At 40.3% G+C, this 288,358-nt stretch overlaps 7 protein-coding genes across 17 annotated transcripts; 3 read left to right on the top strand and 4 right to left on the bottom strand.

The window, feature by feature from the left end:
* Positions 1–11,009: 11,009 nt before the first annotated feature.
* ppm1h (protein phosphatase, Mg2+/Mn2+ dependent, 1H) lies at positions 11,010–48,584 on the top strand. The gene is made up of 10 exons (XM_084933986.1): positions 11,010–11,490; positions 22,076–22,241; positions 24,036–24,392; positions 30,761–30,873; positions 31,871–31,955; positions 32,177–32,295; positions 38,502–38,565; positions 40,385–40,492; positions 45,939–46,090; positions 46,438–48,584. The coding sequence occupies exons 1-10, from the start codon at positions 11,258–11,260 to the stop codon at positions 46,583–46,585; spliced, it is 1,545 nt and encodes a 514-aa protein (XP_084790112.1). The 5' UTR covers positions 11,010–11,257; the 3' UTR covers positions 46,586–48,584.
* A 7,696-nt stretch (positions 48,585–56,280) lies between these two features.
* mon2 (MON2 homolog, regulator of endosome-to-Golgi trafficking) lies at positions 56,281–90,224 on the bottom strand. Of its 2 annotated transcripts, XM_084933984.1 has the most exons (35): positions 89,703–90,224; positions 81,629–81,692; positions 80,453–80,580; positions 77,811–77,942; positions 77,594–77,723; positions 77,305–77,402; positions 76,861–76,986; positions 76,194–76,388; positions 75,707–75,831; positions 75,304–75,443; positions 75,022–75,175; positions 74,483–74,673; positions 74,058–74,139; positions 71,714–71,895; positions 70,972–71,084; positions 69,981–70,085; positions 69,624–69,704; positions 69,449–69,522; positions 69,129–69,219; positions 68,881–68,982; positions 67,308–67,418; positions 65,482–65,657; positions 65,051–65,213; positions 64,167–64,460; positions 63,867–64,065; positions 63,050–63,693; positions 62,560–62,703; positions 61,575–61,592; positions 60,864–60,992; positions 59,411–59,601; positions 59,273–59,333; positions 59,058–59,181; positions 58,624–58,831; positions 57,423–57,505; positions 56,281–57,066 (listed from the first exon to the last, which is right to left on the bottom strand). In XM_084933984.1, the coding sequence occupies exons 1-35, from the start codon at positions 89,808–89,810 to the stop codon at positions 56,903–56,905; spliced, it is 5,130 nt and encodes a 1,709-aa protein (XP_084790110.1). In that variant the 5' UTR covers positions 89,811–90,224; the 3' UTR covers positions 56,281–56,902. The 2 variants fall into 2 exon arrangements, with proteins under 2 accessions (XP_084790110.1, XP_084790111.1); XM_084933985.1 differs by lacking the exon at positions 61,575–61,592.
* Positions 90,225–93,767: 3,543 nt separating this feature from the next.
* On the bottom strand, positions 93,768–118,116 carry slc6a13 (solute carrier family 6 member 13). 3 transcript variants are annotated; one of them, XM_084933981.1, is made up of 16 exons: positions 114,784–118,116; positions 113,103–113,876; positions 107,619–107,828; positions 106,899–107,033; positions 106,130–106,270; positions 104,700–104,781; positions 104,331–104,463; positions 103,854–103,988; positions 100,301–100,404; positions 100,027–100,151; positions 98,590–98,702; positions 98,218–98,355; positions 97,625–97,727; positions 97,280–97,380; positions 96,926–97,096; positions 93,768–96,115 (listed from the first exon to the last, which is right to left on the bottom strand). In XM_084933981.1, exons 2-16 carry the CDS (start codon positions 113,107–113,109, stop codon positions 95,951–95,953), a joined length of 1,863 nt encoding a protein of 620 aa, XP_084790107.1. In that variant the 5' UTR covers positions 113,110–113,876; positions 114,784–118,116; the 3' UTR covers positions 93,768–95,950. The 3 variants fall into 3 exon arrangements, with proteins under 3 accessions (XP_084790107.1, XP_084790108.1, XP_084790105.1); XM_084933982.1 differs by lacking the exon at positions 113,103–113,876; XM_084933979.1 differs by lacking the exon at positions 114,784–118,116 and having other exon boundaries at positions 113,103–114,736.
* A 101-nt stretch (positions 118,117–118,217) lies between these two features.
* Positions 118,218–123,380, bottom strand: LOC146382944 (aldo-keto reductase family 1 member D1-like). Its single transcript, XM_084933983.1, has 9 exons — positions 122,731–123,380; positions 122,368–122,535; positions 122,102–122,218; positions 121,709–121,786; positions 120,464–120,586; positions 120,070–120,179; positions 119,711–119,876; positions 118,442–118,524; positions 118,218–118,332 (listed from the first exon to the last, which is right to left on the bottom strand). The coding sequence occupies exons 1-9, from the start codon at positions 122,905–122,907 to the stop codon at positions 118,290–118,292; spliced, it is 1,065 nt and encodes a 354-aa protein (XP_084790109.1). The 5' UTR covers positions 122,908–123,380; the 3' UTR covers positions 118,218–118,289.
* Positions 123,381–123,699: 319 nt separating this feature from the next.
* On the top strand, positions 123,700–135,032 carry LOC146382943 (transcription intermediary factor 1-alpha-like). 6 transcript variants are annotated; one of them, XM_084933974.1, is made up of 19 exons: positions 123,700–123,970; positions 124,200–124,318; positions 125,077–125,224; positions 125,417–125,549; positions 125,831–125,947; positions 126,058–126,172; positions 126,385–126,531; positions 126,710–126,824; positions 127,806–128,173; positions 128,779–128,916; positions 129,001–129,106; positions 129,225–129,279; positions 129,421–129,550; positions 130,153–130,311; positions 131,291–131,637; positions 131,896–132,025; positions 133,658–133,732; positions 134,136–134,291; positions 134,388–135,032. In XM_084933974.1, the coding sequence occupies exons 1-19, from the start codon at positions 123,700–123,702 to the stop codon at positions 134,658–134,660; spliced, it is 3,102 nt and encodes a 1,033-aa protein (XP_084790100.1). In that variant the 3' UTR covers positions 134,661–135,032. The 6 variants fall into 6 exon arrangements, with proteins under 6 accessions (XP_084790100.1, XP_084790101.1, XP_084790099.1 ...); XM_084933975.1 differs by having other exon boundaries at positions 129,418–129,550; positions 131,899–132,025; XM_084933973.1 differs by having other exon boundaries at positions 129,418–129,550.
* A 3,095-nt stretch (positions 135,033–138,127) lies between these two features.
* fbln1 (fibulin 1) lies at positions 138,128–175,928 on the top strand. Of its 2 annotated transcripts, XM_084933971.1 has the most exons (17): positions 138,129–138,701; positions 142,013–142,121; positions 143,762–143,891; positions 147,041–147,182; positions 147,644–147,703; positions 147,794–147,880; positions 148,055–148,192; positions 148,292–148,429; positions 149,223–149,366; positions 149,465–149,590; positions 149,768–149,893; positions 150,835–150,954; positions 151,425–151,556; positions 151,671–151,794; positions 156,315–156,460; positions 158,081–158,221; positions 169,399–175,928. In XM_084933971.1, exons 1-17 carry the CDS (start codon positions 138,647–138,649, stop codon positions 169,536–169,538), a joined length of 2,058 nt encoding a protein of 685 aa, XP_084790097.1. In that variant the 5' UTR covers positions 138,129–138,646; the 3' UTR covers positions 169,539–175,928. The 2 variants fall into 2 exon arrangements, with proteins under 2 accessions (XP_084790098.1, XP_084790097.1); XM_084933972.1 differs by lacking the exons at positions 156,315–156,460; positions 158,081–158,221; positions 169,399–175,928 and adding an exon at positions 152,580–154,995 and having other exon boundaries at positions 138,128–138,701.
* Positions 175,929–243,464: 67,536 nt separating this feature from the next.
* Positions 243,465–274,957, bottom strand: wnt7bb (wingless-type MMTV integration site family, member 7Bb). 2 transcript variants are annotated; one of them, XM_084933969.1, is made up of 4 exons: positions 274,481–274,957; positions 267,294–267,520; positions 251,863–252,134; positions 243,465–248,788 (listed from the first exon to the last, which is right to left on the bottom strand). In XM_084933969.1, exons 1-4 carry the CDS (start codon positions 274,549–274,551, stop codon positions 248,309–248,311), a joined length of 1,050 nt encoding a protein of 349 aa, XP_084790095.1. In that variant the 5' UTR covers positions 274,552–274,957; the 3' UTR covers positions 243,465–248,308. The 2 variants fall into 2 exon arrangements, with proteins under 2 accessions (XP_084790095.1, XP_084790094.1); XM_084933968.1 differs by lacking the exon at positions 274,481–274,957 and adding an exon at positions 271,837–272,328 and having other exon boundaries at positions 246,494–248,788.
* Between the last annotated feature and the right edge of the window lie 13,401 nt (positions 274,958–288,358).

Below are 288,358 nucleotides of genomic sequence, written 5' to 3'. Positions count from 1 at the left end.
CACTCTGGTGTTTTTTCCAATGACTTTCTGAGCTGTGCTCATGTATGAACTGTTATGATGCCTGATAGGAGCTTCCATGTTCCATGTTGTAAAGAGGCATGTAATTGGATGATACTTTTATGTTGTTGTACCCTTGAGATCCTTCATGATCAGGATTGTTCAGCCCTGTGTTAGTCAGTCTGGATGAGTACCTGAGTCTGCCAGCAGGAAAGTAAATATCTTGTCCGTGTATTTTGTTCACTCTCATGCCTGGACCTATTAAACTAGTGATTTATAGTAAGACGAGGGGTTAAAAACTCCACTTCTGCTAGTCACATACAATAAAATCACATGCCCCGTCAAGCGTGTTATTTTTGCATAAATTTGATTTTATGGTGTCATTAAAGCCACATCCCTTTTAAAACATTGACTCATCAGCATTATGATGTCAGTGGGTCATCTGGCTACCATTTTGTTCCACTAAATGTACAAGAAGAAAAGCAGTTACGGTTTTATTATGACTGTTATGGGATATTGCACCATTCCCTGGGGCACAATTTTATGGTAAAACGTAGCAATGTGTTGTTATGAGTTTCCATTAATATGGTGTAATACATAGAATACAAATATTAGTATATGAAATAAATGCAACTGATATGTTTGCATATTTTCTTAATATGATGTAGCCTAAACTGCAAAATCAGTAGTGAAAAAAACATGATCCATTTAGTTGTAATTCACATGTCAAAGAGTTTTTTCAATTGTAATTGACGTGTATTTATAAAGCAATAAAAAGCACCTTTTCACATTATGTCCTCTGCTTGTATGTGTTTATTTATATGTTTACACACAGAGTAACATGAGATTTAGCTAGAGGCTACAAATTATCTTTCTGGCACACTAAAGCAAGAGAGTTGGGTTTTAGTGTTATTACTACCAATGGGTTTTTTTAATGTGATGTCATTCTTAATTACTAAACACTGATATGGCACAGTCACTGAATATGTTCCTAACACCTCTCCAAAAACAACAGCAACCCAGACTTTTTCTTCTTCTTTTTCTTTCGACAGTCTCTCCAGTTAACTCTGCATGGGGGAGATGTTGTTTAGCAAAGAGTGAAAAAAGGCAGTAACACACACAGACCCAGCCCGCTCAGTCCAGGCTCACCCTGTGGGGAATCTGACCACCCTGAGCTTATCTTTGTGACTGCAGAGATGGGAAAAGAATTTGGGCCCAATAACAGCTATAAATAACACACATTCATCTCTTCTAGTCTGAGGCTGGTGTGATATTAGTCCCCTCCTTGTATCACATAAAAAACGTATACGTTCCAGTATTTTAGTAAGGAAAGCACAACAACAACATGCAGCCAGACACGCCATGTGATATGTGGTTTTCATAAAATAAAAGCCAAAGGAACTCCCTCGCACATTTTTCAGTAAGCTGGTGACATCTACTGGTCAGAGAATAAAACAACAGGGTACACACAGAATTAATTAGCTTCACTATCAGGGTGCATTTTACATTTATGTAGAGACTTCACAAAGAAATGTAAAAAAAAAAAGAAAAAAAGAAAAAATATTAAAGGGTTTGGGATGTCGGTTGTTAACATAAAAACTAGTAACACACAAATTTTGAAATCAAGATTTCATCCAATATAGAACAAAACTAAAGTGAAACATTAGAATACAGCTTGGAATGACACACAGCCTGGAAGCTTTTATTCCATTTCTCCAAAGTCTGAGCTTTAGACTCTGTTAGTTTCTGTTTTGGTTGTTATCTTAGTACTTTGAATTCTTTTCTCAATATACTATATCATCTTTGGTTCCTGTCTAGTTTTTCCCGAGTTATGGATACCTGTTTATATGATTATCTGTTTAGATTCCTCATATATTTTGTTTCCTCTGTGTTCCATTGTTTTCCTCTCTGTATTCACGTGAGTGTTTGCATTTAGTATCTGCCTTCTGGTTACCTCCAGTTAACACATAAAGACAACCGTGCTGAGTTTCTAATTACCCTATCCCCACTAAGTGCATGTCTTTGGACTGTGGAAGGAAGCTGGAGTACCTGGGAGGATCCCACGCAAACTCAGGACCTTCGTGCTGTGAGGCAACAGTGCTAACCACCGTACCACCACTTTATCTGTATGTTGTTACTAATTATGGGAAGTAACATCATCAGTTATTCCCTCACCAGCACTCTGTATAAATAGTCCTGTCTTTCTGCTTGTGTTTGTTACAGTTTTTGTTCCCTATCTGCAGGCCTACTATAGTACTTGGTTCATGTTTTTGGATTATTGTTTGTACACTTTCTGTTAAGAGCCCATTGTAATTGTTTATCTGTTGACAGTTCAAGAGTCTCTAGTGGTTGCCATGGCTTAATTGTCAGTTGTCTACACCTGTCATAGTGTGGATAAAGGCATGCCTGAGGCACATTTGAGGGTTTTTCTTTTTGCCTTCATGCTGTGTGGGCTGTTTTTAGTTGGGGTTATTACAGGATTTAAAATAACATTTATGTTCCAACAAACTCTCCTTTATTTTGTAGCTTTTCTGCAGGGTCATAACTCAATCAATAGTCTTTAGAAGAGATTTAATATCAACAGTTGTCTTGGTGGGGTGAGTGATGGTTTACTTAAGGTGTTCGCTGCGACTGAGCAGACTCTCTTTAGTGTTTCAGCTGGGTGTCTGTGCTGCCCTTCCGCTGAAGTACTTGTTTCTTATTTTGCTTTGTTTTAGTTTGTGTTTGGAGCTTGCCTCAGGTGGTGGTTATACTTTGGAGTTTGGCAGTGAATGACATCTGTGATGGGTCTGTTTGAGTTTAGCATTGAAATGTACCTTAGGGCTGGCACGCTATTGAAAACCAGGTATGCAAAGTTTTCTTTGTGTTACGCTGAAAGTTGCTCAAAGTTCAAGATTCAAGATGCTTTGCCATTATGCAAGCACAGCAAAATTAAAGCAATACTCCCTTGTGTGATGCAATAATCTAAAATAACATAAACATACTGAAATATTATAAATATGACATACACTATTTAAATACAACTTGCTGATGTGAATTAAAATGTTTAAACATTTATACCATGCCTACCCATCTAGTAACACTGGGATGTAAGAATATTGCACACTTAAACTGAACGTGTGTAATCTACATATTATAAGACGTACATTAGGAGCTATGTCCTGATGGGTAGGACGTGGAATTGGGCAGAAGAATATTGCACATGGTGGTTTCTCCATAGTTACTGTGGGACTGAGGTCAGCAGTGTTTGGGGAAGAAGCTATTTCAGTCTGTTAAACCAGTAACACTGAATTGAACAGTTTGGGATCCCTTACTAGTTATGGCCCTCTGGTTGTGTCAGGTAAGCCTTTAGGTGTGTGTGTGTGTGTGTGTGTGTGGCAGTGTTTATGGATGACTAATGAGAAGGTGAGTGTTTTGTGCAGTGACCTTCAGCGTTGTGGCAACGTCGGCCTACTTGTGGTGGATGACTTGTGAATGTTGCTGGCCACGTGACGGCATTAACTGCGGTGCTGAGCCGACCTTGTGATAATTATGTGGGTATAGTTCTCATTTGTGAACAGCAACTTGTTGTGGTATGGGGTCATTTTGTATGTGACTTTGTTTTGTGGGGACAAAAGATCCCTTTTGGTCGGGATTAGTGGTTATTTTTGGTTGTGTGGTAGTAATTTTGTTTGTTTAATCCTTGCAGTTTGTGGTTCTTGTGCTCATTTGGGTTCATCACATGTTACAATTGTCCATTATTGCAACTTGTGGCATACTCATGTTGGAGTATCCATGTATCTTTGGCATGGTGCACTTAAAATGGGGTTTTTGCTGTGTAGTGGTCTGACATCTGCATGATGCACTTTAGCAACTGAGTATTCTGTGCAGGGTTGCTTATTGTTTCATTAGAAGATTTTTAACAAATAAGTACCTTTTCCCTGTTGGAAAGCACACGTGATGGCTTGCTTTCCCCAGTGGTTTTCAAATTTGGGCGAGTCCAGAAGTTCTATTTGGGGCTCTTGGAGTGACCCTTTTGACGGGAACTGTTTAAGTCCTCTTCAGCTTGTACTCGTGAAAGAGTCTCTGGGTGTTGCCAAGATTTAATTGCCAACTGTCTACAGAGTGTGGATAAAGTAAGGCTGGCTAGGGGAGATGTCACCACTTGCCTTCATGTTGTATGAAGGCAAGTGTCTTTTCTTTTTCTCTTTTTTTTTTTTTTTTTAAACTGAAGGTGTGGAGTAATTTAAAATAAAAAATACATAAAACCTTATGTGGACTCCAGTGTAAGTCTTAACTTAATGTTGTGGTTTTGGAACCATGTTGAAGTATGTTTAATGTTGTTATCTGGCAGATTAAACTGAGAAAATTGACCTACCTTAAGAAAAATATTAACTTGTTTAGAATTTGATGGCAGTAATACCTCTCAGAGTTGGGACAGGGCCATGTTCCCTGTGCCTCTTTGTCTTAGGATTCTATCTGGTCCTGGGTCTCTTTCATATTTGTCATTTTTGAAATGGACAGAGTTGAACAGTTTCTTGCTTGGATATGGAAGGTCATTCCCTAAAACAACATTCCATGGATGGGCCTACATGTTGCTCTTAAACCTCTAAAGTATTAATGCTACCTTTCCAGATGTGCAAGCTCCCAATTCCATTTCATTAATGTACCATCAGAGATGCAAGTCACTTTCACATATTGGCTTCTTCTTTACATGACAGAGCTTTAACCTCCTGAGCCCATGCCATGATTTCATGTCAGAATCATGTCTGTCTTTAATGCAGTGTTCTCTGAGGGCCCTTAGCTCATAGGGATCCAATAATGACTTTGGCCTTGTCCCTCGCACACAGATTTCAACAGAACCTCAGAACGCTGATGTTGTGTGACGTTGATGACCAGATATTCAAAGTCTTTGCAATTTCACATTGAGGACCACGATTCTGAAATTGGTTTGCAAAATTGCAGACTGAACCTCTGCCCATCTCGAATTCTGAGAAAGTCTTCCTCTCTGAGATGCTTTTTATACACAGTCATGTTACAGTCCTGTTGCCAGTTAACTTAGTTTAATTGGTTACAAAGTGTTCCTCCAGCTGTTTCTTGTTAGTACCACTTCTCTAGTTTTTTTTGTTGTTCTCATCCCTGTGCTTTTGAGATATGTTGCTGCCATCTCAGCATTCTTAGAATTGGGTTTGTATGTTTGCAATAAAATGGAAAGGAAACGGAGGAAAGAATCTTCATTTTTGGCTTGGTCTTGTATTCTATTGGTAGCAATAACACTAATTACCACTAGTAGTAGTTTATCATTTTTCCATTCAGTTTTATTTACATTGCTCCAAATCACAACAACAGTTGTCCCAATATGCAGCAAGGTACAGAACGAATGATATTGGTGATAAAATCACAATAAGCAATGGAAAATGCCTTCCTTTCAACAGGAACTGATATGTTTGCATATTTTCTTAATATGATGTAGCCTAAACTGCAAAATCGGTAGTGGGGAAAAAAACAATCCCTTTCAACAGGAAGAAACCTCCAGAAAAACCAGGTTCAGGGAGGGGCAGCCATCTGCTGCGACCAGTTGGGGGTGAGGGGAAACAAAAGGAGAGCAGAGGGAGATGGAGACAAAACACAGGAAGAAAATTGCATACAGCGGTGTTACAGAAACACCTGGAGTGAAACGAGGTGTATCGAAGAAATGCTTAGTGCGTCACAGACAGTCCTACCAGCAGCCTATGCAGCATAAAGTGATGCTTCAAGGTCACCTTATCCAGCCCTAACTGATTCTGATCTCAAATATTACAGTCAGGATCTGAAAATAATTATTTTATCCTGACTTCAAAAATTTGATTTTACTCATTGCTGACTTCAGGTTTGTAGAATTTTCTTTGCAGATTAACAAAAGCCTTTGCCGTGATCCATGCTTATATCTGAGTTCCCTGTCTCCACATTACCCCATGCTGCAAGTATGCATGTGTGCCATCTCTATCCATCTGTGAGTCAGTCATCAGTTCAAGTAGCAGACTGATTACAGAAATGCAAACAGATTCTTCAAGCTATCTGACCCTGCCATCACCATCTTTATCCTGGGAGGAATAACAAGGAGCTGAAGACGGAGCAAAGAGAAACACTTAACAGATTATTTGAAAACTGTAGTTTTCAAATAGTCACTGGATAAATATTGCAAATTATGGAATGTAGCAAGGGGAGAGATACACGCTTGATTTTATTGCTTGCATCTCTTCTGGCTTCAGGATTCAAAAAGAACTTTTTCTGATGACGCTTTATTCTGGGGGATCAGCTGAGGTTTGCACCAATATGATACACATTTCATCTCAAATCTGTGGACTATGCAGCCTTCCCTCTTCTGGATGTGCTTTCCATTATTGCTTTTGGCAGTAGGAATTTTTGCTCCCATAAGGCCACAAGATTATTAGTAAGGTCAGCTGTTACAAGATAAGGCCTTAAAGATGTCTCTCTGCAGACAAATCAACCCATTTAACTGGAAAATGAGTGCTGTGCAAAGGTCTTTAACCAGCCTTCCTTTCGTCATATTTTTCTTCCAAGCCAGACTTTTCTTTTGTTTAAGGAGGTCTTGAGCAATAGTTCAAGACGTGCATAAACAAGGTACATGTCTACACACAACTTGGCAAAGAACCAATTCTCAATTTGTATCTTTAGGCACTTTGTAGCAGCCCATCACAAAACCGAGTTTGTTCCGATTTCTTTAGTTGAATATATGAAAATGCCAAAGATAACAGTTTGACAGGCATAAAATAGTCAACAAGGTGATTCCCAAAGAGCAATTTACTGTAAACTCGGCATGTCTTGACATGACGTGCAGTGTGTGGTTAAAATTTTGAAGAAACTGGACAAGTGGAGGACAAAAGAAATCATGACAGGCGTAAAATCTGTTGCAGGCAAACATCTGAAAAATCGTACTTAAAACAGAGAAAATCCAGCAATATAAACCTGCAAGATTCATCTGATCCTTTAGTTGATTCATCTATTGTTCACTGAAGCCTGATCAGAAATAGGCGCAGTGGAAAGCTGACTGTCAAGAGGCAGTTCTTAAGGAAGGAGAGAAGGGGGGGCAAGGTATGACCGATTACACATTAATGTGACTGAAAATCAGTGGAAACGGATTTTATGGAGTGGTGGATCCAAACATATCAGTTTGCACATCATACATATTTAACATATCATTCAAACACAACAGTATCTACAGTAAAACACGGTAGAGGCTCTGTCATGATTTGATGCTGCATTTCAACCCGTGGAGGTCTTAATCTGCCAGATAACAACATTAAACATGGTTCAAAAACCACAACATAAAGTTAAGACTTACATTGGAGTCCAGATAAGATTTAATTTATTTATTTTTATTTTAAATTACTCCACACATTCAGTTAAAAAAAGAAAAGAAAATGACATTGATAGAATTGTGAATGCAAAAAAAACCCATCAGATTTTATTTGATCAGTACCGTCTGGAAAACACAACAATTTCAAACACACTGCTGATATAGAAATATAAATAGAAAAGCACACAAGGAAAATTATCAGTCATGAATTGGCCTCCCCAGAGCTCAGACGTCAACATAACTGAAGCAGTGTGGGTTAATCTTGATAGAGAACAGAAACAAAAGAGAGCCAAAACCATGTTGAAGTATAAAGGACAATCATACCAAATATTGACTTTCAAGCTTCTTAGAAGTGTACAAACTGTTTTTCCTTACATACTGTAATAAATCACTGCAACTATTTCCCATCTTCCTAGAAAATGATAAAGGCTGTACACTCCTCCATGAACCACAATGGCACATTCTGTGAAGATGAAACGGTAACAAGACTTCAGAATTTGACTATAAATGCGTTAGTGAAACACATAATTAGTTTATTTCACGAAAGGCAAGCAAGGTGGGGCCCTGTTTTGATACTACAGTGCATCAAGTTAAAATAACAATGAGATAAACTGCCTTAAGACTGCATAGATGTTTCACAGATGAAGTCTTAATGACTTTGGTGATGCTTCACTTTTCATCTTGTGCACCAACAGATCAAATGAACGAATGTCTGCCTCAGCTGTTGCTAAAAAGCGTGCATGCTGAACACATTGTTTCCATTAAATAATTGTTGTCATTTGGAAGCTTTAAATAGTTTATCACTTCAAAAGAATGTATGTGAGGTCTCCTGGGAAATGAGCTTATCTCTGTGCATGTTGTCAGTTTATGGGGTATAATTAGCACAGAAGAGCCACACTCATTGTTCTGGTTAATTTTTTACCAGCTATCCCTGATTGAAAATCCAGTCGTAGGTAGAGTATATCATCTTCTGCATCCTGCTCACAGACTGTTTGCTTTTCCTGTGTAATTAGGTCAGTAGAACTCTTTGCTGGCAAGCTCATGAATTATTGATTTACTATAGTCTGCCAAATTCCCAACTTCACTTTCATCAGACTTTACTCATTTTCACTGGAGACATTCTGTATAATAAGCGTGCTCACGATTTTAATTGGCCCGCAAGATTTAAGAGATAATGTGTCTGAGTGTTCCTCAATATAAACCATATGAGTTCATGCTGTATTTTACAGGATTCTCAAGAAAAAAAATCACTCCCATCAAAAAAATAAAATCATGCACTCCATATTCAATGTTTATTACTTATAAAGCAATTTTGCACAAACCCATCATCCATCCATTTTCTTCTGCTTATCCACTTTAGGGTCATGGGGTGCCTTAAGATTATCACAGCTGACCAAGGGCAAGAGGCAGACAGGTCACATGTCAGGCCTGACACAGATAGACAGCCAAACATGCAAACTCACATTTACACCTATGGCCAAATAATGGGTGGGCAGATTCAAATATCAGTAATATTGATACCAGTGCTGGTATTGGTATTGGATTGATACTGGCACATATGCATCAGTACTTTGTTTCTGTCATCTAAGTTCAGTTTGTAGCCCACTGAAGTTCATTTATTTTCCTTTTTTTTTAACATGCACTATAAAAAATGTCTGAAGCTTTTTGTGTCTATTTTATTTCTAGTCTGTAGCACATTTTTGACCCAAAGTGCAGCAGAGACAGGCACATTTGCATTCCAGGTCTCCAAACAACAACAAAAAAGAAGCAGTTTCAAAATAAAGCTGAAAGGTAAGGTAACCAATTATTGTGGAAAGTAAAAATCACAACAATCTGAATTGAGAATTGGCAACCTGATGATGATTCATCTCATAAAGCTCATAAATTGCATAAATCATGACACATTGCTCTGTCCTATATGAGCTGCCTTCATGGGTTAAAAATATCGGTGTTGGTTTCGGCAATACCGATCCTGCTGTATTTGCAGAACTACCAGTTAACCCAACCCTTACTAAACCACATCTTTATACTATGAGAGAAAGTCACACCGACCAGAAGAACATGCAAACTCCACACAGAAACTGTACATCACAAGTGCAGTGTTAAAAAAATATCTTTCATAGTGGTTTTCAAAATAAAACAGAAAGCAACTATACAGTTGCCACAGTGAAACCAGTGAAGAGATTGGGGAACTGGAACCTGTTTTAGAAAGCGGCCCTGCGTCCACACCTAGTTTTAGTTTTGTGCTGAAAGAGGGCCATTCTGTTTAAAAAAGAAAAAATATGCAGGTTAACTGTAAGTTTAATCAAATTTTTTTCCTACAGCACTGGATGACACGGGTGTTTGAGTTTGGATGCTGGTAGGTTGAAGCAAACTTTTGCACTTATGTATCAAAATAAGTTCCTCTGGTGTCTTGACAAGAAACCCAAACCACATTAGTGTTTGTCAAATAAGTGGAATTTTATTATAAAGAGCATGACTTAGATAATAGGTGATGAAGTGATTAAGAGCAGATTTTGCCATTTGCATTTAAAGTGAAGGTAAAGGCTAGAAATAGTGCCATATGTCAGTTTGGCTTGGGATTTTGGGACTCCGACATGAAATGCTCACACTTCTATTTGAAGGCATGTCTGTGCTCAGTAAACCGAAGCTGAAAGAACTGACTGCGTCCACACGGCTTTTTGTTTCCTCAGTGAACTTTTGGGATTGAATATGGATCATGAGCAGATCATTTAAAGTCATTTTGTTGCAACGCCCTCACCTTTCAGCACTGAAGAAACAGCTGAGTACGATTCTGTGGTTTGGTCGCTTTGCAGACTGCGGTTCACTTATGACATATCATTTAGTAGGGTTCACTTCTCCAAAATGGAGCTTTGTTGACAGAGTAAGTCCATAAATTCTAGACAGACATCCTGCCGGGTTGGCTTAATGCCCAGTCAGTAAGATTTGCAGTGACTCTTGGAAGAGAAAGAAAAAATGTAATCAGAAGGTGGTAACGCAATATGCCACTAGACACTGAAAGGCTCCCAGTAAGTGCCATATTTGAAACAACAGTTCTGGTTTTTACTGCATATTTGTGTTGACTGGACCCCTTTCTTGTGGACATTAGCTTCAAAGTACAAAACTGCCTTTTTGATAAAAGAATATTACACATGTAGCCTTGATTTGTGTGCCTGTGTTATAGCCTACAACTTTGATCTGTTGTAGGCTTTGACCTTTGATAACCACATTTTCCCCAATGACTGTATTTCCAATCTTTTGATAAAGAAAATTGTACAAAGATGGAAACAAAACAGCTGGTTTTAATTTTTTCGACACAGCTGTGGCATCTGTGGGACTCAAAAAAGTCTGCAAACCACACCTTGTCAAGAAAAAACAAAGACTAGACGACTGCAGATGTCCATAAAAGAGACACTGAAACCCTCACGGCTGGTTTATTGTACTGTGTGTTGTTCAGTCAGTGTGGCTCCATTTATATGTATATGTATATATATGTATTTGGGTCACCGCCTTTTTCTCAGGCTACAAAGCCTTGTGTTGCACCTTGTTCGGGAGGTAATCGTCACATCGGGATTACGCACCTTTGACCTCCAGCACTGTCAACAGTAAGCGGCTCACTGAGATAGGCTACCAGCGACCAAATCCACCAGCAGCAACCGGTTGGTCACATGACTGCTGTGCAGCTCAGTCTGGCTCTGTGTGTGTGAGAGAGAGAGCCTGTTCAGCTTTTATTTCCGTGTTCGCAGAGGGATCGCTGTGCCGAATGACTGTCCGCGGATCCTGAGTGTTTTGCTTTCTTCCACGCCGCGAATCTGCGTCGCCGTGCGGGGATCTGCCAGGGAGACTGGAAGAAGGGGGTGCGTGTGGGGTGGGGTGGCATTCACGCAATCGCATTGCCTGGACCCACGCCGCAGCAGGACCATGCTCACGCGGGTGAAGTCGGCGGTAGCCAATTTCATGGGAGGTATGATGGCCGGTGGCTCCAACGGAGACCATCCCAGCGGCTCGGATCTGCCGCTGAAATTCCCGTACACCCGACCGGACTTCCTGGGACTGTCGCCAGACGAGATCGAGTGTTCGGCGGATCACATCGCAAGACCGATCCTCATCCTGAAGGAGACCAAGCGGCTGCCGTGGTCCACCGGCTACGCAGAGTGAGTATAACCTGTATGCGTCCATCTTTTCTTCCACGCAGCATCCTTTGGAAGTGAGCGCGGTCTTCCTGGACCACTGAGAGCACTCACACAGGCGTAAACAGAAAACACAAGCCCCTCTCTTTATACTTCTACTTATTATGATCTACTTCACATATGTTTCAGATGATAAACAGGCTCAAGTACAGCTGATGGCTCTATAATGCACCATGCCAAATATTATTATAAACATCAAGGTTTCCTGTATTTCCAAGACATAAAAATAGCTCCACCAAGCTGAAGGTCGTTGTGATCTCTCCCCTGTAACCAGATAAGAATGCTTTATTTTTCAAATGGTGTAGAAAAGGGAAATATACCATAAAGCAGGTTATAACGAGGCCAGTTAAGCTGCATAACACAAGGTCACAGGCCTTTGATATTGCATGAGATAAGCAGTGCATTCACAGATAGGATCTGAATAACTGTCTCCAGGTTCATCTCTGTACTCGGTTCACTCGTTCTCTGTGTGAAAAATCTCATTTCAATAGTTTTTCTCAGTTAATCTGTTTAAAGCTGGGGAATTACCTCGACTGTAGCTTATGTTACACTCCCGTGATCCTCTTACATGATAACTTGAGACCAAAATTGCAACTGGACCTGAGATCATCTGCTGTATTATTGATATCACATCTTCTGTTTAGGCATACATTTGGCTCTCTCGAATCTTCCTTCCAAGGCTGCAGTAAAGTGCAATACAAACTGCAATGTATTCTTAATGGACGTACTGTGTTATAAACAGCGCTTAGTGCAGCTGCTGAAGTCATAAAAAGCCAATTTCTGGCTTGGCGTTTGGTCAGCAAGGAACACAGCTGAATTAAAATGGCAGAACATGATAAAATACATGGTGAATTATTCAACCCGTTTCTAAAGCCTACACACTGGAGAGGAAACAAATGAGTCATTGAGATTTACATACTTAAAAATAATTACTTCATCACTATGTTCCATTTACATTTGATGTACACAGCTCAAGTAATCTGGGGATGTCTCATTATTATCTGCTTCCTGAGAGTGCAGAGTCACAGTCCCTCCTACTCATGCAGTCCCACAAAAAGTCAGTGAGGTTGTGTCCTAAAAATCCTAAACCTACACCTACAGTGCGTGACTGCCGCACGCCCCAGTTCAGTCTTATCTTCATGCCGTTTCTCTATAAAGAAGTTTCTCTTTCCTTATTGATCGATTACATTTAGTAAGAGCACTAGGATGGAAATCTAATATTTCCAGTTTAGCAGTCCTGCTAGGAAGCCAGTTTAGTAGTGCAAGCGAATGTCATCTCAAGTCGAGGCTTTCTTGCTGTAGCACTCTTTTCTTAAGACACGGCTGCTCGAGCAGCATAGAGACAAGAGCCTGAAAGAGCACTTTGGCTTATCAGTTGACCTGATCTTTTGTTAATGTTAATGTTGTTCATGTAGATTTAAGAAGTACAGAGAAATTGTGGGAGTCGCCCTTATTTATTTATTTATTTTTACTAATCTACCATAGGGAATTTTTAATCTCAAGACATAAAAGAGCAGATTAGGACTGGCTTTTGTTTTTAGAAGCCATCGACTATTTTTATGATCAAAGTTTCCATTAAAATGAAAATTCAGATTTTTGTGTAGATACTGTGATCATTGTTATTCATCATCATTGTGTCACAAGGTTTCTGTGGCTATAAAAATCAACATATTCAAATGAGATGCATAATTCTGCAGGATCAGTTCAACAGTTCTGCTTAACACATCCAGCGGATACTCCCGCCAGCAGTGTGTGTGTGTGTGTTAGCTTGGCATAGAATCAACCAGAACCGAGACATACGTCATACCAGGGATTTGTCAACAGCTGGCTGACCAGCAGGCTTTGTTGTCATGAAATATCACTGCCAGCTGAGAAAACCTGAGCCCATCTGAGAAATGGTGATCTGTTGCAGGTCTACTCAGACGGATTAGTGGAGTCAATGGATCACTTTGATAAACCAAAAAACACGAAGACTTTGAAGGTACTATACCAGCATATAGTACTGACCAAATTTATTGCTTTTTTTGTTTTTTTTTCTACTCAAATGGCTCATGTTTGTTGCACTTTTTGCTTTTTCAATATTATGAATATTTAATCCCTCTTGTAGGTTTGATTGAAACATTTGACCACTGGCGATGGAAAGTAAAAGTCAGATTGGGCTTAGGCTGGCTCAGCCTCATTTTTCTCCTTCTTGCTCCTGCTCTTCTGAGTAGTCCTTGCTGCTTGAGCTTTCCGAGGTTATCCTGGGTTATTTTGTGGCTTCCAGCAGAGAAAGAATGAGCAGTTCGCCTTCACAAGGAGGATTCTGATGCACTGTCTCTGAGTGGGTGCACTGTCTGCTCCAGTGAACGTGAACATTTGAATGGATCACTGAGTATTGCTCACTCCAATTGTGTCACTGTCTCTTTGCAGCACACTCGCATGCCTCACTTTTGCAGAAAGGTAACACTTACAGCAGCTCTTCCCCAGTGTTTTATTTTTTCTTCCCCTAAACACAAAGACCACTAACTTCTCGCTTGTTCATTGTTTGGGTGTAGCACTGTCATGCTATGTGTTGCTTGACTTTCCCAGACTTGAGAAGCTGAGGGGAGTTTCTCTTGCTCTCACCTTAATCAAGTTTATCTAGCTCTTAAAAGACTCAGTTAGTCTTTTATGTGGTCAAAATATAAAGAAGAGTATGGAAGAAAGGAATGAGTCCATGGCTTATTTAACAGAAATGTACTCGCAGAACAACAGGGGAGTTTACTTTTGCAGCCAGTATGCAAGTTAGCAAGCCATACCAGGTTTCTATGTGTGAAAGAGAGTGGTCAATCGTGTTAAATTGTGGGGGTGGGGGGAAAAAATCAGTATATAGTATCATGATATATTGCATGGCATATGTATTGATCCAGGGACACCAAATAGCGATATTTTATTAAATAAGTTCAAATAATCTAGGAAAACTATGGGCACATCTCACGTGCCACTATCCTGAGATAATGTTAGCCAAGCACTTACATTAAATCAAATTAAGTGAAAAACCATCCAACACTGGACACACGACCTCCTAATTCAAAGCAAGCTAATGCTCTGAATTAGTCACACAAGTAAAACTAGGACAGCAACATCTTTGTAGGTGTATATTGTTTGCCCTGAACCATTGGTGCTGTACACTCATCACCATTTTTGATTGCAAGGTGATTGCGCGGTTCGCCAGATAGGAGGCAACCTTTCTGCAAACAGTTGCAGTCTGACTTGAACTGTCTGCAATAACTCTCAGAGAAATTGTCAAAAGTTTGTAAATAACTACTGTTTCATTTATAAATCCAGAGCAAGTGAGCATAACTCAACTCAGTTGGCTGCCAGCTGGTTGTACTCGTATGAAACAGGAAGGTTCTTGAAAAATGATGTAATGATTAAATGTAAATTTCATTCAAATGTCAATTCCTATGTAGACAGAGGCATATAAGTAATGTTTTTTTGATGATTTATCACAGTTTCATTTCATTTCCTGTAACTGCCAACATGACCTAGTTGAATCAGCAGACTGACTCCATCTTATTGCAACATTTTGGCAGGTTTTAGTGTCAGTGTTGTTCTGCTTGACAACCTAATTGAGCAGCATAAATAAAATAAATTAAATAAGATAAGGTTATCTTATTGGATAAAAGAGTCAATGAAAAATTGTAACTTCGAGATTTAAATCACAACATATGTCATTGCAATCCTCAGCATATCACATAATGTTAAAAATCGCAATAGTTTTGTATGGTAAGTGAAATATTATGATAATATCGTATTATGGGGAATCTGGTGATTCTAACCTTTATTAAACAGATTTCTTAGACTTTGGCTTTTGGTTTTTGTAAAGGCAGTTAATCATACCTACTAATATTTGCTAAAGTATGACTGAAATTTGTTTTTTGGGGAGGCCAAATGCTTGTGTTAACCTCCACCCACTCATTCAATCACTCACTGACCCAGTGGACACTGCAGCCTCAGCAGTACAATCAATACTCAATCAATATGCGTGTCTGTAAGGTAAACACTAGTCCCACCACTGCACACTGCATGTTTTATCTGCAGGTCTGCTGGCATTCATATGTGAGGGCATGCCGGTGAGATGATCAAATCTGTTTTAACAGGTGAGAGAGTGGGCGCTCCAAGGTATTTGACAGCTAGGGTGTGTTCAGCTAACATTTTCAAGGTAACAAAAGATAACATTTTTTCAAGCAGCACAAACATGTGGCATAGTAAATGTGGATAAGCATTATCAGTGCACTGTCTTTCCGGTAGCCTACATAATTTATCATTCCCATGGGAAAGAAGATGCATAAAGTAAATGTCAGTCCCAACTGTGGAGAGGAGGCGCATGAGCAGCACTTCATACATACAGTGTTTCCCAGTGCTTGCTCTGTCACATGGTGCAGCACATGGTTTTTTGCTTATGTTGCTTATACACATCGCTCAGAGGTGAGAATGACATAATCCTGATGAATCTGTATCTTAAGTATGAGTAACTGTTGAACAAAACACGTGTTGCACTTCCTTAATCAAGTTATCATGATTGATATCATGATAATATTATTCTGCAGAAGAAGTGACAGGAAGCTGTAACAGCATATAACCACAAAAGTAGAAAGAATTACCCAAACATGCATAACATAGGAATATTTGTCCTTTAAGTTAGTTTGAATGTAAGTGTGAATATTTACAACAATCAGCAGCAATAATGTGGGAGTTTCAGTAAAGCACAGGAATGTGCAATTCATTTTCCCCAGGGTCAACATGAGAAACTAGGAATGGTGTGGAGGGCCGACCAAGAACAGATAAAAATCAACATTGAGCCAAACTGAGTTCTTCTTCTTCTTCTTTGTCTTCTTCTTCTTCTTCGTCTTCGCACTTATTGTTCAGTGCTCCAGCTAACAGTGCCAGTTTCTTATGTTGTCTCTTGGGAGAATTCACTGCCCACCCCCGCTGTAGCAAATATACAGACATGTGCCATTGCACTAAAAAATGCTCAACTTGCATACAGACAAAAACATACATGTACAAGTAACAGACTTATTAAAGTGTCTAGGAGAAATTAGGGAACAGACATGGATACCCTACAATCATTATAGTAATATTATAAAACTTTGAAAAACACAAAGAATTGAAATAGGTGGGTTGATGTTCAGCATCTATTAGCTAACATGAAAAGCTATAATTATGTGTTCATTGCCTCAAGGTTAGTTTTGTTTTGTTTTTTTTCTATAACTTGGCATCACTTCTGTGAATTTTTGTCTGGACTTGTATTTTTTGAAAGGAGGAGATAGACTGATAATGTCTGGTTCCTGCATGTTATTTTTTAGGTTATAATGAGTGTTACAATTGAGCCTCAGACTGTTTATGTTCTTTATACCATTATTTAACCCTGGTTTCTCTGAGTGTTCTCTCTGTTTCGTTTCTTTGCCTCCCCGGTCCCAGTGTCAAGCCTGTGTGTCTTAGTCTTTGTTTTCGTGCTTATCTTACTTCCGGTGTTACTTTGATAGTCTCCTGCCTTTTGTGTGACATATTCAGTTTTGCTTCCCTTGTCTAATTTTTCTAGATTAGTATCATCTGTTTTCATCTGTGAAAGTTCTTAGTCATCCAGGTCATTGTAGTGTAAGGAGCTTGGAAAGAAAAGCGTCTGGACTTTTCTTGGAAAGAAAAGTCCAGACGCTTGAAGATGTTTGAAGATGAAGATGAAACATCTTCATCTTGCTTGAAGATGTTTCACCTCTCATCCGAGAAGCTCCTTAGATCATCTGTGTTCCCACCTGTGGCCTGTTCTCTCGTTACCCCTTGTGTGTATTTATGTCCAAAGTCTCTCTCTGTTTGTTGTCTCGTTATCACCTTTTTTGTTGTTGTTGTTTTAATTTTCAATTTAGGAATGCAACCAAAACCAATCTTTGTTGTTGATAATTCAAAATAAGAACTTCTAAAATTAAAAATGTTTTTTGAACCAAAATGATAAATAGATTTTAGGAAATCCCCAAACTGCAAAAACAAACTCCAAAGAACATTAAGTCCTCTTTAATAAATGGCACTAAATGATAAATCACATATCAAAATTCTTATCTATTTATTTTCTTTTAGCTCCAGTAATCAATTCTTTCAATATTAGTTGTATTTGTGTTTCTGTGTTAGTTTTCTGGCAGTATATATGGTAGATGAGTCTCAGCGTGTTTATCGGGGTGGCTGTAGCTCAGGAGGTAGAGCAGGTCACCTACTGATCGGAAGGTTGGTGGTTCAATCCTTGGCTCCTCCAGTCTACATGTCAAGTATCCTTGGGCAAGATACTAACCCCAAGTTGCTCTCCGATGCATCCGTCGGAGTATAAATGTGTGTGAATGTACTTAGAAAGCACTCAATTCAGAGAAAGTGCTTGTGTGATTCGGTGAATGTGGCATGTTGTATAGAGAGCGCTTTGAGTACTCCGGGGCTATATAAGAATCGGTCCATTTATCTGAAATTTCAATTTGATAGTGACAACTTAACTGAAACAAGAAACTGACTTACTGCTCATAGCTATTGCTAATTTCCAGTCATTGTCCCTAGTTTGGCTTTTACATCCACAATACACATGTAAAATTTTACAGTATCCAATTATATAGATACAAAACTACAATAAATGTATGTTAACAAGAAAAAAAAATGACCAAAAAAAAAAGTTCCTCAAACCAAAGAAGGAATATAGTTATGTAGATCACACATCTGACAGGATAATTAAGGTCATGACATTGTCTCTAATATGAAGAACTGAAATGAAGTAAGTGAATATGACAGCCCTCTTCTCGGACACAGTTCATGCCTCCGGGTGTGGAGGGTTTTTCCTGTCATATAAGAGATGAAAGGACTGGAACCTCAACTGTTGTTAATCTTGTGATTATGTGTATTTTACAAGGTCAATTGAACGTCGGGCCTCACAGTGCTTTGGTCTCAGTCATGCATGATGCTGTATGAAGAGTTGGAGTTAGCGGCCTTCGAGTGGTGTGCTTCTGAAATTGTAGGGCGAGCCGGACTGAAGGGGAATAGAGCTGCTGGAGATAACCAAGATAAGCGAGTGAACGCTGAGTGAATGTGATTTATGTAAGGAAAAATGTGATGGCAACAGCGCATTTCAAAAGTTGGGGCGGGGCCATTTTTACCACTGTTTAACATCCCCTCTTTTTTCTTCGTGTGATAGCTTCAGCCAGCATTTGTGAATGTCACTGGGAACTATTTTTACAGACAGTGACTTCTTAAAGTGTTCCTTGGCCCATGCAGTGATTTTCATGATAGAATCGATCCTGTTTTAATGGAGTGCCACTTTTTTCCCTTGTCCCTTGTGCACAGAGATTTCTCTAAATCTGAGATGTGATTATGTACGGTAGATTGTACTGTAGTCTTCATTTTCTGTTTAGGAACATTGTTCTGGAACTATTCCACAATTTGACTGGTGAACCTTTTTGGGTAACCTCTGCTCATCTTCATTTCTGAGTAACTGCCTCTCTAAGATGCTCTTCTTATACACAGCCATGTTACTCACCTGTTGCCATTAAAAACTGATCAATTGCAAAATGCTGCTTCAGCTATTTCTTTTTTAACTACAACTTAATTTACCAACCTTTTGTTATATGCCTTTTAAATTCAAAGTGCAGAGAAAAATGGTGTGTAGTAGCTTGAAAATGTAAATGTAAAAAACTAATGGTGAAACTTTTTGAGTCACCTACATTAATAAAAAAATAATAATTCTGTCTCTCTCTCTATCTACACTTTACGGAAAATAGTTCTGAACCCCCTACGCAACACACCTACAATATACAATACACTTTCTATACAAACTCCTTGGAAATCCATGCCATGAAACTCCTGGCGCACCGTTTGTGTGCTGATGTTAATGCCAGAGGAAGTTTGGAACAGTCCAATCATGGAGTCTTCAGAGCATTGGTGACTTTTACACACCATGTGTCATACCACTTGGAGACCCTCCTCTGTAACTTTATGTGGTCTGCCGCTTCGTGGCTGATTGCTGTGCTTTCACTTTGCATTAATAACACTTACAGCTCATTGTAGAATATCTTGGAAGGAAGAAATTTAACAGGCTGTATTGGAAATTGTAAACTACAAATGGAAATTGTAGTTTTCAATAGCCATATTCCTAGAACCTAACAGGTTCACTTGGGCTGTTTGCTACCTTTCTTTCTGACTTTCTTACTGTAAGCTACCTGGGCATTCTCTCGGACAGTTCTTTTCAACTTGACAAACAAGTACCACTGTAGTTAAATCTAGCTTTTCCCAACTACACCAAATTACCAAGACCAAGCCTTACATACCCTGTAAGGATCTTGAGAAACATATCTATGCCTTTATCGTCTCCAGATTAGACTACTGTAACTCTCTCTATATTGGCCTCCAATCTACCCTTCTCTGCAGACTGCAGCTCGTTCAAAATGCGGCAGCACGCCTCTTAACGGGAACTGGCAGGTTTGATCCTATCACCCCCATCCTCGCTGACTTGCATTGGCTTCCCATCAAATACCGCATTGATTTTAAAATTCTGTTGCTTACCTTTAAAATTATAAATAACATTGCTCCTAGCTATCTTACTGAACTTCTCAGCTTGTACACTCCTAGGAGAGCACTGAGATCAATAGGCCAACTGCTCTTAGTGGAACCTAGGTCACGGCTGAAGACCAGAGGTGATCGTGCTTTTGCCATAGCTGCACCCAACTTCTGGAATAATCTTCCTACTGCTATTCGTCCATCTGAATCGATTCAGTCTTTTAGTGCCTGTTTCCTGCAAATGTTCCCTTATGTACTTTTAATCATTTTTACTTTATTGCTGAATAAACTCTTAGTCTAGTTTTTTTTTTTTTTTATATTTTCTTTTACTTATTTACACTGTGCTGCGGCTAATTAGTGCTTTCCACCTGCTGGTGTATTTATACCCTGTTATTGTTCCTATCTCTAATTTATTGTATTACTGTGAAGCACTTTGGTGTACCGGTGGTTTTTAAATGTGCTATACAAATAAAGTAGTATTGTATTGTATTGTTGCCGTGGTGGCATCCTATTATAGTAGCAGACTCATATTAAGTGAACTCTTTACAACCTGCATGGCTAGTTTCTTGATTTTACAGACCTGTGGCAACAGGCTTAAAAAACTTGAATTCAGAGATTAAGAGTTCTGGCCCATGACTATGTCATCTAATGGTTGTTGGTATCCTTGACACACATTGCTCTTATTGTGTTTTTTGGGGTGGGGAAGCAGTGAATAGCTCACTGTGTAGGTCAGCAATAACAATATCCTATAAATATCCTGTTAGTTTTATGGCTCAGTGTTTTCTTAGCTGGAGACAGAGGATCACTGCTTTGCATGTTCATTCTCATGGTTTGTTTACGAAGGATTCTCCTTTGGGAAATAATCGTGACTGCCTCTCATATCAACATGTAGCCATATCGCTTGTCATTTATTTGGTCTAATTTCCCTTTGGACACATAAGATCCAAAATAGCTTAATGCTTTTAAGGATAGTAGGAAATATTAAAGGGTCTTTGTTATGGTTCTGGCTAAAGGGAAAAAAAAGTAGCATAATTTTTATAAATTTACATTCCCGTTTTGTATGTTGGCTCTTTTTCTCTTGTGGTCTGATCTTAAAAATGATACACGTAGTTTGAAAAGCCCCCTGTAGACAACTTCACTTCACTTGACTAGAATTCACTGTGGCTAAAATGAGAATGCCTGGAGTGGTGTTAAGCAGCGTGTGCTTGTCAATGTCTACACAGCAGCTCGCAGCAGCAGCAGCGCACCATCTGCCAGGTGTTGTATAATGCAGTATTTATGTGTCTTGCTGTCCTTTGGCCTACTTGTGTGAGGCTTAAATTGAAATATGTATTTAAAGTGAACTCGTTGATGTCATTTCTTAATGTTTCGCTGTCAAAATGGGTGTCACGTAAACTGTTTCACAGAAATTGTGTTTTTGGATGGTTTTACAGTCCAAAACCATCACTGGGTTGACAGACTACACAGCTTCCACCTCATACATCTGCAGCCATGTGCTGAGCAAGAAACTTTGAGACTATTAAACATGTAGAACATTCATGTCTATGTGACTGCGCTAAAGGCACAGTCACAGACCACAGCTGTTATTGAAATTTGTTTTTGTCCTGGTAGAAGGATGTACTTGAAGTGATTTGAGCAAAGATGACAACTGATGTCTTATATATAGTTCCCTCAAAAATGTGTTTACAAATCCTATTTTTAATATTATGCAATTAGTGTATTTATTTCTTGGAAGGATGTTTGTTTTGAAATGGAGCTGCTGGATATTTGAATTTAATAAAGTACCTATTCTACATGATACTATACCACATAACCATACTGTAACTACAGTATATCGTGTCTGTTAAACATTTTTGTTCTGTACCAGACTATATTTCTGTATTTCTTTTACACAGATATTTAATTTTTTACATTAATTTAAAGATTCTTATGCCATTGCAATGTGTATAGTGTATAAATGGTAGTTTCATATATGGAATTTCTTAAATATCTCTCTGTCCAGGGTCATCAATGCAGGGAAAAGCACATTAAATGAAGATCAGGCTTGCTGTGAGGTCCTGGTTGTTAAAGGGAGACCTGCAGGAAGCCTCGCGCCTAACCGAACCCCCACGACCCGCAGGAGATCGTCCCTGCCTAATGGTGAGAGTCTGGGCCTCCGGGAGAACCCGGTAAGTCAAAATGGAGGGTTTGTTTCTATCCCCCCCCACCCGCCCGCCATCACATCCACCTTCACGGACATTCTGCAGATGCATTTTCACGACAGGAAAGGACAACAGACAAGGATACAGTACAAACTGTGCTGTGATCTATTGCGTTTCTTCTCCATTTGTTATCTTTACAAATAGCACGCTGTCTGGATGGATAAACATGTGCGCAGCCAAAATAATTATTTGCACTGAAGTAAAAATAATGAAAAAAAGGAAAAGTCTTTTGGTGAAATCGGGTGGAAAGTTAATAAAGGATCACTGAGCAAGTGAAACGGTGTTCTACGAGACAGTCTTATATTTGCAGACCAAACATTTTACAGAATTTAGCAGATTATCATGCATGACTTAAGGGTCATAATGCCTCCTTTCTTTCTAGAAAAATGCCATCGCAGACTGAAGCCTTTACATTTTAGCTTTACTGATGAAGGTAATGCAGGTAGAATGAGTTCATCAGTGAATTCCCCTGGGGCCTGTTGGTGAGACCCAGCAGTTTATTGGAGCGGACAGCTTAGCATCCTTCACACTCCACGGTAGCCTTCAATGACTCTTCACACATTTGACTTTAAAGTCACCCTTGTTTGCTTTCACAAGAACATTGTGTCAGATGGAGTACTAAAGAAAACTGTGTATCATTATACCAAAATGCAGTGTCACTGCTCTACTGTCACGACATATTGGCACACTTAATTCGATCACTTGCAATTTATCCCATTCCCTACAAGGCAGAGAAAAGATGAAAAGCGCAAAATGTTTACCAGCTCTTTAAAAGTACTTTGTGATTACAGTATACTAATACTGCTCATAAAATTTCCTCTCAGCTCACCAGTACTTTACTCAGGCCCAGCCGGAGCCTACAGCAAACTCATGCAAGTATCTCATGACTCACTTTCGCAGTGATGTAGCGTTTTTAGTGCTCTTTGCCTGCCTCGTAGACTCACGCTGTAGAATTTGCCTGCGCCATATATAGACAATCAGAGGCTTACTTTGCGCAGCAAAATGTGATGCATGCAACAGCAACTCTGTGGCTATGTGACTTCATTGCTGATAGGGGAGCTGTGCTGATATGTAACAGACTTTAAACAGAAATCAGGCCATTGTTTTTTTTGTGAAGACCAAAAACTCAAAGGTGAGCAATGAATCAGCCAGATCGCAAGACATTTTGAATGTTATGTGGGAGGTGAGACTTTGTAGATCAACACAGAGGACGCGGTGTGTGGTTTCAGAGCACAAAGTGCATCATACCGCACCTACTAATACCTCCAGATTTAAGCGAAAGCAAACATTAACATCAGGTTCATTCACTTATGGGCATCGTGCATATCTGTGGGGAGGTTTGAGCTCAGATCGGATTACGAAGTCTTCACACTGAAGACCGATGGGATGAATTTGAATGCTGTGTAGAAAGGCGCTCTCATCCACCAACTGTGAGCAGCGCAATTTACATAGTACAGCTTCCTGTTTGTGTTTGAGAGCTGTACCTTGAGTTCTGATGTTGGTTCTGATGTGGTATTAAAAAGGTCTCTCTTTTCGCTCTGTGCACCATTACAATGATAGTACATCAGCGGTTCCTAAATGTCACAACTCTTTGCCCATCAGGCTGTACTTCACATAATTCCACCTTTGATATTCAGTGGATTTTCGGCGTGCAGTTCATAGATCAGTATGAATGCAAAATCAGATGAAGTTCCTCCTCTCGCATTTTGCATACTTAATGTTGACACATTTTTATTTACTTTGATTCTTATCTGTTTCCAGGACAACTCTGAAGACCTAACTTTACACTACTGGGCATTGTTCGATGGCCACGCTGGCTCCGGGGCAGCTGTAATGGCCTCTCGTCTTCTCCACCACCACATTGCCCTGCACCTACAGGAAGTGATGGAGATCCTCTGTACTCCCAACCTTGTGCCGCCCACGTGCCTGGGTGAGGAACCTATCAATCACCACCTCACCCCTTCATCTCAGCGTGTCCTTACAAGGGCTGCATCGCTCCGGGGTGCCGCAGGGGCTCCGGGTTCCCCCAGTACCCCACCGACACGCTTCTTCACAGAGAAGAAGGTGTCGCAGGAGAGCCTGGTGATTGGAGCCATCGAGAACGCCTTCAAAGACATGGTAAGAGGCACGTGCGTGATCTGTAGTTGTCTTTTGACCTGTAAACGTTCCATGTCAAATGCATAGATTGTATATAAAAGATGGATTTAGCCACAGTGGCGTCATAGATTGATTTGCAGGATACCATCTTGAAGGCTCGAGAGGAGCATTTTGATTCTATGGCACTTTTGGGCCTTTCATTAAAGTCAGGTGGTGTATCTCTAAGCAGAGCACTTTACTGCCAACACCCACACCTGTTTTTATCCTCTAGTTAAAAAAAATGCTGTAATAATGAAAAGAATACAAAGAAAAGCTTCTCCTGCTCTTCATAAAATGACGCTTTTCCAGCTGTTTTGCCTGGAAGCAGGGCGTTGCTGGAAATGAAAAGATTAACTGTATTCTGTTAAGCTAAGCTACAAACCCATAACCATATAATACTTTTTGATCACTGCACACACCTTTAGCTGTCATACACATACAGGGAATTTCTAATCTACTGTTCTTTTGCATCCCATGCTCCACTTCATCACTGCCTGCGCACATACTATAAAATTAATAATCTTCACATCTGTTAGCCTCTAGTTGCTATCAGTAAATGCTGATTTGTCATGATTAGACAGTCAAGCCAATTGCACATAAGCCTCCTAATTTCCTGCTGGTGTGTAAAGGTGAGCGCGTACACACATACAGCACACAATATAATCTGCTGTTTACGGCGTAGAAATGACCCGAGCTACCCTTTCTGCTGCTAATTTGCTCAGTATGTTCAGTTATACAGCTGTAAAATAATTATGTGCTACACTATTAAATGATTTTATCCATTAGAGCCTACATTAGTATTTCTCATTACGTCTTTGCCTTCTTCATCTGCCTCTTCCTCTACCACTGCCCTCTCTTCTCCCTAATTTCCATGCAATCCTCTTCCACCTTGCCTGCAGATGCAAAGTCGGGGCTCTAACACATGAAATCATCCATTCTTATTTATTCCCAATATTGTGACACTTACTTATTGTCAGCGGATTAGATGTGCAACCCCACCGTCTCCACGCAGCTGACAATAAGGTGGCTACATAGCAACAATCATAAGTTAACATTTTCCCAGTTAATATTACGCGCCTAAAAATCACACTATTCCTCTAATTAACAGTTTCTCACATTGTATGAGAGTTTCTTTACTGAGTGTCTGAGTCCAGCGATGTTAGATCAAAGGAAGTTTCACTAACACTGGCTAACAGCAGCTAATCAGTGCAAAAAGAGCCAACTGCTGCCATCCAGTGGTGAGATTTTCCACATTGGTACCTTTTAAATTGACTGTTTCTGTATTAACAGTACTGCAGGTTTTAATGAGCTTGTCTTGAGCATCATCCTCCAGCACTTTAGAGAGGAGATTATGTGTCTCTGACAGCTGGTTAAAGGTGATAAGGTACTTATGGTGTGATCACACGCTGTAAATTTTACCAAAGGCCTGATAGCCTGAGTCAGACAGCAAGTAGCACAGCCAGGAGAAGTAATGTACTTTCGCCATAAGCTGCTGCAGGTCACAAGCACTCGGCATCTGGCTGCGCTCTAAGTGGATGCTTGAGATTTAACCCGTGGAGAGGCCATGGGATCAAGAGCAGAGCTAATCAAAACAGTGCTAGCCTGTGTGATTGAGGGGTCAAAGATCACTTTTTCAGTTTCACCTTCAGGCTCTCTGTTCTTGATTATGTTTGTAATGATCCTATGCACGCCTGTATAGGGAGATTAAATTCTTAAGTCAAAGAGGGTTTCATTTGCAGTCATTCACAGTTTCCCATGTAAACAGTAAATGCCTGTCAGCCAGTTTACATAAGCAAAAGTTTTTAGGTATGTTCAGAATTCCAGTAAACAGGTGAGAACTAACTGCTGATGCACCTGTACCTCAAACATGGAATTTACTAATGATTAAAGCCGGAATCTTTTTGTCCCTTAGCCCATAATGTGCATTTCCTGGGAACGTTGCTTCCGGCTGCTGTGTTATACACAAGGGATCGCCACATGTTTGATTTGGAAGATTTTCAGGTGATATGTTCTTTATAACACAACACAATTTGTGTCACTACACTTGTGTACACCACACATCCCCATGTTTAGACTAATATCTGTGTGGTGGAGGTAAACCCCCTCCTGTAATAGGCTGGGCCTGACACTGAATTATCCTTTTGATTGCAAAATCATAAATTCTAACTGTAAAATGTAACACAGGTCAGATATTGGTGAATGGCAGTGTGGACCAGTCTCCTTGGAGAAATCAGTGCTTAATGCCGTCTAGTGCTTCCATTTGTTGACCACTAGGTGGTAGTGTGTGGTTAGTAATGTTTAAGAAGCAGCACTGCACTGCCAACCAAAGAGAAATTGTGGACTGGTGCTCGTCTGTCTTTGTAGGTACAGCAATGCTTTTTGCAGGATTAGTTAACTAAAAGTTCAACTGTGAATTGTTGATTATTGAACTGCTGATTCGAAGTTGTGAGGGATGTTTTTGAAACAGTCAGGGTGATTACTGAAACAATGTCAGGCTAACATTTGTTGAACATTGTGGCATTAATTAGTAGAAATCAGGTTTCGGGTTCAATTCAGTGTTTCACCGAAAAGGCAGCACATTCTCTGTGGTGGAGTCCTCCTTACTCTTTTTTTTTTTTCTACTTGCAACCAACATTGGCTTCTTTTCCTCCCGAACTTGCCCTTGAAAGAGCTATTTTTAAAGCATATCTTTTAAAGCACATACAGTGTATTTTAGGTTCATTGTTCAGTGCTACACTAATTTGTTTCTTCAGGTGGTCACAGTGTGTTTTTTCTTACAACACAATGGGTTCTAATTACAGTACTTACTCTCCTCCCGAGCTGTCACTTATTTTAATTTCAGTAATCATTTTTCCGTAAAATTAGATGCAGTTTGGTTCAAATGGCACACATTTCCTCTTGGAATAAAACACTGTCAGCTCTGCTCCTGCTGAGAAACTACCCAAAAGCTGATTTTGGCAGAGTCTCACCCCTCAAAGGATCTAGACCTGTTTTTGTTCAAGGAAGCTCGTTTTTACCCCCCCATAAAGAAAGCAAGCAAGTAAGAAAGAAAGAAAGAAAGAAAGAAAGAGAGAAAGAAAGAAAGAAAGAAAAAAGAAAATGGAAAGTGTCAGGGAGTCTTGGAAAGGTTTGGTCTCACAAAAAAAATCTCACTCAATCTCTGTATCTTATCAGCAGGCTCCACCTTCAGTTCTGGCACACATCCCCATTGGAAATAGAGGGACTGTTGAGGCCTGATAAACACTGTGTAAATATCAAAACCAGTGTTAGCTGATAGACGGAGGTGTATCGCCTGAGCTGTGTCTTAAGCCAGGGCAGGAACTATGTCAGTACTCACTCACCTTTTTTTTTGTCCAATTTATTTGTAGATCATATCATATATACACTTCGTACTATGTATACATCGTATAATCGAGTTTAGCCATAATAATTGTCTTTGTACATTTTACCACTATTTTTGAACTTATTTGGTCTCTGATTTGTAAGCTTACATTAGAACTACATTTTCAAAAGCTACAACATGCTTATTGACTTTTTAAACTAGCCTATTAGCTTTGCAGCTTTAAGAGAGAGACTCAAACCAAGGTTAGCTTAATTAGCTTAATTGGCTGAAATACCAGCTCATCAGTTAAAAATACCGAAGAGCCAGAACGAGAGAAATATGCATACAAGCTATAATCACAGGTTATTTGAAAGTGTTGTGGCCCGAGCTTTAAAATAGTTTTGCACATAACCTCAAGTGACAGTGTAACATTTTGATTTATAGTTATAGCCTGTATACTGAGCTAACAAGCTGCTTACTGTAGCAGTATATTTATCATGCAGACACAAAACTAGTATTTATTTGCACAGTAGTCTACTGTGCAAATGTTTTGACTCATCCCTCATACCCTCATATCATTCACTTGAGTCCCACCACCAGAACTGCATACAGTCATTTGAAAACATTGTTTTTCATACGGCCATAGTATAGCAGTAGTGAACAGTCAAATAGGCTTGTGGCTGTGTGAGTGTGTTTGATGCTAGGAGTGTTTTTCTAATTTGCAAAAAGATTTCACCCAAAGGTCTTTTTCTGCATTCAAAATCAACTGATAGTTACTGCTGTCGCTAATTAGTTCAAAATAATTAATTCCGTTAATTACCTGCCACACTGTCGATCATGAGAGCTCTCTTGCCTGAAATTAATCCTCTTTTCCTGTTGTGACTGTCCTGAGTTATTTCTTTTCATTTCCTGCTTTTAGACCTAATATCTTTGGGCTCTCTCACTGATTCAGTAAACTCACTAAATGATAAGGCTGGTCTGAGCAGTACTGTGGCCTTCCTGACTGGAAGAACAACACACAAAAAACTTTTGGTCTTCGAAAATGCAGTCACACAAAATGTGAGTCTACCTCGTGTCTATTTTTGACTTTTAGAGCAACTTAAAGATTTTTTTTTAAAACAGCAACATCCAAATTATTTATGGGCGCACTATACATAAATATCAAATTCAATTAAGTTTTATTTATATAGCACCAAATCACAACAACAGTGACCTCAACCTGCTTTATGTTGTAAGGTAAAGACCCGACAATAATACAGATAAAACCCCAACAATCAGAGGACCTCCTGTGCACCCAATTGGTGACACTGGGAAGGAAAAACTTAGGATAGGAAGAAATCCTGCAGAACCAGTTAGTCATCTTCCGCAACGAACATGGTTGATGGGCTGATTGATTGATGGGTTGGTACAGCTAAAAGATTTTTTTATGAAATGTTTTCCCAGTTGTGTTTCACTGAGTTGAGATTCAGCTGTCTGATGCGATATAGGCGTGAATCGTACGATACCTTTTGTGTATACTTGCTGTACTTTGAAGTGGGAAACAATTGCTTAATTCTGGTTGGACTCTCCTTGTTAGGATGTCAGATTAAATTTGTTGTAATTCACTTAATGTCCCTTTAATTGTTGGTATGTTGGCTAGTTTGTTGATATGTTGCACCACTGATGTGACACTGAGGGATGTCAGACCTACCAGTATTACTTGATGGTATTTTTCTTCCTTCCAGGAAACAATAAAGATGCAGGGCTGTGCAAAAAGCGCTTCAGCATTTATAGTAGTATGGTATAAAGAGATGAGCATGTATGAGCGTTGAACTGCTCTACCTCTTTCTTTTTTTTTGTCTGCCTTCTGGTTTAAAGCTCAGTTGTTTCTTCCTGGCTCAGGCGCACAGGAGAAAGGTGTAGATGTTTATGCAGACATTTTCATTATTGAAGACTTGCCTGCAGCAAGAGGTATTGGATACAGCAAGGATAAATATGCATAGCTCGCTATGGATTCATAATTCATCCAGGGTGAAGGACACATTTGTTCACCCCTCCTGTCCTCCAACCCCTTCCTTCAGCCCCCTATCCCCAGGAGTGTCTGCTGGAGTGCAACCCACACACACGCGCACTCAGATTCACACCTAATGCATCTTACATCTGGACACGAACACATAGTTATGCACACAGAATGCGCACACGCTGCATTCCACTCCTGTCTCCTGTCAGAGAACCACACTGCTCGCACTGCAATGCTCACACGCTTACAGAGTCGTATTCAGATGGAGGGCGTTGGCGGCAGAGCAGAGGGCGATACGCTTTAGTAAGGGGTGACATCCCTCATGGGAAAAACGTGCTAGGGATGGACTTGCTGCAAATGTGTTTGCCAATATTATCGGCCCCACTCAGTCTGTTGATAGTGACGCCGGGATGGGAATGAGGTGCCTGATGGGGTCACTCGTTTCCCTGAAATATCTTTCCGCTTCTGTAGTGCGATTTAAAAAAAAAAAAAAAACAGAGGAGCCGTTACTAGCAGACCAGCAGACGGACACGGAGAGCACAAAAAAGGGTTAAATGCAGTCTGAGCGGCTTGGTTCAAATTTACGTTAGTGCTTTGATTAATTCAGTGACAGGTTAATTATTCATCTAATGAATGAACTGACGGCACGGTTTTCTTCAAATCATTTTTGGTTTAATTAGCACCAAATTAATCTGGGCTAATTAGCTGGTGTAATAATCAGTGGGCCCCTCCAAACTTTCTCATCTGTCCTTTTTGGTTTCCATTATTTTTTATTGCTCCTTGACTTGTGGCACTCTTGATAAATTAATTCATTATGGTGCTATAATTAATAACGGCATCATGACAGGATTTAAGTATCAAGGCAATATTTTTCTCAGTATCAGTTTTAAGCTGTATGGGGAAAAACAGTTCTTCAAAGCTGTAGTGATTAGAAACATGACGGTGTGCAGAGGATCGGTTGTGGATTATGTGTCCTCGTCATCAGAAGAGTAATCTGTCTGTGTCTCTGTGTGTTTTGTCTTTTTTTAGGATTCACAGATAGAAAAGGAGAAGGCGGTCTACAATATCTCAGGTGGCTGCACAGCGCTGGTGGTCGTCTATTTACTCGGCAACCTCTATGTGGGGAATGCCGGGGACAGCAGGTGTGATACACATGCAATGAGTGTATATGTAAGATACAGTGGGGGGGGGGGGGGGGGGAATGATTATTTGATCCCCTGCTGAGTTTGTGAGGTTGCTCGCTTGGATGTGAGGAACAGTCTCTGGTGTTTATGCTGGTTTTATTTTCATGGAGAGACAGAATATCAACCAAAAATCCAGAAAAAAACACATTGCATAAAAATACGCATTGATTTGTATGTCACTGACTAAAATAAGTATCCCCAAGCAAAACACAAACAAAGCATAATGCTTCCACCTCTATGCTGGGGATGGTAATCTTTGGGTCATGTTTGGTGACTGCGGTCCAACTCCCTTCAGCTCATTTACAAGCTCCTGCCATGTAGTTTTGGGCTGATCCACCACTTTTCTCATGATCATCTTCACCCAATGAGGTGATATCTTACATAAGAGCTCCAGACCGAGAGAGATCGTTTTTTTCCGAATAATCACACCAACAGCTTCACATGAAGCTTCTTGTTAATGGTCTAACAGCTCGTTGGTCTTGCCCACAGTGGAGGGGAGGTTTTAATGAATTAAACTGATTCTGTGGACAGGTGTCTGTGGACATAATGAGCTATAATCAGGAGTATCTCTAATTGCTTGGTTGATTGTAATCTGTGTGGCACACAAGCACACAACCAATCTGTAGCAGCAGATCGTAGTGGATCAAACACTTACTTCCCTTAATAACATTTTAAATTAATTTAGAACTTTTATGTGACGTGTTTATTTGTTCTGGATTTTTGGTTAATATTCCGTCCCTCTTCATTAAAATGTTGTTTATTCGTATGTGAGAAAACTAACAAATTCGAAAGAGGTTCAAAAATAGTGATTTCCCCTGCTGTAGCAGACTGTAGAATCTTCTTTGTTTTTGTCTCTGTGTTTCTCGCTCACCTTCTCATGCCCTTTAGCCTACAGGAACAACTGTGTCCCTTCCTGGATGAATAGAGTTTTGCTTTGTCTGCTCCTCTCCCTCAGAGCTATCATTATCCGGTCTGGGGAAGTCATTCCCATGTCAGCAGAGTTCACACCAGAGTCAGAGAGGCAGCGACTGCAGTTCTTGGTAAGAAAGAACCTTTCTCAGCTCCTTTCTAGCAAGGACAGCTGTCAGATATTAGCAGAGCTGGCCTCCCCTCCTGTTGAGACACCAGCTATGCTTAGCTCTGTCTCTCTTACACGGCCTGCTCTCTGTGCCAGCTTAATAGACTATGGAATTGTTTTTCCTATCCCTAGGGCGCGTCAATCTTCTTCTCTTTCTGTTTTTTTTCTCTTTTCATATCACAGGCCTACATGCAGCCCCACTTATTAGGGAATGAGTTTACACATCTGGAATTCCCAAGGAGAGTGCAGAGGAAGGAGGTGGGGAAGAGGATGCTGTATCGTGACTTCACCATGTCAGGATGGTGGGTTAACTAATACTTTTTTTTTTTTTTGACTAAATTACTGATTGAATGTATGTCAGTGTCCAGTATCCACCTGGGAGGATAACAGTTTGTTTTCTGCACTCAAGTCCTTCACATTTGTTAGAAATGCTGTCAATGTTATTTAGCCACATATCTGGTTGAATGCATTTATGAGCCTTCTGAGAGAAATCTCTGCAGCCTAGACTATTATTTACATTCGATAGATTTTTGCGCAATGTACCCTATAAAGAAATTCATCTGTGTCCCATTCACCGAGTAATTCAGTTCATTAGCACTCCACAATCATCTTGGGAACTTTAGATTGTAAGGTCAGTACTTAATTATTAACGCAATGGCCACAATGGGGAGAAGAAACTTTACTTTTAAAAAGTCATTCAAGTCATCAGTTGTCATAAAGAGGTCAGGAACTGTCCTTTGTATTTCTTCTTTTGTGTGTTAGTGGGCAAAGCAAAGACCTTGCTCTGTGTCCTAAAGTAAAGAGAAAAATAAAAAGTGTCTGTGAAGGTTCTCAGTGTAAAAAGTGTACAGATGGAGAGAAAAGGAGAGAAATAGAAAAAAATGTATAAAAACTAAGAACTGACAAACAGAAAAAGCTGAGACCAGTGCACCAGAGAAACGGAGGCAGGGAAGGTTATATATTGTATAAACATTGTGTTTACATTTTCTTTATGTAGAAATGGGTTCAAGGATAGATCATTTAATTTTGTAGCACTACTAAAGCTTTTAGTTATCTCTGCTGAATTTTCACCTTTTGCCATGGCTGGAAAAAGTAAAAACAATCTATTAAACTAGCATTACCGCAATTCAAAAACACTCAGAAATAAAGTAAGGTCTTCATCGCTACCTTTACGATTAAACAGCTAATTTAGCATATTTACCCAGGTAACTTAACACAAGATGGATTACAAAATTAAACATATAGAACAGTGCAAAGCTCTATAAATTAAAAAAAAAGGAAATTGGGTTACAGATTTATTAAAAATACGTGCAAACACAACACTCCTTATATTAATAATATTGAGGTCTTCATTCTGCTTAGGCTAGCCTATGAGATTTGCTATTCATGTATGATTTTACAGCATTGACGGTGTGTTTGGGTTCATTGCCACGCTGATAAATTCAGCCAATCAGATGCTTTCCGAATGGTGTTGCATTGCGAATCAAAATCTAGACAAGTCAAAAACCATGACAGAGCCTCTGCCATGTTTTGCAGTTGGCTACAGACACTCACTGTTGTACCTCTCAGCTGACTTCCTCCTCACATCCTGATAACGATTTGACCGCTTTTAAAGCTTGAATAATTCATAAGTCAGTTTTAAGTGTTTCAACAAGGGGAAAAAAACATTCTTCCAAAAATGCTCAGGTACAAGGATGGGGTTAAAAATGAGTGAAAAAGCAGCCAATATCCAAAGAAAATCTTTGAAAAGACCTTTTATGAAGTTTGTGGATATGATTGTATTCTTATTAACTAATGACTCATGCATGCAAGCACACACAGACACACGTAAAGAGAGAGGGGATGAGAAAAATATAATGCTCAAAACCAGATGCTTGTTTCGAAATGCAGGTGTATTATTATTATTATTATTATTATTATTCACGTATCTGGTTCGTGGTGGTGGACCACAGTCAGTATTGGTGCTCTACTTGAGGTATGACTAATTCATAGAAAAGACTCACTGTTTTAGGAAATTGAACTGGTAACCTCTGCTGACACTGAGAGCGTGTAATATAGTTAAATATAGTTTTAAAAACAGTTTTTTATCCATTATTAATAATTACAGATCATTTAAGTTGATATGTAGAATGATCCCTTATTAAAAATCCCCAAACTATAGAGTGGAAAAGGCATTTCAGTTTAGAAACCCTGCTTTTTAATGTGATTCTAATCAGACTTCTGCATCTCAGTCAGGATGCTCTGGGCTCTTAAATAGGATTTCAGTGCCGTTTGTGTCACTTGCACTGCGACATACGTTGGCAGCATTCTATCCAGAGCTGGCTGAGATACTAAGCAGAATCCATGCAATGACTGGCAGAGCTAATTATTGCGTGTTTTATGTTTTGTAATGTTTCTAGAAAACTACTCGTATTGCTATGCAGACGCATTTACAGGAGAGACACTCCTGTCGAAGGAAAGCGTGAACTGAGGATGAAGTGGGTGACTGACGAGAGTTGAGCAGTATATATTTTTTGACTCCACCTCCATGCAGTTGTGTTTTATGGCTCTGCTCAGTTGAAGCAGATGTAGGTCAGTCAGTGGCTGCACTTCTTATTGGGCCCAAAACTCTCACTCAGTCTGCCTGCTTACTGTCTGAGCAGCAGAGACAGCCTGTGATGTATTTTTAATCAGGTTCTACCCATAACCCAGTTATGGCTCAATTTCACCCGGACTAAGTCTGGGTCTTAAATTAGTACCCTGTCAGCTGCTGTAGCTAATTGATCTGAAGTGCATGGCTCTGACTTAACTGTGTCATCGTCTATAGGTGCAGATTGTATGCTGTATAGGGAGAGAGGATCTTTTTTTTTTTTTTTAATCTTTCTTCAGCTTTCTGTCTGTGCATGTATATGTGTATGTGCAGCCTGTGTGCCCACATGCTGTGAGCGTGTAGGCGTACGCTGGCGTCCAATTCCCTCAAAGGCATCCGTGATCAAGGCTGCAGTCTAATGAAGGCATACAGGCCTGCAGCCCACCTCTCTGTCTCCCTCCCTCGCTTTCTTTACCTCCCCTCCCTCGGCCAGTTGGACCAGATTGAGGTTCTGGCGTTGGCATCGTAGGCTGTAATAGTGGTCATTGGCCGGCATGGCAGGCTGTGTTATTTGCCCAGAATGATGGATGTTGAGCAGTCGGCCGTGTTCGCCGTAATGTAGAAGCTGCGGTAACACAGGCGGGCAGGTGGAGGGAGGGAAGGAGGTTGGGGAAGAGGGGTGGGTGGCAGGAGTAAGGAAAAAGAAAAAGAAGTAAGTGGATTGAGGTAAGATGTAAAGATTGATAAACAGATGAAGGAAGGATGATTGGTATGTTGTGTTGGTCACAAAGGAGGGAAGGGAGGAATGACAGTGAATGGTTGTGAAGCACAAACAGACGTATCAGTGGTATTCACTCAAAAGTCTGATGTGAATAGTCTTTAAGGCATACTTTTCTTCTTACAGAGTGTTGTATGTAAGAATAAAAAGAAAGTACCATGGTCAGCCTTGAAAACAATACCGGGTTCTTGTGGGCAAACACTTTTTTCAAGGTACTTGGCAAATAGATTTTTCCAGGCATCTCGGGAAAACGCGCCACATCTCATCTGCTTCTCTCTCTTCATGTAATCCCACACTGACTCCAAGACGCTGAGATCGGGGCTCTGTGGGGGCCAGACCATCTGTTGCAGGCCTCCTTGTTGCTAGAGATGGTTCTTCATGACTGTGGATGCATGTTTTGGGTTGTTATCAAGCTGCAGAATGAATGAATTTGGGGGCTGATTAGATATCTCCCTGATTATAGCGTGCGATGCGTCTAAACAGCCATAGTGCTGAAAACTTCACAAAGTGCTGTATTAATTTCGCCCGCCTGGAATCTCTCTGTCTTCTAGCCCTCCATCTGATCCTTCTTTCTTTTTCCATTATGGCTTTGTATTGGTATGACTGATGCCTACAGCTTGCATTAGAGGAGTCGCTGGGTCACTGCCATTTTCTCTGGCCTTGCTTCGCTCTTGAAAGCACCACTCAATCTATCAAGGTTGACCAAAAAAATTGGGTTTTTTTTTAAAACCAACTGTCAATTGCACTAATTTGTGTGACTCATCCAGTGCTGACACGGCCCGTTACAATGTCACCTCAGTATCTGTTGACAGGTGTGTATATATATAGCAGTGTGCAAGCGAGTTATGACGCAGCGCATGCACTGCCAATGTTTTTCTGTCACCCCCTCTTTGCAGCGGGCGGAGGTGACACCACCTTCTTCCCTCCTGTCCACCTTTTAGTCACCTGCAGGGAAAACATGATACAACCCCTTCTGCCCTCTTTCCCTGGTGTACCCGCCCCCCTTTTAGTCACATGCTGCAATGTATCAAGCAACCAAACATCCTGCGGTGCTTTACAATACTGCAAAGTTTCATACTGAACCAATACCAAGTAAATACAGGATCAATAAAAGGCAGGTCATGTAGGGGAGATTTATGAGATGAATCATCATTAATTTGCCAATTCTGAACCCATTTTCACCAATAAATCCCTGTGACTTTTATTTTTACTTTACGTTTCATGTATTTTGATTTGGGGTTTTTGAAGATCTGGAGTGTAAATGTACCTGCCTCTACAGCACTTTACTGTAGGTTATAAATAAAATAGACGTGCCCAATTGATCTGATACCAATACCAATTCCAGCGGTAGTATTGATAATGTCGATATCTGGTTCCATTCGCCCACCTCTAACATCCCCTGAGCTGGGAAGCTGTCGGCATCAGTGTGGTCAAACAGTGCGGCCCTTGAGCAACTTTCTTTGCCGTTTTTAGAACTCAGTGTCCCAGAGCAAGGAGTATGTATCATAACAGGATTAATGTGTATCTTTCTCATTCTGTCACACTCTTGTTATCTCGAGTCAGACAGGCTGGATTCGCTGTAAACACTCATCTCGAGGGGCAGGCCGTCCCGGACAGCAGGCTCTGGGGATTTTATCCAAGACATCTTTGAAATAATGACAGGAATGCCTGTCTCTGTGTCGTAGTTTTTGTTTGTTGTTTTTTTTCAGGAGATTTAACAAATCTTGAAGGTGAAACGGTAAAACAAAAGAAGTTTTGAGTGACACAGCAGAAGTAGCACCTCTTCTTCTTTCTTTCGTTTTTAAACAAAAACAGTGAACCCTGTCTCGGTAGTTGGTTTTATGTTTCGTATCATCGGTCCTGCTATTTTAGATCTAAGAAACTGATGAGGAAATCCTTCTGAAGGCTCTTATTTGGTAATACAGCTCTCCTCGCTTAGATGAGGCTCTAGACTGTATTCCTGTGTTTGTGGGCTGTGTTCTCTGTGATAGTTCTTGCTTTCACAGTAAAAAAAAAAAAAAAAAAGTGCTGAGTGCAGCAGTGTAGCGCTCGCCTAAGGTGGAAACATATGGTCTCTCTGAGTGAAACCAGCAGTAATGTAGAAACCATCCTGGTCCCCGCTAATCTGAAGTACATGGACTGTGGTGTGCTGGGCAGACTTGGGTCACATTCACAAATGAAACATTTGTCTTTTTAGCAGCTTTTCAAACTAAACATTTATTTTCAGGAGATTTCCCTACATGAAAAGCATCCCCCGATCCACATTAGGCCGCTTTTATGACCATTCTGAATATTCTTTTCCTCGCTCCCTGTGATCTGACGGCTAAAATAAAGAGAAACCTGTGTTTCTAATTGTATTTTCAACCAAGTCAGCGCTCGCTCAAGAGCCAGAATTTTATTCACAGCACCTGGTGCGAGTTCTGAATGGAAAACTCTGACCTGGCAGCTCTCGTGGAAATTGGCTGGGTTTTGTTATGTATCTGGTACAGTAAAGTTACACAGCTGCTCCTGTGAAGTACAGCTGCTCGCAGATGAATAGGAGCACACGCACCACGAGCAAGAGTGCTGGGTGTCTTCACTTCGACTTTCCGAATTGTAAAGGTGAAAAGTGTATCTCTTAGATCTGAGATGAATACAGCGAGCATTGTACAGTCTTCCTCCTCACAGCGCAGCTCTGTCTGGTCCCAGTGTGAAGATGGTAAATTATTCATTAGTTCGCGTGGGGAGTTTAAAGAGTGCTCTGAGAACAGGAGGATGGAAAGTGTGGATACTCTTGCATCATTTTAGCTGCTTTACTTTCAGACCTTCAGAGGCGTACATGCGCAGGCGCCACAGACAGTTGCAGAAAACCAACAGTGCACCTAGACTGTCTCGTGCAGGCGTCTTCTTTGTCGCTAGGGATACCTTCACAGGATCAGTTAGAAACGGGGGGGGGGGGGGGAGAAAGTGAGAGAATTAAGCTAAGGATCTCTGTGTGTTTGTGTGAATTTTTAACTCTGCCTTTTCTCTCTCTGTGCCAGTCCCCTCATGTCAGCAGCAGGGCCTGTGGGAAGGAGAGGGGGTGGGGGTATGGAAGTGAAGTATCTCTAGGGCATGTGTGTGCAGCCTGCTATAAACAGGAAGAAAAAAAAACATTAACGTGTTCTGTATTCTTTGCACAGGGCATATAAAACCATAGAGGAAGATGACCTAAAGTTTCCCCTGATCTACGGTGAAGGGAAGAAGGTAAGAAGTGCTTCCACAGCCTCATGTGCCATGCATGTAATCAAAGCTCACCGGGGCATCATTGGTACACCCGACCTCACATCACCCAAATCGCTGTGTAGAGACATTCCTGGCCTTTTTGAATCCTGCACAACCTGTAGCACAAACGAGCTCTCCAAGGACTTATTATTATGTCTTTCAGCCAATTTAAAAACAAAAAACGAAAAAAAAAAATAGGCAAAGGTCTAATGTGATGGTCTTATCTGAGTCGTGTGTTAGATGGATCTGATGAAAGGTAACATATGCTAACTGAATATATCAATACTGAAACACTGACTTGCACTAACAAAATCTTGTCAACGCTGAAAAAAGGGAAATGACACAGAACAAAAGGTCAAGAGTTTCCCCCTCGTTCAGTTACACTGTACATGCAGTGGTGTGTAGAAGCCTTTCTCTCTTTTTTTTGACTTGAAAAGGTCAAAGGAGCAGTGTGATAGACCCGAATATGCTCTCGCCGTGCTCTTCCCCAGTTTTCACTTCCATACGTACAGAAAATGGATTTGAGTTTGACGGACAGCAGGGGAAAGATGTCACCCCTACAGTATTCTGTGTGCCCACAACCGCATTCAGACTCACCCCGGCGCAGCTGCCGGTGCCCACGTCGTGTCCTCTCCCTTTGAAGTGAGGAGCGGAGATGGATGGCTAGATAGAGTGAGAGAGAGGAACGCCAGAACACTTCAAAGCCCCTGGTGCGCAGCCCTCTGGGCCCCAGCACTCTACAATTAATCCCAGGATGTTTTACCCCTTTCTCTGCTGGAGGAACCTTTCCACCACTTTAAAACACTCTCCCTGCGTCGTTCTGCATACTGATCCAAGCTCAGTCCTACTCGGCTCCTCTTGTGCTCGTGCCTAAAAGTCCTTTCTCTGTACAGTAGAGATTTCCAGACAATATGAATCAGCTTCAGGGAGGATCAAACAATCAGTATGTGATTGAAGTGCAGACTTTCAGCTTTAATTGCAGGATTTAAAAAGGGGGGGGAAAGCGTAGCACGGTGGTACAGTGGTTAGCACTGATACCTCACAGCAACAAGGTCCTGGGTTTGAACCCACCATCTGTTGCTGTGAGGCATGTTCTCTCTGACATGTAGTTAGTTTAACTAGTTTTTCTGAATTGGCTCTAGATGCCTAATGGCTGTCTGTCTCTCAGTGGATTGATCCAAAGTGCTACATTTACTCTTTTTATACAGAATCCCACATTTTCAGAGGCTCAAAAGTAATTGGGCAAACTAACATAATTTAAAATCTAAGGGCTGTTTTTAATACTTTGCAGTCAGTGCCTGAAGTCTAAAACCCACAGACATAATTAAACAAACCTAAATGTTAACCACATGTTCCAAATATTTGGAGAAATTATAATGAATGGTAGAATTATTACCACAGGCTGATGTTGTTGACATCTATCTTCCTGGTTTATGTGCGACCTGCTCTACACATGGAGGTTTATGCAAGATTTTAGATGTAAGATTTTCATAAAAGCAAAGCGATTCAAATAATCAAAACCTCTGGCTCGTTTCTAAACTGTTCACTAGTCATGGTGTCGTCAGGTTCTCCGATCTCTGCAGTTTGTGACGAAGAGCAGAAATGATGACCAAGCTTCAAAATAGAGACCCGAGTTTAAAAAGGCTTCCACTGTGGCCTTCTAGATAACATCTACATAACATCTCACTCATTATAAGACGATCAGTCATGGGCAGAAATGAAAATGCCTTTCGTAGAGTTTGTTGCTGCTTTGTTTGACTCATACGGAGGCTGTGCTTTAAATGCCTCTGATCTTTTCCAGGCTCGCGTGCTGGCGACCATCGGGGTCACGAGAGGCCTCGGAGACCACAGTCTCAAAGTGCACGACTCCAACATTTACATTAAGCCCTTCCTGTCCTGCTGCCCAGAGGTACGCTCCAGTTTTACATTTTTGTGTCCTTCTCTATGTCTGCCTTGGTCATGTTGTTAGAATTTTTGCCTTACAGCAAAGAAGGAAAAAGGATTCAGAGTCCTTTCTGTTCGACCTGTCCAGTGGGTTTGGGCCTCTCGCCAAGTATTGACAAGAACAGGCTCTACCACCCTCTAGGCTCTCAAGGATATGCAGTCATGTGAAAAAATAAGTACATCCCATGGGAGGTTGTTGGCTTTTATGGCTTATCTGAGCAACCAAACATTTGACAATTGTTGAAATACTGACTATAGATAACGATGATATTAACAAACACAACCACAGCAAATATGCAAAAATAGCCGAGACGGTGAGCGCACTACTTTTGTTTCCATCTTTTTTAGTTTCAAAATAAGAAAGTAAGAGCAAAGACTGGCCACACACTGCACGGCCGTCCTTTGGCAAGCTATTACAGATTACAAAAGCATTTTGTAAACAGCAGTCTTTCAGTTCTTTCTGTGGATTTTCTCCTGCAATTCTTATCTATAGGATACTAATTCTCTGAAACTCTTGGGCCGTTTTGTATGTACGACATATATAAAGGTTTCCGATAATGTGCGTTTCGGGGGACTATGTGGCCACAGTGAAACCTTCAAACTTGAATGCCTTAAGCTTTTGTGGCTTTTGAGGTTTGTTTTGCATCATCATATCCTCTTTCATCTTCAGTTTCTCTCTTTTTTTCACAGGTGGTTTTCTTTTTGAAGCAGCTGGTATTCAGTTGAATCTATTCTTCCCCCGGCCACTGGCCTCAGCACAAGTTGAAGGCCTTATCGATCCTCACTCCTTGTGCTCAACAGTTAGAGAGGTGCTCTTTTAATGAAATTGCGAACCTTGCTCTTCAGATGACCTTGTGTTATCTCCTAACACTCTTAGATATGGTGCGGAATACATATTTGAATCAATGACTGCAATGTGCCCAGTATCTGAGGCAGCGAAGCAACTTCCAAAATACAACATTTCTGTCAGTGTCCTTTATAGCTTGTATGAGGTTTTTCTCCCACAGAGCTGCCCATGTCTCACCAATCAGGTCTAATGTTACTGTGGCCAGACAGTATCTTGGATTCATCTACCACACTTTAGGATGTTTGAATCTATGGCAACAAATCTGAAAATGTACCTACTTATTTTTAAAGCCACTTAAAAAAAATCTAAATTGTCTACAAAATATGAATTTTGTGTGCTATTCACTTGAGTTTATAACCTGCCTTAATAGGAACAATTTCTGTGGGTTACACTTTTTCACATGACTGCATCAAATGCAATGATTACATTGTCTGTCACAAAGCAGAAGAAGAAAAACCTGGATGTTAGCAGTTGTAATGTAATTGTTTTTTACCTTCTCACTCTTCTCAAAGAGTCACCTTCATCGGTCACTTCACAGCATCTATCCTCCGTTAGGTTACATAAAGTTGTTGCTATAAAACAGTGGGTGTTTGGGTACACAAATACAGAATGATGAAAGCAGAGCACTCTTGTGGCACATACATCAATGGACTGTTAGTGAGGAAATCTGTGCCTACTCCTTTTTGGCCTTGTTGCTGCGTAGCTGCTGAATGACTAAAATCTGAGAGATATGTTAAGTTATTCTGGGGAAGGGAGCCAAAGTCTGGGTTAGGGTTTAAAATCCTTTGCATTTGAGCATGTGTCAGGAGGGGAGGAGAGAAAACGGAATAAAAGGAAAAGTCAGAACAAGAGTGGCAGTATGTTAACATTAGTGCAGTGTTTTAGAGGGGCTCTTTAGTTTTATATTACCCTCATTGTGTCAGCCGCCTGATGTAACGAGAGTGCAGAGGTAACAGCTGATAGCCAGTAACAGGCGGCACTGTGAACTGTGTGGTCAACGTGTGCGTTGATGGTCCCTGCAGTGCAGTGGATTGCAAGAAGGAATCCACTGCACATGATTGCAGTAGTCATGAAAACCTGCACATTCTCTTGATCTTTAATTCATTGCACTCAAAGTTCAGTCATAGTTCAGCCTCCTTTTTTTTGATGTTCCTATAAGATGAGTGAAGTCAAGGTTTTTCCAGATAGAGCATAAAAACATGATTTCTATATGAAAGACGTGGTATTCCTGAGCATTAAGGGGCCATAATAGCCTCTTTGGAAGAAAAATAATAACAATACAAATAAACATCGGCTTAAGGGTGAAGTCACAGAGGGTCACTATGAAAGGCATGACTGTTGTCAGAGTGCTGTGCACAAACAACAGTGATGACTGCAGCCTTCAGAGAATTGTTAAGAAAAGTAAATTCAACAAACTGGGAGAGTTTCACAAGGAGTGAATGGTGTCAGTGGATCAAGAGCCACCACACACAGATGGTCTTCAGGAAACAGGCTACTGAAACGCTAATAAAAAGCCATGCCTGAACTGGAGAAGCATCTGACATGAGCTGAGGAAAGCAAGAAGCATTTCAGTAGCTCAGAGGTCCAAAGTCTTCTCTTCAGATGAAAGTAAAATTTGCATTTTATGGGAAAATCAAGGTCCTACAGTCTTGAGGAAGAATAGAGAAAAAAGGTGTTTAAACTCCAGTGTGAAGTTTCTGCCAAAGTGCCAGGACTACTACTAATTATTACTGTGTTTGACTGGCCAACCAAATCACCTGACCCCCAACCCCATAGAGAATCTGTGGTGTATTGTCAAGAGGAAGATGAACCCCAAAATACACACAAACTGAAGGTCACTGTCAAAGTAACTTAGGCTTTAATAAACCCATTCGTCGTCTTCAGGTTTTTCAGCTAATTCAGGGTAGCCTATCCCAGTCATAGGGTGAGAGGCAGGGTACACCTTGGATAGACCACCGGCCTCTCACAGGAGATATACAAACATTCAAAAAGAAGAACTTTTTCCTGATATTGACTTCTTTTGACATCCACTAGTTTATATGTTCAAAGAAATGTGTGGGAGAGTGCCCTGCAGGGAATGTGAAAACGTCCTGCGGGGACATGTTTTCCCTGCACACTGTCAAGTTAGAATTACAGACTTCTCTCAGGTTGTGAATAAAAAATAAATAAAACAGGCTGACCTTGGCAGTTTGAGTCATTTTGACATAGAATTTGGGTATTTGAGTAAAAATCAGAGGATCAGGTCCTTCCCTCTTCTTGACATACTATTGGAATGTTGCCTCATAGATTGATAGTCTCGCTGTGTTTCTCTCTTTCAAAGCCTGACTTACTGTTCATCTCAAGGTTCCCCACAACATGGAGCCTTGTGATCCACACAGAACTCATTTTGATAATCTTACAGTGACTCTCCCTGCTTGCGTGTGGTGTTCTGTTTTTAAAGTAGCCTAAGTTGGTGTGCCTGCTGTGAATAGGCAACGCCTCCACAGTAGCAAAAGAATTACTTGAAGCAACCAAACAAAAGCCATCCAAGGCCACTGGGTATAATTTTTGCTTGCTGTTTCAGAGTATGCTTCTGTTCGCCCATAGTAATTTGAAAGACTGTGCCTCACCAGAGTTGCCACAGTAACACGAGTTTCCCTGCTTCAGAATATCTTTGAAGGATTGAGACCATCAACATTGTTTAGACAAGTATATGGAGGCGGATGTGTTAAGAAAGTAGAGATTAAATGGAAAGATCATCCTAGTAATTTTTCTTCTGATATTTTGAGAGATTCATGTAGAGATATCCACACTAAGAGACTTGTTACAGTACAGGTAATCCACAAAACAGTTTACATTGTGTTCTGTGGCTGCCATTGATTTTTTTTTTTCTTATAATCTCAGTAGCTTATGTCAATAAAAATGTTGGGTGGTCCAGCACTCTGGTCCAGAATTGCTTGAAGCACGACAATGAAATTGGAAATCCCTTGACTTGGCATGTAGCGCTAATGATGGATGAAAATTTTGGTTTCTAAGCTGTCAAATCTTTGAACAGTACCAGTGACTGTGTAAAAGATGGCCAGCGTGGCTCCACTCGGGAGCAGTTCAGTAATCCATTTTTTCTTAAGTCACTGGTTAGTGACCCATTAGCAAACATTATAGTATACTCAGGAGATCGAGCAGGTCATCTTCTAATCGGAAGGTTAGTGGTTTGATCCCTGACTCCTCCACTCTGCATGGAAAAAGTACCCTTGGGCAAGGTAGTAAATCCTGAGTTACCCTCTGAGTGTTAATGTTAGACATAGAAAGCACTTAGGCGTAGAAAAATTGCTTGTATGAATGCGGGTGGATGAGGCTTGAAGCAAGAAGCACTTTGAGTGCTCAAGTAAAGTAGAAAAGTGCTATAGATAAACCAGTCCATTTACCACTAAGATGGTGTACTTTAATTGGATGTTTCATTATTACGCCATTTCCAGCTTCTCCTCTGCTTGCCTTCTGTATTGCATTGTGGGAAAGCATTGTAACACTGAAAGCCAGGAGCAGGGAGAGTAGCAGCACAGAAAAGGAGAGGCGTCAGTGACAACAGATACAACCCAGATTAAATCAGATACAGGAAGAAAGAAAAACAGCTGGGATTGAGGCGGGTTGCAGAGCAGCCTGCAGAGGTGCCGAAGCTACATGTCCTGTATGAAACAGCCAAGACGGGTAGCAGAAGTACATACATTTGTCAGTTAAGCAGGAGTATACATACTTACTTAGGTGCTGTATTCTGCAATCACAACTTATTAACATATTATAACATATTAACCCCTGAGTATAATGTAATGAATCATGTGCACAGTAAGATTTGCAGTGAATCCTATGCGATAAGCACCAATGACAAATACAAAACAATGACTCCCCGAAAATGCATGAACCAAAAAATAACATGCCTGTACATGAATATGCAAGGAGTAAAAAACAGAGGTAATTGTGTTAAAATGTGGGGAGTAAAAGTAAAAAGTTGTCAGAAAAATAAACACTGAAATACAGTTACCTGACAATTTTGCTCGAGTACAGTAATAAAGTGTCTGTGCTTCATTGCTTCCCACCTCTGACAGGCAGTATGTTGTGTAATAGAGTATCAGCTGAGCCATCAGTTACAGAGATGAACTTCCAGGATTCACTCTGAGCCTTGTGTACAGAGCAAATCCTGTGCTCTGTTAGTTTTGAAGTATTGAAGTTGCATCCCGTTTGTCTTGAAATTATTAAATGCTCTTATTGCTGTAATTCAGATTCACCACCCTGGTATTAGAATATAATCTGGATCAGTTTACCCTTTCAAGATTAAAGATAACCACTAGGAGGCCATGGCTAAGGCTTAAGACTGTTGTCCATTAATTACAGAGTGAGCATGTTGAACAGATGAACGTGCAGCACATTATAAAGTGCGTTGCAGCAGCTTTTTCAGGTTAAACACTGCTAAAATGCACAATTTACCATCTATACAATATTTTATGTCTATAAATATGTAACGGGTGTACAAGGTTTGTACAAACAGCAAAGTTTTACAATTCTTGCTTCTCTTTTTTTTTTCTAACTTCAGGTCAGAGTTTATCCTTTAGCACAGTGTGAGCATGGAGCTGATGACGTTCTGGTGCTGGGAACTGACGGACTGTGGGACGTCCTCTCCAACCAGGAAGTGGCTGAATCAGTCGGCTGTTTCCTGGCAAACTGCGACCCTGACGATCAGCACAGGCATGTTCACCCATCCCACACAGCTGCAGTCGCAGACAGGCCTGAACTTCCTCTCACCTCTGTCTTGTTTGGAGAGGGTGAACGTGGTTATCTTCTCACGATTACGCAAATTTCCAAACATTCAGATAATGATGTCAAAAAACAGCTCATTAACAGGATTCCCTGATTATTTCCTCAATGGTTTTACTTTTTTAATTTTTAATTTTTGTTTGTTTTCATCTGACTGTGGGCAGAGGCATTTATTCAATGGCTGCACGTTGCCATTATTCCCTGTTCTGATCATTATCTAATTGAATATCGCCGTGTGATGCTGACACCGTAACTACTTCTCACTTTCGTTACCTCAGGTACACGATGGCAGCTCAAGACCTCATAATGAGAGCGAGGGGGGTGCTGAAGGATCGAGGCTGGAGGATAGCCAACGACAGATTAGGCTCCGGAGATGACATCTCTGTCTACATCATTCCCCTCATGTATGGAAACAAGCAGAACTAGCCAAGCTACGAAACCGCAGCCATCGCTGAAACACAACCCTGCCTTGACCTTTTAAACTTCACATGTGCAGTTTTACCTCATTCCTTGTTCTCCTTTTAAAAGTGCTTTTGTTTCTGCTCAGATCAAAACCTGATCTGTCTCAGTTTCACCCTGATTATCCTCAATCAGGGTGATCTCTCTCTCTCTCCCTTTTTTTAAATATTGAAAAGGAAACAATCATAAGAGTAGCTGTTAATGATTACTGTTATTGTTGTTTTTTAATTCTCATGGAAGCCATCCTTAGCTGTGTTTCGGGGGGCAAACCCTGTAAACCTGGACTCTCGAATGAGATGACGACATCTCAGGACTGCTGTTACTAACTAATGCACAATATTTAATAATGTGAAAATGTAAATAATCTGAAACACAAGACATTGGTTAAGTATGTTTGGCTGAACACCTGTACAGTGTTTAACATCCCCCCCCCCAAACCTAAAGACTGCTGTAAATATGAATCATTCCAGCTCTGTTCCACGCACGCTTTTAACTTAGCCAGACTCAGCCATTCACTTTTCCACATCTCCCAGTGAAATGGGTGGGAAAAATGGGTTTCCTTCTGCTGACTTTCGGCTGTTACTTCTAATACTGCAGTTGCCATTTTTTTTGCTCGTTTGTACCATTGCGATACTGCGTTTGCTATTAAGGAGAGTTTTTTTTTTTTTTAAATGAAGACTACACTACCAGGTGGAGTGACACTTAAAAGATTTTGGTCCAATACATTTCACGCTCCTTATTTCTTTACTATTGTATTTATTTGAACATCAGTTGAGATCTACAAAGGAAAACAAACATGTTTGAGACATGTTCCTCCTTAAGCTGTCGTTCACCTGCTGCATGTGCCATCATTAAGCTACGTAGTCATCCTATACAGCAGGGGCATCAAATATAAGGCTCTGGGGCCAGAATTGGCCTGGCAAAGACTCAATCTGGCCCACTGGATGGCTTTGGGATATGTGAAAGAGGACATAGCATTTCCCCTTATGAAGATCTCCCTTATTGCCAATTATAAGACACCGGTAATAATGTAACAGATAAACAAAGATAAAAACAAAAAGGTTCCTGTTTTCTCACTCAACTTTTTTTTTTAAATGAGTAAAAATAAAAATAAAACAAGACATTTTCTATGAATTAACAAAAACCTTCAGTTTTGTAATTACAAGAGCGCGGGGGGGGGGTAATGAGCCACCAGAAGCTTTTTCTGTCATTTTTACACATTTATTTATTTGCACTGACTGATTTCTCTTATTTCCAACAGCAACAGTTCTTTGTCATGTAGAAAAATTAAAAATTGCACTTCTTTTTCTTACAGTAATTGGGATTAAATGTGTAGTCAAATGTCTTTACACTGACAGAAGGAGAGGAGTATCGCTGGTTCAGACCAACTTAACATCAAAGTGGGCCGCATGTGGCCCATGATGTAAAAGGAGTTTGACATCCCTGCTTTACCTCATAGAACCTTTTCTCAGATTTATTGTTCTCGTTTAAAAAAAAAATAAAAAATCTAAATATATAAATAACAGGTACCTGTAACGACGCTGATGTTACAGATGACCCTCAGAGCATAAATCTGACCCGTCATTGCTAAACTTGTGTCTGAGCAGTCAACACAGTTCTTATGTTACGGAGTGGGTTTCCATATTTTATTTCAAATTGTACTTTTTTTTTTTTTTTTTTTTTTTGAAGGTGAAAATGGTGAAACTGAGTAAATTTATTTAAATGAAAAAATGTAAATAACCTTTTCCAGCAGACAAACTCTCCCTTCCTTTTACTGTAAGTCACGCATATCTTACCGAAACCAAAACACACATGATTTGTACTGTTTTAGAACCCCATAGGAACAATAAAAATAAATAAATGTGAAAAAGTTAATTTTTCTGCTCTATTAAAGTAGTTGATCAACAATTGTGACAATTCTCTGCTGCCTCAGTGATTTAAAAAATAAATAAATGGTGTTGATTGATCCTGGCTCTGGGATGCACTTGGCAGACAGCTCAGAGTATTGGGGAAAGTAGCGGCCTGGCCTCTTTGGTAACTGTATCAGATGAATTTTATGAAAGAAAAGATTTTTTTTTAAAAACGTGATCTGATATAGCGCTGATGTAAATGACTCATCAGATACGATCGAATACTGGATATAACTGATTCTGCATCAAACAAGAAATTTTCTTGTAACTTAAGACTTTAATGGAGACAGCATCTGCACCACATAAGACCATCACTGCTCTGACAAACTGTGTCAAGACAGTCCAGAAGCAAAAATGTAGATGAAGGTATTAGTTCACACGATAGCCAAACTCAAGGAAGATTTCATGGTGGAGACTGCTGCAAGGGAAGTAATCTTGACTTTTTGAAAAACACGTACTTGATTGCTTGACCAAAAAAAAGGTACGAAATGTGGGCCATTTTTTTTTCACCCAAAAATTCTGTCAATACAAGTCAAACATCTGTGGAGCTAAAAGGAATATCTGCAACATTTTTGCTGAGTCCTTCTCCGGTGATGTCATACTGAATACTTGAAATACCTGAGAGACCATGGATGTAAATTAAATTAACATGTCAGGAGAATAAAACATTCAATATGAGTCAGGAGGGAAAGTAAACCTGGCAAAACTAATTAAATGTTTAAAGTGAAAGTGTGTGTTAGTTTTTGGATTGGTTAATAGTGCCCCCACCCCACTCTTCCCCCACTCCCCAGCTGTGACACTCAAACGTCCCCAATATGTAGCCAAAATAACCCTCGAACAAACAAAAGAAAACAACTGTCTTTAAATATACATTCAGGAATATGAAAGGAGGATCGTGTCAAATGAAGCATTAGTAATAACTGTGCTCTTGTGAACAGGAAGTTGGGGAGATTGGATTTTGTTTAGTTCTCAGACATCAGAGTTGCATCACTGACTGTGATCAGTAAGACCATTTGTTCCTGACATCCTTTCACAGGCACTGCTGCATAATGCTGTTTAACACAGGTGTGGAATTTTAAGCAAGGTCCTGCAGCCATGTCATCCAGGTCTTTGCTGTTATTTAAACTTGTTCTTTTTCCATGTTCAATTTTTATTGGTAAAATTTGTACTTTATAGTTTCTCGGTAATTCTACAGTAAATAAATACCTAGGATTATGTTTATGGAGCTGTAATTGCTGTTATAACCAATGTTATCCTTCCTTCCTCAATATTAAGATATTGCATACTTGATCACCTTTATGAAAGCATGTGGAACGCGCTCAGAAGATTTTTTTTAAGCGCTATCATGGGAATCTCACACTCTTGGGTCCTCTGCAGGAGCTGGAGGGCCATCTGGTCCCCACAGGCCAGCACCGCATCCTCCTCCAGTCAGGCCAGCTCGGATCTGGCACTCCACTCCTACTCTCCACACGTGTGTGCGTGTGTGGTCCAGATTGGATGACGACAATGATGACACAGTCATTCCTGTGGGTGGCTTGTTTTTTCCAAGGTCACAGCACTCCCACCCCACCCATGGACAGATCTGAGGGAGATGCTGAGTGGGCTCGGAGTGCGATACTCATCTGCTGTAATAGAAGGTGATGCGTTACCTCGCTGCAGTGCCGCATGGGACAGTCGAGGGCACGGCCTTGAAACACTCCTTTCGGAGGAGGATAAAGGTAGTAAATAACAGTTTTATTTATTAACCCAGCCCTTAGGAAAAAAAAAAGAAGTGCTGCCTTCCAAAGAGGCCTGAATGTAACCAGTTTTAGTCAATGAAAGGCAAAAGGAGAGATAGTTTTTGCTAAATATCTGTGTTTATTACTTCAACATTATACATTAAACTATATATTTATTACTTAAAAAGATTTTTTTTAAAACATTGTTCACAATCCATCTAATAATCATGCGAGCCCCCTACACACCAACACAGATAAGCTTTCAGAAACAGTGTTGATTTCAGTTATTTTTGAACACGTCTGCAAAGGTGCCAAACACTTCCGTCACCTTCTTAAACGTGACAAACTGCTGGTTTTCTCAGTCTTGCCCCCCCCCTCCACCCTTTTACAATCATGCAGAGGGATCTGATAACACAAAGGACACGCAAGGGTTGACCGTCCTGTCGGTGCACTGCTTCATCTGTGCAGCTGTGATACCCATCTGAGCTGGCAGACTTTCCACAAAGGGGACTGTAATTTACTGCTTTAGGGCTTCGGCTGCCTGAAGTATGATTTATCTGCAGCCCGGCTCAAATGAGAGCTTCAGCATAAGATGGATGAGAAGGACACACTGTAGGCTGCCTCTGTGTTGCTCAGTGATCCACAGACCGGCTCCCTTTACAGTCAGGATATGATAAATGATGTTTGGTTTTGCCCTCCAGGCTGGATTACTTGCATTTCTTACATGGGGGAGTTATTTGAATATATGCAACGCCTGTAGGACCTCTGCTCCATGGGCCTGATAACTACACCTCTCCCCTGTGCTCCATTTACCAGTCAGAGGCTTTTGCAAACACAAGGCGCTCCTACTTTACAACCTACCTACATGTGTCTACAGCGAGTAGCCGGCGTAGAATTTATTGTGTAATGTCAGCACAGATGCTAGTGGGCAGAACTGTGGCCCAGGAAGAACATAACTCTATCATAGCACACGATCCAGCGTGAACTCATAAATATTTCATGGGGAGTCTTCTTGGAAGGTCAAAGCAGAATTCAATCTTCAAGTCAGACAGCCGACTGAATGAGTGGCTCGCTCTCATCTCAGGATGTGCGGAGAGGGTGGTGGGGTGGGGGTTAATCGACCCAGGCTGCAAGCCAATCAAAGCTCATTACCCATTCTGGGTCACACCCCAATCACGAGACCCCTGACGGCTCATGGTGATGTGTTACAGAGCAGAGCCAGATGCTGCTGGGCAGCTGAGGGAGGATTTCAAAGGTTAACTCGCAAGGCATGACCGACACCCGCGAGGACACCGCTGCTCAACAGACTGTGTGTGGGGGTGGGTTTTGGGAGGGGGGGGTCCGGATCATGTGGTGTGACTGTATGTGGACACCACAGAGGTTCACCATTCAGAGTTAGCATGATAGGTAGAATACAGGGAGAACACAGTGCACGTTTATGCCCTGCTTTTATATATGAGAGATGTTCATGTGCAGGAGAAGCACACACAGCATGATGGTATGCATTCTTATTAACAAAGAAGTCCAGGGAGAGCCATAAAGCCAGCTTGTGTGCATCAGAGCAGATGTACTGTAGGACACCTCTGTGGGCAGCAGCAGCCACGTCACTGCTCTCCTCATAGCAACAGTACTGTTGACCTACATGCTTCCTACATAGCCCACTCCGCCCGAGGTGGCGGAAAACTCTGCAAATCTATAGCATACACACTTCTTCGTGCATCTTTAAAAAAGAAAGAAAAAATGTGCTTTTTTTTTTTCTTTTTTAAACTCGCTAATTATATTACTACACATGCCAGCTTTCTCACCCATTCTCCAAAAATAATTCAAATCTCACACAATAAAAATTAAAAATACATCGACAAAAGTGCCCCCCCCCCTCCCCACAGTCATTGACTATTTTATTAGAAGAAGAAGAAAAAAAACATGATACAGCAATTAAACTGCTTCAGCTTATAAATCAACAGTAAGCAGATGTTCTTGTTTAAATTACAGCTTCAAATACACCACGAGAGGCTAGCCTACATAGCTAGGTGTGCATTACCTGGAAAAACCGTCTAAGAGCGCTGGGAGCTGGGCTTTTTTCCTCTCCCTCTCTCCTTCGGCTGGAGTGGAGGCACCAGCACTAGCAAGGCAGTAGCTTGCGCAGTCATCTCCATAGCGGGCAGTGTCTCAACCCAACCAACAGCACAAACTACTACCTCAGCCAGTACGTGGTAATAAGACGAAAACGAAGACAGAAACAGTACAAAAATGCCGTAAAGGGACAGAAATGCCCCGCTTCGCCGACGAAAGCAACATTCCCACGCAGCCGAAGACGCTCCGTCCTCTCTCCCGCTTCGCTCTTCTTCTGTGCAGACTTGAAATAAGAGGGAAACCCCGCCCAAGCAGACTTACTCCCCCTTTCTCTCCTCCTCCTTCTTCCTCCGCGTGTTCAGTGCAAACCACAAAAAGGTCCTTTCCCCTCATATGACCCACTGCATAATCCCCAGGAGCACGTTGAGAGACAGCAGTGGAGTCCACCTTTAATGTAATGGTGGTTTGGTTTGTAAATTCGTGGGTGACTGAAACTGTTTTAATATTTTTGTGTCTAAGATGCCTCTGCAAAAAACTATAACCCCACCTGCTGTACAGAATACACACATCACGACTCTCAATGCTCAAAAAGAAAAAAAAATATATTTAAAGCATTTGTATTGATATGTTAAATAAGTGCAATCACTGTAAAACAGGGGTGTCCAACCAGTCAGAGACCAAGAGCCACTTTTTTTTACTGTGTTACCGCAAAGAGCCACATCATACGCATGGGCACACATGAACATCACCCATCCTTTCCTCCCTCTCTCTCTCTCTCACACACACACACACACAAAATACACACATCTCTGCTCAGCCAGATTTATTGTAAATGTCACACACCAACATGATAATGACAGAAATGGACTCCTACAGTACTAAAACCACAGGCCAGTCATTTTCAACAATGAACATTGTGTGCACTGTCTCACACACACAAACTGTCAGTTCAACCAAGTCCACAAACAAAAATATAATAATCTACAATAGCATTTACTTTTACAATGCATGTTGTTTAGTGGGACTTCTGGCATTCCTTGCCTTGAACAATCCTATTCAAATCTGGCTTGTATTCCGTTGTTGCCACTCGGAGCAATTCTTTCACGAGTGTCAGTCACAACAGATCGATGCTTTGATTTCACATGTTTTAGGGTAGAGAACACAGACTCGCAGACGTATGTTGACCCAAACATTGACAGTATCTTAAGCGCAGCCCGTTTGACATTGGGGTATTTTTCCATTGGCACACTTTTCCAGAACTCAATGGTCCCTTCCCTTAAAGCAGGTTTCAATTGGTCCTCCTCACAAAGATCGATCATCTCCAACTCAGCCGCAGCTTCATCTGTGACTAGCGGGACTTTCAAACAGCCGGTCTCTGCATTAAATGGGTCAACGAGGAACGTAATCTGTGGCCTTTTCAGTTGCAGATCATGGAACCGGGTCACAAAGCTTTCGTGCAAGTTTTCAATCAGCGTTGCATATCTGGCTCTTTGCTTACTCAGGGCAGCGCTGGAGACTTGCCCGCTGGCTTTTAGCAGTGGGAAAATGCGTTATATCTCCCTTTTGAATATGTGTCTTGAACAGCTTCAGTTTATTGACAAATGCAAACACATTTTGCACCAGGTCAGGCAGCATTTTTACCTTACCCTGCAGGGTCAGGTTCAGTCTGTCCAAGTGACACAGCATGTCGACCAAAAAGGCCAGATCCATAATCCACTTGAGGTCCGAGAGCTCGGGATAGTCCTTGTCCTTCTCTTCCGTAAACAGTTTCACGGCATCCAAAAGCTCAAAGAAGCGAGAGAGTACCTGGCCTTTTGACAGCCACCTCACAGTGCACTGCAGCGGCAGGTCACCTGGAAGCCCTTGGTCCAGCTCAGCGATGAGATTCTTGAATTGCCTGTGGTTAAGCGCATGTGTGCGGATATAGTTGACGATTTCCATCACAGGCTTCATGACGTTATCTAAATTCAATGATTTAGACACGAGTTGCTCCATGTGGATGATCCAAAAGTCAGGAATAGTTTGGTCAGCTTTGCACAGCCCCACAAGCCCGTTCACAGATCCCATCATGGCTGGTGCTCCATCCGTGGCTATTGCAGTTAATTTTGTTATGGGCAGATTTGCTTTTTCAAATGCAGCCATCATGGTTTCTTTCACATCTATGCCACGGGTTCTGTCTTTTAATGGTACAATATCCAGGAGTTCTTCTTTGATCACACATTCGTTTGACACAGACCGTGCAAATATTGCCAACTGAGGCTTGTCTTGTATATCACAACTCTCATCCAATGCGACACTAAAATACTCACATGCTTGAAGGTCAGAGTGCAACTGTGACTCAATAGCCGTGTTAATGTCCGATATTCTGTGTTCAACAGTGTGGCGGGACAGTTAGACGTCTGATACCATGCGTTTTAATTTGCCATTTTCAGGAGACAAGATTTCAACAACGTCACTGAGGCATTTTTTTAACGAACTTCCCTTCATTGTATAGCTTTTTAGCCCGTGCAATGTTCCAAGCCAGCTGATAGGATGCGAGCGTTATGGTCTCTGACCGCTTCGTAAATTTTTGGAAAAACTGTATCTGCTTTTCTGCCTGACTTTTCAAAGTGGCCAACTCGTGCTTGCGAAGTTCAGTCCCTTTTGGAAATTCCTGGTCGATGTTAGCATGGAGTGAGCTGAAGTGGCGCTGAAGATTTGAAGCTTTGAAATGCGCTAATGACGTCTGACATATAAGGCAGAATGGCTTGCCATTGCGTTCAACAAAAAAAATATAAACTCTGTTAAAAACGTCCTGTGTTCATCTTCATATTTTCTTTTTGCTGTGCATTTTTTCCTGCCATTTTAAGGGCGAACTTGCTCCTACTGGGAAACTTTGCGGTATTTTCATCACACATGCGCATTTGATGAAAATACCGTATTGAACTCAAGCGAAGCGAACGCGCACATTTTAAAACAACAACACAAAAAAACCCCAAAATACAAACACAAACTTTGATATGAACGTAAGAGCCGCATGAAACCAGGCAAAGAGCCGCATGCGGATCGAGAGCCGCGGGTTGGCCACCCCTGCTGTAAAAGATGCTATAATGGGATGGTGTAAAGAATTATCAGTGTTAAAAAAAAGGTTAATAAGACACCTACGTATTTTGTATACCTACGTATACAAAAATCAAACAATGTTTTGACCATATTGCAATGTGACAGTCAAACTGCTCATTATTTTTCTCCTAATTTTGTCTCTAATATGTCAGGCGATAGAGAAAAATACCTCAGGGTCTCATTTTCAAATGTGAGCTTTTCTCCTGAAACCAGTAATTTATTTAGTTAAACAAGCTCGTTCCCTACATGCCTATATACGTATAAGGTCGCCACAGACTGTATATAAAAGATCGATATAGTCACAGGTCTGAAAACTGTGGCTTATGGATTCTAATAGCCAGCAGGAGGCAACTCTACATTTAAAAGAAACCCAAATGCTTCTCTTATATTTTCTCAACTTGATTTATGAGTTATGAGTAAAGATTTTATCTTGTTATTCTATGATATTCATTGCTAGCTTCACACAATTTATGCAAATTATGTTCCAATTTAAAACACTGTAAAACAGAGCACCTGTGCAGGTCAAAGAGGTGTCGATGTAACTGGCAGGTCACCACCTCGTAAGCGCGCAGCATCACTGGTTTCAGTCAGATCCACGTCTCACCTGTCGTGTCTCATTTCAAAAAAGTTCCAAATCTGACTTTACAAATTACAGTGGCTGTCTTCTTTTATATACAGTCTTTGATAGAGGGCTACAAGACAACACAGAAGGTCTTTAGACATCAACACCATCCACCTACAGGCCAAAGGTCTCAAACCAGGATGACTCAGAAATATAATTGTGTACAAAGTGGTATATCTGGGCTTCTAGGAAGCTGCATTTTCATTACATGCACTTTAATCGAGCACACTCAAGAGCTGTTTGTAGAATTGTCCCATTTATTTTACACAGACACATACATCCCTTCTCCGATGGCTGGCTAAAGATGACATGGAATGTTACAGTAAGATTTGTTTTCTTGCATAAAATCCTCACTGTTGAAAATGTTGCAAAAGATTAAATGTTCATTTCTTTTTAAGATCAGTAAAGCCCCAGTTTTTTGTTGGTTTTTTTGCATTTTTCTCTTTATAACATCATCAACACTTTCACCACACACTGTACACTGATGCAGTCTCTTCAGGAGAACAAAAACTAAACCCAGAGGCAACACTGCCGTTGTTTTTTTTAATTCTCTGTAGTTAACAGGCAAGTGCAGCCAGTCTATATGAGTGTGAAAGCAGGGGGGGGGTTGGGGGCTGGCCCATTATCAGCTCACATGAAAAGCATATGAAAATGTGCATGAAGGTCGGGGTCAATGGTGTAGTCTGAGGCAGCCTCGATATCGCTATTCACCGTGGGTTGCTTCATGTCACCGTAGAGTTCACATCCGTGCACTTGTGAAGTGCATGAGTCAAGTCAAGAAGACACCTTCGGGATTTCTTCATTTAGAAAGAAGACCAAAAAACGAAACAAAAAAATGCCCGGTTGCGAGCGAGCCTGGTCAGGACTCTCCGTTCTGGACTTTGGAGACGGGTGGCTGCATAAAGTCTTTAAAGGGCCCCAGGGCCTCCTTCAGGGCTGAGCTCACCTCAGACGATGAGCACGTAATGCACTCGACCAGTGTGGGGTACAGGGCGATCACCTGAGCCCACGTGTTGCCATCCACTGCAGGAAGTAAATGAGAGAATATCAGAAAAGGAGGGAAGAAGGAAGGGAATATGAGTTGTGAATAGAAAACAATCAAAGAAGCAATTTATTCAGAGCAAAACTGTGTTTCCCTGTGCCTGTAGGAATTTTATCGAGCAAAGGGCGATGCAATGCAAATATGCGGAAGGGCACTTCAAAAACACTATTTCACCATGTCTTACCTTCAGTCTTCTGCAGTTATAGGAAATTATTTTGTTTTTTTTCCTAACTGACCTTGCCAGAAACACAAGCAATGATACAAAGAACAGGCAGAAAATGCCTCCTTTATTATCTTTCCAAGACTTATTTATCCATTTTTATAGTTTGATACTCACCATTCTCTGGCTGTGTTTTTTTCAGGGAGTCCATCAAAGTGCTGATAGCTTTCAAGACAAAGATAATCTCTGTCACTTGTTGCCTAAAATGAAAAACAACAAAGGCCTTGCTTAGCTACAAAGGCACGGCAGTAGGAGAAAAGTGGAAGAGGCAAACAGCGAGGGGGAGAGCCAATAACAATCATGTATATACATAACACTATTTATTACATATTTACTTTTTACACTGGTTTGTATATTTGTACACTTTATATATTTTTTCTCTGTTAATACTGTTCATATGTATATAGAGCTGCAGAACTGTGATTGTTGGTGCTAAACGGGCTGGTCTGAGTATCACAGAAGGTGCTGATCTGCTGGGACTTTCTCATGAAACCACTTGTAGAGTTTACAGAGAACAGTCTGAAAAGAGAAAACATCCAATGAGCGACAGTTCTCTGGGTGAAAATGCAAAGGGTGAGAGGAGAATGGCTACACTGCTTAAACCTGGTAAGAAAGAACCAGGAACTCTTAAAACAAAAATATTTTTAATGTTAAAATATAATTATTGTTGTTCTCCATGAATCTTCAAACTTCAGTTTTACAGCAAAAGCAGAAAAAAATGGTAAAGTACATCATTATTTTTGATTAAGATGTCATATTACAGTTATTTACTTAGTGGCTGAATGTTAAGCTTGATTAATTTCTGACTTTTCAAAGTTGTCCAGTGTGCCGGCTCAAAATTGAAAAAAATGAATTCAGGAAGTTTTGGTTTTAAATAAGTGTTAGACAGATTTCTGAGATATTTGTGTTTTGTTGTTTTGATAGATGCTCTAATAGATTTGTTAAGCTCTGCATGTACTGTTTTATTTCAGGCCCTTTTATTTAACCAACTTTGTATTTATACAGAAGACATAAGAATATATTTTACTTCTCCCCTCTCTCCCTTTATTTTCTCTGCTTGTGGTGCAGTTTACCCATGGGCATCTTTAACTTCCACTGAGTCTTGGAGAAATGTGGTAGAAGTATGGTGGTTTTACATTGTTTAAAAAGGGAAATAAGAGATAAATGAAGCCAGGGCTGGTCTTGATTTTGCATTTGCTAAATCTCCCAGTGGTTAAAGTGTAGCATTACAGTCATCAGAATTGATGGCCTCTTGGAAAATGTGTAAAACACGCGCTAAAAAAGCACACACAAATAGATACCCATGGTGGCTGGGTACCTTGGTAATGGGCAGCGTCCACTCAACCTCTCGTCCTCTACGTATCGTCGGAGAACATCCTGGGACCTCTTGAGGAGCACGGAGAGCGCCATACGAGAGATGTAACCCTCCTGCGGGGTGGAAACCTTGTTGCTGAAGGAAAACTGCAGCAGTGTCTCAAAACACACTTTGGAAAACTCCTCTCTCATCCGCACATCTATCTCTGCCTCTGTTGGAAGAATTATTTTCGATTGACAGTGAGAGGGACTGACAGGGTTTGGCTGTACGGCTCAACACATGCACAGTTGTTACTGATAAGCCGCAAGAAAGACTCCGGCAACAAACCAAGCACCTAAATTATGATTCCAACACTTGGCCAGCATGCTGTTGCGCTAGTTTCAGGAATACACAACTGCTAAAGCCAAAGCAACTTAGCTGCCAGAGTCACATATTACCTGTGAATGAGGGAGACTGTGAGTGAATGGATCCCTTATTCAGCATGGCCATAATCTGGCCAACAAAGTCTTTGGGGATGAAATTGGCAAATGGTAAGATTTCTGTGCTGATCAGCTGGACCACCTAAAATGAAGAGGGAACGATGATGCAAACTTGGGAAAAACTTGCAAACTATTTGGGGATATATTATCAGAGTCTAGAAACAAGCACGTACCTCTACATCGATGGCTTCATTCTTCTGAAATTCCTGGATAGACAGGTTATCTGGAGGAGTACTGTAACAGAACAACAGTTTTCTGCTTAGAACCTCTGAAAGCTGCACAATAAGCATGGGGGTGGGGGGAATCTCTACCTTTTGGTGAAAAGAAAGTCTTCAAAGGCATTGGCCAACTCTGGCCACATAGTGTCAAACTTCCCAGATGAGGCATGCTGCCGTGCCACTGGTAGTCCAATGGACAGCACCTTGAGCAGAGACGACACAGCGAGCTTCCAGGTGCTCTCTGACGGACAGGCGTACTTCAGACTCAAGGGCATTCTTAAAGTCTTGAAGGAAAAAAACAAAACAAAAAAGCTCATGAGATTGAAACACAAAGGAACACTTAAAATTAATCTCGACAGCGGTGCACGAAAAACTTTCACCCCTCTTCCTTTTAGACAAAAGACAGAGTTAATATAAGTGGAGAATGTAAAGACGCCTCATCAACCTTGTGAGAAAGTCAGCCACCGACATTTTAACAAAGTCATCTTTTTTCCAAGAGCAGCTTGGCACTCCCTACAATGACATTTCACAAATACCAGTGCCTTGCTTCTTGAGCATCTCTCTGATAAACGGACTCATTTCAGTTTTGGGTTTCTAAAAATTCACTGAGAAGAAAAGAGCAGTTAAACACAGGTGTCAGAAGTAGGGGGAAAAGGAAGAGTGGCAGATTTGAGATAAGTTGAGCCTTTTGGATCGCTTACACTGACAGTATCCTTTAGTGTTTGATGGACTGAATTTGGAAAAAAGTTTTGAAAATACTGGGAACACTTTGCATCTGCCTGCTGATGTACAGTATGAACCCAATATTACGATCAATACAGTGAGGTCAAAGGGCAATCAAGTAAAATCTGCCCAGAGGCTGGAGGTCTCTCAGAATTAAACGATTTCAAAACTGAAGAGGCGTATCGCATACTACTAAAGTTATGTTCCTCCACCCATTTTTGTAAACTGAATTTTCCAACTTTTTTTAAAACTGTTTGCCAGTTTAAAATCCTAAAAAGGTTGAGCAGGTCTGTAGGTCTAATAAAGAAAGTTGTTTCAGACGCAAACAGCCAGTTTATTCATTGTTCTTTTAAAAGCAACAATTGCAGCAGCCTTAAGGAATATTCACACAGCAGTGCTTTACGTAGCTAAACAAATACATTATACTGCAACTGTTCTATTGAAATTTAAAGTGAATGTCCTCATGTGTGGATCTAATTTTTCTCAGAAACAAAAATCAGGTTAAAAAAAAATTGAAAAAAATAAAAATCTGGTAATTCTTTGTTTTTACATTCATCGGGTCCCAATCAGCCCAAATAGCAAAGAGAAATTTAAAATGCATGCCATGAAAGAGTTCGGGTCTTAGGAGGTTAAAATGAAAGAAGCATTCTCGTGATATTCCACACTGGATGAATATGCAGGGTTCAAACATAATTGGGTGGTCAGCAGAAAGCAGCTCAACAGTAAATTTCGCTGCACTAAACAGGAACAGTGATAAAACACATCAAACATTTACTCTTTCTCACCATCACCAACAGCGAGTACACCACCCAGGGATAAATACCTTAATGATATTCTGCAGAACTTTTTCATTGATGACAGCTTTGTGGCAGGCTGTTTTATGGTACAGGTCCACCACCACCTCCAAGGAGCGCTCAGCAAAGGGCACATAGTTTAAGGCAACCCATTCTGCCTGTAGGGGTAAAGAAGATTTAACAAAACAAAACCAAACAAAACAGGAATGGGCATTATGCTCGCCTTTTGGCGACAGTGAAAGCATTTGTTTAAAAAAAAAAAAAAAAAAAAAAGACACACTTTGCATAAGTACGCAAGTAACACGCCATTTTATTTTTAAACTGCAGTCGCTATTAGTCGGCTTCAAGCTTTGTTAGGTTTACAGTACCACAACTGAAACGTTACAGCCAAACTAAAGATTTTATTCTACAAAGTGTGTCTTTAGGAAATAGAAAACAGAGCCACAAGTATGCATATGAACAAAAAAAACAAAATAAAACCATCAAAAGTCACAAAATCAACTGAAAATGAACTCCACAGAGGGAGGTGGGGCTGTGCACACAGAGGCAAAACCACCAGTTAGTGACAGGCAGAGAAAGAGGGGAGCATGGAGTGAGTGAGAGACGCAGATGAGACGCGAGAGCCTACCATGCGGAGTGATATCTCATCTACCGCAGAGGGTAGGTCATCACCATTCAGCACAGCTTAGTACAATTACAGAGAGGGGGAGTGGGGGGGGGGGAAAGATGATGACACTCACCGGCGCAAACAGCTGGATCTAAAATGGTTATCCAGTGAGTAGTTCGAAGAAACAGAATGAGACAAGATTGAAATTAAACCGATGTTTTATAGTTGTATCAAATCTAGAGTGTGTCTCTCAGCTAAACGAGATCCCAAAATCTGGGCCGAGAGAAAAGAGGGGAAAACAAAACAAAGCAACCTCCCAGCAGCACTGAGGACATTTGACGCAATCTGACATCAGGACTGAATAAAAGCCAAGAAGGCAATAAAAAGACCACCCATAATGGTGTTTGGCTGGGTGAGAATTTTGTTTGACCATCTAACTTAAACAATTTAAACAGACTCAGATCAACACAAATGTCCAGTTTACTCCAATGCAGGACGGACACACGGCCAAGATTTAAAACAGGCAGAGTCAGGATTTAGACCGACTCCATCAGTCGTTCAGTATTTGATCGAGACACCTTTCAGGATTTCAGGAATAACATCTGCTTGAGCTACGCGTGTCCAGAACTTCCAGGTTTCCAGAACAGCAAGGATTAAGACGACTCTAACGTCAGACTCATTTAAAAATACTCTGTTTTTGTGACTTCAATAGTCTTGCTCAACATTACTGGGTGCCTTGGAAACACTTAGTTTTTTCCTTTTTTAAATGACTATGAACTGTGCTGGACTGAAGCATTTCTCTGGCAACCGCCCAGAAAGATGAATCATGAGGGAAGGAATTTGAGGAAGGAATGGTTTGGGGCTTCTAATGGGGGTCGAGAACAATCTGTCAATCTCATGAAGAGCCGTGACAGAAGCTTCATAAGGACAAGACGGCAGAGGGAGTGGAAGGGGGACTTCACGAGCATCAAAGAACAGATATGATCTTATTGAGAATGGCTGAAGAGAGGTGGGTGAATAACAATGTGCGTCATCCAACAGTCTAATGAAACAAACTGTAAAAGCAAATAAACTGCAATGAAAACCAAATATTTAGGTGTCCGTTTTTCATTTCCTACCTGGTTGTATTTGGCATTGGCCACGTGTTTGGTTTCCATCCTGCCGTACTGAGGCGGCTTGCAGGAGAACTCCACAAAAAGGAGCAGCTGCTCGAAGATGGCCGGGTACATGACCTGCAGGTTCTCCGTGCCCACACAGATGGCCTGCAGCAGGGAGGGAAGGGAGGAACAAACACTGCTGACTTCCACCACAGGACTGCATATTGCACAATTTAGCAGACTGACACTTTCTTTTCTTTCCTGGGCTGAACAGAAACGAACTGGGAGGAATTAACTGTAAACTGAAAGGGCCTATGTTTGGTAAGCATGCTGAAAAAGCTAGAGTAATTAATAAGGAAAGAACGAGATGCAAAATGGGACCTCCTGCTGGATTTGAACAGATGATGATTACACACATGACCCCGCTCTTATCTTGATGCTACACTGTAGCACAAACCACCTCACATCAAACTGCTAAAAGCTTCACCGGTGGCAATATTCCTTCTCCCACCTTCTGCAAAACATCCAGAGCGGTGAGCACGGCTTCCTGCAGGTTGGTGAGCACTGCCTCAGTGTATGAGGGGAGGATGAAGGGTGAGGCATCGCTGCTGATAGGCACGGAAACAGCCCCATGTAGGATGACCCCTAGCTTTTTTAGATCCTCCATACTGAAGTTGGCTTTGATGTGCTGGTAGAGTGCTGGAAAAATCTGGATTAATGCTGTGAGGAACGGCTGACTGGGGATAAAAGAGAGCTTCTCTGTTGGGCCAATAGGTGGTCTCGTGCTGTCCGTTCCCATTCGATACCACGTGTTCCATGCAGACCACCACAGTGCCGAGTCCTCTAAGGCCGACTCCTCCCCTGGCGGGGGCGCCTGCAGCTCAGCTCCGTTGTACCGTGTCAACCGTTCCAGTAGTGAATCTGAACGCACCAGGGGTCTTCCAGGACCGGATGCTGACAGCGGGTCAATGAGCACTGGAGGGACGCCCATTGCAGCAAGTGCGTCGCCCGCTTTGTCCGAGTCTTTAACAGGTGTAACGATCTGAAGGATTTCCTGAAAGCTCTTCAGGGCAGCCAGGGAGACCTCATTGTTTTTGCTGAGGGCAGCTGACTGAATATGGTTCAACAGCACCTCCCAGGCCTCAAAAAAATCACCTGCAGATACACAGCAGAAGATGGCAGCGTGGAAACATTAGCGCTCTGATATTTGACACCATTTTCAAAGATGTCCTGAGCAGTAATGGCTCAGAACATATTGACAGGTGTTAAAGCAGAAATGCACCAACTGCAATCTGCTGAATGTCACAGAGCATCACGTGTGGGCTCACCTAGCTGCTGAAGGAGATACCGCCTTGTGTTGAAAATGCGCGCCACGCCCGCTAGCGTCAGCACCCACGTCTCCGCCCACTGTTTCTCGGCTGTGTCGCGCGAGTGATGGATAAGGATGTTCCCACCGCCTGACTCGATCTTCTCCTTGTCTGCTGTGGTGGAGGACGTTCTTACACAGCCGAGCAGCTGGAACAGGACCTGGAGGTGACGAGTGACAAAACAATCACGTACTGTCAAATTTCACATTTTTTCGTGTTTTTCTTTTTCCATCTTATATGGAGACGTTTCTGGGATTGTACCTTCCACACCACAATGTGCCACGTTGGCTGCTGGAGCAGGGTTCCGTGGGCAGCAATAGTGGAGAACAACGTCTGGCCGGCGCTCTTACGCACAGCAGGCCGCGGGTCCACGCACAGCTCCCCAAGCTTGGCATACAGACACAGCCACAGGCAGTCAAAGGGAGGGGCGGGGTGGAACGGCCTGTTGAGGGTCTCTCCTTTCTCCTGGGCCTGTTTCTGCAGCGCTTCCTCCTCCCTCTCTAGCTCCTGTGTGATGGCTTCTCCCCTTTGGAAGAAGTAGTCTGAAATGTTCCACTGTGGGTAAGAAGAAGAAAAAAAACAAAAAAACGAAGTGGGGGTATAAATTAGAGAGAGGAAGCAGTAAGATGCTTCTGATAGTTTTGCTATCCATTACCATAAAGTAATCTCACAGGAACTGGCACACTCCAAGAGAAATAATCTGGCAAACCACAGATCAATAACAGGTTTTGTATGTCCTGAATCCTGCATAAAGTGTCTATCTAATGTTATTAGAAGACTGTTGAGCTAGAAGAAAATAATACGACAAAATTAAATAAATAAATAAAAAATAAAAAGGTGGGGAACTGCAATTGTTTGATCATATTAAAAACACCGGGTTTCTATTTGAAAACTAGTGTTTGAAAAGTAAAGCTGTGGGCCACCTGTCACTCCTTCGCAAGCAAGAGTCGTCCTGCTTCTCCTTCACAGTTACAATCGCACTTGCTAATTCACCAGTTACATCACATTACTCTGCTAGTTGACTCTCAAAAAACTTACTTGATTGTTTAATTACAGGTACCATATGACAGCAAAGCATGAAAAAAAAAAAGTGACTGATAATCCTTTATAATAACTACCACAGCTGTACACATCTGTCATCGTACCAGTAAGCCGATGGACGTGAGGCTGATGTTGAGCTCCTGGTTCTGAAGGCCAAAGCTCCCAGCTACATCCACTACAATCTGGAGGCACGTGCAAGGCATGGTGGGAAGGAAGTCTGTCACCACCAACTGCAGGCACTGGAAGGCGGTTCGGATCAATGACTCACTGATGAAGGAACAAGACATGCGGCACGCATTAGTTTCACTAACTATGTGCAGTGTAACTGTGGACATAAAATCACTTTAAAATTCTTTTTTAATGATTTCTTTTCACACAGGCAGCTCAGTCTCTGGGCATCATTTACTTTTCCGGGAATAGCATTGCATAATAGTATTATTTCTTTGCATAGATTTTGTTTTTAATATACATACATACAGACAGACACCCACCTCTTTGGTGGAGACAAAAATCTCCCCCTCTATTTCGCTCTTACCCTTGATCATTGCGAATGGCTCCTATAACACCCAATACGAGGGGCCAACCAGGCCCCAGGCTGTCGCCCTGACTCTGCAGGATCTGCAGGACACACTCGAGCTGTTTCTGCCGGATGTCTGCGTGCAGCACGTTGGACAACTCCTTCAGGGGGTTCAGCAATAGAAGCTGCAGCCGCTTAGGGATCAAGAAAAGGGAGACAGTGATCAACTTACCTGTAAAGTTTTCTATATGCTAAATTTTAAAAGAGTAGAATGTGGCACCTTTATTAAAGCTACGTATAACATTCATATTGGAAGGGTAAACAGGTGAAGTACAAACTGTTTAACGAAAAATGTGTTTGGACATTTTTTCCTAATTGGCATTAAACTTTTTAACTCTGCATGTTTGAAAATGAAAGGATTAATGCTTACTGAATTTTCAAACGCAGTGGTTTGATGACGAGTCATTATGCTTAGTAATTTGTTTGGCAATGACAACATGAAGTAGTAAAAGCTTGTCCACATGCAAGGAAATGCTTTAAAAATATTGTTTCATTGGCTGTCATTTTTATTATTCATATAACCTCCACACACCCTGTTTTAGATAAGGCTTGTTATCAGTCTCACCAAGGTTAAGGTCACAGATTGTGTTTATTAATGACAAGATAAAGTGACCTTTCTATCTTTCTGTCGTGGCTTACAGGATGAACATCAGCATCATATACAGGCAAGTATTGTGTTATTCATACACATTGTGCAGTATGCCGATCAGGCATAACATTATGACCATCTGCCCAAACATTGTGTTGGTCCCAAAGGTGTGCTTTGGTATCTGGCACCAAGATGTCAGCAACATATCCTTTAAGTCCTGATTGGACTTGTTTGTCTAGGACATCCAACAAATGCTCGATTTGACTGAGATCGACAGAACTTGGAGGTCAAGTAAACACCTGAAACCTGTTCTTTTTAAACCATTCCTGAACCTTTTTTGCTTTGTGGCAGGGCACATTATCCTCCTGAAAGAGGCCACAGCTTTCAGGGAATACTGTTTCCTATGAAAGGATGTGTGTGGTGTGCAAGATTCTTTGGTAGGTGTTATATGTCAAAGTAACATCCACATGGATGGCAGGACCCAAGGTTTCCCAACAGAACATTGCCCAAAGCATCGCACTGCCTCCGCAGGCTTGCCTTCTTCCATGGTGCCAGGAGTTCCCCAGGTAGGCGACGCTCACACGCCCAGCCATCCACGTGGTGTAAAAGAAAAATAGGATTCATCAGACCGGGCCACCTTCTTCCACTGCTCCATGGGCCAGTTCCGATGCTCATGTGTCCATTGTTGGTGCTTTCAGTGGTGCATGGGGTCAGCATCGGCACCCAGACTGGTCTGCAGCTATGCAACCCCAGAAACAACAAACTGTGATGCTCTGTGTATTCTGGCACCTTTCTACCAGAACCAGCATGAACTTTTTTTGACCAAGTTAGGTCAGAGCTGTCAGCTCTGACCTAACTTGTGGTCAGTATCTTTTGATAGATACTGACCACAACAGACTAGGAACAGCCCACAGGAGCTCCATTTTTGCAGATGGTCTGACCCAGTCATCTGGCCACCAGAGGTTGACCCTTTTGAAACTCACTCACATTCTCACGCTTGCCCATTTTTCCTGCTTCTAATGTGTCAACTTTGAGGACAAAATGTTCATTTGCTCCTTGATACATCCCACGCTGAAAAGATAATCAGCATTATTCACTTCCTAGCAATGGTTGTAATCTTATGTCTGATAAGTGCATGTTTGTTTTCGCCTTTGTTTTTTTCTTCTTCTAAATAACCCATTGTGTCGTTGCCTACCTGATTTTGGGCCAGTGGAGGATCGTGTTTGTAGGCAAGTCCAGCTTTTATAAGTGCTGTCAGTGCCTCGGCTCCCCATTCTCTCATTCTGGAGTTTGGATGCTGGCAGACCTGCAGGACACAACATTTACGGACAAATGCAGACACAAACAGGCGCAATGACAGATCTGATGCACAGGCGGTTCAGAACAGCGTTTCCCAGCAGTTTTCACAGTGGGTGGGTGTGAAACAAGTCGGTGAAATAAACCACAGACTGTGTGATAGAAACTGGGATCCCCCTGTGGCAACAGATTATGCTGTGCTAGACAGTGTAATCATGAAAGCATAGATACACATGGAGAGACCAGGCTGAGCAAAGAAAAGTACACTATGTGGTACAAAACCTGAAGAATCTGAGAGAAAACATTTCCATGTTTTCTGTGTTCCAAATCAGTCATCTTTGTTTATCTTTGTCAAACAAATCTTCTACTTTTATGGCATCAGACTTCTCGATTCTGGAGATTTACTGCTTCAAAACCCAGATGATCCATGTGCACCCTTTTGTATACTATGCGGCTTTAAGTATCTACTTAACGCCGCACATTTTTCATTATTATCGTTATCTGTATGAATAGTAGACAAAGTCGCAAAGAAAGACATTCAGCATTTTATCTAAGCACGTTTTTGCCAGTTTGCAGCTTTGGATTCTACTTTGAGACAAATCAGGAATTCACACTGAAAAAGCTTTACAAAATAATGTAGGATCAAACACTGATAACAGCACAAACACGTTGTGGACACACTGTGGCATAGCGACCTCTCAGCTCCAGCATGTTTATGTCTGATTGAGAGGGAGCAAAAAAAACCAACCAAAAAACCAAAAAAAAAAAAAAAACAACCAGATTGGAACCAAGAGGCAGAGAGGGAAGGAGAGATGGGAAAGTCAGTGTTTATTGAGGAGAGGATCTGAGCTTACCTTCTGCAAAACAAACGGGTGTGCAAAAGAAAAAGGAGATAGAGAAAATGTGACGAAAACCTCAAAACACAGATGTTTACAGATACATAGCAGGGATTTTCTGATGACAGCTGAAGAAATGACTAAAAAAAACCCGCAGTTTATCGCTCATATCAGTCCATATATTGCATTACTGCTTGTGAAATTATAGGTCAGCTTGCTGGTTGATATGACTTATGTTCTGCATTATTTACCACAACATACAAGTTTTACTCTGGGTATATAACACTAAGGAACAGTAAGCAGTATAGTGGAAATTTGGTGGTATTAAGACAAATATGTACTGGAAAAACAAACCTAATACCACCATTCACTGCGATTAAATCCTGTATAGTTTATTTAACCAAAAAAAAAAAAGAAGACATTTTTTGGTCTTAGCTACTACATGAACTCATGTCTACATAATTAATCTACATTTCCAAAGACAAAGACTTTACCTTGAGTACTGATTTAACAGGTACATTTATTTATTAAGCTAAAATGATGCAATATTTGTTCAAAGAGGTACAGGAAAAATAGACTGTACCTCATTTAATATGATATATGTACGTGTAGGCTTCTGTTCTAAGTAGTCATTACCTCCAATAAGTGGCCTGTCAGTGGTCTCCACAGGATCTCTATGCGATCCATGTTAACCAAACCGGTTTCAAGCAGCTTGGCGACTGCAAACAGAGACGGCTCCTGAAAAAAACATAACACAAAACAGAAGGTGTAAAAAACCCAAAATAAAACACTGGATATGTTTCACAGAAGCACAAGTTCCTTATGAGATTTGAATCAAACTCAAATCTCTTCCTAAACATCAGTCAACTAGAGAAACCGTTTACCTTGTTGTTTCCATAAGCCATTTCCATCGCTTCCAGGGAGAGGGAACAGAGAGCATTGATCAGGTGATGCAGGGACACATCATCCAGATACCTAGATGACAGAAAAATACTTATTTCAGATAACATGTGCCTATTCTGCTTAGCATTAATAACTTAAAATTCTGATTTTACAACAGGCAACACTCTCTTTTCTCTCTAAGAAAATACTGTGCTCCTTCCCAGTCATATTTATTAACAAATGTTTATTGTATATATCCATTTTAAGATCATCAGGTAAGTAAGTAAAGTATCTACATATGCTCAGGCACACTGATCCTTACTGAGAGCTCTCGAACAGTCTGGACAGGATGTTGGAGATAACAGGCAGGTCTGTCATCACTGCTGTGGTCAGCACCTGTTTAGGTTGGAGACACACGATTAGTATGTAAGCCCATCACCTTCAACAATGAGCTGGGAAACATAATGTGCAATACAAAGGTTATAAAAAACACTGACCGTACTGGGGCCCTCCACTGCTCGACCAGGCTTCAAGGCACCACCCACGCCTGGCTTAAGCCCGAGGATCCACACTAAGTGCTGGGAGAAAAACAGAAGGTGAAGGAGAGTTGAAGAAAAGTTCATATCAGGTCTTGAAAAAGTACACCAACATGCTTACATTTTTATGTAAATGTGCTAAGAATGATTCCACTTTCTCTCTGAGAGGTGCATAAAGCACAATGCAGACAGTGCAAGAACAGTTTTGTGCATTTATACATGAAATGGATTTGTATGTGATGTCTAATTACATGAGAGTGTGTACATATGTGCGTGGTTGCAAGTAAGTAAGCGTGTGGCTGTAGGTGGTTGTAGTACCTGGAGGGTAGCCAGTACCAGCTGCCAGGAGGTGCCCAGCACGGCTCCGTGGCAGTGAGCCAGGTTGAGCAGGGTTCGCATACACTGGATGTTTTTGGCAGTCAGCTAAAAGAGGGAGAGAGTAACGTTACAGTCAATTTTAAAGCACGCTGTATATTACCAAGTGAGTCGCCTCTATAGAACAAGTTATTATGACTTATGACAGTATTCCGTCTCACCACAGGCAATGAAAAGTGTGTTAACAAAAAGAAGGTGGTGGAAACGTAGTGTAAAAGCAAAGGAAATGAAAACAATATGCTAACATTACTATAGGGAAAACTTTAAACTCTGCATGATTATTCCAGGTCAGGATCGAGGTCACTGTACAGGTACTTTCAAATCTTTTTGCCCTCAAGAAACATTTCAGTGCACAAGCATCCATGTCCCGCATCTATTAAGAACTGCCGACCAGAACGAGGCCCTGACAAAGAAAAGCATCTTATTTCACATAGTCAATATTGTTGGAATATACTCTACTATGCACATTGATACTGGCGAGAAATATAGTTAAGCAGTTACCTGTTTTTAGCTGGGGTTTTTTGTTTTGTTTACAGAGATTCTGAACATATTTATTTACTGAAACCTTCAAGTACCAACAAATTAAAACCATTTACGTTTACTTAACTCATAGTTCAGTGTTAGATGTATCAAACTTTATTTTTTTAACTTGATTGTTTGGAGCCCATTTGGACTCACCAAACTGCTGCTATTTGTTTATTTATTTATTGTGGAAAAGTGGTTTTCCTGCCTTATCTGGATTTAACCTGCCCAACAGCAAGAGCGCCGCTGCCATTGTCTCCATTATGGAAGATTATTGTTAATCTAACTTGTTTTGATAAAAAACACTTGTGAGCTTTGTTTTGGGAAAACTGCTACACAAATTAAAATGTGAAAATCTGTTACACTTATCGAGTATGTAACCACCAAGTCTTCCAAATGTGTGCGTCCTTACCACAACAGTGCCCTGGGGCTGGGCAGTTAGTGGCTGCCCCACAGCCACCACCTGCTGATGAGATTCACTGGAAGGACTGATAATCTGCACGTTCTGGCCCTGGATTGAATAAGCTGTGGAGAAAACACACACACGCACCCACGCAAACATATTGATACACACGCGCACACGTACAGGAGTCAAGGTTTTTGAGGGGATTTTGTAGCAAGCTTACAACATGCAAGAAAAGCTCTCTTAATTAACTCCAAGACAAACATCCCATCGGTGAGTCAAGACCCAATTTGCCGGCTTTATCTCTACAAGCTGATATGCAAATAGTGAGAGTCTGAGCGGCCGGCTTGAGAGCAGCTGTGTGTGGACGCCTACGTTCCCCAGGCACATTCTCCATGGTGTGTCTAATTAGAAGCCACAGTGAAAACTTATGGATTAATGCAACAAGAGCAGGAGAACAGGGACAGGCAGAGTGCCAACAGTTTACATGTTGAGCACATCTTACCCATGTGGGAGATTAGACCTGCTCATTAAACACATGTGACCAGAGGCCATCCCTCAGGGCTTTACATGGGGACTTTTAATGGTTTGCAGTATAAAACATGTATTTGCTCTTGCATTTCTTGGTGTGTACAAGTGAATAACTACATGCCTGACATACTTGTACAACAAAAATAGAGGTTATATGAAACTTGAGTTCCCTTAAAAATGTGTTTTGTATTTATCTTTAGATGCATTCTCAGTCACCCACCTTTGCTGGAGAGGGTGGCAGCGTTGCTGCTGAGGACAGTTAGGGCGTAGTGTGGGGGCAGAGAGGCCTTGCAGATGGCCGTTATAAAGGCATCACGAGGTGTCACCAGGCTGAGACGGCCACACAGCGAGGCCATGGTCAGCTCTGCTTTCAAGATGTTCTCAGTCGCTGTCTCATCAGTGCTGAACACGCAAGACGTGAGAAAAGGAAGAAAGAGGACAGAAAAGTGAAACATAACACACTGCAGATTGTATTCCTTAGTGTCTAATTTAATATTTATATCCTAAGAAATGCTTCCAAGGCTATATCAGACCTTTATTCATTATTAGAACATGATAGGATATGTATAGATAAAGGCAAAATTATTAAACCCAGCAATGAAATTTGAATTTCTTTCAAAGTACTTTTATGACCAAGTGAAGAATTTTCAACATAGCACGTCTAAACAAATTAGTCTTCTTTACAAACCATCAATTATTTCTGTTTGCACACAATAATAAAAATGAGCAGTTTGTGTTATTAGCAGCTGAAAAGCTGACCTTTGCAATGATGTGTTTTAACTTTGTAATGCTCAAAACTTGTAAACGCAAGTTAAAACTGAGGGTTTTCTTCCAACTGACACACTGTTTGAGCTGTCACTTGAGAAAGCATCATGTCAAAAACAAGAAATCTCTTTTGACTCGACAAAAAGAATTGCTAATGCTCACAAAGCAGGAGGTGGATATAGAAAGCTATAACAGCATCTCCAAGTGTCAAGAACTGTAGTGAGAAGTATCATTAAGAAATTCAAAGAGAGCCACAGAGCCTGACAGAGGCAGGAAGCTAAATATTTCAAAGGCTGGAAAGAAAACTAGTGACAAATGTGTCTAAAGTCACAACTGCTAGTGACTTAGTGAATCACTGGAATACTGCACAGGAATGGGCTGAGAGGTTGCAGACCAAGAAAAACACAGGAAGAACAGACACTGAAGTATGCTGAGGACAACCTGGACTGGAAGTGCGTCCTTTGATCAGGTGAGATAAAACTTGAGCTCTTTGGCCACAGAGACGCTGCTTATGTTTGGAGAAAGAAGGGAGAAACCTACAACCACAAGAACTCGATCCCCACAGTGAAACACAGTGCTAGGAATATTATGCTGTGGGGACCAGCAAAAAATGATGTTGGCATCAGGGGGACTAATAATTCTGGGGTGCAACGATTTATCGAGTAATTCATATAATCTGATTATTGAAAATTCTCAGCACGAATGCTTCTATACTTCGTTTAATGCACGGCTGTGTAGCGGGCTGTTGTGTTAAAAGATGTAAACCCACATTTGCGACTTCAAACAGACCCTGCACTACAAACATATTTAGGAGCAGCGTATGAAAAAAAAAAAAGTCTGACAACCCTAAGTCCAGGCAGCCTCCAGTTTTTCAGCAAAAACGCTGATAACACAACAGAAGCAGTGATGGTGATGCTGGCAAAGTTTAATGTCAGAGCCAGAGTCTACAGCGTTACACGCTGTGAACAGTAAATAGGCAGAGCCATTACTGAGACGGTGAACTGAGAGTAAAAGAAAACATGTTTCTAGCATCCAAAACAGCAGCACCAAAACATCTGATCACCATTAAAACCTTAACTGGGAAAAAGTGAGCGGGAGTCCTGCATCGAACCACCTGATCAACAAACTGAAGAAAAGCAAACTCTGTAGCTGCTCCATCCACTGCTGTTAGTTTTACACCGTGAAAAATGTGCACAGGTTGTATTAAAATATGCAGATGAACAGTTAACTTAGTCTGACACCAGATACCAGACTGGTTAAATTATACAGCTCGATGAAGGCTGAGGGCAGCCGTCCTATTTAACATGGGAGCGATACCTGCAGCTAACAGAGAAGTGACCGCATTAGAGACCATAATATGGTCACGCCATATTAATTTCAAGGCTTCTGTATCGTTTTCCATTTTGTAAGTGAAAGCATCTAAAATATTGTTTTAATTAAATTGTATGACTATTTAAAAATATAAAAACACAAGCCAATAAAAAAAATAAAAAATAGGCCATTAAACTCTAAGCCACTGACCTGAGGGTTGTTATGTTGGACACAGAGCTATTATTAATATTAATTAATAACTACAACATGATAATGTCTGTTTCAGCAGCACAAAAACTCACCTCCTAGTTCTATTGAACAAACACTTGAACGGGAAATTAAATGTGTATTCATCTGTTAAGCATACATCGTGCGTTTAAAGTAATCTTTAATGTGGTGCAATTTACAAAGGACTAAAGCTTTAAAACGTTCCTGTCTGAATCACTGCTGTAAATATATAACATGTCTGCTGACTCCAGAATCCGTACCTGGCATCCAGCAGCAGAGACAGTGCAGCCAGGAGACCGCACCAGCAGGCGTTGACCATCTCCTCCCACACCAGGTGAGCCCCTGAGACAAACAAAACATTACGGGGTTTATTCCTAAATGCTATCACATCAGTCTGGACAGTCTCATGTTGGGGAAAAAGAAAAGAAATTGATCATCTCTAATTTTTTTCCACTTCTTATTTGAAATTATAAAGAGGTTTGGTTATAATTGTGGTCACTAGAGTTTGTACAAGTGCTACCACCCAGAATCATGACAGGCTAGACCATTATACACACCCCTCCTGCTTCCCCATCTCCATATGTCTGCTTTCATATATTTTCAACTGATTAATATCCTTCTTGTCAGGGTGTATCATGAGAATAAAACGCTCCAAAGAACATTTCTTCCTTCTGTACATTCTCACCAGGTTGCGGCTTCCACTCCTGGTCAGGGTGAGCTTCTCTAAATTCAGCAGCTGCCTCCTCCTCCGCAGCCAGTTCTCTTTCAATCATGGTGGTGATGCCCCTCACCAGGTCGAGCAGAGCACTGAAGGCCACTGACATGGCGTAGCCCTCTGGGATGGATGGGGGCTCAACCTTGTCCAGCATCTCTAAGCTGGGAGAGAGATGGAGAAAGAGAAATGAGGTGAAGTACATGAACTGAAGTTTCTGTCTGGAAATTTGACATATAAGTGCTGCCTCCTTTTCCAAGACCATTAACATGTTAGGCAGCCATTTCTTTTCAGCAAATAACTTTTGATCTGATCTAACGTCAGAAACAACATCTTGGGGGAAAAAATAAATTTAAAAAATGACAAGCTTGTCTATATTTATGCCACTTTGGAGCACAAAGCTAGTCAGTCCTGGAACTGTTTACTTTCTGCATCTGTGACTGGAATTACATCCTTATAAACACACAATAAATAAGGGGAGATTATTCAGTATGTACAAAGGAAATTCTTACTAGGTGGCCTTGGCACTTCCCTGGACACTAACAGTCATAAGGGGGATCCAGGTACCACGGTATTCAAATGCAGCCTGGGTAGTCAGGGTGCCGCTGACCCCTCCTGTGCCTGGACCGCCTTGTGCTGTGCCTTGAGCACCTGAACCCGACCCACCTACAACGAAAGCCGGAGAGGAATGAGGTAAGGGGTATAAGTGCAGTAAATCTGAATTTCAGGCCCATTTGAACACATCTCCTTGACATCAATAGAAATTCTAAATAAGGACAACTCAGTTAACTTACCAGCTGGCGCGCCGACAGCAGCCACGCTTCCCGCATTGGGAACGATGAAGAGGGACTGGATGAAGGATCCCAGGGCATTGACAATGTCTCTGAACACTTTAGTGGAGTGCTGCTTCATGTCATAAGACTGGCAGAATGAACTGAAACAGAGAAGAGCAGAGTGAGATCACAGCAGTGTGGGGTTGTATTAGAAAGAAAAAAAAAAGGACACTTCAGACTTTGCCAAGTTTCATTAGGCCAAACTGCACTCTGAGAAACAGTTAAACAACCTTAGTCACAAAAGGGTTTAATGAATGTAATTGTGCAGAATCAGCTATATTTTTTAAACTAAAGTAGGGAAAAAAAAACGTAAGTTTCCAGACAATGTAACTAAAAGTCTGTGTTGTTTTTTAAAGCTGCTTACCGTAACAAATGAGGCTGCACACACAGTCTGTGGACTGATTCCACAGCCACTGCTCTGAGCCACTGAGGCTTCTCCCCATCCAGAAATTTCACCAACAGAGACAAGAAGATCTCACACTCAGTCACCTGCAAACCAAGCACACACATATCAGACTGAAAGTGATGCAAAACCTCTGAATACCTTCTGGTTTTGTGGAAGTGGAACGGCTTTTTGATCAATTTGAGCAAAAAGGAAAAAAAAATTCCATCTCAAAAATTGAATAAATGCCACTAAATAAAAACAGCTGGAATGCTGAGTTACTCGATTGTAGTTAAGCTCATTAAAGTGCTTGGAGGAGAACTAAGACAAAACTACTGCTTGGGTAAGCCAATGCTAATCTGACTGGATCAATTAAGTGCATCAGCTCTGTGCTTAAGAAAATCTCTTAGACATAAAAAAACAACCATCAGACAACTGTTTTGACCACCCAACCATCGCAACAGATTACCAGTAAGCTGTAGAAGTGCTTGATGAGGACGGAGACCACACGCAGCAACCTCATGCAGATGGGGAAATAAGGTTTCTCCACAGGAGCTGGTGAAGCAGCGCTGCTGCTGCCCTGCCGGAACTTGATGTTAGGGGAGAAGAGCTTGATGACGAGGGGACAAACTCTTTCTTTTAGCAGGAAACTGAACTCCTGATGCTGGGTAGGAAACAAAGGGAGACCAAAACATCCTGTGAATTAATTTATTTTATTGTAGAATGTTTCATTAAGAATTTTATTTAAAGGACAAGATAGATCAGATGGATCTAAACCTTTTAAAATAAAAAAAGTTGGAACCTAACAATGAGCAGACTTTTCTCTTTTTTGCCACTTCTGGTCTGACACCTTGTTTTTGGTCTAGATCAGGGGTGGGCAATCTCAGTCCACGAGGGCCTGTGTCCCTGCAGGTTTTAGATCTCACCTTGGGTCAACACACCTGAATCACATGATTAGTTCCTCACCAGGCCTCTGGAGAACTTCAGGACATGTTGAGGAGCTAATTTAGCCATTTAAATCAGTTGTGTTGGTTCAAGGACACATCTAAAACCTGCAGGGACACCGGCCCTCGTGGACTGAGATTGCCCACCCCTGATCTAGATGTTCACAAACTCGCTCTTTTTTCTCTCTTTACCTGCAGGAATACACCGGGGAAATCATTAAGAACAGACTCCAGCAGCTCAAGGCCAAACGTCCGTGTCATCTCTGTCATCCCCACCAGCCAGTAGGGGGCGTCAGCATTCACCAGCTGGCACAAGTCCTGCAGGAAGGTGAACAACAGCCTTCAAAACAATGCAGTGTTGTCCTACCCACATCACAGTGGCTGAAACAGGGCTTTGACTGAGCTCTGCGTGAAGAACAATCATCATCACATGAAAGTGTAATGTGGATGAAAGACTTAAAGACAACCGAATCCCTCTTTAAAAAAATTACTTCATTTCAGAGATGAAAATAAATATTTCTGAATTAGTTTTACTGGACCTCAATTTGAGATTATAAGAAAGATCTCAAAATCAGCATCTAACCAACAAGAGGGCAGGACGGCTTATAGAAGGCTACCGCCCCCTGGTGGACATACCTGAAACAGCATGTATGCATCCTTTGCACTGGGTCTCAAAGTGCTAACAGACCGGCGGTTGGTGTTTCCCTGGACAGGAGGGGGCTGCTCCACAATGCCTTGAGGTTAAATACAAAATACATTACACAGTAAATTAGCTTGTAATTAAAAAGCATTTTTATCTATGTTCTATTTAAATAGCTTAAGGTGTAAAGATGTACTTTTCAGTTTTTCACACCTCTCTGTAATATTAAACATCTCAGAATTTTACTGTATCACCTTCCTACTTTCAGAACCAATGAACTCTAACCTTTAAAGCGCTCGTCCTCAGCCACCATCCTCTCAAACACCACGGTGACAACTTGTCTAACGGTGGCAGCTGCTGTGTTGTTGGTGATGTTGTCCTTGGTGAAGTGCAGACGAAAACACAGCACAATAGCCTGGGCACAGGGGAAAAAACAAACTACTGCTACTATACTGTTCATCCATATAATACATGCAAACAGTGTGTGTGTCTATGCTTTTACCTTGGATAGCACTTCATCATGTACAACTGTGTTGGTGGTCAACAGGACGAGGACTGTCTGTAAAAGTTTCAGCTCTTCCAAACCATTTTCCATCAGCTGCCACAACATGTTGATGATGTTCCCTGCTGCTGCCTGTTTCACACACACAAACACACACACAAAACTAAACCACTGATCTTTGTGAGAAATTTGTGCATACGTCTGCATCTGTGCACAAACGTACATAGCCACACTTGTAGCTGAATTTAGGAGGCATTATCAGAGTTCCTAGCTGATAACAGGCCTTTGGCTTGCCCAAGGTAACAGCCATAAATAATAGACATGCACAAAAACACACTCTTGTGGGAGCAGATGGTTGTGCCTGCTTGGGGTTACAACATCACCCAGTTCAATAACACCAGATCTCACTGTCAGTTTCTGCTGATAGTAAGTGACACCGCACGTCCTTTCTCAGGGTCAAGCTATCCAAAATAAATCTACATGCATCCCCCTAACAGCTGCTTTTATGTGTAACTGGCTCAATTCACAAGATAACAAACAAACTCAATTTTCAAATATGAACGCGTCTTATGCTCTGCCACAGCCCTGCCTGAAGGCACTGCTTTAGAGTCGTCTACTCTCCTCAATGCAATATCTCAGCAATGCCTCAAGGAACTTCTGCAAATTTGGCACAAATGTCCAGGTGGATTCAAGAATGAAATGATGTGAATTTATTGCTGAGATCACCGTGAATAGACAAGACATGCTTGGGGAGATAGATGGGAACTAAATCTCAGCTGGTTTGGAGAGGCCTGTACTTCTTCACCATCCTGTCTTTCTCCTATGTCCCACCTACTTGGTGTGGTTCACCTGTCCTCTGCTCCTGCCTGCTTTTGTTAGAGACCACCGTTTTAGGGGAGCTACTCCTGCATTGTTTTGTTGTTTTGGGCACGGAGGTTCAAGAAGTTTAGGATTTCTTTTTCTTTCTTTTTATGAAACGAAACAGCACAGGTTAGAAGCTGCTTTCTGTTTTACTGGATTGACCTGCATCAACCCGCTCTCCACGCTGTGCTGTTTTTGTGTGCAAACTTTTTGATATTTGTAAAATAAAATACTAAACGCTTAAACTCTCAGTCTGTTTAACTAACATTACTACCCATCTACTACTGGTGAGTGGGGGAAATAACAATGAATCTGAATGATTAAAAATGTATTATTCCTTTTAATTCACAGTTAAAATTTGCAGCTATTTTCAAGGATACAGCTTTAAGAAACAGCCATTTTTCCTCTGGTCAGCGACAAGGGTTTAAATTTAGTTAACTTTCTTCTTGGATGTCCTGGGATTCAGAACATTTCAGTGTTTGAGGTACACTACTGCGTGGAAAGAGAGAGACAGAGCGTGAGAGCGAGATCTGTGTGACAAAAATAGTTGATCAGAATTAGCGCTAAGTAACCCGGCGTGACCAGTTCTGACAAAGAATTTTCTCAGGGAATGCCGAGCGCATCTTTTCTCCCACCAAAGAAAAAAAAAGAAAACAAACAAAAACAAACAGAGTTTTGAAATCTATTTTAGTGTAATCCAACAAATGATGATTAAAATGAAGGAAGCCTGCTTTGCAGTGTGCTAACACCTCTGGGGTAACATCTTAGAAACCGCTCACATCTCAGGTCTGCCAAAAGCTGCGTTACTTAAAAGGTCGAACACCCCTACACCCATTTCACAGGCTACCATTAAACGACGATTTCAATTTGGAAGTTATTGTAGCCTCCCCTTTCCTGAGATCGGTACCTTATTCCACTCAGTTTTTCTGAGTTGTTTAACTGCCACTGCGCATAAAGATGATGTTAAACTGTTCAAGTAATAGATTTTCTAGGTCAACGGGTTTCACGAAAATGAGCAGTGGAAGTGGTAAAGGTGGTCTGCGCCTTTGAGATGTAACCACCAGTGACAGGAATGAGGTCAAATTAAATTTACACTGCTTGATTGGGTATTGATGTGTTGCAGTGCTTGCAGTATTGACCCAATTGGATATCAATCAAACCTTAATTTGTCCATGCATACACACTGAAGGTGAGCATGAAACATTGAGGTTTAAAACAGTCTTCATTTACTTCCAGGTAATCAAACAAAAAACAACAGAAGGCTACAACCCGAAAGATTCAAATAATGCTAAAAAAGAAAAAACAGCACATCTACTTTCCGTTGTTTTTAATGAGTCGTTCGATCACAAACTCGAAAGATGTGTTTTTCATGGCTGTGTTCTCTATAAAAGAGTTTTCTTCGCTTGGGAACAACCTTCCAACAAGGACGCACGCACCGACTCACCACTCTTTGAAATAACAATCACACTGTATCATTTGTGAAGCTCAATGTCACACAGCGAATCAGCAAAGGCCTCTTACTGAGTGCACCTGCCAAAAGCAACTCACCAATAAGTGCATTAGTCTAACAGCCTGATGATTATTATTGCATTTATTGTGATGTGTGTAAATTAACATGTATCAATCAAACTGTCCTCAATTCGGCACTGCTTGTTACCACACTGTGGTTTTATTTGGCCTTCTACTCACTAGATTCCCTTCTTGTGTACACATCTGCAGATCATACATATGAAAATATAAATATCCTATTTTCAAATAAAAGGCTAGCTTATAGCCCTCACCTCAGATATGACCTCATGGGACATGAGTCTCTGGATGGCAGCCAAACACAGCTGTGTGATCTTTGGCTCTTTGGTGCCACAGCCCATCAGGAAAGGCTGCACCACCTCTGAGCTGTTCTCCTTTAGGGCTGCAGGAAAAAGGGACACAAATAAAGTTAAAAAAAAATCCTGTAAGAGATTTTTTTTTTTTTTAAAGATGTCATCATGCAATTTACTTCTAATAAAATGTCTTAAAGTAAAAAAAAATATACATGTGTTTGCTTTTGTTTTGCTTCTGATTTCATGAAGTCTGGTACTGCAGAACGAAAACTTTGGAGAGTAAATGAAAAGAATACATTGAGGTATCAACTTACAATAACAATTATTCTCAAGCGTGAATCATGCAACACTACTCTAGCTCAACAATGATAAAAAAAAATAGGTACCCATTTTGCACTGAGGTTTTTATCATCTCATTTTAAACAGCACTTAAAAGTGAAAAGTGCATTATTTCCTTTTCCAGTAAACTGAATTTAGGTTCACCAGTTATTTACACCTGCACAACAGGTTTCCCAGTTAATCACCATAAAGTTGATGCGTCAAGTAGACTTAAAGTTGAAACAGTGAACAGTTGTACAGTTCACAGCTACAGAGGGGCAGCAGGTTGTGGACAGTCATCAGTGGAACTCAGGAAATGTCAACTATGTGTCAACTCTGCAAATGCTACCAAAAAGCTGACTTGTTTACAGAGACGGCGCTAGAACCAATTTTCTATACGAGTGCTGAGAGACCAGCCCCGTTTGAAAATACTTCAATAATTCAGAGCAACAAGCTAGAAAGAGCCAGAAAAAGACTGCAAACAAAGCTCAGAGAGGAGGGTTAATAAAAGACTCATTTATCATATAACTTAATAAACACAATGACTTTTTTTGTTTGTTTTTTTTGGGGTGGAGTCAAAGGCCGTTTGTACATGACTTGCCTTTGGCTGAATGCATGCATTATGAAAGGAAAATATATGAAAGCCCAGTGACTATTTCAGTCTGTCACTTGTATGCAGGATGCAGTTGTGTGTGAACAGAAAATCATGAATACTGCCGTCTCCCTGAACATTTGAATATAAGCTTGTTGCAGTTTAAAGCACTAGCTCTGCACACATAGCCAATTGAAGAACAACTAAGTACTTCTATTATCACTCACCTGCTAATATGTCTGTGTTCCTGGCTGCTATCGTCTTAATCTTCACTATACCAGACTCTGCAGCCTAGAGAGGAAAGAGGACAGACATTTAGGTAACTGTTTGATGTGACATCAAATTGAAAGGTGCTGACAGTGCAGCATACATGCACCACTGGTGGTAGACATGGCTACTTGTAATGTTGGGTGTAGCGGAAAATAGGAAGGCCCAGTTGTAGAAAAACATCTTCATCTTATGAGGAACACCCAGTGAGGTATTCCTCTAAGCTTGAGATGTTCAGAACAGCTGTAAGGAGCACTGTCAAGAATGGGGAAGGGTAAAAGGAGGAGGATGGCATGTGGGGACGGAGAGGCCGCGCTTATCTTTCTTCAACAACTGCATGCCACGGCAAGCCTCTCAAGATGTTTTCTTTCCCATCTTTGTTTCCCATCAATACTCCACTCCCCATTCCTACATGGTTTCCATTTTAACTGTAATTTCACTTCTTGCCCCAGTTGTTCCACATACAAAAACACTTGTTTATAGACATGTTTTAAAAAACTGTTTAAAACTTATTATGAGCAGTTCTTCTAAACCAAAGGCCGTCTGCAGGGCCAGTACTGCCATCTGTCTTGCTTTGTTTTTTTTTTTTTGTTTTTTTTTTAAATACCATTTAGTATTTGCCATTGTAGGTATTCTGCTGAAAAGCAGGCTTTCATTACTGCAGTTTTTTAATTAATTCTCCTCACGAAAACAACATAATGCTTTAACCTTTGTGGCTACAGAAGTACACACACTGCCTTTTTACAAGGCTGGTATAATTTTGGCTAAAGAAAGACATTTTTAAAAAAGGCACACCTCTTTGGATTAGGCACCACTGACGGGATAAATACTGTAAAAACATGATTACAATACACCAACATGTCACAAAAGTCGAGCCACTTTGGAGGATCGCAATTCATAAATTACTAAACGGCTGGTAACAACCCCTGGTTAATGGCTAAGCTTTTTCAGAAAATCTTTTACCATACAGCTCCCTAAAAGTTAATCTCTAAAAAAAAAAAAAAAGAAAAAGCTTCTCTCCCTCTTCTCCTTTTGTTCCAGAAACCGAACCATAACAGCTTGCAGGAAAATGAGGGGAGTGCAGAGAGCTTTTTTTAGTCTGAAATAATTGCAACCTTCCTGTTGCTACTTTTGATATTTCCATCAGCACAGACGAGTGAAAAATCCAGCGTCAGAACAGCAAATTCTGGCTTTGCATAAGCTGTGACAGAAAGAGTTTCAGACTGCAACAATTAGTTACGACACAATTATACAGCATATCAAACATGAGCCTTTGCTGTTAACTGCAGACCAGGATGGGTTGTGCCATCTTCACAACTGTGAACCAATTATAACTATACAATATACACTGTTTAACTGCTCGTTAACATAAATATGTAATCAACCAATCACATGGCTGCAACATGATGCATTTAAGCATGTAGACATGATCAAGACCTGCTGAAGTTCAAAGTGAGTATCGGAATGGAAAAGAAATGTGATTTAAGTGACTGTGAACATAGATGTTGGTGCGAGACAGGCAGGTTTGAGGATTTGCAAAAAACCGATGATCTACAGGCATTTTCTGCACAACCATCTCTAGAGTTTACAGAGAATAGCGTCGGTTCTTTGGGTGAAAACGCCTCAGTGATGTCAGAGGTCAGAGGAGCATGGCTACACTGCTTTGAGCTGACTGGAAGATAACCACTTGTTACAACCAAGGTGTTTTTCAGGAGAGCATCTCTAAATGCAAACACATTGAACCTTAAAGCAGATGGGCTTCAGCAGCAGAAGACCGCACCAGGTTCCATCAGGTTTAATACACTGCAACCTATTGAGTATTCATGCTGAACGTTTCCATCCCTTTATGGCCTCAGTTGAACCATTTTCTGATGACTCCTTCCAACAGGATAACGCACCATGTCACAAATCTCAAATGATCTCAAACTGGTTTCCTGACCGCAAGTTCAGCGCATCTAGATGACCTCCAGTCACCAGATCTCAATCCAATAGGGCACCTTTGAGATGTGGTGGAACGGGACATTGGTATAATGGAAATCCAGCTGAACAATTTGCAGCAACTGTGTGATGCTGTCATGTCAATATGGACCAAAAAATCTCTGATGAATGTTTCCAGCACCTCGTTGAATTTGCATCATGAAGATTAAAGCAGTTCTGAGGGGAAACGTGGGTCCAACCTGTTACTAGCAAGATGTAATAAATGAAGTGGCCAGTGAGTGTATTTGCAACCTGTGCAACAACAACTATCTATTCAACTCAAAAGAGTGCACTAGAAATATTGCAGCATGCAGACAAAGTCATGGGAAATATGTGCGCACTTTGTTAAGTCAAAGTTTTTGATGTTGTGATGAGAGAATGGATTGTACTTTTTAAAAGGCCTGCCTTTGCCGAAGTAGCCATATCTGTTAATAACCACAGTGACTACTCTATAAAAATGAAAGGAGAACTAAAGGCATATATGAACTGACAATCTGTGTGTCAGTTGAACAGAGACAAGCAAGTTCTCTAATTAGAAACAGATTGTGTTTCCTTTATTCCGCCTCCAACTGAACCCTCCCATATGAAAAAAAAAATGCCAGTGAGTTTCCACAAAACCATTAAAACTTTTCACAATAAAAATATTTTCACATTAGCCTACTAATTGTTGGAGTCTGTGGTTGACAGGAAGTTGCAACATTTCTCCCCAGCAGACAAACTCATCTTTCTCTCTGCTTCCTCATAGAAAGTGCTGTTTAAGCTTTCTAGTGTAAAAAGTATCCCCTCCACTTGTCTCTGGAAAACTGTCAGCATTAAAAAGCCTCCACACTGTTGAGCATAATACCACTGGCCTGGTGATGCCATTGCAACAGAGAGAGACACCAGAAACTGTCTATGTTAATACATGAGTTATTTTATTGGTGTATCTGAAAGTCTATTCAAAGGTAACTGCAGTGTTACTCTAGTAAAATTTACCAGTTAAAAACCTTGCCCTCTTATCTATGTCATAAAGTCAACTATTCTGGTATCACTGAACAGATACAGTATCAGTCACATTAAGCAGCACGCTGCAGAGAATCCCTGGCTGAGAATTAATTCTTTGAGTTTGTATCCACCTTCAAAGACACTTGGTATGTGTTCACTTTAACAGCTTTCAAAGCAGATTATTTAGGCCATCACTAAACAAAATTCTGAATGTGCTCAACACAAGGAAAAAGTCAAAAGGTTACTGCTTTTCAGAATAGACATCATTTATCTGCTAATCTGATACCAACCACCAGTATTTTATTATTTGACCATTATCAGTATCATGTGCAAAACACTGTGTAAACATGACCACATGTGGGATTCGAGGACATTACATAAAGAATGAGATGCTAAGTTTGAAATCTCAGGACTTGACTGGGAGTACACAAACAGAAAAACTAAAAAAGTCATTTAGTACTTCTTACTCTTCTTACAACTAGTCCATGCATTCATCTTAAGTAGGCTTGACTACTGTAACAGCATCTTTACAGGTCTACCTAAAAAAATCAGTCAGACAACTACAGCTCATTCAGAACTCTGCTGCTCGAGTCCTCACTAAGACCAAAAAAGTGGACCACATCAGTCCAGCTCTGAGGTCTTTACACTGGCTGCCTGTCCGTCAGAGGATAGACTTTAAAGTTCTGATTCTGGTCTATAAAGCTCTGAATGGTTTAGGACCAAAATACATCAGTGACCTCCTGACCCAGTATGAACCTTCCAGATCCCTCAGGTCATCTGGATCCGGTTTTTTATCAGTTCCCAGAGTCAGAACCAGACACGGAGAAGCTGCATTCAGCTTTTATGCTCCATATATCTGGAACAAACTCCCAGAAAGCCTCAGATCAGCTGAAACACTCGGTTTATTTAAATCCAGGTTGAAGACTCACCTATTCTCAGCTGCATTTGAATAAAACACCAAATCCACACTTTTAAGCTTAAATTTCAAAACTTACATTTTAACTACTGATCTTATCTACTGTTCTGATTTTATCTACTGTTTTTTTAATCAATTTTAAATCATACTTTTTATTTGTTTTTGTTTTTTAATGTCTCTGTAAAGCACTTTGAATCACCTTGTTGTTGAATTGTGCTATATAAATAAACTTGCCTTGGCCTTACTCTTGAGTTTCTTGAGGAGTGGCCGAAGTCAAACTGACCCTGATCTACAAACCAGCTCGTGTCGTCTAAAAACAACATTAGCGAAACTCACAGATTTACTTCCTTAAACATGTTGTACTGTGAAACTCTAAACTGAGTAACTTTCTGAAAGGCCTTTTTCAATGTAACAGTGAGAGTTGTGTCTGTATAGTATATAGAGCAGGGCGATATGTCCAAAAATATTTATCATGATATACATTTGAAAATTTTCAAGGCTGGCTGGAAATAATTAGTTGACACTCTTGTAGGATTGCTCTCTTACAAAATAATGAACATTCTCTAATTTTTAATAGTAATTTTATTTTAATAGAGAGACAAAGGGAGAAAATATCAACCAAAAACCTACAAAACATGACTTAGTATTTGGAGAAACTCTAGTTGGCAAGCACAGTGGGAAGATATTTCTTGTAGTTGATCACCAGGTTTGAAACATCTCAGGAGGGAATTTAGCCCACTCCTCTTACAGAAACTCTAAATCCTTTAGGTTTCTTGGCTGTCGCTTGGCGACTGAAGCTTCAGCTCACTCCACAGATTTTCCATAGGAATGAGGTCTGGAGACTTGCTATAGTCACTTCATGACCTTAATTTGCTTCTTCTTTGTTGCCTTGGTAATATGTTTTGGGTAACTGTCATGCAGAAAGACTCATCCAAGACCCATCTTCAGTTTTCTAGTTAAGGGAAAGGAAGCTGTTGATATATGGCCCAAACCATTAGCCCTTTAGTTTGGTGAAGTCCTGTACCATGCAGCAAGCTCTTGCCTCAGACAGAGGGTGACTGATGGTCATTTCCAAATAACCACATTGACAGTTTTCACCTTCTCACCAAGCTTCTTGCTGGTGGCTGTGTGCAGCATTTTTTGGCACCTGTTTGGTGTCACACATGGTGGTGGAAAGGTTGGATTGGAAGAAACTGATTTTGTGGACAGGTATGCTTTAGACACATAATGAGTTGAGGTCAGAAGTATCTGTAATCTAATGAATCAATCAATGGGTTAGGGGTAGGCTTAGGCCAGATTCTTTCTGAATTGTAGCTGATCAATTTTTTTCCCACCCAATGACATGCAAATTAATTTGTAACTTTTATACAATGCATTTTGTCAGAATCTTTGGTTGATATAATGTTTCTCTCCATTAAAATTATATAGCATAAAAAATACAGACTGTTCATTTGTTTGGAAGTGACCACAAAAATTCAAGTGATCAAATACTTATTTCCATTTCATTCATTATTTAATTGAAAATGTATATAATAATTTAGTTGTAGAATAAAAGGCTATTCTATTCCATTACATGTGTCATGCTGTTTTTGTAAGACAGGCTATGAGTGATTGAGGGAGAAGAAAAAAGAAAAAAAAAAAACAATGTGATTCGTTCTCTTGCATGTAGTGTCACTGTGGGAGATGGACTGAGAAACAGGAGAGGAAATGGAATGAAGACAGTCTGGGAAAAAGCACATTTTGTTCTTCAGTAGTAAAGCTGCAAGGATTTGAGATTTTAGTTTTACAATTAAATTACAGACATAAGTCCCTTAGAAGTCCCTAGAACAGTTCTCTAAAACTTAGACACTAGGGATGAGGGAAAAAAATGGCCACATTAGCACGATGAAAAAGCTGCACAAATCAATTCAAAGAGCAACCACAGTACCCTGATTGTTTCTCGCATGACAACATCGCCGCAAATTTAACCATGACAGTTTCGAATGGAAAACGTTGTTTCAATCACAACACCATCGATCAGAGCGGGCGGTAACTCAGGTTGTGAGGAACATCAAAAGGGATCTCTTCAATACTCTGATCCCTTGGGGGGAAAAGCCTGATAAGGATGGGAAAACCTCACTGATGATAAATCAATATTTGAAGCAACTTCATAAGACCCCTTAGGCAAGGCCAGAAATCAGTTCAACACGTAAGATCAGTCGCATGCCATGTCTTTTGATGGCCATACCACTCATTTTGAAACATCAACCACTGAAGTCAATGGACTAAATCTGTAGTGAGTGAAACACAAAGGAAATGGAAGCACTTGCTGAGCTATTTCCCCTTTTTTTCTCCATGGGAATGTTGCTTCTATCTAAGGTGAACCCTGAGGGGAAACAAACTAAGCTGCCATGGCGTGATATGAATTGCTCTGCTGAGCTGGCTGACGAGTGCTGCTGTGGTCACAAAAGCCTCACATAAAGACGTCAGCCTCGACTACCAGCGGTTGTTCCAATATGAATACTGATGAGTTACAAGTGTTGCCGACATTGTTGTCTATGCCCCCGCATATGCCTGCTGTACAGTTAAACTCGACATTTTATCATGCTACTACTGCTTACATTTCTAAGTGAAATGTTCAAGTGTACTTCTTTTGTACACGGCCTTGTATTGTTTGTGCTCCAGTCATTGAGTAATCAGAAATGTCACCAACAAAACACTGCCACGCAATAAAGCCAGTGTGAAGGCCTTAATAATACAGTAAGTCATTCAAACAACAATATGTGTGTGAAATCACTTGGCTGTGTCAGTACTAGCAAGCCTGTTGAAACCAACTCTCAGTGTCAGACTGCAGACAGGACAGGTCAACAGAGGCCGTGTATCACCAAAGCCCCTAAAAACAAAGACTTTTTACTTTAAAAAATAAAGATAAATTGGAATAAAGGTTTTAAGGGCCTGTTCGCTTATGTCATGAGAATCACTCGATGTCAAATGATATCTGTGGCATCCATGCTCATATCACATCTGGTTTTAAAAATGACTGCGTTTCCCATGTATCTTTGATTTCTGCAGCCAGACACCTGCATGGACTCTGAGTTAATACAGTTTTGTATTTTCTGATTACTTTTTATTTCATTGTTAATTTTACTTTTTCATTCAGTTAAGTTTCAGTGAGTTTCCATAGCAGGTTGACTGGTTTCACTTTAGTTTTTAGAATAGAGAATAGAATAGAAAACTTTATTTGTCAATTCCTTCAAATGTACTTGCCATACAAAGGAATTGAAATTACGTTTCACACTGTCCCATGCGTATACATTGACAGTGTTATAATTTCAGTGTTAGTTTTAGATTTAAAAAAAAATCTGTAGAGATATTAAAATATAAACAGAACTTTTTGAATGCTGACTCAGTCTTGTAGACATCAAAAGCCTCAAAAAACATGATCATAAAAGCCTCATCAGGCAGTTTGTGATAGAAAATTTTTAACAAATTAACAGATAACAAAACTAAGTATATTTCATCTATAATACATTTTATTTTAGTTTGTTTTTCCCATTCACATCCCATTCAAATCGCTTCTAGTTCTAGAAGGTCTAGTTTTTATTTTTAGTTTAGCTAACTAAAATGTTTTCTCACATTTAGTTTTACTTAACTATAATAACTTTGATGTGAAGCCCATGCAAGGTGGGTGACAGTAGCCCAACCACTCTTGCCCAAAGATGCTAGCATCAAATAAAATAATACAAAATAAAATACATTTACATTGCTTGACTTGAATAGTTAGTTCACCCCGTCCCCAAAATACACGTTTTCTCACTTTTACTTGCCTTTTCATAGCCACTGAAAATTTAACTTCAGTGTTTACGCCTTTGACATAAGTTACAGCTAACAAAGATACTTAAAGTGTAGCTACGTAAACAAGTTTAGCTCGGAGTTTTTGTGAATCTGCTTCTGTTTAAACGCATTACACCAAACATATTAAGCGTAGGGAGGCCCAGCAGCTGATACAACTTATGAGAAGTACAGTATGGGAACAGCTCAAAGGCCCCACGGTTGCTGTGACAGAACGAGCTCATACATTTTGTAATGTAAAACCTAATAAAAACATAAAACGAGCTTAACAAACGGGTGCAAACTGCTAAAGATCGGGGCTCGGTGAAGCTAACTAGCAGGCTAACCTCTTTGACAGGGGGGAATTTCTTCTTGCACTCCATGGAGAGAGACCGCAGATCCGTCTGCATGTTCTCTAGTAATTTCTTCACCGCCTCGGGACTGCTGGTCGACATCTTTGACGGCGCCTTTCGATAGAAAACCTCAGAAATACTTTAAACGTTGAAGGGAATGTGGGAGCGCGGTCGCCCCCCCACCACCCATCCACCGTGGGGGGATATAATCCGTCACTACTTTATTCGCCTCCCTCGGAAAAGGAAATAAAAACGCTGCGGTCCATTGATACGGGATCCCACTTCTGTGCTTCGAGCGCCCGTGCGCAGGTGAGCAGCGATGACACCGGCATACGTCCGACCTCCTCACAGCCAGCTGACATTAGCTTCGAGGAGTCGCATCGTTACCGTAAATTTCTGCTTCTTACGGCTGCTTACTAGTCGAAGATATCTGCTAAATTGAGCAGTCTTCCATCAGCGGCCGTGTCAGCTCCACTTTCTTTCCCACAATGCTTCGCTGGACACTGACACGTCACTCGGACTTCCGTAAACAGTGGCGTATGCAGGTGACTGCAGCGACCCCTGCAGGAAGAGATCGGCACAGACAGATAGCCACGAAGCACACAGTAGTCTGATCTGGACCACGGTATCAGCGCTTCTGCTCGGTTACATGTCCACATACACCACCTATTGGCCCGGAAAGAGGCTGCAGGAGGCTGTCTAGAAATGTCTTTGCAGTGCTTACAAAAACAAGAAAAAAAAAACGATTATTGGCAATATCAACAATTTTATTATTTTAAGAAATACGTTTAACTGACTAATTAAGGTTCAATTTAACTGAATATAACGTAAAATGTTTCACTTGATTGTGCATTAATTCAGCAATTAAATAGACAAGCATTTGTGAGTAGTTTGTCTTGACATCAATGTAGTCACTGCATTTACTTAAATAAAGAAGCTATCGGTTCATGAATGGCACTTTTTAAACATAAATGTGCATCCCAGTTAATTGTTATCACAAGATATAATGCATGAAAATGAATTGTGAGCATTATTCAGCGTGTCTATTGTTTGTGAGATAAATAAAAATAAAAATAAAGAAAAGAAAAATATATCTTCAGTCACCCAGAACCGTTTGTAAGTTTCCACTTAAAGCTGCACCAAGTTTCTGATTTTCTTTTCATCCAGGTTCAGATTTTGTTTTTTTCCAAAATAAATATGTAAATTTTGGTTTTTGTTCTGCATCTCACATGGATCCCTTCACCGGCTGCTTTCAGTGCTGCCTTGCTAAGGAATGCGATTTTGTCTTTGGGGAGGTGGAGTGCAAAGTTTCACACCTTAGACTCTTTTAACTGCCATGAAAAGAGTGGAAAAACAACCCCAATATTATCAGACGCACAGTAACAATCCTTTTACAATTGGAGTGGAATTATTACTTTCGAACATATTGGTTCTGTTAAACCAATCATTAACCAGATTAATTCAGTGTTTTCTGTATCAAAACAGCTATAGAACACATTTACCTGGTGTTACACCAAGTAATTGACACCAAATAGCTTGGTGCTGCACTCCAGCCAGTACCTCACCTTTTCCAGTAACTCACACTTCTGACACTAAATGTCAAATTGTGACATTTTACTTCAGGACCACATGCCGAATCCTGTCAAAACACTAGAAGAGAATACCCCAAGCAATTCACTAATATTTCTGAGGATTTTCACCACTTTGAAGAAACGACAGAGGAAGTTTTTGTGTTAGTCATACCATCTCCTCAGGGTCACTGCCTATAAATACTTTCTTGTATAAGAGATTCTGATGTTTTGTTTTTGAATTTGTTAAATGCCTGTCATTCTTTATAGTGATGTAAGACAATGTCTTCTACTTTGAAGATCCAAGGGCTAAAACTAAATTCATAAACCTCTACATTTTTATATGTGTACTATAAGACAGAAAATGATAAGAAACTAAAACCGGGAGTGCATATTCATCTGCCTGGTATGATGGCTGATACTGACTAACACTCCGGCGTTGTACATATATGCATCGATTTCTCATGCTGATGATGTGTAGCGGCATATGACATCTACAGTCATGGTAAAGAGAAAGTGCGCCCTTTTTCACTTCTAAGGTTCACATACCAGGAGATTTAAAAATAAAATATCGTCCGACCTCTCCAGCCTTAAAATTAGCTAAATACCACCTGACATGAACAAAACATGATATATCACATGGTGTCATTAATATTTATTGATGAAAAACTAAGCCAAAAATGCAGAAACACAGTCTACATGAAAATTTAAGCACACCTTAATGGCTTTCAGAGGAATTAAGAGGTCATGTCAATCAAAGGCATTTGATTATGTGATCATCAGAGCATTCAGGTGTGTGCTACCATAATTCCACAGAGGGAAAACATCAAAAATTATCCCAGGCAACCAACTGTCGGTGCCCACCAGTCTGAGAAGGGTTACGAGGCCACTTCCAAATAGTCCATCATTCTATAGTGAGAAAGATTATTCACAAGTAGTAAATATAAAACAATAAAAGGATCATGACAATACAATCTATAAAAAAAATACTGAACAAACAAATGAAGAGGGTGTGCTGAGAAGGTGGAAGGAGTACACTGAGGGGTTGATTAATGAAGAAAATGAGGGTGAGGGGGAGGATAGAGGACTGTTTGTGAATCAGGAAGTGAAGAGGCTCAGTAAGGTAGGAGAGGGCAACTATGAGGTGGGCAAAGAGTGTAAAGGTAGTGCGTCCAGATGACAAACTTGTAGAAGTATGAATATGTCCAGAAGAGAGGGCAGTGGAGTTTTGACTAGATAGTTTAACACAGTGATGAAGAGTGAGCGGATGTCTGGGGAAAGGATAAGCATGGTCAAATTTTCAAAAAGAAGGGTGATGTGCAGTGCTGAGATAAAGCTGATGAGTCACACCATTATGATATGGGAAAGAATTGTTAAATCTGGGTTTAGAAGAGGGGCAACAATCAGTTAGGAGCATAAGTATATGAGGGTGGCACTGCATGAAAAGAGTGAGACATTGGTGAGGTGTGTGGTAGGAGTGATAGATGGGTTCATGGGTTAGTGAAGGGAGGCGAGCTAAATGACTTCCAAAGCAACACACAGTGCACAAGAGAGGTGAAGAAGAGAGTGCAGGCAAGGTGGAGTGGGCATAGACAGGCACTACTTCTTTTAGAAGCAGAAGTAGTGTCATGTGTGTCATATGTAAATAATAATACAGAAATACAGTTTATACTGAGACTCACTTCACACAGCAGTCATAGAGACATTCTGATATGACAAATAGCATAAAGTTATAAAAATATAATAAGGCAAAAATAAATAAAATGAGTAAATAAGGGCAGGGATAGCTCAGTAGGTAGAGTGGTGGCCCCATGACTGGAAGGTCGGGGTTTCGAATCCACTGAACAGCTACCCTGAGGCACACCTGAACAAGGTACCGTCCCCACACTATGCTCCCCAGGCGCCCAATGGCTGCCCACTGAGTGAATGGGCTAAATGCAGACAGAAATTTCCCCACAGGGATCAATAAAGTATACATTATTATTATTATAGAAATTCACAGAGAAAGTACAAGTAATAAATGTGCAAACAGTGAAATGAGTCAGAGACCTGAGGCTTTTTGTTTATGCTTGTGCAAGTTTGCAAAGAGATCTGTACTGATTAGTGTGATAGCAGACAATAATAAATACAACATAATAATACAGTTGCATTCTATAGCTGTGATGAGGTAAGAGAGGGACTGTGTAAATTGTTTTATTCAGGAGTCTAATGGCCTGTGGGTGGAAGCTGTTTGAGTCTTTTAGTCCTCGATGTCAGACTCCTGTAGCGCTTGCCCGAGGGCAGAGGTGTGAACAGGTGATGTTGTGGGTGTTTACTGACCTTCATGGTGTTTTTTTAAGTACGATTAAGTACGCTTTAAATTGTCAAAACATAAAATACAGCATTTATTTTTTACCTATAGCGTAGACGTCCTGGTTGGGTTGTGTGATTTGAATGTAAAATTCTACATAAATGTTCATAACTGGAAATGAGGCATCACATACACAATTGCTAAAATGTAAAACATTTATTTGTAATCAAGGCCAACACAAATTCACTGAAGATGTCCCACAAAATATACACATGTAGTAGAAATATATGTTCCAAATGAAGGTATTTGTATTCATTCATTTAAAAAAAAAAGTGTTTTTAAAATTTTATAACAAAAAGTGTTCTTGCTCCATAATCAGTGATCATATATTCATTTCAACATGTAAAGAAAAAGAAACACAGGCTGAAGTTCATTGCGATACAGCAGAAAGAGATAACAAGCTTCTTCTTCTTCTTTTTTGGAATGAATCTCCTGCATTGGAACTCACTTCTGATATAATCTAAGTGGATCAACTGTACCTTTGCTTTGGGTACCTTTTAACTTTATTTCATACATTCCCAGAATTAGACATAAGGCACATTAAAACAAGACTAAATTAAATCCATGTCAAGAATCTGAACATTTAACATAAACATTTAATATAAAACATCAATACAAATCTGCAGTGCCCAAAGCAGACCAAAATTATACAGAGAAGCCTTTAAAATGGTACAAACAGTATTACGATAAAAATAAACAAACATTAGAGTTTAAGTGGGTTGATTTGTAGAAATGTAACCAGTCTTTGTATCCCGAAGCATTGGTTACTAAAACACCTTGTGTAGTAATGTTTTTTATGTCTTTTTTTTTTTAACCAATCCTGAGAGAACACCTCAACTGTTGGTGGATAAACAATGTGGTTCTCCTCTGTATACATTAAACAGATTAATTTAAGCCCAGAGGGGTTTGTGAGCTGTGCGATCATGTGACACTTTCCTGCACTCAGTCTGCAGCAGGCGGCTGTTAAATTTAATGAAGCAGCCAGAATGAGATTCACTGAACATTAGAGATGTCCACAACAGAAGAAAATGCTTCCTTAGAAAGCAGACACAGTCAAATGTAAATTCTTTGCCACTGTGTAACAACAGTGTTTACATTGTCACGTTACTCTGCCACAGGCAAATGAGATGTCAACCAACTTTCAAATAACGGAAGTAAATCTTTGCATAATGTTGCTGTTGCCATCATATGGTACAGTACTGTGCAAAAGTCTTGAGTCACCCCATCATTTCTTTATAGTGTTGATTTTTTTAGCGGTTGATCTCCAGGCTTTCTGAAGATGGTTTGCTTTTTCATTCATTCATCCCAATTCTTATACCTGACTATTTTGAAGGAATGTTTTTTTTATATATGACCTGTTTAACACTGACCTGTGAATTATTTGCAAAAACCTAAGTCGCCCAACTCCAGGTATTAGCCAGTGTTGTGTCTACACACAACAGACAACTTAGCGAAAAACTCACTTTAAATTGTATCTTTAGGCACTTTACTAGCTTCCTGTTGCAAAAACAGTATTGTCATAGAAAGAGTATTTTTGCACCAACAAGGTGATTCCTAAAAACCTATTACGTGAAAACCTAGCATAGCTTAGAATGGTGTGCAATTTGTACTTAAAAAATTTGAGGAAACAGAACAAGTGGCCAAAAAAGAAGAAGCATGGTATGGGTCTGCATTTCAACCATCGGTACTGGGAATCTTGTCAAAAATGATGGAATTATGAAAGCAAAAAAGTAACATCAAATTTTCACCCACCATGTAATATAATCTTGAACATGTCTGATTGGTAGTAATCCCAAACACACTGTCAATACAGTAAAAATGTACCTGGACAGAAAAACACACAGTGGAACACTAATAGTCAAGGATTGGCCTCCCCATAGGCAACATTACTGAGGCAGTGTGGGATCATCTTAACAGAGAATGGAACAAAAGACAGCCAACAGCCAAAGAACATCTAAATGTCCTTCTGGAAGCCTGGAGAACTATCCCCAAAGGTTACTTTTTGCCTCACATACTCTATTACCATGTATGGTTGCATGTTTCAGTAGATCACTGCACCTATTTCACATTTTGCTAGCAAAATATAAAGAAATGAAGGGCAGCTCAGGATATTTGCACAACACTGTGTACTGAAGGCACCATGCAAAGAAGAAAGTTCCAGCAGCCAATAGCAGGTGAGCAGACTGTAAAAGTCTGCATACATGTCTGTTTTCACCAGCTTATCTTGTGAGGTAATACAGAGAGAACAGTGATGGGGCCAGTCACTGAGAGCCTCACAGTGACAACTGACCTCTAAATAGACTCCGATTCCAACCCTCAAACTTCTAGCAATGAGACTCCTTTTCACCAACAGGGACGTAGCCATCTCGAGAGGGAGGTGCTTTCTGATGGAGGCTTTCACCGTCTGCTGCAAAGATGGCATGGAGTGCCTCCTGCTCCTGCTTTGTCTTTGGTAACTCAGTGGAAGGAGTGCTTAGAAGAACAAAACGCTGTGAACAGAAAATTGATTAAAAAACAAAGCATGTCAGTGATATCATGTCTGACAAACTGATCGTTTGTTCTTCAATTTCTAATAAACCTTTTTTTAACTTAAAGACAGTCATTATGATTTTGAAACTTGAACTCCGTGTGTCTTGTTTCTCTCCCTCTCTCTCTGTGCCATCATTTCATTTCACCCAGTTATTTGGTTATTTGGATTTTCCGTATTATCACCTCTTTGGATTCATCTTGTTGCCTGCTGGAATGATCTCAGTGGGATTTGCGATGGATTCATTTCATCTCTGCCTTGCAGGACTAGTTGTCATTTATCTGTAAACTCATTATATGGTACTCTTGCTCATTTACCTGCTTGCTTGTGTCTGCATTTGGGACATGGTTTTGGGAAGGTGGGGGCATGGTAAGTTACGATGTTTTCCTGCTGAAAACCTGGAACAATATTCTTATTTGGTGAATACCTTAACCAACAGAAGATAGAAGTTCCCTTTATTCACTTAAGATAATGGTGTATATAAATAAATATATTCAAATATTGTGATGAATTCTATGGCAGCTGCCAATTTCAGACTATAGAAATAGTGAACGGATGATCCAGAATTTTTTCAAAGTAAAGCAAAAAGGAAATGCTCTTGAGATATGTATACATACTTCTATAACAAATTATTTCAGCAAACAAATTGAACTATTGTTCATTCAAAAATACTGAATTATGACGAATCTGACTGGTTTTGTTTCTGTGGTTCAATCTTTAAGGTGCCAGTTTTTTCATATGCACAGAAAAATCCAAACAGTTTCGGACTTACTTCTCTCAGTGTTCCTGGGGTATTGTACAGTTTGAATGCCATACAAAGGGGTATGCAAAGCATGGAGGACAGAGCCAGGATCCAGCCGATCCCATCCGCCCACAACGGGTACACATAATCATTGTTGTACTTCAAAGGTGAGTACTTGATTAAGGCAAAGGCAAAGGTTCCCTGTGTGAAAGTATGATAACACTGATAAATAACTGACATTTAATACACCAGTGAATACTTTGACTGTATAATTTTGGTATCATCTTAAGATATTAGCGCAGTTTTATTGACATGTATTTCTAATTTTGACCAGCAGAGGTTGCTCTACTTTCAGAAGAGAACTGTTAATAAAGCAAAACTCACAAAGCATGTTGCAGGAGTGAAGAAAAGCCAGCAGTATTTAATGGCAGGGCCGGGGCGATAGCCAATCATATCCTCGATGTTATCATAGAAGCGATCTGCACCTGTGGTCAGAGGAAAGTTGGATCAGTGTCAAGATTCACCCTGACCAGTAGAGAGCTTAAAAACCCCAGCACACTATTGTTTTAATAAAACAAGTTGCAGTTATTTTCAACTAGTAATGATCATTTCTTTAATTCCTTTGAACTCAAACCATCAATCTACACCTTTCATTTTATGGATGGTCTCTATTAGCAAATTACGCACTGAGCATTTTTAAGTTCCAACAGTCTTAAATAACAAACTCACCATAAACCCAACCGATGCAAACTGTCTGAAAAATGGCTACGAAGAGCAGGCACATCCCACTGGCTGCATAGTAGTCAAAGAGTTGGAAGACATACATGCCTCCCTGTGGGTACAGACAGACAGATGGACATGAGTTCACAAGTGTAAGGTAAAACAAATGAAAGACAACCTGCATGACGCAAAATATTGCTTTCGGGTCATTTATCCATTATGTGCTTGGATTTTACTAAAGTGGAAACAATTTGCCAACAACAAAAGTTATTCACAGTTGGCTGTGTCACAGCATGATTTGTGCCAAGTGACTGGGTATGAAGGAATTTTAATAGGTTGCTAAAGAAAAGCTACAGTAGGTGAACTCAGGCACTTTAAATGAGTTTGGCAGACTGCTTGGCGACAGTCTGACTTAGGAAAAAAAAATCATAAAAAAAAAAACCCCAAACAAAATGCCCCAGTAAGTACTTCACTTAAATTCACAAGGCCATGGATTGGTAGTATTTATGCTCAGTATCACTTTGAAATCAAAGTTATTGAATCAAATGTGATGAAATGTTTATTATGTATGTATTAAAACTGAAAGAATTGCACAAACTAACCTCTGTCAGCATGATGAGGCCCAGGAAGAAGGATACTATTGCTACTGCCAGGATGAAGAGTTCCCTGCGGTTTTTACGGCGGAAGACGGAAGGATACATATCCACCACGGCTGTGACCAGGCTCTCCACACATACAAACTAATCAGGAAAAAAGCCAAAGTTATGAGATGTGCGTACTTTTTGATGTTGTGTACTGCATTTGTGTATGCATGTGCACAGACCAGCTGTTAATAAAAAGGTACTGAGCAACTGAGGAAAAATAGCAGAGCTGTACAAAAGCTACTAGTTGGGATTGTGTTCATATGACTATTATTTGAATTTTCTTTTTGTATGTGTTCCTGTGTGGGTTATTTTGCTACATGCTGGCCTCACCTGGCTGTCCAGTCCTAGAAATACAATCATAATGAAGAAGAAGCAGGCCCACAGAGGGGAAAAAGGCATCATGGTCACAGCTCGAGGATAGGCAATGAAGGCTAAACCTGGACCTGTCGTACACAGAAATCCCACTGAAGTTAGAATTTGTGTTTTTCTTTTCAATCAAGCACATATTTTGATATAATACTGACATGTTCAGTTCAACTGTCTACGCTTTAGAAAATTGTATTCTGCCATGCATTGATTCACACCCAATAAACATCCTGCAGTACTGATCAATACACCATATCTTTATATATAAATGGTAAATGGTAAATGGCCTGTATTTGTATAGCGCTTTCCTAGTCCTTAAGGACCCCAAGGCGCTTTACACATTCAGTCATCCACACATTCACACACTGGTGATGGCAGCTACATTTATACATATATACATCTATATAGATACATGAAAGCTCTGTGCCCTCTACAAACCGCCTGGGAGTTGGAGGTTCTGCACAGTATCTAAGCTTTTCCTAGGACTTTGCTCTTCTGGACGGAGACCCTTTGATGTTGTGCCTGTTGATTACCACTATATCTGGTTGGTTGCCAGCAGCTGGAACTCAAAGGCTGCAACACAGCACCTTTTATCTTTGGTAGTGTCTCCTATCGGGACTTGGGGACATCTAGTCTATATTGTGCACAGATGTCCCTGTACACTATCCCAGCTGGGATATACTGCATCAACTTGCATCTTACATCCTGCTATTATATGTTGGATAGTCTTCACGACACCTTTGTACAGTCTGCAACTTGGGTCCTGTTGTCTATGGTGGACTCCTGCCTCTATGGATCTGATGGCATCTGTCAGAGGTACAGGCCAAGTTGGGGCTTGGTGGTCCATGACGGTTCCTCTTCCTGTTCCAATCACTGTCTGTCTTCAGCTGCCTCAGATCTCAATAGGGGCGGGGGGTGGGGCACTTATCTTCATCCTGCACTGTGACTCTGACACTCACTAATCCTCACCCCTTCCTCTATTCATTCTTCATAGTGCCTCAGGATTTTGGACTTTGGAGACCTCAGTGTATTGTGAGCAGTTTTTGTGTCTTGACATCAGAGGCATTTATCTCCTTATGTGGCTAACTTATTATTCCAGAATTGAAATGAATTATGTCAATAGTGCTCAATACACCTGCCACTGTGCTATAGGCTCTGGATCTTCACCTTCAATAGTAGCTGCCTTCAACTGCTACAAACGCTATTGCACTCCCATGTATTGCATATGACCTCTCTCAGTTGGATTAGTACCTTTACATCAATTCCACATTGCAAGTCCTTGTCCATATTAGCTTTGTTCCACTACCCACATCAGTATTTACTGGTTTCTCAACCCCTGGCATGGACCTTGATGTACAAACCTATCTATCTATCTATCTATACAATATAAGAACTACAAACCAGATTCAGCCACTTCTGAGATGGGCACATTTTGCTCGTAGGACATGAAGCCCAGGATGGAGAAGATGGCAAAGCCCGCAACAAAACTGGTACCACTGTTAAGGAAACAGAGGGCCACACAATCCCTGCAAACAGCACAACAAGAATATAATCACTGAAAATAAATTGTTGAAAATATTACCAACATTACATGGAACAGAATTACTTGATATGCTCACTATATATATATATATATATATATATATATATGAGTGTAAAGTGTCTTTTACATTACCTGTAGCAGTTGTTGTTATATTTGTTGTAGCTTCCAAGGGCAGTGAGGCAGCCAAGACAGATGGCAAATGAGAAAAAGATCTGAGTTCCAGCATCCATCCATACCTTTGAACAGAAATGAAACCAGATGAGGAAAGAAATACATTTTTAAAGACTCTTTAAAAAAAATTAAGGATAAACTCTGACAGAAAAAGAAAAAACTAATGTTTATCAGCTTTCTACGGTGTTGTGAAAAATATTTTCCCCTTCATGATTTCTTTCTTGTTTTTGATTTTAATATTTGTCAGAATTATTTGTCATATTTTCATGTTTGAGACGATCAAATACAGTTTAATATTACAAAGCGCAGTTTTCAAATGATGATTTAATTTATTAAGGAAAAAACCTAATCTAACCAAACCTACCCTGTACGAAAAAAAAATGGGATGACCTTAAGAGAATATATTTCCAACAGAATAATCAGATGTCCTTGACAACCAAAGAAAATACAGACAAGTTTACACATTATTTTGGTTTGCATATTTTTGTGTTCCTGAAAGGCTCAGTCCAGTTTGAATGTTTGGAAACAGACTTCAATCCATAACATTAAGCAAGAACTACATTCGCTGTTAATTTGTTTCTTTCTTCTGCTTCGAATTAAAAGAAACCTTTAACACCCACCCATAAAATCTTCTTTACCCTCTTATCCAGTTTGCAGGAGCAGTTGACACTGGACAAAAGGCCAGATACAGCCCCACCAGATCACTGTGTGTAAGATCAGGGTAAGATAAGACTGTTTTGCACAACGGCAGCACCACACCCAAAAATGCAAATAGTGAACTCAGTCTTCAAAACCTCCCATGTGCCTGTTAATTTTTGAAAAAAGTCTACAAAAGTACTGCTACTATCTCTAAAATCTCCAAACTTCTCACCCCACAACCCTGACATGACATCTAAGGCACAAAGCAGAGCACTCTTGGAACACTCACTCACACTTCAAAATGTAAATGAGATTTCTCTTTCTTCTTGCTTTTCTGGTAAAATGCTCCCACTGCACTGGGGCATTTTTCAAGGTAGCTGGCAGCCGGGACTGAAGATCTGACTGACAGTAACTCTGGACACATCATTACAACCAAAGGCAGATATTTTGAACTGTTAAACGCTTTACACTCAGCCTTGTCTAGGACTGCATACACGTGGCTTGTGTTCATTCCCTAAAGGACAATGAAGGAGGGGTGGGGCGAGTGTTTGGAATTCAAACAAAAGCAAGCACAAAAGAAACTGCAAGTGTCCTTGTTACCACCCATATTCCCAACCCACTCTCATGTGATTGTTAAAACTGTTTAAAGCAACCAGTTGTTTAGTTAGTTTAAAGGCACAAAAATGAGAGACAGGATTCAGTCCCTCATCATAAACCAGGGGTGGGCAACTCCAGGCCTCGAGGGCCGGTGTCCCTGCAGGTTTTAGATGTGTCCTTGGACCAACACAGCTGATTTAAATGGCTAAATTAGCTCCTCAACATGTCCTGAAGTTCTCCAGAGGCCTGGTAACGAACTAATCATGTGATTCAGGTGTGTTGACCCAAGGTGAGATATAAAACCTGCAGGACACCGGCCCTCGAGGTCTGGAATTGCCCACCCCTGTCATAAACCTACAATAACTGGCTTTATCTTTTAGCTGTTCAATGATCCTCCAGCTAGTCCTTAAGTGTGTCAGTCTTCTGCGTGAAGCTAAAAAGGGAAACTTTTCTCAATTTGGTAATGTCTCAATGCCAAGAGAAACATAATTTCTATCTCTTTTTTTCAGATAGACAGGATGATGGGTGGAGTACCTGTGTTAGCTTTATGTGGATGGATGAGTACATAAAGTCAAATTATAAACATAGAATGCAAATTTGCCTATTCAGTAACAGCCTTCAAAGCTTTATTGTTTTAATTGTGTTGCTCGATACTGAGCTTGCTGCGATGTTCCTTTTTGCTTTTTTTGAGCAACCACCCCAATGTGGCTAGTGACTTTATGAGGCCATAAAAGTGAACAACACAAAGTAACAGTGCACTCAATTCAAAATCTTAAGTGCTGTATCCGGTGTTTGCTTTTGACAAATCTGAAAAGCTTTTCTTAAGAGCAAAAAGGCAAAGCAGTGAAAATCTATCTGAACCTGAAATCACATCTTTGCCTATGGGATGGATCAAACAGTCATGCTGACAATTTCTTGTAAACAGTGGTGACTTTCCAAGAAATTACAAATGTACAATACAACATAAACGTTTAAAGACGATTCAATACATATGTTTAGAAATTTTTGGTGTTAAAAGCTGCCAGTCTCACAGTGAGCCATTAAGTACATGATCAGGCCAACCCTCTACGAAAGGTCTGGGAGTTGAAGGTTCTGCACAATATCTTAGCTCTTCCTAGGACTTTGCTCTTCTGGACAGAGACCCTCTGATGTTGAGCCTGGAATCTGTTGAAGCTGTTCTTCCAGTTTTGGGGTTACAGCTCTTAATGTTCCTGTTACTACTGGAAATGCTTTGGGCTTATATTCCATATCTGTTCCAGTTGTTCCTTCAGGCTCTGGTACTTCTCTATTTTCTCGTGTTTCTTCTTCCTGATGTTGCTGTACGCTGTAATTGTCACGTCTATCACAACTACATTTTATGCTTCTTGTTAACCATCTCTATATATGGTTGGTTGCCAGCAGCTGGAACTCAAAGTCTCACAGGACCTTTTATCCCTGTTGTTCCCAACCACCTTTGGTAGTGTTTCCCATCAGGACTTGGGGACAACTTCTGGTCTATATGCAGCACAGGTGTTCCTGTACACTATACCAATTACTTATGCAGTAGCTGGAATACACTGGATCATATTGCATCCTGCTGTTATATGTTGGATAGCCTTCGCCACATCTTTACACAGTCTGCAACTTGGGTCTTGTTGTCTGTGGCGGACTCCTGCCTCTTTGGATCTGATGCTTAAGGCCTGGTGCTGTGCTGCCGTAATCAGAGCTTCTACGCTGCCCTTTAGGCTGGTCTTTTTTAGCAATTGGTGGGATTTCTTGATGTCAGCCACTTTGTTTATTTACAGGCTATGTTGGGACTTGGTCCTCCATGAGGGTTCCTCTTCCTGTTACAGTCACTGTCTGTCTTCAGCTGCCTGAGGCATTCTTGGAGCACAACATCTCAGCGGGGGCAGAGGGTGGGGCATCTTCTTAATACATTCACAGATACTCTGTTGTTTAATCCTGCATTGTGGCTCTGACACTCACTAATCCTCACCCTACTTCTTTTTATTTTTCATCGATTCTTAGGATGCTGGACTTTGACTGGGGACCTCTGCATTGTGAGCAGGTTTTAAGCCAGTTTATATCAAGTTTCTCTCCTTAACCCAAATTTTATTAGCTTGTCTGTCAGATACCACAGTCTTGCCAAATTAGCAGATGGATCAGTCAGTACTGTCTAGTGGAACAGATGAAAGGCTGTGTTTCCCAGATTTGATCTGCATGCCTGGACATATGTTTTTCTGACAATGTAAACCACTGTTCACCACCTCAGCACAAGTGTATTGTTTTTTTAACTTACTTGGGGGTCAGACAGTCGATTGATGTCGGGGTAAAGGTAGAAGTGGATTCCAATGGAGGCCCCTGGCAGTGTTACTCCTCTGATCAGGAGAACCAGGAGCATTACATACGGAAAAGTAGCTGTGAAGTAAACTACCTGGAAGGAAACAAAATTTTCTTGTGATTCCTACCATTCAATTCTTTTGATTTCAATTAAATGTGTTATTTTTTCATTTTTTTTCAAAATGTGACTTCTTTAGTCTGCAAAGATTTCAAATATGAAAAAAAGTAGAATATCTTTGGTAGCATTAAGCAGTGCAGATTTTCATTATATGAATTTGGTTAAACGCAAATCTTTGTTTTTCATTTATTACAAACAACAAAAGACTGGCAGAAGATTGGTATTTAATGGTTTACATCAATAACAAAACACAGATCCTGTTCTAACTGTGAATGTTTAGCACGGGAGGGTTTATTATTATTATTTTTCTTTTTTTACCTTGCCTGTGGATTTCACTCCCTTCCATACACAGAAGTAACAGATTACCCATGCAAAGGCAAGACACAGAGCCAGATCCCAGTTCAGAGAACCAATGTGGTCAATACCTGAAGATATTCTCAGTACTCTGCGCCTAAATCGAAAACATACGCACAGGAGAAAAACTAATTATTATACCTAATGTACTGATACAAACCCTTAGGAACCAGAAGCTAAGAGTTAAAAAGTGGAGAGAAACAAAAATAAGACAACTTTGAACAAGTAGTTTGACCTAATTTAATCCAAACCTCTAGAAGAATTTTTTTTGTTTAGTAAATCTGTTGGTATGTAAGGTCATTTGAGGACATGGTCAAACAAAAGGACACTTACTCCCAGAACTCAATGACAGGAGAGGTGGTGTTCTCATGGTGATTGATGGAGGTATTCCCCTTCTGAAATGGCATACAGGAATCTTGAATGAAGGACAGACAAAAAGACATTCAATCCTGTGAAGAAATCCAAGCGTTCTCCAAGGTTTCCAAGTTACACACAGGCAAGACAAACAAGTGCCGACACTGAGACAGACAGAAACAGTTTTCCTGCAGCATTCACTCCCTTTATTCAAAAATATGGAAAGAAAAAATCATAAAAGGACATTTTATCTGCATGCCTAAAAGTAGTCTTTAGAGACCTTTAGAGATGCTGACCTAGGTATCCTTGATTAAAGATTACACCAATAGTATGTGCAGCACCGGCAAAGATTTTCGGCACTTCACATGCTAAAATTCTTAAACATCATAATTCAGTTGGCAGTGACTCCAAACATACAGATACAGATGCCAAAGAACTGTCAGTGACAAGAAAAACAAAGAGTCTGCCCCTTCCACTCCTCCTATGGTTTACATGGATATTAACTGTTCTGAAATGTAACATATTGTGTATGACAGGTTGCACCTCTACAGCTGCTCTGTTAAATCCTGCACCAGGACAACCCTGCATGTTTGATTTGTGTTAAATTTTCTGCTTTTTTTATTTTTTATTTTTTTATTCACATCTGTGGAATAAGTAGTAGGATTGCTGCAAAGCAGGCATCTCAGTATATGTTATTGTCTTCAGCTATTATTTTTCTTCGCCTGCTAACTAGTCTCACACTGTTTGTCGTAGAAGGTCGTGAGTTGAAGTACATCACAGGACTTTATTATTTTTTGGTCCATATTTTGTATCCACACACTTTTCAGAGTTGTTTTTTCTCTTTATAATCTCAGACAGAAAGCCTTAAACCCTTTTCTGTATAAAAAATTATTACATACTGCAGACAGACTGCTTTAGTACAACAAGGTAAATGTCCCCGAACAGTGAGGTTGTCTACACTTTGAATACAAAAACTTGTATGACAGAAATGACCAATCACAGAAATTTCATGAGGTATTATAATTTGCTGGTTTCTATGATCTTAACCAACATAAAAATGATCAGCATCCCTTTTTCTCAGTTTATTGTATCACAGTTGTGTTCATTTATATATATGTATTTATCTATAGACAGCCTACAGAGAGGGCTTTTCAACCAATCCAAACTGCCCGACATGGATGACACTGTGTGTAGGTCACATTTGCTGCTTTTGTCTATTGAGAATAAAAAGATGTTTTTCCATTATTGTTCATAGTGACAGAGTAAGATACTTGAATATTGTATTTATGTATTGTGTTAGAATATGGCCATTAAAGAAATTTACCCCATGTGGACAGCAAAGTCATACACACCAATAAGAATTTTCTTAGTAATATATGATAAACAGAGATACAAAATCTTTGTCTTACTTGTGTTCCAGCTATTGTTGCAGGATGCCCAGGGCAGATCCCAGGTGAAGGAGTGGAACAGAAAGAAGATGGCCCAGGCTAACACAATAATGTAGTAGATGTTCAGCAGAGCAACAATTACCTGGCTGCCATAACCCAGGCCTGAAACAGAAAACACGCTTTTGGTGATAAGCAATAAAATACCACTATTACCAATCCTTTGACTTGATTGGTCAGGCCAGTTAGGTCATTATTTTTCCACAGTACCTGTCGCTGAACCAACATACAGTCAGGTAACTGTGCAAATGTATATATTAGTAAGTATTGTTTAGTTTAGTTCCACAGAGGCGTACTTTACTATTGTTAGTCTTTTTCATTCTTGTGACATGTACTAGTCGAAGCACAGCTGGAGATGTACTGAATCTGTTTTTGTCACTTGTTAACAGCAGCCTGTAAACACTAAAGCTCCACTGAAGCTAATTGTGCTGTGTCTGATGTGATCCACCCAAAGTTGTCAGTTCAAGTAAGGAGAAAGTTTCAGTTACATGACTGTTTCCTTCACTCGACCCTGCACAACTTGCAGTCCCCTATATCCATTTACTTTGTACTGTATCTTTTTTCAGTGTTGTTCTACATTTTTGTTAGGAATACTCTGTAGTTCACAAGCAGCTGCTGCAGACAATCACATATTTACATTTAACACATGAATTAGACAAATGTATCCATGTATGGTACTGTTAACACCATAAAATATCCATAAAATGATTTCTTGGGAAAACAAGTTGATTACCTTCAAACAAAGGGCAGATTTTCCTCCAGCAGGTAATGCCTCCCTCACTGGTGTACTGACCCAACGCTGTCTCCAGGAAGAAGACAGGGATCCCACAAGCAAACAAGAAGATGAGGTATGGTATAAAAAAGGCACCTGTACACACACAGATTGAAGGAAAAGTTGACTAAGTTGTTTTCAACATGTCCTCGAGCAATGTGGTGCAGTTAGGACTGCTGCATCTTGAAGTTATTGTACACATACTGCAAGGTAAGGTTGCAAAAGATTTTCTAGTAAAACATCCTGCTCCAAAGTTATTTTGCTAGAAGTTAAGCATGAGTTGGCTCATTCTTCATATTTTTAAAGGATTTAACAAGCCTGGCCTACTTATTCACTATTTTACTGATTGCCTTGGAATTTCCCACATGTTAGCTCATGTATTTTTTTTTCTTTCAACGCTAATGCATACGATAGTAATTATAAAAAATTATAATTAATCCAACTTTCAAGCAAAGCACTTGTAGTTTATCAGTTTAATTTGCATGCTAGGTAGACTACTCTTTCCAAAGGTAAGGAAATGATGCATAAAGTCTACTACATCTACTAATCTGAAGTGTCTTGTGGCTGTAATCTTGCCACCAGACCCCAATGCAGTGTATGACTATGTAAATGCAAAAATAAACTAAAGATATCTCAAGATAACGAGGTAACAAGCAAAAAACGTTCATTGGCGACACTCACCTCCTCCATTCTTATAACAAAGGTAAGGAAAACGCCAGACATTCCCAAGGCCAATAATTTCTCCTGCCACGGACAGAATAAACTCAACCTTGTTGCCCCATTGTCCCCTTTCTGTCATCTTCTCCTCTGTACTGGGTACAATGTCCAGCGGCCTGCTGTGCCCATTAGAAGCTTCCACCTTGGACGTGTTTTCCATATCGTTTGATTGACCTAAGAAATTGAACATAACATAGTGTCAGGATTTGTTTTAAAGGCAGACCCAAATGTGGACCAGAACACAGAGTTGAACAGAGCATAACAAACAAACAAACAACCCACCCACCCCCAAAAATGACCAAAACCAACACAAAGTCCAAGCATCACAATGAAAAGTCACACAAGGGACAAAGTAGAGATGCTGAAAGATAAAGGGAAATGCTATAGTTTGGTTTAGCTTAGTTTACTTTAGTAAAATCTCCCTTAGCTGCAGAAATGCAGCAGCTATTCTTCCTGGTATCGCACACCATGGAAACAAAAACTTCTATGAAAAACTTACAAATACTAAACAGTAACAGGAACCTAAATATAATGTTTTATGTTTATGATTAAGTTTGGATGTAAATGGTGAATTTTGGATTCAAACACACCACTGTGGGGTTTTTTTCATCCAAAATGAAATGAATAGATACAGTTGTGGTCACAAGTTTAAATCATTTTGAGAGTTTCTCTAATCCACACAGGGTCATAATTATATCCCCACCCTAATATTTGGTTAAATGTCTCTTACTAATTTGCACCTCGGCCAGACAAGCTAAACAAGCTTCTGCGATATGCACCCAACTTTTAAGCCACAAAGAGTAAATATGGTTGAGATCAGGGTTTTGGAAAGGCCACTTCAGAACGTAATGTTAACCTGCTTTATCCATTCCAAAACCAGTTCTGAAGTGTGTTTGGGATCATTGTCTTGTTGGAACAGCCACTTGTGTCCAATGTTCAACCACTGAGCTGCTGATTTTAGGCGAAGATGAAGAATTTGGAAGTCGTCCACCTTCTTCATGTTTCCACTTTGTGCAATGTACCAGGATCACTAGCAGCAAAACAGATCCAGAACATGATGCTACCACCACCATGCTTGAAAGCATGAAAACTGCTACAATGTTCTTAAGACTAAAAGCCTCACATTTACTCCTCCAAACTCATCACTGAGGCCAAATTGCTCAATCGTTGTTTCGTGTGACAATAAAGCTTTCATTCAGAAGGCATTTATGGCTTGTCCAATTTCAGTAGAGCTTAAAGGTGTCAATTTTGGAGCATGAACTTCATCATCACATGTAAAAATAAATCATTAAAAGCCCCAAATTACCATAGAATTCATGCCTATGATGATTGCATGTAAACTTCTGTAGATTGCTGCAAAACATCATGCATTATTTGTCCCAGTCACTCTCATTTCAATTCAACCATGACAGCAGTTCGCACAGACTGAACTTTTTTGTCTATAAAATTAACACGTTTGATTGCTTCATAAAAAGTGTTTCCATACATTTGTGATGATACGCAGCTGCAACAATTCTGACTGAGATTTGTTTCTGCATTTTTATCCGTGAAGATGTTTGCATTCAGGATAATGCACCAACAACCTCAACAGCAGATTAAGCAATTTCAGGACCTTGGGTAGTTCTTGGTGAACATTTATATGATGTGCCATCTATTATTGTATTTACAAAAGCCAAAATGTATGCCATCTTTTTTGTGCGTTGAATGAGGTCAGCAATTACTTGAGGTTATGTGACCACATTAGAAGTTGGTCAGGACCTCTGCCAAACCCTGTTTTGGGGCCAGCACTACTGAAAGAATTTCTCTCTATGGAGGAAACAGACAGCTCACTGACTGTGCTCACTCCTGTCAGGTTGCATTAACAGGCTTCTCACAGTCCATCTGTTACCCCTTTTTCCTCTCTCTGGAACACATTATGGTCACTGCTGCAGTCCTGCATCCTTCTGCAGGAAACACGCTCACACTAATCCGATTACAAAAATGTACCAATTCTTTCCCCCTTCCTTTTTTCCCCCCAAACATCCACACAAACACAAGTTACATGTAGTGTGACCTAGTTTAACAGGAGTAGTTTCTCCATGTTTTCTATGTTTACTTCTGAAAACAGCACGGGGGATAGAAGGTTAATTTATCACAAAGCCTTGTGTGAAGCCATCTTCAGGAATTCGCTCCTGCTGATAAAGGGCAGAGGTGGAGCACAAAAGTGACTTTGTATGTGATGTGTACATAGGGATGGAGGTTAGAACCACTTTAGGAGCCAAAATCTCAGCGGCAGAGCCAAATTGTGGCCGAGGTAAAAAATAGAGCTCTTGTTTTCGGAAGCTACTTGGTGGGAATGAAGGCTCAGTTCAACAAAAGTGGAGTGGCCTTGCAGCCAGATCACAGTTTACCTCCCCTTTTCACAGTTTCTCTGTGGGCCAAGTGCCTCACTTCAAAAAGCATAATTTTAATAGGCTCTAAAAGATCGAACTTACAATAGCCTTTCCTTGCTGAAATAGTAGGTATTCACACACGTTCAATACAGGACATCAGAGAAGAGGCACACTGTGAGAAAATGTGCCAAAACTGGGAACAAGCTCATGGAGGCAAAAAGGACCTTCTTCCTACGAAACGGAGCCAACATTTCCTCTTTCTGAAACATAATGGGCTGACTGAACCACTGAGTGACCGACAGACTGAGCTACTGAATGACTGGCCGACTGACTGAAGGTTAGGCTGACTTTGTGGTTCAGTACTGTATTGTAAATACATCAAAGTGGGTAAATAATTCTTGTAAACTAAATTTTTAGTATTCAAAATGTTGCCTGATAAGTGGGGCTATATTATAAGATCTGGGTTTTGTGTCCTTATAATAGGATTTTGAACTGAGTCAAAAAATATTCACATATAGGTGAATTCACGGGGCTATTATTTTAAAATCCAAAATCAGACTGACTTAATTTTGAGTGGGTAACACTGTGAACGTAAATACTGTAAATCTATAATGAAATTAGCCTGTGGAAAGAAGTTAAAAAGTTTACTTGTAATGGTTGTGCACAACTTGATCATTGACGTGCAAATTGTCATGACCACTGATCAACAACCATTGATCAAAGACCATTGATCAGTGGCCTAGTTTCAGTCGTTGTGCAAATGTACTGTTTATAAGGTTGTGAAAACCTGCAGTCAGCTGAGACTGAAGAAGTCACTTGGATGAGTGCCAAAGCGTTTCTCCCACTGAAAACACTACGTTCAGATGAACAGAATCAGCCTTTTGGGATTTTGATCTTAAGTGGGCTCAAAGCGTGAAACTACACTTTCCACATTTAATCCCTGAGATTTCTTAATATAAGATAATTAATTTTTTACAATTTACAATTACAATTTTGGCAGCACATCTCAGTTTCTCTACATGATACATGTGTAAAATTACAGAAAAGGTTCCAGTAGCTCACTGCCCAGACTGTCCCATATTCATAAAACGGAAGTTTCTATAGTAGACAGTGAAATATAGCAATTTTTCTGTCATTTAATTGTTTATCTATTACTGAACTGAATATTGGTGCATAATGAATGGCTGCAGGCCAGGTCTTTATCAGCAGTGAAAACTGTAAAGCTTTTTTTTTTAAGTTAAGTTTCCAATATTTATACCTTCTTTAATATTTTGTAAACCCATTCAGCAGGCCGGATTGCAGTCTTTGCCAATCGATTCTGACTATGTTTGACATCCCCTGCTCTAAGTTCAGTGGGACTGTAAACGGTAATGTATTAAAAAAAATCTGTTATCACTCAGATGGGCTGGAAGAAAACTCAACAACTTGGTCTATGGCAAAGTTATTTCACAATCAACGGGTTATTTTTCCTCCCTCTAAAGCTTAGTTGGGTTGTGTTTTACAACAGCGGTCTCCAACCTTTTTTGCGCCACGGACCGGTTTATGCCCGACAATATTTTCACGGACCGGCCTTTAAGGTGTCGCGGATAAACAAAATAAAACTAGTACCGGTACCGAAAAAAAGAAAATTTATTCATAACACACGTGAAAAGACCCAGGAAAACCGAGTAAACGATAAAAACGATAACAAAATAACGCCGAAAACCGATAAAAACCCTGAAAACTATACATTTCACATTTGAGCCTCAACTCTCGCGGCCCGGTACCAAACGACTCACGGACCGGTACCGGTCCGAGGCCCGGGGTTTGGGGACCGCTGTTTTACAAGACTAAAACGGTTGTGTTCAGTGATGTAGTCAGAAAGGTGTAGTTTTGGTTCCAGCAGACATAACTTCCGTCGATGGCCAACAATCAGACTAAGTTTACACAGTTGCGATTATCCTGTAATAGGCAACAAGTTCTCGGGTTGATGAATAATCAATTCCGACACCACGTGAGAACACTGACTGTAACGTTTTCTGCTGCAACCCACAAACTGAACGGTTATGTAACGACACTCATCTTTCACTTTTTCACTAAAGCATATCAGTTTCCACGCCTGCTTGGTTGGAATGGTAGAGGAGTCAACTGGATCCGCGCTCCCTGTCCAGTGCGCGCTCCCGACGCATTGGAAACAAATTCTGTCGGGGATAACTACCTTGGCACGACACCTGCCATAACCTGTTGTCGGAAGAGATCCTTTACGAAATAACCGCACACTGCTGTTAGCTAACGGTCGGAGCCTCATTATGTGCAACTTGCTCTGAGTGCACGTGTTAGGAAGAGGAGCCCCGGTCATTATTTGACTGTGAGATGCCAAGAACCAACAGCACGGAGATTTCTCAAGGCTATTTTCCTCACACTTTGTTTTCATAATCACGTTTTAATACTGAACACCACACTGTCGGCCAGCTGTGTATATTTCCTGTCGTCACTATATCAAATCCTCTCACGCCATCTACTCTAAAATCACACGTTGTAAGTTGCATTGCTTGTATGTGGACACTGGATTTATCGGCCATCAGTTAAATACTGCACAAGAAGTCGTCTCAGAGATAAATGAATAAGCTTAGCCTTTGAGCTAATCAATCTGTTTTTCTGACATTTTGTAATTTTTGGTGTTACATCTAAGAAAAAAAATGAATGCTTGATAGACACAATGCAATGAAAAGCACAGCTAGTTAATAAGAATTGCATTTTAATCAAAAGCTCTTGCTTTAGATGAGAAGTGCATTTAATCAGGTTTTGCAGGCTTTCTTTTTAATGAACAGAAATAATAACTGCAGACAATGAAGGAAACGGCTTGCTGAAAAAATGTTAGTATGTTTTTTTGTTTTTGTCTTTTTACACAGCAGCACTTCATGGACAAATCAGGAACCATTGCAGAGATCAGGTTAATAAACTAAGTGTCCCAAGAGCTTTCACTAAGCTTCTGTGACAAATAAGTTTGAAGCTTTTTGGAGCAATGACTTCACTTATTTTTTTTCATCTGTGAACCCAGAACAATATAAAGTGTTTAATAATCAAAGCTACTCACCTTTCATAGTGTTAAAGTGTGACAGTTTCCAGGAGAGAGCAGACCATATGGAGCTCTGCTGCCGCTTCAGGTTTCACTATATAACACGCTTGTTATATAGTGAAGGGGGCGGAGAACTGAGAAATTGGAAACTTTGGTGAAGCTGAGTGATTTTCCCTCTGCTTTGCCCCATAAGCACTCGCACACACACACACACACACACACACACACACACACACACACACACACACACACATTCTCTGCCATCCATTTCTATTCAGACACCCCCACACTGAAATGCACACACACCAACTCCCCACTGCACACTAGAGGTCTCTGCTGTCTCACCGTGGTGGGATAATTACGTAACCTTTTGACACGCACAGTCTCCCAGGGTCTGTTCTGAGAGCAACTACAAAGTACGGTGGAGACACTGGTTGGACTATGTGGACCATCAGCACACATGTTCAGTCATGTTTGTTACTGGGGCTGGTATGCAGAAATGCATCATGCTTAGAATGTGCAACTTTGAATCATCTGCTCACACGAATCGTTCTAGTTGTTTCTGCTGTCTCTCTTCAGTATTTTCCTACTCCTGGGAATTAAAATATCCATCCTGCTTCATGAAGTCCCGGCTCCAAAAACACCATTAATTCAGACCACGAAAAAGGAGGCTTTATTCCCTCAATCCTTCTTCACAGTCCCAGAAGCCCATTCAGATTTTTTTTTTCCCACCACAGGGGTCCAGATGGGTCTAGTTCAAGGCATTTGTTATAAGGTCACAATGCAAAGGATCTGTGTGGAGGTGGAGACAGATTTAAGAACAGAGTTAAGATGTTTTTAACTCCACCCCCCACCCCCACCAACTCACTAAACTCCATCTCCTTTGTTCGCCCACTGTTCCATCGTTTTAAAACGTATGCATTATCCATACAAATGAAGCCATCCGTGATTCCCTTTAGTTTCCTCTAGTGTGACAAACTGAACACACAGGGCATCTGAAAAGTTGCAAATATGACCATTGCATTGCAAGTAAAGTTTTTTCAAAGTTACATCAAAAAAGAAAAATACAGAGTATGTAAAGTAGTCAGACAAACAGAGGAAAACACAGAAGAGAAACTTAGAAGTGCAAAAACTCGTCTAAAAAAATAGTTTAACCGCTGTTAACATGTACAAACAGGTATCAGTGGTTTCTAAGCTTTTTTCGCCCCCCAAAGGGCCCCTTTTCATAGATAACAATGCAACTCTGACCTTCACCAAGGTGGAACCACTGCTTTAAATTATTACAACTACTTCATACACTTCTGTAGCAACATGTGTAGACAAGCAAAACCAGGTAAAAGACACTGGTGAGCTCAGCAATGGGCTGCGTTTCCTCGTCTTTTTCTGCTGCTCCCTTAAGTGTGCAGCCACAAATCACAACTCTGATTATCCCCTGTGCCTGAGTTCTTACAGCTTGGAATTCTATAATTAGGCTTTATTTTTATTTCATTTAAAAAATAAAATAAAGCAAAACAAATAATCAACAAATGAAATATCCTCTGTATATTTTAAATCTAATGTCAGTTTTGTTCATTTTTCAATCTCACAAAATCATTTCAGTTAGTTTTCTTTTTTTTAGAAGTGTAACTTTAATATATATTTTCATTAATTGAAAAAGTTTTTTTATAAACGTTTTAGTTTTTAGTTTAGTTTTAGTTACCTGTAACAAGCTTGCTCTGTGCATTCTCCAGGGTCCATCTGGTCTCCACAGATCAAACAGAAGTGTGCTGGTTAAACCATATGTGTAAACACATCTTGTTTAATGCTTGCTGAGACTATAGGTTAAAATCTAATCCACAGCAGTTTGACTGGATTAGGCGACCTTAAAATGTGTCGGTTAAGGTTAAAAAAAGATGTTATATAGCTATTTACAAAAACTTTTTTTTTCCAAGAAGCATTAGGCCAGTCATAAAATACCCACAACTGTAATTCCAATTGATCCAAATGAACTCATTTACCCTCTCTAAAGCAACAAGACAGACATTATTAGGCAATTCACATCAATGTTTGACAGACAACTCTTGCCTCATACATGATTTTAATGGTGAATAAAGGTGAATGCGAAGATCAAAGTGGCTGCAGCAGAGCAAGGGAGCAAACATAGCAGTTGGTGACTTCCATGTGTTTTAAAATAATGATTTTCATCAAAGTATAAAAAAACAACAAAATACCCCATCATATATTGAAATTATATCATTTTGTCTCACTAGTTTTAAGCCTCTCAAAATGAGTGGCTAGGTTTAAAATGGTTTTAAGTTTTTTGGATAACCCATTGATCATTGTCCAAAACACTACACTGGAACCTTCAACATGAAAATGTGTTCGTTTGTTAACTTGCAGAGGAGGAACTGCAACGAGAAAATTATAATCTTATAGACAACAGTGTTCTTTCCTCAGGAGCTGTACAGTTCCCTCCATTCATGGATAAAAATGATCTTGGTCTTTGTATCACACTTACTTGATACCGTTTTAGTTAAATTAAAACCTGTGCAGACATGGCCTGAAATATGCCTCAGGTTCTTTTACATATTCTTTAATTCTAAATAACCGTTGAATGGAAAATACCCACAAGTGGGAAAAGCCCCGCCCAAGCATAATTTCTGATGTTTTTTTTTTTTTTTAATCAGGCCTCCTTGAGTCGCATACACCCTACAAGAAGGCCTGCCTAAGAAGAATTGAGCTACTCCTCAGCCTATCCATCTCCAATCTGTTGTATAAAGTGTACTAGTGTACTTTAAAAATGTCTTGAGCCACCCCTCCTCTTAAAATACTTTCCTGCGAAACTGTTGCAGAGACTTGTTGAAAATTGCAAAGATACATGCAAAAACAGTACATAAGGTCACAGAGGTTAACAGACTTTGTACAGTTCTGACAAGCTTGAAAGTCAATATTGGGAATGATCACCTTAGGCACACTTTCCTGCAAAAGTAGTCTACAGGAATAGTTCTAGGCATCTTGAGGGGTATTAAAAGATCTTCTTTGGTTGTGGGCTTATTCTGTTCTCTGTCAATATCTCATGATCTCATGTTGATTCAATAATTGAGGGCTTTGGGGAGGCTAATCCATGTATGTACTATTTCTTAAGGTGTCATAGTGTGTGTTTTTCTATCCAGATATACTTTTAGTGCACTGACAGTCATTTTGACAAGCTCCCTAACACCATTTCTGAAATGCACCTCAAAACCATGACAGAACTTCCACGATGTAATACAGATGACTGTACACGCTCACTGCTGTATCTCTCTAATGACCTCCTGTGTACATGTTTACAATGACTTAAATAGTACTGACAGGGACTAGAAAGAGAGAGTACATTTCCCCTATATTGGCTTCCCTTCATTGGCTTCCTGTTAAATCCAGAATTGAATTCAAAATCCTGCTCCTCACATACAAGGTCTTAAATAATCAGGCCCCATCTTATCTTAATGACCTTATCACCCTATTAGAGCACTTCGCTCTCGCACTGCAGGCTTACTTGTTGTTCCTAGAGTATTTTAAAGTAGAATGGGAGGCAGAGCCTTCAGTTTTCTTCTGTGGAACCAGCTTCCAGTTTGGATTCGGGAGACAGACACTATTTCTACTTTTAAGATTAGGCTTAAAACCTTCCTTTTTGTTAAAGTATATAGTTAGAGCTGGATCAGGTGACCCTGAATCCTCCCTTAGTTATGCTACAATAGGTGTAGGCTGCTGGGGGATTCCCATGATGCATGTATTTCTTCTTCAGTCACCTTTCTCACTCGCTATGTGTTAATAGACCTCTCTGCATTGAATCATACTTGTTATTCTTCCACAGCATGTCTTTTATCCTGTTTTCCTTCTCTCACCCCAACTGGTCACGGCAGATGGCCGGCCCTCACTGGGCCAAAGTACTTGTTCAAAGGAGGTCATATGATTGCTGGGTTTTTCTCTCTATGTATTATTGTAGGTTCTACCTTACAATATAAAGTGTATTCTTCACTCTATAATAAATGTTGCCACTGATTTTCAGTTAATGGTCATTGTATTGGTTCTCATAGTGCTTTTCCACTTGAGCACTCAAAGCATTTTATACACCACGGCTCACTCACACAACCACCACAATCATATAGTTGGTTGAGTTTAATTTATAATCACCTCTGTCAATCCTTGATATTTATTATTCACCTTTGTCAGTCCTTGATCCTTGATACTTTAATATTGTGTGATTTGTATATATTGTGCTATTTCTTAAATCTGTAACATATTGTATTGTTTCTGTTACTGTACTGGAGCAACTGCACCCACATAATTTCCTTAGGGATTAATAAAGTATGCTAATTCTGATTCTGATTGATAAGAATGGCTTCTTGACAGCCACTCTTCCACTGAGAACATTTTTGATGAGACTTGATAAAAACTGAAGGGCCAGATGCATCTCTCAGGTCTTATGTCAGGCATTTGCTTGATATTTTCCTATTCATGAAGACATGACTTTTAGACAGATTTTTGCTGCCAATAGTTTTTTTAGGCCTGGTTTTTCTTTTGTCCTCTCCTCACCCAGTTTCCTCTGATTTTCCAAGGACACAGCGCACAGCATGCTGAGAAATGCCAAATGTTTTGCCAATAACTCTTTGGCTATCATTGTATTGGTGCAAAAATAGTATTTCATTTTTTGTCGTTAGTACTATTGTATTGTGCTATCACTGGCATTTTTCAAAGACACAAACAAATCATGAATTTTTGTGACAGGCTACTAGTAACAAAGTGCCCAAAGATACATTCCTGTGAAAATGGTACTGGACTAAAAATGATTTTAAATTATCCAATATCCAAAGAAAAACTTTGAAAGACCTGCAGAAAGTTTGGAGAACTATTGCTCAAGACCACTTTAAAAAATGTGAAAAAAAATCTGGCTCATTGGATGCAAATCTAAAGAAATGAAGGGTGGCTCAAGGTCTTAGTCTTAAATGTTCATTTGATTTAGTGTCAGCTGCTGTTTATGCTGGTGGAATTAACAATGAATTATGGGCCTGTTAGACTTCTTTTAATCCACTGTGAGCTAGAGACCTCTAGTGTTTAGAGTGGAAAATGTACCAAACTGGAAGAAAACTAAACTAAGCTGGTTCAACAAATGTGTGAACTTTTATTTCTCTGTTATTTATTCCATCTTTCTTAAAAATCAAGTACATCACGTAAAAGTTACAAAGGTCAGTATTCATCATGAAAGGGGTACTCCGGATGATCACTCCACCTGAGTTTTAAAAAAAAAAGTGTTTACTACCATTAATATCGAGGATTTGGTTCATACATTATACAACAAAAAAATGTTTAGATATTTGTCCGTCAAAGCTTGTACTTACATCAGCAACTCAACAAACCGAATATTTTTGTTCAGTGCTTCAATGGCTTTCATTTCTTCCTCAGTCAGTGAAAAATCAAATATCTGAAAAAAATAATTTGCTTCTGTTTAAATTCATCCATTCATTCATTCTTTCATTCATTCAACTGTTTAACCCTTACATGCTGTATATATTTCATGTCTTTGCATTATGATTGTAGTCAGTTTGACACATGTCAGGATTCCTAAGTGTCTACAACAAAGTCTGAACTACAGATCTATTTAGAGTGTATAAATAGTCTAGCTGACATTAATGGAGGATTAATTTTTAATTCATGTTTCAAAGAGCAGGGAGAAAAATAACTATTATGCACAATCTCGTGGCCTGATTTACTTTAGACATGAAAATAATAGCGATAATGATTTCATGAGATTTTATTAAAGGTGAAAATGGCAAAACCATTCTGGAACTGGTTGAATTTATTGCATAACCATGTATAAATCACTACAAACATTAAAGGCTGTCCTCATGTCTTTGTGAATTCAATATTATTTTAAACTTAGAGTAAAAAACTTGCTTATTGCAAAATAGTCTGAGCATTCAAAGCATTGCCTGTGCAGCATTTGCACGTTTCTTACATTTACTGAAATGGCAGATCAGGTGACTTTATAATCTTATGACCTCTAATCCCTCTTTTGATCCCTGTTTCAATCTCTTTTTAATTTCACTTAGCTCAGACAAAATGGGTCCTAATTAGTTTATTGTTAGATTATTTTCTTACATAATGCTTACTTTTGTTTACAGGTGCAAAGCACAAGCACCAGTCATGTAGGCTAATAATATAATTGCACTTATAACTAAACTTGCCGCAAAACCTACGGATATTTGTGTTTGGTGGATTATTTGTTTGTTGTAACAATGCTTCTTGGCAGTAAATCTCACACTGTTGTAAGGACTGTTTATTTCCCCTTGAATGTGCCACATGTGTAAGGAAAATGCATTTGGGGCTTAAACAGCAGAGTTGAGGATGTGGGTTGCGCATCAGCCTACAAAAACTTGTAGCACCTGTTCAAAAGTATAACATTTTAAAATAGTTTTAATTTTGGGTCATTTTAGGGAACATCATCAAATTTCAGGCCAGAAAGGTGGCATTTTGGGTATATTTACTGTTCTCCAATGTCAAAATGGTCAAATTTAACCAAAAATGCATGTAAGAGTTAAAACCGGGCAGCAATGGTACCATAACTTTGACTTTACGTGCACATAGAGTTAAAAATGTTGGTACAGTACCTGGAAGTTATGTTTGATCCGCTCAGGGTTGAAGCTCTTTGGGATCACTACAACTCCTCTCTGTATGTTGAAGCGCAGGGCCACCTGGGCACTACTTTTGTTGTATTTTTTCCCAATGGATACAAGCACCTCATCGTCCAGCAGAGGAGGACATTTCAAATTCACCCTATAAAAGAGACACAGTTAAATACGCACCATGTCATTTACCAAATGAATTCTGCTTAGGGTCACGTTGAGGGTTTGGTAACAACAATAATTTGTTTTTATTTTTGCAGTCTCACATTAATACAGTAACAGGGGGGATAAAATCACAATAACCTCACACCAGCCTACATAAGTGTATATATTTTCAAACCTACCAAGATGCATCTCTGGAGGAGCCAATTGGGCAATAGCCAACAATCACGATGTCATTGTGACGACAGTACTCCAGAAGTTTTGGTTGTGTGAAATATGGGTGGCATTCGACCTAAAGGTAAATAAGAAGAAGGGAAAAAGATGACAGGGCTCAGTCTTACAAGTAGGAAGGAAACTGGATGGGAATCAAAAGTAAAATCTATTCCATTTAATCTAGATTAATGAATGAAATGTATTTCAGCATAGTGTTTGACTATGTTTTGGCAGAGAGTCTATTTTAGAAATACCTTCATATTAAAAACCCAGAATACTAATGTATGCTGTACAGTACTATTTTACTTTGTAAACTACCCTCATTGAGATGTCATTAGGGGTCAGGAAACAAACTGGGATCACCTGGTTGGATACGGGTTTGTGTTTGAGACCAGGTTTATTCAGAAGCAGCTCCAGCTGCCTGCGATTGAAGTTGGAGACTCCCAGGGACTTAACCAGTCCAGCATCTTTGCAAGCCTCTAAAGCCTGAAAGAAGAAAATATTAATACCTTATCAAAGATTGATAGCAGTAATCTTTACAGGCTAACTGAGATAGCCAAGAAAAATACAAGACACAAGGAAAATAAACTGTTTATGACACTGTCCTTGAGAGTAATGTGCTGCAGAAAAAACACTCTGACCAGTATTAACATGTAAGAACACTTGAATAAGATAAAACAACGCCTACCTAATATTTTATTAGATGCATGCAGTACTAATGCAAGTACAAAAGTCGTGAGCCATCTCCCTTTTAAAAAATATTTTGCAAAATGGGAAATAGGTGCAGACTAACCAAAATATAAAATTATACATATAACAAAATAGAGTTTTTAGAATTCTAACAAGCTTGAAAGTTTATTAGACATGCCAAATTTTATTCTTTAACACAGCCTGCAATTCCTTTAAGTAGTCTTCAAGAATAGTTCTCCAGGCTGCTAGAAGGATATTCAAAGCTCTTCTTTCAGTGTTGACTGCATTTTGTTCCATTCTGTCAAGATGATCCAACACTGCTTCAATAACATTGTGATCTGGGGTCACGGAAGGCCAATCAATGAGTGATAACCATTCGGTTCTACATTCCACTTTTTGACAGAATCACCAACACCACTGGCCGAAATGCGGAAATGAAAACCACCCAATGACTTACGAATAACAGCTTGGAGAACTGGTGCTCAAGACCTCTTAAACATCACATGGAAGTCTGACTCCTTAAAATCAAAGTATAAAGAACTTAGAGGTGGCTCAAGAGCTCAATTGTTAGATTTTATTTGTAGTGACGGCTTTATGATGTCACTACAAAGGTTGTGTTAAGTTCTGCTCGTTGATTTTAATATTTTCTGCCTATGATAACATAACTACATGAAGAATGAAATCCTTGATGTGCTGATTGGGATTCATTCATTCAAGCCCTGCAATGAAGTCATGCTTAGCTTGACATGTGGAGGAAAAGCATATTCTCATGCAAGCTGCTAATACAAATGTAAAAAAGTATTTACATTTACATAACAAAACAACATATTTTTAATTTCATAGTGATATTATATTAGAGATGAGCAGGAGATATGCAAAGACTTTACATAGTAGGACCATTTTTTAAATAGAGCTCACCTCCCATGTTGCACAGAGATTTGTGTGGTGGTAGATGTAGTTTCCATCTTGGTCCTTTGGATAAAAGGCCTTTCCAGGCTAAAATATATGCATAATTAAATACTTTGCATTAAAAGTGGTTATTTAAGCATATAATTTATAGTGACCTAAGGTGACACAATGTGTTCATGGTCAAAACACTTAAACAAAGAAACATACTGATTCCAGGTACCCAATCTTAACCAAACACTTGTCTACATAATCTTATCTGATTCTAATGTGTGTAATGTGGCAACGGCCAGATTTGAAGTATTTGCTATGCAGCTCCTGTGTTTGAACCCCTATTATGTAATTTTGTATTAAATAATTAAAAATACTTTATTGTAAAAATTAGTAAAATTATTTTTTAGAAACCTTGAAGGCCATTGGAAGCTCAATGACGTAGAGATCCACATAGTCCAGTTTTAAGGCTTTCAATGTCTTCTCTAAGGCTGGTCTCACCAACTCTGGTGGATGGAAGGTATTCCAGAGCTGAGAAAAATAACATTGCTAAATTTAAAAAGCAATTTAAACAACCTGAACATTCAAATATCCAGGCAACAGACCATTGCAATAACATGATTAGTTCTTAAAGGTTTATAGGAATGAAAGTTGATTAAACAAAAGCTAACAAATATTACCTTTCCGCAGTAAAAGATGTCCTCTCTTCTAACAGCTCCATCAGCTATCTTCTCCCTAATGGCCTGACCCACTTCATGCTCATTGAAATATACCAACGCCCCATCAAAGTGCCTGTAGCCCACATCTATGGCCAGCTTGACACAGTCAAATGCAGTGCCTCTGGGTGTCTTTAGAAAATTCACAGAAAATATACATTTTATTTGATTTTTTTTTTAAGCTACAGCCACAGTGTGTACTTCTCAGTGATCCTGTTTAACTGATGAAACTCAAATCACTAAAGGTAAAAAAGCCTCGCATAAAAGGTGAATCAAACACAGCAATCTAAATCTAGAAATACAGAGACTACGTGATATTTTCCTCACCGTTTGAGGGTCCCCATAGGTGCCCAGTCCCAGGAGTGGAATACTGTTACCATCACTCAAAGGGATTCTGTGGCTTTCCGCTGTTAGATTCATGTTTGTGTCCAAAATGTGGACAATTGAACTGCAGCGCACTTCTCTCAAGGCTAACCCATAGATTGGCCATGAACCTTGAACCATGAAGACATTATCTTCCACTCAATTGCGCAAGTGACTTTAATCTGAACCAGAGCAGTGTGTCCATTTTTAAAACAGTTCTTCACCACCTTTTCAGAATACCATTTAACTTGAGAACAAAAACACTCTTATAATCATAATCATATGTGAATATGACACCAGCACTTTGTGAGTATCTTTTCAGCAAACAGTGTTACAACGTTACAAAAAAAAATGTCCATAGGCCTGGCTGAAGCCTGAAGCCAACAAAACCTAATGCATTTGAAATTCACACAGCCTATCATGAAGTGCCATAAATAAATAAAGTCACCAGAAGCATAACACAGTATTACTGTACTGAACTGAACCCTGTGTAAAGTTTCAGAGTAACAAGAATCAGGCAAACTCTTGCTGCTTTGTCCTCCCGACAGCACAGCACACAGCAGCCAGCGGCTCTCATATCAAAATTTTGACCCCGCCCCACTCTTACCTCAACGAGCGCGTGCGCTCTAATTTGACCAACAACATCTGGGGCACACGAGCATGCGACACAGGTAGCCTTTTTTTCTTTAGTGCTTCCTGTTTGTTGCAACAGTCCAAAAATTATTTTCCCCAAAATATCACACGTAGACAGTAATACACTCGACGCTTACAAATGCTGAACTGATAGAGAGCGCGCGGAGGACAACGCAGGTACGAAGAAGGCGCTCTCTTCGGCTAGAGAGCAATGAGATATAGCCTACGCTTCAGACTACCCTCCCTGTACGTGCCGTTGAATCAGAGTAAACTAGACTTGGAGAACAGAAACTGTTTCCGATGGATGCGATGAAAAAACAGGAGTCGGGACATACTGCTGTCCTGTCAGTCGAGAACGAAGCACAGAGCACGCGAGAGGAGCGGTCCGGTGCACTCGACCAACATGACCTGGACACGTGCCCCGTTTGTCATCTAAGCTTCCACAGCAAGGAGCCCAAACTTCTGCCGTGCCTGCACACTTTCTGCGAGAGGTGCTTGCCTTTACCGTCGAGGAATCTGGACGTGACGAAATCGTCCGTCTCCCAGAGCGACGACGGCGCGACCAAACCACGTGAGTCACTTTGTTTACAAACACAGATCAAGGACCGATTAATGGCTGTCAACCTTTTCTACAACCAGAGCAGCTGCACGCACAACTGCATACATTTTACGAATGCTTGTAGCTACCTCTAACCATAATCACCTAAATGTCATAAAAAATATAATCTGATGGTAAATAATACCAGAAATGTACAGTTTTACTGATTTACACCAACACCTATGCGCCTGCTTGATTCCAGTAAACGTGATCCGCTGTCCGGTGTGCAGGCAGGAATGTATGGCGGCAGATGTGGTGGATAATATGTTCGTGAAGGAGTCATTCGAGGCGCCCAGCAGCACAGTGGAGAGAGCAGTCCAGGTTGGCAACAAATGAATTAATATCGATTTGGGGACAGGCTGGGTTTTTGAGGGTAATTATCAAAATATAACTACGTAAGTTTTACTTGTATTTTTTATTTGTCATTGGCCATGCAGAAAAAAGCATTGCTCTTGTAAGAACCAGAATAAGGCACTAGATGATTTCCATTTGCAGTGATTTAATGGGCAGGTGCACACTATATTAAAGGGGATATCTGTATAAAAACAAAGCTACCTTGTCTTCTGTTGGTTTGTAGCTCTGAAATCTGGGCAGCAGAAGCAATGCTTGTCAGTAGAAACAGCACCCTTGGATACTTCACTGATATCAACTTAGCAGATATGGTTCATCATTGCATTCCCTTGATTGAACAAGAAATGGTAAAACATGGTAAATGGTCTGTATTTGTATAGCGCTTTACTTGGTCCTAAGGACCCCAAAGCGCTTTACACAACCAGTCATCCACCCATTCACACACACTGGTGATGGCAAGCTACAGTGTAGCCACTGACAGAGGCGAGGCTGCCGGACACTGGCGCCACCGGGCCCTCTGACCACCACCAATAGGCAACGGGTGAAGTGTCTTGCCCAAGGACACAACGACCGAGACTGTCGGAGCCGGGGCTCGAACCGGCAACCTTCCAATTACAAGACAAACGCCCAACTCTTGAGCCACGATCGCCCCATGTGCTGAGCCATCATCTCCACGTCATGCTTCCAAATATTTATTAACTTTTGATGCTTGACTCCTCTTTCTATAGCTCTGTATGACCTGCGATGACAACACAGAAGCTGCTGGGTTTTGTGTTGAGTGTGTGGAGTACTTGTGTACCACCTGTGTGGAGGCCCACCAAAGAGTCAAATTCACCAAAGACCATATGATCAGACAGAAGTCGGAAGTATCACAAGGTACTCAAACCTACCTGCTCATTTAGCTGTTTAAAAAAAATTAAATGCCTGTGCTGACGTATCATGTGATTCTTGCTACCGCAATATTTTAATGGGCAAAATGATAAGTATACATCAGTATGCACTGCATGCTTTTTATACTGTAAGAATTAGTTTAAAAATAACTATGGTGAGCCTTTTGCTGTTTTCCAGACGTTTGTGTTGTGTCGAATCAGAGGCCGATGTTCTGTCATATCCACAAACAAGAGCCACTGAAACTCTTTTGTGAGACATGTGACCTGCTTACCTGTCGGGACTGCCAACTCACCAAGCATAAAGACCACAGGTACCGCATTGTTTCAGTAATATTGATTGACAGAGGTGGGAATCACCAGGCACCCCTCGAAATGATATCACAATACTTCACTCACAATACATTATTATTGCAATTTTTTTCTCCACTTTTCATGGATTGATTTGATTGATACTGTGATCTCTCCATGTAATGCATTTGAGGCGGAGAAAAAAATTCACTGAGCGATTAAGTTACACCCCCACCCCCCAGTTCATTATGCATATTATGCATATTAACCTGTCTGTATTAACTCACTAATGTTTTTGAATTAGTTATCAGTTCCTTGAAGATGCTTATAAAAACCACAAAGAGCACATGGAGCATATGACTCATCAGTTACAGGAGAAAAAGAAACTGATAGAAGAAGTATCAGACTCCATAAATAGTGGGTATGTATTTCATTTTTCCTTAAAGATGTCTAGTTAAAAAAAAGTCACTTCTTCCATATTAATAAATGTATATTTTGTTCTTAGTCACACTTTAAATGTATGTTTTTCAGACTTCTTCTGGTGGAACAGAACCGTACTTCTGTTCGTGATGAAATAAAGAAATCTGTCAGCAGTTTAATCCTCGCGATAAACAAAAAGGGCAAAATTCTACTTGATCAACTTGAGGTATGACAAAGACGATTACATGCAGCAAAACAATACTGTGGAGTAAAACTATCATGGAGTAGTTTTACTCTGTAGTCCTGTAGCTTGCTGTGGTGTTGTTTCCAGAAGAATGTTATTTGTATGGTGAGTTTCGTGTGGCCTTGAGGCTCAGAGTGCCTTCGCTCAAGCTGCTTTAACACTGCATTCCTCTTTTTCGTTTTCTTTTTTTGCAGGCTGTTACAAAAGATCATGAGAGTCTCTTGCGTAAACAACAGGAAGACATTGGCTATCTCTCCCAACACCTGGATCATGTCATCGACTTCATCAAATGGGCCACAGCCAAGAATGGGGGCACGGCCCTCTTGTACTGTAAACGTTTGGTGAGGCCTCTTTAATCAATTAGCCATAAAGCAGTATCTTGTCACAGTCTTGTTTTCCTGATCTCAGGTCGTCTTTAAGCCTAGTATGTCTCGGATGTGATGAAGCGCAAGCATATGGCTTTTGCAGAATGCATGTTCCTACTCTGAAAATGACTGATAACATTCCTTCTGTTTGCAGATTCTGTTTCAGATCGAAAACCTCCTTCAGGCAAAATGCAGTGTTTCATTCGTACCGCAGAGCACCATACGCTTCCAGTGCCGAGCCTCTTACTGGGCCTCAAATGTTGATTTGGGTAAGAGATTAACAAATGATGTGATCCACAGCCCTGAGAATGAATGGATTATTTGTTTTCTGCTAAAGTAAATTTGTATACCTTGAAACTTTATTTCAATTTTAATTAATAATTTTAGGGGCATTCTTCTTCCATAAGATTGTATCTGCGGTGGTGATCTAAGTGAGACTTGCACAGTATTAATAAACAGGCATGAGGAGAGTCAGATGGTCACGGGGAGTTAGCTGGAGGCCAGTAAAACTTGGATGACAAATCCTATTATTTATTAATGCATTTGCACTTCTCTCTCACACAATGCCAGTTTTACTCTGACTGTTTTGAACTACCTTCATTTTTACTGTTATTTGTTTGTTTGTTTTATCACTGTTGTAAATATATAAATTCCTGGACTATCTCATACTATAACCCCCTTACTAGGCACCTGTGGCATTTTATTTAATTGTGTTGTTTACATGGTGTGTACTGTACTGTTTTTACTCTTTATCATGCTGCTGTAACACAAAAAATTCCCTTGTGGGATCAATAACATATCTGAAGGATAAATGAAGGATTCATCGAGAGCAGAGCTCAACATTAAATGAAAATCCTTGTCTAGCTGTTTATATTCATCTGAGGCTGACAATCATAATGAAATGCAACATTTGTCTAATTTAGTCAACAGAAGTGTCTGAGGAAAGCAGAATTTCCATAACTGTAAACTGGATACATAGCATTTTGAAATATAAAAACAAGCAAACTAATGCCATCACATGTGGATTTTTCAGTTTATACAGTAACTGATTAAATGGAACAGATTAATTGAAATTGTTATCTTTTGTTGCTTATATCCAATTGTAACCCAAGTTAGCATAGTTTTACTTACTAACTGCCTCGAGTTTTACACATATCTCCCTACAGTTCTCTGGAATTTTCTTTCTGTACTGTATATATTTCATCACTCCCTGTTATGCTCATCCTGTCTCTGTGTGTATGTCCTCTCAGGCACTTTAATGGTGGAGAGTGTACCAGGCCACCAGCTGGGTGGTTTTCATCATGAGCACACCCACAGTGGGCAGAGTTCCTCAGGCTCACCCCACAGCATTGCCCTGGGAGCTCCCCATAGCACTCTGGCTCAGCTCCAGATGCAGGTGGACAAGCTAAACCCCCAAGCTCACTGGCAGCCCCAACCACCTCCTCCACCCTGCACATGGCACCAAAGCATCCAACTACAGCAAACAGTCCCAGGGCCCCTACAGAGAGGCTCTCCCTCACACAGTTTGCCTCCCCAACCAGACCACAGGTTTACGAGGCCTCTGCCCAACCATGTTAGCTCAACTAGGAGCATACTGAGCCCTGGACTTTCTCCCCAGGTTACTGTGCGTTTCTTTGTGTGAGTGTGGATGTGTGCTTGCCAAAGTTTGACTGACAAGCCTTCTTAACGAGCACAGACAGCAGATGGCATTGTCCTAAATAGAGCTGACAGCTTTCACATCCTGAGCAATTTATGTCTTTCCTTGTCAGGAAGGATTTTAGTCTTGGATGAACTTATAGCTCAAACATAAAGTAAATCAAATACATCTGCATGACAAACAGCAAGCCAGCATGTAACAGAGGACAAAGGGGAAACTTCTTGAGTAAGGCTTGATAATATCTTCTTATTCGAGTTGTTTAGTCTGCTTCACTGGATGTTTGGGTTTCAATTATGCAGCAGGACAATACTGGCATGTAAAGTGCAGACATTTGTTTTCTACTGATGTGAACAAGTTGTTAAAGCTGCACAGGAAACTAGTAGTAAAGAAGCAGCAGTCTTTTGCAGACAAATCTGGAAAGCTGATTGAGACTTTTCAAAACATAATGTGGTCACATTGCATTGGGTTTTTAGATTGCGGCGTAATGGTGGGGCCTTTTTTATCACATGCAGTAAAATGATTGTGGCATGCTCTCCCTTTTTCTGTATTGTCTCCATTCATCATAGTATCAGCAGAGAAGGACAGGAAGTGGCTCCACCTACCAAACCAAGCCCATGGATGGATTTTTCTCTACACCTTTCTATGCACAAATAACTCCGCCACCCCTCAGTGGTAGTGTCAGTTTACCTCATTCACAACAGAGGGTAAGCAACTTCCTGTATTGACTGAAGGCATTGTCATGGTATAATATCTGCTTTTAAGTAATTGATTTGCAATGGTGTGTTTAGACTGAGCCCACATATATGACCAGGAGAAATGATTCAACTGGTCCAATGTATACAGTGAAACCAAACTATCCTCAGCGAGCAGAAACTTCCTTGTCAAGCAGAAATGGTATGTTTGCAATTATTTTTGCATATTGTTTTTTTTTTTGCAGTTTTTTGTAGCATAGAGAATATGTGTAATGCTGTATTTTTTTATAATGACAAATGCATTGTAAACTTTTCTGAAGCACCAGGACATCAAAGTTCAGTGGTGTACACTCCAGTATCCCAGAAAAAAACAAGGTAGGGGGGAGCAGTATGCACACTTTTGCAAGTATACAAGCACAGATTATCTCTTTGTTCTGTTATGGCACTATTAACTCTGTACTATGGGTCTCTTAAGTGAATTTATCTTTGATTGATTTTTGCTTTGTTCCCAAGCAGCATTTTTTGGAAAGCCCCAGAAATACACCAGGCTAGTGGAGCAGTGGGATCTGCTGCAAAGAAGAGACAACGATCATCTCCAAGGCCTATAATTGTCATCAAAGATGAGCCAGATGATGAAAGTAGTTATGTAAGAAGGGAATGATTTATTTCAAATACTGTATAGATTTTTTTATTGTTGCTAGTTGCTTTTATCTGTAACTTCACAAGTCAGTGTATTCCTACTGCTGTTCCCAAGCCCAGATAAGCAGTGAGGGTTGTATAAAGAAGGGTAAATCTTGGCCAGTTCAACCATGCATATCTTAAAGAATGAGATTTCCATATTAGATCAGCATTAACAACAACTGCCTTTGGTCTTGTTGGCCAATAGGGTCCCTTTGGAAACTGTGCTACTGTAAGCTGAAGACAATGAAAGAAGAACGGGGAAAGGCGTGTTAGGAGGCAGTGAGAAAGAAGGAAAGACAGGAGTTTGGGAGGTGAGAGTCGGGAGCAGATTGGATGCCATGATGGAGAGAAGTAGGGTAGATTTATTTTTTGGGGCAGGAAACCTGGTGGAAGGCAAGCAAGGCCAAGACCATTGGACGTGGATTCTACCATGGTATCGAAGAGAAATTGAGTAATCTTGAAGGAAAAGATTAGTATTGTTGAGGTGAAGGTGGCATTACACAGAATTATGAGTATGAAGCTGGAAAAGGGGTCACCTTGAATGTTGTCAGCACATATGTCTCACAGGTTGGATGTCAGAACAGAAAGGGGAATTCTGGAGTGAGGTGGATGAAGTGTTTAGACTGTGCCCCCAGGAGGGAGAGAGTACTGATTGAAGCAGACTTCAGTGGACATGTACAGTACTGGTGCTTACTGATCATCACCTCTCTTTCCCATAACTTCATGGTATGTCTCATCAGCTTTATCCCTCTATAGTTACTACAGATCTACACATCATGCTTATTCTTGAACAGTAACATCAGTACACTTCTCCATTCCTCAGGCATCCTCCCACTTTCCAAGATTGTGTTAAACAATCTGGCTAAAAGTGATTAAAAAGATGATTGTGATTGTTTAGCATCTTAAGGTGGATGTTGTTATGATTTGGAGCTGCATAAATGAATTGAATATTATGAATGACTGGCAAATGAAAACCAAAGATTCCCTTTAAATGTCCATATTTGATCAGTACATCAACAAATCAGGTGTCCTATAAAATGGGCTTAGTCAGTGTTTCTAAAAGAGGAACACAGGATTATATACATACACAGGGGACTAATTAACTCAGCAAGCAGCAGGAAGTAGAAGAACACAGGCAAAAGCAATGAGCAATATGTGAAAACAATTTGGGCAAGGATGGCAATCACAGAGGGAGGAAGAACAGAAAGTAGGAGGAAACACAACAGATAGCTCACCTTCAAAGTAAAACAGGAAATAACCAGAAGACAAAGATTAAACTCATAGGCAAGAAGACTCAAACTAGACATGATATCAAAGACTGGAAAAGGCAGTGATGCATAAATTGTATTTAATAATACATGCATAAATAATTGTATAGTACTGTATTGTCTTGTACATGAGACTTTTATTTTATTTTATTATTTTTTCCCCTTTTTTCCCTTTAGATTTTTAGTGTACACTGAGGGCCATGGGAGCATTGCAATTTCAAATTCCTGTGTATAACTGTACATATGGTCTTTGACTTTGACAAATACAAGACAGTGGAAGGAATAGACAGGGAAATGCTGTGTAAACTAAAACTACTACTACTACTATTATTATTAATAATAATTCAGTAATAACCAATCATGAAAACTTTCAGCACCATGATAAATCTGTAAAATGTTGGTTAAGTTATTTTCAGATCTTGTTTTCTTGTTTTCAGGTACATCCCAAACAAAGAGCCAGCCTCCCCGACAGCACAGATGACCAACCCCAAATAAATTCCCAAGGTGAAGATGTCCAGACTTGTATACATAGCACAGACAACAAACCCTATTGCCCTTCACACACTCCAAGTGAGCCACTGGGCCAGAGTAAGACTGGACCTCCAACTCATATCAGTTCAGTGGGGGAACAGCAGCAGGTAGAGCAAAATAAAACCCAACTGGAAGACTCTAATGAGGCCTCGTGTGCTGTGTGTCAGACTACAGGACAGCTGTTGTGCTGCCAAAAATGTCATAAAGCTTTTCATCTGACGTGCCACATTCCAGCTCTCCTCAAATCTCCAAGGTCAGCTCCATCAAACTTTATTTATTACTGGTCTTGGATGAAAATGTCACAGCTCATATGTTTTCATTTTAATAGCAAATCAATCGCTTGTTTTCTTTGTGGAATTAAAAGCACGTCAGAACAAATCCACTTTTGGCAAGTTGATTTTTACATCTTGGAGGTGTGAGATTTACATCTGACTGCAGCATTATGCACTTGTTGATGTGAGTTACTGCTTACTGGCTGTTGTTTTGAGTCTGTAAATGGTCTCTTTTTCAGCAGGGAATGGTTTTGCACTTTCTGTTGTGACCTGTTAATGCCTGAGATGGAGTATGTCTGCAAACCTGAAGCCAAAACGATAAAGAAGGAGACGGATTTTGAAGGAGCATTTTCCCCTGTGGACAAACGAGTCAGTGCTTTTTTGTAAAAAATGATTTACTACCATTTATGTAATTATAATAATGATAATACTACAATAGCCAAATGACTAGAATGCCAAGTAATTCAAATTAAGTTCAGAATTCAGCATAATCTGATAAGTCATGCATTTTCCAAATTTACAGCCGTTTTGTAAAACACCAGTAAGCAGCATCTTTTTTAAAAAACAAATACACTCATTCATTAACAGAGAATCACCAATTATCATTATGACTACATTATATAAGATATAAACCATAAATACAGCTGCGTTCTCTGCAATAAGATAGATCCTCCCATTTTACCTCAGTTTGATCCACCAGTTATGTTGTCTTAATATAGGCCGAATGTCTGAATGTTCAAATTTGGTCTTTTCATTCTCACATTCAGCACATTTCAGATAACTTTACATTTATAGAAATACTCGTCTAGGTTTATGCGGGGATGTTACTTGATTATAGTGTGTAGGAGGCAGAAAACTTGTTAGTGTATACGACATTACTTTAATTTGTAACCAGCGCTTATGTTCCTAAATGTAAGATTTTAAATCATGGGTTCAAACACCAATAAAAAATAGTAATTGTAAATAGTAAAATAGTGCAGCTCATCTGCTTTTCCCTGACCAGGAGTGTCAGTCAATTGGGAAATGAACCATCAAGTTGAAGTACAGAGTCTGCCAAGTGGCTTTCTTCCACAGCATGTTTTTTTTTTCATGTCTTTCTTCTCTTACCCCAGGCAGTCGTAGCGGATGGTCACCCCTCCCTGAGCCTGGTTCAGCTGGCGTTTCTTCCTGTTAAAAGGGAGTTTTTCCTTCCCACTGTCGCCAAAGTGCTTGCTCACAGGGGGTCATATGATTGTTGGGATTTTCTATTATTGTAGGGTCTACCTTACAATATAAAGCATCTTGAAGCGTGTTGTGATTTGTGCTGTATAAATAAAATTGAAATTTAAATAGCTTGGGTTAGACGGGAGTTCCTTGTCTAATTTTGTGTTTGTTATCTTAACAAGAAAAGTTCTGTTTTTTAAAAAAAATAACATGCATAAAGCAAATGTTTGATGGAAAAAGTAAATGTGTAGTCAACCTGTACGTGATAGCTGTTAGGTTAGCTAATATTCTCATCTGCTTCTGCAGTGCATTGCCTTCTCCTACGTGCAACCAAGACTTGTGCTGTCACACTAGGGTCTTGTCTGCTGGCTCAGTCTTCAGCTACGCAGTTCATTTTCCCAGGAGATTTCACCTGCACTTCCAAGTACAACACTGCCAGAACAGGCGTTGGAGGCAGGGAGTAGAAATAAAGACGTCATTCACCCTGTTACAAATCAGTTTACCATCAAAAGGATTTCAAGGCTGTTATTTTTATGGTAAAACATTTACATTGCTTTAAAACAGTGGCTTGTTAAACTTAGTATCTGAAGGGCTAGATGCCTGACATTGCATCATGCATTTAATAACTGATAACAACTGGTAAGAGTGCAAGGGCTGACACAAAGCAGAATGGTGTCAAGAGAGATCCTGAAAGATGACTCTTACCAGTTTAATATTCTGCTTGACACACCACAGATGGGAGAAATGTATTTGGTTGTTCTGACATGTATTAATTCAGGCTTATTTTTTGTGTTGCAGAAGTGTGAGAGGCTGTTGCTGTACTTGTTTTGCAGTGAGCTCAACTCAGTCTTTCAAAAGTCTGCATCTCTCTTGGTGAGTCTGAAAGTAAGACTGACTATAGTGGAAAAATTAACAGGATTACTGTCAGATGGAGTTACTGTAACTGTAATTTTAATTGTATGTAATCCACCATTTTTATCAGTGATGACAGAAATTAGAAATCAGAGGCAGAGCAGCTTTACTGTAAATAAACCGTAAGTTCATTGCAGGCCCAGAACTTGCAGTGTTTGATAATTGGACTTAAGGGGTCAGTGTGATTCTGGTGGTTTGGCTTGAAATAGCTGTTTATTTTAACTTTTACATGGCAAAACAGGGTAAAACTCCATAGTCCCATGTGCGTGCTGTTTACATGTAGATGGACACCACAGATTTGAAAAAACTAAAATGCCAATAATGTGTTATTGTTCTGTTATCATTTCCTTTCTAAATACTACAGGTACATGCTGATGACAGTCTGACTATAAAGGGACCAGTGAGTTTTTCCACAGTGAAAAACCGTCTAGAGGCTGAGCAGAGTATGTGCTATCAAAACCCCGCAGAGTTTGTATTAGACATCAGGCTCATCTTTGGAAACTGTGTGGCCTGCTGTGAGGTACCATAGACAAATATTCTGCAACAATAACTATTATTCAGTTCTTGACATCTGTTATTAAAACTGTTTCATCCTTTCCGTTTTATCTTCCTTCAGTGCCAGAGTAACACTGAACTTGCCGTGACATGTAGGAGATTTAAAGAACTCTTTGAAGATTATCTGAAGCTCATCTACCCTGATCAGACCTTTCCAGAAATCAAACCAGAGATGATTCAGACTGCTTCACCCGATTGTCAAGATTCTCAACTCCAATCTCTTGACAATATATTCCCACTTGCAAAACGCCAACGCACATATTCAGATTCCCAGGATGCACCAAGCTGTCACAGTGGAGAAGAGGGTATTGGATTAAAGCTCCAATTTTCCTAAACAATTGGATATGTGACAGATGGCACAAAGAATGTGTGGTGTGTACTGTTTTATTAAAAAATATTGCCTTCAAGTTACCAAATACATTTTAGTTTTAATGATTAAATGGTATTGCATGACAAGAATTATGAATTCAGATGTCAAATGGTACTTTTTTGTGTTCAAATCAGAATTAAAGCTAGTAGGTTTTGCAGTATTTCTACTTCTGACTGAAACCTGACATTTTAGTTGTTCTTTTGTTACTACTCCTGTAATCAAATGACAGTAATCACAAACTCTCATGTTTCTATTGTTAAAATGTGTTTCACGGCCCCTCACAGCCAGAACATTAATAGCAAATTAAAAATAATCTAATAAAATTCAAGACAAATACATTGTGCAGAATATTTCTGTTTGCCCCGGTTTGTCAGGCTTTATTTACACAGTGCAAATCTATAGTTTTCACAACGTGAAGGAAAATGCAGTTTTATTTACCATCTTTTAATGTATATTCTGGCTTCTTTATATTATATATTCTGGTGACACTGCCCATGTAACAATATGTGTGATTATATCCGTCAGGGGCATAATGTTGACGTAAAAAGCTTTCTTATAAACAAGGCATGGAGAATGGTTTTCTCATCACCAGAGGTCAAAACATTTACGCATAGACCTTCTGCATTCAGGTCAACTTGCATAACTGAACAAGTATAGTAACTATTATTCCTTATATATTGAGTAGCAGCTCCAGCTAAGGTTTAATGTTCTACACCTTTTTTGCTTGGTAGCTCCATGTTAATTGAGTTTAATGTTGTTCTACAAACTCCTTTGTGTCCCACGGGGCAGATTTCAGTCTGCCTTTGATGTGTTTGTGACCCTCTGCAGATTGACATAGACGTGGCAAGACTAGCTTTAAGGAGCTTCAAAGGAGCTGCGCTACACCCCCAACAACAAGATTAACACTGTTTGAATGCGACCTTGGCCACTCCAATTTCCTTCACCTATTAGCTTGCAAGTCAGCTCATGCTGCGTTTACTTGTTAAAGCCCAAATGTAGATTTAAGGTGGAGCGAAGGAATGAGGCTTAGTTGTTTTTGGTGGACTGAAAGGCATGGGAAGTTGCCCTCTGACTGTTCTCCAGCCAGCTGGACTGGAAGCATGGCAGGGTCCTGGCTTTCATGTTGGACATTCTTCATTCCTTTTATGGCATATTATCTCTTATTAGATAAGATTAGGATTGGTCAGCACTAAAGGCTTGCCCTTTGTTGTGATAATTCTAAGAAGGGGTTGCTACGTCTTCGGCTGATAGAGGACTCCAGGAACTACATATGCTTTACTATAGTAGAACTACAGTCTTAACCCAAAGGTAGAGCACACAGAGCACCACCCCCCCCCCCTTTTCCTTTTTTTTTTGCATATTTGTTACATGTTTCAGATCATCAAACACATTTTAACAATAGATGAAAATAACCAGAGTAAAAACCAAATCCTTATCAGGGTTGTGGGAGGGGGGGTTGCTGCTGGGGGGAGCTGGAGCCTTTCCTAATTGCCATAGGGCAAGAGGTGGTGTACACCCTGGACAGGTCAACAGTCTGACACAGAGACAGAAAACCATTCATACTCACATTCACACCTATGGGCAATTTGGAATCACCAATTAACCCAACCTCACTAACTGCATGTCTTTGGCGAGGAGGAGGAAGGCGGAGTACCCAGAGACGACCCATGCAAACATGGGGAGAACATGCAAACTCCACACTGAAAGGCCAGATGGTGGAGTTAAACTCATGTCCTTGAGTGAAGCAACAGTGGTAACTATGAGAAAGGAAAAAAAATGCAATTTTTAAATAATAAGTAACTTTATTAAGGTAAAAAAAAAAAGAAATCTATCCAAACATACCTGACTGTGTGAAAAAGTAATTGCCTTTGTTATTGTGATAACCCCCCTAGATCCTTGGCTCATAGAGGTCTCCAAGAACTACATATGCATTGCTAGTAGAGGCTTAACCCACAGGTTGAGAACACAACAAAGTCCTGCGTTGTGGACATTTCTGTTTCTGTGAGAAAGTAACACAAAGAAATCAGGAAGGAGCCAAATACTTTTTGATGACACCGTTTAGGATTTATGGCAACTTTTTTTCCTGTCTTGCTGATACTAGACTTTGCTTATTTTGCCAAATGATTTGGTAATCCATTATAAAAGCATGTCTGCTTTTACTTGTGGCAGGGTCTAATTGCTGTACTGTAGTGTCCAAGTGCAGGTTGATTCAAAAATAGTTCCCATTTTCCATGCAGGTGCAGTGAAAAAGGAGGAAATAAAAAAGAGACAAAACCTTTCTGTGATGGATTACCTGCTCAAACAATTTCCCCCGAAGCTTGTTTATAATATAAAGCCCATTTTCAAAAATATTATATTAGAAATATTGCAATTTGATACATATACTGAGAAAGGAAGCTGTGGATTTTTCATCCTAACAACTTACCCCAGTTACCCACCTCTGTAAAACTGGTGTGGTATAGTGAAATGAGAGAGAACTGCCAAGAATTTGCAATTTGTTTATGCTATTAAATGAGCTACAACATTCAAAACACCAGTGTGCTGTATTAAAATGTACTTTTACAGAGAGATTGTCAGAGTACTAGCAGAAAATACACACTGTAGTGGACGGAAGCACAAAGAGATCAAGACACAGATCATCAAGCACTACACATTTAAAAGGGCAGTTATCCTTTTATGACAGTCATATACCTGTGGCCTTTTTTATACGCCTACGGTGTCCTTATATCCAGCCCTTGGTGGTGTTTCTTGTTGGTTAGACTGGTGGTGGAGCCATATGGCTTTGATTAGAAGATCATTTAATCTCTCTCTCTCTCTGTCACAATGCCCAGAGCCAGTAGACTGATTGAATTTGCAGAGGGTCTTAGTTGGTACAAAATGTTTATAAAGCACTATATCAATTATTTCTCCACTTCTTGCCAGTTCTGGTAGACGTGTGTGAGTGCATGCGTCTGTGGCTTGTTTATATGTAGCCACTTTTCACAGCTCGTGATCACTTTGACTGATGTTGATTGCACACATGTGGCACACTTAGGGAAGATTGAATTCATTCACATTACTATAGAAATTTAAGCTTTATAGTAGGACTGCAGGGACCTGTGACACTGCTGTGAAGATACAATATTAAGGGTGGGATGGGTTGGGAGGCGGGGGTGTCACAGAGCCAGGTCTTAGGTCTCTTTAAGTGCACCAAACTCAGAAATAACAGCAAATAACAGCAGTTAGTGGTAGTGAAAATATTTATTTATTTTTTATTCCCCTTATTCCCTCAGAGGAATCCAAAAGGTTTCAAGGCTTACAGTCTGGACATAGCCACAACACATTTTTAAAATACCCCCAAACCAGCTCCAGATGTTGGGTAATCACTACAGTCATTAGTCACAGGCAGAAATACTCTGCTCTGCCATTGATGGAAGTGCAGTTTCCATGTGTGAGCGCACACTTCACGGTACAGTAGCCCGAAGATGACTGCGAGTCCCATCTCCAGAGGCAGTTTTTCCAGATGTTGCTTCGGGACACTTAACAACAACAACAACAAAAAAAAAAAACGATCTGCAATAGGAGGTATTTTAAAACGACAGCTCTTTTGTACACTCGCTAAAATATACTACCTGTAAATTATATATTGTAATCATAAACTCTAACTGCGATGTGGTTTGAAATAAGCCACACAAAAAAGATAAGCAGTAAGTGTGCGCCTGTGGCCCTCAGCCCGCCCCTCGCGGTGCCGTAATTAGACGCTCATTCCTTCAGTCAAGCTGCAACTGCGACTCTCAGCTCCATCAAATCCACTTCTTTTCCCAGTCTAGCTTCTTCTTCTTCATCTTTTTTTTTTTAAGGAGCACTGCAGTTTTTTCACACATCCCCGCGGAACAACCAGCATCGGAAAGTCCACCTCGTCCACGTCTGTTTCTCTCCAGTTTTTGATACTTTGAGTCTCACCTCTTTCAATGGGTCTGCGCGTAGCGTTGCTCTTCTCTCTGTTCGGAGTTCTTCTTGGCCAAGGTAAGCGTGAGAAGCTGGGTATCACTGCTGCGAGGTGAGCCAAGCAGTGGGACTGTGCATGTGACAGTGATTTGGATGAATAGCGCATATTGCATGACAACTTCACTTTAAAGTACTCAAAATAAGAAGCAGACAGATAACAGGCTAAAGGGTGATACTTGGGGAAGTGATGCATTTGTCTGGGGGCTAGTTGGGGCATGTGATGAAAGCAAAGTTTGCAAAGGTGGGTGCTTCAAAGTGTTGCAGGTCTTTATTAAAACTGCTAAGGCTTGAACATCTCAAATTAAAAGATTGAAACTATTGTTTAGAATCATTGTTTTTCCTCTGTTTCTTTTTTTATTACCACTTACAATGTACAATAAGTAGCACTGTGACCATATAAAGTGCCATCTAAACCATTTTCCAACTTTTTGTGCACTGCATCAACAAAACCCACAACTATACAACTTTACAGTTAACATTTTCTACCTTTAACTCTCTCACTACTGTGTTTTAATTAGTTACACTGTGGAGTGGAATCACTCCATTCCATGAAGTGATGATATGTTACCCCACATGGAGAGTGTTAAAATGTAGTTTCACACCAGTTGTGAAGCAAAAGTCATCCCTGCCTGAGGTTTCTTCACTCTCTGCCCTGCAAGTCAAAGGCCGAGTGCCTTGGTATGCTGTGATGCTCTGTAAGAGCAACCAGTATCTCACCAGGGCAGGGTGGTCCTAGACAGAAGGGTGAGATTTATACTTGAGCCTCACAGCAGGGTCACCAAACCATAAGACTAGCTGTGTCTTAAAAAGCCCACTGTGCTGTGGTCACACACGGAGCAATTTCACAGTCAGCAGGGGGACCTTTCTCTCAGCTGCCTTCTCTGTAGGGGGTTGTGTTGCAGGTCTTTCTGTAGATCTGCTGGGTATCAGCTCAACCAACTGCATAACCAAATGCGTTCCAGATAGATAAGCTCGACTTCGGTTTCAGCCTTTTGTATATATCAGTAAGATTGGAAGAAGCTTCCACATGTAAGCTTTGAGTGGTGCCTATGAAAGAGATGCACAGTTCTATGTTGTGATGTCTGTCTGAGGCCAGCTCCTCTGTGTAGGCGGGGCTCCACGAGTAGGCTCATTATGCCTTGTTTACATGAGGCGTCTAGACGCAGACAAGACATGTGCTGCTCTGCCAAGAGAGAATGGCCCTCACAGCTAGCAACATCATCCAAAATGGAAATTAGCCCTCTCCAGACAGACAATGCACCGAGAAGACTGAGAATTATGGCAGGCTGTATCTAAACCAGAGCACAGCTGTGCCTGGTTTGCTTCTTCTTCTTCTTTTTTTTTTTTGATAAAAGACAAGAAGCCATGCAGTTTTAAAGCACTTCTGGTCTTTCAATCTTAGGTTTTCAAGTCAGCAGACAGCAGTAGCAAAGGAATGAGTCAGTGATGCCTAGTGGGTTAGAGTTAGTTATCAGCAGAACGCTACTGTGAGGGGAAAAGTCCAGAACAGATCGCTGGGGGAAGTTTAGAATAAGTGACCAACTGTTCCTGGCATTTAAAATGCACTGACTAAGCTAAGAAAGAGTTTAGGATTAGTTCATTTTTTTGGACTCTGGAAGTGTACCTCTTGGATGCCTTTCCAGTTCTAATACAAATCATGTGTTTTGACAAGATGGTGTCAGTTACTGGAAGTGGTAAAAAAACCCAAAACATTACACATATGCACAGGGGTACACACATTTAAATAGGATTCATTATTGTTAATAAACATCCATATTTTCAGCCTCGTGTGAGCACAGTTTTGTTTTTCTAGCTTTTATGGAAAACCCCGTTGTTACTTACACATTCACAAAACAAATTAAGTCAGTGAGCGAGAGACAGAGACAGAGAGAGAGAGAGGCTGGGGGAGCCTGCTTGGTAGGTCCATGTGAAAAGCTTTTAAAATGTCATCTCATTTCATCCAGCTGCTACAAGGTTTATTGGCCAGAGAATACTGTGATGTGCCAGACTTCCAGAAGTCAGTAGTGAGTCAGCTAATGTGCCTGTCTACCAATAAATCCTATATCCATATTCACTCCTTTCTGCCAGGTTAAACCTCCTTTCTGTAATAGGAATGGCCACAGTTTTTCTTTTCCTGTAACCTCGCTCACTTTCTTAAAGAAACAGACAACAATCAAAACGTGTCACTTTTTAAAGAACTCTTTCTTGTGTCATTGTTATGCTTCTCCTCATATTAGTTCTAGATTTTAAGTGGGACTTATAGAAACTTGTGATGAACCTGAGAAATTAAGTTTTACAGCAGCTCTTGCGTTGTGTTTCCACGAGGTTTACCAGTGTGCAGACTGTTTGTGATAACAACTATTCCCGCTTTCGCCTCAGCTTGACTAGTTTGATTTAATGGTCATAATAAAACATTCCTCCTGCACCTCTGGGAGAGGGCAGCAAATCTATAAAACTGTGGACTGCAATTCCAGACACTTGTCCTCCCTCCCTACCTGCTTAATCTAACTTATTATCTGATCTTGCTTACTCCTGCTAGACGCAGATGGTTCTGTTTGAGGTATTTCACAATCACTATTCTGGATAATTCAATATTTGTTTTCTCTTTTTCCTCTCAGGGGGGAAATAACGATGATTAATGTCAATTTTGTAGACCGATCTTGGTTTGAGACACAGGCAACAAAAAAACTGAAAAAAAGCCCAAGACGTGGATCTGCCAAAGCTATTTCACGTTTGGCATATAACACACTAACCACAGGCAAACGAACGTGCTTGATGTAATTGTTACGGCTGATTGTTTAGAGAGTCGAAGCATTCCAAACTCTCTAATCCACATGAATAAACAGCCAGATTACCACAGAGTTGGTCGCGCTCCAGTCAAAAGGCCTCATGTGGTTCTGCAAAAACATATCCATCATTCATTGTCTTTGGCAAAAAACAAACAAAAAAATCTCTCAAGGCTTTTTTCATATCGTTAAACAGACTCTGAATTTTGTTTATTTGCTATACAATTTGTCTTGGGTCACAATAGCAGGATTGTCTTTTGTTTAGGAAAGAGACACAAAAAAACAGATCATCATTGCTCAATTAATAAAAACTGTTTGGTCTTGCTGAAAGACAAATGCTCATCGGATAAATGTTGCTCATTTCCCTCAAATGATGCTCAGAAGTTTGCCATCTGATATATATTTGAGGCACAGTGTGTTTAGGCACTTGGTGTGTGTGTGTGTGTGTGTGTAGGCAGGCAGGTGGCCAGCACTATAATGTGGGGCCTGTTGTGATTCACCTGTTTGTACATGCAAAGGTAAAAACAATGTTGTTTTTAATAGGAGCAGAACAAATCTCAATGGAGGACTGCTGTAAAAATGGGCAAAAGCATGGCACCGATCATGAAGACTGTGCATCCCTGCCCCTTATCTCTGAGTCAACCACATGCAGGTAAGCCACTGCTGTCTGCTACTTTGCTCTGTTAGGTTTAAGTGGGGTAGTTTATAGACTTCCAAGCTGTTAAATGCTGCATTTCTTAAAATCATATTTTCTATCCATGGTACTGGGCCCAAGTGATTTGGCATGTGCTGGATATTAAGGAAATGTCTAAATGCCCTTAATATGAGATCACTTTACCTTACTCCCATAAATCTCTAGGCACATTATTCACTTCACGTGAGAGCAGGAAGCGCTAATAGTGATGGGATAATAACACGTCTGCTGGTAACCATAGAAGGTGTGCTGCCACAGGTTCAGGGCCTATAAGCCAAACTGATGGCAAACACATTTGCCATAGCCACTGTAAGTGATTCCAAATTTGTCTAAATTATAGTGTGAGGAGTGGAGAGGAAAAGGGGCAGGGATTTGTGGGGGTAGCAGGGTAATATTTAGGGGTGGAAAAAGGTGAGGGGGGTCAGAAGAGGGGCTGTTTCAAAACCCAGGAAATACCTTAGAAGTGAAATCCGACATAGAGGGAGGGAATAACAGGAAATCTGAGCGATTACTTCAGACACCAACGTAAGAAGAAAGAAAAAAAAAAACCAGGAGAAAAATGGTAAAAGGAAAACAGGAGCACGCTACTGTGCCCTTAAAAGGTTCTGCAGAGGAGGCGTGTACTTTGTTGTGACTTTTGGATCTCGAGTGGTTTATGTGGAAAGAGGTTTCTGGTAAGAGATGATAAAAAAAACTTGGTTTGTTATGTTTTTTTTTGTCTTGTAAAACTGCAGGGAGACAGAGATCCAGACCAGGGAGGAACAGTCAACCTCCCCTCCGCTCCCTTAACTGATTGGGCAGACAGTTAGACAATACAACGAAATCTGATCTGAACAGAAACATTAAGTAAAACATATTTTTATGATAACACTCTTTTGTCCGATTGGGCTGGCTGCTTCCCAGTACTGCTTTTCCCAATTAAACAGCTATTGTCATTTTTTAAATGATTCTTGCAGAAGATTTGTGTTATGCTAATCCCTAAGGGGATCTCAGAGGTGAAGGTCAATTACGATACATCCTGTATCAAGATGTTACTCATTTTATGGTTATGGCTATTTCTCAAATCCTAACTGTGTCACTAAATTCTTAAGAAATGGTGGACTGATTCTGTCCCGGTGATGTCATTGTGGCTGCAAGTAAACTACAGATACTGGCAAATGTTAGTCAGCCGATTAGGGCCCCTGCTGTTCTGCTTTTTTTGTTTGTTGTTTTTATAGGGTGTGAATGTAGGATGAGGTTTGTTTTAGTGATTTTGCTCTGCAAGTCACTGCATCAAAAGAATATGGAGATATTTTTGGACAAATGTGCAGCTTGGGACTGAAATCTTTGGTTTAACTTCTTGGGTGTTAAACAATCTGAACAGACCTCAGAGAGCTGTCAGCATTGCAAACACAATGTCCATCGCTAAGCTCATTCTAGACTTACTCAGCCCAGTCATTCGTCAGTTTTCAGTGTGACATGAGACCCCCTTTAGGCTCGCCTCGGGCCGATTTTAATGAGCTGCACTTCTAAGACAGATTTGCTTTGCCGTAAGCCAATTATTGATAGAGCGGAGAGTAAATGCACCACCTGTGTTTTGTGTTTTTTCTTGCTGACAGGATAGTGCAGGAGCAGTGCTGTGTAACAGTGCTCGAGGATAAAATGTGCACCAATGGTATCAACATTGCCAAAAACCAGGGGGCCTGCGATTCTTTATTCACCAACACCTGCGACACCAAGACTACAAAGGTGCGTTTGTATGAGTGTATATGAGTGTTTTGCTAATAGAAATGACCAAACAGAAAAGTAAATCACCAAAAAACTTCTTTCACCACTTTGTTGGACGATGATTATGGCAAGTGATTGATGAGAGCAGTGTTGTATATCTCTATGTGTGTGGGTGTGTGTGAGCAGGATGAGGCATGTCACTGTAGGGAGGAATGAAACTTGTTGCTAGATTATAAATTAAACTGTGACTGTGGAATATTTCACCAGCGCATATCCAAGCACCTTGAAATGCTCCTTAACCAAACTCAGGCAAATTCTTGCCTTTATTTTCATTCTATATGTCCTATATACACAGTATATACAGTGTTTTTGGCAAAAAATCTTGAATCACCCTTGGTTTCCTTATGTTTTGCTTCTAAGAAGCCAGACTTTCTTGTAATTTTAAGTCCCTTTTCCATTAGTAGCTACCCAGGTCGGCACACCACGGTTTTCAGGGTTTTCCATTAGATGGAAGTACCTGGTACCAGGACTTTTTTAGTACCTATTCCTCTGGGGATCCAAGCGATCTGAGCAATCCAAAAATGTGTCATCAACAGACTGTATGCCACCGACTGGCTGGTCAGTGGTGTAACTCGATGAGTAATGAGGGTGTCTCCTTCAGGAAAATCAAAACCACCACTAAAGTCAACCTTTAGAAACAAAAGGACCAAAACAGTGAAGATGATTAGGCATAGCTATTGCACCAAACATCAACATTATAGAGAAATGTTCCCATTTGTTTTAAATTAATTGAAATAAATAGTCATTTAATGGGGTTACAATCCAATATAACCTCATTATTAGTGAGCTTTATAACTAGCATGAAAATCTTTAATTTTACACAAAACTAGGCTTGTGTAAGTTCTGCTTCCATCTTTGATTACAGATTTAAATGCATTCTTTTTCTCACCTTCATTAGTTCCCTTTAACTGGTTTTATGTCTTTCAGAAGTATTTTGATAAATTACTTAATAAAGAAATTGGTCTAGAATTTCTATCCTTTAACAGTTTAGTTATGATCTACTATATACTGCATAGAAGCTTTTAAAGGTGTTGTAGCCCCACACAGCCACTGCATGCTACAAATATGCTTAATAAAATTAGCAGCGTAGCTCTGATGAGGGAAAACGAGCCAACCTTAACACATAACCAAAGCTGATTACTTTCCATATTTACCAGAACCTCTTCTATGTTGGCAAACATCGGCTGCTCTGTGTTCCTCTCTCTGCTGCTGCTGCTGGCATGGCTGCCAGCATGCTATGATGATGCACTTACAAAAATAATTTTCTCTACAATGCTTTCAAGTCGTTTTACAAAGTTTCTCCTGTCACACCCTTTTTGTGAAATTAAAATGCTTAAAATCTGGAGCATCTTTAGTAGCGCAAAAACAATATGAGAATAACACCACCACGGCGTTGCAACACGTAACAACAATGCTCAGTGGCTAGTGGAGCTAAGAGGAGACCACAGCAGCTTCCCTGAACAGGATCCAGTAACCATCACAGCGGCAGACATCCAAGAAAAAGTCTCAAGCATGAAGCGTTAGACAGTACCAGGCCCTGACATGAGTCACACTTACGGGCTAAAGAAAGTAACTGTAACTCTATGAGCATCTGGCAGCACAAATGAACCAAGTGGCTGGCATAGTATACAGGAATATCTCTGCCGATTATGGCCTGGAAGTCCCGAGGTCAAAATAGGTCACGTCCCCAAGGATGATTGACAAACTGGTGATGACTAACCAACCGGACATAGTAGCAGTGGACACGAAGAGAAAGACAGCTGTGGACCTTCCCAACATCAGGAAGAAGGAACACGAGAAGCTTGAGAAAAATATGCACATTTTCAAATATGCTTAAAATCTGTAGGTGCTTACATAGTTCCTGTGTGAAAATATGTCTCAAATGTGCAAAACTCCTCAAACACTGGCTACAGTGGTGGATATAAAATCATTTACTTGATATGGAGGACGTCAGATTGACAAGAAAGAAATCAGGACTGTGGGTGGCTTATTCCATAACTCCGAGCTTCTTCAAATAATCTGCGTGTTCTCAAGGAAAAAGACAGCATGCTGATGCGAGATGGACAGAACAAAATGTACATTTAAATAATGACAATATCTGTGAAAATAATGTTGTACTTTCTCTAATCAGTCAGAGAGAAGATAAGGGGATTTGCTTCAATGTGCTGTCTGGATAAGGTTTTATGTTTTCAATTTAGAAACTGCATTATTGTGTTTTGTAAGATTTGCAGTGATGATAGCAGAATGCTGTATTGATGTTTCACATATGAAACTAATAAAAAGGCCACTTACTCCAAGCAAGCATGGGAGAAGCAAGAAAAAGCTGCACAAAGATAAGATATAAAGCAGTTGTTTGTGCGAACTGTTCAGGAGTGTGTTTGCGTGCTTGTTGTGAGTGGTTTACACTAAAAGAGTCCTAAGAACAAAAAGTTTTCTAGCAGTCAAGGCCACACAGGCATATACCCACACATAAACAAGCACACACAAACAAACACAGAGAGTAGCAGTCAGCCACTACTGGTACACAACTCTTACAGTTGCTCTCCTTGGCGTGTGTTCAGTCTTGCAGTCGCTACAAACGCTGCACGTGTGCACCACCGCACACAGTCAGATTCCAGCTGCATAACCAAATTGCCAAAACATGCCCATCTGTCACACTCCCCACCTTTCTTGTCCATAACTGACATTACCGGGCTGTCATAATGATTGACTGAGCATGCATTAAGGAGAGGGGGGTTGATGTCATCTCATCACTGTCTCCCTCTGTGTTCTCTTTTTCTAACTGACTGACTGCCTTTCTGGTCCCGTCTGAAGCCTGCCAGTTGGCGTATCGTCTCAAAAAAGCTCTTTTTCTGTCTGTCTGGTTGATTGAGAGCTTGTCTGGCTGTCTAAAGCAACTTATTCTCAGCTGTCAGTTTAAAAGGCTGTCTCACTTCTTTAACCAACCAGCATACCAACCCTCTGTCTGCTCTTCTTCGTTTTTGTTTTACCTCTGCTGGTACACAATATCCTGAAAAGATCTGTATTTTGTTTTCTTTCAATTATTTGCAAATTTTTCACGTCTATGCTGCTAAGTTCTCTAATACTGTGTTGTATGCTGTTTTCGATAGATGTGCTGTGACTGTTGTACTCTGGGTAAAACAGCCCATGATCTTGGCCTACCCTGTGACCACAACCTATCTGTTGGCCATCAGTGCAATCTGGTGTCCCGAGCCTGCTGTGTGGAAGGAGCCACAGCGCATCAGAGAGAACGTGGGTAAAAAATGCAATCCTGCAGGAGGCAGTTTCTTTTATTGTTTTTTTTTTTTTTTTTTTAAATAAAACAAACAAAATATGTAATTTAAAGTAGAGTGGGCATAAAAAAGTGGATTAAAGTAAGTGAAAACCTATGCAAGTCAACAAAATAATTAGAAGTAGAAATAGGAGTACTGGTGTCAAACATAAGACTACACCGCCCCCTAGTGGACGCTTATGGTCATTGCATGCTCATTTTCTTAGCTCATAATATAAAGCAGCTTAGGTTCAGCTACTGAACATTAATGTGGAAATGTGTAAGATTCAGCATGCTGATTATGAGATTTTGGACTGGATAAAATAAGGAATTTAATGACCATCAAAGTCAGAAGTTCACTAGTAACACAATGTTGTGCCAAAAGATTTCATGCATAAGGTATGAAAGCATGAATAAGCATGCTTTTTTCTCTCTCTTGCAGTGCCTAACAAGGACGAGACAACTGAAAATGGAGATTCAGCATTAAATAATGAGTGCAATGGTAAAGCATAATAAAAGCTAACAATTTTGATTTCTGCACTTGCGTTAAAAAGCGCGGATCAGATATGAATGTTTCTGTGGTGCCTCTCAGGGAAGTGTGCTCATCGCTGTGTGGGGAATGACACTTGTGCCTGTTTCAAAGGCTATAAACTCAAACCAGATGGAAAGAGCTGTGAGGGTAAGCTCCTTTTGTATTGTTATATATATGTAATGATTTCAGTCTTATATTTTAATATCAGGACTGTTTTTGGTGATAAAGAAAAGACTTTTCTACTAGAAAAGACTAACACAACAGAGCCTCAGCAGGAGACATGTGATGTATTCCTTTACTGTCTATCCTGTTTTTTCTCAGACATCAACGAGTGTTTGGTGGGAGCCAGCAACTGTCGGGGAGGAGAGCGTTGCATCAACACGGAGGGCTCGTTCCGTTGCCAGAGAGAAGTCAGCTGTGGAACAGGATATGAGCTCACTGACAGCAACAACTGCAAAGGTCTCTGCTGTTTGTAGGGAGACATTGATCTGCTGTATTTTTTTTGGCTGCTATTCATAGCGTGTTGACAGGCAATTCTTCTGTGATGTCTTCATCCAGATATTGATGAGTGTGAGACCGGTATCCATAACTGTGGACCGCAGTTTCAATGCCAAAACACCCAGGGGTCGTTCCGTTGTCTGCCCAAAGTTCAGTGTGGATCTGGCTTTATCCAGGATGCTCTTGGAAACTGTATTGGTAAGCATTAGCACCAAAAGATTTATTGTGGCCAAGTGTCCCACACAGAGCTCTGCTGTCATTTATGATCTTTACTTGAGCACTTGTAAGGATATTGAGATTCTGAAATTGCTTCCCCCAAAATGTCCTCATATTAATGTAAATTTCAAAATATTTAACAATATGATGACTGGCATATGCTCTTTAATAAATTAACATCATTAAGACTTCTGTTCTTGAAGCCTTAAATCAGTTAAATTTCCAGATATGTAATTAGACTTAGGTCTTTTTGGGGCTCGCTATTAAACTCAAACCTGTCCTCATCGTTATGGTCAAATTTGATTTATCAATTATTTATTTTATTGACTTAAATTAAAAAAAATGTTTTTAGGGTGGATTGTAGCTCATCATGCAATAAATTACCTGGTGTAAGGTTAATCACTGCCATCATTACATTGATTGAGAGGAGCCAAATTATAGACAGAGGACTAATTAGGAAACAAGACCAGGTTAAATCAAGGCAATCAGGGCCTCATTACACGAGAAGACAAACAGCTGAAATGAATGACACACGCAAGGAATAGAAATGATCCAATTAAAATAGGAACTGAAAAAGAAGACAAGTCAAGGAAACTAAGACAGATAAACGGGTCACAAAAAGAAGCAATGAATAAATAAGAAACATGAGGGAATTGATCATGTAACAATATATATATAAGACACGATAAGAAAAAAATATAACAGAAACCTTGGAACATCATGACATTTTTAAAATTTAGAGTAACATCTGTGTCGTCTGTGCTCCTGTTTTCAGATATAAATGAATGTGTTAGCCAGACAGGTCCGTGCAACAGGGGGCAGATCTGTGTCAACACAGTGGGCTCGTACACCTGCCAGAGGAACTCGGTTAACTGCGGTCGAGGATACCACCTCAATGAAGAGGGCACACGCTGCGTTGGTACGGAAGAGCTCATCATACCTACATGCAAAGTGTCTTACTAGCCTACCTGCGGTGGATATCATGGTGTTCTCTGTCGCTTGCACCCCTGCTTACAGATATCGATGAGTGTAAGACCACTGAAAATGTCTGTGGAGGTCATGCGTGCCTCAACATGTTGGGGTCTTACCGATGTGAGTGTGAAGCTGGCTACATGTTCAATAGCATCACTCGGCTTTGTGAAGGTAAACAGTTTTTTTTTTCTTTTGCTTTGCGTTCTTACGTTGGTAGCTAAATCCAAGTGTATCCTGAGCATGTAAATGCCCACAGCATGTATGTGTGTGTACTACTTCTAGTTAAAATAAGCATTGAAGTCACAATTTCACCTTCTTACTTTGTCAGTTTTGGACTTTTTGTCTTAGATGTCAATGAATGCAGGCATTACCCTGGTCGTCTGTGTGCTCATAAGTGTGAGAACACTTTGGGATCCTACAAATGTAGCTGCACTACAGGCTTCGCGTTAGCTGCTGACGGCAGAAATTGTGATGGTAAGACAATCAAGTAATTTGGGAGACTTTATAGAGCCTAGATACTGTTGACTAGACAGTGAGTTTATGTGGGCGGATGTGGATCATCTGGTAATCAGAATCTTTGTGGATCAATCTCCTACTCCCCATGCATTCCTAAATGCGTTTTTGCCCCCGATGCATCCAGTGTTGGTCTGAATGTTAGATATTTTTTTTAAAAGAAGAAAGGTGCCATATAGTATGAGGGACAGTCAATAACATGTCTCCCCTTTGACTTACACAATAGAAATCCTGCATGATCTGACATCCCAGTGTTAATGTTTTTCCTATATCATAATAATACTGGTCCAGGATCAGGGAAGCATTCAGTTGCAATGTTGATCCTGGACCAACATTATTATGGTAATGCTGGAACAAGACCAACAAAGAGATAACAGATACACCTAGATACCCCTGTGTACACTGGGGTACACTTTTGGTTTTGATTAAAGCTACAGCTGAGAGAAGATGGTAATATTTTTCCATCTTTGTCTCCAGTGTTGTCATAGTTCTCCAGCTTATGCCAAAATGAACGCCAACATGTAATCAAGTCTAACTTAAGAAATATGTTAAGTAAATATGAAATGAAATGAAATGAAAATGAAATCTTCGAACCATCCAGTCGTTCTCTAAAATTGAACATTAACTTTCTTAAAAGTGCTTTAAAAGTCCAAACACCCACAGCTACAAACATCTGGCTGGCACTACCCCTTCTAGGTATCCTGCAAAGGATTCTCATCGCATCATTATATGCAACATGCAGCTTCTGCATGCTACATTGTTTGTAGTCATCAATCTAGAAGTCATATTTTTTAGGTAGCTTTCATAGTTACTTGTTCTTTATCCATAAATAGGTAAATATTGCATTACAGACACATGCACGCATAGATTTTGATGCTAACTTTGATACTTTCTCTGTGCAGATTTGAACGAGTGTGAGAGCACCCCATGTAGTCAAGAGTGCGCCAATGTGTACGGTTCCTACCAGTGTTACTGCCGCCGTGGCTACCAGCTCAGTGACCTAGATGGCACTACTTGTGAAGGTAAGCATGTGAGCTGCAACTGATACTCAGTTTAATTCAGTTGACATTTTATTGTATAGCACCAAATCACAACCTCGAGGCACATTGTAAGGTAAAGACCCTACAATAAAAGAAGGATAGCAGTACAAAACAGAAAAAACCCTTATAATCAGATGACCTCCTATTAGCAAGCACTTGGCAATGGTGAGAAGGAAAAACTCCCTTTTAACAGGAAGAAACATCTGCCAGAACCCAGGGCGGCCATCTGCTGTGACGAGTTGGGGGTATTAGCCGAATTTCCACAAATAGGAACATTCAAACATGCAGATCGGCCTTGAATTTTTCTAGACATGACCTGACAGAGACGTGTGTGAGAACGCTAATGTGTGGCACATATGGATCAGATATTAATGGTGGTTGGCCATCCTTATTATGTGTATATAAATAAAATGAATGTGTTACAAATTCACCTTTTTCTGTGATGTTTCCAGATATAGATGAATGTGCCCTGCCCACCGGAGGTCACATTTGCTCCTACCGCTGTCACAACACGCCTGGCAGTTTCCACTGTTCCTGCCCTGTCAATGGCTACACCTTGGCGGTAAACGGGCGCAGCTGCCAGGGTGAGCTCTCTGTAATGTCACGTTGCAGTCATGTGCCGTTTGTTGGAGACCCTTTTTCCCCAGCTTTGGAAAAAAATCATGTTAGTGACTTTTAAAACCCCTTTTGTCTTTCAGATATTGATGAATGTGTGACAGGAAGCCATACGTGCACAGAGAATCAAAGCTGCTTCAATGTACAGGGAGGATTCAGATGCCTGTCTTTCGAGTGTCCGAACAATTACAGACGGGTCGGAGAGACGTGAGTATTTGAACCGTGTCCCTGGTGCAGATTATTTGCTGAGCAGGGACATGTTTATGAACAGGCATAACTATGATTGTGCTCTCTGTGTTACGACAGAATTAAATTGAATGAGTTTACCTTTATTACACATTAAAACAAATTAGTAAAAATACAGTAAATTTCACATTTTTTTTTGTGTATTTTTTTAACCACATATTTAATTTTAGCATTTATTAATTACTATTTATAGACCATCACCATTTAAAAAAAAGGCAGAAAATTACCAGTTACCAGGACATTTTCTGTTTTGTTACATAGTTTCATGCAATACTCAAAGAGCACGGTCTGTGCTCCATATAGTTAACTTTGAAACAGTCACCATCTAAAGAGCTTTACGTTTACATACCGTAATATCAGGCTTTTTAAAGCACTCCTGGTTTGTATATGGATCAGAGCCCCTGCATGTCCAGTATGCTCAATGCTGGAATGATTTCAGTATGAATCTGGCTGTAGCATGTTTTGCTGTTTCCGAGTGATGACATGCATATGGGCATTTTTCAGTTTAATTTTGGCGCACATGACGATGAGAATGTGTACACCCACACCCTTGTTTGGAGGCACCCAGTGACAGAACGTTTTGCATGATCCTAAAGAGGGCACTATAACTGAAAGTGATAATTCCTTTCTCTGCATGCCATGCACGGCAAATGAAATTTTCACCTGATCTCCCTTTCTCTTTCTCTCTTTGCCCGTTTTGTTCCGTCTTGTCCCGTCCTGCCTCCGATCTCTTTTTTCTTTTGCAGTCGATGCGAACGCTTGCTTTGCAATGAGTCTGTCCAGTGCCTGACCATGCCCCTGAGAATAACCTACTACTACCTCACCTTCCCCACCAACATCCCCATCTTCACCACCATCTTCCGCATGGGCCCCTCCCACACCGTGCCTGGCGATGACATCCAGATTGCTATCACAGCTGGCAACGAGGACGGCTTCTTCAGAACTGAGCAGATGCCCACTGGTGGTGTGATGTCAGTGGCAAAGCTCATCAACAAGCCGGAGGACTTTGAGCTGTCTCTGGAACTGAGGCTGCGCCGCTATGGCACAATCACTACATACCTGGCTAAAGTGCTGGTGTTTGTTACACAGGAGGAGCCCAGAGTACCTTATAATCCCCTACTAGAATAAACAAAAGGGATTCATAGGTTTGCACAAGTTGTTACCCCCTTAAAATAGATGTGGCATATTAACTTAATCTCACTAAGAAATCAGAAAAATTGCAAAATGCATGCAAGAGTAAAGCATGGTGATGCAATATAGCCTGCTATATATTAATGATTACACAAGTTAAGTATAGTTAGAGCATGTACAGGTAAAAATATAATTCTAATTTCCATGAGTTTCTGGCAAGTGCAGGCCTTTCAGGGCTACTGCTGGTCCAAAACTATGGTGCCGCTGTCCCCTTTATCTTGTCTGCTATTGAGGCTTTTTTCTACTACAGTTTTTTAAATGAATGAACTCAAATACTACTCTGTCTCCTAATAAATGCACATTAAACATGGCACATTATTTTTTAATGACACTGTAAAATACATTAATCAGAAGAAAAACAATCACAATTTGTAGTTGTATAGCATTGTACACAATAAAGCTTTTGTTTTAAATAAAAAAACATATGGATTATTATTCAGCAGTTTATATTAGGACCAACTGAATGCATCTTTTTAGGTGAGGCATTGTCAAAGAAGCCACTGTAGGTGGCGTTCTAGGTCAGTGTAACTCTCAAAATGGTAACAACCCAAGTCTGCCGACAACTGAGTGTAATTTGATGATGGTTGCATGATAAAGTCTGACATTTTGCAGTATTTTATGGTTTATGTGCTGGATGAACAGTTTTCTATTAAAACTGCAATAGAAATAACACATGTTCAAGTTAAAACCAGTGTTTGATAATGGTGCTTTGTGGGGTTTAATCAAATACAGCAAAGGGAGCAGTTGGAATGTGAGGCTAAGTCACAGATGGAGGCATGAAGATTTCCCCTCACAAAGTTTCATATTACTATTATTCCAGTAGTTTCAGAACATTGCGTATATTCTGTTTTGTCATTAAAAAAATGTCCTTCAATTACAAGAAAGTGTTTTAGTATTTTAAACATTTTAGTGCTAAACAGCATTTATTAATGTTATTAGATGCCATTAAAGTTAATTTTCTTGTTTTTTTTTAAAGGGTTTCCTGCATTATATCTGCAAACATATGTGCAAACCAGGCTGTAGTTTTGTCTTTAACATTGGCTTAAAAAAAACTGTTAAAAATCGCAAACAGCAAAACCTTCAGTCACTAACTACACGTAATATATAAAGTACTTAGAGTGATTCCATTCCTTCAAATTCCAGTAAGCCAGACTGACACCAGACTTTGCATTGTTACTCCTGCTTCCCAAATGTCACTTACCATTACCAGGGATTTTTTGTGCACATCTCTAGCTCCCGTTGCACAGATTTCCACTGCATACTGCGGGTGCAAACCCCAACACAGACAGACAATTCCAAATGAAGGCTGAGTAAGTGACATGAGAAGAGATGCAGTGGGAAAGGAGAGGGGAAATGTGCACCAGCGGAGATTATAAATAGCTTGACATGCTGTGAGGGTGCTGCCTGAGGGGCTGTGGCTTTGAATAACTGTAAATGCAGATTTCTCAGGTTCCTCCTGTCCCGAACGTTTGGGCTAGTAAGGATGCACTTGGTCCCTGTTGGGGATAGCCTTAAAATAAGAGTCTAGTGGCGTACAGGAGTTTTTTCCTCCCCTTTTGACATTGAGTTATGGGGCTCTGGGCTCTGGCCGGTGGTCTGAACAATTTGCGGTACAGCAACATCACCGCGCACAAAATGAATGATGCCCTGCAGTGTTTGTGTTGGGGCGTTATCAATGTGCTGACTATAAATAATAATTACCAAAAAAATAAAAGGCCCTACACTTGACCAGAAGACTTTCATCCAAAAAAGTCTGTTTTTCTTTCTGGTCTGAGAATATTGGGGTTTTTTCTCCTGGGCTGGGCCACGTGAGGCATGGGGACATGGAGAAGGCGCGCATATGTTCATGTGTGTCCAAGTGTGTGTGCATGACATAAATGCACACATATTCACAAATGAACACGCAGAAGTTTTTTTTGTTTTTACACTGAACTGTAATTACCTTGAACTGATGCCTCTGCTTTGAAGAGCCCATCTGAGTGTAAAAGGGTTAGGGTTGGGGGGGGGGGGGGGGGGGGGGGCAGTTCACTCTAGGTCATTATCTTCTCATAAATTTACTCTCTACCCCAACAGCTTTCACCTCATCCTCTAGAGCCCCACTTGGGTCTTTCTGCAGCTCAGGCCGTGGTATTATAAACTAGGAGAACATTTTGTGGGTTTGGCCCAGAGCAGAGCAAAACCTGGACCCGCCGCTAATTGCTAATTACAAGCCCCTACCCAGTGGTGGCTTGACTTTTTGTCAGGGGCTTCTCTCCTCGCTCTCCATGAAAGGAGCCCTGCAACCCAAGCTTGGGCTTGAGCTTTGAGCTGCAGCAGATAGGTCCCCCGAGGAGCGCCAGAGATCCACGGGCATGACTCACAGTGTGGCTATTTGGCTGCCATGCACATTAACTGGACTTATACATGACAACATGGATGTTTTCATAACCCAGTGTAACCGTGTACTGACTTGCCTCCTTTGTTAAACTCAAGCAAGGCTCAGCTTGAGTTTAACATCTTGAATGTCATAATCAAGGCTTTTATTTTGTTCCAAAAGTTCCCAAATGATCACAAGTTTTCAAACTCTTGATTTATGGGGTTGCTAATGCCTTAGAAACCTCTCTAAAAAAGCTGTCTTATGTAGCAGACAGGTAGTTAATAGTGATGTTTCAGGTGGCGTTAGCTTTAGGAGCCAGTAGAGGCACTCCAATCCCTCCGACCTGTCACTGATTAGTCTGTGGAATAAACAAAGCCCTAAATAATAGGATGAGAGCTGCCCTGGGGAGAGGCTGGGGAGTTGTCTAGTCATGTGGCTTACAATTTAGGAGTCTTTTAGAACACTCCCTTTCCCCATAAATCCTCCTCAAGAGATTATCTGATGTGAAGCCGGGGATGCTCTGCAAATCCAAATATTTTCCTGAGCAGGTTGTGGATCATTCTCTGAATGCAGTAATTCATTTCCCACACAGCTTGAAATAGTGCATCAGAAAGACATCAATGACAGCACAAGTCTCCACAAGCTACAAAGTTTGACTGCGGCATGAGTCTTAGCCATTGTTGGTTTATTATTCTTCCAAACCACATAGAATTTGAAGAATTTGATTGTTTTCTTGTGCCGAGCGCTACATTCAGTGCCCCTTCTGCCTCATTCAAATAGTGTTTGTGCAACAGCATCGCGCTGCCCTGATTTGTTCTAAGGTGGTTAGCTTTAAGCAAGCAGAACCTAAAAGGTCAGAGGCTGTGCGTGTTTTTTTTTCCAATTATTTTTTGTTTTGTTTTTGGTGGGTAAGTATGTTTGTTCACTTCTTCAGAGCGGCGAGGCTTGAACGGTCTGAAGTTGTTCGCTGTGTAAAGTCCTGTCAGCCCAATAACATCGCCTGCGTTCTGGACCCCACGCACTCAGTGTCACACACCTTCATTTCCCTGCCTACTTTCAGAGAACTACCAAGGCCTGAGGGTAGGTACACGACAAGGTGCACAGCTTTTTTTTTTCTTTGAATAGTCACACAAAATGTACATAATCCAGTAAATAAAGCACTAAACACAAGAGGGTTTTTTTCTATTTAAAGAAAAAGCTTTTCAATGTGCCGCTACATCTTATGGTCTCTGAAGCTAAGGGGTTGGCTGCTGTTTTATATACATATCTTCTTATTATTTTCATTCAGCATGTGTCCAAACCATCTCAGCTTTGCCTCTTAACTGTCTCCAAACTGCTCAACCCGAGCTGTCTCTCTAATGTACTCATTTCTAATTCTGTCCTCCCTGCTCACTACCAACGCATTAGCATTTACAGCTCTGCCACCTCCAGTTTGGCCTCTTGTCTTTTTGTCGCCATCACCAAAATATACATCATTTTGTAAACCATTCTTTTCATCTTTGCTGCTATTCTTCTGTCACAAAATGACCCCTGACACTTGTCTCCACCATGCCTTCCCTCTTCTCTTCATCTCTCATCTGCACTGTGCATTGGGTTGGACTGTGCATTGGCATTTAAACTCCACCTAAAATCTACCTTCACTATCTCCACTCCTTGCCTGTTCCCTTTTACACCTGTCTCCTTCTCATTCACACACATGTACTCTACTTCTACTGACTTTCATTTCCTCCTCCTCTCCTGTTTCATATGTGTCACACAGATATACAGTTGCCTCGGTCATAATAATAATAAAAAAAAGACCTTAGCAGGTCTTTCAATCCAACCTCAGATGAACAACAGCACATACAGTACATTTGATTTAACAGCATGGGGCTGCTACTTACATGTATACCCTCTTAATTCCTTAGTTTTTCACTGCTTCTGCATTTTGGATGAATTTTTATGGAATATAATGATTAATATGTCAAGTGTTTTTGTTCATATCAGGTTGTACTTGAATAATTTTAACACCTATTCTAAACCAGATGATTTAAAAAATAATAATATTATGTCTTGATACACTAAACTGTCAGAAGGTGCGTTTTCTTTTTACCATGACTATAATTTTTTTTCTGGACTGAAAGAATTCCTTTAGCATCACCAAGTTTAAAAAATGTTTATCTTTCTTTCCAAATCTAAAGGCTTTTTTTTCAGTGTCATTATTATTATTATTATTATTATTATTATTATTATCTTAATTTTATCTGCTTTAATCTCTGAGCTCCCATCAACTGCTTTCTGTACAGTTGTCAGAATCCGTACGGCTACCTCTGAAACCCAAATGAGCTTTTCCATGAAGTCCTCAGTGGAAGACAGTTTTAGCTGGCTGTCCCCAGAGAACTGCTGCCACATATGTAACAACTGTAATCATTTGCAGGTTGCGACAGCTGATAAGCATCTTTTGGCTGCCATGCAGTGTGTGTTTCAGACACAACCGTTCTCAGTGTCACTTCTTGTCATTCCTCATATGTCCTGAATTGGAGTGTAAAGACCTAGTGCTAAAAATCCTTAAGGTTTCTCTGACTATCACGAACACAAGCACTGTCATCACACTTTATTATATTTCTTAAAAAAAATAAAATTCAGAAAAAACAACAATTGGGGCCGGCCTTGCACAGCAATCCCACTGTCTTAACTTCTTCTCCCTAAATAATTCATCAGAGATCGTCTTCCTGAGAACAACAGTGCCAGCCTACGGGTCCTATAACTTCGGGAGTTACGATGTCAAGTTTGACATCCTGGAGGGCAACGTGGACAACGCCTTCGACATCATCAAGCGAGTGGAGAATGGGCTATATGTGGGTGAGTACAGGGTATTTTTTGCTTGTCTGGGTGAACCAATAGCACATTCAAACAAGAGTGACTTTAACGTGTAACACATACCACCCAATGGTCTCTGTGACTGGAAATTGGATTTTCTTTTTGACAAAGGAGGTGGTTTTTCTGACCTCATCTCATTTTGAAATATATATATCTATTTTACAACAAATCAAACGCACATGTGTGCATTTAAAAAGTGCAAGAACAAAACAGCACAAAAATATATCCGCGATGAATGTATTGACATAAGTACATCTGACGCAGCTTGTTATGGTCTTTGCAGCGTGGTGGCATCATGTAGCTGTCATCGTCTTCACGGGGGCTCCTCGTGTCTCTGTGCTCGGCGAGTTGTCCTCTGAGTGGCTCTCTGAGACAGACAAAGGCCTGTTTCTGCCTGACCAAATATTTGGCATCGGTTTTCACAGTCTTGTGGTTAAGCAAAGTACCATTTAATTCACTTATCCATGGCTATGCTTATCCCAAAGATCATTATTTTCCACAATAAGTTATGGTGGCCTGAACGTGCAAGAATAGAGGGCATAAATCTACATTTGTGTGTTCGTATGCATGTGTGCATGATTAATTGCTGTTGACAGGCAATTCATCATAACTACCTGGTCAGTAGCTGCCACTATACACAAAAAAAAAGGATTTGCACAGTTTCAAGTAGGAGCAGCAGATACCATCTCCAGCGGTGTGTAACAACAACACATGTTTGGGTAGAAGCCATTGGTATACTTTAGTGTGGTGGTGACCCAAGGCTACTGGTGGTGTCTGTAGAGGAGCAGAACTGAGCCTTGGCTGAGGGAGGATGAGGGCGTTCTCAGCCCTGAGATGACACATTGTTGGACCTGCTTAGGTGTTTTTGTTTAGTTGGTGTGTTGAGATGCAGGCAGGGTTGGTAGAGGAAGTATAGCTTCTTCCTTTTCACCTTGTTCTTCTTCTCCGAGTGATGGATGAAGGGATGGCTTGTCAGTATGCACATCTGTCTTTAAAGAATTAAAGGGAGGGAAGGAGGAGGAGAGAGTGTGTGGCTGTCACTGGTTAAGGCCAGACTGGTGCGAGCACGCAAGTGTTCCTCTTTCATGCACTTGCAGAAACAGATGTGTACTTATCAAATACACCGAAAGACATGGGAGAGAGAAAAAAAAACAGTTTATCACCAGCAATAATTCACATAAATTCCTGTAAAATCAATTATAATTATATTGCACTGTCTTGCGAGTGGTGTATTTTTCTTGGAATGCACAACGGTGTAATTCTACATGAACGATAAGCTCTGTTTTGTAATGTGTCATCCACTGTGCACGTCTGTGTGCATGTGTATAAAGAGGGTTTAGGAGAAATTCCCTGTTTATAGCGGTGCTCATTTGCAGGGGCAGCGTGTGTTTGCGCGAGGGAGAGCAAAGAGAGCAAAAGCGTATGGAGAGAAAGACAAAGCGAGAGACTGCAGTTCAGTCAAAGAGGCCGGGAGAGAGAAAATATGTGCAGAAGTAATCCTGGGCGCTGTGCTTCATGTGGTTAAATGTATTGTTCCATTTCCCTGCACTAGGCCTCAGTGTCTCGCCGAGCATTAGAGCACTTAAACTGACGACCACATGAAAGGCCTGTTTGTGAGGAGCCACTTCTCTCCCAAACCCATTGGATGCTTATTGGATGCAGCTCTTGCATGTTAGCACCAGTTGCCCATCACGTATCCAAATTGAGGCCCTGCGCACTGGAGCCTTTGGTCACTGACTACTTGCTGTGAAGTGTGGCGTCCATGGTGTGATGAAGGCCCTCTTGGTTTTATTTAGTGGGTTGTGCTGCTGGTGCTTTGGCTCGCAGATGCAGCTGTTGCATAACCATTGTGAGGCTAGCTGACGTGTCACTTAAGGAAGCTTAGTTTCCAGTATCTCCAGTGTGTCTCCAACAGTGGTATTACAGCTTGGTGGGATGTGAAGAGTAGCAGACATTGAGGCTCCACTAATGAACAAGTGTGTGAACTCAAACTGACTTCGGTCATTATTTTTGGCCACTTTTTGTGTTATTGAACGGGACAAAAGAGGCAATTAGCAGTCCACAGAATCTGTTGCTAACTCGAAAAAAAGTGATTCTTAAAAAGGTCTGATTGGCTGCTGCTCTTTTCCCTTTCACTCCCTATTTTAAAACCCATCAACTTTAAACGTGCGCACATGCATGCGGTGTAGCCATAGACATATGCACGGACGCATACACGCGCAAGCACACACACGTACATGTACAGCACTGGCTGAGAACACACCACAATGTAAGAACCACACCGCTCTTTCATAGTTCCCGGTCATCCATCACTGGCTTCAACAGCTCTGTCACATCTGGATAACAACCCTGATGCATCTGTGCAAACAAAGACATCCCTCAGCACTTGGAAAACATAATCACAACCAATCAGACGTGGACAGATTCCCAGGATGACCACAGCAGTAGCGCGACAGCGACCACACAAAAAAACATCTCTTCAGGTAGACAAACACCAGATTCTCCAAAGTGTTTTATTTGTCACCCGTCAAAAAGTGTTGGAAGCAGTCATTGATTTTGATTAGGGGCAGGTTGTTTGAGTCGGGTTGATGACGGGGTGATTGACTCTGGCAGTCAGCAGGAGGGTAGATGAATCCTGCTTTTAAAAACACTGGCTCGGTGGCTTCAGCTGGAAGCACCAGCGTGGTTTGAGGTGTTAATAAAATGCTGGTAGTTCCCTTGTTTGATTGTCTACCAGTGAACTATCATCCAAGAATGGTCATGCTTTTTCTATCACCACGTATCAAGACCAGCTCAGAGAGCATGGAAGCGTTCTTTTGACTTTAACTGTTACTGAGAAGGCTTTTCTTCATGTGACCGCTTTAACTATAAGTAACTATACATTCAGCCACAGCTCTTATGCTATGCAATCTCCACTTTCAGTTGACATAGCCAAACCCCTGACCAGGATCCCTGTGTGTAAATCCAATGTACAACACAATCAGTAGCCAACCATTGAATGAACCAGTCACCACACATTTAGTCATGCCTTGGATTTGTTCAAATGACTCCTCTTCATGAGTAATTATTTGTCATGGAAGGATTTTAATGTGCCATTAATCATCGCTGTCTGCATTTCTTCTTCCTTTAAGTTGGAAAAACAGATTTTATTGTGTAGTATTGATGTTTATCTTGCTGGATGGCAACAGATTACGTAATGACTTTGTTTATGAATCACAGCCATGATGTAGAGAATCTGTGAGTTTGAGACGCTGGGGCTAAATTCCATTCCAGTTTGAAAGGTGGAAAATATGGTGGAAATATGCTTTAGTGGTTTATATGATGTCCAGAGATAAATATCTTTCGCACTCCCATTGGCACGATGTTGGCAGCAAGTGAGGTAGCCATGAACAAAGTGCCTCTGTGCAGGTAGTCGTGGTCTTCGATGCTGCCGTCCACAGTGACTGGTGGAATGTGAACCTTCTGTGTGAGACATGACCGCCTCTGAGCCAGTGAAGCCTGCAGCTCTGACTTGTGGCTGTTGCTGGTGAGAAGCTGAGGACAGCTGTGGAGATAAGCAGACAACACGCCGCTCTGCTTCGAGCGAGGCTGTTATTTGGCTGGATCTTTACACGGCAGCGACCGGCCCACCAGAGTGCGCCAAGCCCACGAGGAATCCCTGTCGGGAGATTACAGTATGGCTAATCAAAACACGTTCTCCTCCACACAGTAATCCCACAATCAAACACACAGCGCTCCGCTCGGGTGGTCCACCGCATTCAAATGTACTGATGAAGAGATAGCGATGCAGCAATGTCAAGCTCGCAGAGACATTCTGCGTACCCAGTCAGTAAGTCAAGTTACCAAGACACTGGTGTGAACACATATAGTACACATTGCTCGCAATAAAACTGTCGCAATAATTCATCATGATACACTTATCTCCCCTGCTTTGGTGATCCATTTAATTTACACTCATCATTACTCTTTGCTTTCATGCACTGTGTTTTTAAGAAAAACCAACTGTGTTTAGTTAACCACTCAATTCCCAAAATTAATGCCTGTTTTTAATCCACGCTCATGATGTGACTTGCCCAGATAGATAGCAAAGTGCGCTAAAAGCTCACGAACACGCTGTATACTTCAGTTCTAATGCATAATAAAGTGCAGTGATTTAAAATGCAAACAGGGCAGTTTTTCCTCACATACGCTTTTATCCATTTAGTCTACATTCAAGTCTATTTTATGCCCCTGAGCTATGGTTTTTCGCTTTGAAAGGTCAGTTGTAATGTAGTGCAAAGGTTGTGGTAAAGATAATGGTGCATGTTATGTCATCTCAGCTGCTCTGGCCCACAACTGCTAAAGCAGAAAGTCCAAGAAAAGAACCAACCAGTTCCCTAAGGCCACTTCAGTGATGTCACAGCCCATGCGTGCCACTGTCCAACAGTGAATCACTGTTAATTGGCCTTAAAATACCAAGCCACACAGACATGGATGGGGTATACATGGGTCCCACTCCCTCTTTGGAGTGGTCAGAGTTGTGTTTGGACAGCCTGACCTGAGTGGCCATCAGTGCACCAGTGAGAAGATAAATACAAAGTCAGACCCTGAGGGGTCTGTACGCTGTCTTCGTACAGTTGATTATCCTGCCGTGCCGGGCCATTTGAATGTATTATATTTCAGCCAAACTGAAGGGTTATCAAAACTGAAATTGCTTGTTTTACTAATGGGGTAACAAGGGAGCTAGTTAGCAATTTCTTTGGCTTGCCTTCGAGTTTTTATGGAGAAAACCTTTCAGGCAGTAAAAAAGAGTTATTGAAAAAGAAACCACTCTTTGCTCTGTTTATACAAATGCCAGCAGCTGTGAATCAGTAAGAGATGCACTTGGTACATCAGTGAGAGATCCGGATGATCTCACAGTTACTACAGTGAGGGTGCTCAAGAATGTCCTCCAGTACCCTCTTTGTATACTGGAACTTTGTACAGCACCTGGATGCTCTCCAGGGGTTTCACTGCAGTGAGCATGCATAGCGCCACAACCAGCATGTCATTATACAATATGCGGTGAAGCCAATGCATACTTTTCATTTGTCTCTGGTGTTAAACCCGTTCATTTTGGATTTTGTCATACACTTCCTTGCTGAGTTGTAGAAACCAGAAAACCCCGAAATTGTACTGTTTACATGTAACCCTTCAATATTGCAGACCTCGTGGCCATGAAGGATGACAAATGCCTCCTGGCATTTGCTTCACTTTGTTTTGGGGGCAGCGTCTCTGCTACTACTATGTGTTTATTTAGGACTGTTTTCTTCATGAGAGGCTACTTTATTGTGTGGTGGGATGCTTCTGGAGAGTGGACAAACTGTACAGCTGTTAGGGTTTAGTGTGATGGTGGCTGTTAAAAACCAGTGGGGTCACCTTTGCACCCTGCGGCAGATACTTCAGTGAATTGGAAAGACACCACAAACTTTTCCGGCATTACTTTGCAACTTTGCAACCCAGTCACAGGGCATGCTGTCAGCTGTAGAGGTTTGAAAACCTTCCCGTATTTATTTATATGAATCTCAGGTGGCATCAAAGTCAACCTGTTATGTGGATGTTGGCCTTTTGCCTTATAGCTTGGAAGAAATGTTAAAGATGCGTATGTGGTTGTGGTTTCACCTCAGGTTCGCTGTGAGTGCGTTGAGGCCCAGCTGTTAGCTGATGCTTTGCCTTCACTGAGGATACCACTGTGCTTTTGATGGGAAGCTCACGGAAACACAAAGTCATCATGTTGGGATTTCGCTGAGGCTTCCGAGAGGTCATGTAAAACGACTATGGTATCACGCTACTTCGTGCAGAGTTGGGCGCTTAAGCCCACAGTGTAATGACATAATGACCCTTTCTTGTCCTCAAGGTTCACAAAAAATAGTTCACATGAGGTGTGCAAGATAACTGTGGCACATCTTATATAGATGAACATATATAGGATTAAAAGAATTTCCAAAATCTGAAGTGAGGAACCCTGAACCATGGTTCATGTTTCTTTTCAAATGCTCTGAGAAAATTGGAGGATTTGGACGAGCCATTGCAAAAATTCCTTTCCGGACAGCACACTTTTGCACTCTGCATGTGCTAATTAGACCACAAACAAATTTACAAAACTCTAATGGGGCCGACACACATACCACATAGCCTTGTTTAGATGCCCTAAATAAATTTTAGTTTAGTCTCTGTGTTTTTGTTATTTATTTATGTGGTAAGATTTTTTTTGTTTTACTTTTCACGGAAACCATCCTCTGGAGTTTTAATGGAAAACTTAACCACAGCTGGCCCTGATTATAAGTGTTTAGCCATAATTAGATATAGGCCACAATTAATGCAATAATAACATTTTTTAAAAATGCCCTTAATGTGGACTTAAACCCATCTGTCCTTGCGGTGGTCCATATTGTGCTCATAACAACTTACTCATCTTCATTGCATGATTGCTCATCCCAGGACGGAAGCTTTTGATCAGATCTCGTTTGATTTAAGCAAATGAGCAAAGAATGAACCTTTGCACTGATTAACTCCACTGGTGTTGCATGCCATCTCAGCTGGCTTATGTCTGAAAATAATTTTCCAAATCAAAATCCAATTTCTTTTTCCATGTCAGTTATTTTCTTAATATTGCAGCTGTTGTTAGGTTTAAGAAAAGGTTAGTTCTCTCTGACAACGCTAATGGTTTGGAAACAATAAAATCTCAGACCCGGGCCTCTTTAGTGTCACTACGCAACAGAATCCCAAAACACCAAAACAAGGGGGCAACCCTGGTAGAAGTGGGCCCCATTCCACACTTCTCCAAGTGCTTATCACCAGAATCTGCTGGAATCTGTTGTGTGCCCACAGTCCTGGCTCGGAGAAGGACAAGAGAGCAAAATAAAGTGACAGAGAGAAGGAGAGACGCCAGTCTAAGTTCCTATAGCTTGCCCCTCCCAGAGTTAAAGATCGATTCCTGGAGAAATGCCTCCATGGCTGTATCGCGTGACTGCAACTGCTCCCCTCCATCAAACACATGGGACTCATTTAGCCTTGTGGGCCACAGTGATGGTGCCACAAACGCCAGCCCCCCTCAGGAAGGGAGGAGAAGGGAGGGAAAAAAAGGCGAATATGTGAGTGGGGGGCCATCATACAATGCCAGTGTCCCACAGGACCCAGTGCATGGCTCATAATGGATCATCATTTGCCCTGTAGTGAATGACAACCAAATGGATTTTACTGCCTTTTTTTTTTTTTACAAGTACCACAGGAAAGAGCCTCATAATTCATAGTGATCTAGGCAGTGATCTGTCATTTTGATCCATGCTGAGTTAAACTCTTGAGTCATCCTACTAAAGGCTTTAACATGTTACTGACTCAGATGAGTATGAGAAGCAGAAGTAAATGGGGAAAAAGAAAGAGGGCGGCTGAAGGTGTGATAGGAGGACAGTGTGGTGATTGTGCTGCCTGACTACACCAGCAATAGCTGTTCAAACAGGCCAGAGCTGAAATGTCCCCAGCCCTCTGCAGAGAAAAGTCTGTTGACAGCCTGTGTAAACACTGGCATTTTTTCCCCCCTCTAATCGCATGTTCACTTAAAAAGAGCACCCAATGAATTCCATGGGGATTCAGTAATGCTCTGTTGCAGTATGTTTATTCTTCCATCTGTTTTACCATGATATCACTGTGTCTTCTGTTTATGGGGTTGTTCATTGGCAGACCTTTGGCTCATTAACAGCACAGGTTATTTGAAACTCATCTAAATTGATCAGCTGATGCCAAAAAAGTAGGGAAACACATTTTAAGCAATAAATACTATTCAATATTCACTGATGATTACTTCACTGTTCTTTAAAGATCGACCCAACTTCCAGCCTCCACTCTATTCTCAATGACATAGTTTTGATAGAGTTGTGATATGTTAGCTTTGCGTGCGGTGGTTTGAACTGTGCCTCATTTTACTTTGTTATTCAGAACTTTTCATTTGCTATAGTGATCTTTAACTATACATATTTGTTTCTACAGTAGCATCTATTACCATCACGGTATCTGGTAGTTAACATGCTCTGTTTTTAATAGGTTTGCTGGTCAATATCTAGGCCAAAATCTCAAGACAGAAAACAAGTCACATATACACTTTATAATTTATTAATCGTTGCATTGTGAGAGAAAAGGAGGGAGAGAACATAGAATCTCTGCATATTCAGTTTGACTTTTTGTTTTGAGTTGACAGGCCTGATTGCACAGACAGTGAAGAATAGGAGCTAAAAAACTCCCAAATCTGTTGCTCAAAAGCCTGATTAATGAACAGTTAAATATTTCCTACTGAAGAAACATCTATTGATTCATCCCTTTTTTGTGGATGGATCAATAGATCTCAGTCAGTGGATGGTAAAACATAAGGTATACCCTAGACGTAGAAGTTAACAATCTAGCACACTGGACTGTGGGCAGAAACTTTTTACTACATTTTACTACAGGGAATAGTGTACACCATTAGTATTAAAGAAAATGCACTGGCTGGTTTGAATTATATTTATCCGATAGATTCCCATTTTTTTGTATAAAAAAGTCTTCTTCACAAATGAAATCTAGTCATGGAGTTCCACAAGGTTTTGTGCTGGGTCCAATAGTTTTCATTTAATACATAAAACCTTTAGCAGATATAAAAAAAATACTACAAAGTTTGTGTCGTTCAAATGATAGTCATCTTTGTTAATGAAGCCAAACGGCACAAATCAATTATTTAAACTGCAGACATGTCTTAATCACACAGGAAGTGATTTGCAGTGATGGGGTGAGCCCCAGATTGTAGATACTTAATGATATTCTCTGACTGCGAGTCCCAACAAAAAATTAACCACTGACAATGCAAACTGAGTGCGTCCTGAATTAAAACTTTCTCAACTTGAAGGGAAGGAGTTGAACCCATTACCTGTGAGAGCAAATAATATCATTGATTAACACATGACAGTTGATTGACTTATACATTAGAGGGTTATATAACCAGGGAACCACAGAATTGCTTCCTGTGTGCATGTCCCTTTAAAAAACATAAAAACCTGTATTGTTTTAAAGTTATAAATCCAGACAAATTAACAAAGTTTTATACTACTGTGAGGAATCTTGGAGTCATTTTTGTATAGGATATGACACATTAATCAAATATCTAGGTCTGCCTTCTTTCATCTACACAGTTTTGCTAAAATTTGGAAAATCCTGCTGTAATACTACTCTTTCTAGGCAGGACTATTGTAATTCCTTATCATCAGGATATTTTAAAGTGCCCCGAAAAGCTTGCAGTTGATCCAAAGTACCCCAGTGAGAGCACTACTAGAAGGAAAGATTATACATCTCACATATTAGCTTCTCTTCACTGACTTACTGTTAAATCCTTTTTCTTACATATAAAGTCCTGAATGATCCTACCTTAAAGACCTCATAGTATTATACTATCCCAATAGACCACTTCAATTTCAGGCTGCTGGCTTACTAATGTTTCCTAGACTTTCCAAGAGTAGAATGGGAGGGAGTTTTCAACTGTTCGCCCTGTGTCCCATGGAACCAGCTCCCAGTTTGCATTTGGGAAAGACACAAGTCAAGTCAAGTGGCTTTATTGTCATTCCAACCACGTGCAGTGGTACAGTACACAGTGAAATGAGATAACGTTCCTCCAAACCATGGTGCCACATATGACATATAACAGACAATAAGCACCGGAGTACTTAAGGTGCAATGTGCAAAAATTGCAAACAAAACAAAGACAGTGCAACACCATACAGAACAGAATGATACAGACACAAGACAGTGCAGACACAACAGTGCAATAGAAATGTGCAAAAGACTGAGAAGTATGCAAAAAGCAACTTGATGTATGAAGGTGTGCGTGCTCAGGATGCTCTCTATAGTCCCTCTGTAGAAGGTGGTGAGAATGGATGGTGGGAGATGGGCTTTTCTCAGCTTCTGTGGGAAATAGAGATGTTGTTGGGCCTTCTTAGTTATGGAGCTGGTATTGAGGGGCCAGGGGAGGTTCTCCCCCAGGTGGACACCAAGGAATTTGGTGCTCTTGACAACTCTTCACCAGTCCATTAGCTGTTGCACCTCCTCTCTGTATTCTGACTTGTTCTTGCTGATGAGACCCACCACAGTCGTGTCATTGGCGAACTTGATGATGTGGTTCGAATTGTGCATTGCTGCACAGTCACGAGCAGAGTTAACTGTACTTTTAAATTAGGTTTAAGACTTTGATTTTTGATAAAAACCTATGGGTTAGAAACTTAAAGGTTTAGTCTGCTAAGGGACTTCCCTCAGCTTTCAGGTTCTACCCTCACCCCTGAACAAGTCATGACAGATGGCTGGCCCTCCTTGATCATGGTTCCACCACATGTCTCTTCCTGTTAAAAGGGAGTTCCTCCTTCCTACACTTGCCAAGTACTTGCTCATAGGGGATTGTCTGATTGTTGGGTTTTCTCTATAATAATATTATAGGGTCTTTATCTTACAATATAAAGCATCCTTGAGACAACTGTTTGTTTAAAATTAGTAGTTTATAAATTCAATTTTGACTAAACTTCATGTCCTAAGACTCTAGATGTGTATAACCATAGTATGCTGCAAATTCAGTTATTGAAGTTGAAAACTCAAAAATATGTTCTAAGCTATTATGCAACCTGTCTAGACAGATAATTTAAGGATATGCAAGACTGACAGAGCTATCAGACATGTGAAATTAATGACTGAAGAATGGCTAGTTAAAGCAAGCTGTGACTAGCTTGTGACTACATGTTACTGTCTTTTCACTTTTGCTGGTAAATTACAAATACAATCACAAACTGTCCTTAATTGTAGTGAGGTAAGAGCAAACACTTTGATCCTCAACACTATAAACCCAAACTATCCAGAGCTAGATATCACTAGGGTGAACAAAGAAACCATATTTAAAACACACAGATAAATAATGACAAAAAGACTCCACAATGACAACAGTTTCTTTGAGGAAAATTATTCTGACTGATTGTAGCTCCTTAAGCTAACCAACTCTCAAGCTTCTGAACAAAATAATTCTTTTTTTGTTTATTGAGATTATTGAGACATGTCATGATACAACAAGTAGTCTTGCTTAGCACGGATCTACACATTTAGCCATACTATTTTTTCTCATTCATCTTTGTCTTTTCCAGGTATTGTTCGCCAGGTGAAGCCTCTGATTGGTCCAGCGATGACAGTACTCAAGCTATCTATGCGCAACCTGACAATTCAGGGCGACTCTGGCCATAACATCGTCAACGTCCATGTGTTTGTCTCAGAGTTTTGGTTCTGAAAATGTCAAGATTTTACCAACAATCACAATATAAGACATCCATTGTCAACACTGTACACATTGGTTTTGTTATATCAATGGACATATCAGTGTTGAGGTTTTAATGTTATGTGTTGACTATGGTATTGCTTTTGACTGTTGCTGAGATGAAATGCTCCTAGCTGCTTCTGAAAAGAGCAATACACTTTGTTTTGATGACAAGCTCAGCATTATGTGCACAAATATGAAAAAACTTTATATTTTAAAAAGACTTTTTTAATTGAAAGTGCATGCATTTGGAGAGGCTGTTAAAGGATATGGTGATTACATTCAGCCATACTCTTTTCATGATGTTTAAGCCTCTGTTTTTAAAACACCTACCTTTCCTTTCCTACTGTGCACAAACTTTTTTAAAGGAATAAACATTATTTTTTTGTTACAGTATTTGTTATATCTGTTGTTTTTTCCTGATAGCATTTGAAGACCAAAATTGTTTGTTATTTTAACAGCTTTGGTTCAGTCCTTTTTCCTATCCTTCATCATGTTTGGCATTGACATACCCAACACAGTTTTAATGTAAAACAAGGTATGCAATGCAAAGTAATTTAAAATTGCTTTACTACCTTAACATAGTATACCAACAGTAGTATAAATATTATTTGGGCTCATGTCATTCAGAGGCTCACTACTGTCTGTTTTAATACAGATAATCCATAAATGTTAAGATCTCAGAAACAGATGTAAAGACTGAAATAAAATATATTATAAGGCAGAATTCACACATGGAGATGAAATTGACAACAGTATAAAGATGTCAGGATTTACAAGCTAAAACTGGAATTAAACAAAACCAAAAATTCAAACCTTGAATACTGATGGCTCAGAATAGTGAAGAAATATTTTAAATGTAAGCATATGTGAAATGTATTTTTATCACATTAGTGATCCTTTATAATTTTGCCCAGAGTACCATCGTCATTACAAGTACTAAAGTTGATTTTGACCATTCAGACATATCAGTACTTGTGATTTTTTTTTGCAGTTTAGAAGTTGGGAAAGGTAAGATTTTCCTACATGGCAAAGTAACAATAGGAAACAAGGTGGTAGCAACACTTAAAGGCCAGAGTCACTTGAACCCATGTAACTGTATTTTTAATTGTGCCTGACAAATTATGTTTAAACCAGATATTCCCTCTCCAGACAAAACTAAGGATGTTGGGATGGGTGAGGGGCTTATCTCAGACAGAAAAAAGCTGGATATGTATAAGCGACAGTCCAGCTATCAGACTGCAATGTGGCCAGGGCCAGTTAAAGACTTCAAAGAAAGGATGGGGCACATACATCAGGATCTAAAGTCTGTGATAGATTTTAAGGCTCTATTGAAGGGGAGGAGGGGGAATCCTCTTCAGAGGAAATAGAGGGCAGCAGGTTAATCTTGTGGTCAACATGAAAAGAAAGAAGAAATGCAGTGTGCCTGTGGATGTGAGTGCATGTGCATGTGCACAACGTTAAGCTGTACTCTGAGCAAATGGTTAATGCATGCATTGTAACTGTTTTATTTCTGGATGACATATAAGTGAGTAGCCTGACTTTTTTTTGTATGGCCTTATTTGGAGAAGAGGTGGGAATAGCTGGAAGTAAATGATGAAACAATGTGAACTGCTGTGATGACAGATGATAAAAGATGTCCACATGTTCGGCTTTTCTATAGTGCATACCAAAATCCACAAAAAACCACACACACACATTGTAAGGATGTAAACAGCTGGAAACGAACAGCAAAAATCTGTATAGTCAGACTGTGTGGGAGGACATTACCCAGAAAAGGCCTGGCTTGCTCTGAAGCTCCACTGTAAGAAAGACTGGGGCAGCAGTCCCTAGCAAAGTTACCAAACCACATACATGTGTGGGGACAAATGAGCAAATATCTTCTGCCAAATTCTCCATCCCAAGCCAAGAAGGAGCTGCTTGCAATGGAGACCTACGGTATGACTAAACCAAGTGGGCTTGAGTAGACGTAATGGCAGGAGAGCAGACCGGTGTGTGTCTGCACTGTTTGTTTGTGTACTCTACTGTGGCACAATGGCGGTCAGAGCTGTCAATACAAGTGGTCATGGTGGTGTCTGGCTCAGAGAAGACAGGGTATGGGGCTGATGGGAGTCTAGCCCAGGGGCTGGTGTGGCAGGCTGATCCCAGACAGAGACCAGAGGACCTCTGCAGGCACGTGCTCAGCCGACTCCTGCACTCACCCACTCCCTCTTTTTCCTGGCGTTCTACAACAGCTCTGACCGCAACACATGTTATAGGATATAAGTGAGCTCTTTTAATACATTTGTGGGTATTTATTTTTTTCCTCTATTTTACAAACCACCGTTCCTCTTTGCCATAAACACAAAAATGTTTCTTTTAGATGGGCACTACCAACTTGCTATGCTTCCCCCCCGTCCCTCAGATGTTCATCTCTTTAGAACATTTTCTATTCACAGAGATAATGAGTTAATAACAACTGTAATGTAATTGTAAATTAATTGTATTTAATTGATGCATATTTTAATCCAAACTTAGCTCAAGTTTTATCTGTAACAGTTTTAAATATGCAAAAGCCAAAAATAAATTACAGTTATCTACCTCTATTGATAAGAACTTATTTCTAAATATGTCACATGAATTTGCCAAGTGGTGTTTCTTGTGAGTCCAATAGATGGCAGACACATACAACACAACACTGCACAGTCAGAGAATCCTACAAAGATCCTTGAGTAAATGTCACCTTGCATTAAAATGTCAGAAACAACCAACTAACTGCATCTTTTTTCTATCTTTCAGCTAAAAGTCAAACAAAAATAGTGTACTTAAACCTATGCCCATCTTTCCTAAATATATACCACGTGAAATTGATTGTGAGTGTTGCATTATACAAACCCACTGTGGGAGTCTTACATGACTAAAAAACAAACAAAACTATAGGATCATAAATGACTGGTTCCACAGCAAATTACCTACTTTATACTGTTTTTGTGATATACTTACTTCTCTTTAAATCAGTTCAATCTTTTGAGGTTTAATGTGATAGACATTTGACCAATTATAAATGGGGCCCCACCTTGACCCAAAAGAAAAACACAAAGCACAGATGTGTGCCCTTACATAAATTACAGATTGTAAATGTAACCATTTATAACCGCTACTGAACTCAAACTGTTGCCAGATTATACAGTAGATCAATCACATTTGGGACTATAGACCAAGGCTGTACTCATGAAAATTCAGTGTGCACTCTCTCTGTTGTTACAAGCAGCTCAGAACACACTGTGACGTCCGTAGTGCTTAAGTGGATGCATATCGTAGGGAAAGAGGGGAAATCAATCCAACCGCATACAGTCTTGGTGTGATAGTCTTGACCTTAGACTGTATAGACATGGTTTTGTTTGATGTGGCCTTTATTTGTTACGTATTGAGACAACTTTTACTACCGGTTGCAAAATTTAACATTTGAATAAAATGCTCTTTATAAGCACAAAAAGTACATTGTTTATTGTGAACAATATGCTTTTTGTGTAATGACACTCTAATTGTAAGGTTTAAATATCCAATGACAACTTAAAGATTACAACCCCAGTTTAACAGAAGTTGAGAAATGTAAATAAAAACACTGAAAAACATAAAATGTTTAAACTGAGAAACATTTTTGGGGAGAGGAATGTCCCATTTTGTGCCTGATAGAGGATTCTAGCTGCTTAAAATTCCCGGGTCTTCTTTGTTGTATATTTCATGGTATGAGGGACCCATTGTTTTCATCTGGTGAAACCCCATACCACATCAGCGATACAGGCTTTTGAACTGACCTAACTGGTCGCAGCAGATGGCCGCCCCTCCCTGAGCCTGCTTCTGCTTCCTGTTAAAAGGGAGTTTTTCCTTCCCACTGTTGCCAAAGTGCTTACTCATAGCGGGTTGTTTGATTGTTGGGGTTTACTCAGTTTTCTTTGTATTATTGTAGGGTATTTGCCTTACAATATACATTTTGCATTTTTGCATATTTGTCAAATGACATGTTACAGACCAAGCATTAAACAAATTTTAATATTAGACAAAAAATAACCTGAGTAAATACAAAATGCAGTGATGATTAATCAATGATGATTTCACTGATTAAGGGTGAAAAGTAATTCAAACCTACCTGGACCTGTGTGAAAAAGTAATAGCCCTCTTGTTAGATCATGAATTAACTGGGATTAACCTCATTTTTGGAAAGCTGAGTTCAGTTTCACTAAACACGCTCAGGCCTGATTACCCGCAGACCTGTTGAGTCAAGAAGTTACTTAAATACAACCTGCGGCCAAAGTGAAGCAGGCTAAAGATCTCAAAAACACATCAACACATCATGCCACAATCTAAAGAAAAAACATAGAAACAAAGTCATTGACCTCTATCAGTCTAGAAAGGGTTGCACACCATTTCTAAGGCTTTGGGACTCCATTAATTCATGGTGAGAGCAATTATACACAAATCAAGAAAACTTGGAACAGTGGTGAAGCTTCCCAGGAGTGACCGGTCTACCAAAATTGCTCCAAGAGCACATCGACAACTCATCCAGGAGGTCACAAAAGAACCCAGAACAATATTAAAGAGCCACAGGCTTCACATGTCTCAGTTAAGGTCAAAGTTCATGATTCAACAGTAAGAAAGAGACTGGGCAAAATGATATCAATAGGAGTGTTCAAGGAGAAAAGTATTCTTCTCATATTTGCCAAAACAACAGCTTGATAATCCCCAAGACATCTAGGAAAATATTATGTGGATTGATGAGACAAAAACAGAACTTTTTTGAAGGTTTAAGTCCCGTTATGTCTGGCATAAAACTAACACAGCATTTCAGAAAATACCAACAGTGGTGGTAGTGTGACGGTCTGTACATCACACTACCACTGCTGTTTTGCTGCTTCAGGACCTGGAAGACTTGCTGTGGTAGATGGAACCATGAATTCTGCTGTCTACCAAAACATCCTGAAGGAGAATTTCCAGCCATCTGTTCATGACCTAAAGCTGCACTTGGCTTCAGCTTTAGGTCAATGATCCAAAACACACGAGCAAGTCCACCTCTGAAAGACTTAAGAAAAACTAAATGAAGACTTTGGAGTGGCCTAGTTAAAGTCCTGACCTGAATCTGATTGAGATGCTGTGACATGACCTTAAAACAAAGGTGGGTCATGCTCTGATGTGTTCCCTCCAATGTGGCTAAATTACAACAATTCTGCAAAGAAGAGTGTGACAAAATTCCCCCACAGTGCTGTAAAAGACTCATTGCCAGTGATCACAAATGCTTGATTGCAGTTATTGCTGTTAAGGGTGGCCCAACCAGTTATTAGGTTTAGAAGGCAATCACTCTTTCACACATGGGCATGTAGGTTTTTTCTACTTAATAATAAACACCTTCATTTAGAAACTGCATTTTGTGTTCACTTGTGTGATTTTTGGCTAATATTTAAATTTGTTTAATGATTTGAAGTATTTAAGTGTGTCAAACATACCAAAAAACAGGAAATCAGGAAGGGGACCAATACTTTTTCAGACCACTGTAAAGTGCCTTGAATGTGAAAAGTGCAACTGTTGTTTTGATTCTATACTATAAATTCTATAGCGCTTATTCAAATTGTTTGTTACTTATTTAAACATTGTATACAAATACAATTGAATTGAATTGAAAATGACAGCGGATGGCTCCTCTTTTCTTTAGTTTTGTGGGTGTGGCGTTCATGTTTTGAAAGAAAATTTCTAATTTCAATTCACCCGACCATAGAAGAAATTTTCACTTTGCCTCAGGCTGCTGTAAATGTGCTTTGGCCCAGGGCAGACAGCTGTGTTTCTGGATTATGTCCACATATTGCTTTTTCTTTATGTGATAAAGCTTTAACCTGCATTTATGGATAACACACTGAACTGTGATAGAGAAGGATTTTTGGAATTGTTCCTGAGCCCATGGAATGATTTTCACGACATAATTCAAAGCTCACGGGCATCTAATATTGAGTTTTGGCCTTGTCTCTGGCACACAGAGATTCTCCAAAGAATGAATCTTTTGATGATATAATTTCTTGTTGATCAGATATCAATCTAAAATTGAGAAACTGTTGTAGACAGTTTTGCAGATTGGTGAACCTCTGCCAACCTTTACGTCTGAGAAACTCTGCCTGTCTAAGATGGTTTTGTAATACCCAATCAATCTAATTAATCTAATGAGTTGCAAAGTGTTCCTCTAGCTGTCTCTTTTTGGTACCACTTACTTTTCAAGCCTTTTATTGGTCTCGTCACAACTTTTTTGAGATGTGTTGATGCCATCAATTTAAAAAAAAATTGTATTATGCTTTTCATTAAAAAAAAGAAAATGTTTCAGTTTAAACATTTGAAATGTTATCACATATGTTCTATTTGAATAAAATACTGGTTTATAATATTTGCAAATGACTGTGTTCTGTTAATATTTCTGTTGTTATTTACATTTTACACAGAGGGTTAATAGAAACTTGTGTATTTTCAGAAAATGCACCATAATAGACATGTTATGCCAATTGCTCTGCTGAATACAATGCAAAACAAGGATTTTAAAAGAATTCCAGTCCCATATTAAACTTACATCATTAACTATAGCTGTCTTCACTTTCCAGCGCTCAGCTATGTGCTTGACCTTTGAGGGCTGTATCTATATACTAATGAGCATGATCTCAGAGCCTTCAGACCTCAAATGTTTGAGCTTTCATTGTATCTGAAAATGAGCCGTGAGTTTTCAGTGTCTGCTAAGGTCTTGTTTTGTCTGTGACTAAGCACATACACCCAACTGTCACCCCTCAGTGGACACTTCTCACTTTCTCAGATGCCTCTGGGTCTCTAAGCAGTGAGCAGATAGTGAACATAAAACACGAAAGGTTTACTCTGTAAACATATGAAATTATCAGCGGAATTTTGCATTTTCATCTGAGACCAATACGTACTGTATGTTTTGCATTTAGGTGTCATGTATGCAATGGCTGGGAATTCACTTTATACTTCTGACTATGACGCACTTGCCATGATCAGAACCATAGCCATTATTTTATCACTAAAACACTTTTAATACACCAAACTAACACAAGGAATAAATGTGTAAAATTACAGAAAAGATTCCGTTTGCTCATTGCTCAGACTGTCCTGTGATTATAAAACACAACATTTTTGTTAACTGACAGAATGTGTACTTTCTTTTTTTGTTTTGTTACTCTGTAAAATACACGGATTTCTATAGTAATTGGTGAAAAAATATGAACTTTCTGTCATTTAACTGTTCTGCATATCTATTTCTTATTTACTTTAGTGCAGTATAAATGGCCATGGGGGAGGTCTTAATGAGCAGGAAAAACCTTAAAACTTATGAAAATACATTTAAAAGTCCAAAATTTATGCCCATATTTATTAAAGTTGACCAATGGGCCAGATTGGAATCTTTGGCAGTCTGATTCCGGCCCCCAGGCCTTAGGTTTGACACCCCTGATCTATATGACTTGGGTCACCGCTTATTTACAAAATGTATTAAAACCTCTAGACTTCAAATTGCCATAATCATAATGCTAAAGTGTAAAACAGAGTCAAATATAATGAGCCTCCTGCCAAACTCATTCTGAAACAATATTAATCTGAAAAAGAGAAGGGAAGAATATATTAGCTGCTGTCATACAATTTAAAATCCACAATTGTTTGTGCTGGAGCTGAGCGAGGGAAAAAAATAAGTTTTGATAGAAATACTATTTATGGGTTTATAATAGCAAAGCTCAGTCTTCCAGAGCACATCTGTATGTCATTGTTCCTAAACCACTGTCTCTGTATACACTCAGATTTTAAGAAGAGCGATTTAGAGAATTAATTATCCAATTGTTCAAAGACACCATCGTGGGTAAAAGGACTTAGGGCATCAAAAGGCGTATTTTTAATTTGATGACAGTCAAAATGTGTTTGCCTGCTTTCCTTTTAACATTACTGCATCTCGGCCTACTTAGTGCTCTGCTTTACTCTGTGCATGACTAGGCAAGTGATTTAGAGTTCCAGAAACCACAAGGAAACAAAGGTCATCTGTGATATTAATGAGTGTCTTTGACTCTGGCACCCTGGCATGGAGCTTTTCTGTGTGGCTTAATGTAGCACACAATTGCCAACAATAATTAATATTGTCGTAATTTTTTTTTTTTTTTATCACCCTTTGTAAATTCAGAGTGATGAGGAAGTCCATCATAATATGTCTTGTAGTGGTAGAAGGTCACAGAAAGTAGGCTTGGTTAATGGTTACCCATGGTCTTCTGGAGAGGAAGTCTGCGAAGGTAACACTGCTCCATCAACACACACTGAAATAAATTGTCTGTTGCCTTCAAAGTCACCCGTGTGAGCACCCAACCCCACAAAGCAGGGCTGAATGCCACTTATTTGACATATGGAGTGCACTGTTGGTAGCCCACTGTGGTGATGTCTCTTCCTCGGTTTAAACTCATATCTGGATGAATTAAATAGGTCAAGCTTCATTGATTCCCGCATCTTTGTGTAACATTTTGAAATGCCAGATTGACTGGTAGGACACCACATCCTGTGCATATGATTATGCTATACTTGTATCACGCAGCCTTGACTTACAGATACTGTGCTGAGGATTAAAAGCTGGAGGAGACTCTGGAAGCCATTGAGTCATTGATCTCAGGATTCTCAAGTCCACACTAAGCCCTGAGTTATTCTCTATCCACTCACCCTCCTTCCTTTTTTATCCTTTGTTGTGGTCACTGGGACAATCGGTTACAGCCCAGCGGAATGGAAACCACTCTGTCAGTCCCCTGCTACGGCAAACTATTAAACAGAGGATCCAGTTACTATGTCTGGGAGAAAAGACATCTTTAGGGGGAATTTTGTTTCTTGGGATGCGTCAGTATGATCCCACCCTAAAGAAAACTATTTTATATGTGTTGTCTAAATCAAGCACCCAGTGGAATTCCCCAAATTATGGAAGGCTACAGACAAATGAGCTTTTGATAATTGCTTTGCTTGTCACTTCCAGAGTCTACATGTTTCAATATTACAACTAAAAAATTGATTTTGTGAATTTTCCCTTTGCACTGGGGATTTTAGGTCAGAGTGGAAGTGAATTCAAGCCCAAAGCTATCAAGGAAAAAAACAGAATCGAAAACACAACACTGATGATGAAGTGGATAAACAACAGTCCCCCCGGAAACCCAATACAACTTGTTCCTGTGAATTGGTCTGTCTGTGTGTCTCACTGAGGCAACACTGGCAAATTCTGTTCAACTCTTGTGGGTTTCAACCTCAGACCCTGTCTCCCAGTTGGAGCGACAGAAATGGAAGGTCGTGGTCACCGCGGATGCTTTGTTTTCCACAGTCCCTGCTCACTGCGTCCCACCCGCAACAGGACCATCTGCCTTCTCAATTAATAGGCATGTTTGTGCTCCACATTTGTTTGTGCTCATAGATGATTTTTGTAATAAAACTCAGACTTTCTGGTATTTCTTGGATTCCTGGGTGATGACACTGCGCTTTGCTTTTTTGGGCTTGTAGCCGTTTCCCGTGGAAAATGTAGCTTGCAGAAACTACTGTAGCTGTTGTGTGTCTGTGGGATTAAATGAAGAATAGAATGAGCCTTGTTGATGTTCCGCCTACCACAATTAAGAGCAGACACGCTGTGTGCTTCACAAGATGAAGAAGCAGGCTTTGCACTGTCCTTTGAGACATGACAATAGGGGCAAAGTATTTAAGCTTAGAAAATGCCATGACATTTTGTTCTATCGTTCTGTCCTAGCATTCATTATTACTTCAAAAATATAGAGAAAAGAAAAGATTATTTATTGTTATTATTATTTTCTTTCTCAGTTCCATTAGACTCTGTATCATGTCAAAAGTTTTCAAGTCACAAAAAATGTGACTTGAGCAACGATAGCTGACCAGACCAGGGTGACCAGGGAGCTAGCGGTCCTTTTGTATACTTTTCTAAATATGATTTTCCAGATTTGAAGAAATATTATTGCAATTTTACATAGATTGTGGATTTGGCATTGGCTTTCTTTTGGGCAACACTGAGCTGCCGTGGGAGCTCCATGGACCACACACAGACCTTTGACTAGAGCACATTCTGCCCAGTTGCACAGGAACCAAGTGTGGGAAGAGGATAGAACTGGCAATCTCTACCACTCACCATTTTGAACACCATGGCCAAACAGCTGGACAACAGGAAACCGTGCAACTGCTGAGAGTGAAGCCGAAAAGAAACATTTTAAATTTACAAGAACAAGTTCCTTTACCAAAGGAAGGAACACTGTTATTATCATCATTATCGTCTTTACCTTACAATATAAAGCACCTTCACGTGATTGTTGTTGTCATTTGGTGCTATATGAACAAAAATGAATTGAATTGTTTAAGGCCCTTTTGAAGGAATGTTTCTTGGATCAAATAAAGGATGTTAAAATAATGTTTTAAGATTTTAACTGACTAATAGTAAACTCCATTTGAGAAGTGAAATCAACAAATCTCTTGGTCTTTACTACATTTATGCAATGATGGCACTGACTGAACAAATCTAGTCCAATTCATGTTTGTTGTGAGTCTGGTCGAAGATGGCTACATACCAGTTTATCTTTTCTAGTGGGAAGCCTCCTCAAACTGATTAATGGTAGTTCTGCCAAGATTTGGCTCATTACCTCCTAAGTCTCAATAATGGCACGATTCCTATTCTCTGCTTTTGAAATGCCTTGTCTTTATGACAAAGACTAATCTATCTTTAGTTGACAGATAAACCTAAGAAAAATTAATCTGTTCAGTTGCTTGGCTCTTCTTTTTTTTTGCAGGATAGGCTTTCTATATTCACCTTCCTGAAATTGTGATCTCCAAGGATTTACAATAACATATGAGCTGATTAGTCTGTGACTGTTTCTCATCACTTAAGTATAAGTATGTAGATTTTAGATTCTTTGCTCTCCAAGAGCTCATGCCCAATCAACCAACCCTACAATTTATGGATGCCAGTTTTGTTCTGAAATGAAGTAAGTTTGTGGTGTATGGCAATCACGATAAAAAGTGAGAAGGGCCCTTTCTTATAGATTTTAAAAAGCCATTGCATTGGTTTGGTTTCTACTAAGAGGTCATTGCTGCTTATACAGCTTAATCTCAAGGATGTAACGGTGATGAAGCTTCAGTTGTTAACACAAGGGTCTGTCATCAAACCTCCCAACAACACCACTCAGCAAGCAAGCAGCATGGAGAGATTTCTCATTAGAGCACGCTTGCAGTGGTAAGGGGTCTTACTCTATAATGATTTAAGCATATGAATCCGAAGCTGTGGCTGTTTTTTTTTTCTGAAAACTGTCATGGATTCAAGTCCTGCTTTTATACTTTGATGTTTTAAGTCTCCTTTCCACCATTACGAATGACGCATGGCACTGTTTGGCTCAATGGATGAAAACCATAATGTGATTTCTCCCCATTGTTATACATTTTCCCCAAATTGCAGACCCACCCCGAAGAATCAAGACTATCTGGTCTGTCTTAGGAGATGTCTAGAGCTGTCATATATCAACAGTCACTGACTTAAACCAGTAAACAAACGGAATACTTGGCAACTGACTTCTCCGCAAAAGTTCAAACAGAAATACTTCAAGACTGTGTGATTGTTTGGTGAAATCTTCTCTGGATTGTTGATTCTAGTTTATTTTTAGCTTAGAAATAAAACTTCAAGATAAGCTTACATGAGGTTTGTCTTGAAATGTAGACAAATGAGAAACGCTGATGACTGCGTGTTGCGTTGCTCTCATTATATGTATACAACTTAAAGAAAAAAAAGGACAAAATGATGATTTCTCCCTATCACATGAACCCGCGTCATCCTTGAATTAGTTATGTCAAACACTGTCAAGCTGCCTGTTCTCGAATTGCCACATGGGGCGTCAACTTTCATCCTTGCATGTAGTAAGATCTTCCCTTCGAGGCTCTACAGTTAGATAAACACAGTGTCTTATGGGGTTTTCGAATTCTGTTTCTTTTATACTGAGTGTTACAATCAACCATAAGCTGGCTTGGGTGCACTGCCATGGATCGTAGGAGGAATATGTGAGCAGTAAACATGAGAAGGTCTCCTCCATTGACAGGAATTCCACTTTCTGCTGCTGCTGTGAAACATGGAATACCTAATTGTACAGTGGTCACCCACTAGGTCTAAATAGGGTTCAAGACCACACAGTACGATGCAGACCCACTGTAGGAAACTCTCAGAGACACGGGATGAAACTGTGAGCTTTATTCACCGATTGTTTTGCTTTAGGGTGATCCATCTGTGTATGGTCTTAAAATATGTCTTTTTAAATCTTTCTCATTGCTACACCTCTTCTTCATGAATACAAACAATGAGATGCTAGCATTAAAGCATTTTCTTTGTTACTTCAAAATTTGTATTGATAATCTTCTAAAAACATAAACTGTATGAGTGAATGCTTGAACATGTGACAGTTTGACAATAAAAGCATTCAGATTATGCTTTGCTATTTCAGGTTGATGGCCCTAGGCAACATGAAAGAAATAATGGAAATGTAAAAAATGATGTATTGGATAAACGGCGAAGAGGTGAGCATATTTATGAGGTGATAATTTGTATGTTTTCTCTCCAGACTATGGCCACTCGGAAAACCTCTTAACACAGAAGGTAAAACAAGGGGTGCCTTCTGTAGTATGTAGATTTTAGTCTATCACTGGCTAGCCCAAGTTTAGATCGCCCCCCTCCTGCAAATGACACATTCAAATTAGGTGTGGTTAAGGGTTTCTTCAAATACACAGCTAGATTCACACAAATTCTTCTCCCCACCTCACCTCTCTCTGGTCTGGCCTAAGAAAACCGCATGCCGGGGTCACTGCGCTCTCCCCAAGCCAAACCAGACCCATAATTTTGCTTTTGTTTCAGATGTAGCCTCAAAGCCTGAAATATAAAGACTCAGGCCAGCCTGGGAAGGTCAGTATGTAGAAGGAAAGAGCGCGATAGAGATGGGAAAGGCTGAGAGAAAGCAAGAATCAAAGAAAGAATGAGATGGGGAGGGGGGTAAGGAGAGAAAGCGGACCTCAAGACTGTTGTTGAGAATGGAGCGGTTTCCAGCCTGTTGAGGAAGTCTTTATTATACAGTATGTGTGTGGACAGGAAGAGCTGTGTAACAAGGAGCAGATCGGGCCAAACCACTGGCCATTACTGACCATTGCTGACCATTACACCCAATGAGCTTTAACTATTTTTGGATCCTGCCTATCTCTAGGTTAGGAGAGTACATTTACACTTTGCATAATCTCTGTGTGTGACAAAAGATAAACGTTTTGTTCATAATGTCTTCCATTTTCTGCCACCGCCCTCAGTATAGGTTAGACCTTATAAAATAAGATGACTCTGTTTTCGTTTTTTTGGGCCATGCTGTTTCTGAAGACTGAAGCGGCTCTGTAACCTTTTCCAGTGACAGTTAAATTACTGTTGATGAAAAAATAAATAAAACATTTTTTATATTCAATGTTTATCTTAATGCTTATTCTATGCAATATTCTTAAACTGGACATGAAGCACTACATGTATAAAAGCTCATTTAGACCACGGAGTCCTACTCTAAAAATCTGTTGAAGATTTAACACTGTCTGTGGAACAAGATTTCATAAATAAATGTTTAAAGTTGAAGTTTTTATAGCATTTGTAGCACCATCTTGTGCCAAAGAATGTGACGTCACTGGGTTGGTTGCTTCTAATAGATTTATGCTAGCTAACTAGTGACAGAACCAACAACTAACTAACTAAAAATCAGTGTAAGCTGGTCACATTTGTACTGCCCCTGGGTCCAACAAGGACTTTTTTGATACCCCCCCCCCCCCCCCCCCCCCCCTCAAAAAACAACAACAACAATTTATTCTTCACTTTCACCCTGTCTTTTAAACAGTAAGTGGTTCTTTGTTGCTGCACAGAAACAGGAAAATTCACCTGTTAGCCATAATGTTAGGGGTTTTAGGGCACTTGATTCAGGTGCACCGGTGATTCACCAGACAGCTGAAAACTGTTTGGATGTGAAAACAGATTATTTTATTGAATAAGCACTGATCACTTCTGCTCTGTCAACTTATAGCACCGCTCAGTCTGTAAACTGAGGGGACAGTGTCGGTCTCCAGCTTGTCGCCATCTGGCTTGTTGGTCCTGTGAACAACCAGTAGACCTGACACAGTGGGCTCTCTTTTATGCAGTCCTCATTTATGAAGTGCTCTACAAACCCTAACATTATGGCTAACAGGAGAATTAGCGGCTATGTGCCGCTAACCAACATTAAAGAACCACTTACTGCTTAAGAGACAGAGAGTGAAAGGGACAGTATATCCTTGTTTTGTTTTTTTTAAACATAAAACTCATTGTTGCAGTCAGCGACAGTTCCCTTAGACCATTTTATACTTTCAGTCTCCTTGTTTTCCACTTATTTATTGGTTCTGTCACTAGTTAACTAACTTAAACTTTTATAAGTCTATCAGTAGCAACCAACAAACCAACTTAGTGACATCACATTCTGTTTTGATGCTGCTACACATGCTCTAAAAACCTTTTAACACTTATTCATTAAATCCAGCCTCACAGACAGTGTTAAAACTGGCTCCGTGGTATAAATGAGACTTTATACATGTAGTGTTTCATGACTGCTTTAATTTTTTTAACAAAAGCACTATGTTCACAGTTTATACATAGCTGACATTTAAGTGGGCCAAACCAGAGCTCCAGTTATGATGAAACAAGTTTTGTGCCAATCACCATCTCGTGTTAAGATCAAAAAGGTCAAAATACATAAGTCATAATGCTTCCATTGTAACAAATGGAGAGGAGTGGAGGTGGTGTTGTGTGGGGGTGATGGACTGAAACCCCAAAACCTCAACCTTCTTTTAAGAAAAACAAACCAGTTTTATTTCAAAGCCAGCTAGTGCATTATACTCATCTGACCTCAGGAAGCTTTCTCTTTCAGCCTAGTCCTGGACACATTGTTCCACCATCGGGGGACGAGGCAGATCTATGACACGTGATGGCTAAACTGCAGTGTGGCCCTGGCCACAAATCCAGCAACATTTGGCCCCTGGAGCCTTGTTTCATGGGAAGCCGACTCTCTGACCACAGCTGGACAATAACATGGTTTTTTCTTGGCGCACACTGGTGTTTTGTATATTACGTGACATATTGCCTGGCTTAGCATAATATTGTAAAACTATCCATAATCATTCAACCTCATGGGGAGATGTTGAGTAATGGCAGGCAATATAAGGATTTAGAGTGACATTTACACAACTATTTTGGGGCATTACAATGGAAGAGTTTTGCAGAAAAACACAGGGAACTTGAATGTAAATAACTGCTAGTACTGTGGTAGACCACAGTATACCACATATTGCAGTCACCTGTCAGTACTTACACAGGTTTAGGTTAGCAATCTTACAATAGTTTGAGCGTAAAAGCCATGCATACCTATACATCAAAAAGTATACAGAGATTTTCTCCTGCTTGACAAAAACAGAGGGGACTAAAATACACCCTTTCTCTGCATTGTTCAGCTTTGTGCTGTTGGATCAAGTTCCCTGTTTGATGCCCTGCAGAAAAACTAAATCTGGATGCCTTGGTATCTAAGGTGTTCATAGTATTTGGCAATATTTTGAGACTCTTGCAAGTCTGAGCTTGCCATGCTTTATCAAGGCTTATATAAAAATAATCTAAAGTAAGAAGCCCATGACAGACCTGCAAGACACCACCATGGGGTGTTTTCTAATCAAAACTGAAATGTACTGCAAAGGAATTATGTGCTTTTATAGCATGGTATGCAATCACTACTCTGTGTGAAAAAAACAGAAGTGCTACGTTTGTGTTAAACCCGAGGTAAGTAAAACTTCAAAATCTGCACATACAGCCGCTACATTACAAAGTAAACAACATTAAATTTAGCCTAAAGGGTAACAATTTAACTGTGAGTGCACTAGTACCTCTATTGTGAGTGGTATATTTCTAAGAAGAAGGTTTGCTGTTTGTAATTGCATCTGACAGTGTGCCCTGTGACAAGAAACCACACAACGGCATCATCTGCTCATAGGCTGGAAAGAAATGTACATTTGTCAGTATTATGACTTATTTTGCCTGCATATGATAAACAAGGCGAGAGAGGCGATTCTTTCCTTTCTGAAACCAAGCATATCAGACTGGATTCCATTCATCTCCTGTTTCATTTCATATTTCATACAGCCCATTTGAACAATTGTGTTATTATGGCAGTGTAAATAGACATTTGCACTGGGCAAGACTTCAGGAATGCTGATGATGTGTAAACTGACACCCTGCCTGCTGTAGGAAGCTAAATTATCATTTATTGTAGATTGGTAACCCCTGTAATAGGTGGGTGGTGTTTATCACTAGCCAATCATCAGCATAGTCTTTCACAAAATGATTGGGAAAACGGTATTGGTGTCAGCATGAACTGGATATAATAGGTTTGGAAACATGCACAATAATTCACACCCAAAGTCAATTTTTTTTCTTCCCTTTAAGGCATTCTCTAATCTTTTAAATGTACAGTCTTATGTGCCATGTACCTCTTATTTTAGTTAAGTTTCAGGGACAAGACTGAAATTTGTACTCAGAAGGATGCATCTCATGTGAAAAGTATCACTAATTCTCCTTCTTCAGAGTGGAAAGTTTTAAATACAGTCATGAAGAAGAAATTTTTCACATGATTCCATAGGAATTAAAATGGTAAGTACCAGTCAGGTGCTGCTGATCATATGAACTTTAATTAATCATCAACAAGTGTGAGTTTCCTGGTTTGCTGCAGCATTGAGGCATGTGTTAAAAAACCCAAGGAGGAAAGACTTCAGCCATAATTCAACTGGGAAGGGATACAAGACCATTTCTAAATAATTTGAAGTCCATCATTCTACAGTGAAAACGATTATTCATAAGTGGAAAACATTCACAACAACTGCCAATCTTCCCAAAAGTCGATATTCCAGCACATTCACCTCAACCTCAAACTGCGCAGTGCTCAGAGAAATTACAAAAAACCCCAAGCTCTAAAGGTTCCAGTTAGCAGTTAAAAGTTGAAGTTCATGATAGTACAACTAAAAAATATCTGAACTCATCTAGCATGGCTTGCTTGGAAAGGTTGCTAGGACTGCAAAGCTGCATCTGAACAAACTGCAACACTTCTAAAACAATGTCCTTTGAACAGACAAGACCACAGTGGAGATTTGTGGCCATAATTTGAAAAATCCATGTCTGGCGAAAATCAAACAGCATATGGGCACAGACATCTCATACCAACTGTACAGTTGGTACCAACAGCACAGTGGTGGAGGGGTGATGATCAAGGCTTGCTTTGAAGCCACATGACCTGGAGACTTTGCAAGCATTGAATCAGTCATGAACTACTCTGTCTAGCAAAGTATTTTAGATTCAAATTTGAGGTCATCTGTCAGCTAGAGCTTGACCAAAAACAGGTCATGCAACAGGACAATGTTTCTAAGCAGAATGGTGGGAAAAACTAAATTTTGTGACAACTACTTGCTTTTAACTTTATTGCCCTAAGTGACAATGGGTTAATGTAACTCCATCCATTGATTTTTCCTCATCTTGCCAGGTGTACCAAGTGGCACAGTCAGCTGATGCAACCAGCGCTATTTTATGCAATAAAATAATCTTTGTCTTCCCAAGTACGTCCAAACAGATTACAACGTAACAGATTGCAGCATGCACATCACACCACAACATGACTATGTTACAGGAGCATGATCAGGAATCCCATCAGCACGTCTGCAAGGAAAATAGGTCAACGTGTGCGAAGGATAACAAAAACAAATAAATGGATGCTCTGAGGAAGAGATGCCAGACTTTTGTCCCCCCTCACATCGTGGCTCTCCTCAGTGCAGTCCTTGTTTAAAAAATACTCTGTATGAATAACTGGTACTGATACTGTTAGCTATTAATCTATTGACAGCAACCAACCAGCCTGTTGACGTCAGGTTCAGTTACATTTGTGGACCATTTAACACCAAGAGTGTGTAATTTTGTTCACTGTATTACATATAGTATTCCATATTCACTCTTCACAAGTGATTTCACAACTCATTCATCAGGCTGTGGAAGACTGTCAGACTTTATGAACTTAATGGATGAAGCTTAAAGTTTTACAGTTCTAATGTGAAGTAGTCACATTTAAACTAAACATCAGCACTGACAAGTGGTAAAATAAAAATAAATGAACCTACAAATTTACAAGGGTTAAACATTTGAACTGAACAAGAACGCAGAAAAACAGTTGTTACGCACCCATTAGCTTAGCTACTAGCTAAACTGGATCCAGTAGTCCAGTTTCCTTCCTACCTTACATGTAAGCACAGCGTGGACATAATGTTCTTGTGTTTTATCCAGAGAAATATTTTTTTCGTATTTCTAATACCTTTGGGTGGAAAGCTCGTTTTTATATCATGGCTAACCAAGTGTGTTCTCAGTAAACATCTGTTGGGTTTCGTTATGCACTCACTTGTTTTGAAAGAGCAGCCCTACACAAATGTTTTTCTCTGCGCTGTAGCAATTGTCTCCTTTGGTCCACTCTGGAATGCATTAAAACTGCTAGATTTTTGCTGTAGTCACAACCAAATCTAGTACTGCAGGACATTTACAATGCCGGACTTTTTTTAAACACTGGTGCCAACCAAGTCTGTGGAGAATAGAGTTTTATACTCTCAAGCCACAATGATAGAGGCCAAGTGAGTATAGTTAATCTGGATCGTTTACAGGGCTTGAATTAATTGTTGCCACTGCTTCCTCCAGTAGCCTAGCTTTGCTGGTCTGCTTTAAGCACCCATCAATTCTCCTGCTAGACCTCTAGAGCAGCCCAGCCAAAGAATATAGAGTAAGAACACTATATAGGTTAGAGTGTTGCAATTAGTATCACTTTTCTTGTCTTGTGTGTTTGTGAGGGTGTGTTTCTATGTCTGAATGGAATTATTAATTGCCCCGTGGATACAAGTTTGAATTTTTTGTAAAGCTACTAATATGATTTCATACCCAAATGCAACTCTCCCACTTTTCCATTCTTTCCACTGTATTCATTTGACTGTAAACCAAGTCAAAAATCATGGGGTTGTGAGAGTAGAGGCTTCAGTGCAGAGCTCTTATGGTTTACCTGAAGGACAACCACAGTGTAAATCTGCTCCCCTGGGGAAGGATATTCAGGATGTGGGTTTGAAGGAAAGCCGTGTCCGTGTGCATATGTGTGTGTGTGTGTGTGTTTGTGAAAGGGAGAGAGAGTGCACAAGGAAAGGAGAAGATTTTAACACGCATGCATGCATATGTGTTGGTGTGAGTGCATCCGTGTGTGTGTGTGTATGTGTGTGTGGTCCTCTTAGTGAGGTGGAAAATTATTTTTAAGTTCTAGTTAAATATTTGCTTTTCCTTCGAGCTGCCAATGACGTTTTTAGAACTACTAGACTTGACACTGGTGAGGTGTGTGTGAAAGCCAATACTGAGAGTGGATGTTAATGTGCGTTCCTATGAATGAGCAAAAGCATTACTACCCAAAAGGAGGAAGGCTCCAGGGCCTGCTCACTACATTGTAAGAGAGAACAACAAATGGTAAGCAATTAAAGTCATGTTTATTTTCATCACAACAGTGTTTGAACCTTTCCCCATCTAGAATTTACATTGAAAAAATACACAGACAAAGCTGCAGACATTACAAATGAGTAACTTGGCATCCGTGACACTATGGCAAAACCCAAACAAAAACCCTGGTCTGTTTAGTCAGCCTGACCAATACTTTGTATTGTGGGCAACTCTGTTTGGCTAGATTTAACTGCAGTACAAAGGTTGGTGTAGTTTTCCAGCCTTGTAAAGAAGTTAGCCTCAATGAAAGCGACAAATAAAGACCATTTAATCTTTGATATACCTGAACCATGGCACAACTACTGATAAACATAGAATTGTAAATGTATTCTGGAAGTTTTATGTGAGATATAAAATCCATGAAAGAGATTCCCCAACCTTAAAGAGAAAGAACATGAAAATAACATGGCTCTTGTCAACATGTGACAGCCAGGCCATAAGGCCAGGGTCTACAGGACATGAAGAAGAAATGACTTGTAAAATCTCACCACTAGATGTCAGTAGATTGCAGTCAACTGTATTCTGTTTTCTTATTCCACCCATTTTAAGTGCATAATCCTAGCAATGCTGGTCCCCGTTCATCTGTAGTGAGTGTAGGCTCTTCAGTCTGGCTACCTTGATGTTTACCTCAGCTTTCCTTGTGAAAGGAGTCACTTACAAGACTGATGAGATGAGTTTTTGAGGATGTGTTGAACGTTTCTGTTAATAAAGTGTGACTGTTTTGCCGTGTTTTTTTTTTAAAGTGGATCTGACACTGTTGGGCTGATTTGTGCTCGGACATGTACTGCAACTATGGGACTTTATATAAAGAGGAACATCTAAGTTCAGTTTTGAGTGTCATGGCAAAGGCTGTGAATACATATGTACATGTTCAAAAAAGTTTTTTTAAAGAAGTTGCAACTAATTTCAGGTATTTTGAGGTGAAAATGAATTTAATCTAGCATAATGCAGAAACATCTGCCTTTCTGTCCTGGACACAGTTTCTTGTGTCACTCCACAAATGTCCTAGACCACTATGCTATAGTCCTCCTTCTTGCTCACCAACTGAAATCAGCGGATTGTAGCACAAGTGGAAGAATGTTGATGTTTTTCTCTTTCTATCGCTAACTCTATCTCTACATCTAGGGATCTCTGTAATGCAACTTACAACATAACTGTAACGATGACGTAATTACTGAATTTAATACAATAACATGTTACAAACATTGTTTATACTGTTTGGGCATACCTTCTAAAATGGCCAAGTAATAAATTTCTAGAACAATGTAAATCAAAAAAGACTCAGTTTTCCTTTGGTGGAAAAGCAATAAAAATTTTACATTTTGGTTCCTCCTTTATACCACAACTACGATCAATTGCAAAAAAGGATCCTTTTACCTGTGCGCTTCTATAATAAAGCTGCACTTAATCTTTAATAACAAAAGTTATAGCTTCCTTGTATCTCCTTCTGGTTCTAATGCAAGTTTAAACCATTAATTCATGTTCATATGTTATATCAAAACACATCACAGCAGGTAATAGTAACATAATCCCAATGTAACTAAGAAATTAAGCAACAAACATTAAAAACAATGCTTTGTGACCCTGTTTTCATTCTTGTATGATGAACAATCAGCAGATTCTGAGCCTAAGATCAAAGTCTATGAGCAATAGTATCAGTATTAGCAGGGATAAATGTCTAGATCCTGTTTAGTGATCTGTATGTGAGAACAAGGATTTTAAAACAAATTCTGGAAGCCAATATAAAGTATATAAAATGGGAGTGACATGAATTCGCTTGCTGGAACGTGTTACTGCAGTATTCTGGAAGTGTCTCTTGGGTGTAGGAGATATTTATAAGAGCTAATTTATCCAATCCAGTGCACAAGGCATTACAAATCATGAGGAGTGATGATCATGGTTTCAGTTATGTTGGTGTTTAAGATAAAGTAACTGCTAAAGAGGCAGTCATGAACCCGGGTTTAACAGTGGACTAGGGTGGAAAACTTATCCAGGTGGTGAGACAGATACAACTGAATATCATCGGCACAGAAATGATAGGAAATGCTAGAAAAAGACTGAATGGTGTCAGCTAAAGAAAGGATGTAGACAGAAGATAGTAATGGACCCAGGACTGAACCACGGGAAACACTACAGATTAGCGAAGGAGTAGAGAAGCACTTAAGTGACCTAGAAGTGCAAAAAACAACCTTGAAACTATGAAACTTGAATGGTGAAAAATAAAGGCAAGATCTAGCTTTATGTTAATGACAATAGTCTTCTTGTTTCAGCTGCTCCTCTTGAGTAAATGCTCCTCCTGGGTGTCACCACAGTACATCATCTGTTTCCATCTCATCCATCTCTCTTAGAACCATCTACAATATACTCCCATCTCCAAAGGATAAACAGAACAAAGATCAACCCTCCCATAAATGAGACTGAGCAATTCTGTGGAAGAAAGAGGCATTACCCACCAACACAATGCCAAGTGGCTAATAAACCTACAAATAACCTCCCAGAACAAGACCCAAACAGAGGAAGAGATCCAACAGTGAGTATTTGGCATGAAGCGCTGGACAGCCATAAAGCAGTCCTTCTGGTTGAAAAAGATAACAACATGCCAAAATTTCCTGACAACACAAATAAGTGACCTGTTAACAACACTTACTTAAAATTATTGATGCAAACTATGATGATCCTAATCATGAAGGAACACCTTAAAATAACTGGGCTGATAACCCGCTTACAAAAATGAGGATGTTTTCTCTTGGGTATCATAATAGCCAAGCTGAGAGGGCACTGGAAAAAACACAAGAGGGTTAAAGCACAAGCTTCTAGCTGATTGAACTGACTGACTGCATGAAAATGTACTAATTGTCCTACAATGATTGGTGCCACACAAAGGTAACACTGCACTGATAATATTCAACAACTTACTGGAGCCATGAAAAACACTTGTGGAACCTACTATAATGTCTCAAGTCACTAACAAATGCAGAATGTACCACAATGATATATTTTTCCTGCTGTTATTCTGCATACACCACGATCACCCCAGTCAGCTCAGCGCAATGTCCATAAGTCGACTGATAGTCAGCCAGCTCCTAAACATGAATTTCAACCTATATTCCAGCAGTGAATAAGACACTGACTTAGTGATCCAACTTTGCCAGGATTTGCAGTGAGGTCTGTTGGTTGGACAGCATAATTGTGGAAGGGGTGAAACTACTGTAAGAAAATATCTGATATCACATGGGCCAATAACAAATATGATTAGGCTGCAACTAGGTCAGTCACAGGCAAATCTCTCCAGAGGACTGTAATTTCTAATTTTCTTTTTAATTAAAAGGTTTTATGGTCCTTAATTTAGATTTACTAAAGAGAAATAAAACTCCTTCAATATTTTTTTCTGTTTCAGGTGACAGATATGCAGGTGAAAAATATGTGGGGTTTTTTCTTTTTCTTTTTTTTTTTTTGCAAAACCTGCTGAAATTCCTTTGAAGTCTTAAAAGTACCCCCTCATTGGCATTTTCCTTCAGTTTTCCCCACCTGCAAGGAGAGCTACCTACACCTTCTCTGCTTCCCAGGCTCATCATTCCAGCACATCTCTCAGCACTGATTCTCTTATCCTCCACTATAGTCTGCCAAAAAAGCACCTGAGGGCCTGCACTACTCCGGTATTTCTGCTGAAAGCTATAATAAATCATTTGCCCTTTGTGTCTCAGCTTTCTGCCAATTTTGCTAATGTGTTTTCTCTTCTAGATCTTGGTTTTGGAGTTGAAAGATACCTACTTTAAATATATGCAGGAGTGAACGAAGAAGCATCCCGTGCAGTCTTAGCACACTCAGTGATTCTGGCTCCTTGTCATCGCTCCAATGCCCCATTTCCCCAGGTTGAATAGGACAGGAAGCATAAAGCTAGAGATATTTGGTGAAAGTAACAGGTAAAGGAGAGGGGAAGACTGAAAAAGAAAAGGGCTTTTGTCAGGAACTGAATATTGGATTTAAAGACCCTGACTTTTGTTGCTGTCCACAAGTGTTTTGACCATAACCCTATATCAAATGCCAGTGACTTCGGTTGTGGTAAAATGATTCTGCAGGGAAGAAAGCATGGTGTTTACTTAAGGGGGAGAATTTCACATTTTGACCAAATTGACTCTGTATAGAGAGCAGCTCAACAGGCCATGTAAATATCAAAAGACCTTTAATGAAACCACAAGGTATGACAGTTTCCAAAGTACATATTATCTATGGAGAGGTCACAGTGGGAAAGTGGCCTGCCATCCTTTTGCATTTCTTCTGGTGGCCAGAAAGTCATGAGCGATCACTGGAATTTTTTTGGTCAACGCTTCTTGTTTGAGCTCAAGGCTTCCTGACAACCCCTTCCTGACTGTGTCATCCCCCCGGCTCATAGAAACTTGTGCACATGTGTTTCCACACTTGCACATGCAGTCACATGTGCACGCACAAACAGACAGACACATGCGTATTTTGCCATCCAGTTCAGTGACTTGGAGCTCTTGCAACGGTCCTAAGTGGATTTAGGACCATTCTGGGTTGGTGGGAGCAGACTTCCTGAAAACAAAGGAATGGACTAATCTGCAGATTTGCCAGTGGATTTGATAAAAGCCCATGTTCTAAGCCAAAGTTTCCCTGACCTCTTGTTAAAAACTGCTCATGTCTCCCCACCCATCCCTCCCTCCCATATTCTTTTTATGAGCTGAGGGAGAGTGGATTACCGGGGGTACTGTGTCACTAATTAAACTCTTCTCTCTGTTCCACCCCCCTCAATCTTCTATTCCACATACACTCAGACAATCAGCACTTTTTTCCATTTTGGCACAACTTTTGTATTGAAAAAGGCTCATGTCGATTCCCAGCCGGAGTAAAGCACAGCGGTGTCAGGGTCACAAGTCAAAGGTCAATCCTGAGAGGTCAGGTGGAGGTTAATAAGGTGTTTTGTCACTTGAATAAAAAGTTTAATCTCCCTGCGACTAAAAAGGATGCACCTTTTTTTTTTAGAAAGGTTTACAAATAACCACCAACCACTCTTCTTTCAAGTCCTCCACTCTTTGTAGTCTACCCTTTGTAGCTTATCACAGCAAAGCAAAACCTATCAAAGCTATGGATTGTGCTGGATTAATTTACAGCAACATTTTCTACACACCTAATCTTTATCTGGGCATCATCTTTCTTATAAAGCGGTTCCTCGGATGTCTGTGCAGAAGGCTAACTAGCTGATTCCTTTGAAACAATTAAAATTCCAGCCTTTGTCCTCCACTCTGTGAGCTGTCTTGAATCACAGAGCTCATTTGGGCACTGATGCAGCTTTGCTGAAAGGAACCCTCTTGATGAGGCTATTATTTTAATGGGAAAGATTTTGAATATTCATTACATGCATGCAGCCATCACTGACACACAAAGCATAGATAATGACAGGAACCAAGCGCTGGCAACGTGCCAGGTCTGAAAAAAGCGTTACCCACTTGCCAATCTGCAGTACCAGTGACTCAACTAGACAGCTGCGGACAATAAAGTGGAAAAGTGGCCTCCTTTATGGTCTTTACTGCTCTAGAAAAAAATCATAGTAACATATCTACTATCATCATTAGACTTGTCATTTATTTGACCATATAATGTAGTATTATTTCACTCCAAAACCAGGAGTAGTTTTTTTTAAGCAATGCCTGCTGAGTGTTTTCACAGTGTTTCCAAAAATAGATGCTGTGCTGAGAGCAGACTGGAGTTGAAACTGCAGAATGCATTTTCTTATGCCCATGTTTCCTGTTTACAGTTTTTTTTTCTGCTTACTTCCTTATTGGTGAGCAATAATTTCTTTAGATGCATTTTTGTGCTGCTCTTGTATATAAATTTGTATGGTTTCTTCTTTTTTAGAAATTTAGCTTAATTATTCAGTATAATTGGTGCTAACAGATGCGTAAACATTCAGGAAAAATTGTTTGCAGAAATTCAGTGTAACACGTGTGAAATGCGTCTGTTTTGAATATGCCTGACTGCTCCTACGAGGAAACCCACAACATTAGGTCAAGGCCGTGTGGTGTGTTGTGCCACTGATGGTGAAGAATGTGACAGATTGAGGACAAACAGGCTTTTCCACAAACAAAAATACAGGGAAAATCCACATTTGCTTTTTTCCACTTGTTTGTGAAACAGCCACTCACTTATTGTTTTTGTGTCAGTGTGAATTACAGTAATCCTTCTCTATAACTGCCCATTTACTTGCAAAATGAATCTCTGACACAGTCAAATAGACTTTACTGGGAGAGTACTACATTTTTATTTGTGTTTTGTGAGTTTTACTCATTTTGATTTTGATTGGAATTTGGAAACATTGGAGGATTATAATGCACCAGCACCATAAGCCACCATAATAATTCACCATAATAAGGCAACATCAGCAGTAATGACACCTGAATAAAATTTATATTGAATTGGAGAGTAACTTTGCCATGTTGGACTCTAATTTTCTCTGGTCCCCTCCCCAATTGGACCAGGAGTGACATTTTAGCCACATGCTCTCCTTAAATTGCTGGCTGTCTGAGCGGTGTCCAAAAAACAAAATGTAGGTTTTATAGATAATTGGGAAACTTTCTGGGGAAAACCCAGTCTTGTCAGGGGAGACAACATCCATCCCATTTTAGCTGGAGTAGTTCGCATTTCTAGAAATCTGGCCAAATTTATTACACCTCTCTGCAACTTCTTTTCTCATTTAATCCACCCAAAAACGCATTCCCATAGATATTGTGTCTGCTCCCAGACCACCAAAAAACAAACCAAAATAAGTAAAATAATTGTTTAAGCATAAGAATTCACAAAGACAGGACAATATCCTCATCCTGAACATGACAGCTTCAACATGCATTTAATTGTTAGACTCATTTGACTTCTCTGAAACATCCACAAGTGGATATTGTTGTGACATATGGCATAGAAACTGAACATTTAACAGTATTCCCTGTAACGTGTAATTTATTGAAAAACATTTAAATTTACTATAATGGATTACGCAGATGTGGGGAATAAATTTCATTACAGTAGATGTCTTTCTGAAAATGCTATAATTAAGCATAAGGATATAATTTCTCCACTGTTTCCTTCTTTAATGCCATGTACCAACACCTCTACCTAAACTCTGCTCCCCCCGAGGTTGATTATCATACTAATAGTGTTAAATCCTCACTGCCTATGACTCCAGATGTGACTGCGTACTGTGACTCCACTGAAAAAGAAAACCTAAAATGAGAAGTGCTTGACTCCTTGTTATAACTTACAAATGCATACATTAAAGTAGGTAACCCCTAATTTGTAGAGGGGATAATGTCGCTAAAAAAAAAGTCCCCAGTGAAGCAGGGACATCTTACGATACATCACTAAATGATGAAAACAAGTACAACCACAGGTTTCTTTAAAGAACTGTAACAATGCTGACAAAGTGTTCTGTTGAATCAGTGCAAGGAAAGAACTATGGGCACATTACATCTGCATCTTTCTTTCTTGTTTCTCAAGAAAATGAACTGTACAGTTACACTGACTTTAACTTTGCCAGCTGTGTGTGGATTACTGAAAAGAAAAGATCATCAGTATTCCTAGGAGTCTTCGTTTTTATGACCCAGTGAAGTAGCAGACACATGGCTGTTCAGCATTCATGAGTCAGTGAATAGGACTATCCCAAGGCAGAATTCTACACATTTTCAGGCTCAAATCAACACTAAACAGCTAATCTCAAAGATATATGTATTGACCAGTGACAAAATGTTAATGATGGCCTGTAGTACCACAGATTCTTACACAATACGATGTGGTTTCCCCTTTGAACGCTCTGTCTCATTTGGCAAACAAACCTTTAATAATATCTGCTTTTCCCCGAATTTCTACAAGTATTTTAATGCCGCCTAGTATTCTTTTTAAACCGGAAAAAAAAAAAGTGAGAATAACAACCAGTTGTGAAATATTCAGCAGTGCCACCAGTGATTCCTTTATGCATCCTTTTGAAGTATTACTAGTATAGAGTCTTGGTTCTTTGCACTCAGGAATTTGAAGTATTCTTTTTCACTGATGTTCTCTGTGTGGTTAGTTATTTCAATGGTGGGTTACAGCTGCTCTGCCTATGCTATTTCTCCCAGGATTCTTGCGCATCCTGTGGTTTGGTATCACCCAAAGGTGTCTGATGTATTTGGCCGTTGTGCTCGGCTGGCCCGCTCTGTGGTCGCCCTCTGTTTGGGTTTCTGCTTCATGCTCAGATTAGCAGCTATCTCCACTGGGCTCTGCCTTTTCCTGGAAGCTGGCTCACTCATTGAGTATTTGCTTATGTTTTAGTGTGAACTGGCACACTCCGTGTTCCAGATAGTCTGCTCTGAATGGTCCTGCTCTGTGCCAGGAGCTATTGTGTACTTCTCTAAACCTCTAGCTATTGATTTACAATGATTTTAAATTTGACTCATGCACTGAACAACCACTTAAACTTGCACTTAATCTCTTTGAACATAAACAAATGTCCAAATCAGATAATAAACTATAATGGCATCCTCATTTGATACCAGTATTATTTTGTTTCCAAACATTCAGATTAAACTTTTTCGGTCAATATGCACCTTGTTTTTTATGTTGGAATAACAGGCAGTACACTTGGACAATATACATAAGGTCTCGTGCGTGCACACTTAATGTGCCTATATGGTGTTTGTTGTGTCTGAGGCAGACATCTGCAATTTAGGGGCTTCATTTTTGTTGATATATCTTGTTGCATTTGAGTGCATCTTCTAGGCTCAGAGCCTAGAGTTCAGCATGAGATTTTAGCATATCGGTTTCACTGCTGTACACTAGCTACCAAAATCCCACACAACCAAAAAACCACAATCAGTCCTAATACAACTGTCACATCACACATAAAAAGTTCTTCCTCACAGCCTGCTTATCTCTTCAAAACATTTCATCAAAGTTAAGTGACACTCTTAAGTGATCTCTCCTAAAGATATACACAGCTTTATTGCTCTTTACAGGTCCAAGGATATTCCTTTGCTAATGAGAGTGTGTGGTTGCACTGAACTGTAATGTACAAATTGGCAGAGCTGATTACGCTGCCCTTTTGCCAAATTTATCTGGTAATCTTCTGCCTCTCAGTTTCATTTACCCTCTTAATCTCTGTCTTGTTGGCAGATATATAAGACTGTCTCAGCAGGCATGTGTGTTTCAGCCTCCCTTTGAGTGATAAGTAGAACCCAATACGTGCCAAGTGCTGTTTCCCAGAAGTTTATCAAAGGATGCTGCAGTGCTCTCTTGCTCCCATTCGTTGTGCTTATTTGCATTTGTGATTAGTCTGGCTCTACTGGAAGTATGGCCTCATCTTTGTGGCATGAATCCAAGGCCATTTTAGAAATTCTTATAATATATGGAAAGCTTGGCGTTACTCTATGGCTCTGTTAGTATCTCAATAGCTGTGATTTTCCTCATTTATATTAGTAAATTATGTGTTGCAGAAATTTGAAAGAAATGGAAACAGATAACTTTTAGTAAGAAAGAATTTTCAGTGTGCCAGTTTGGTATTCTTGGAATATTAGCCAATATCATATTTAGGCTTTTTTCCCCCAACACATTTTGCAAACATCTTGCAACAGGTTTTCATATATGGATGAATGACTAAAAACACAGGCTGAGGGACGGAATATAAAAAAGGATATTGGTGAGACATTTGCCTGACAGATGAGGAGAGCTAACACATCAGGGGCCCAAGCCCATTCTCACAAGAGACTGCTGGTTTAGATTTGGAAGCTAAGGCAAAGTGCCAGAAGCTCTTTTCACTGGGGATGAGCCACTAATCTGAATTTGTGTCCCACTGATGGGACTTCCTGACTAGTTGAGGATGTTGTCATCATTGGTTATTGTTGAACTTGGTCATAGGTTGTGGTGATTGGTGGGGTGTCACGGGAACCACAGCCAAGCAGTCATCACATGCAAAGCAGAGGAAGAGAGGGGATGGGAGAGTGGCTTTGAGCTACTCAGTTGCAGTCATGTACTCCACAAGACTTCTGAATGTGTCCTGTGGTATCAAGCACTAAGTAAGTAGCAGCAGATCAGGCCAATGCATACTTGATCAGATTGTGTTGTGAGGAACGTAGAGGCCCTTTAAATGCCTTAAACTTTTTTTCATATTCCTCCAGCCACTCCTGAGCAATTTTTGCCATGTGCCTGGACAAACTGTTACCATGAAGGGGTGTATGTGGTCTAAAATCTGTTAAACTAAAATCCACATGCTTGTCAGGACTCCAAATTCCCAATCTCCAGGTTCCCTCCCAATGTGTTGGCACATCCTTTCAGTGACAGCAGGAACTATTGCTGCAGCTTTTAAGAGCAGAGAATACTGCAAATTTTCCTTCATATTATTTGTATTTTTACAGTTTTGAGAACAATTTTTATGTACTTTTGTTTATTTTTTCCTTCAAATTTCAGATGGGTTGTTAACAACAGATTTTTCTATGTTATGACGAACCCAGCACACACTTTAATGTATTTGTATGTCCATAAGTATGGTAAACTAAGAATTGGGTGATGGGTTTAATGCTATTTCCTCCTTTTAAAATAATTTTACAAAATTCTTAGATAGTTAATCAGTCAACCCTGAGAGATGCATTCACTCTTTTCTTAGGACTGTGTCAACATGTCAGTACTTGTATAAAGCTCTCATAGGGAACCAGGTGGCTCAGTTTTGCCACATCAGGTTAGTTTTGACACTAAGTTGTCAGTAAAACATTCTTCTAAGTACTTTCCTGTGCTTGTCTAAGCAGCTTTAATCAATGTATTATCTCAAATCCTACAAATCTCACCCTGCAGTAGGCTAAAAGAAACAGTATATCAGTACCAACACTCTTTAACTTAAGTCTGCTCGACTTAAAAGCAGGCCTACAGTAGAAGAACTGTATTTACTTTTCTGGTTACAGTTGAGAGCCTTTTGAAAGAAACCAGCTTCTGCACCACAGGAAAGGTGTCACGGTTTAGCAAGGTGTGGGCATAGCACATTCTTGGATTTGAATGCCAACCCGCTGGTGGAAGCCACCCTGCTACTGTCCCTCATGTGGCTGTTGAATGGAGGCTGTTGGATGGCAAATGAGAAGCTTCAGGGATGGGTTCACGTTGAGGTAAACAGAAAGTGTGACTCACCGCTTGTCCAGACCACAGACAGATAAGTCTGCCACACTGTCTGTCAGCCACCGATGATGTAACAGGAAACAAACCCCCACTCCCCACATCGCCACCCACCATCCACTATGCTGCGTTTGTCATCTGCCTCTTTTGCTGACAAGCTGCTTGGTATAGGCCAGGTTAGCCCAGGGCAGTCGCCACAGAGTTCTCTGTTCCCTCCTATTTTTTGCCTATTAGTCACCTCCCAGACTAAACCAGCTGATTCCTTCTTGCCACTGTGATGCTAAAATAGTTGCATTATGTGATTGCCATCTGCCCAGCCAGACATGAGCTGTGTTCAATAAATTGCGTTCTTTTCTTCGGCATCCCAGACACCCTGCCTTAAGATGCAGATGTGAATTCAGGCTGATGTTTGTCACGCACAATTTTCTCTCCAGCTAAGTGGGACGCAGAGCAGCAGCGTGGCCTTGGTTCAGCGGCACTCGCTTTATCTACATGCCTAACATTCATCAGCTGGGTATAGGCAGTAGTGTGTTCACGGCAGTCTTGGCTCATTGCACCTCAGACATCAAACCACCACCATACCCACCAGAGTAGACATTCAGCGGAAAGGGTAAACATAATGCTGTAATTCCCATGGGAGAAGACAAAGGAGGAAAAAACTTTGTGTATTTGTGGTGGTTATGTCGACCTCATGGAATTTATGGGTTCATAATTAAAGAAAGATCTCAGTTTAGTCTTTTTTATGGCACCTCATTGACAAAAAAAGAATGCACGGTGGATGTCTTCTCACCACCAGCTTCATAGCTTATCTCACTCATTGTGATTTTTCATTCAGGATGACTTCACCTTGTGGTGTGCACAAGCTTTCCTTTCCAAATATAACAAGTTTCACTAAAAAGTCTCACAAAGAGGAGGTGATTGCAAAATAAACCATCAGATAAGCTATCTGTTGATATGATTCACAGTAAGTAAACTGCACGATAGTGTCCTGATACTGTATATGCAATACAGCAAATCTGTCATTGCACCATGGGCAAATGTTTAAAAGGTTTGAAAAGCATGAACCATGCGTCAGACACCTGGCACTTCTTTTGGGTCACTGTAATGCTTTGGACTGATGCAATAGTTTTACCACCACTACACAGTTATCTTTCTTTTACTCCATGCAAATACTCAACATTTCCTACCTAAAGATGGTCCTTTTCCTGGGGTTCTTGTCTTTGTAAAGTCTGCAAGTGTATTCTTAAAGAGCATAGATGCTCTTACAGACACGGAAATACAGCATATAAGGCAATACTAGAGTTTGTAGAATTTTAACAAGTTTGTAAGTTTTGTAATTTTATTAATTAGTCTTCAGGAACAGTTCTCCATGCTTCTTAAAGGACACCTAAAAGCTCTTCTTTGGATGATGACTGCCTTTCGCTCCAGGGAGGCCAGTTCATGTCTGATAGTGTTCCATTGTGCATTTTTCTATCAAGGTATCTTTTCACTGTATTAGCAGTGTGTTTGGGATCATTGTCATGTGAAAAAAATGGAGCCTGCCTCATGTTTTACAGATGACTAGATGCTTACTCTTGTACCTCTGTATTGTAAATACTGAAGACAATTTAAGTCAAAAACTTCAAATTTGGATTCATCACTCTATAAGGCCTGCTGTCACTTTTAATCCCGTTCTTGTGTAATTTGGCATACCTCAGCCGTATCTCCCTGTTTCCCTTAAGAATGACTTCTTGACAGTCACCCTTTTTTAAAAAAAAAATATGACTTTCAAATACTGTCAATCTGCTGTAGATATGTTTTTAGGCCTGCCACTTCTTGCCCTATTTTCTTCAATTGTTTTAAGGACAGTGCACACCATGAAAAGATATGCCAAATATTTGGCTAATAGGTTTTGGGGAATCACCTTGTTGATACACAAATACCATTTTATGTCCATACAACTATCTCTGTAATTTATATTTGTTTTGTTGTGGAATCAACTAAAGAAATGGGACCAAATGATGTGTTTTGGGGACATGCTCTAACCAAAGTCACTAAACACACAATTTAAAATGGATTTTATTGCCAAGTTGTCCATTACTGTATGCATTTACATGACACTGGTTCACCCCTTGAGTTGGGCTTTTTTATGCTTAAATTCATAACAAACCCAAAACATTTCCCTGAAAATGACTGAGCAGAAGAACTGGAATAAAAATGAGTGAAACAGCAGCCAATGTCCAAAGAAACGTTTGAAAGACCTTCACAAATCTTGGAGAACTATTTGTCAAGACTTACCAGAAAGTCTGTCTCCCTATATGTAAAATATAAAGAAATGAGGGTTGACTCATTTTGTGTGCTTCTATCATTCATTTAGTTTGATTGAAACCTTTTGTAAATAAAAGTAAGCGCTGAAAACAAACATCAGCATGCTTTATTGTTCAGCAACATGTATCAGTGTCTATGGGTGGTCACCATTATAGTATTTTTTTTTCCAGCAAATTCACAGCCAACTCTTGTGCTCACATGTTTATACAAGATTGTGCAGGAGCTTCAGAGATGCAGTGAAAGTGTATAATATGGGCCACAAGCAGTGGCAGCTAACAGTATGTGGGTTAGCGTTACCAGTAGGGCCAGTAGGACACAGCTCTCAACACCAGCCAGAAGAGCTGCTGAGAGGGGTCCTGGAATTCACACGCATAATTATCACTCTCTGCTCAATGGCTTTTAAAGGCTCACCGTACATGTATAAGTGTCTTTGTGTGTGTGTGTGTGTGTGTGTGTGTGTGTGTGTGTGTGTGTGTGTGTAGGACATACGATGGCATGTGTATTTGTCTTTGTGTGGTTTCGGGAACAATGCCACATTCAGTTGTATCAGCATCACTCACCTCTTTGCTAATTCATATTTTGGTTAAAGCCTCTTTTCTGTTTGTTTTGACAATTCGCTGTGGGAAACACAAACACACGTGAACTGTTCGCTCTCCGTGTTTTCCATACCTACATGAATCTTCCTGTGTTATAAAGTATCACTTGCAGGTACCGTCTTGTGTTCCCGCAGCACATCATTAATAAAGCGAATGGGAACAGCTGTTGGATGAGCTTTAGGTTGTTTTGCTCTAACACTAGGTGTCAGTGTTGTGTCTGACTCTCCTAATACCAGCAACAACTTTACATTCCTCCCTTTATTTCAGACTTTGAAATTCTCTCACTCTCCTGTCTCTGTCATTAAACGAGGGTGAAAGGATATTACTCGGAGATGTTCGGATTTAAATTTTACTATTACCATTCTTGTTGGAGAAAATTTGGTGATGGCATGACACCGTTTTGACTGTTCGTTCAACCGCTTTGAAAGTCCCCCATAGAACAAAGAACCTGCAAATAAAGTGGTACACATGCGCTTGTTAATAAAGCGTTTGAAGTTTTGTGTTGACTGATTAATTCATCAGTTAAGCTTGTACTTCTCATTCTCTCAAGTTTTATGAAACACCCCATAAAAAGCCAAACACATCTTTAAAACAAAATTCCTCTATTAAAACTCATTTATAGATTACAACTGGTTTAGATTCCTTTCTTCACGTCCATAAAATGCAAACTCATATTATAGCCTATTTATTATTTTGCTATTAAAAAAATATTAAGCAAGAAAGTGCATGACCTGCTGAATGTCTGATTTTTTAAATATAACAAATTGTTTTATTCAAAATGTACATTAGCAGTTTGACCTTTCCAAGGGCTTCTCACTAAAGAACTGATAAGGACTGAGGAGAACACACTCCATTATATCTATATTACCGGTTAAAACGGCAAGGAAGATGGGTCTGCAGAATGTCAACAACATACCGTGAACTATGGAGCAACAGCATCCTGAGCTAACAAGACATGATGTCTGACCTTTCACATGGGCTCAACCCAACTTCATTTCCTCTCCTGTCTCATTTCCATTTCCTTATGAATTTAATCAATCTTTTCTTCTCTTTGCTGGCATTTTTTTTATAGGCATAATAATTAATTTTGCACTACAAGCTGTTTTTGAACAGGGAAAAGGATTTGTATTCTAGTTGTAACTGTCTACATTCAGTAATCACATTAGTCATCAGTCATTACTTATACAAATCTTCCTTGTGTCTGCACACTTGGGCTACAATCAACTCACTTTGGTTGGATGAGGTGACTTTTGTGTGGGTGTGTTGGGGGGTGAGGGGGTTCCTTGGCATTGTTCAGCAATTGGCAAATGCAAAATCAATACTGTGTAAGATAATCAAATATGGTAAAAAAAAAAAAAAAAAAAAAAGTGATATAGATGACTAAGGAACTGACTGTGACTCTTGGAGCAGATTTAAAATGTGCACTTTGGATTTAGACTTGTATTTTTGGACTTTTACTCTCTTAATGCTGATAACATTTTCATCAGCCAGAGCACCAACTATTCAAACTAATTTGGCCATCACACATAAACTAGCTCCATTATCTTTGGCCCTCTCATTTAATCTGTGGCAGGTCAGAATCACACACACATCATGACTCATGGGCTTGAGCACAAACTTATTCTTTCATCTCGCTTGCACTGCTGAACAGTCCACTCGGAGAGAAAGCTCTTCTTTGTGGTGCCCACAGCCCCAGACATGTGGTTCACTTGTGCAACAGGATTTTCTTTTTTACTATGTTTTCATCCAACATAAAATATTCTTGTGAGTTAACAATCCAAAATTTTTTGACTACGTCTGTAAGCAATGGAAATGATTAAAAACCTGTAAGCTAACATGAACAAATCTTGATATGTTGATTGAGTACTAACATATCTGACATCCAAACATTTACACAGACTAATGATTGCATTCTCCTCTCAGGCAAGGAGCCTAACAGAGTTTATTTGTACATTTTAATGATTTTATAAGCTAATGGAGGACTATTGTTGCTTAATGGCTTGGCTGACTGCATTGATATTGTTGTAATAGTATATTTATTTTATAAGAGTGACACACATGGATGAGGCTAGGGTAAACCCAACCATGGCCTGGCTGTCACCAGGTCAGAGATGTGATGCTGTTCCTCAGGGCGCTCTAATGGCATGTGTAACTTGCTTTGACAACAAAGAAGAGTCAAAGTCAACAAGAAAAGACACAAAAGCACAAGGAGTCCAGCAGAAATTTAGTTGAGTTGTTGGGTATTACATGCTTTTAACTGAGAACTGATGCCATGGGGTGAATTAAAAATAAAACATTCAAATTGTAAACTAGAAACTATACTTATCAAGTAATAGGTCAAAAGTGCAGGTGGTGGAGTACCTGGGGTCTATCTGTGCACATGCATGAAAGTGGTGCAAATTCTGTCCATGCCAGATACAGTGTTTCTGTTTTCTTGTTTCTACTCTTTCACTGTGTTGATCTTTGTGAATTGCTTTTTGGCCTGGCTTTTGATTTTGAATAGAAAGATCTTGTGCATCCTCATTAGGATTGGAAAGGTTTTTTCCTGAGTCAGATTGGACCTTTGGTGCTAATGCAAATCAATAAACTCATCACCTGCAGTTAGACTATTTAGCATTATTCCAAAAGAAAAAAGAAAAAAAGCTTTACTATCAGAATTATAAATGAGTTATAGGGTAAAAATGAACAACTGTACAATTTTATTTAAACAATTAAAAAAAATTTGGAGTGTTTCTTGTTAACCCAAACCATTTTCTTTTTCTAATGCCTTTTTAATATTTGGAATCTGGTGAAGTGTGCCTTTTACAAAATCATAACTTTATTTTTGGCCGAGCTGTTAGAATAGGTTTTCGATTCAATTCAATTCAATGTTATTTATACAGCACCAAATCACAACAACAGTCCCCTCAAGGCGCTTTATATTGTAGGGAAGACCCTACAATAATACATACAGAGAAAACCCCAACAATTAGGGTTAGGGGTTAGTGTGCTCACCCTATGAGCAAGCACTTTGGCAACAGTGGGAAAGAAAAACTCCCTTTTAACAATAAGAAACCTCCAGAACCAGGACCAGGGAGGGCGGCAATCTGGCGCAATAAGTTGGGATGAGGAAAGGAAGACGGGACAAAACATATGCTGTGGAAGAGAGCCAGAGATTAATAACAAGTAGTGATTTGATGCATAGAGGACTATTAACACATAGTGAGTGAGAAAGGTCACTGAAGAAGAAACACTCAATGCATCATGGGAATCCCCCAGCAGCCTACTCCTATTGCAGCATAACTAAGGGAGGATTCAGGGTTGCCAGATCCATCCCTAACTATATGATTTAGCAAAAAGGAAAATAAAAATTCTTGAGTAACAACGCCAACTGTCTGCTGTAAACAAGAAGGTTTGGCCTCTGGTGATTTCAAATTTTCTTTCTGATTGGTAATTTTACATGTGACTATAACTGAAAGTACAATCTGTTGCCTCCGTGGTGGATCTTGGTGTTGTTCCTACATCATCATCAGTGCGAGATCAACATTTCAGTGGCTAATGCCTTTAAAAACTATCACAACAAACAAACATGAGTAACCTAAATTTGGCCAACAGCAAACTTAACTTGATAGTATATTTATTATATTTTATACATTAATAAAGAAAACATTGAAAATAAAATATAATTTATTCAAGAAGAGAGTTTTATATAAGCAAGGGTTTTTTTTCCTCTTTTTGCCCACAGTTGAAAAGTTGATCCAACATTACGATGATGATGCATGAACAACACCAACATGGGGATATCAGTTACACCTATGTGAACCTATGTGCCTGTACAGTTGTCTGACAACAACAACAAAAACAAAACAAAAACAGAAAATTAAATCAGAAAAGCTCTCATGTGATACATCATATCTCTCAGGTTCAATCAAGCAAGAAGCAGAATTTTTGACTCATAAGGAGTAATATTCAGCACTTTCAAAACCTTAATGTTATTATAATCCTTATAATATTATTTTGATAGCCAAAGAATCAACCGCATATATGAAACTTCAAACTGACTGTAGTCATGGGAAGTTTTGACATTGACTGGCCTATTCCAGGAAATTAACTTCTATCACAAGTTTGTGAGTTTCACAAGAAGACCTGGTAGTATACATTTCTCACATCATTAGGTCATGTGGCCCAGCTTGCATTCCACAGTGATTCAGCAAGGTGTGTGATGCCAAGGAGGAGGAAAGCAAGTGCTCAGTCGTCATGACTGCGAGGAAATGAACCCATATAAGCAGTGTTTGTTTTTGAATCACAGGCACACTTGATGTAATGGCTAATTGCTTATCTGAAGAATTTAAAGTATGTGTGTTCCAAGTTTGAAAAGAATGTGGCGATCCATGTGGACTCGGGTACCTATATGAAGTTGCATGCTTTGCACGTCATAGAGGAAATTGCAAGATTATGCCTTAGGCCTGGCCAGTAGTAATTACTGAAGAAGTGGCCTATAATCTGTGGTCGTTCTGTGATGTGTGTCAGTATTACTGTGATTGTGAGGAGGCTGGGGTGGCATTGTTGCACATATTTTCGTACTCTTCTAAAAAGGTTGCTTGTTGCCCTCACATGTGTGTGATGTCAACGTTACACCTCACCTTTTTGTGTAAAAGCAAAACAAAACAATTGCTACTAATGAATGGAAAATAAAATGATGTGCCAATTACATATTTCTGAAATACCTGTTTATGTTTTCCAGGAGGGAAACTGCAGAAACAACATACATTGTGACTAATATTATCCAGCATCTAATGGAAAAAGCATCACCTTAACTACACAAGCCAGTAAGTTAAAACACAATAAGGATTTTCATATCATCGCCTGAGGAGAAAAAGCTCCGTTTTAAAAGTCTTGCTTTTGATCTCACTGGATGCCATGTGTTTAATTAATTAGCAGTTTTTCTTGGATCCTTCTTTGTCTTTCTTTCCTCACCTTTCCCCTTGGCACCCATTTCCACATCACAATTAAAGTATCTTTGAAACTCTTATTGAATAAAAAGTTATATTTCCCAGCCAATCATAATCTTTGTGTCATTAAGGTTTGATTAAAGCCCTTCTTTGGCGGACAGCACCTGCTCTACCTGCCATCAGCTCCTCATGTGGTTTGTGCAGCTGCTGCCTTGGCTGGCCGATTACTGATTTAGTTCCAAGCCCCGAAGCACTTTACCATCAACACTCAATCAGAGATACCACATTAAGGTTGGTGACAAATGACCCCCGAGGTCATGTCAAATCATTGTACCACATCGTAACACCTCATAGCAACTCGTAACAGCTCACGGCAGCTTTAAACATATCGTACCAGTCAGGGCTTTGATGCTTGCCAGCCTTATTAACCGCAAATGGAGTTTAAATGTTGGATGACTCTACTGATGTGCAATTCGGGATTTCCCAGGCAGAGATAAGGTCATTAGGGCAAACAGGTGGCATTACAGGAAAGAATGAAGCAATACAATTCTGTGATCTTAACATCTCTCTGATTTTGAGTTGTGAGCCCAAGCGCAATTGTTCTAAATACCACCTGCAATGTAAGAAGAAGCTGCACGCTTTACTTAGCCAATAAAACTAGAAGCAGTATCGCATACATCAAAAATCAAACTATATTAACCCAATTATTTATTTATGTGCAGCATGTAATGCATTCTAAAAAGAAAAAAAAAGGGCCTACTTTCCTTCTCTGCATATTATTACGCATTAAAACAAAAAGGCCACAGCGCTCTTGCTATGGATGGGTGAGAATGAGGAGAAAGGAGAGATGCAAGACGAGAGAGGAGAGTGTTTTGTTTGAAAAATGCTTGTACTTTCAAAAGACCTTTGTTAGCCTTCAGCTTGTCCTGTGTGTCCCTTTCCTTGGTGCTGATTTATGGCTTGTCTGTTGCTAGGGTACGGATGCACGCTGTGGATTCTTCATCACTCCAAATGGAGAAGATGTACTGCCAGAACCGGGTCCAGATTCGGATAACGTGTGCAAAACCTGACCTCTAGTAACCGCTGCTTAACATGCCATTATAAGATGATACAAGCCTTAACCAGCATGGCATCAAAGTGAGCACAGATTAGATAAAGATCCTAGCTCAAGCAATAGTCGGCTGCCAGTGGACTATATTATGAAACCAGAGTTTAGATCTGCTTGGTATGGCTACAGACTTCAGAAGCAGATTACTACTTCTACTGCTCTCTTACTACCTGTTCTCTAGCACACAGACTAATTATGTCTTAATGACTTAATGAGATCTGTGGGTTTGACTCAGCAGCAAACAACTGTTCTGTTTTACATCCACTAGCATGCTCCTGCAGCATGACTCACCATGCTTGGCTCAGTTCTTAACTCCATGCACAGACCATTTACAGGTCCGCCTGCCTGTCTCATTGCCTTACTGGCACAGTGAGAGATCAAGAGGGTGGATGATTTAACAAAAAAGACAGAATTAAGGGTGAGATTAAGAGTAATTCTTAGTGAGATATGAATGGCAACAACAACTTTAGGCAGCAAGATTAAGTTATTATAGTTATAATATTCCTAAACCCTATCTTAATTTTCTTTTCACTGAGCTTCAACCTCTAACTTTAATTCCCTGTTTTTTTTTATAGAGTAATAAGATAAGATCATATTTATACAGAGCTAACTAAATTCTAATATAAAGCCAAGAGCTTTTTAATACACCTCCACTTTTGATGTCACTTGTTCATTATACAAACTTTCTCTCAGCAGGCCAAAGGACAAAATGACTCATAAAAATGTACAGAATGGCATCACTATGATTTTATTGGTAAAATTAATTCACAGCCATGATCACCATATTTACAACAAAAGTCAACAAAATCTGGGAAAATATTACTATTGATAAATTCTTTATCTACACAAAGACCAATATAAAGATCTCTGCAATAACAATTTTTACTACAAAACTAAAAATCGTACAGCATGTCAGCAAAACATCCTGTCAGTTCTTTTCCTGGTGGAAACAAGGCCCAGGTCAGGCAATGTTAAACCTTTAGGATTCTCTAATCCTTGCTTAATGCTGGTTCACTCTTCCACTTAAATGATTCTTAATGTTTGAAGCTAAGCTGACAGGATGGAGGTACTGACATTCAGCTGACAATCCAGCAATAAAAGGCTGCCAGCTCCAGTTTGTAATCCGTCTGAGAGCAGTTGTCTTATGCAAATTTGCAGACCACCCATTACCACTAAAAAGGATTAGAAACGCACGGCAATGATTCCATAGCCACTTTATTAATTTTTCCTCATGAGTTGATACATGAAAGACAAAATCAACTACATTTTACTGTATTTTTTCTTATTCAATAATCTCCCATCCAAAGAAAAAGATCTAATGCCGAACACTCATTGAGGTAAACACAGGCTCACTGTAACAATATAGATTTATCAACACATAATGTAAAGGACTGATGGGAGCTCCAGAATCTGGTGTTGTTGGAATTGTTTGCAGTCATGCGCATCCACTCTCAGTGCATGAAGAGGAGACACACCTGCAGTCACGCCATACTTTCATGTCATCACATCCACTGGGACTCATTTACATGGACCAATGCACGCTTCTTGCACTCCGTGACGCTGAATTTGTGCATCTTCAACATCAACATGTTCCCGTAATCACAGGCTTTGTATACATTTGGTTCTCTTTTAGTATTCTGCTTGTGTGAGAATATGTCAAAATAAGCGCCTAAATGTAGCAGCTCTGTTTCCAACTGCTAAACATACATTCTTTAACTTTAAATATACTATTTTCTATAACCTTTTATAGAAAATATTATTTGATGTAGTGGTGTAAAGTGACTTTTAGAGGAAGACAACAAGATAATATAACCCTCCCACCCCCTTACTCCACTGTTTAACAGGAGACATTGGAGCAGATGAAAACACACCATTTTGTCTTGCCTGTCTTTTTTTTCCTGTTTTTACTCTAACAACCTCCTGCAGCTTGTTGCACTCTTTCTGCACTCCTTTGTGGGTGAAGAAGTGTAACATTTGTTATTTCTGTTTACTATTAAAGTGGCTGAGGAATTATTTTTAGAACCATTCTATTACAAAAATGAACAATAAAACACTGAAAACAACTCACTACATTATAAAACTGTATTAGTGGAAACATACATTATACATGAAGCTTCAAAAGAGAAATGAATTTATCTGCAGAAATGTGTTCCCCATCAGTGTTATATGGATTATTATTGTGCTGCAGATTTTTAAGGCTAAGGTCATTTAAAGAAATTGTTTTACATTCTGTATATAATGTCACGAAAACCTAAAAATGATGTCAGCTTGATGTATACGATAGTGCAAAATGTTATGCTTCCCATGGTGAAATATCAGCTGGATTTATTATATAATAGCGCATATCAACAGGGGTGTCATCCCTTTGATACACCACACAGGATACATAATAAATTGTTATGTCTTGCACCCATTTCAGTCCCAGTGCCCTAAGTTTTCAGGTTGGGCTGTTTTCATGCAGATATGATGTGTAGTCATGTGAAAAAACAAAGGTTTTCACAGGACTCTTTGCTGTTTTATGAGGAACTAAGTAGACAATGTCACAATCTTTCCAGGAATGGTCTTCCCAAATTCCCAAGGTCAGACCATGCAGTGCTCAGAGAAACAGCAAAAAACCCAAGAGCTTCATCTCAGATTCTACAGGCCTTAGCATATTAAATGTTGAAGTTCATAGCAGTATAATTAGAAAAAGACCGAACAAGTAGCTTGTATGAAATGGTTGCCAGGAGAAAGTCTCTTCTCACTAAAAAGAACATGGCAGCATGGCTTAGGTTTGCAAAGTTGCATCTGAACAAACCACAAGACTTCTGGAACAATAGACTTCATTTACTAATAAGTGCATAGAAATGTTCTTACTCTGTGCATAAAATGAGTTTGCATGAAAAATCTCTGTCAGATTTTTGACACATGCGTGACGATGCGAACTGAAAACTGGTGCCACTTGAGAAATGGGTCCAAATTCTCCAAAGGTTCAAAATTATACATGTCTGAGTAGTAAATGGACTGGTTAGTACAAAGCACGTTTCTACTCAAACTAAGCGCTCAATACATGCCTCGTTCTTCCATGCACTTTTTTCTGTGCCTAAGAATCTAACAATCACACTCCAATAGCAACTTGGGGATTAGTATCTTGCCCGAGGCATGCAGATTGGAGCAGCCAAGGATTGAACCAACAACCTTCCAATTAGTAGACAACCTGTGCTATCTGAGCTACCCTACTCTCCTGAGCTTATGAATTCCTTTGTCAATGCCTGCAGATACTGGCAATTCACACTGCAAATAAAAGGTGTTCAATATGCATGTTAGTGTGGAAAATGGAGTCATAGAGGATAGGATAGAGCAGTCCAAAGCATTGCTTCATAAAGATAACAACAGTTTTAGTTGTAATGTCTGTAATTTGATTATTTCAGGTAGGGTTGAAAGATCAAGCTCAAATATCTTTCTACAGAGCACGAGATTCATTTCCAGGATTGCCATATATTTGACGTTCTATGTATCACCACAATCATCACCAGTGCTGGTGCTGCTCTTTCTCAACCAAGCTGCTCATCTTTACAAATGCTTACTACACTTTTATTTGGCTAAGAAAGCCAGAGTGAAAATGACTGCCATTCATGCTCTGGATGCTGAGGACTGTGTTGGTTGACATGCCTCTGCAATGTCACATGGAGGTCTGGCAGCACCTCTGGCGAGGTTCCCATCTTTAAAAAGCGGAGCCGTAGTGTGTGCTCCTACTACAGGGGGATCAGCCTACCTGATAAGGCCTATGCCAGGGTGCTGGAAAGTAAAGATTTTACATTAGTCAAACATCATGCTTTGGAGGAAGAATACCATTTTCGTCCTGGTCGCAGAATGCTTGACCATCTTTGTATACTGTCAGGGATGTTTGAGTGTGCGTGGGAGTTTACCTATCCACCCTACATGTGTTTTCTGGACTTAGAGAAGACATTCATCTGCATCCCTCAGGGTATCCTGGTGGGGATATTTTGAGTGTATAGGTTTATCAGCATTGTCGTAAACCTATACACTTCTGAGGCAGTAACTCAGACTTATTTCTAGTGGATGTTGTACTCCATCATGACTGCCCTTTGTCAATGATTCTGTTCTTAACTGCTATAGACAGAATTTCCAGGTGTACCTGAGTGGCAGAAGGCTTCTGGCTTGGTGACCTTAGAATCTCATCACTGCCTTTTGTGGTTCTTGTTGGCTCCAGTGCATGCCCTTCTGCATGCACTTTAGCTGTTTGCATGAGTATGAAGCGGCAAGAATGAAAATTAACACCTCCAAGTCTGACACCATGGTGCTCAATCGGAAAAGGTTAGTCTGCACTCTGGATCAGGGATGGGTTGCTAACGATTAACAGGTTGGCGAAAAGTGCAGTCATATGAAAGGGACCAAGAGTAGAGCCACTGCTTGAGGTGTATCAGGCATCTGACTGGGATGCCTTCTGGGTAGTTCCTGGGTGAGGTGTTCTTTGCCTGTCTTACTGGGATTAAGCCCTGTGAAGGACTCAGGACATGCTGGAGAGATAACATCTCTTGGTTGGCGAGGGAATGCCTCAGTGTTAATAAGCTGGAGGTGGTAGGTGGAGGACTGTACCTTTCTGTTTACCTGCCTCCCTTGCAACCCAGCCATCGATAAGTGGAAGCAAATGGATGTATCGATTTGTTGATCTGTGAGTCTGATAGTGAGTCTTACAGAGACTGCCTCAACTTACACTTATCATTAAAAATGGTAAATGGACTGGTACTTATATAGCTCTTTTCTACACTAACTGAGCACTCAGAATGATTTGTAGTACAAGCCTCATTCACTTAATTACACAGACAAGCACTTTTTTCCATGCCTAATGTTTGCACAGACACAGCAAATCAGGGTATCCTGTCCAAGGATACTTACAAATAGGCTGCAGTGGCTGGTGATGGAACCACTAACTGTCCGATTGGTAAATAACCTGCACTATCTTCTGGCTCATTAACCTTTTAATTATCATAACTGCATCTGATTAGAAATGCACAGAAAAGAAGAAAAGACACCAACTAGGAAGGATAAGAAAGACAAACGCAACAACATTGTCATCCCCCATGTAGCCGGTGTATCAGAAAAACTCAGGAGAGTCTTCTCCAAGCACAACATCCCAGTATACTTCAGACCCAGCAACACACACAGAAACTGGTTCATCCCAAAGACAAAACTCCTAAACACAGACTTAACAATGTGGTGTATGCGGTACAGTGCAGCGAGGAATGCCCAGACCTCTACATTGGAGAGACCAAACAGCCACTTCATAAACGTATGGCACAACATAGAAGAGCCACCTCCAGGGGACAAGTCTCGGCGGCCCATCTGCATGTAAAGGACAAAGGACAAAGGTCACTCTTTCGAGGATGCCAATGTACCTATTTTGGACAGAGAGGACAGATGGTTTGAAAGAGGAGTAAAAGAAGCCATTTATGTCCACTGTGAGCGACCATCTTTGAACAGAGGCGGTCGTTTACGACACCAACTGTCTGCCATTAATAATCCAGTTTTGAGATCCCTTCCCAGACGCCTTAATGCCCACTCACATCCTGGGCCATCTGACCTCAAGAAATCACATGATAGGGTGGGGCTAGGTTTCACAATGAGCTCACCCGAAACCTTGGCTGATTGTGACCTACACCCGTTTTTACACCTTGGCTCATGTGATTGGGTAGAGGATCATTAGGGGGTCCATTGTCCCTCTCGGTGGGTTACTCCCACAGAGCTTAAATCTGGGACTCTCCACCATTTGACCCTAGAACTGAAGAAGCTTCTCGGATGAGAGGTGAAACGTCTTCAAGCAACTTAAAGAAGTCTAGACGCTTTTCTTTCCAAGCTCCTTAGACTACGATGACTTTCACAGACATTAGAAATACACCTCTTTCTAAAGATGTAATAATGGTTAAAATCCAAACAACCCTATATAGACAGCCAAGGAGGGATATTTGTCCTTTATCATTTTCAGGCTACATGTGAAAATTATAAAATAGTTTTGCTCAAAAGAGACTTTGCTCAGAGTTTTACCCATGTTTAGTAGCAAGAAGGATAAAAAAAAATTGTCTGTATTACTGATAGTAAATATACCTCTCTGACTGCGGCTAATCTCCTGCTTCCCGTATCTATTACAACTTGTTTAACATTTTCAACTCATAGATCATTTTAAGATCTTAGACATTAATGAGTATGGCCACACAGATCTCTTTGATATGCATCTTTGTTTAATAATTCTTCATTGTGACTGGAATATTCAGACCCTGTGAAAAATAGGGAGATCTAACAGGTTTTAGACATATAAGTATATTTTAAGTATATTTGCAGCATGGTTAAAAAGATAGTAGGTTTTGGGGTAACCATGTGTTACAAGTGTGAGTGTGTAAAACAATTTTGGCTCAGTGGAAATGTGGCAATAAATAAGTGAATTAGGAGACATTTCCCCTGCAAAGTGATCTGATGCCAATGGAGAATTTCAGTACAGCTAGTTCAGTTAGGGCTAAATATGTGGACACTTAGCAGCATTGGCCAGACAGATGCAGGAGGTGTCCTTGTAATTTTTGCTCTTAAATTTTTTGACTGGCAGACAGGATATTTTTCTAAACAGGGTTCATTCACAGAACACTGGGCTGCCCTTCCCCAAAATAGGGGAGGAAAGAAAGATTTGCACGCTATTTTATTCGTGTTTGTCTTTGCCTTGGCTTCTTGTGAGGTGCATTTTATGACGCCGGGTGAATTAATGTGTTTGTCGTGCCTGCGGTCGAGCCTGTGAGGTCAGCATGTATTCTGGATTTTGTTTTGAACACATGATTAGCAAATAAGCAAATGTTATGCTCTTGGCAAACAACAAAAAATATATTTTGCTTTCTGGGTAGGCAAATTTTGTTTCAGGGGAAAAAAAAGATAGCTAATGGTTGAATTTCAGGAAATGAAACAACAAAAGACAATCTAACCACCTGCTCTTAATTTTACTGGAGAATGATCAAAACATGTTAGCTAATTAGGGACAGATGATCTTAATGTGAAATCTGTACTACAGTCTAAAATGGTCTTATGCACTTCTTTAAAGACCAGTGAACCTTTCAGCTATAACAACCGAGCATGTTGTGAATTAGTGCCAGCATGCCAAACCGAACCACAAGACAGTCCGGCGCTGACCTTTGAACTTGACTATATACCACCAGGTTGATGTTGGCACTCCATTTTCCTCTGTGCTGTGCTATGTCTGTGTATACGTGTGTGGGTGTTCATTCATCTTACTGTGGTTGCTGTGAGGCTATTGGAGGCTGTCATGCAGACATGCATGGGAAAGGTTTGTCGCGGCCCGATGTGCATTTATTCATAGCAACACATGGTTAGCTCGGGTTTGTTTAGTTGCAGGACAAAGTTCAAGGGCCTGCAGCCAGCATTTAATTGGTAAACACAATCATGTTTTCAAAAACACATTTTATGGCTGTCCCGGGGGCGGTAAGGAAAAAGAGACTGAAAGATATATATTTATTCGCACATTAGCTGTCACAGCATATTTTGCGCTTGGTATACGGTAAAAGTGCCAGAGGCTGTAAAGGAACTCGTAAATGATATTAACGGTGGATAAACAATTTTGATTAGTTACTCATGTTTAAATGAGCTTTTATATGGAATTGTACTCTGATTGTTGCTTTAAATCATGGTTTTAAAACCTTCAACCCAAGTCCACACACAGACACACGCATGCACGCATACTCACACATTGTTATCTGTATGGAAATACTGTCAACGCTTAGGAACAGTTTAGTTCAGCTCCTACCATGTGTTACTAAGTTTATCTAGATGTTGACCTTTTTTTAGAAGGGAACGTGGTCATGGGGAATTGGAAGGAACCGGGAGACACACTCTCACACACTCGCTCGCTATATGCTATATGCTATATGCTAGATGATAGTCGCACTCGTGTAACACACACGCACACGAGCACTCCTTACTCTAACAGTCCTGAGGGATTAGTAATGGTTTCTTGGCAGTGAGCCAGGCTTCTAGCACCACTAGTCTTTGGGAACCCATATCGAGGGGATTTTCAGCTAACCTCACGGTGTTTTTCTTGCACTAAACTCATATGTTTTCATCCTGACAGCACATGTTAAAAGAAGAGTTATCATTGTAATCACGGCAAAACATAAATGAAGCTCAAATGAAAACCAAATGTTTGTCTAGAAGTGGTTATAAATTGCATGCGCTGTATTTGTGATTTGTGCATTCATGCTGCTTTTATAGCAATTTCACTAATGGTTTTATAGCCACCAGTCACCATGGCAGCACTGGAAGCCAAATGAAGTGCACGCTGGGAGGACTATAAGAGTGTGTTGAGTGTCTTCAGGATTAGGACCACAGGGCTATTTTTCATTTTGCTTTTGGGCCACCAAACAAGAGAGTAATGGGGAGCATTGCCTCTCCTAGAATCTAATCTCCCTTCAGCACTTGAGGCCATGCAGGAGAGTGGGAGGATAGCATGGGTCTGGGCGTGAGTCCGTGTGTCTATTTGTAAGAGAATGAGCAAGGACCAGATGATGCATGCTAACAAGTGCAGCCATGGAATATTAATCACAGTCCTTAGTTTCTCCAGTGCCTTGGCTGAGGACTGTATCAGCATTCATGACACGTCTACACTTGAACAGCAGCACACTAACTGCTACTTTAACTCATTTCATTAGTTTGTTTTTAAGGCGGTCCAAAAACAGTTCTTCTGGATTTGTTTCTCAAAGAAAAATTTGTCATCAAGGATCTTGTTATCATATTTTTTGTCCATTATGACTATTGCTTAGTAGATAGACAATGAAACTTTAATTACACTCTAGGTCTTCTTCTGACATATGGAACTGAGAATTAAGAGTATTCCCTGAAAACCCCTCTTTTGTCTAATCATTTCTTAATACAATTTTAATGTGCGATAATGAATTACGCAGCAGTGGGGAATACGTTTCATCACAGTGTTTTTTCCTGAAAATGCTGCAATGAAATGTGAGTAAAACTGACTTTCTTTGAATTCAGATTCATTATTTTTATTTACATCAAAAATGTGGCACATATCTTAAATTATTTTTTTCCCATTGAGATTTGATGTGTTTCCAAAGTGTTCCTTTCTTTTTTTTTTAGCAGTGTATGTATTTTAAATGTCTCACAATGCATCAAACCTGTAACATATACATGTTGGTATTACACATTCTTTCTCATAATAATAAGGTTCATCAAAGCCATTTCTTTAGTGCTTTTATGTAAGAATATGAATGCACTAAGAATATATCTGTGACAGACCCGGTTGTGTCATCAGAGCTGTTGTGTCACTGTTAAAAGCTGGTGGATGTCAGTGCTGACATTTCCTTAGGTATACAGTACAGAACAAACTTTGCCCAAGGAAGAAGACTTACAAAACTCAACTACCACTTTCCAGTGTGTGGTTCTTCCAGCCAGGTGGACTGAGTGGTTACCTGGTGCACAGTGCACAAAAACACACATGCACATACACGAACATAGACATGCACTTCATGCTTAATGGTTTCTGTGGAAAGCTGCCAAACTCACTGAAGATCTTCCCCTCTACTCTTCTGTATTCCATCTATCCCTCCCACTTTCTTGGCCTTTTCACTCTCTTCTATCCCATCTCTCTCCATCCCTCTCTCTCTCCTTCTAAGAGCATATGCCCTTAAACCCTCCCTCCTCCCTCAACAATCTGCCACAAAGTTCCTTATGAATGACACAACCCAAGACAGAGAAAACAGACATATAAGATGTTTGTGAAATGACAGTCTGTCGCAGTATATGTTGTGCCCAACACAGAACAAGCCTGGAGACAAAGTACCATATTATCATCCTTCCTGTTGCATAAAAGCACTTCAAGAGGATCTCCTTTTTATTTAGTTTCCCTTTTCTGATTTAAACACAGAGGTCATGAGTAAGGTTATTGCAACAGGCTTGCACAAAAAGCAATTGGGGGGTTGGGTGCTGGTTGGGAATGTGGGAGATTTCTTTACATTGATAAAAGTTGGTCTTGGGCCATTCTACCCACGCATCAGATGGATCAGTACTTTACTGTGCTACATTTTGTTTTTCTGCAAAGGCATGTTTTAAGATACAGAAGATAACATACTGACATGTGGTGGATGTGTGATTCAGCATACCAATACTGGCCTCCAGCAGCACAGATGAGCATTTAAAAATTAGTAGTATAATGTCAATATTTCCATTAGGCTTAGTGTCAGTGCAAACAGTTCTACTCCTTTAATGCTCTGCTAAGTGCTTTTCAAACATAACATAATTTTGAACCAGAGCAGAAGCAACTGCACACAATTATACACAGATTCCACAAGCAGATGTTGTAAAGAAACCTTAAATTAACCATGAATGAAAATGTCTGAATCATGAGATATTGTCATTCGCAATTTGAGAGCATTGTATGACACTTCTTTAAAGCTTGATTGTGTTTCTGATCCAACAAAACATGCCCAGAGTCTTGATCACAAAGCACTCACCCAGACGGCACATGACTAAGTTCATTCAAAGTCAATTATTCTGAAAACTGAATCACTGTGCTTAAAGGATTCAGTTTTTATTAATTGCAACAGATAGGAAGCTTTTCATTCACTACCCAATCATTTGTAGCTTTTTCGTTTCTGTGATTATTCATTCAATGCTTAGATCTGCAGATTATAGATCTTAGCTTCAGGGTTTTTCAAACCTCAGTGTACATTCATAGATACCCCATAGTAAAAGTCAACAGTTGTGTTTCTTCACACAGGAGTCAAAAGTCCATGACATGGAGCAGGGTTTTTTTTCCAGAGAGATCAATTACATGGAGAACTGTGGATGATTCAGGATAAACTCAATTGGTTGGTTGGTTAGCTTGTTCTGGATCAAGAAGTGGAAGGTCAGCAACATGGAATATTTCCTCTTCACATGGTAATGCGTGGATCTTGCCCTTGTATAGTATTGTATAGTTAGTAATTAGTACTCTTTTATCCCTTAATTTTACCCAAATTTAGCATTTGTTTATTTATTTGTAATTCCTAGTTTTATATCTCTTGGAGATATATTTTTATATACTTATAAATCCACCATAGGAGGCTTGGAGTGAAACAGCATTTCGGTACGCTGTATACTGTGTATGCTGTTGTATTGACAATAAAGCTCTTGAATCTTGAATCTTTTGTAATAGATTGTTATCAGACACAATTAAAATAGACCATATTATAAAACCTTTGATGACATCATTAATTTTTTCTTCAAGTTGTTGCATGCCATTGTTGGCTTATGTCTATTGCTTAAGAATAATCTTGTTCAATATTCTTGGAAAAAAGAAATTCACCAGTCTCTTAGGGAGATATTTGCTGAAATAACATTTCTGGTAGAAAGTAATGGTGTGAGAACACAGTGAAAAGGGCAGTGATTAAAGTGTTTTTCCATATATTTCAGTTCCATTCAGTCGATTCTGATTGAGTGACTCAATGTATTGTTCCTTTCTTAGTTTTATTCTTTCAGTTGCTAATGTTTCTGTTTTTGTGTACTATTTGGTTATGCCTCTCCCTGAATGGTATAGTTTGTGTCTTATATCCTGTTAGTGTGTGCTGGACTATCTCAGTGGTGTCTTGTCACAGCTTGAAACTTAGGACCAGTATTGTAGACTCCTGCCTCTGTGGATCTGGTGCTTAAGACCTGTTCTTGTCCTGTTATGATCAGGACATGATCTCATAGCATTTCATCACAATGAATGAAATGAGGCTAGCTCCTCATTTCATTCTGTATTGTGGCTCTGACACTCACAAATCTTTGCACTCTCTCCTTTTGTTGCTTCTAGAGTCTCATTGTGCTAGACTTTGGATGGAAACACCCCTTGCATTACAAGGAGGTTGCCGGTTTTGACATCAGTGGGATTGGTTTCTTTATTTGGTCAGGTTTCCTTCCATCTGGGTATCTGATGACTGGTATGTCTACTGGATAGTGGCTTGTATCGTATTTCTATCACTCTGCTGGCGTGTAAGTGCCTCTTTTCTTATTCTGGAGCCATTTGGCCATGGTCAATCTCCTTGCACTCTCATCATGGTCCCCAGTGGCCTGTGAGATCCCAAGGTAGTTGTAGCTGCCCCATGTGGCCTTAAGTTAAAACACTTCAGTACAGATCAAATTCCTTTGCCAACATTTGGCCACAGCACTACAAATGAGATCCTGAAACCCCTTTTTGGTGAGGGTTAACAGCAACAGGAACATTTTATCATCTTGCTATGCTTGGTGGTAACTTGTGCACTGGTCTTGGAGTTGTTTTCTATAGTAGCATCAAGTTCTTGATGAACCTTACAAGTACACCAATGGGCCTGTATATTGCTCAATATTCTAGTATCCATGTGAGTGGAATCATGTCGTAAGCTTTCTCGTAGAGAATTCAAGAAATCAAGGTATGTCAAAACATTTTATATTGTTCAGTCATCCTTATCTGGTTCTGGTATTTGACTCTCTGCAGGTATTTTCTGTGGCCTTAAGAGCTTTTTCACGGATGTTCTTATAGAAAAGGCTGTAAGACTAATTAATTCTGGCACTGTATTTGTAAAATGTATACACAAGCACGAGGTTACAGTTCTACTAGCTATAACAACTTGGAATTTTCAATTTTTGGCATTTCAATTTAAGAAAAATAGAAATCCTAAGGAGTTTGCTAAAAGCATTCAGATCTGGTGCTATTCTTGTTTTGTTTTTGTTTTTTTACTTAGTGTTTATTCCATCTCTTTTATTCAGCATATATTTCTATTTCGTCTTTGTTTTATCTTATACGTTCTGATGTGTGCATTATTATTATTGCTACTTTTGCCCACTAATTTGCATAAATAGTGAAAAAGTAAAGTATTGCTTGGTACCTAAAGAATTTTTTCCCTTTGTTGCAGATAGTATGTGAAAAGAATGTCTTGTAAATGTGTAAATGAATAGTGAGATCATGAATTTTATCTTTCGTTAAAAAGGAATAAAACAAATCTAGATTTATTATATCATAGAAGCCTTCAACATTTTTCAAACAAGATACAAGGGATATAACTCAGGTCTGTTTCTTGGTCAGTTCATGGATTATTTATTTTTTTCTTACCGACCTGTGTGGAATGGACACTTCTTCACCTTCACCCCCCTGTTTCATAGAGCCCCAGAACCCCAACAACACACAGGATTAATGCATATAATAAAGCATGTGGCTGAATGGGTTTTGTATAGAGCAGAAAAGAGGTAATGCTCTGTGTTTTCTAAATGGGGGAGCAGAGGGCCTTTCAGAGGGAAAACATGCTGATTACTGTATTGTAAAATGGCTTTTGATTCCCCTTGCCTGCTTTAATCCCAGGACACAACAGTAGCCCTGTCTCCCACAAATGCCAATTGAAACTCTAAGAAGACTTGCATTACCAGCAAGCAGGGTTTAATTGTGAACTCACTCAGTTATTAAAGAAGCCAGGGCCTACTGAATTGGAGACCGGTGGGCCAGTCCTTCACTGCTTTTGACTATTATGGCTCTTTCTTTCTAGACTGTGGTTCGCAGTTTGTTGTTTGCTGTGCATAGGCCCTGGATGAATACAGGCTCCTCACTATAGAAATCTTTCTTTTTCTTCCTCTAAGTTTTTCCTCCTCTTCTACTACTGGCTTCCAGGGAACGCAATTATAGTGTGGAATTTTATGGGAGGATAGAGCAGTAGTGGGGAGTGAAGGGTGAGCAGGCCAGTGAGGCTATTATCTGTCACATAGGGTTGATTGTCCCCCCTCACCCTCCCAGCAAACACAAAAGGAGTGGTCAGAGCTGAACTGGAGAGCGGCCCCATCTTAAGAATGGCAACAATCAGGGGTGGCTGGTTCCTGCTGGCTTTATGCCTGGGGATGTTCACCCTGCAAAAACGTTTGGTCTCAATAATGGCTTATTCCAAAACTTCACCTTGAAAAAATTCCTGAAGAACAGGAAATTGTCTGTCTATAATTGATAAACAATTTTCAACTGTTTAACTGTAAATTGTAAAATGAATGCCTTTCACTTTTGCAAGTTCGTGGGGCCAAACGGGGATATTATTGATGTTGGGGTTCACTATTTGTGACTTTGTAATAAACTTAACTGATGATTGGCTCAATCAGGGGGCCATAATGACCTCAGTGGATTCCACGAGTACTCTGCAAATTTGTTTTTTTAATCTTTTGATTTGTTGTTTGCTCTCTTGCTTGTTGTTCGCTTAAAGCTCCATTTGAAAATCTACAAATTAAACATGTGTTTGGTAAAAAGTTTTGGAAACTCTAATAATTTAGACATACAATAATGCTTTATTCAAGGTGTGATCAGCCATAGCTTGCGAGCTATAGCACAGTTTGAACCCCTTCCACATTAAGGCAGTAAAAGTGACATGAAGTCCATTTCACCCTCAAAAATAACAAGGGACAAACACATGTAATGCTCAAAAATTAAACAAAAATGAAACAGATTAAACAATTTAACAGAACTCCGATCCAGTTCAGTTTTACCTCAGCATTCCTTCCCATCCAGCCGGCTAGTTCTCCATCGGACAATAGTGGATTGAGGACACCCTGAGCAGGCCAGCCTCTCTGGGGCCTTTGCACTGTTTGCCAGCATGGGTAAATAGAGGTTTTTTAATATCCGCCAGGGGGTTGAGAGGTGGGAGAGGGGTCAGGGTATGGAGCTCACTGAACTGGCAGCCATACAGGCCATTGTTGGTGTTTGTTAACAGGTGTGTGTGCTTAAATGGGAGTCTTTCACTGGAGCTGCTACACGAGCCCGTGGGGCCCGAGCACCTCTCACCCCCTCACAGTGTTCTCATCAATGACAGCTTTTCAGCGGCCCAGGGAAAAGGAGGAGGAGGAAAGGAGGATGATGAGGCTGGCTGAGAGATTAAAAGTGAGAGGAAAGACTGCACAAGAGTGCATAATGTTTAGAAGGTACATTACAATCTGGAAAACTGAATTTCAAGATGCATAGGAGGAATGGAAATACAGAGATGAATACATCATGATGCACTTGTACTTTTTTTGCATATTCACAATATGCATACAATCCAGTGATACAACGGTTGATCATGGAAAATGTACAGTGGCCTGAAAAAATATGTGGGCCCTTCGTGATTTTCTAGTTGTTGTTGTTGTTTAGCACATTTGTCACACTTAAACATCTCTGATCATCAAACAAACTCACAAAGATAACACAAGTAAATGCAAATGATGACTTTGTTTGTATTTCCCAAGTTCAAGAAAATCAAGAAAATAGTTAAATAGAGCCTGTCTGACAAGGTGAAGTCGGCTAAAAGATTTCAAATAGCAAGACATCATACCGCAATCTAAAGAAACAGCTGAGAAACAAAGTCATCGACATCTATCAGCCTGGAAAGGGTTACAAAGTGACCCAGCGAACCATGGCGAGAACCACTATCCACAAGTGGAAAATGACTCCAAGAACCCGTCAATGACAAAAGAACCTCGAGCAACTTCTTAAGAACTGCAGGCCTCGCTTGCCTCAGTTAAGGTCAGTGTAAATGATTCAACAATAAGATAGAGCCTGGGAAAAAATGGCATCCATGGGAGCGTTCCAAGGAAAAAAACCAGCTGCTGACCAAAAAGAACACAAAGGCTCGTCTCACATTTGCCTATAAACATCTTGGGAAAATATTATGTCGACTGATGAGAGAAAAGCTGAATCTTTTGGAAGATTTTAGTTTGGAAGATTTACCACCCAGTCAAACATGGTGGTGGTATCGTGATGGAATATCTGTCCATCGGTTTGTGCAATGGAACTCATGTACAATGGGGTTATGCAGCAAGACATTTATCTAAAACACACCAGGAAGTCCATATCTGGATGGCTTAGCAAACAAACAAAAACAAAAAGGTTCTGGCGTTGCCTAGTCAACATCTGGACTTAAATCCATGGAATAAAACGTCCCGCTTTAGCTTAAATAGGTCATTTATGCTTGAAAACACTCCAATGTGGCAGAATTAAGACAATTCTGCAAAGGAGGGTGGACTAAAATTCCTCCACCGTGATGTGAAAGGTGGCACAATTATCAGGTTTAAGGTGGAATTGCTTTTTACCACAGGACCAGGTAGGTTTGGATAACTTTTTTCCATTAATAAATTAAATCATCACTGAAAAACTGTATTTTGTATTTACTCATGTTATTGTTGTCTTATATCAAGAATTTGATTGGTAAGAAACAAATTCAAGAATAAATGAATTCTTTGTAAGAAATCTGGAAGGAGGTAAAGACTTTCTCACAACACTGTTCCTACATTTGTTTCTTGGCTATATTTGAAGTACAGATCTGTATTTGGGGTATTAGCTTAAAGCCAAGCACAAAAAAGTTGCTTCAAATGTCCAAATTTTTACACAAAAAACAAACAAATGTACCAGTGGACATGTGATCCGGGTACATACTACATAGATAAAAATGCTCTTAGCAACTGATCCCCTGTTTGGGTCTTTATCAGCAAAACTCTCTCCTGTTTTCTTTCCTTACACTTCTTGTCTAGCTGTACTGTATGTCACCAATTAAATAACAGTCACAAGACAATCTTAAACACATCTCTTTCTAGGAGCAAACATACGTCTTAAAATGTTGCCTGTCCTGCAAACTCTAAGTTGTCTGTTTACAAAGGATTCCTTTGGGTCTTTACATTGCTCCTCTGTTGACACTGCAAAACTTTTTTACAGTTGGTTTGCCATCACATTTTCCTTCCCATGTCACCCCTGTCTGTGACACACCAAGGCCCAAGAAAAAAAGGTCAAGTCTTACGCATTTTCACCACGTGTGTATCAGGAAAAATCGTTATTCTGTGGCTGTGGAGGTCTAAAAACAGAGGGCAATGAGTCTCCCCCCGCTATATTGGGTTGTGTGCTGAGGATTACTGTGCTAAGAGTAAAAGAGAGCAAGAGAGAGAGAGAGCAAAGGAAAGCTGTGTGAATGATAACCTAGCCACACTGCTCCATGGAACCCTGCCCTATTAATAGTTTCCACCATGGGCAAGTGAGGAGGAGACTGCAAGTAAAAGAAGGGAAATGAGGAGAGAGAGAAAAGAGGGGAAGCAGTAGAAGATGCTTCCTGTGTGGCTAGATGGGTGCTGGCCACACCACGGAGAAGGAACCTGCCTTGGGCACTGTGGAAGAACTGATGAAAGCTGCACTTTTCTCCTTTTGCAAATAAAAACAGATTTATTGTCTTGTCAACATACTGCAACTAGCAGGCTTTATTACTTAATGTAATTATGATAATACTTTTAAGTGAGCATGCCGAAAAAAGCTGTATTTTTGCGCAGGGAAGAAAGTTCCTTTTGACTAACACTTTTCTTTCAAGCATTATATTTGGACTGGCGACTTGAACTAATGTTTGTTTTTTCTTCATTCTCAATTGGATCACACTACTTCGGACTGGTTTGGTCTGGCCTAGGCTGAGTAAACCTGATTGGTTTCCAGGTTCTGTATCTCACCACATGTCAATATAGGCCCAGTCTTTTAACATGGCCCTGAGGACTTCCAATCCCTCTTCAAAGTACACTTTATGTGTGGAAATAAATCCACAAATATTCTGTTAGACGCTCAAATGTGTTAACAGATTACAAATAGATGACAGATTATTTTGTGGAGTCTCAGTATTGTGCTCTGCCAGCTGTCTTGAGCTGTCTTGACGAGATGATGAGATTTTGTTCTTTGTATTTGGTCTTTCATCTATTTGCTTTCTTTGTTGAGATGTAGGCTTCATTTAATGTATACGACTGATCGAAAATGGCATAATTAGGTAGATTTATAGCACATTCAGTTTTCTGCTTATCATAACTGGGACACACTGTGCATGAATTACAATGAGCTACACGGATAAATGAATCTTGGAACCAAGTACTCCTGTCCTCAGGTGGTGAAATATGACTTTGGTGCCCATGAACAAGATAAAAACAAACTGCAAGGCCTGCAACGCCCAAGTCACCACAGGCCTTGGCACTGTCAGGTTTCAGTGGTATAACAGCAGCATGCAGTAAAAGGCAGCTTTGCATTGCAGATTATACATGTTGGTGGAGCCCCGCTGATAGGACGGGTTAAGGGAGCAGTCCACTCTGTCCCTTGGGGAGATCCTTAGTCCAGGCAACAGTCAAGTATAGCAGTGTTTTCCTCTATAGGGTAGAGGAGCATAACATGTTAAATGCTTCAAAGTATATTTAGGGCGAGTCCGGTAAAGAGCCTCCCATGCTTGACTTAGCAAACCGCACACGTCTTTAACATATTTACCATAACTGGACAGAACAGATCTAATTCCAAAAAAATCTAGAGAAAATAAATACGATTACATTTTCTCTACACTGCACTGCAGAAACTTCAAATTGTTTGGGTATAAGTAGAGTTAATACTGTTAGAACAATGCAATATGTGAATTCATTGCTTAATAGAAATCTGACTATTTTGCACATGTGACTGTCACTCTAGCTGAGGAATGTATTCTCAATTAATTTTGTCAGCTTTATTTTTTAATTGCATTGGTGTGCAAAACATATATTTCTTTGCTTTTTATGTTTCATGTTGCATTATGTTTTTGTTATGAGTTGGTTATCGAACATAGTACTTTTTAGGGTACTGAATTACATCAGAACCACCAAGTACCAACTCACAGTAAATCAGAGTACATATGCATAAGAGTGAGAAAATCTGATGTCACTCCTGTGACGTGTTGAAGAACAACACACACGTGGAAAGTCAAAAGCAGGGTCAGGTGTGGTTACACTTGACTCAACCCATATGGAAAAGAAATAGAAAAAACTTATAAAAGACTTGCATAAGATGTGGCCTACTTCATATAGTGAATCATATAAGGCTTATACGATTTACTCATGAAAGTGGCCACTTTCTCATTACTTTCATTATATTGTTTTAGTAAGTATCCAAAACATACAAGTTTAATTTATATAATTTTTCAAGGGATCTTATTTCTGTTTTCACTCTTGTATGCTTTTCATACAAGTTTCACACAAGACAGATACAAACTTTATAAGATTTATATATATCTTTTCCATATGGGAATCATTGCTCTCTCCGACATTTGTGGTGCAAAATGCAAAGCCAGTCATGCTGACACATCTAATCTGATTCTAATCAAACACAAAAGGTATCTAAAACTGATGAAGTCAAATTCGCCAAAGGATCTGCAGCCCTTGTTATGTCTGTGATGGCACGTGTGTGAATTTATGGATGATGTTGATGAAAAAGCTGTCAGAGAAACAGGGCATTCTTTTCACTGTGTTGGTTGATTTTTATAATTTTAAACTGGCTGCACTAACTAAACTTTCTTATCACTGTGCTATTTAGGATTTTTTTTTTTAAACAAAACTCAAAAACATTCACATTGACACACATCCATGAACCTCCTCTGCGGTCTTTGTATCTTCTTCCTACCTGGCAGCTCCAAATTAAACATCCTTTGTCCAATATACCCACTCCTCTACACATGTCCATTCATCTCAGCCTTGATTCTCTAACTTTGTCTCCAAATCACTGAATCTTAATTGTCCCCATGCTTTACTCATTTCTGATCCTGTCCTTTCTGGTCACTTAACATCTCACAACATCTTCAGCTCTGCCACCTCCAGCTCGTCCTCCTGTCTTTTTGTTAGTGCCACCTTCTTCTGGCAGGTGTATCTAAAGTTCCTACCTTCACCTCCACACTCTGGCCTTTTCTTCTCTTGTGCTGCCTCCTAACATGCCTTCTCCCTTGTCTTTAGCCATCAGTAAGAGTTCCTCTGGCATCCTGTTGGCCATCAGCACTGGAGGTGCTTTTTGTTATCCCAACCAATCCAATGTGGAAATGTCATTTTTTTAGGATCCGGATGGTGAATTTGACTAAGATTTTATGCCAGATGTTCTTCTTGACACAACCCTCCCCATTTATCCAGACTTGGGACGGGCACTAGTAGTACACTGACTCGTGGAATCCTGTGGCTAGGTTGTGGAAATGAATTCACATCTTTAGTTAATTCTTGACCATATTCTATTTCTGATACCACCATTTGCTTAAGGATGCATCAAGAGTTTAGAGCAGGACAGTGAAATATCCCAATTTGATGTTGCCCCACAACATGATGCGGTGGGATTTATGTGGCTTATGAACTAAAACTACTATGATGCACCTGGCTTAGAGCACTGAACCAAAAGTTACAGTTTCTGTGCATTGTACTTCAAAAAAGTTAGTTATGATAAATAAGGGAGGCTGTGATACCTAATAAATATCAGTGTCAGTCACTTTTTGTTTCACACAGCACATTTTCTAACTTCCAACTGGATAACAGTTCCATTTCTTAGGAAAGACAAGTCACATTATTTTGAAATTAGTCACACATCATTTGTCAGTGAGCAAATCATTTGAACACAATAATATAATGACACAGATTTGTTGGATGGAGTAGCCACATGGAAAGGGGTCATAAAGACCTTGCAGTGACCTCTGTTACTGGTCTCCATGTGGGTCCCAAAGCTTCATATGTGGAAAACGTGCAACAATTTGTGATTCTGAATAACAAGTCTTTGAACTGCATGTTGCTATGATGCACATGCTGAATACAAGTAGAGCTTCCAAAAAAGAGATGAGCAGTTGAGAAGTTGCGGGAAGTCTTCGGTTTTTCTGTGTTTTTCTAGAGCATCTGTCTTCCTGCTCTGACTCAAAGAGACAAGCTGGAGGCAGCGTTTTGCTGCCCTCCAAGGCCTTGTATGTGGGGAGTAAATCATCTGCACATTGCGTGAGACCATGCTGTTGTTCACTGGTGTCTGTGACAGGGCTCATCAGCACAGTATTAATTAGGGATAAATACTAAGCATAAACAATAAACATCTGACCACAGAAGCCACAACTACCTCCCATACCATTTCAGAGCTTTGCCAAAAAAAGTAAATATAATAATCTTTTCAAGATTAGTTTCCTCCCACATAGCCAGCTAAGTGAACCCAGCTAAGTGAAATATATTATTCAGCTGATATTAGTTAAAATATGTCATTCCACAGGATCTAGGAAGCCAGACTAGATTGTGTTTTACGTGGCAGTTTTGCTGGATCTCACTGCAGATGCGCATCTTGGCATATGTTGCGTCTAAAATAACCTTTTCTTGTGTGTTGTGAATCTGGACTATGTTGTTGTTTCCTGAAATCAACAGTGATTGTGTGATACCTGTATTCATCCTAATGGCCAAAAGCAGGGGTCTCCCATGGTTTCAGAAATAAGATGTATGATATAGGAGTCTATGGGAAAACAACCCTGTGATCCACAGAGTGTATAGTTAGAGTTAAATAGATGATAAAGCAGGGTGTGCTGTAGGACTTTATGGCGGATTTAACAAAAGCATGACGTTGCTACTGAATGAACGTGCAGTGTTGTCTGTTAGTTTAACCTTTACATGAACACCAAGATGGCAAAGGCCACAACAGTCAGCCAGGACTTCACTGGCTGCCATTCTGCAACTGCATATTAAATCAATGCACACTGCTCTAAATAAAACCATTTTGCCATGTCTGTGACTGGATGTAGATGGGTGGCCATTTCATTGGACAAGAAGGCCGTTTTATTGCTGTAAATTAAATAACATTTTCCTTCTAAAATGAGGGGTGAAAAATGACAGACTCTAGCATTACTTGCAGTGTAAAAATTGTTTATGGTGAAAATGCTGTCAACACCTGAAGGCTTGATACGAAACATCTACAGCCTTCACAGGACATTTCTGTGTTATTGACCAATTTAAAATACTGGTAAGAAAAATAATCAAAAAAAATTGAAATGTTACTATTGGAATTAGTTTGATGAAAATGGTTAGAGCTTGAAATTGTTACATTTCTTCTCACGTTTTAGCCTATAATCTGTAACCTTTTGTAATTCAAAAGAAACCTTCCCAAAGTTCTTTATGGAGAACTGCGTTTAAATAGTTCTGCCTCTGTGCGTGTGTGTGTGTGTGTGTGTGTGTGTGTGGTTGAATGGGAGTAAGTGAGTGCATGCAGAAGGGGGGATGGTTGAGGGGACAGCTGTAACGGAATCACTTCATAAGTGAAATACCACTCCCCGTACAATAGCCAGCCACAAACCAGAGCTGTGGTGCAAATGTTTTTCCAACATGGCATGGATTTATCCCTGCATACTGGGATTAAAAAATGCATTTTTCACTTACTTCAAATGAGCTACCAGAGAAGGTTATGACTGGTACACTCTGGCTTTGGGATCTCAGATATGTTTCATTCAAACAGTTTTGTACGATGTTTTTGTCCATCTTTAAACAGTCCTGTGCTTCCAGTTGTATTGTTCAGATTTCTGGAGCTTCAGCTGATGATCACATATGTCTTCCCTGCTGTTTCACCTTTTCATTTTGGAGACACGTTTACTGAGACGGGCTTTAGAGTGCCCACGTCAATGAAGACAGTCTATTGAAGGCCAAATAAAGGGTGCTAAAATGCATTCGTTCTACATAGTTTCACATGCTGAGCGCTACTTTGCATCCATCGGCCTGGAGGGTTAAGATTCAATAGACCCTCACCCTGAATTTGTAGAATGGTCTTATTGAGGAGACCAAGGGGATGAACTACATTCCAGAAGCCTGTTGGGAGAAAACAAGATGGCCGTGTGTGACATGCGGCTTTGTTGGCGGGCAAGGGATGTCTCTCATGGCCATCAGGGTGTCAGAAACAGTTACCTCTAATCGCTCCTGATAGGCAGAGAGGGCCCGGCCACAGCCACAGGGCCTCGTGATTCAAATCACAATCACTTACAAAAACGCACCATGACCACACATTGACAGATTAACATTCCGCATGTTTAACTAATATCTCAGGAGCTGTGAAAAAGCAGTGACAAACTCCCTCCCAGATTCCAGATCGCATTGTTCCAGTTTTTTTCCCTTGCACTCTCCATGATGTGAACCTGAGGGAACAGGAGCGTTGGAATTTCCAAGATGGAATTCCTCTGAATGTCCATTTGACCTGACTCAACACTTAGTGTCAGCATGGGGAACAAAATCATTAACAACTGGACCATGGTGATTGCTGACTTGAATAGCTGTTGTGACCCAGGACTAATGACTGCAATGGGCACTTAAGGCAGGGAAATGCTACGACCATGACTCCACATTTGGTATTTTTTTCCAACTGTCATAGACTACTTAACGTATACGTTATCCCCGTGGTAGTGATTGTGTTTTTGAGTGCTTGAAGAGAAGGCAACTGATCTTCTTTAGGTTTGTGAAGATGTTTTGCCTAAAAGGTTGGTTTAGTTCTAAAACAACTTATCAAGAGTCCAAGGTAATCAAGTCTAGCTTTAGATGAGAAGCCCTGGACCCTTACCCTGAATTTGTAGAATGGTTTTATTGTTTCCCTCAGTTGTTTTAGAACTGGGAGTCCCAGTTAAACTAGATTACTTAGGACTCTCCACCTTGATTACGTGGGCAGAGAGTTTTTAAGTAATTAAGTTAAATTTATTACCTGGGACTCTTCATCAGTTGTTTTAGAAGTCAAAAAACCTCTTCAATGAGAGTTGAAATATTTCCCCAAACCTAAAGTCCAGTTGTTTTCTTTTCAAACTCTAAAGACCTTCAGTAACCTGGTAGACTCTAAGTCTCCATAGTCACAGTCAAAGTTGTAAGAATTGTGCTTGTTACTGAGATCTATAGTTTGTTGTTGTCTGGTTTAATTGTGACACAAGTGCATCTAGAGACAAATATCTTCAGGGGTTGGTTGGTATTGTAAGAGGTCGAACCACCATATTCCTTCTGTTTCAGTGTACCTTGACACTGGCAGTATCAGGCGTTGACTATAGTCTATTTCCTAATTTGATGTTTTCAAAAGGGTGGCGAAAAGTGCTGTCTAAATTAAAATATAAGAAAAAACTCACATAGATGTTCAGCTGGGTTGAGATCTGGGGACTTTAAGGGCCATAGCACGATTCACATCACTTTTGTATATATAAAACTACTTCATGACTCCTTGTGCCCCGTGGATAGTAGGATTGTCCTTCCAGGAGAGACCATTCCAGTCAAGATAGATTTTATTCTTCATAGGATAAACGTAATCAATGAACAACTTTGTCATGATTTATTATAAACCTTCCCTGGTAATGGGAAAGGGGACCCAAAAACAAACAACCAGAACTTACCTGTACAATTCTCTGTAATGTGTAACTAACAAAGAGATAATATCCAAAAATTCTGAGAAACAACTTTTCCTTTTCCCAGAAAGTCAAAGAATCGTGTTTGGCAGACGTTTTTGTAGGATGGCCACAAGATGGCCAGGTTACACTGGCACAACTTTGATTTTGGCATTACATATTTTAATGGTTAAAATATGAATGGTCTTTTAAACAATGTCATTTATTGTCACATTGTTAGCTTTGTGGTGGCACGGTCAGATCATATCATCTATTGACATTTTGAATCTATCTATCTATTGTCCATCCATTCTCTTCCGCTTGTCTTTATCTGGGTCGCAGTCGAGTAAACTGGACTGAACTGATATCTTTAAATTGAAAATCAGTATAACCTATTGAATTTAAAAAGTTGAAGTGAATAAACCAAAAGGCCTAACTAGTGATAATCTGTCAAATGATAGATTAATGCTTCTTTGAATGTTTATTTTATTTTTACCTTTTTTGTCTGTGGAAAGGGGTCTATAAAACATCTATTAAAACAGGTTTATACAGCAACTAGTTATATATCAACCACTAAAAGCATTCCTTAGGAATGTCCAAATATAAAATATATGGCAACTGGAAAATCTTCAAATGAATAGTCCAGCTAAGGCATTAGTAATATTTATTCAGTCCAAAAGCACTTCGTTAGCTAATAAGTGTTTTTCTTTGTAGTGACGGATTCAACTTGTGATATATTTTTATTATAAATTTAAACAGATCAAAGTTGCACTGATATCAAATCATACCAAAGCGTCACTGTTACACAGTACACAACGATACACAAGTGTCAGTATGGTTAAAATGCAAGCAGGTAAACACTCAAATCTGCAATTGCCTAACACAAATGATCATAAACCAGCATCTGGTGCAGTATAGCGCACGTGCCTGCCAACACTGTGAGGCCTCCCCTCACCACTCTGACCGCACATGGCTCTCCTAGCTCCTTTGGCACAGAACCATAGTAGTATGCCGTATCACTTTTCCACGTGATATATCTACCACTGTCCTCCTGTGCAATCCACAAGGTCTTTATGTGGGTTGGGAGTGATGGAGGGTTAGTTCTAAACTCTTTCCACGAGATTCGCGGTGGTGCACCTGTTTATCGAAAGCTCGGGAAAATGTCAGAGCTGCTGTGGCAGATGATTCCTAGTCTTTTTGAGTCAGAGCAAAGTGTCAGTGAGCATCTCAGACATCTCATTGCTTCGCCAAAATTGTAGAGTGGAGTTTTGCTCTCCACACGAAAACATGCCACGTTGGTTTCATTTGATATCTGATCACAGATTATGTTCCCCAGTCATAATTAGGAAATATTTCTTTTGGACATTTTGTGCCAGCAACATTATATTATGGTTAAAGGAAACCATTCATGCAATGTTGAAACGGCAGAGCTGAAAAAATATGTCACATTTGAAAAATGTATAAAAGTGTTCAGTCTTATTGGAGGCCTTTTTTTTTTCTTTCTCTGAGCAGCCAAATGAGTTTAACCAACACTTGTCAACAGCCAAACCATCAAATAACTGACATGCAACATATTTTAAACCAAAGAGTGAGCAAGCTACCGCAACAGCCCTGACAAAACCAAGCTCTACAGGCAGGGGGTTGTAAATGAATCCAAATAAGACCCAGCGCCACCCTGTAACAACTTTTCAGTGCTGGGGAGGAGGAACCTGTGAAAGAGCCAACCATAGGCCAGAAAGGAGTCTCTCACGGTCACTGCTTATAAATGTACCAACCCTTTAGACCGGCCTGCTTCTGCCCTACTCTTACTCACTCTCTCTTTTTCTCCTCTCATCCAGTATTATCACTTTTTTATCATCTATAATATGTCTTGCTTGATGTTACACAGATATTTTTATTACCTTGTGTTACTTTATGGTAAATGGCCTGTATTTATATAGCGCTTTACTAGTCCCTAAGGACCCCAAAGCGCTTTACATATCCAGTCATCCACCCATTCACACACACATTCACACACTGGTGATGGCAAGCTACATTGTAGCCACAGCCACCCTGGGGCGCACTGACAGAGGCAAGGCTGCCGAACACTGGCGCCACCGGACCCTCTGACCACCACCAGTAGGCAACAGGTGAAGTGTCTTGCCCAAGGACACAACGACCAAGACTGTCCAAGCCGGGGCTCGAACCGGCAACCTTCCGATTACAAGGCGAACTCCCAACTCTTGAGCCACGATCGCCCATTATGCTCATATTCTGTGTTTGCATTATGCATAAATATGTGCATGTAAAACAGCTCAAGTGACAGTTCTGATTTAAATAATTCTAGATCTTTGCTCATAATTTTAGTAATAACACTCTACTTAATGATAAATGTCTTTAAATGCAGCAACACCTTGAACAGATATTAGACTTTAATCAACAATAAACAGTTAAAATACCTTCTGTCACTGTGTTTGCTGTACAAGTTCACTGCAAGTTCAGTATAATCTGTAATCAGTAACTCTGTTGGCACTATAATTGAGTTAGAAAAGAAGGCCACCGCTCTCATGTCTTCATCAATATGTAGTCACCAACACCAGCTCATATGTTTGTGTACTGTTTTATGGATTTTACCTTTGTTTTAATATGGTCTACTCCCATCTTATCTTAAGAGTAGTTGAGTTGGCAGCAAGACGTCAATCTGATTGTGTTGTCGCTACAGCTTGCCACTAACCTTTTTTGACATATTCAAGTGGGTAGTCATGAAAATGCTGGACATGGAATAAGTCACAACCTTAAATATCAGTGAATAATTATTAACAACACTCACAAAGAAGAAAATTAACTGATTATTGACAACTCACGTTGCAGAACAATATATATACCTGTAAGATTAGGAAGGATGAATTGATTTTAGAAAGTTGTAGAAATAAGACCAAAACATGTTTTAAAAACTTTAATAGGACCTTAGCTCTATATCTAATTTACCTAAGCTAGGACACTTTCGTTCAGTACTACTGTGAAGAACTCTTAGCAAACCTAAACCTAAAAGTCTACAACAAGCAACACATAGTCCGATAGAGCAGTCGGCGACCCACTGGAAATCCCAAATGCCTGGGAGAGCCAGCAAGTGCTACATACGACTGAATTTTCATTAGCTAGATGGTTGATGTTGGAGTACAGATTTTTCCCTGGGGGAGGGTGGCTGTCAGGAGGTTAACAACCAGTCTGTGTGACTGGAACTTTAGATGGAAATCTGTTCCCATGACAGGGCTTTCCTTTTGAGACATTGATATGAATGTAGTTATTTCATATAACTCAAGGTATTCAGAAATGTAAATGTCAGCTTTTCTTCCACTTTGCCTTTCATGTCCCAAGAGAGGATGCATGGTGCTGGCACAAAAATAACTCCAACTGCAATACATTAATTTCTAAGAGCCATGAGAGTGGGCTGCACAGTCTCACTAGCCAGGAAAAAATTGTGCCTCATATGCCATAGAATCAGACCCAAAAAAATACCCATACCCTGCTCCCGTCCTTCAACGAATACACACAGACACACATGCATTTATTGTGTTTATGATATACTTGTTTTACTGTATTGCCATTTTGTTAAAAATATTTCCATGATATGTAAAATCATAGCTGCGAAGAGAAAATACCCCCCCCCCCCCACCACCACCACATATTTAGATAACTAAAGTTGTAAACTTTAACCATCTTTGGGTTAAGCTTGTGTTAAGCCTGAGTCCTCTGCCACTATGTCAGCACTTTTTAATAAAAAATTAATTGATCTGAGGTCACATAACATGTGGAAAGATTTCAATGCAACATGGAAAGCATTGAATGAGGCACAGTGGTTCCTTCGTTGCATTTGGCTGATCCCCTAGTATTTCATAAACCTGCATTCATCGGCTTCATTTTCATGACTTTGATAAGTAATTCTTTCATGCCATGTCTTGCCATTGTGGTTGTCCAATTCTGCCATCATGGGGCCTGTAAAGTCCCCGTGACAGTGTGTTTAAGTTTACAGATAGTTTGCTACATCCAGCCTCTAATCTGCAAGATTTACTGCATACCTTATTCACCCCCTGTAATTAGCAAACTTCCTAATAACTCACCTCATACATGTAGAACAGCTTCTAACCCCACATATCAGGACACAACAGGGCCTACTGAGATGTCAGTTTCAAACTGAAAACAGGAGGACGTTGCCATAGTGACAGTCACCACTTAAGCCAACTCTGGTTTAAGATGTGTTCACTACTCTTTTGCCAAATCTGAAGATCTTACGGAGGGAACTTCGAGTAGTATATTTAAGGAAAGAGAAAAGAAGGGATATGACTCAAGAACAGGATTACTGTGGGTCACAAATCACTGTTTGTTTAGCTGTGAAGTTACTCGGGCTGTGCATAAAAGATTAATAGAAAAAAAATTCAAAAGATAAACACACATGTAAAAGAAGCCCAGACATCTTCTGTCAGAATTAGCCAATCCTGACGTGACCACTGGAAGGTCGGGTCATCCACTCGGCTGTGATTCACCAATGCTATCATGGACCCCGACAACCACAGTACGTCAACCAGTAGTCTGAGGGAAGGCTTTGGGGTCAACTTTCTGCTAATGGCTCAGCGCAGCAGCACAAGTGTCTGGTCAGACCCGCTAGTCAGGCACCACACCCTGCCAACAACCACCATCTGACAGCTGCCGTTGGCTCGACAACCTGTGCGCTTGGGAAAAGTCCACTGAAGGCCAAGCAGACATTCTGGACATGAGAGGACAGGAGCACGTTTGGTGTCTGCGCACCCCATCACTTCAGCTGCATGTAAAGCAGGTCATATTCTTTAATGGCCCGAGTGATGAGAGGTGTAACTGCAGGTTGCAGGCCAGAGAACTGGCAGGGATTTAAAATGGATTTTACGGCTGCTCCAAGACCTAATAGCACTTCCCAATGAGGTCTAATGCGTTTATGTATTTGTGGATCACATTTTACTGCAATTCAGCTCAATAAAACAGAAAAATATCAGGGTAGAAGTTTTCTTTGGAAGGATGATATGCAGGTCCAAATGCAGAAACCATGACACTTAAAATTAGAACCATATTAATTTTTCCTCTGCCTTCTGCCCAAGTCTGCTAATTGATAGAACATATCCGAAATCTGGTAAGGTGATCCTAAGATGAACATACTGAGCAACTATTCTTTCAAACCGCAGTTTCAGTCTGTATGTGGTCAGAGGCTAATTAAAATCATCAAGGAGGGAATTCAAAGTCCAATAAATATTTTCCTAATCTTTCGCAGCTTTCAACAAAATGTGTGGGATTATTATGTACAGACATAAATTTGATTTGTTGTGTTTACAGAACTCAAAGCAGAATATCTGAAATGATAATTCAATGAGCCATCTCATTTCTTTATCCTCTAATTAGATTTATAACGCATATGGCACTTCACAGCCATATTAAAGTGTCACAGAAGATGGATTATAAAACAAGTATCATACATAGACTCGCATGGAAATAAATATTGTTCAGATTATTTGTAAATAACGACCATATAATCACCAAGTTCTGGCTTTAAGCAAAATCTGTACTCGGTTTCTAAGAGGCCTCGTTAAATTCAATTACTTTGTGGTATCACAAAAAGAAGTTTAAAAAACACACTGTTGTTTTGATGGCTGTGTGGTTCTGCTCAACAAGTTGACACCTGCTACACAAAAACCGACTTATGGAACACGTTTAAAGTGTATTCTCCAATACACCGAGCAGCATTCAAACAAACAGAGATATCCGCAGCAGTAGTAAAGCCTTTTAAAATATAAAGAAACTCTAAAGGTTCATTCCAAATAACAGAAGTTAGTTTGAGTATTAGAATAGAGCATTGCCAGGCTAAATAAACGTTTTATTAATCTTCTGTTAATCTTCTCATTCAAGCTGGTTTCCAAGAAAATCAAAATTGCTGTCGACTGGTTTACCAGTGTGGTTGACTCAGTAAAAAACTGCCGATTTTTCTTATGAACTCTCTTTCAGACTTTCTCCCTGGTAACTTTGGTGGAGCGTTATAGAAGCACGGGGATTTAGAAGAAGATTGTCAGTGCCAGAGCCTTGCCTTAAACAAAGACATGTGTTACCAAAGGGATGTCAGCCTGCCCACTACCCAGCACGGTGTAACTCAATCTCCCCACATTCTCATCCACTGAGGGTAGGGGGATGGCTTCTTAGGAAGAAAGGGTTAAGTATGTTGATCAAAGACTCAATGATGGACCAGAGGACTTGTCTAGATCATCACTCTGACCTCGGCACATCCATCAGCCATTAGGAGGCCACGGCTGAGGCAAGGCCCAGTTGGTGTGGATGCAGCGATGGGGGTGGTGGCGAGGAGATGACGGTCTTTGGGACCTGGGGTGCTTATGGGTCTGTGTGGTAAAGGGGAGTCAGTGGTGAGGGTGAGGTGGGGATGAGGGGGTGGGGGTTGAGACCCACAGAGACAAGAAAAAGAGGGGAAAACTGGGAGGAGGGTTGCTGGATTAAAGCCCCAACCAGCCTTTAACTTCTCCCAAACCACATGAAGTTGGTGTCCAATGCCCTACATATTCAAAGGCATGTACACTAGCCCACTTCCAGCCCTTGACACAGATGGAGATAGAAATATACAAGTGCTGGGCAACCAGTTTCTCTAATGTTACTTTCTCTGTGGTGCACTTTGCTGACAGACTGAGTTAGCCATCGACTCTCTGAGCAGGAGATGGACAAGTTCACTGGCGTTAAGCAAACTTTCTCGACATGCTGCTCCTCGTTGTCTGCCAGAAATGCTTAAATCTCTGCTTAAACCTCCGCTACTCGCTGGGTTTAACACAGCTGAGAAAGCCATTAAATGTCATAATGTCACGAGATAATTTGTTTGAACAACAGGGCCCAGTGTTTCATGCAGCACGCTTAGCTACACGTTGAGCTGGAGCCGTTGTGTGTTGTTCCGGTGACCTTCCATCCCCATGGAAAAGCAATGGATTCAGCAGAATTTTCCATGTATGTGACCCACATCATGGAACCTCCTCACCACCACCACTGCTCTTTCCACAGGCTAGACGGGGAAGGATGATACACTGGCACTGAATTCCACTGGCCCTGGTTGTCTAGTGGGGTTGGCTACTCCCGAATTATCCTCTGAAACTGACTCAAAAGTGTTGCTGTTTAGTGGAGGAAAGAGCTAAAATCTTGTTGCAGATGCAGCAATGTGACAGTTTACAGTAGGCACAAGGTGCACAAATAACTGTGGATTTTTTTGGTGTAGTTGCTGAGAATACTCGATGCTGTATAAGTTAACAAAGAAAAAAATAATAATAATAAAATAAAATTACAAATCACAGCTGTGGAGTGTCAAGTTCTGTGGTTTCAGCTGCATAGTGCATTGATGTTGTTTTATCAGAACAGATCATGAAGTCCAGCACTTGAAGCCTTTCTGGTTTTCTATGGTTTGGACTGAGCTAGTTTGCTGTAATTTCAGTCAGTTCGGTTTATTATTTGCATGCTGGGATATGCCAAATTCCATTTTATAAAAAATAAATCATGGTTTATAAAAAAAAAAAAATGAATTGCTAAATAATGAGTCAGCTTTTGTCCTAGGAAATAATATGTGCTTAAGGCCTGGAAAATGAATTACCAAGTTACAGTTTTTGTTGTGAAATTCATTATTTGCTTCTTTCAGGACGCTTGTCTCTCTGCTTTGCTTGACAGATGCTGGCGGGGGGGGGTTGAAGTGCTAAGATAATCTCCCTAAAGTGGCCTGTAGTTTTTCCCCCAGGTGGAGTCTGCTTATAGAACCCCGACCTCACTTCACGAAAAACAAAACATGAGGAGAAAAATAACCTCAAGGAGAAGTCGTGGCCTAGCCAACCACTGGACACTGAGCAGCACAAAAGCGCGTGTGGGCCGTCCTCGACCTCCCTTCACCAAATGTGTCCACATAGAAACCCACTTCCCATAGAGATGTGTCGGTCTTCTCACACACACACACACACACACACACACACACACACATGCAGACAGAAACACAAAGTACCCGACAAATAAATCCGCCGAATGAGCTTCGCACACGCATGAACACATACAGCAGCGCCTGGGGTTAGACCCATCCCATCATCTCAGACTGCTGATGCTGTCCTTAATGTAGCTGTGAGGCCCGAGGGCGTCACCACATAAGTATTAACCTTGCTCATATTTTACAAGCACTGCTTAGTGCCCCAGTCCAATATAAACAGGTGTGCATGCCAAATTGGGCGTCATTACTCCCCAGGCTGTCTTGTCTGCTTATAAAGATATAGCTCATTTTGATATCTGTGACTCTAAAGGTACTTGAAGTTCTTTAACTGGACATTTTTAATGTTCTTTTTGGTTTGTTTTTATATATAGGTAAAAAAATCTGTGGGACTTGGCCATATTCTTCTTTTTCCTTCAGTCGTCATGCACAAAGTTCTCCATTGTCTTTGCAGAAAGGACGAGAGACAGTTCAGTAAAAAAGCCCAAAGACACATCAGAAGCCGAGACCAACGATGGTCCGTTTTATTTTCTTTTTTTAACAATATAGCTAAAGATGGATGAAGGCAGTCAGGTAGTGTTCAGAGTCCTCAGTCTGGGGTCTTGATGATCCCCACTTTGCCTTGCGGTATATGATGTCACACAGGGTTTTGCCTTTGAATGGCCATGTGTTCCTCACCACTAATATCAAACAGATGATGAGAAACCTCCAAATGATGGTCTTTCACAAAGACAAGCAGTCAAAACAAAGTTATAGGAACACAGAAAAACACCACTCCAAGTGATCACATCACAAATAAAGACTATGTGTTCTTAATTACAGCAGGCTGTGCTGTGGGCGGCCTTATGCTGTATTGTCTGCTCCTCTGCTTTGTTGAAAATTTAATTTGAAACCTGCATCATCATGGCACTGGCTGCATTTCTGTTCTGTTCGCACGGGCTGCTAAGAGATGCCCTCTGCACAGTAGCACTTTTATGATTTCATCCAGAATCCAGACTATATCCCAGAATAACAAACAAAAAGGTTCAAAGGAATGCCCCAAAATAATCTGTCATCCACGGGGCTGTTAAACATCCCCTGCCTCTACTTAGGAGAAGTCTGTAATTGAAGTGCGGTGTCTGGAAGACAACAATCCTTCTCACTTGGTGTCTGGCTAATCTCAAGAATCAGCTCAGTAGATCTTTCACTCCTTGATCTTAGATTTCATCCCTTCATTTGGGTCATTTTCTTTCTTTCTTTTTTTGCCACCCCTTCTTGTCTCTTCACATATCATCACGTGTCGTATCTGTGAAGGGACAAGCTGTTAACCTGAATGTCCATTACGAAAGTTACAAGTTAGCGAAGGAGGCAGGATACTGGAGATATTTCAAAGAAATTTCAGAACACCCTTCTAACATGACAATAACAGAAACAAAAGCTGGAGAAAACAATTTTCTTTACTATCAAATTTAAATTAAAAGCTGGTTTGTACACCTTTGGCTTAGATCCATTTCATTACTTAGACACCCTAAAATCTCTTTGCAGCACCGGATTTGAGAATTGGACTGCGTTGAGTCATTTTATTGGTTCAAAGGACAAGAAAGTAAATGACCCCATAGGACTATGATTTTTTCCATGTTTCTGTCTTCCCTCTTCTCTTCAGCTTTCATGAATGGAAGCCGGCAGTCTTGTGACTCCTTCACCTAAATTAAAAACTTCCCATGGCTCACAAAGCTCTCATGTCCCTGACACATTTCGCCATACAGTGAACTCTGAACAGTATGATAATGTGTTAAATTTACATAAGGTAAATGCTTGGCCTTAACACAGGCAAGGTTCATCCATTCCAGCAGTTATGTTACCTCATAACTCATTTTCCATGAATTGGAAAAGTGGGCACATTGCTCCCAGAAGTGAGATGGACCAGAAGCATTAGCTTGCAGAATATATCCCAATGAACTAATGATCCTGACACCCAAACAATAGCAGATTTAGAAGAAGGCACACACAGCAGACTCTGTTTTTCTATCTCATATTTTTAATGACAAAATGTTTGTCGGAAACAAATGGATTTATTTTTCTCAATCCAGGGAATAATATGGGGAGCTTATATGGTTCCGGTCCCCTGGGCTTCAGACAACTAACAAAACACATCTTACTTCTGCACTGCTGCCCGTCCACAATGCTTTTCACATACAGGAGGATGAGCGCGAGCCTCCGTTTAATTGACAAAGTAGCATGGGTCTCATACATATATCCATTACATAGAAATAGACGAAAGCCGACAAAAGTCTGGAAAGGTCATTTGTTAAATATGTAAAGTTATGAATGATTTGAACATTTAATAATAATAAATATAAATTAAACATTGGATTTAATCGTTTATACAATACACAGAATATCTTCTTTTTTTACTAGCTTTGCCCTAGTTTGTCGCCAACTTGCACCGGCAGCTGCTCCTTCTTATACAGTGTACCCACTATTTCTCCAATGCATTCTCAGTCAGGCCCTCTCTTAAATACCCACCCTTTTCACTTGCTGTTTCCGGCTTCACATGCACCTCCTTTCATCAAGCCATCCCATCCATCTCAAAAACACCCTCACAAAAGAACTACACTCTTGTTTGTGTGTCCAAAAACAAAGAGGCACACTGAGTAACTTCCTATTCACATCAGGTGATTTGCATGAGGGATCTCTCCCCATTTAGTGACTCCAAAACGCTTTTGCCAACACAGAGTGGATGAGGAGGCTTGAGGGTGGAGACAGCTATCCTTTCACTCTGCATGCTAAAATCCTCAGTTCGACTCTTCTTATCAGCCACATCGGGTTTTGAGAGTAATATCATCCACACTTGGAAACATAATAGAAAACAGGGAAAGTAAAAGCCCTAATAATTCCATTTAATAATGTTGAGCTTTAACTGTGTGTAGAATTAAAATATTAGTGGTACAGATTTGACTATTTTTCCCCTCTTCTTTCTGTGTTGTGATCACTGCCCGGCTTGACACAGACAAGAAGCTCCTTTCCATACTGGAGCGAGATAATTGACTTCTGTTCCATGCGTGCCACAATCAAGACAGCAGACCACAGCATATTATGAACATGTGCTGTGTACAAAATAATGTCAAAGTCAGCAGAGTGCTTGATTTATTTATTTTTGATTTTTAATGATTTATGCTTCCTAATGCACTTGCCAGTTACTATATTAAGCGTGGTTGGAATGTTTGAATAACAGACTTCGGCATAAAGTTTGGCTTCAAACCTGGACACACATACACGCGCACACACACACACACACACAATCAACAAATTTAATGTGTGTGTTTTCCTTCGAAGGGAGAAAATTTATGAAAATAATAGCTTTGGATGTTTGTTGGAACAACCGATACGGGCAACTGAACACCGAGCAGGAACACTCTTGTACCAACAGGCAGTGAGCAATAAAGTGAAGAATGTGTGTTTAGGGTTCAGGGGTAAGCTTTCTTTTATATTTCATAATGCAATTCATCATTGAATCAAAGACGCATCAGCTTTTTATGTGTGGAAATGTGTTTGCATCTGAGTCTATTTCTTTTAATGGCTCTAACTGGAGTTATTTTAGGCACTATTTCAGGAACAATGAAAACATGGCAGTATAAAAATACACGCTAGAAACTTTTTGTTATAATAAGCTATTTAATTGAGTAAATGTGCACAGTTATGAATGTAATTGCTTTGTTTAATCCATCTGAGTTGCACCTTTGCTGAAATGAAAAAGAAAAGCTAATACTACATTTTAAATGACTAGGCTACATGGTTTTATGTGTAATCATAAATGTGCAAAAGTCATTCTACATCTCAAATCTATTAATTAACATGTAAATGAAGATAAACTGGCCTAGACGCTCTTTCACTGTCACATGATTTTATTGTGGTGTTGTAGATTAAATGTAAACAAACAAACAAAAAGCAAAAAATGGTTAAAATAATATGCTAGGATAGATCGACTTTTTACCTTTTTCATACTGCATGTATTAAAGGAATAATTTGACATTTTAATGTATGTATACTTTATTGATCCCCGTGGGGAAATTCCTCTCTGCATTTAACCCATTCACTCAGTGAAGCAGTGGGCAGCCATTGGGTGCACTGTGTAGGGATGGTACCTTGCTCAGGGGTACCTCAGGGTGGCCGTCCAGTGGATTCAAACCCTTGACCTTCCGATCATGGGGCCACCACTCTACCTACTGAGCTATCCCTGCCAATAACCCCAATTCATTTACTTCACAACAGTTAAATTGTTAGAGAAGACTGGCAGATTCTACTCTCATTATCTATGCGTCAAGTCTGGAGCTAGAGCCGGGAGGTGTAAAAGCTTAGCTTAGCATAAAGATTGAGAGCAGGTCTAAACAGCAACCTTGACATCCTCTAAATTTAAACATGTCATCATCTCTAAAAGCGATCAATTAAAGAAATGCTACTACTTCTGCCAAAACTGAATACAGGTTGTGAAACCAAATATTTATGGTCTTAAAGGGGTTTGGATGTGCTAACACCTTCAGGCGCAATGTAGATTCTCTTTGTACTTTATAGCAACACCTTTCTATCGGTTTCATTTGTGACATTTTACTTAAAAAGTTGGGCATGAGAATGCTGAAACATCTCAAATTTGTCTCAAGTTGAATTTATCTGGAAAGAAAAACAAATACTGCCCCATCTTTCTGCTGTAAACATCTGTCATTGAAAAAAATAATAATAATAATTGAACTTCAACAAACTTCAGCAAGCAGCTTTCTGTGTACTCTGTGAAACAACATATTATAAGATATATGCTATATGGGCAAACCTCCACATTATAGCTACAGGAGCTGCTCAGCCATGGAAACCAATGCCATTAAGCTCCCGGTACACTGTTTTTGTGCTGATGTTAATGTTAGAGGAGCTTTGGAGCTCTGCAATTATTGAGGCCGCAGAGTGTTTTTTGCTTTTATGCAAAGTACGCGTTCACATTCAGCAATTACGTTGTCTGACACTTTGTGGATGAGTTACTGTGGTTCTTTGAAAAACAAACAAACAAACAGTTTCATCATGAACTGTCGAAGAAGGAAGAAATTTCACTAACTGACTTTTGCAGTGGTGGCATCCCATTACAGTAATACACTTGAATTCATTGAGCTTCACTGAGATGACCCATTCTTTCACAAATGCTTTTAAAGGCAGGCTGAATAACTAGAAATAAGTCTAGGTGCTTGACTTTATGCACATGTAGCAATGGGACTGAAAAGACCTGAATTAAAGATGAAGAAATGTGGCCCAATACTTTTATCCATATAGTATACTTTGGGTGCCCTTACCAATAAAGTACTTTTTTTTTTTTTTACAATTGCTTATTTCTATTTTCTGCCACCATGTTATCATCTCTCAGCAGTTACCATAGTGAGCACAATGTGATCATGAATCCTCAAGTAAGATCCAAGTTGTAATAAAGTGGAAATATCCTTTATTATTGTTACAGAGGAGAGCTTATTTAGCCAGAAGTAAAATGCCCCTATAGCCAAAATGGGAATAAGCAAAAGCAAATCAACAGTTCCAAGTTAGTCTTTGGTTGAATTTGAAAAAATTATCAATAAAAAAAGAATTAAGATGAACTGCAGGTTAAACTTCAGTTGATATTTTAGCATTGAACCATCAAACTGAGTAAAATGGGAGTCATTTAGATTAAAATAGAAAATATAGGTGCAGCACTTAACACATCCACATCCAGCACAGTTTTAATGTTCATGTTTAATGAATTTAGGAAGGATCTCTGCAGTGTTTTCATGCTACTGTCTTTGAAATTGCACAACCATTGAAATAGTTGTTACTGCTCAGGGAGCGAAAAAGGACTGCAAACAAGCTAAACTACAACATAGTAGAGCCCAGGTGTCTGAAACATGTGAAACATGTTGTAAAGATCTCTTCTGTTGTCAACACACCAGTAGCTATGATTTTTTTTTTTCTTTTCTTCTTCTTTTTTTAAAGAAAAGATTAGGTTTTGTAGGGGTTTTAGGGGGGGGTCATGTTCTAATAGACACACATTTCCAGTCAGAGTTTCTAAAAAGTATTTTTCTTTACACTTAGTACAAAAAAAAAGACATGTCTACCCGTTAGTGTTTTGTTTTAAGATACTATAACATAAATAGACAATTTATTTTCAGTGTTCAGAACAGACAGTTCCAGTGTGACTGGAAAACTAACATACTCCACCATATTCCAGTTGGCAGCAGAGGGTTTTAACAGAGTTCTCCACTCAGATATTGGCGCAGCGTGATGCACCACACTTACAAAATGTTCTTCATTTCTACAGACCTCCACCATTATCCCCAGCCAAGCTAGGAGTATCATTCATGTCAAGATTCACTTATGCCCCCACCCGTTAGTGAAAAAATGACAAAACCCACTAAGAGTTTCTCGTCAAAGACTTAACAATGGCTGTCACTTCGATCAACTCCCAGGTTACTGTGAGTTCCTCTCCATGCAAGTCTGGTTATATTGCAATCGAACCATTACAAATCCCAGAGTGCAAAGCACAGTTCCCACCGAGGGTCTCATTCTTTACACGTAGTCCCAACTTCACTGCGGATACATCAGTACATAAGCACAACCTTAATGTGACAGTAAAGTTTTGGGGGTATTACCTACTGATAATTAGAATTTACTTTCGGAAAAGCAATTAGATAGATTCTGCTGTGCAAAACGATGCCTCGAAGAGCTGATAGTGTAAATTCCATTTCTTCGCTTCAAAATCTCGAAGACACACCTTCCTGCTCGTTCTCCCGCTTCTTCCTCATTTAGCTAGTCCTTTGCGCGTCACTTTTTCTGGCACTGAGCTCTTCATGTCCTTATTTGCAGGTAAACACCTCCGTCCTCTCACTGCATGTGTTGCATTTGACGAAGCAGCACCATTGGAACTTACAATTGCACTGCCACACCTTTGTGTACTGGTGTGTATTGTATCCCCGACCGCAGCACATAAGGTCGCAGCCGTCCGTATGTGGTGAGGTGCGGTTGCACAGGCGTCCCTGGGTTCCCACGCTCCCTGTGGCTGCGTCCTCCTCGCAGTAGTTGGGCGACCTCTCAATGTATACGAGGTCTGTCTCCATGGGCTTACGGTAGCCCTGAGTCTGCTTTACCTTGAGGTGGGTGGGCTGGCGCAGTCGGCTGGCCCGGACTACCTCCACGTGCACAGCTTTATTGTACTTGTCCTTGAGTACGTAGCCAATCTCGCGGAATTTCGGAAGAGTAGTCCAACATGTTTTAGTGGTACAGGATCCCGAGACGCCATGGCACTTGCACTCTAGCTTCATCCTTTCTTCTAAAACCTGGGGAGTGGTAGAGACAACAGGTCAGCTGTAGAGCTCTAGCAGTTATAGGACTTTCAGGTAATAGAACCCCTAGATGAAGATTTCATCTAGGGAAAAAGGTAGAAATATTTAAAGCGTCTAATTATTATTATTATTGTTATCATTATTATTGTTATTATTGTTTCTCAACATGAGTGCAAAGCTCAAGACATCTGCATAGTTTGACTAGATTGGAAGTCCATAAGAAAATCATTGATATCCAATCGACCAATATATAGATCTTTGAACACCAATTGTTTTGATGTGGATACTTTATTTTAGTCATTAGTTATTATAAGTCTCTTGCTCTCATTTATATTGTGCATGTCATCGCATCTCCCTTCCCTCACCCTCAACCAGTCATGGCAGATGGCTGCCCCTCTGTGGTTCTTCCTGTTAAAAGGGAGTTTTTTCTTCCCACTGTTGCCAAGTGTTTGCTCACATCTGATTGTTGGCGTTTTCTCTCCTTTCCTTACAATATAAAGCGTTTTTCTAGCTTTTACAAGAAATATCCTATAGTAGTAATTTTGCCTGTGGTTTCCATAAAACATATCAGTGATGCAGAAACAAAAATATCTCATATGTTTTCGATCGCCATTGAAAATTTGAATCCATTGTGCAATTAAATGTGTTACGCATGCAGTGTACAAACAGGCAAACTCAATTAATCGTTTACAGCTGGACAACACACATGGTTTAAGTGGGTTCTTAACCAATATTGTGACAAAAAAAATAAAGCATTATTCCCATATGGGTAAAATTTTGATGTATTATGTTATATTATGATCATAAGATGTGACTATATGACAGTTTATTTTGTGTAACTCCCTTCCTTAGGTTTGGTCTTAAGATTTGTTGGTTTATCTCCAACATATGGTACACACAGGGCAGAAAGTCTTCTCTTTGCTCCCTAATCCCGCGGCATGTGGTAAATATTGCGTGCTGTTGTCAGTATTCAAGTGTCAATCCTTTTTCCCTTGAGAGTAAGAAAGAACAAAAAACAAAAACAAAAAAAGTCTTTTTTTTCCTAAAAGACAAAGGAACAGAGAAATCACGGGGGTGTCGTTTAGTTGAGTCCTATTAACCCGCTGCTAACAAATCTGCCATGACTCTAAAAACTCTTCATTTGCTTGAGCAAAGCGGGTGTCTCTGTTGTTGCTGGGTGGCTGTGCAGCTTTTTCCTGGAATGACGCCTTGCCAACAGCACAAGTCATCACTTCTATCACACACTTGTGAAATGTACACAAGTGATGTTATATAGCTCTCTCTGTCTTGTCTACGCACTCATGTGGTTTGAGGAAATTTGATTTTTTTTTTTAAAAACTGAGCCTTCCCGACTACATAAAAGCTGGGATCAGATGTCAAGCCTGCCTCCAGTATTAATTCAGAGTGAGGATTTCCAAAAATGCACTGCACAAAAACCACAAGGAATGTCTGGCATAAGGAGTCTGACATATGTATGGAAACATTTACTTAAAGTGTGTCCATCAAAGCCTCTGATCTGTTACTGATTAGTCCAATATGACCAGATACACATCACCGCATACAGATGCACTGAGATGCCCTGAGATGGCTTGTCAAACACACATCTGCATGTAGACTTCTTTTGGTTTGTTTTTCCATTAATAAGAGTAATAGTAACAATCAACAAAGCCCTCTTACACTCGTCATTTAAAAGGCTTCACATCTGAACAAAATCCAGATGTAACTACATAAAATCCAGTTTACATATATAGCGATGCATATGTGTGTGCCTTCATCTGGCAAATTGCAGATGGACTGATCGGATCAGTGTTGGTTCTCCAATAAGTCTCCTATCTGTCTTTAACTTTTGGATGTTGTTTTTTTTTTTTAAATATTTAATACCTATGTGATGCAGTTGACACTCTTGGAGTACCTGTGCATGCATCATCAAACAAAGTGAGGTACAATCAGAGAAGGCCCAAGTCTCTGTGCCCTTATAAGTTCTTAAACTCTAAGAAAGAAAGATTTTTAGCTTTCCTTCAGTATGCACACAAAAAAAGAATCTGACACTTCCTCATAGCATTTAATTTTTTTGAGCTACAAAGAGCAAAGCGGCAATAGTACCAGCTCTAATCTAGAGAGCTGCCAGTACCATGGCATGCAGCGTAGACCCTATCAGTCTGCTGTGTTAACACTAGCATTGTCGGCCTGCTTTCACACCCTGAATAGATGCAGTCAAATGGCAGTGACATGTTTTGGTATTGTGCAGACAACTGCAATAATATCCTGTTCCTGACTTTACACTTCATAATTCCATGAAAGGAACTGGAAAGGATAAATGGCAGTCCTCCATCTGGCAACCACTTGGGAAGGCTCCATTTTCCCAGTGAACATTATACAGCTGAAGTTATTAATTAGATCCATTTTTCAACTTAGTATTGTCTTTTTTCTTTTATTCACCTCCCACACTCTCTCTGTCTTTTTTTTCCTGGTCGTTAACGTTCTTCATGACGTTCTGCTATCTGTTCTCTAAGAAATAAACTGCTGATCTGTTGATTGATCGCAGCTTTTTGTCATAAGTCTGCAACTTTGAGCTCTTTATCTGGGAGAGCTCCGCTTGTCTGGGACACATCTCTGCATCTATGGATAAACACATGTTTGCCATTAAATCCATTCATCCAGTTGTTTGTATCTTTGGCTGGCAGTTATGCCATGTTATCAACTGCTATCAAGTGACTTAAAGAATAAATAACAATTGTTCTTTGTAACTACTTCCATAGTGCTGCTAGCTCTATTTAGTTGCTCCAGACATCCATTTATTCGTTGCGGTATCATTTATCAGCGTGATCACCAAACGCAAGCTTAATCCAATGAGTAACCTTCTTTGTTTGGAGGTAAAAACAAAAGTTAGGTCATCAAGATAATGCAAAAATTCACTTCACAGTAAGTATGCTCTGTTGAGGACAGACATTTATTGTACACAGTTTAAATAATATTTAAGTAATTAATTTAAGTAAGATTTGTTTAAGCATTTTCTGGGGTTTTGTGACTTCGAGGCTAAAAGAAAAGTATATGACATCTTTCTTTACCTTTCTGCCTGCCTCATTGTTGTGCAAGTTCATCAGACGACGTGGGGTCTTTCTAATCTCGCGGGCATCCACGAAGCGGCGAGAGAACTCTATGCCGTACTTGATGTCTGCCGAGCATCCTCCCCATTTCCAGCCTTCCTCCTGATTATAATAACCCTGCTTCTCCCTGTCACATCCACACTGACTGAGGTTGCCTTGGCTGCATGCTGCGGTGATAGCATGGGCCACCCCAGCTGCTGTGATGGCATAGGTAAAAGCTGCTTCCCGGCTGCCTGAAAAAGAAAAACAGATACCGCTTGATAAATGCTCCACTCACAGCATTTTATAGTGCAGAAAATTTGATTTTTGACAACACCACAGATATTCAGAATCTTTCCCATCATTCGATAAGCCACCATTTTGCTTTCCTCTCATGAACAGCGTGCCTTCTGTACCTTGGTAGAAATGTGGTCATACTTCCCACCACAAATTCCTTGGACCTAGCCTGCAAGAGTGCAGTGTTGGAATTCCAGTGTGGGGAGAGCTGGGGTAGGTGCTGTCCAAAGTGCTGAATTCCTCCGCAGGAGCACCTTGTACTGCTGCCCACAGTTGGGGTCTGCAGGTCTCGCTGACTCTGATACTGATCACTGACAAGAAAGGAAGCCCTGTGGTGCCTAAATCAGGTAATACCAGGACCTCAGAAGATAAGAGCAGCTGCTAAACCTAACAAGATTAATTCTACCTATGTTTCATAGTCTGACTTCAGGCTTTAAAGACAATGCATGCTTACTGGCCATGAAAGCATTCAAACTGAAGGTTTAGATTAGTTGTTATTGGCTTTAAAAAGTTCTACTTGGGCTTATGTCACTAGATAAAATACTATGTGCACTGTCATCACTTAAAAACCAAAAAATAGATTCAATGTCTTGGGAAAAAAATTGAGAATGCCAATGCCCGAGGTATAGACTTCTTGTTGTGTCAATAAGAGAAAAAAAATATATATATATATGCAATAAACAACATGTAAAGGACCTGGGTACACTTTAGCTAAAAGGACGGTGACAATAACCATATCATACAATTCTACTCACTTCCTGCATATCTGAAATAACTGTACTATTCCCCTAATGGCTACAAAGGGATCTGACTTAAAAGACATCGTCTCTGGGTATAGGAAGGACTGGGGGTTATTACAACCCTGGTCTCCCTCCAAGTGGCAGTAATCTAGAAGGAGGCAATCCTCAGAAACAAGGCTAACCAAAGAGTGTTTTAAGGGACCTTTCAGCCTGTGGAGAAGAATGTTTTGTAAGTCTTTGATGTGTGTTGTGTAATGTACTCGCAATTATTGGAATCACTCTAGATAAAATGTGTTCTGTTGTTCTGCACTTCAGAGGGCCAAAAGCTCCATGCCAGTTTATCATTTTCTTTTTCCAGCGGTTCTCAGAGGTTCATCGTGTTCAGTAGTTTGCAAACGTCACAGTACATGACCTATCAAAAAGAATCATCCGGTTTCAACAGGCTCGATTTTTTAAAATAGTGAACATAAAAGCCTGATGTAAATTTTTTAAATGAATGGCCGAATATAAAGTTGTACATACAGAACTTGTCACAAGTGTTCAATATACCACCTCCAAACTAACAGATACGATAGTCAACCTTATCCTATACTTTTGCAAGCATGTCTGCAAAAACTGTTTTTCTTATGCTTCTTGCAGGCAACCACATGAACTCAAGAATCCCCTCTTTCCTGTATTTCTGCTGGATGCCAAAACACACTGCAGAAAATATGAGTTCAAAGGGCCAAAATAACTGATCATATCATCTGTAGAAACCTATTTATTTATGAGTAAATTCTGGTAGCATCCTTGTAGGCTTTGGATAGAATTCTATTTTTTTTTATGTATTATTTTTTATACATTGTAGACAGTTTCAGTGTATTTGACTATATGTTCTAAACACTGATTAGCCTTTAAATACAAAAATACAACAAATGAAGTGAAAATGATAAGGAAACAAGACAAAAACGACTTTATGGACGCCAAGCAAACACTCGATAGCTTGTGTTATCCGCTAAAGCTTATGTGTACAAATTTTTATTCAACTTTTTTTTCACTTCAAAAGCAATGTGCTTTATGTTCTCCTAAATATACTGCTAATATGCAGCCATTTGCAGCTGTTTTCCATTTCATTTCCTCTTCTTTTTTTAGAGGGACTTTTACACCTCCTATTCTGGTCTCGGGGGCATTTTTGAACTCTCAGAGATGTTTTCACCCAAAGCCACTGTTAATTTCCTACCCTGGCACTGGTGCTGTAGACTTAATACCATAGCCACAGGTTTGCCTGGTGGGCACTGACTCACAACCACTTGCTTCTTTGGTTAGCAGCAGAGCTGCGCCCCACCAGCTTGTGGTGACATTCTGCTGCCCCCACCTCATACACAAATGCAGTCACACAGCTGCAATGTAGATCTGTTCACATGCACACACACACACATGCAAACGCTCCCTGACCGGCCACATAATAAAATAACACGACACACTTCCACTTCCCTCCACCCTTGCGCGCATACACTGTTAAAAGCTCGTTTACACATAGATGCACAAACAGAGCATCGCTGTAATGTTTAAAACAGGATAAAGGCAGTTTCCAGAGAAAGGGTGGTACTCAATTAGTTATGCTATTAGTGGGGCAATGATGACAATCAGAATAGAGAATGCTTTCATTCTGTTTCCCTGAAAGTGACTGACTCATAAATCAAAGATGGAAAGGTTACGAACAAAATAAGTGGAGTGAAGCCAGTTCAGACAGGCAACTCCAGCCACACTGTGTTATGCACGCTAACATGCTTCAGTTTCCACATGTCATATCCCAAACACCCCTCCTCTCAGTTTGGTGGTCTACTTGCAGAATTTCCCATCTCTCCCTCCGACATGTCAGTGCACTACCCTGATATGTCAACCCCCTTCACCAACCCAACCTGTAGGCTCTGTGTGGATGTTTACTCATCACTCCCAATTTCTGTATCATATTTAGAGTGGGCGATGAGTCAGAGTCTAGACACCAAAGATTATATTCTGCTGTTGAACTGCCTGGCTCAGTTACATTAATATAGCAATACAAAGGTGTAGCATGTGCATCCTGCGTGTGCAACATCTTTTTTTTTAAACGCCTGTGTTCTGGAGAAAGAAAGAGGCCCCCGAACAGATGTGCATCTGATGAAATTTTGAGGGAGAAAATGCACCCATAACAGCAGCAAAAAGCCCCAAAAGAGGCTGGCCCCAGAGTCCTGACAGCACTCCAGGAGGAACCACCCTGGGATAGCCTTGCTAGCTGCCAGTGGAAAATTGGAGTGACCAAAAAAACCTCAATGAACTTGGAAACATCCAGGAGAGAAGAATGGGGGAATATTAAACCAGATGTCTAATGGAGTTTAGTGGCAAGTGTCTGCTGTAGCAGCCAAGAAAGCAGGCAAGAAGATCAGGCTTGTTTCACTAAGAACAGGTAAGGGAGCTCATATGCAGACATAAAATCTTTTGTTACAGCCCTGCGTTGGGGGCTAAAACCAGAAATACTGACGCAGTATGCTTTGGCCTTCACATTACCTGACCACACCACTTTGGACAGCAGCTCCCGCTGCGATGGCCCGCCGTGTCTTTTGACCATCTGCCGAAACTAGGACATAAAAAGAAGTCTCTGGATGTAGTGGCTTGCCGCTAAAACTGCAATCTGTGTTTAGAGACGGAGGCAGGCACACCGCTAGCCAAAATTCACATGACACAGCATAGAAGATTTACAACTGGGGATACTATACAGGCAGCACTTGTGTACTATAGACAAGCTGATGTAGTAACATTGCCGCTGACCTCAACAGGCCTTGCTTTCTTCTCTGTTCACAGGCCATAGTAAAGATATGTTGTTGACAGGAGAGGAAAGGGAAAAGATATACTGAAGGGACTTGGATACAGAATTGGCTGTAGAGCGCCCTTTTCTCTCCAAAAACCAGGCCAAGGTCAGTCATGTTGTGTGTCTGCCCCATCATGGGACAAATGGTTAAAATATACAAAAAAAAAGGTCAAGCGAGGGTAGAAATGGCCTGACAACCTAGACTTGCTAAAGGTTATCGCATTCATCTGTTACTATTATGACTGACCTGATGTTTTACAAAGCAGCTAGTGGAGATGCTGAGCTAATTTCCTTTACTAATCCTGCCAGCCAGAAACAAATTCCTTCTGTCCTCATCAGCACGCTTCCCCATAAAACATGTCTGGGATTCTGAGCATTCCGATTGCACAATGTGATACATACGGAAGGTGTACAGCCTAAGAAAGATGTAGCGAAACATGCAGACATCAAGCTTTACAGAACATCACAGCAAAGGTATGATTCGGTTACGGTAAAGGTGAGGTGAGCCAGAGGATGGGTAAAGACATGCAGTAGACTAAAAGGACTGGAGAGAAGTAGTTTAGGCTGGATTCCTGGTAGGGAAGGGGTGGGGAGGGGGTGCCAAACAACAGCAAAACACACACACATACATACACAGAAGTACACACAGAAACCGGCAGGTTTCCAGCAGGGTGGCTGAATTGCCTCTCCACACAGGCCAAGCCTGCTGTTGCTGGAGCAGTGAAGGGGAAAGCCTTTTAAAGACCCCTCATCCCAGACATGCACTCACTCAAGGGAGTGGGGTGGGATTGGGGGTGGGGGGTGGAGAGTAGATTGCATAAGAAATAAAATCTCCACAACACAGCGACACACTCGAAGTTCAAGTTTCACATCACATTCACACATTACCTGTAAGAACATATTGTCACACACAAATGGCCCACAGTGAACAAAGGGAAAAGTGTCACCTGCTGGTGGCCAAGAGTCTTTACACATATGGTGGGATTTTCACAAGATACAAAATAATAATAACAATAATGATAATAATAATGATAAAAAACACGATGCCAAACCTTTTTTAAAGCAGATATGGAAGTTGCAGAGTGCTGTTTCTCAAGTAACATGTACATCATGGGGTTTTTTTTCTCTTACTTTCCCCCCGTCTTGCAGCAAAACTATAGAAATTGAATCAAAACACTAAAACCCAGAAATAAAAGCTCCAGGTCATCATTTTCAAAAGCAAAAACAAAGCATCGTGCAACACACTCTGCAGCTCCGGTGAATCAAATGGAAACATGATACCGCTTTTAAAACATTGTGAGCACATGCAAGTTCATGGATACTACATAACAAAGTTATTTTACGTCACTGTGCACATATAATAAAGTTATGACACCAAAAAATACTGAGAATAAGCTCTAACCAAAGCCATACTGGTGCTGGAATCCTGTCTCCAGGGCCCCATGGAAGGGGAAGAAAGTTGGAGGAAAACCCCTCGCTTTGTGTACCACTCGCTGAACTGACTACTGCGCTCTCTACTACTGTTTTCCGTTCCGCTTTATGTACCGTTGCTATGAACATATGCTCCCAGCAAATTATAGACAAAGTTGTGGTCCGTGAGGTTTGCAGCTTGAGGAATTAGCACAGCCGTGTTCCTGTACAATAAAATAATATTGTTTTACCAGAACTAGGCTCCACATTCTCAGAGAACTCACATCACAGAGCCGAGGAAGTGACACGCTTTGGCACGGCCGCTCACTGTAGGTCCTCCAGTTTGATTCATATAATGAGGAGGGCTTTGAGAAGAAAAGCTAAAAACAATTATGAGGGTGTTTAACTTTGCCGGTGCACTATTAAATTCTGAGAATTTAGGTAAGCTGCCTCCCAGGCACAGAAAATTGGGCTGGCACAAAACCGTTTCAAAAGCATCCTTTCTCTCCTCTGATCTGCCTGAGGTGAAGATAAAGCTTTTTGACTGAATGCTGAGGCTTGCTAAAACAAGCACAAATCCTTCTTCCCACCCTTTCATCCTAATAATGAGCCCAAATCAGGACCTCACCTGCACACATCTACAAACGCGCGCTCTATGAAGCATTCATCAAGTTCACGCGAGGACAATGTCGAGGATTTTCCTCAATTTCAATCTTTACTTGAATTTGTTTCATCTTCAGCGGAAACATATTTACCGAGATGTGTGCGGATCCCACAGCGCATCAACGAAGATATCATTATCCTCACCACTATAATCAACGAGTCAAATATGCCACTGATGACATGTTTCTCCTTCTCATTACAAAAGAAACCTTCAGACTTGACATTTTCATATTTGGTGATACTCATCATCACACAGTCAAAATAAAGCCCCACGTCTCTTAGCATCTTCTCCCTCCAAACCGGTGTCTCTGCCTTAAAAACCCACTAAGACTCCCTCGCTCTCGCTGTTTCTCTCTCTCTGAACTCTCACCTAAGTGGGCCAGTAGCGATGTGATTGTTGGCACATGTAAATGTCCAGTGGTGGGCCAGCAAGTAGAGAATACAGTGATGGGCCTGGGATTGTGTGGAACAAAGCACAGAGTGAGATTACAGTTGATCCTCTTGCATCCTGCTTCCTCCTGCGTCTAGCTGCACTGGCAGACACAGACAGATGCAGATCCCACCGATAACGCGAGGCTACGGGGAGCCCCGTGTGCAGGGGGCCACAAGGGTCGGGTCTCTGAACAGCTCAGACAGACTGTGGGTGGGCGGGGGAGAGAGAAATGGGGTGAGGAAAAGGTGAGGGACCCCAGCAAACGGACACACCCACACACTCTGAGACAGAGACAGAGCTGATGAATGAACAAGCAGAAAAGCGGACCCGGCAATGATAGTGCTGTTTGGTTGCGTAGGACGACAAGCCACACCCGAGATACAGACACATGCTGTGGGCAGAGGATGTGAGGCAAGACGCTGGGAAGAAAAAGCGTAAGACATGACCTTTTACTGCCGATGATGACCACAGCCCACACGCTGCAGAACAACAAAGCAACGGACTCTCCTGCTATCTGATAAAGTTAGTGAAAGATCCTACGCGCGGGATGCGCACGCGTGCACGTCCGACCGCTCCAGCTTCTCTGGGCTCACATGGAGGAAGGCAGAGAGGATTAGCGCAACCCACATGATGACGGGCTGAAAAATAGGCCTTTTATCCACCACCGTTCCACCATAACACAATGCACGCGTCATTTCCACGCTGTTATCCGCTCGGTGCCAACTGCTTGGCTGCCTGGGAGTGGATCTGCTGTTTTGCTGGCAGATCAGCACTGGTGATGCATCAGATCTTTTATCGGCTTCAATATTCCGTCCTTTAATGATAACAATATTTATTTTTCTTTATCTCTGTGGGATAGCGAGATTTGGGTGAATGATTAAGTAGTCGAGCTGCAGTATGCCTGAAGGGCGTAGAACCAACAAAAAGTAATCCCCACAAAGGGGAAAAATCCTCAGTGGCAGTGAGATGATTGATGGCATTTCGGGAGAGTTCACCAGTGTCAAAGTATCCACTTGTGGCTCTTGATAGAAAAAAAAAAAGGAGAAGGAAAAAACAGTTTGAAGAATGGCTTTTTTGACTGCCTTTGTTAAGCTAGTCCTGGGCATGACACCTTCTTGCCAGCTGAGTAAGCTTGTGTGTTTTTTTCTGCCAAGCTTCACTCCCAGCCAATCACAGCCTTGAAAACATGAGATGTAAGTTTACACAGTTATGCCATGTTATTTCTTCTTTGAATTTTGAATAATTGTGGGGTTGACAGTGTGGATGGCTGAAATTACAATGCTGACTGATTCCCTTTGCCTTGCTTTGTTTATACTGTCCTTGAATGTCTGCTCTCGAGACACAATCGCCATGTGATTTAAAGGGGACTTTTCTGGAAATCTTCATCTGGCCAGAGTGAATATTTCAGCTTGTATTAGCTCTCGCTTTGTCAGAATGAGCAAAACAAAGCAATAACCGAACCGCGTGGTCATTTTAAACAGATTTTTTCGTCCATTCATTATTACCCTTAGGTTAGACTGATGCTGTGCCTCCATTCTGCGGAGATATGATTTCACCACAAAATGACCATCAGCTGATTCCGAGAAAGGGAAGGAGCTCCACCAAAGAATTTATAATCTGCAAGTATTCTGTTGTCCTCGGCCCAGGAGCTTGTAGTGCGGTGTGTCGGATGAATTGTAGACGTGTGGGGGGAAAAGCAAATTAATGGCTACTTCAAGTCTTGACAACAGCAAATAAAATGTTGGCATAATAATTATGAATTATGAGTGTTCAGGAAATTTAAGGACACCACAGGGATTCTCAAATCACACCAAAGTCATTTTTAAGATATATATATATATATATGAGCAACAATGTGGAAAAGATGGTCCCACACAGTTTGTTTTTCTCTGATTATTGTATTCGGAGTGGGAAAAGACACCAAAAATGGTTCATCTGTTGTTTCTGGCACACTCCATTCTCTGTGAATTCAGGTTTTCTATAAAAACGGGAATGGTGTATATAACACTAAGCCAAAATTCCCAAACTTTTGTCAAACACATCCTCTTTGCACTTACTTATTCAACTCCACTGTGGATAAAAAAAACAGCCTCCCTCAGTTATGTCTGGCTCTTGGTGTCTGCAGTGACCTTTCCCCTCCTCCGAGAGGTAGCCCTGCCATCTCCAGCTCCCGATCAAGTATGTGCCTGTCCGGGGAGTTCTTTCCACACAAATGGTTTTCAATAAACCTGCTGACTTAAACATCCTTTCTAGTGACTGGATGCTAGTTTGGTCCCTGCAGCCCTGTAGGTTCTAGCAGGTGGACTGACCACTACCTTCACCACAATGTTGATCCTGTGAGAGGAAATGGGTGAAAGAGAAAGAAGGAGGATGGCATGAACACACCTTTAATTCCCTGACACCTCTACACTACTCCCATTTCTTTTTTTCTCTTTCTCTCTTTTTTGTTTTTCCTGTAACCCACAGCTTGGGGCAACTTCTCTGCACCTGACAAAAAAAAATAGAGAGAGACAGGGAGACAAAATGGGAAAAAAATAATAAAAGGAGCACAGTGAAAAAGCAAAACAGGGGAGGGGGGTCATGAAAGAAAAAAGACTTGCTTACATCTTTTCTTTAAAAGGTCTGATTGTTTCACTGTAGCAGTTGTGCACAGTTATACCTAGGTATGCTTAAATTTAAATTGTCGTAACAATAAAAAACTGTCGTGTTTCCTCGGCTCACCTGCTCAAGTGGTCCATCCATTCTTGTGCAATGAGCCAAAGGCAGAATGATTGAACTTTTGCAATAATTCACTAGCAGCACAATACAAGAAACCTCTTTCATGTGAAAAAGCATGGATCAGGATGGTGACAAACTGGTTGGAAAGTCAAACAAAGAGTAACCAGAGCAGGCCATTTTATGACAAGGGGGCCAGTGTTGGCCTTTGATGCTGAGTGTAGCTGTTGAAAGGTGTCCATTTTCAGGCTCTAATCACTGACTTCAAGTGCATTGCAATTTGAACAGAGCTGTAAGGTATTCATAGGCATTTCTTTTTTTTGTTTAAGTGAAGGGCATCTCTATTACAGGTAGTTAGCCAAAGGAATGTCTGATTGCACACAGGATGAGGCTTTACCAAGTCAAAACATGTCATTAAAAACAAGGGGAGAAGTTCAAATATGCTTTGATAGGGAGATCGATAACCAAAAGCTGCACTGACCACGGCTGATGAGCAGCATAAATGCAATAGAAAAATAAAGCCAGTTAACGCAGAATATGCATGCTAAGGCTGATTTATGTGGCACAGAACAATGAGATTTAACTTTTATGTGAAATCTGTAGCACGGCACTTAATTATGCACAGTAAATTGAAATCAACAAATCACGGCTACAGGATCGAGTCTTGACAGGAGTGTTTAAAATAGAATGATTCATTCAGAAAGCAGGCCAGATCGGAGCGGAGGGCAGACCACATTTGCCATTCTTATCCTGAAACCCCCTCTTTTTCCTCCTAAGCTGCCGATGGATGTGTTTCTAATTTTATTATTGGTTCTTAATAGACTGCAACAAGTCACTCAATAACACCCATTTCTGTTAGCACGGGATAATTCATTCCACATTTCTGAGGGCTGATGGCACTGGCTCATGCCAACGCTGTTAGCGGGGCACGGGGAAGAATGCTAAATCTGCTTTTGCAGAGGAAACAGAGACACACTCAAATTGCTGGTTTCAAATCTCCGCGCTGAGTTTACGGCGTTGTACTCCAATTTGTCAGTTGGTGCGTAATAAGCAAGCTCACACTCTTTGCAAAACAGTGGAAATGCTGAGCGGCAGAGCTGCAGGAGATATGTGGGTTCATTTTTTTGTTTTTTTCTTTCAGTGCATCTACTGTAGAGTCTCGTGTCAGCAACAAAAGAGATGCCGGCAGCAGCCAACCTTGAAAACTTGAAATAAAAGTGAAGTAAATATCAAATAGACCATTTTTGAACCATCTCTGCTAAATGACGATATCTCAAGTCCTAAAAATACACAATAGCCCACTTATTAATGTGTGCTCCCTTGGAAAGCGAATGTAATATCTTGGACCAGCTCCAGAAGAGAAAGACTGCCTCCAAGAGAAGGCAGTACAGAGAGAGAATGCATAAGACTTGCGGTCGGTTGATCTTTACTTTTTGAAAAACTGCCGACATCTCCTCCCTTCAGTCCAGAACTAAGACTGCATCACTGAGCACGGGGGTGGGTGGGAGGTTTGGCGTTCATAATTTGGGGGGATTTGAACAAGGAACCTAAATAGGAGCAGAACGCGAACAGCTTTTCCCTCAACATTTGATTATGATGATGTTGGAATTTGCAGATTTGAAGCAGGGATCGGAACATTTTCTCCGAGGGGTGTATTCCATGATTTCATATGCCATGCTAAAGAATTCCATAATACATACGGACGCGGTTAGAAAACATGGTTACATCTTCAATCAAGGGCAATAGTCACTGGAAAAGATCACAATCGCGAAGGCTGCATGCAGGCTGCTGGCAGCTTGAAATTCAGGTGTTGAGACAAAATACAGTCACCCGCTTCTCCCCTGTGTGTGTATGTGTGTATCTGAGAGAGACAGGAGAGTAGCTGCGGTGTCGGTGGTTTCCTGCGATGACCTAGTGGGACGCTACTAAACTAAAACAGAGCACTTAGATCGAATCCAGCAGCGTGCTTGATCTCATTTATTCAAGACGTAGTAATCACACACCTCTGTCCAGCAGTTGCTCGATTTAGGTTTAAAAACAGAAATATTATTATATTAACACTCTGAGGTCTAAGTCATCATATACCCTAACCCTATCCCACGCTTTGGAAGAGCAGTGCCAACCATTGCTAGCAAACGGTGCTATGCAATATCAAACTAATGCAAATACATGAATCCCAAATATCTACTGAAATGATCTTACATATAACACTAAATGTGATTCACAGCTTACTCAGTATCATCGTCACATCTTTAAGTATCTAAAAAGCTTCTATGTTAGCTGTGTCCACAACATAGAAAACAAAAAGCATGGTTATTTTGTTGGGTTCTATCTATTTTTGTGGTGCAGGACTTCTATGCATTAAACATCAAATAGGTTATAGTATGAAGTCTGCACTTTTTAACACAACTTGAAATGGAGACTCGGCGAGGCTGTATCTCCCTGCTAGACCATCTTAAATCAGTCCAGAGAGTTAAACCTATGAATAGAGAGGAGCTATCCTACTCCTTATGTACACACAGCAAGAAATTTTTACTGACAGGGATACCGAACTGGGGTTAAAATACATTACCGCTCAACACTGACACACAAACATTAATGTACAACACCATTCAAATTCTCAAGCTCTTTGTGTATGACTCTAATTCTATTGTGATAATGTTTGGTACACGGGTTATAGGCTCACCTCACATAGCCAGCATGTTTCTATGAATGAAGGTGCAACATATGCTACCTTTTATGGTGCAAACACAGACCCGGAGGGAGAGATTTGGGTGATTCACAAGGTCATGATCAGAAGTAAAAACACCATATTGCCAGACTTCAAGCTACACAGTTGCGGTCAGTCAGCATCGCATGACTAACTACTGGCCAATAAGTTTGCAGCAACAAGTTGTGGTTTAGATGCTACAATAGGGAGATGACCAGATGTTTTCCACACAGATTGCAACCATTTCCCAGTCCAAATGCTGACTTTAAATAATCTGATTACATCTAAATTTTCCATGTTTTTTTTTTTAATGGAGGTACAATGTGAAATGTTCAATTCAATGGAATATACTTACTCTTTTTTTCACACTTGGATCAATGATAGTAAGAAATAACTGTTAAACAATTTCTTATTAAGTCTTTTGAGCTAGTTTCGCCTTCTAAAGTTTCAAAGGGATAAACTAGCAGCCTGCACAGACTGTCCTTTGAGGCAGCAGCTCCTCGAAATGTGCAACGTTTTCTCTGAACAGGAATCGATTTGGAACGATTACTAATCGGGTTCGCATGTCATGGTCCTCCAGTCCCCCTGTGAGCCTCCACCGTCTCTCCCCTTTCTTCTCTCTCTCTCTCTCTCTCTCTCTCTCTCTCTCTGTTGTGTCCTTGCTGCTCTGTGTGAGGGTGTGTTTACTTGCCTTACAGGGGCGGGATCCTCCTGGGATCCCCGCCCTCTCCTGGACACACCTGACTCAATCAGCACCTGTGGATCATCTGGCAATCAGCTGTTTGCTATTTAAGCTAGGACCTGACCTTCAATCTTCACCTTGGTGTTGTCTAACTGCAGTAGTGTTCACATTGCCTCTCTGTTTCAGTTTATTTGCTGAAGCTTTCTAATGCGTCTTTTCCTGTGCCTGGGACGGCCCAGCGGAGTTCCAAAAGAGTGTTTGTTACTTGGCAGAGTGAGGAGATCGGGGACTTGGATTCATGCAACCTTCCATCCATTGGATTTTGTACATATTGGACTTTTGAACTAAGCACTTCAAAGACTTTGTATATAGCACTATCACCAACACTGTAAATATACTCACTGAACTTTCATTCCTGAGTCCTGCGTTTGAGCCCAGCCAGACAAACCATGACATTGCATCATTCGCAGAGATGCAGACTGAGATGATTTGGTGTCACTGTACTGACACGCAGGGTGCCTTATAATATGTCCTCTTGCAGTTTACAAATGTGAAGCAATCGAGCAAGCTGAAGCTCTACTGTCATGTGTTCTTTTGATGCGCCACTCTGTTCGCATAAATCTGCACAGTTCGGCCTATTTTACTGCTTATTAACTTTGTGTGTGGTTCAAATATGACAATAGAAGATGGGGTGGGTAGGTGGGGGATTTTTATGGGGATTATTTTCTAACATAAATGAGGGAAAATAAGTTGAAAAATAAGCCCCTGTTGGCTGGTTATTTTATTTATTCATTGAAAAACCCCAAATCTGCCTTGGGAACCCTAACTTAAATCAAGTTCCATGTTGGTCTAGAGGAAGACGTCATTGTAGGGATACTTTATTGAGAAGGCCACCAAGTCCCATCATTATAGAACAATCATGACAGGCCCAGCAGTCATCGGCCTCTGACTATAACTGGACGACCAACAGTGATGTGCTCAGTGCGGGCGCACGGAGCATTTATTTGTGCAGATCTACTATGGAAACCAAACAAGTTGACACCAAATTCCGACCCCCTATAGGGTTGAATATATGTTTTAATAGTAAAATTTACTTTGGGTGAGCAGCATAATGCATGAAAACATTAATAGCCGTCACACAGAAATGCACATGAGATGCGTCCAAAGAACCACTGCCGAATGCCATTTATAAATCTCCGAGTGCTTCAAAAGGCCATAAAAGACAAGAACAAAAGAAAGCGAAAAGGGGATGTTGTTGAGGAAAACAACATGAGCTTCATTACCAAAGAAAGCACCACATTCACAACAAAGAAAAAAAATGCTTTTGCTAAAAGGAGCTGGAGCTAATTCAGCTGCTGCTTAAGAGGAGGGATTGTGAACAGAGCCACTGGATTAAATGTGCAGCCCAACCGCAACGTAATGGCAACAAAGCATCTAAATGAAAGGAAATATATAAAAGTCCCTGTAAAACAAAAGCAGCGCAAAAGAGATTTGCAGAAGTTTGAGAAGTCCCTCAAGCAAAAGCATTTTAAAATGTAAACGTTTGCCCTCTTTTGGGGCTTTTTCTGCCTATATAAGAACACTCAAGTGAACCAGCCAGGCATGGACACAACCAATTTAGCCCAATTAACAACAGATGTGTCCATCTATTTCAGTTTGACATGAGTTCTCTGCAATAACACGATTAGCTGTCTCTTCATTCGCCATCTCGTTTTCCATCCATACGCTTTCCCCATCAGAGCCGCACTTCTTTTCGGTAGCTTTTCCACAATTTTGGACACAGCCAGCTATGGCAGGCATGCTGCTAACCAACACTCCACACTGCACAAACTACATCAGCGAATCAGCTGCAGGGAACACTAGAGAAACAGCATTTTTTCAGCTGAGAATGAGGAACAGCAAAAGATGGGGTGGAATCAGCGGTATGTGAGATCCTCTTGAGCAACATGAATGGTTATACAATAGAAAATCAAAAGAGACTGCGCATTACTGGTTTGAGTTTGAACTGACTGTGTGATGTGTGCAGCTTGGGTTTGGCTTGTTACGAGCCATATTTCATGGGGTTCAGAGGGTCAGGGCCTGGTACCACATTTTTGATGCTCTCGTGGTACTGTTTCAAAAAACTGGGACAATAAAGATGGCTCAAACCATGCATTATGTAACTTCTTGTTTAATAAGAAAATTACTGGTATTATTGTTGTCAGCTACGTTGCCATTACCAAATTAATAGTTGCGATTGCAGGCAGAGAAAGAAATTTACCACCATCTGCTCAGCATCGCACAACTTTGAGGCTACACAAAGCCTCAAAGCTGTAGTTCCCGTTTTGTATCATACTTTCATTGTTAAGTTGACTGGAAAGTCACAAATCCATAGTACTGTATAACAGTGCCTCAAATGGTTTGTTCCTCTGTCTTATTAAGACGGTGTATCGCTCACCTTTAAGTTATATTCAAACCAACGTGATACCAAATCCATAGTTATTATGAGTGAGTGCATTTTTGTAGTGAAGTACTATGTCTATAAATTCATTTGGGAAAGTGTGCCACTAATGTAAAATATCATTTAAGCTGTATTGTTAAGTATCTTTGTGTGTAAGATTTTGGCTGTTTTAGCTTTTTTTCTAACTGGTGTACATTAGTGGGATGTCTAAGAGTTTTATTTAATCTCTTCTGCATAGAATACGGTTATTATGATTTTTTCCACCAGCAGACCATAACACTGAACCTAACTTTAGCAAACAAAAACCTAACCCCAATCCAAAGGTCTTACACTGATTCAGTTTGCTCATTAAAGACGTGATCAGTGGCAAAAGTTCCTTGCAGCGCCATAAGCAAAGCCTGTGTAAGTTTATCGCATGCACAGCCATACAGAGCACACAGATATGGATACAGGAACACACTATCCCGCTTCAATTTGTGAAAGAACGCAGACTAACCTACTCGCAGCTCCTGACCGAAGACTGTTCTTTCTCCCAGCGCCGAACAGTTCCAGCGTCCATATCGGAACTGGTATTGACACTCATTGATGCCCATCTGGGCCCCTTCGCCCACAACAATTATGGCGTCCGGGCGGCTCTGGCAGATGGCCCGCTGGCGAGGTGCCAGCCCTGGGATCTTGTTGCAGATGATGTTGGCACCCAGAGCCACCACTGAGGACAGGGCCCTGCCGAAGTAAGAAAAACACACCGCCACACACGCAGACATGCATTCATACGCAGAGGCACGGATGCATGCATGCGTTGTCGCACACACACACACACACACACACACACAAACAAACTCAGTTAGAGCCTCCAGAGGACGGTGAGATTTACTCACTTTCACGAGACTCTCCAGAACAGGATTCAATTCAGCCCGTGATTGATGCACATTCCATAGTAAAGTGAAAGCTGTACTGCACAAGAGTATTACTATTTAATGGATTAGAGGTAAATGAAAAACCTGAGAGCTTAATCCAACATAAGAAATATAAAAAATAAAAATAAAAAATGTTAAAAACATCCCAGAGAGAGACAAGAAGATGCTTATTTGGCTGCTCACAACAGCATTCCCCAGTGGTTTGGAAGACGTGAGTTTAAGTAATTTGTTTGGGTTTTTGTGTCAATTGTTAGGTAACATACTGGTGTGAATGGCTTCCAGACTTGTATACCCACTGTACAGACCTCCTTGGTGCCTGATGGCACAGTTGCAGAAATCGCTTTTTTAACCAAATCTCATATAAAGTACGATTTGTATGATTTGTGTAATTACAGTATGCGTTTGAAGAATACTTGGGGTGTAAATTGCCCATAAATTTCATGAGAGGCTTTGCATTGAACACATGTAAGGTTTTCAGCACTGGTTTTCTCCAATCCTAAAGTGGTCTGTCTTGTATGACCCAGGACATGTCCTTATTGGTTCACCTCAAACATACAACAACATATTTGATAGGTACAACAGCATATTTTCGAGATGGCTTTATGGCCACTGGGAATACCAAAACAGATTAAAAAAAGAAGAAGAAGAAGAAAAAGAAAAACACAGACTTTCTCCAAGATTCTGTTTATAGCCCTTGAAACCATGTAGATACATACTTTTCAAACATGTCAGGGACAGGGAGCCATAAATGAGCACGGAGGCAAACACCGCCTTTGAAGTATGACGTCGACCTCCGAAGTATTGACCACAAACGGGGCAAACTAACACAGGCGAGCTGTGTGTCAGCGAAAAGAAATGGCAACATATATAAGGGGTGAAATGGAAGAATGGATGAAGGAGACGAAGAGAGAGGGAGAGACTGCAGAAACAGAGCTCTAGGAGATGTCGATTTTAGAGCTCGGAGCACACTCTCGTTCTGAGAAGCTGACTTAGAGCGTGGATTTGAGTCGGGATAGCTAAAAACCTCTCACACGACCGTGTTCTCTTTTCTGATTGTTGTTTAAGTTCCTACGCAATGGAAGAACAACATAAATCTCAATTTCAAAGACAAACGTTAGAATAAATCCTAACTGCAGTGGGGCGAGTATCTGTTACCAAACACAGGGCTACACACATTCTCTTGGTGGACACGCAAAATGGGTATGCTTGTTGATTTTACAAACGCTACACTTGAACTTGACATAAATCAATAAATGTCAACATGTTGGGATACACGTTTTCATATAGAATAGAATTGAAAACCATGAGCCTGATGTTTATTAGACAGAAGAAAAAAAAAGAAGAAGAATTAAATTTGGTCTGCGAAACGTGTGCATCACTACACTAGATGCAAACTTATCTAACAGGGATTTAACTTCTAAAAAATAATCATATTAATTTTTTAAAAATCCCCTGTTAGAAAGAAAAGAGGACATTCATCAGGTGCCTTCTGCATTCGCAGCAAACACTACAGCCTGCTACTTCTTTCAATCCTGCTTTGCTTTCTCAGCTGTAAAGTAGCTCGAACTTCTCTGACCCTTATTGACCCTCCGCTGCATACACGGTAGTTCATGGCAACGACGACATCCAGTTTGTCCAAAAGTGAAAGGTGGACTCATTAAGCCAAGTTTAATGTGCAACTAGAGAAATTTGCTTCCTTCCATAATGAACATTAGAGATGAATAAGGTCAGTTTGCGATAAAAATCCAACACAAGCATCGAGGTGATATTTTTAGCTCTGTCAAAGAAATCTCTTTTCAGCCTCCTTTGTTAGCTCTTTCTCATGTCCTTCACATGCTAATTTGCACAATCACAGTCTACCATGGGCAAACCCGACCAACAGACAACACCAAACAGAGAATTCCAGGGCTAAGCTTTTAAATCCCCGCATCATCAAAGTGCACAAATGCGAATCTGTTTGCTTAGTGTATGCTCTGTGTGTGCCAGCAGCTTGGGGGACAGCTCACCCACAGCCACACAGATCTCCCATAAGATAGACTGTCAACATGAACTTAAAAGTAAGCTGATGAATTTCAAAGCCCCGGCCTGTCTAGCTTCCTCAGGTTTACAGGATGAGAGTCGATGCAAAAGTTGTGTCTTTTCATGCAAACTGTGTGCTGTTTAATCGACTAATGGCAGCGTCACTGGATTGTGGTTTAGCAGTGATGCTGCAGAGAGATGAGAGGAAAGGTGGGTTTTAATTTTAAAGCAGCAGGTGGAAAGTCTGATCATGTTACCACAAACCGTACAGAAACCTAAAACATTTAGAGTCCACCGTTAATTGCTCTTTCTATTCTGATTTTTAAGCTGGTAAAGCTGATTTTTCATTAATAATTTAACCTTAGCGCTGATAAAACATGATCATTTCCGTGTTACATTGATCCCAAAAACTTCAAGACTAAAACAGTCACCAGGAAATGTAAACGAAACACTACTTTAGGTCAGTGTGAAGTCATTACTGTGGAAGAGCTTAAATCTTAACTATGTGGTGAGGAGCTTAAAGATTCCATCACAGTGCAGTGTGGTGGCCTTAAGAGGAACTATCATCTGTGTCATGGCATGCAGTTTGCTTACAGCCACCTGCTTCATCACATTGAACACTTTGAACCTAACTGACAGGCTGTTACGTTCCCAGGCGTGTTTTCTACAAGAGGAAGGCCCTCGCAAAAATGCCTGAGGCACAACTTACTCAAGTCAAGTGAATAAATACTCTCCTTATTGCCCCACCACACACACACAGACACATTAACAGCAAATCTAGCAGCATTTATAAATTTTAGCATTTTAGAGTGGTTTTACTTAAAACAAAATCCCTTATGCACACCCACAGTTTTCAGACTGTTTCCACAGGCGAGGTGTGCAGTGACTCCAAAGGACTATATGGATATATACTTTGGCTCGGGGTGTATTTACTGCCCACAAAAAACTTGTTTTTACAGTTTTACATGCCAAAACATTTCCTGTATAGTTTTGATGAAGGGGTATTGTATTATTTTGAACCTATGTTTAAATGTTCTCCACGTGGCTTATCCTGCGGTTAATACGCCGCTGAAAACATAGTTAAATAATCCAAACAAATAATGGTATGTAACTTTGATGTGCAAGCCATCACTATACTTAGCAGCGTAGCCTACTTTTGTCTGAACCCCCCCAAAGGAAAAAAAACACATCTATTCCAGCATCAGGTTTGGGGTCTCCGGGCAGCAAAGGATGGAGCAAAGGACCATGCTCCAATAATTATTTTTGGAAACTTTAAGAAAGCCGACGTTCTGCGAAATACTTTTAATCCAGAGCTCAGCGCATTGCGGTGCCAATCACGTACGTGTTGCATAGGGAATAGTTTAAGATGTGGGCTCAAACGGTAACATCGAAATATTTGAAATCGGGGAGAGGTGAGGTAATGCGTGGTAGTCTTTCGCTCGCTCTGGCAGGTTAAAGGTGCTTCCATGCGTAAAAATGACCCACGTTGCGCGAAGTTTTTCTCACGGGGGGAAGAAAACAGAATCTCCGCATCTAATTGTCTTGAACATCTCTGCCACTCAGTGGCCAAAATGGACCAATGTTGCAGTTACTACAGTATTATTTTTCCTCGATTTTGTAAAATGTTTTAAATTCAACAGCCCGACCCAAACGAGCCCTACTTACTCCGCAGACATGCTCGCTGAGGGGATGGCACATTAGAGCGTTGAGCTTTACGCCAAATTACTGCTTTCCCACGTGGACCCGGGTGTTTCTACTGATGAGTATTATCTTTTTCTTTTTTTTCTTTTTTTTTTGAGTTTGGATAACATTAGTTCAGTTGAACAATCAAATATGCCGCCTGAGCTGCACTTCTGTTAGACCCGGTCCGTGTTCGATACAGTTTGGTATCACGGTGTAAATAACTCTGACCTGAGGATGAGGGATGAGCGAAATAATCCACTTTTATCGGCTTTTGAATATTGGGGCGAAGAAAATATATCCCCTATTGAGTAGACTGAGGGTTGTGAGAGGAGGAAAGCCTAACCCGTGCATCTTTGTGTTGCTGAGGATGAGAGCGCGCACCCTGTGGAGTGAAGGACTTGTTAATTGGCTCAAACTTACAGGTAGCTGCCACTCGTCAGGATCAGGAAAATCTGCGGGTAGTAGACTGACAGCAGTACACTGCGCGACGAGAAGAGGATCATGATGACATTGAGCAAAACGGCCACGCTCGGTTTGAGTGAGACGAGACGGACTACGATGAGAGGAGGAGGGATAAAAAAAAACCTTCTTTAATCCCCGGCTTTAAATCCCTTTTTCCGCACAAAAATTAAAAAAAAAATCGCTCTGCGTCGCCTTGTGTTTGCGCAGCGACTCTACGCAGCTCCAAGCTCCCAGGGCCGTGTGTGCGCCGAGATTGGCTCTGTCATCTCTCAGCAGCGGAGGCTGTTACACAGTACTGTGGGTTCCCGAGCCGGAATGATGATGGTTTTAGGGATTTTGCATGGCAGAAAAGTGCCTCTCTCCGCTCTCATGAGAGTCGTGCCTGCCATTGGGCAGGGAGAGACACTGCTATCCGCCCACTTTGCCACAGTGGGACAATAGGGTGACACTCATCTGATTCCCGTTGGACAGCGCTGAAGGTTTCATTCATCATTATCACCCCCTCCCCACCTACAGACACAGCCACACACCCCCGCAACCTCCACCCCCAACCCCACCATCCAGCCAAAAATAAACAAACACAGAGGCTGGCTGCTTCAGCCTCACACCATCAGCGAGGCTCCATGTGTAAGAAATCAGCGCACGTCTTGGCAGGATGTGTCATTTTGAATCAACAAGTTGGCATCACGTTAACGAAGTGACTCTATCTATCTATCTATCTATCTATCTATCTATCTATCTATCTATCTATCTATCTATCTATCTCTGTCTGTCTGTGAATGGCAGATATGATTCTAGCTATTTTTCCATGCTGCTGTAAAGAAATGTCTTTGTCTGCTGTGACATTTCCATGGAAACATAAAGCATAATTCCCAGAAGCCAAACAGGGGTTCAGTGACATTATTCTATCCTGCGGTAACACTATAACATTTCTATAGGCGTCTATAATATCTCTGCTCTGCCTACCTGTCTGCCGCGCTCTGATGGCTGTCATCCTATTTTGAGACCCTGCTCTGAGGCAGGGTTTTCTATGCTCAGGGTGCAGGATTGATGGAAGTAAAGGCTTAAAAACTGCACTATTGTTGCCATAAACGGAATTTTTCTTTTCTTTTTTTCTTTTTTCTTTTTTTTCTGACATGGTTTGGTGAGTGGAGGCTTTTTTATCGTCTCAACATCGTGACTTTCACTCAACACCTGCAGGCTCCAGTCATTGTACACAAAGAGGGTACCATGAAAGACTTAGCCGGAGTAAAAGGATGGAAGGAATGAGCTAACTGCTCAGGATTAGTAAACAATAACCCCATAAAGGAGCTACTGTCATGTGATATGAACCCCGTGTGAAATCTGAAGTCAGTTCACGAGGTTCTGGCTATTTGATTCGTTTCGACCGCGCGAATCTCCGAGATTTGCGCGGTCGGAGCATTAACGACAAGCTGCAGGGGCCCAATAGTTCCATTTTACATCTGAAAATGTGAGACAGGATAAGATCAGATCTACTTTACTGCCCTTCTAAGCACAAGCATACAACAAAGTTAGAAGCACTCCTGAACTTGATGTATATGACAAACATAAACAGTCTTACTATTAGAATAAAAGAGTCATAAATACATGTTCTATACTATTATGTGGTGTGGTCGTGTGTGACTGGTACCAGCTTTCATTTTTAATTATTAACTTTTATTTATGTCTTGGGCAATTGCCTAGAATTAACCCACTAAGCAAATGCAGAGTGGCTTAAAAACAACAGAACCTGTTATAGAGTCTACTTTTTATAACGTAGGCCCTGCTTTTGCTCTGATTCGGTTGGATCTGTCTCCTCTGCAGCGCAACGTTCCCGGTAGGCAGGGCTGCACAGGACCCCTGGGCCTTATTATGGCTATAGCAGCTAATTTATATTGGTTTCAGTGTATTGGATTCAGATGGGTTAGAACATGTACTCTTCGACTCACTGAGCATTTCACTAATAATTAATGTTTTATTAACAGTATGATGTTAAAAATGCGCAAAAAAAAAACGAACTTCTGCTTATCTTCCTGGGGATCCTAACACGATCATGCCCGAGAGGCACTGCGGTAGAGGCAGCAGAGAAGGAAGGCATGGACGTCCTTCTGTGTTTATGTATCAAGGTGAGGTATTGCAAAACAGGTAAAAACTCCGTCTGGGCAATGGAATGTGGAACTACAACTCAGTCTGCCGCTATTAATGAAGCGGGGCCGAGCTGAATCCGAGGCAGAGACAGCGGCTCAAATGATCCTCTACAACAAAGCAGGAGTACCGGGAGGTGAATTAAATAAGCTTCTGTGGTAAACGCCGATCGATCGCACTGTCCGTTGGAACGAGAACAGACCTGCAATTTTTTTTACGCATAACACCCCTCTCCAAGTTATAGCTGTGCACTTTGATGATGCAATGATTCTTACATGTTTAAACACACCTGGTTTTACTTTTTCATCCTCATGCTTCACTCTAAGGTCAGAGGGCAGTCGAATCTTTCCTCTAAAATGCTTTTCCCCTCTGAAGCGTGCCTGACTGTCGCAACGAATTTCACACCGAGGCTCGCGGGCGACAGTGTCTCGATAAGTAACAACGACAAAAAACTCACCCAAGTCTGAGGTATATGATGCCAAAACACAGGAACACGTAGAGACTCCGTCTTCGGAGGGTTTCGTGCATGATCGTTGCCACTTTGTCCGGAGGCCATGCACTATAACATAAAGTGGCCACGCTTTCCGTTCACATTGGCAGGTTTCTTAGCCCTTCCAGATGCACGTGTACCGTCTGTTTCCCGCGACATCTAGCAGAAGCTCCTTGGAAATAATCGACCGTGCGAAATCCATGGTCCGCGAGTACAGGTGAGATGCTGATGACGACCTGAAAGGTGGCTAAGAACTCCAAAATGAAACTCGAGAGAGGTTCGGACTTGAAAGGTGAATGAGTTCTTGGAGGAAGTGCCTCCTATTCGTCCTTACTTTGACGGTAAAACCTAATTAACAATTCCTACTTGCTGTGCCTTGCAGGTAGAAAGAGAGCGAGGGAGGGGGGGATAGTTGCGCATACTGCAGTGTCCTAAAAGAAAAGGAAAAAAAACGCGGATTTCGTGGTGTTTAAAGCTTTGGAACATCGCTGCTTCTATATTTTGAAGACATCTTAAACACAGACCACGTTACTAACTTGCAACCGCCAGGTAGTCTAATACAGGTAACAAAAGGGCTCCTTGCCTCCTCCTCCTCCTGCAGCATGGATATGCAGAGGATGGGACGGGCTTCAATGCTGAGCTCAACACGTGCAGTTGTTGTATGGAAAACTAAAAGGAACGAAGTGAAATGGCCTTTTATAGGCCTGTAGCCCCGGCTAGGCGCTTGCAACATTAGGCATTGCCCCACAAGTGATGGGCTAAACCACAACAGTAAGCCCCATAAAATGAAGCAGAGGAGGAATGGCTTTCCAGCTGTTGGAGTGAAAAAAAAAATACCACTGCATGACTAATAATTAACAATAATGAACTGGTTCAGTAGGATTCTGTCAGTGATTTTGATTAACAGTGAAGTGCATGAACAAAAAAACATAAACAAAACATCAATATTCGCATTTCTTGCCTATGAGCCAGGGTGATGTGAATTTTGAGCAGATATTCAGACTATGGAGTTAAATCCTTTGGGACTCCCTCTGGTGGCAAAAGGACACACACACACACACACACACACACACACACACACACACACAGAGAGAGACAGAGATAGATAGATAGATAGATAGATAGATAGATAGATAGATAGATAGATATGTCACTTTACATGTCCTGCTTCCTTTTTGGTTACTGGAGAAAATGTAATAAAACTGATAATCTGACGAGGCCACTCCAGTCTTAGAATTTACCTTAGTTCACTTTTAGGCACAACTGATCATATTTAATCAGAGTGATTTATTTACTTACTTACTTTAGCTAGTCACAGTCCAAGGAACCCTTTTTCTCTTTACTCTTTAAATTTTATTATCCCTGGTATGTTTCTCTAAAGAACGCATAAACCATCAGTTCAGTATATTTCCAAAGAAAGTACATGAAAAATAGCTAACGTGTTGTAATAATGATGGCATAAACTAAAATTACAGACATGAGCTATCTGAGCACAGAGACTGTCGGGCTGTTGTTCGCCACGAGAAACAGACAAAACCGCAGAGACCTTTGTTTCAAGACATCCCTGCATTGTGGTTTCAAGGCCTTTTCCTTCAAAACATGCCCATCAAAATTCCAGATGGATTTTAGAAATAATGAAAGTCAACATGCAGGCCCAGGGTGACATAAAAAAGACATGTTTTTGATGTCTGCCCTGTAAAAGATGGTCTTGTTTGTCTTCAAAATGTACATAACTCATAGGCCTGGGTGGAGATGGTCCTGTTTAGTTTAATTAAAATGTTCAAAGGACTGACTCGTTTTGTTTTTTTTTTGTTGTTTTTTTTTATTGAAGCAAGGCTCAAGACCCGGGACAGTGTGCGTCAGCATTATTTGTCACTCGCCATTGTCATCACAGACGTGTCACACGCATCCAAACCGGCGAACACATTCCCGTGCGCACTAACACACACTCCTCGTCCCTCTGCGTCCATGCAGTAAATCTGCGTACGGAGCCACAAATTAAACCGTTAGACACAAGCACTGCGGACACACACAGAGAATCTCTCACACACTGAAGCACTTGGGTGGCATGTGGAAGATCTTGTGACACACTGTTTATTTAACTTCAAAAAGAGGAGGCAGGGATGACAGCATTTAGGTCAACGAGGACATATCAATCTGCGTAAGTCATACGCCACATCACTGCCTCCGCTTTGTGCTGGATTTCAGGGCCATTGTATTTGAAATATTTCCATTTGCAGCCTCTTGAAAGGCAGTCACTGTCTTTGCTCTGTGCTTGCCATTTTTCTCAGTCTGCTCTATTACTTTAATAAGTGCCAGCCAAACTTTGTCTAGATTGGAGCATTGTGTATCTGTTCCTTTTCATCTCCGTGCTCTCTTCCCAAACTGCAGAGGGGAAAATTGTTGGGAAGGGAGGGAGGGGAAAAAGAAAAGAAAAAAAAAAGCAGATCATATTTTGGCAAGCGTGGTATGATATGTCGCACTGTCTTTTTGAATATTATTAAGTACTCTTGACCGACAACTAAATAAGAAAACCCACCGGTTGCCCATGTGTTTGCATGGGAGCTGGTTCAGCTGGAAACAGTGAGAAGGCTGAAATGCACAGCGTGCCAAACCACGGAGTGGCGTCTGGGGCTGGGTCCACCACATCTACGCTGGGCCCCAGGCAAGAGGGGGGAAATGGCTATATTGTACTCGCAAAGTCCCCCCTTTCAATCTCCATCAGACGTCTCCCTCTGACTCTCTGTTCCTCTTAATTTTAACACTTCCTTCAATTAGCCAAGCTCAGCCTCACTTTGTGAATACAGTGATGGAGATTTGTAGAAGCATGCTGGGAGTAACTGAAGTGCATATAAAATGTCAACTCATACAAGGAACTGTGAGGTCAAAGGTTAGACCAACCACGTCATTCTAACTATCCTTTTGAATGGATTTGACCTATTCGTCTCTCCTGTTCAGGCACAGCTGCAGGTAGGGAAACAGGGTGTGTTTGATTAATTCCTCACCATGCTTACTGATATATCAGTTCCTTACAAGCTCATTTGTGTGCATATGTGTGCAAACATAGATCTGCTAGGCTGGGTCTGCATGAATCCCGGGCCCACTTCTTCCTGGAAGCTGAAATGCTGCACCATGCCCTCTTGATAGAAGGCAGGGTTTTTTTTCGACAGCTGGTTCCTCTCCACAGTGCCCAACACCACACTTGCTGAGATTGTATGAAGTTTGAACTGAAGCTTAAAGCAGGGAGAGTGTTTTTTTCTCATGTTAAAACCTTCAAACATTAATTTGCAATGTTGCTATTTTAAATAGGTTTCACTTCTTTGCAAGGCCACTAGCCAAACTGTCACGGGTGTTTTCCTGATCAGGCCAGGGTTCTTAAACAGTGCAGGGAGGCAGGATCAGTTTTCCCAAATCTGACAGTCTGGGACACCATGCCAAAGCTGTAGTCTATATTCAAGAACACACTCAGTAAAATGAATGAAATGACATAGAGGAAAGAAAAGAGTCCGGTTTCAACTTGGAGAGGTCTTAGAAAGACTGAAATTAAGATTTGTTGCTACTGTTCCATGTGTCTACGCGAGCGACTAGCTGAGGATGTATATTTGCACAAAAGTAATACAATATACACTTGATAATTACTGCATGCAGTAGTTCGGCAGGAATACAATTTATTGGAACAAATCTTAGCATGTTCATCAAACGACATGTGTCACATAAAAGACTGCATAATTCACGCTTTGTTTTTCAGATTTTACATTGTCTGCTCAAACACTTACTGATATTCCAGCTGATACTGCTAATGACCAAAAAACACAGTGAAGTCACATCAGTAAAATACGTCTATCCCCTCCCTCAGTATTAAAGTTGGGGTTTTTTTGTTGTTGTTTTTTTAATCACGTGTTTTGATGACTCTCCAGAATCCTTCCCAAGTAAAAAATTCAAAATTATATGTCATCCGGGGATCATAATGTAATGAATGTCTATGCCCACAGACCTAGTATGTCAAACACAGTTTGACTCATACACGCACAATAATACACAAAGCCACACACTCGAAGAAACCTCCAGAAGGAAATGAAATGCTACCTTTTCACTCTTCAATAGTATTTGATTGGTCTGACTGCCCTGGGCAAACATTTTGCCTTCAGTTGTTTTCATTAAATCAGATGGGTAGGAAGCCCTTGTGTGCCACAGTCTAAGCATGGGCCTGTCACTTGGAATAAGCACGGGATATATATCCATATATCTTGTTTATTTGTTGTTATTTTGATTTTTTCCATTTTTACTTCACTGGATCAATATTATTGGGACTAAAATCCCTCTTACAAGATACATTTGGCAACACTGAAAAAGCTATAATACAAATACAATTCAGTTCAAGTTTGTTTATATTGTGCCAAATCAATCAATCACAATAGTTGCCTCAAGGCGCTTTATATTACAAGGTAAAGACCCAACAATTATACCGAGAAAACAATCAAATGACCCCCTTTGAGAAAGCACTTGGCGACAGACGGAAGGAAAAACTGCATTTTAACAGGAAGTGAGAGCAAAATTTCACACGTTCAAGGCAAACACAGGGACAATTTATTTCATGGCTTAAAAACACATAAATCTGACCAAAAACAAAGTATATCAATCACATTTTAGCTTCCTTGGTCAGAGAATGGAACCCTAGCATTTACATTCACAATAAAATCTGACAGACATGTGGCTTGTGTCTGTAGCAAAGAACCCCCAGACACTGTGTGCAGTGGAGCGAATACAAGCAGTGCTCTTTGTTGCCCTCTAACAAGCCCGTGGATATGAGAAAAGCTCCGAAAAGACAGAGTCCACATCAATTTGGCACTTGAGACACAATTTCATCTATAATATTAACATGACTTGTTCCCTGTGCCCAGAAGCAACAATTCAACTGCATAATTTCTGTTTTATTTTTTTAGACCCAACACTATCAGAAAAAAACAACTCATCAATAAAGCATAAATCAAATATAACAAGTAAGCTTGAGGTTTGCTTGAGGACTTCAGTGTTTGTAATTCTGCAACATTCTCTGTAGTACTTTAAAATAAGCAGCTTACATAATTGATTCCAGTGCATGCTGGTCCACTGGCTGAGAGCTATTAGTGACTGCGTTTTGCCTCAATAGGCAGGAATATGAATGAGATAACATTGCAAAACTTCATTAGGTATTAACTTTCCTCCACTTTTCAGGTAAACTTTGCGGACACATCAAATGCACACTTTGGTGTTGGAGTTTACATACCTGTGAAGTCTAAATGGACTGCATTGACTTAAGGTGTGGTGCTATATTTGTATCTGGCCACAGTTATGGACAGGTACCAGTGCGTGGACATGTGCACACATATGCATACACACACACACACACAAATGCAAACATCGATCTGAACAGCTGGGAGTGTTTGCAGTGCGAGCGGGTCTTTCGTTCTCCTCTCTGTCTCACACAATGACCCATGCACTGTCTGTGTTTGCACTTCTCCCAACTCAAACAGCGTGCGTTTCCGTCCCATGGTCGTTCAAGCACACTCTGAGGCTTGCTTTTGTGAAAGCTCACACGAACTGGGAAGGCTTGGCCTCGGGTCACACTGAGAAAACAAGGGCCAAGTTCATTGAGAAATCAAGCAGAATCTTAGAAATGTACCTGATACATTTCTCCCAGTGTTTTCTCCACACTTCTGATAATGTTTTGGCATTCCAGTCAGGGTCACAGAGATATTGGCCACACATCTTTTCAATCACAGTCACAAAGACAAACGTGCTGTGGGGAAGAAGCTGGCACGGCGAGTTTACGAAGCCAGTGGAAGCTCATCGTCCTCACTCGGTTACAGAGCAGTTCATAAAAATGTGGCTAACAATGAACTCCAGACTCCCTGTGCAAAATGAATAAAATATATTTTCACAAAAGCATTCTCTTTTATTGTCTTACATTACATCATTCAGTATTTGAAAATGAAATTACATTTAAGTCAAATTAGCTTCAAAGGAAATTTGTTATTATTTATTTTTGCTGACAAACCCAGCATAAATCACTCTAGATGTGAGTGCACAAGCTAAGTGTCCTTTTTTTTAAAAAAAAAAAAAAACCTTCTTGAAAATCTTTGACCGTTCTCAAGCCACTCCATCTTTGCATATGCCTTTCTCCTCAATCCATCCCCACTGTTTCTCCTCAGCACTGCGTTTGGCAGACTGAGGACTGACTGACTCTATACTGATGGCCTGATATGTTTGGATATAAGAATGTGGTTTTGCTTTTTTTTGGCACTGTATGTAAAAGGGTCTTTTCATATACTATCCCAGCACCAAACACAGCACATGTAAAATGTAAAGGCCATCTGCGGCATCCACTGCTCGCTGATGGCTCGGCAGTTGTATAGCGAGGCATAATAATAGTGGTCTGATGCACTGCAGTGTGTGATATTTGCTGTGCGCCTATTCAGGTTTGTTGACGTAAAGTGATATTTAAGCTAGATTTCTGTTGATATAAGAGAGCAATTAGCTTGACCAATCATCCTTAAAATTTCCTCTGTGGTGCATGCCAAGATTTCGTGTTATGCAATGGTTATATTTCTTCCTTGCGAGTTTAAAGTGCACATACAACAGCCGGTACATTTTGTTATTATTTTTTTTTAAGTTTCACAGTTACACAGGACGGCGGTCACAGCCAGCTATTTTCCTTATTTTTTATGTGATTTAACCTTTCAGTTTAAAGAAAAAAAGGAGACGAAAAACAATTTGTGAAAATAATCTCGGTAAATACAGCAACAACAATTTTAAATAGTAAGCCACAGTAAACACATGACCCACGACTATTGTCATAAATGCTGTAAACCATCACCCGGTAACTTTACAAAAGCCAGTAAAAGATAACCAGTTATGAAGTTTGAATGTAGAAGTTTTTTCACATTAGATGAAGTTTGATCAGTTATCATTGCCAAAGTCAGGAAGCACAGAAATACAGTCACACGATAACATGTCACGTGACCCATGTGACCACATGTCCATCTGCAGTAAAAAAGAAAATACTGATAAAAGGTATAAAATGTTGAGTATGTGAACCACACCAGTCACAGCACTTTTTTGTGTTATTTGACTGTTTTATATAACAAATGTCTTTTTTAATAAGTTTCCTCACCCTATCATTGCTATTGAATAATATGAAATGTGGGCTTGGGGGCATGAGAACATTTTTCATCTTCTGAATTGCAAAAGAAACTGTTTCAGAAACACTGAGTTAAACTGAATGGTGTGTAATTCATATGCCATTTCATGACAGCAGGCTCCACTGGTACGCATTACTGTAGGTTGCTTTTGCATGAGAGCTGGATGTAGAGTATGTGCGAGACAATAAAGTAGCATGTTGAGGCATGAGGCACTGGCCTCGAGTCAAGTCGGCATAACAGTATGGAGTAAGAAGCAGAATGGAGAAGAAGGAAAAGGACGAGAATGAAGAATCTCTGTCATAAATTAGAGGATTACGTTTACGCCTACGTTGCATCTAACCATTCTTCTTCTTTCTAAGCATGTTTTCCTTATTTGAAAGACTATGCAAAGCACACCTTTAAAACAACCTTTTAAATTCCTTTCATTATAGACTGTTAATTTATTATCCCAGTTAAAGATCTTTGAAGTGACAAGAAGTTAGCAACAAAAAACAATCACGCCGCAATCAAAGGTAAATAATTTCTATCAGTTGCCATGAAAACTCTGTCTGTATTGTGAGTTACTTAATGAAACTCCAGTCTCAGGTAGGTTCAGAGCATTAAGAGCTTCTCTGGCATCCCCAGACTGATCCTGGCATCGGGCTGCTTGTCAAACACAGGTTCTCTTTGTTGTGTCAGCCACACACTGAACCTTGCAGGGGCCTCACGTACACAGAGGAATGTTTGGATGGATCTGTTACACAGCCACACACGGCTTGTTTGCCTGTTTGACTCCACAACAGTAATCTGACATCTAAACTGGGTCGAGGAACTTCTTGTAGCTCCTAAAAGCTGGACAGCGTGTAGAGAGAGAGAGAGAGCTGGGAGAAGAATTCTAGAGACCGAGACGCCGAGAGAGAGAAATCATTGTCAACAACAGTGAACATCCCTGCCCTGGTGACACTGGTACAGACACACTGGAATATTGGTGTCTTGCTTAGTTGTCATGCATTTCAAGGGTAAGCAGACCCAGCGTAGATGTTGTTTTTCCTAAAGAAAAAAATATGAATGAATATATAAGTTTTTTTCTGTTTGCTTCCACTTGATCACTTTCCAAGTTGCCTCGAGGACACAAGATTCCACACAATTTGCATATGCTGTCAACACACACTCCATTTCAACTCTCACACTGGCCTCCCGTTAACCCTACGTTTTTCTTCCTGCATGTTTGTGTCTGCAAAAGACCACTTTGTTGTGTCTCAGCAGCGAAGCATCGCAGTGAGGAATGACTTCCTGTGAAAAAGTGACTGCTATTTCAACTCGAGAACTGGTCTGCCTGCGGTTTGTCCGTCTGTCGGTCTGTGTGTCTGCCCTCAAGTTTCCCCTCGGCACTCAGAGGAAGAAGACATTTCCGCAGAGACAGAAGAGTGACAGGCAGCATTGCTAAAGCCATAGCTCCCTTTCAGCATTCTCATCTCCACTGGAACTGAAAACAGAGAGGATCTTGGGCTTCAGGTCCTCCTTTCATCTGATGTGAGGCTTTTTGGGTGAAGATTACAACAGTTAGAGAAGAGAAACCATACTCCACGCTGAGGCTAGAGCCATTACCTCAGCCTCTACCAGCATGACAATGATATTTTCAGTCTTAGCATAAACCCTTTTATAAACTATAGCTGCAGAGACATGAAAGGCTTTCCATTTGGTTTTATTTTGTTGCGGTACAACACTTTTTTTTTACTGCATGCTTTCCTTCAGAATTAACAGAAGGTCTCCTTTGTTTAGACCATCTTAGAACGTTTAGGACATCCAAGAGCAAAAGTCATTATGGGGATTCTTTTAGAGGCTGTTGCACTGTAACTGTGGAGTGGTAATATAGTGTTGTGGTGATGTGGACGATATAGACATGACTCGAAAAATCTTCAGATCACACTGTAATTTGGAATTAGTTATTGAACAAAAGGGATTAAAGGGAGTAGACTGGAGATCACTATTATTATTAGAGCCACATCCACTGCGTCGCATTTTCTGGCCTCCGAATTCAATTGCGACATAATCAAAAGTGACTCTAAGAAAACAGAGACCAAAAAATGTTCTTCCATTCCCCATATGCTGAGTATTCAGAGCATTTATTTTATCCTTCACAGAATTTATTTGTTTTTGGTCAAATCGGCCACCTCCGTATCTCCCTGAGCCAATATTACACCCAGGAGTGGTTGGTGTATGAGTGGATTAGAACTTTTCCATTGACCAGCGGTTTGCAGAGGTTATAATCTTGCACCCCAAAGACAGATTTCCCGTTAAGCCTAGGAAAGCTGTCTGACACTGCTTACTGGAATCTACCAGAATTTGTAGAAAATGCCTGCTGGCAGAGACACAGATGCACATAAAGCTCAGAGAAAGTGGCAGATAGCACATGTGAACAATGCAATTTCTCCTATTATATCAATGGTGCACGAGAGCAATAAATTTGTCTGTCTTTTATCTACATTTAGCTTGAACAGAATAATGGCTCCCAAGCGTACACAGTGCTGGCGCCTCATGCTGTCGGACAGATAAATCATTCATAACCAAGCGATTAAATATATTTAGGGATATATTGGTGGTTAATGGGTGGTTGGATCCTGGCACTCCTGTATAAAATTCAGATTTGACCGCTGTCATCAGGAACCCATTTGAATGATGATGTGTTTGGGAATCCATGCCCATCTGTGTGTGGTATAATAAATTAGAGCAATATGTCAAGAATCCGTCCAGGACATTATAATCTACATACATATGACGTAGAAAAAAAAAACTTTTGTTAAAATATTGATCTGTGGGGTGTTATCTGCAAGACTCTCTCTCTAACAGTCATGTGGAGTAACACATGACCCTTAAGAACACTGCAAAATAGTTCTCTATCTCCAGATGTTACCGAGATTATCTGTAAAGCTTTACGCAATGCAAATTTGATTCTCTGCTTTCTACTTGTGGTCGAATATTTATGGTTTAATGATTTTGTGAACATTATAAGCCGCCATTAAAAAGACACGCAAAGCAAAGTGGCAACTGAGCCTTTCCAGTAGGTGGAGACAAAGTATGCAACACAAACTCCTGCCAGATAAGCTGTTATTTGAAAGTCAGTCTACTTTCTACTTTTGTTAATTTCCAGTTAACTATAAAGTACATGGACACAGAGAGAAAACGGGAAATTAAAGAGTTTTTTCCATTGAGGAAAAGAGCAGCAGTGATGGTGCTGAAGTGATTTTTAATTCAGAACTGTGAACACAAGCTGTTAGACAAAACAGAAAAGAGATGACACAGATTCCATAGAAAGAGAGCTGATCACAGAGCTTTACTTTTTATATGCATTAAATCTTTTAGGAGTAAAGTTAAAGAGAGCTTGTCTCAGCGCTAAGGTTTAGTGGACGCCCAGCAGAGGGAGATGTTGCACAAGCTTAGAGCTACAAGTGGGAAGGAGATTCTTAAGCAGTCCCTGTAGCAGAGCAACTGGATCCAGCCCACACACTTCTTGCCCTTTCTCCATCTTAACTCCTGCCTTCTCTTAAACTATGACTATGATAACAGACCACTGTAGCGCTGCTAATGAAGCTTTGTGACAACATGTAAATGCTATATTTGTATATCTGTTAGTCACTGGTCTGCAATTGTGTTTTTGTTCAAAGTAATCTGTAAAGTTAAATTAAATCTGTAAATAAAAAGGAGTATTGAAAAGTGTCAGCTGTGCAAAAAGCCATCTATGCAACTAAAGTTTATATCGGGACATTTGCTAGTAGTCTGTGATCCAATGGCAGAAATGCTCCTGTGCCGATGTGACTTTTTGAATTCTCTCTTTGTCTTGATCACATTTTTTTATCTGCTTTTTACTTGACAAGGCCTCTTTTACTCTTTTCTTCCCACTTTATTAATCACCATGAACTAAAGTTGAGACAGATTGACCAGCTGGCTAATGGAGACCCAGTCCCTGCTTGCACGCTATTGCACACATGAATATCATTAATAACTTCATTAGCACTTCCTGACTATGGCCAACACCACTGTGGAGTGGATTGCCAACTTGATTGTATATGTGTGTGTAAGTAACTGTAAGGGGTTGGCGGTGGGGGCTTGAATCTTGATTGCATACCACATTCTAGATTCAGAGGAACACATCTCCTCCAATTCCAGCCTCGCCGTGTGATTGAAACAGTGTCTGGCTCGGACACACCACACTCCAAATCCCACCAGACATATCAATGTACAGTAACTGTACCCCTATTAAGACTCAAAAGGAGCTTGATCAGAGATAAACATTGTGGCCATTGCTCTGAATCAAAGTGCATTTTAGCACCGGGTTCTGTTTTAGCATGGAGCACAAACCACTTAAAGATCAAACATATGTTAATACTCTGTTTAATAGATAAACCTCTGGTAGAGCTTGACTGTAATTAAGAGCTGAACCTGTCTCCTCTCATAGTGTGTGAACTGACATAAAAAGTCTGGAATATGCATATATAGTGCTATACACAACTTTCACTAACTGAATAACAACCGCAAGTGCACTCAGTGACCTGATTATTCCCCTGTGAGGAAATGTCACTCATATCCATGAGTGCATGAAGTAAAGATTTTAAATATTGCAGAGCAGCATGGTTCTTATCAGCACCATGCATTTTAACTACAGCCTTTCTGTAACCACAATACTACTTAGGAACTTGCTTGCTTGCTTAAGAGCTCCTCAACCATTATAGACAAACTGTCCTCTGTGTATGTGTCTTAATAGAAAAGATTCTATATTAAATTAAATTTTTATCTACACTTATTCTCCACAATCTCATGAAGAAACTAAAATCAAAAACTATTGGTTGAGTAGCCAAGATCAGACCTAAAGTTTTTCTGAAAGTCTCAAAGCAAAGTTCTAAATCTTAAATCAATTAAGCAACAATTTTACAACGAATGGCATGCTTCTGGGGTTCAATTCACTTCAGTTCATTTCAATTCACTTTTATTTATATAGCACCAAATAACAACAACAGTCGCCTCAAGGCACTTCTGCTTACTTTGGCTCTACTCCAGATACCAGATACTCCTGCTTTGCCTTCTCAATGGTGCATTGAAAATGGTGTATACTTTTTACCATTAATCATTTTAAAAGTAACATAGATTATAGGCACAAACAGACTTGGGAACCTCATCATTTGTAAAAAGCTGATAAAAGATTAGACCACTGAACCCAACACCCTCTACCCTTTGGCTGTCCCTAGAAATTCTACCTATAAAAATTCTGAACATAGTTGTGCCAAAGGGCAGCCCTGACCAACACCCACCAGGAGTAAATCTTACTTGGTGATATCAATGAGAACCAAGCTCTCACTACAGGCCTTATATGCCAGTCTCATGAAGAACCCCCTATGGGACCCCAAGATGGGGTCAAATGTTTTCTCCAATTTCACAAAACATATGTCAACTTGTTGGGCAAACTCTCATATCCTTGAATATCTTTGAGAGGATAAAAAGCTGGTCCAATGTTCTAAGACCAGAGCTTTTTTTACTTCTTAATCCAAGACTCAATCATACCCTGGCATAGCCCTTCCCAGGGAGGGTAAAGAGCGTTATCCTTGTGATATCGTACATACCCTTTTCTGTAACCTTTCTTGACAAGAACGAGCACCACCCAAGCTTGCCAATCCAGGGATATTGTTCCCAGCTTCTACACATTGTTGCAGAGACCTGTCAACCTTTATAGCCACACCAAAGCCTTGAGGAACTTGGGGCGCACTTTATCTGCCCAAGGAACCTAGCCAACAGATAGTTTTTAACTACTTTGGGGAACTCATCCACAATGATAGGCAAGTCGTTTCCCTTCTACCCAGTTGCTGCTTCCTTTATGTAAGGTGTGTCAGTAGGATTGAAGAAATCCTCAAAGTATTCCTTCCAACACTTGATTATAGCCTCATTTCAGGTCAGCAGGACTCCATCACTAGAACATAGAGTGTGAGCAGGAACCTTCTTTCTTTTCCTGAGTTCCGCGCCAGTTTCCCAGAAAAGCATTGAGGATGACTGTTTTGTGGTTTGACATAACTTATCCCACTCCCAAATTTTGATTCCAGAACTGTGCCCTGCTTTAGCTGTTGGTACCTTTGTCCAGAATCCCATAAGACAAGGAAACTCGACGGATGTCTGATGTCCACTATTTGGTCTGGGGATTGCCACCACGACAAGACTAACCACTTTAGCTGTCCAAGTGCCTCAGCAATGGAGGTGCAGGATATGGTCCAGTTTTTGGAGTCCCTACATTTACTTTGAGTTTCTGGGTGGGATGCAAGAAAGTGCCTGAAGAACTTGCAGAAGATTGGGCACAACAATCAGGACACACTTCCCAGCCCAAAGGCACAGGTAAGCAACCCTTATGTTCACTGGGTTGTCCAGTGTTCAAGCCACAGGGATATAAGTAAGGGCAACTTTACAATGATTTGAGCCCAGTTTTATGTAATATCTCTTGAACTCATGCACGCACTTGGGCTCAGGAGGGGCTCTCCTGGGGCTCTTTCAATCACCAAGGCCTGCGTTAACTGCCACCTAGTCAACAAAGTAATGGACACCTACGGCTCCTCCAGGAACTACACCATAGCAGCTTGTTTCCCTTTCAAAACAGTAATATCAACTTTCATGGTTCATTCAATAGGTAAGTTATTTTTAAATCACT

Source organism: Perissodus microlepis, chromosome 7 (genome assembly GCF_051167445.1).
Source record: "Perissodus microlepis isolate ML-2025 ecotype Zambia chromosome 7, ASM5116744v1, whole genome shotgun sequence".
Classification (NCBI taxonomy): domain Eukaryota; kingdom Metazoa; phylum Chordata; class Actinopteri; order Cichliformes; family Cichlidae; genus Perissodus; species Perissodus microlepis.
Note: the sequence above shows the minus strand (reverse complement) of the source record. Positions and strands in the feature narration are given on the sequence as shown.

Bases quoted from the DNA above. Each gene is read 5' to 3' on its own strand.
- fbln1 (XM_084933971.1), top strand. From the start codon at position 138,647: ATGGGTCTGCGCGTAGCGTTGCTCTTCTCTCTGTTCGGAGTTCTTCTT. The intron at 150,955-151,424 runs GTAAGCATGTGA...TGATGTTTCCAG, and splicing joins AGATGGCACTACTTGTGAAG to ATATAGATGAATGTGCCCTG. The intron at 151,795-156,314 runs GTGAGTATTTGA...TCACTTCTTCAG, and splicing joins TACAGACGGGTCGGAGAGAC to AGCGGCGAGGCTTGAACGGT.
- LOC146382943 (XM_084933973.1), top strand. From the start codon at position 123,700: ATGGATGCGATGAAAAAACAGGAGTCGGGACATACTGCTGTCCTGTCA. The intron at 125,948-126,057 runs GTATGTATTTCA...TATGTTTTTCAG, and splicing joins TCAGACTCCATAAATAGTGG to ACTTCTTCTGGTGGAACAGA. The intron at 126,173-126,384 runs GTATGACAAAGA...CTTTTTTTGCAG, and splicing joins TTCTACTTGATCAACTTGAG to GCTGTTACAAAAGATCATGA.
- mon2 (XM_084933984.1), bottom strand. From the start codon at position 89,810: ATGTCGACCAGCAGTCCCGAGGCGGTGAAGAAATTACTAGAGAACATG. The intron at 77,943-80,452 runs GTGAGGGCTATA...TGTGTGAAACAG, and splicing joins CCCATGAGGTCATATCTGAG to GCAGCAGCAGGGAACATCAT. The intron at 76,389-76,860 runs GTAAAGAGAGAA...TTTCCTACCCAG, and splicing joins TCCCCGGTGTATTCCTGCAG to CATCAGGAGTTCAGTTTCCT.
- LOC146382944 (XM_084933983.1), bottom strand. From the start codon at position 122,907: ATGGTTCAAGGTTCATGGCCAATCTATGGGTTAGCCTTGAGAGAAGTG. The intron at 122,536-122,730 runs GTGAGGAAAATA...AATTTTCTAAAG, and splicing joins CCTATGGGGACCCTCAAACG to ACACCCAGAGGCACTGCATT. The intron at 121,787-122,101 runs GTTTCTAAAAAA...CATATATTTTAG, and splicing joins AGCTTCCAATGGCCTTCAAG to CCTGGAAAGGCCTTTTATCC.
- ppm1h (XM_084933986.1), top strand. From the start codon at position 11,258: ATGCTCACGCGGGTGAAGTCGGCGGTAGCCAATTTCATGGGAGGTATG. The intron at 32,296-38,501 runs GTGGGTTAACTA...TTCTTTGCACAG, and splicing joins GACTTCACCATGTCAGGATG to GGCATATAAAACCATAGAGG. The intron at 38,566-40,384 runs GTAAGAAGTGCT...GATCTTTTCCAG, and splicing joins TCTACGGTGAAGGGAAGAAG to GCTCGCGTGCTGGCGACCAT.
- wnt7bb (XM_084933968.1), bottom strand. From the start codon at position 271,919: ATGATCCTCTTCTCGTCGCGCAGTGTACTGCTGTCAGTCTACTACCCG. The intron at 267,521-271,836 runs GTAAGTTTGAGC...TTACTTCGGCAG, and splicing joins CTGACGAGTGGCAGCTACCT to GGCCCTGTCCTCAGTGGTGG. The intron at 252,135-267,293 runs GTTAGTCTGCGT...TTTCTTTTTCAG, and splicing joins CGGTCAGGAGCTGCGAGTAG to GCAGCCGGGAAGCAGCTTTT.
- slc6a13 (XM_084933981.1), bottom strand. The intron at 107,034-107,618 runs GTGAGTGTCGCC...GTGTGTGTACAG, and splicing joins TTGTTATAAGAATGGAGGAG to GTGCCTTTTTTATACCATAC. The intron at 103,989-104,330 runs GTAAAAAAAGAA...GTTTCCTTCCAG, and splicing joins GAGTGAAATCCACAGGCAAG to GTAGTTTACTTCACAGCTAC.